The 285,847-nt window shown below is 47.9% G+C and overlaps 4 protein-coding genes and 1 long non-coding RNA gene across 7 annotated transcripts; 2 read left to right on the forward strand and 3 right to left on the reverse strand.

Moving 5' to 3' along the window:
• Positions 1-5,233: 5,233 nt before the first annotated feature.
• Positions 5,234-111,964, reverse strand: EVA1C (eva-1 homolog C). Of its 2 annotated transcripts, XM_069549341.1 has the most exons (8): positions 111,058-111,964; positions 59,593-59,789; positions 56,342-56,465; positions 46,605-46,757; positions 30,814-30,957; positions 18,796-18,876; positions 17,056-17,145; positions 5,234-5,805 (listed from the first exon to the last, which is right to left on the reverse strand). In XM_069549341.1, the coding sequence occupies exons 1-8, from the start codon at positions 111,215-111,217 to the stop codon at positions 5,429-5,431; spliced, it is 1,326 nt and encodes a 441-aa protein (XP_069405442.1). In that variant the 5' UTR covers positions 111,218-111,964; the 3' UTR covers positions 5,234-5,428. The 2 variants fall into 2 exon arrangements, with proteins under 2 accessions (XP_069405442.1, XP_069405452.1); XM_069549351.1 differs by lacking the exons at positions 56,342-56,465; positions 59,593-59,789 and having other exon boundaries at positions 111,058-111,708.
• Positions 111,965-122,078: 10,114 nt separating this feature from the next.
• LOC138418256 (uncharacterized) lies at positions 122,079-130,327 on the reverse strand. Its single transcript, XR_011248470.1, has 3 exons — positions 130,114-130,327; positions 123,837-123,930; positions 122,079-123,173 (listed from the first exon to the last, which is right to left on the reverse strand). It is a non-coding gene; the product is annotated as an uncharacterized lncRNA (long non-coding RNA).
• A 2,960-nt stretch (positions 130,328-133,287) lies between these two features.
• On the forward strand, positions 133,288-208,742 carry URB1 (URB1 ribosome biogenesis homolog). Of its 2 annotated transcripts, XM_069549385.1 has the most exons (40): positions 133,288-133,530; positions 135,887-136,026; positions 136,942-137,093; positions 138,003-138,135; positions 145,604-145,700; positions 147,689-147,774; positions 149,332-149,457; positions 152,190-152,314; positions 156,523-156,718; positions 158,488-158,625; positions 161,363-161,536; positions 162,235-162,364; positions 163,061-163,177; positions 164,541-164,653; positions 166,392-166,511; positions 167,988-168,104; positions 168,791-168,929; positions 169,723-169,893; positions 171,091-171,284; positions 173,399-173,641; positions 174,528-174,707; positions 176,124-176,982; positions 177,832-178,033; positions 178,697-178,880; positions 182,141-182,199; positions 183,705-183,898; positions 185,207-185,317; positions 185,695-185,758; positions 187,542-187,713; positions 188,093-188,195; positions 196,888-197,048; positions 197,485-197,596; positions 199,396-199,502; positions 200,402-200,545; positions 201,684-201,793; positions 203,951-204,148; positions 205,606-205,847; positions 206,249-206,815; positions 207,979-208,202; positions 208,293-208,742. In XM_069549385.1, exons 1-39 carry the CDS (start codon positions 133,389-133,391, stop codon positions 208,158-208,160), a joined length of 6,804 nt encoding a protein of 2,267 aa, XP_069405486.1. In that variant the 5' UTR covers positions 133,288-133,388; the 3' UTR covers positions 208,161-208,202; positions 208,293-208,742. The 2 variants fall into 2 exon arrangements, with proteins under 2 accessions (XP_069405486.1, XP_069405474.1); XM_069549373.1 differs by having other exon boundaries at positions 207,979-208,742.
• A 2,871-nt stretch (positions 208,743-211,613) lies between these two features.
• Positions 211,614-228,995, reverse strand: MRAP (melanocortin 2 receptor accessory protein). Its single transcript, XM_069549400.1, has 3 exons — positions 228,447-228,995; positions 214,967-215,066; positions 211,614-212,161 (listed from the first exon to the last, which is right to left on the reverse strand). The coding sequence occupies exons 1-3, from the start codon at positions 228,550-228,552 to the stop codon at positions 211,864-211,866; spliced, it is 504 nt and encodes a 167-aa protein (XP_069405501.1). The 5' UTR covers positions 228,553-228,995; the 3' UTR covers positions 211,614-211,863.
• Positions 228,996-244,053: 15,058 nt separating this feature from the next.
• On the forward strand, positions 244,054-254,929 carry MIS18A (MIS18 kinetochore protein A). Its single transcript, XM_069577945.1, has 5 exons — positions 244,054-244,455; positions 247,789-247,855; positions 250,965-251,087; positions 253,722-253,818; positions 254,382-254,929. Exons 1-5 carry the CDS (start codon positions 244,125-244,127, stop codon positions 254,460-254,462), a joined length of 699 nt encoding a protein of 232 aa, XP_069434046.1. The 5' UTR covers positions 244,054-244,124; the 3' UTR covers positions 254,463-254,929.
• The last annotated feature ends 30,918 nt before the right edge of the window (positions 254,930-285,847 follow it).

A 285,847-nucleotide genomic window follows, 5' to 3' on the forward strand; every position in this document is an offset into this window, starting at 1 on the left:
TACAGTCCCTGGGATCGCAAAGAGTTACACACGACTGAGCAACTTCACTTCTTCTGGCTGTGCACTCCTCTGTGAAGCAGCAAGTGCCCCAACATCGACAGAGCAAGAGGGGCCCAGCTAACAAGCTCTGTGAACCCAGAAGGACTGAATTTTACAGCAAGAGGCTCACATTTTCAAAGTCAGTGTTTTGCAGCAAGTAACTGAGGCAGTGATATGGGCAAACTTCCTACCGAGCTGGCCTCTTTTCACAGAACTTCTGGGACCCCACTGCCTGGAGACTGTGGGGTGGCTGTGGCCTGGACTTGCACAACGTTCAGAAGCAGTAGTCTATGTGTGCCCTGCACTCTCTGGGCGGAATTCCACCTGGGAGCTTCCACCAGCCACCATGCTCCATCGCAACCCCTGATTCAAAGCTGCGTTGGTCCTTTCCTTCCTGGGCTTGGTGCCCATCCAAACATTCTCAGCAGGACTGCTCAGCCTCCTTCCTTGAGAAGACCGTGGCATTCTTCTGTTGGGCTCGGAAAACGCAAACAAACAACTTATTGCATTTGTGCAAGCCAAAGACTGCCCTTCGCCTTGCCTGGCCTGTTTCCCAGCTGCCTCTTTGGGGGTCCTGGGAGGATGTGCATGGGTGTGGAGGTTAGGGGGAGACACAGATAAGAGAAGACCCATCATGGCATTCAACAAGAGCTTTGAGACTGAGGTCAGTGTGGGCGCAGCTCTTTCTCTGGCTGGAAAAGTGAAAACCTTCAGCTGCCATGTTCTGTTTAGGCTCACAGAGCCATCAGATGAAGGTAGTTATGTTCACGGAGCCAGAGAAGATGCTGCTTGGGAATTAGGACTAGAGACCGTGGCGGGAGGCTGTTCTGGGAGCCGAGACAGCACTGAAGTGCCTCTTGCTGAGCTCAGGAAATAAAAGGACAAGGGTTCTCTTTGATTAGAACAAAATTCTCATGAAGAATTTAAACAATGGAGCCATATGTTCACTCTCTGCTATGACCTGGAAGAGATTTATCTCTAATGACAGATTGAAAGCGAGTCATCCCGCCCTGTCAACTTCTCCCAATCCCCTATGTTATAGATGGGCGACTCGGGTCCCTGGAGGTGCTGAGGGGTTTCAGCCTCTGCCTACACCACCCCAGCCTGTGCATATGACACCTTTATGGACCGAGCCCTACCCTCCCACCTTCTTGGATAAGTGTAAGAAACGCACATTCTGAAATAGACAGAAGGGAGAGTGCCACTCTGCCTCACCTTCAGTCCCCGCTCCTTCAGTTTAATGGAACCCACCTGATGCCTAGTCAGCTGGATCCGCACTTGTCTTTTAACATGTAGTCCCCTTTCTTTCTCTGGCTGCACTGTGAGCAGTATATGAACTCTTGGTTCCTTTTCTTTCTCTGGCTGCACTGTGAGCAGTATATGAACTCTTGGTTCCCGATTAGGGATCACACCTGCCCCCCTTGCATTGGAAGGCACTGGGGTTTTAATCACTGGACTGCTGAGGAAGTCCCTTTGTAGTTTCACTGCTATTAAAATGCTACACACGAATGTTTACAGCAGCACTACTCACAGTAGACCAAAGCGGAAGCAACCTGGATGTCTACAAATGGATGAATTCATGAACTTAGCGTGGTCTATCCATATACGAAAGTATTAGTTGCTCAGTTGTGTCTTACTCTTTGCAACCCCATGGAATGTAGCCTGCCAGGCTCCTCTGTCCATGGAATTCTCCAGGAAAGAATACTGGAGTGGGTAGCCATTCCCTTCTCCAGGGGATCTTCCAGACTCAGGGACTGAACCAGGTCTCCTGCATTGCAGATTCCTCGACTGAGGCACGAGGAGAGCCTGGTTTAAACATGTAGTGGAATATTATTCAGCCGTAAAAGGAAGAAAGTACTGATTCATGCCACAGCACGAATGAACTTGAGGACATTATGCTAAATGAAGGAAGCCAGTGAAAGAAGATCCCATTTACATGTGTGACTCCCTTTATATGAACTACCCAGAATAACTAAATGCACAGACACAGACTGGTAGTTGCCAGGGGCTGGAGGAAGGAGGGAATCGGGAGTGGCTGCTTAATGGGGTGGGGGTTTTATTTTCTGGTATTGAAAGTGTTTTGGAATTAGGTAGAAGGGCCTTCCCTGGTGGCTCAGATGGTAAAGAGTCTGCCTGCAATGTGGGCAATTTGGTTTCGATCCCTGGGTCAGGAAGATCCTCTGGAGAAGGAAGTGGCAATCCACTCCAGAATTCTTGCCTGGAAAATCCCATGGGAGGAGCCTGGCAGGCTACAGTCCATGGGGTGGCAAAGAGTTGTACACGACTGAGCGACTTCACTTCAGACTTAGGTAGAAGTGGTGGTCCTACCACATAGTGAATATATTAAAAGCCACTGAACTGCATGCCTTAAAGTGGTTAATTTTACTTCATGTGAATTTCAACTTTGGTGTAGACTAAAAGTTTGTATACCTTAAAACTCATGTTAGAACCTAACACCTAATGTGACGGTATTTGGAGGTGGGAAGTGAGAAGTGATTAGGTCATGATGGCAGAGCCCTCATGGATAAAACCAGCACCCTTATAAAGGAGACCTCCAGCTTCCTGGAGGTAAAGAATCTGCCTGCCAATGCAGGAGATGCAGGATCAATCCGTGGGACAGGAAGATTGCCTGAAGAAGGAAATGGCAACTCACTCTAGTATTTCTGCCTGGAAAAGTCCCATGGACAGGAGCCTGCTGGCTATAGCCCATGGGGTCATGAAGAGGAAGACACGACTAAGCAACTGAGCAGGCACCAAAGGAGACCTCAGAGAATTCCCAGCCACCTCTGCCATGTGGGCACCCAGCAAGAAGACGGCCAGCTATGAGCCAGGAAGCCAGGCTCTCACCAGACACTGAATTTGCTGGCCCCCTGATCTTGGACTTTCAGCTTCCAAAACAGAAATAAATTTCTGTTGTTTATAAGCCATTCCATCTACGGTATTTTTGTAATAGCAGCTAGAATGAACTACGGCAAACTGAATTACAGAAAACAAAGCAAAGCAAAATGCAGCCGCTCCCCCATACGGGCAGCTAGGCTGGTTGATGAGAGACAGGCCCTTTCCCCCACACACACCTCATCTGTGTGACTTAGATGGGCCTTCCACCTTCAGGATCTGGGGACTGAGGGAAATGCCTTCCATTTTTATCTGTTGATACCTGGGATACTGAGGAACAGCTAGAATTTCCTCCCCACCTTACCACTGAGTCAGCTCCAGCACTTTGTACCATGTGTCTTGGCCCCAATACTTAACCTGTCAACCTTCAGCCTCTTCAACGATTTATACCTGCTTGCAGGGTTGATGTGATGATGAAGCAAGATAAGGAGGGAGACCTCGTTGGTAGTCAGCATATGAGAAGATTCGACACCATCATTTTTATGCTCTAAGTACCTCTGGGACAAGAAAGAAAAAAAAATTCTTTTCTTGTTCTTAGTTCAGTTCAGTTCACTTCAGTCGCTCAGTCGTGTCCTACTCTGCAACCCCATGAACTGCAGCAAGCCAGGCCTCCCTGTCCATCACCAACTCCTGGAATTTACTCAAACGCATGTCCACTGAGTCGGGGATACCATCCAAGCATCTCATCCTCTGTCGTCCCTTTCTCCTCCTGCCTTCAATCTTTCCCAGCATCAGGGTCTTTTCAAATGAGTCAGTTCTTTACATCAGATGGGCAAAGTATTGGAGTTTCAGCTTCAGCATCAGTCCTTCCAATGAATATTCAGGACTGACTGTTTTGACATTCAGGATGGACCAGTTGGATCTCCTTGCAGTCCAAGGGACTTTCAAGAGTCTTCTCCAACACCACAGTTCAAAAGCATCAATTCTTCGGTGCTCAGCTTTCTTTATGGTCCAACTCTCACATCCATACATGACTATTGGAAAAACCATAGCTTTGACTAAATGGGCCTTTGTTGGCAAAGTAATGTCTCTGCTTTTTAATATGCTGTCTAGGTTGGTCATAGCTTTTCTTCCAAGGAGTAAGCGTCTTTTAATTTCATGGCTGTAATCACCATCTGCAGTGATTTTGGAGCCCCCCAAAATAAAGTCTGACACTGTTTCCACTGTTTCCCCATTGGTTTCCCATGAAGTGATGGGACCAGATGCCATGATCTTAGTTTTCTGAATGTTGAGTTTTAAGCCAGCTTTTTCACTCTCCTCTTTCACTTTCATCAAGAGGCTCTTTTGTTTTTCTTTGCTTTCTGCCGTAAGGGTGGTGTCATCTGCATATCTGAGGTTATTGATATTTCTCCCAGCAATCTTGATTCCAGCCTGTGCTTCATTCATTAGTTATTCAGTCGTGTCTGACTTTTTGTGACTTGATGGACTGTAGTCCGCCAGGCTCCTCTGTCCATGGAATTCTCCAGGCCAGAATACTGGAGTGGGTAGCCTTTCTCTTCTTCAGCGGATCTTCCCAACCCAGGGATCGAACCTGGGTCTCCTGCATTGCAGGCAGATTCTTTACCATTTGAGCCACGAATGAAGCCCCATTGTAAACCATTGTTGTTTTAGTCACTAAACTGTGCCCAACTCTTTTGTGACCCCCCCCCTCCATGGATTATCTCCTGCATTGGCAGACAGATTCTTTACCACTGAGCCACGTAAACCATAATTTATTTATAAAATCAAGACCAAATCCAGTCTACCGCCTGTTTTGTACAGTCCATGAGCTAAGAATGGCTTTTACATTTTAAAATAATTGATTAAGAATATATGACATGCGAAACTTCATTCATTTCAAATGTCAGTTTCCACAAATAAAGTTTTATTGAAACACAGCTGTGTTCATCCATTATGTATTAGCTGTGGTTGCTTTTGAGCTCCAGTGGCAGAGGTGAGTCGTGGTTGTAGACACTATCTGGCCAGAAATGCCTAAAATATTTATTATCTTCACCTTAAAAATTTTTTTGCCAACCCTTTCTCTAAACATAATACCACCAGTGAGCCTGAGGTCACTCAACTCATGCTTGCCATCTTGAATAGTAGCATAATTTCTTGATGGATAGACAGAGATCTTCTGAATATCCATCTGTAAAATGAAAATGACAGCAGCATCGCATGAAGTTGTCATGAGTATTAAATAACTTAATGCACGAAAAGCAGCTAGAACAGCGCTGGGCATTATAAGTGCTCGATGAATGTGAACTCTAGCTCTGTTAGCGTATACACATGACTTTAAATAAATAACAGAAAACAAAGATTTCTTCCCTCCACATTTATTTTGGGATGTGCTGTAAACAGTTTGAAATGTCCCTTTAAGAACTTTCTGGCTTCCCCAGTATTGGATGGCATGACAAATTCTCCTTCACAGAAGGTACAAGTGGAACAGAGCTGGAGGGGCTTTTGGAACCTTCCCTCTTCAGAAAGTGTGCTCACATCAGGATGGATCTGGCTCTCAGTAGAACTGGCCCATGTTTCTTGGGAGTGAAGTGTCCAAGCCACTGTTCATCCATATTTCCTGGATGATCTGCTCTCTGCGTTCAATCCTCTCTGCCAGCTCTGCAGCCTCTATGGAACTGTAGACAGGATATGTAGTCCTACCAAACCCTGACAGATCCCCTGGCAAGTCGGAGTCAGAGGAGTCCTCCTCCCCCTCCTCATCCTGGCTGTCCTCCTCAGCCTTGTCGCTTCCTGGCACGAGGTGCTCCCTTGCCAGCTGCAGCTCCTGGAAGTCCTTGGTGCAGGACACTCTGGTGACCAAAGCGCACAACGTGAGTGCCAGACCGATGCAGACGCTGGACACAAACAGCAGGGCGGCTCTCTCCGGATGGGCTGTAAAGGCAAGAGAGCACGTCAGGGCCCGGGGGAGCTCAGCCCTCAGCAGGCCTAAGGCCCGCAGGAACAGTTACGCGGCCAGGCAGGAGGGCAATCAGAATCCCAGTCCTGGACAGAATCCCCGAGACCAGCCACACCTAAGAGCATATGCCCCTACTGAGTAAAACAAACAAAAAGAGGCTTGGAGCATGTGTAGTCAATACATGTGTGTTTATGAGAGGACACATAGCAAAGGACCCGAGAAGCTGAACCTTCCTGAGTTCAAATGCAGACCTGCCACTCACTAGTTGTGTGACTTTTGGCAAATTACATCACCTCTCTCTGCCTCAGTTTTTTTCACCTGTAAAATGGAGCCCAAAGCCCCTTTCTATCATAAAGTTGAGTTACTTTCTATGATCCTCTCAGAACACTCAATGACACATAACAGATATTTAAGAAGCTGTTAGCTATTATTAATTGTAGTAAACTTTGAAAAATGAATTACATATAAAGTATGAGTGTAAGCCCTAAGATATTAAATGCTACACAGCTTAACTTCTTTCAGATTAAAAAATAAATATAAATAAAGGTTCTGGTAATGAAAGTTCCACATCCAAATGATTGTACAATAGGAATAGAAGCAATGCTAATTTGTATTATGTACCCTAGTCTATCTAAATCCTAACATATGCTTAATCCTTACATTACATGTGGAAAGGACTGTTCTTCTTCAGCTCTGTATCCCCTGAGGTGCTAGCATTCCCATTTGGGGAAGTAACAATCCAGTTAACTTTCCTATAATACAGATCAGGAGTTGACATTTTTTTTTTTTTTTCTGTAAAGGGTCAGATAGGACCTATTTTAGGATTCGTGGGCCACGGGACCTGGGCGGCAACTTCTCAGCTGTGCTGTTGTAACGTGAAAGGTGATGCAGATATGGCTGTGTTCTAATAAAACCCTATTTACAAAACCAGCCTGTGGGCTGTACTTTGTGAATCCCCAACAATAGAGACTCAGACTGAGGTCAGGGGGTGGCATGGGGAGCCACCGTCTGAGCATAGTTGGCTTCCTTAGGTGGAGCCAGGACGGGAGCCCAGCTCCTGAGCTGCGGGCAGCTTGTGAGATGAACCACCGGCACGTGCCCCTACGTCTCCACAGAACCATCCTCCTCCAGGCACATGGCCCCCTGTTCACTACACTCGAATAACGAGTTGTCTCTGCCGCCTCGATCCTTCCCAGAGATGCAGACTGGAGGCTCAGATCTCAGCGGCTGCTACGTTTCATGTCCAGTCAAGAAATCCAGCCCCTGTGATCTGACGGGAGAGCTCTAAGTGGGACACGTTATCTTCTTGAAACGTGAAACTTCCCCGGTCGGCTTCCTTCACTCACAGTTCAAGTCACTGGTGAAGTCACTGGCCTCAAATGTTCTTTGTTGCCATCAGCCCTCTGAGCACAGTCTCATCACTCTCCCTAAGTCACAGAAGTCTGAACGCAAAGCTGATTTTGGTAGGGAGAGGGGCAGTGAGCTGTGTCTGCAATGCAGACAATATATTATAACATTAAAACTAGTAAATTTTAAATTAAGATATTAAAACATTATAAAAATAACAACAACATATTTTTCCCAAGAGTTAAGGTTACTTTGATCCTGGAAGTGTTGTTAGTCACTCAGTCCTGACTCTTTGCAACCCCATGGACTGCAGCCCACCAGGCTCCTCTGTCCATGGAATTCTCCAGGCCAGGATACTGGAGTGGGATGCCATTCCCTTCTCTGGGGTATCTTCTCAACCCAGGGATGGAACTCACATCTACTGCACTGTAGGCAGGTTCTTCACTGTCTGAGCCACTAGGGAAGCCCCAAGGTAGTTTGAAGATTTGGTCAACTGGAGGCACATCTTTTGTGTTCTATTTCTGCGAGTGGTGGTAGAACGGGGATTGGGAGATGCTGGCATTTGGGACACAGTCGAGAAGCCATTAAGCCAGAATATTACACAAAATGATGCTGAGAACCAAGGCCCTGATCTGAGGGGCAAATCCTTTCTCCTTCTCCCCTTGCATATCAAAGCCTCTGCTGGGGGTGGACTCATTGCTCCTGACTTCACTGTCACCTTTCTTTCCTTCAAATCCTCCTCCTTTCTTGTCCCTGCTGCCTCCTGTCCCCCGCCTCCCCGCCACTGCCCCACCAAGCCTCTGGCTCATTGTCTTCTCCAATCCTTCCTGTCCTCATGGTTCTAGTATGGGCTTTTGGTGCAGCCATAATTCAGCTTCCCCTTCTCCTGCAAAAGCATCAACCTTGAGCCCACCAAAGCCAGGCCTACAACATCACCTCCTGCCATGCCTGCAAGAGCTGCTGCCGATGGCGAAACGGACTCCCACCCATTTGTGACCTTTTCCAGCCAGCCCCATTCAGGACAGGCCAGTTCCAGGCAGAAATACCCCGTGCTGGTCAAGCTTCTGGGAAACAATGATCACTCACAGCCCCCTTCTCTCCTTGCTCACAAGACCATCATTCCCAGCAATGGTCTCATAGGCGCAAAAGGGGCTCAGGCCAGGACAAAGGCCTGCCTCTGCTCCAGACAGGTGGGCTAGTTACAGTTCCCCCTTCCTTCCTTTCTCTCTCTCTCCTTCCCCAACCCTATTTCTTTTTTAAAGAATTAAACTAACCGTGTTGTTGTTTAGTAGCTAAGTTGTGTCTGACTAGTCGCGATCCCATGAACCGCAGCCTGCCAGGCTCCAGGGGATTCTCCAGGCAAGAATACTTGTGGGTTGCCAGTTCTTCCTCCAGGGGATCTTCCTGACCCAGGGATCAAACCCACATCTCCTGCTTGGCAGGCAGGTTCTTTACCACAGAGCCAGCAGGGAACCCTTAGGATATGACACAGTCTTTATGGGTCAATACATGGCCTTCCTTTGTATTTATTCATTTAATTAAGCAATTTAAATTCTGTCCCCAGCACCTGTGCTGTGAATAAGCCCCCTGAGTGGGAGCTGGACCTCAACAACACCTGTGTCTAACCTGTGGGTTCCCCTCCCGCCAGCCTCCCCCCATATCAAGGTAACTACACCTGCATTCCATGGCCACTCCTCCCCTGCTTGCCTTTTGAGTATAGCTTTCTGCATCTCCACGTATTCCTAACAGCTTTAGGAAAAGGGTGTAACATTACAGCTTAGTGTCTGGGCTTTGGCGTTTGCTCTGAACCCAACAGTATATGGCTGCATGCTACTCCGCTCTCTTGAAGGCACTGTGGTTCGTTCACACAGTCGCCAGGTGGTGGGCATCCGGGGGCTGCCAGGTTCCTTCTGTGGGCCTTGTAGCCGTGACCACTCCTGCAAATGTCCCTGGGTCAACGCGTGCAAGTGTTTCTCTCTGGTGCTGACCTAGGACGGCAACTGAATGAGTCGTAAGATGCGTGACTTTGGGGAAATGTGGGCAGGGTAGCTTCTGGAGTGGCTGCAGTGCCTGGGAAACCGCGTGACTCCTCGTCTTCTCCAGCACTAGGTATGGTCAGGATTCTAGCTTTTTCCCATTTATGGGTACAAAACTGTATCTCACTGTGGCTTGACTTGTATTTATTTCCCTGATCCCCAATTATGTATCCATCTCTTCAGATGCTTACCTAGTCTCGCTTGTCAAAATGCTGGCTCATGTCACATGTCCACTTTTAAAACTGGATCTGCGCTGAACGTGAACGTGAAGTCATTCAGTCATGTCCAACTCTTTGCGACCCCATGGACTGTAGCCTACCAGGCTCCTCCCTCCATGGGATTTTCTAGGCAATAGTACTGGAGTGGATTGCCATTTCCTTCTTCAAGGGATCTTCCCGAACCAGGGATCGAACCCGGGTCTCCCACATCATAGACAGACACTTTACCGTCTAAGCCACCAGGGAAGTCTATACATACAGGCTCCATATATTGTTGGTATTAGGCATTAGACAGCATATACATGGTGAATGACCTGTATTTTCCTATCATTAAGGTGCCTTTGGATCTAGTGAATTTATCTGAAAAACAGGAAGGATAACACTTCTCCACCTTTCCCGCCCCTAGCTGGTCTCCTCTCTCCTTTCCTGCCGTCCTCATCCATTTTCCCCACTGGAATTGTAATCTTTTTAAAAATGCACATCAGATCGCATCCTTGTCCTACTTAAAACCTATATAACCTTCTCTCTCTGCCTAACAGATAAAAAGCAAACCCTGACCATCACCTATGAAGCTTGCTAGAACCTGGCTGGTGCAACCAACCTCAAGTTCAACTCCAAAGACTCGAGCCCCTGCTTTCTGCTTTCCGGCCACTGGCCTCTCTCCAGCCCTCACAGGGGCCAGATGACTTGGCACCTTGGTGCTTTTGCGCACGCCGTTCCTTCTGCCTGCGATGTTCTCTCTCCCCCTCCTCATCCAGGCCTCTGTGCCCCATGCCCAGCCTGGACTCAGTCCCCCTGTCATTAGGTCTCATAGCCTCTCGAATGTTGTTAAGTCTCTGAGTGTATTTTATCCTTTCTCACCCCAAAGAATGCAAGCTCCCTGAGCACTGGGGCTGAACGGCCTTGTTCTTCGCCCAGTCCCAACTGAGGGTGACACAGCTCTCTGCTGAGTGCTGGAAGGGAGGCGCCGCGTATCTACAGCACTAGGCTTGGTGGCCTGGGGTCGATGTTAGCTGCCTTTCTCCCTCTCTCCCTCTGCTCTGGAAGTGGCGGTGGGTGGGGCTGGGGATCTGGATTCTGGTGCCACTGGAGCTTCTCACTCATCAGACCCTAGGCACCTCTGGCTCCCATGAACCTCTTGCCAAGTGATCACTCTTCAGGCCATTAAACTGAGTCTGCTGAGATCCAATGATCAAAGATGCAAAACGTGGCAACTCTTGGGCCAGCCAGTTGGAATCGAGGTTTCCTAGTCAACTCAGCCAACTGGTCTGCAGTCACAGAATCACAGATGTTAGCTGATGGAGCCGTGGCTGGGAACTGGCCCAGTTCCTCCTGTCCTCACTTGCCCAAAGCCACCACCCAGCTGGGACCCAACCTGGGGTCAGAGCTCTGTCCAGAGCCCCAGGCTTTACACTAAGAGGACACCATCTGTTTTCTAAAATCAACTGGACCACTGTAGGCTTTTGTGACCCCTTTGCCTATCATGCGTGTGCATGCTAAGTTGCTTCAGTCGTGTCTGACTCTTTGTGACCCAACGGGCCGTAGGCTCCTCTGTCCATGGGATGCTCTAGGCGAGAACACCCATGGGGTGGGTTGTCATGCCCTCCTCCAGGGGACCTTCCCGACCCAGGCTCCTGGGAGATCTAAGAACCCACATCTCTTAAATCTCCTGCATTGACAGCTGGGTTCTTTACCACTAGCACTACCAGGGAAGCCCTTTGGGAGGGTAACAGGCAGGAAGGCCAGGTGTCTCCAAATGGAGGAAATAGGCTGCAAGTGTCAGACATTTTTATCTCTCTTAAGTGGCAGGAGGAAACAAACTAGTGATGTATATATATTTTCCCCCTTCTCTATACAAATTTAAAAAGGAGGTTTCTCTTAAAATACTGTGCTGCCATAATGACACCTGGTTCCACCTGAAGTTAACTATTCTCAAACCTTGAGTTAACCAGTGCATTTTTCTTGTGGAAATGTTTGTCTTGAGCTATGTTAATGTACGATGCATTTACCCCAGACTCTGTCTTCAAGTCAGTTCCACCTAATGGCTGAGAACCTACTTGACAAACCATTATGTTATACTCAGACACTGTTCTCCTAGTCTATGTAAACGAAACTATGTGTATGGTAATCTCCCTTCTACAAGATTCAAGTCAATCATTTTATGGCCTGGGATGAATTGTCTGGTGCCAAGATTATCCCAAAATATATCTAATGGATGAGGGGCCTCGTGCCATTCTGAGTTTTAAGACATTCCTTTCTTTCATTAACAGACTGATAGTGACTATATATGGAGAAGGAAATGGCAACCCACTCCAGTGTTCTTGCCTGGACAATCCCAGGGATGGTGGAGCCTGGTGGGCTGCCATCTCTGGGGTTGCACAGGCTCGGACACGACTGAAGCGACTTAGCAATAGCAGTAGCAGCAGTGACTATATAACATCCAGCTAAAAACTAGCAGGGGGGTACTCTTTTTGCCCCCTTCTGATGCCTACGTCAGAAGCTTTCTCTATCTCCTTTATACTTTAATAAAACTTTATCATACAAAAGCTCTGAGTGATCAAGCCTCGCCTCTGGCCCCGGACTGAATTCTTCTCCTCCGGAGGCCAAGAATCCTGGCGTCTTTTCGTGGGTCAGCAACAACCTTTCACCTTTCCTATTATGTATTCTGTTAAAATAAAGGCATTAGACTGCTTGTTAAACAGAATCTTCACACTGTGCTATTGTCAGCCTTACGCTCATTTGGCCTTAGTTCCTCACAGGTCCAGTGAAGGACTTGAATTTCATCAGTGGTGACAAGCCCTGGGGAGTCTCACCAAGGTGGCCTTTAAGGTCCCCTGCCTCTTAGAACTCTGGTCTGCAGCCAACACAGCTCCAGCTCAAACTTACTGTGTCTAAAAAAGACACCAAGAGACTGAGCAAGAGCTCCATCCTGGGGGGCCCTGCTACCGTCAGGTGAAAAAGCAAGGCGTGCTGGGCCTGGATTGACAGCACTTAGGGATGTGATAGTAACTTTCTGTCATGGAAGCAAAGACTAGAGGCCGTGGGAACACTTCAGAACCCACACCTCCGTGACAAGGCGGTGCTGATTTCCCATCCTTCTCCCTGACAGGGGATCATGTAACTCCAACTTCGGAATGTGTTATGATACTTCTGTTTCATTGTGGGTCTGTCTGATATCCTAGAGCTCCCTTCACATGAAACAATGACACCCTTCCAATGCAGGAGAAATGCTGCATTCCCGTCCATGGCCCCACTTACCCCCATGCACCCCAAAAGTCCACAGCGAGCTCTGCCAGAGGCCGAGGACACACAAAGGCCCAGGTCCAAGACAGGGTCAGAAACACTAGGCCGCAAAGGGCAGGAAATATTAATAAAATGCTCACTAGATGGAACGGAAGACATCAAGTTCTGAGCAAGACTAAATAAATGTCCTGTGACACAATCTTCAGCTGAGCCAGCTAACAAAGTCACCTCCCCAAATCTCCAACACACACACACACACATACACATTCATACACACACACACTCACACACGCAGAGACACACACACATACACTCACACAGAGGGAGACACACACACATCCATCCCTTTCCATTTCCCTAACTTCGAAAATTTTCTCAGAGCTTCTTCAGACCCATGATCTAAATTCTAGAATTAGAATTCAATAAATATGTCTATATTATTGAGAAGAGGGTAAATTCAAACGTGGCTTCTTCAGACCCATGATCTAAATTCTAGAATGAATTCAATAAATATGTCTATATTATTGAGAAGAGGGTAAATTCAAACATGGCTTCCCCAGGGGCACTGTGGTAAAGAATTTTCCTGCCAATGCAGGAGACACAGGAGATGTGGGTTTGATCCTTGGGTCAGGAAGAGCTCCCAGAGAAGGGAACGGCAACCCACTCCAGCATTCTTGCCTGGAAAATTCCACAGAGGAACCTAGTGTAGTCCATGGGGTCACAAAGAGTCAGACATGACTGAGCGATTGAGCACACACAAATTCAAACACTCCTATGAAGATGCCTCACAGACCGTTTAAATGGCTCAAAGAGAAATCGTTCATCGGGAACCCTTGGATATTTCTGTGTCCGTTCCATCAGTCTGTGTGTCTCCACATCCCGGGATAAGCCCCTTGACTCTGGGTTCTAGTCTGTCAGTTCCCCATGTGCACTTGGCGGCACTAATGTGACCAAGCTATTTGTAGCCTGACCTGAGGACATGTCCTTCTGATTTGCTCAGTCCGTTGTCTATTTGCTGATTTTGCCAGAATCTTCCCAGCTTACTCTTGGTTGCTTCTGTTGGGACTTCTCCAGTAGGAGGGCCTCCTCCTCTCAGTGGGTGTCCAGGGAGCCTAGTCCAGCCTTCTGATCACGTCCCTACATTGAGGATGAAGATGCCACTGAGAGCTGGCTGGGGCACCACTTTCTAGTGATGATAATGGTGATACTCTCATTGTGCGATGCTCGTGTTGAAACGGCTCAGCCTAAGGTCCTGCCCTTCACTGCAATGTGCTGGCCTAACCAGTGAGGAGGATGCTGTGAGCTGGGGACCATTCAGAAGAACCACCCAGAGAGTAACATGCCCAGGAAATTCACAGGCAGGGTCAGAGGCCCCGTCCCCCTAAGACTTTGTGAGCCTCTGTGATTTGATGAACGAACTTCTAGTGGCAGCTCCGTTTCATTAACACCTGACACAGCGCATTCAGAGTCTTTTTCTCTTTGACATGAAATCTTGGCTTGGCCTCAGAACGTGCCTAAACATCCCTCGATAAAACCTGATAACCCACCGAGTCTGTACGTTCCTTAAAAATTGGATACTTAGAAACAGCAAATACAGGGTGATGATAAGGTACAAGACAGCTCATGAGACCAGAGGAGGACTCATCATCTGGTCACTAATTAACTGTTAACTGTGCATCTTCTCGGTGCCAGCTCTGTCTCAGTCACTAGGATATGGCAATGACTAGGATGACAAACATCTGCATCTCCAATGACTTCTGATGCTGATGCTGAAGTTCCGATACTCTGGCCACCTGATGCAAAGAGCTGACTCACTGGAAAAGACCCTGATACTTTGAAAGATCGAGGGCAGAAGGAGAAGAGGGCAGCAGAGGATGAGATGGTTAGATAACATCACTGACTCAATGAACATGAGTTTGAGCAAACTCTGGGAGATAGCGAAGGACAGGGAACCTGGTGTGCTGCAGTCCATGGGGTTGGAAAGAGTTGGACGCGACTGAGCGGCTGAACAACAACAGCAAAAATAACTTCTTGGAGTAATAAGTGTGCAAGAGGATAGATAGGGATGGAGAGAAGCTAATTCAGATCTCTCGAGGATATTAGATTTCCATCCTTCGAAATTCTGAAGGGCACACGTCTCTGCTGGAGAAGCTGGAGGGCAGGTTTTGTATCTGTTGAGTCAGATCCTGCCCTGCTGCTGGCCACTCAGTGTCCTCAGGCACATGGCTCAAGTCCTCTGAGTCTCAGCTTCCTTGTGTGCAGAAGAGGGCATGAGTCCCTGTCTCAGGGTCACTACTATGTATTGTAACCTCTGAAATTCATGCACTGAAGCCCTCACCCCCAATGTGACTATATTTGGAGACAGAACCTATAAGGAGGTAATTAAGTTTCAATGGGGTCACACGGGTGAGGCCCTGATCCAACAGGATTAGTGTCCTTGTAAGAGGAGACACCAAATGAAATCTAAACTATGACCCAAATGAACTTATCTACAGAGCAGACTCACAGACATAGAGAATGGGCCTGTGGTTGCCGAGGGGGTGGGGAAGGATGCAGGAGGGTTGGACTGGGAGTTTGGGATTAGCAAATGCAAACTATCATATATAGGATGGATAAAGAAGATCCTAGTGTATAGTACAGGGAACTACATTAATTACACTACTATAGCTTGTGATAAACCATAATGGAAATGAACATGAAAAATAATGAGTATGTATATTAATGTGAAAGTGAAAGTGAAGTCGTGCCTGACTCTTTGCGATCCCATGGATAGTAGCCTGCACCAAGCTCCTCCGTCCATGGGATTTTCAACGCAAGGGTACTGGAGTGGGTTGCCATTTCCTTCTCCAGTATATTAATATATGTATAACTAAATCACTTTGATTACAGCAGAAATTAACACAATGCATTAAATCAACTACAGTTCAGTTAAAAAGAAAAAAGAATAGACACCTAGTGTTTTCTTTCTCTCTTTCCCTCCCTGCTGTGTGAGGATACGGGGAAGGTTGTCTACAAGCCAAGAAGACAGCCGTCACTAGGCACCAAGCCTGCTGGAACCTTAATCATGGCCTTCAAGCCAGGAAGAAAATACATTTCTGTTGTTTAAGTCACCCAGTGCACGGTCTCTTGTTAAGGCCGCCGGAGCTGAACAAGACAGTTATTGAGGAGAACGGCACAGCCAGAGTGGCCGCAGCATATAAGCCTTGTCACCACTCCTCTGTGTGAAGGATTTTCACGTTGCCTTTCCACCAAGGGGCTCTCTAAGGACTCTGAAAATATGGGATATTTCCAACAATAAAATCTCTTACATCTCTTAAGTTTGACAATTATCCGGAACAGAAATGGGATGGTGGTTAGAAAGGAGAGGATTCTCAACAACCACACAACCACCACACAGAGAAAATATTGGTAAGAAGGTCCCACGCTGGAATACCAGCTCTTGGATTGAGGTGTTTCCTCAAGCCTTCATTATTCTCTATGGAAGGCTTACTCCAAATAGCCCCAGCTCTGGCAAGGGCTCGAATAAGTCATGCCATAATGCATTCTGTTACCATGTATTTTACAAAAGTCTTCAGAAGTTTTGGCTCCCTGAACAGAGTCAGGCAGGCATTGCTGAAACTTGCAGAGTCAACATTCCAAAATAGGGTCCATCCGGAGGTAAGCAGAGAGGCTGATGAGGAAAGACGGCACGCACCACGCCCTTGCAGACCAGCCATTCGGGCTCCGCTAATTAAGGAGGATGGAGTCTGATTGATCCTTGAGGGGAAGATTATCCAGGGAAACCTTGGCAACCACAAGCAGTAACACTGGTGACTCAGAAAGGGTCTCTGCCTCCGCAGACCACGACCTGTTTTGTTCAGTAAGTCATCTTTCGGCTCAATGTTCTTCCAACCAAGGGTGGAATTCAATAATCCTGTGCCCTTCACAAGTTTTCAAGCCGGAAAATGCATTCCTCAGCTTCCTACTTTGCAAAGCGGAAAATCCCCCTGGAGACCAGCTGCTGGAGAGTGGGACTTCAGCATTTGTGGTTCTCTTGTTGGTCGCCAGTGGGACCAGTATCTAAATTCAGATCTCTGTGCTTCTGGACTGTAGAAGACTGCAGTTGCTGTGTCAGATTTAAAGTCTGTTTTCTTTAATATTTTATTTGGCTGTGCTGGGTCTTAGTTGAGGCACGTGGGACCTTTTTTGTTATTGCAGCATATGGGATCTAGTTCCCTGACCAGGGATCCAACAGACCCCCTGAACTGGGAGTGCAGAGTCTTAGCCACTGGACCAGCAGAGAAGTTCCCTGCTTTCTTTAGCTATCCAAGTGTTACAATTAAACAGAGCATTTGTGAACAAGAATTCAGTAAATCCATCTAGGAAGTTTGCAATTACCTACCTCTAATGTAAGCAAATGCTGCCAACGAGTGGCTGACAATCACACCATCTTTCCTCAGAACCCTCGGTTCCCTTGGGTCAAGGTCTACACCTGTTTCATTAAAAAAAAAAAAATGCAAGGCTGATTAATCACAACTGTTCCCAGTTTGCATTTTGTTCCTAAACCAGGATTGCCATCATAAATAAAAAGTCACAGAAATCCAATAAGTGGGCCTTTAACAAAATTAGGGATGACTAAGCCAGAAAGTGGAGAAGGCAATGGCAACCCACTCTAGAACTCTTGCCTGGAAAATCCCATGGATGGAGGAGCCTGGTAGGCTGCAGTCCATGGGGTTGCTAAGAGTCAGACATGACTGAGCGACTTCACTTTCACTTTTGACTTTCATGCGTTGGAGAAGGAAATGGCAACCCACTCCAGTGTTCCTGCCTGAAGAATCCCAGGGACAGGGGAGCCTGGTGCGCTGCTGCCTATGGGGTCGCAGAGTCAGATATGACTGAAGCGACTTAGCAACAGCAGCAGCAGCAAGCCAGAAAGAGCATTTTAGCAGACAGTCTCTGAAAATATTAAGTCATGAAAGGGATTTAGAAATTCTAAAATGTGTTGGTTCCAGCTTCATTCATCCACTGTACTGCAGAAGGGAAGACATTTCTTTTTCCATTCTAAAGGCAATGGCACTCATCATGCCTCTGGGAGATTTAATAATGTCCCACTTAACTATAGAACTGCTGTCTGCTCTGTTGACCACGGATAAGAAGGCCTTGAATTATGGAGGGAGGTTGTGCTGGAAACGTCTTTGGAAATGATAGCAAAATGCAGAGCAGATCTGGTTTCAGACGCCTGGTTAGGCTACTGTGATGGAGCTTAGGGGGCCCCTAATGGGGCAGCTTATGGGCTCTCGGGACCCCTGGGAATGTTAGACAGGGCTTTCAGGCCTCCACTGCAGGGGGGCCAGGATATTCATGGGAACCTGCTAGGAGCCCTGTGAGAAAGAGAAGAAAGGATGAGAGAGGCAGAACCTGGTGGAGAGTTGGAGGGACAGAACTAGAATATTAACAACAGTCATCCTGGGCTTTGAGACTAGAGAGGAGTTCTATTTTCTTGATATTTTCCTGTGTGTTCCATATCAAGCATACTTTACTTTTATACTTAGAGGGAAAAGACTTCAGAAATGGAATTCAAGTAACACAAGACCAACTCTCAACCCACAAAGTACAACATCTTACACAGACTCTCTTGGGGGCCTCTGTAGTTTCTATTAGGAGCCCCAAGGGTCTAAATTCCATTCTAGATTTGATTTTAAAGACAAACCCCAAATGTTCATTCCCTTATTTACCAAAGCCCAGGGAAAGCCTCAGGCAGAAGGGCATGTATGGATGGAGGTCTGCAGGCCAAGCCTGGGTCTAACCCTTCAGGTTCCCAAATGGGATCATCTTTCCAACAAGCCCATCAGATAATCCAGGAACCCCAGATTTACTTCTGAGCAGATCCCCTTTCTCAAGGTGATTTTTTCCTTTAGGAAATAAAGGGGAATGGAAGGAGGCTTTACCCTACTTATAATTCAAAACACCACAGGTTGGCCACCATGAGTAACCATCTGCCACAGCTCTGCCATCCTCAGAGCTGGCAGCTCACACACCTGAGGTCCCTTTGTATCCTAACCAGTGGGCATCCACCTGTGGTCACGTGGGGCTGTTCACCTTTACTTAACGAGAAATCTTGATAGTAAGCCATAAACATTACCATAGTCTCCATCTTTCTGCTTCACAGAAGGTTTTAGATTAGCAACTGATGGATCAATTGCCGTGAGTATATTCTTGGGAACTGAAAACCAAAAAGAGATATTTTAGATACTTTGGACACTTAACAGATCTTTAAAATGTCCTGTAGATAAGATTTTAAAAGATCGATTTTCAAATCAGCACATATATCATTCACTCTGCTTGTCCAACACACTCACACAGATACACCAATGGTACCCACGTGATCATCAAATGTCCCAAAAAGGTCTATCTTGCAGTATTAAAAAAAAAAAAAACACCATGGAGAACAAATAAAGAAGATATGGTATATCTATCCCATAGAATAATATTTAGTTGGCTTCCCTGGTGGCTCAGTGGTAAAGAATGCAGCGTAAGAGCTGCAGGTTCGATCCCTGCCTTCGGGAGGATCTCTTGGAGAAGGAAATGGCAACCCACTCCAGTATTCTTGCCTGGGAAATCCCATGGACAGAGGAACCTGGTGGGCTAGAGTCCAAGGGGTTGCAAATGAGCCAAACAAGACTTAGTGATATGGTATATCTATCCAATAGAATATATTCAGCAACAGCAAGGAGTGGCGTCCAACCACTGGGGCCCTCTTGGTTTGCTTCCAGGACCCACCTTGGATACCAGAACACACAGGCGCTCAATTCCTTCATATAAAATGGCATCTGATTTGCATGTAACCCACCCAATATCCTATTGTACACTTTAAACCATCTCTAGGTTACTGACAATACTTAATACAATGTAAATAGTCATAAGTGAAAGTGAAGTTGCTCAGTCGTGTCCGACTCTTTGCGACCCCATGAACCCGCAGCACTCCAGGCCTCCCTGTCCATCACCAACTCCCGGAGTCCACCCAAACTCATGTCCATTGAGTAGGTGATGCCATCCAGCCATCTCATCCTCTGTTGTCCCCTTCTCCTCTTGCCTCCAATCCCTCCAAGCCTCAGGGTCTTTTCCAATGAGTCAACTCTTCGCATGAGGTGGCCAAAGTATTGGAGTTTCAGCTTCAGTATCAGTCCTTCCAATAAACACCCAGGACTGATATCCTTTAGGATGGACTGGTTGGATCTCCTTGCAGTCCAAGGGACTCTCAAGAGTCTTCTCCAACACCACAGTTCAAAAGCATCAATTCTTCGGTGCTCAGCTTTCTTCATAGTCCAACTTTCACATCCATACATGACCACTGGAAAAACCATAGCCTTGACTAAATGGACATTTGTTGGCAAAGTAATGTCTCTGCTTTTTAATATGCTGTCTAGGTTGGTCATAACTTTCCTTCCAAGGAGTAAGCATCTTTTAATTTCATGGCTTCAATCACCATCTGCAGTGATTTTGGAGCCCCCCAAAATAAAGTCTGACACTGTTTCCACTGTTTCTCCACTGATTTCCCATGAAGTGATGGGACCAGATGCCATGATCTTAGTTTTCTGAATGTTGATAATACTTAATACAATGTAAATAGTCACAAATACAACGTAAATGTATTATTGTAAATAGTTGTCAATGTGGAGTAAATTCAAGTTTTGCTTTTTGGAACTTTCAGGAATTTTTTTTCAAATATGCTCAGTTCTGTGGTGGGTTGAATCCACGGGTGTGGAACCCACAGATACAGAAGGCCGACTGCTACAACATGGATAAACCTCAAAAGCATTACGCTCAGTGAAAGAAGCCAGACATAGGACCACATACGGTATGATTCCATTCATATGAAATCTCCAGATAAAGTCAAGTTTATAGACACAGAAAGTAAACTAATGGTTCCCGTTGACTCAGTGGTAAGAATCTGCCTGTACTGCAGGAGACAAGGAAGACACGGGCTCCATCCCTGGGTCGGGAAGATCCCCTGGAGGAGGAAATGGCAACCCACTCCGGTATTCTTGCCTGGAGAATCTCATGGACAAAAGAGACTGGCGAGCTCCAGGCCAGGGAGCTGCAAAAGAGTAGGACAGGACTGAGCGACCGAGCATACACAAGACCGAGGTGGGGATGGGGACGGACCACATGTGCCCACGAGGGAACTTTGGGGGATCACGGAGATGCTTTAAAATTGGAGGGTGGCGAAAGCTGCACTGCAGCCGTGAAATTAAAAGACGCTTACTCCTTGGAAGAAAAGTTATGACCAACCTAGATAGCATATTGAAAAGCAGAGACATTACTTTGCCGACTAAGATCCGTCTAGTCAAGGCTATGGTTTTTCCAGTCGTCATGTATGGATGTGAGAGTTGGACTGTGAAGAAGGATGAGCGGCTGAGTGCCGAAGAACTGATGCTTTTGAACTGTGGTGTGGAGAAGACTCTTGAGAGTCCCTTGGACTGCAAGAAGATCCAACCAGTCCATTCTGAAGGAGATCAATCCTGGGTGTTCTTTGGAAGGAATGATGCTAAAGCTGAAACTCCAGTACTTTGGCCACCTTATGCGAAGAGTTGACTCATTGGAAAATACTCTGATGCTGGGAGGGATTGAGGGCAGGAGGAGAAGGGGACGACAGAGGATGAGATGGCTGGATGGCATCACTGACTCAATGGACGTGAGTCTGAGTGAACTCTGGGAGCTGGTGATGGACAGGGAGGCCTGGCGTGCTGCAATTCATGGGGTCGCAAAGAGTCAGACATGACTGAGTGACTGAACTGAACTGAACTGAAAGCTACACTTGTGCAAATGCTCAGTCGTGCCTGACTCTTCGCGACCCCAGGCCCCTCCGTCCATGGGATTTCCTAGGTAAGAACGCTGCAGTGGGTTGTCATTTCCTTCTTCATGGGATCTTTCTGACTCAGGGATCGAACCCACGTCTCCTACCTCGGCAGGCGAATTCTTTACCACTGAGCCACCTGGGAAGCCTGGTGAAGGCTGAACAGCTCTGAATGTTTACCAGAAATCACTGGATTGTTTCTAAGTGAACTGGGTGAATTTTAAGGTATGTAAATCACACCTCAAGAACATTAATGCTGAACATCAACTTCCCTGAGATACAGTGAAACAAAATGAATGGAACCAACTCAAAACCCACTACTGACCTCTCCCAGCTGCAATTCTGCTTTCTGCCCACAGCTCTTAACTCATCGCTTTGTTAATAAGCCTACAGAGAATTTGAAGGCTCCGTGCTAGAATGGCAGCTCTCTGTATTATAAGAAAGGATGACAGAAAGATAAAGACAGGGGGCAGTGTAATAGACTCCTATTGAAGATGGTTCAAGAGTCCGCCAAATTGACCCTAAGAATAAACTACCCAGATCTCACGACCCTCCAGGCAAGGCAGATGTGATGGTGGCAGGAGTCAAAACTGGAGGGCAAAGCACGAGCTCTGAAGACCCCCACACTGCAGCCCAGCTGGGAGAAGGGAGAGGAAGCCAAGTGTTTTCGCTGCAGAAAACTGTTTATTTTTATTTGCTCTTCGGCCCAGCTGGGATCTGAGAGAAGTGGCAACCGGAAATAGAAGTGACGCCAATACAAACTGGGCAAGTTCAACGGTGCTGCCTTTTTTTTTTTTTTTTTTTTTGCAAAAGCACTGGTAAGACATTTCTAGCAGCAAGAAAACCTTATTTCCTTTCTCAAAGTGCTTAACAGACGTCTTCTGGGGGAGGTCCCAGGACGTTCCTACATTGTGAATATTCCACGAGCAGGAGGCCCTGGTGCCTTTGTGAGCATCAGCGGCGGGCGTCACTTTTCAGGGCAGCACGGTGACATTGCTGGAGGTGGTGGGCACTGTCCAACCCTTCCCCAGGAATGCCCCTTGGCCAACAAGCCCACTGCTGATCCCGGGACCCCTGGTGGTGCCCCGGAGAGCTGAGTTGTGCTGCCCCAGGTGCTTTCTGATGGAACAGGCTCTCCATCACTTCTGCACCCTGATCCCTCGGCAGCAGCGAGCTTTCTCTGCAGGAGTGGTGCTTCTTTCCCATGTCTCATCTCTTGGTTTGTTCTCAAGATACAGTGGGAGGAGAGCTGGGATCCCTGAAAATGCAAGAGGTTTTTCAATGCAGGAAAGACGGACTGCTTGGAAATGAAGGGGATGTGGGATGAGTTTTGCCGAATAAAACGTGAATCGCCTGTGTATGCTATAGGTTGGGCTTCCCTTGTGGCTCAGCTGGTAAAGAATCTGCTTGCAGTGTGGGACCTGGGTTTGATCCCTGGGTTGGGAAGATCCCCTGGAGAAGGGAAAGGCTACCCACTCCAGTATTCTGGCCTGGAGAATTCCATGGACTGTATAGTCTTTGGGGTCACAAAGAGTCGGACATGACTGAGCGATTTTCACTTTTTCCACATGCTATAGTTACAGGGAACTTGCCCATATACTGCTGGAAAATGGCTCTCACATTGGGAGAATCTTTTCAGACCTTTAAAGTGACAACAGCTATGAACACACCTGTCAGATTCTCATATCTCCTGTTTCAAACTGATTCAGAATAAGGACAGACACTGGGTGTGAATTACTACCACCCCACAAACCCAGCCCTCTCCATTTGAGGTGAAAAGTGTTAGCTGCTCAGTCCTGTCTGACTCTTTGTGGCCCCATGGACTGCAGCCCATCAGGCTCGTCTGCCCATGGAATTCTCCAGGCCAGAATACTGGAGGGGGTTGCCATGCCCTCCTCCAGAGGATCTTCCAGACCCAGGGATCAAACCTGGATTTCCCATATTGCAGGTGAATTCTTTACTGTCTGAACCACCGGGGGAGCTAGAAAACCACTTTTCATGGAGCTCCCACGAAGTGTGCTCAGCATGCAGTCCTCTCAGTGAAGACGTGTAACATCCCCATTCCTGCAGATGGGAAGACTGAGGCTCAGCATGCAGTCCTCTTAGGGATTGAGTCCTCTCAGTGAAGATGTATAACATCCCCATTCCTGCAGATGGGAAGACTGAGGCTCAGCATGCAGTCCTCTTAGGGACTGAGTCCTCTTAGTGAAGACGTGTAACATCCCCATTCCTGCAGATGGGAAGACTGAGGCTCAGCATGCAGTCCTCTTAGGGACTGAGTCCTCTTAGTGAAGACATGTAACATCCCCATTCCTGCAGATGGGAAGACTGAGGCTCAGCATGCAGTCCTCTTAGGGACTAAGTCCTCTTAGTGAAGATGTGTAACATCCCCATTCCTGCAGATGGGAAGACTGAGGCTCAGCATTCAGTCCTCTTAGGGACTGAGTCCTCTTAGTGAAGACGTGTAACATCCCCATTTCTGCACATGGGAAGACTGAGGGTCAGAGACCCATCATCACCTAGTAAAGAGTGAAGCTTCAATTCCTAGTCTCACTCATACATGCCCTTGCTCTTTTCTGTGACACTGGGATATTCAGCCTCTGGCAGCTGGATAAAGGAGAGGATGAGATGGCTGGATGAGTGTGAGCAAGCTCTGGGAGATGGTGAAGGACAGGGAAGCCTGGCGCGCTGCAGTCCGTGGGGTCCCAAAGAGTCGTGGAAAAGTACAATACAATAAGGCAGGCAGATTCTTATTTGGGGGGCACATGCTCAGGAAATACCAGGGGGAAACCCTGAGGTCTGATTCGCCCTGCCCATCAGGCCTCTGCCGCATGACCTTGTCACGGGTGGGATTCCTCACGCTGGCTCCCGGCAGGACACGACTGAGGGACTGAACAACAACAACAACGAAGACACGAAGCTATTCCCACTCAGATCGTCCCTCTCCAGTCTGTTACATAAAACCAGAGATGACGATCCTAATGGGCTCTGACGATTCGCTAAATTTAGGCAGGCCCCCTTCCTTAATTTATTTTCTCCCTGAATAAGTCTGTCAAGCTGGACCAGAGCAGCTTTAATAAAGAAGCCTCCACGGGTTGAAATTAGAGCCCCAAGTAATCTCTCCCATCAGAGACAAAAGAGCTCTGCTTCACTGTTGCTGTTTTCCACTAGGCACCCACGCTGCACGAGCATCCCCGGATCCTGGCATCCCCGGATCCTGGCATCCCCTCATCCTGCCTATCCCAAACCTGCACCACCCATGCCTCCCGTCTGCAGTCCCGGCACTTTCTATCCCTCCTGAGCCCCAAGGCCAGCACCACTGAAGGAGGTACCCCGCATTCTGGCACCACCATCCCTTTTGTCCCCACATCCTCTCGGTGCCCATCTCCTGGGAGGAGCCGCAGACTCCTCACGAGGTCCGCGTGTTTCCTGTCCCTCTCAGGAACTGTCAGGGCAGGGATGCGGGATGTCCCTCTGTCCCGGTGACCCTCAGGATCACTCGCTTTGGGCCCAGGGAGAAGCCCTCTCCGAGAAGGAGAGGGGAAAAGCTGATCGAGTTCTCTGGGTCTGCCTCCTCCTATTAGGAAGAAAGCCTAAAACCTAATCTCACCCAAGAAGTATGGCTAATAACAAAATATGGATAAAAATTGAGAGCCAGGACCTCATCTAGCCATGCATTAAAGAAGAGTGCTCAAGCAAAACATCTCCGAGCACAATCAATGACCAAGGGTCTGACATCAGCCAGACCCGCTGCCTACAGTTCAAAGAGCAAAAGGCCCCTGCAGCCTGGATCATCCCCCTGAGGGTACACGGAGAGGCTGAAACTCTAGTCCAGCCAAAGAGCAGTGAGGGAGGGAGAGGAAGGGTTAACTGAAGCCAAAAAATAGGAGGCGTGTTATTAAAATGCAAATTACGTTCCCAGAGAAAACCCTCCAAAGGCTCCCCTCTGCCCTTAGTGTTAAGTTGCTAAGTCTCATCCAGCTCTCCGTAACCCCTGGACTGTAGCCCAGCAGGCTCCTCTGTCTGTGGGATTTCCCAGGCAAGAATGCTGGAGAGGGTTATCACTGCCTTCTCCAGGGGATCTTCCCAACCCAGGGATTGAACCCAGGTCTCCTGCACTGCAGGCAGATTCTTTTACCATCTGAGCCACCAGGTGCCCTCAGCTACAAGCCAATCCTCAGTCTCCCATCTCTGAGGCCCCTCAGCCCTGTGCTCACCTCCCGGTATTTGCCTGCCCTTCACCTTGCTGACTCTTACCCACCTGGTCTCACTTGACCCACTCCCCTGGGAAGCCCTCCTGGTCTGCTACATCACCGGGGTCTGGAATCACCACATTCCATCCCATGAGGGCAGGGACCACAGTGCTCACTCCCCCCAACCCAAGGGGTGGGGTAACCTCCTGGGTGGGCACCTCAAGATTGCTGGGCAGAACAGCAAAGGCCGAGTGGAGACCGCAGTTAGAAGCCAGGTATTGGAACAGACATCAGTGGGGTGGACCTTCCCTGAGTCTTGGGCTCCCTTGATAGCTCAGTCAGTAAAGAATCTGCCTGCAATGCAGGAGACCCTGGTTCAATTCCTGGGTCGGGAAGATCTGCTGGAGAAGGGATAGCTACCCACTCCAGTATTCTTGGGCTTCCCTGGTGGCTCAGCTGGTAAAGGATTCGCCTGCCATGTGGGAGACCTGGGTTCGATCCCTGGGTTGGGAAGATCCCCTGGAGAAGGGAAAGACTACCCACTTCAGGATTCTGGCCTGGAGAATTCCATGGACTGCATAGTCCTTGGGGTTGCAAAGAGTCAGACGTGACTGAGCGACTTTCCTTCACTTCCCTGAGCCTCTTATGTAAGAGCATCTTGATTAGGGTGGGAGGTTGGCTGAGCCGCTCTCTGGCAGCCAAATTTGTAATCATATCATGTCACATGGCCACTCCGGCCAAGGCAGATCACAGGAGGGTGCTACCTGACGCCAGCCCAGCCAAAGAAACAGCTCTCTGGTAGGAATCTGAAAGGAAGTTGCCATATTGGCAGTCTGCATATTGTTAGGACATAAAAGCGTAACGTAAGAATCACTTGGGTTGTGGGGATGACTGTGTGTCATCTAGCCCACACTCAGAGAAAAGCCGTAGAGGGGAGAGAGAGGAGGAGAGAGACAGACAGACAGAGAGACTCCATGCTCGTGAAGTTTCTGGTTTAGTCCCACCCTGAGGCTTTCTTTCCGGGTCTGGCTTCTGAAGATGGCTTTCTACCCATAAGCTACCTCCCCAACCCAACTCACTTCTGGCTTAAACAGGCTCCAATTGGTTTCTTCGCTCATATCCAAAGGAGTAAGACAGATCTGCTTAGAAATTAATTCCTGACATCCTTCATTTCTGTATGAACTTCCACATCAGTGGGAATATTTTTTTTAATATAAAATGTGCCCATTCCACGCCCCATTCGGTGATCTAACAAAAATACACAGACATTGCAAATCACTTTCTACTGATTCAAGTTTCACAGTGATGACCCATCTGTCAGGGGGAGAAATGATTTTAAAATGTCAACCACTTAGAAGGTGATTAGAAGTGATGAGAAGTTGCCTGAGAAGGCATCTGTTTGGATGGGGAGGTGGGGAGGAGAGGTGGGGGACCCTGAGTTGCTCAGAGAGTGAGAGTCACCCCCTCCCCTTTAGAATAACTCCTGGAACCACAGGGAAGACAAGGGGGGAACTGTCCATGGTCCCACGTGGGAAACCAAGACGCAGAGCCCCCTCTTTGACCTCGGCCTCCTATCCTCCAATGAACTCACTCAGATGCCTCCCCTGCCATCCTCTGACCTCATCCGAGGAGCCCTTGTCCCCCTGCCAGCCCTCATGCATCCAGCTGGACATACCCACCAACCTGGCAGACCAGCATCCCTGAGAACTTCGACCACTAACCCTGCAGGCCCCTGGCATACCTAGCTTGCATCACCACCGTCCTTTCTGAAGTCAGCCTGTCCTCTGGCCCCCAAGGCCCTCACTTACACCTCCTCTATCCCATCTCCCCTCCCCACCATGCCCCATCCTGGCAGCCGACCACCTCAGCTCACACTTCTTTTGAGAAGATGAGAGCCACGGGGTTAGAACTCCAGACCGTCCCTCCATCCACTCCCAGAGCATTTGCTCCCACCCCCATGGTGAGAAAGGACACATCCGCTGGCCCTCACCACCTTCACTGGACCCCAGTCTTTCCAAATAGGCCAGGTGCCTCCAGCATCTCAAATTATCTTCCTACTTTCCCAAACCTCTCCAACCCACCCAATTTTTACCTTGTCTTCTAGCCTGCTACTAGTCTAACTGGTCTCTGCGTCCGTCCCACTCCAGCCCACCCTCCACCTTTTAGCAGGAGGGGTCCTTTAAGAGTCTAAACATCATCACTGAATGAGTTTCCCACTGGCACCTCCTCCCAGGCCGCACAGGACCTGATCCTGGGCCCCTCATGTACCGTCTCACCCACCTCCGTCCTCACCCACTCACCCCTCCTCTCTCACTCAGCACCTGCCAGCTCATGCCTTCCCACCCCTCAGAGCACAGGGGCAAATTCACCCCCAAGGAAGGTTCTCTGTGGAAGATTGCTCAACCTTCCCCCCAAGCTAAAAGGGCCCCTCTACCATTATCCTTCTACACAGCATCCTGGCCTTTTGTCTTATTTGTCTTATTTGGCTGCACTGGGTCTTACTTGTGGCATGTGGATTCTCCCTGACCAGGGATCTAATCTCGGGCCCCCGCACTGGGAGCTGAGTTCTAGCCCCTGGACCAGCAGGGAAGCCCCATCCTGCCTTTTGCTGAAGCATCATTCATCGCAGTGGGTAATGACAGGTTTCTTTCTTTGGTGATTTGTTTAATGCTCATCTCTCTTCCCCAGGGCTTCCCTCATAGCTCAGACGGTAAAGGATCTGCCTGCTATGCGGGAGACCTGGGTTCGATCCTTTCCCCTGGAGGAGGGCACGGCAACCCACTTCTTTCCTGGAGAATCCACAGACAGAGAAGCCTAGCGGGCTACAGTCCATGGGGTCGCAAAGAGTCCGACACAACTGAGCCGTTAAGCACATCTCTCTTCCTCCACTGATAATTCATAATGGCGTCTTTTCTTTTTTTAACTAAAACACACCCACAACACGCTGAATGAGTGAATGAAGGAGAGGGAGCTTGGGCTGGGATGTGTGATTCCTCAGGTCCTGAAAGCCCATCCTGTCTTAGCTAAAAGGAGCCTCAGCCTGGGCACAGCCCTCGCCTCACCCGCGAAGGCACACCAGGAAATCGACCTTATTTGCAGGTTACCGTCCTGCCCTTCCTTCCATGCTCAGCTAGAGAGACCTGCAGTTACTGGAACTTCAGACTGATCTGTGCAGCTTCTTGGGGTTCCCCAGGTGGTGCTAGTGGTAAAGAACCCGCCTGCGAACGCAGGAGACATAAGAGACGCAGGCTCCATCCCTGAGTGCAGAAGATCCCCTGGAGGAGGGCATGGCAACCACTCCAACATTCTTGCCTTGGAGAATCCCATGGACAGAGGAGCCTGGCAAGGCTGCAGTCCATGGGGTCACACAGTCGGACACAACTGAAGCCATTTAGAACACACATGTGACTTCTTGGGTTTCTTGAGGAAACTTAGCCAGAATAGGTTCCAGGTTACCCAGAGCTGCTTCACACGGGAACCAGTAAAGACTGGAAGGCAAATAAAACCGTGCCTCCTGGAACATGAATGTGGGTGCTATTATTTTGGGAATATATTTCTGTAGTTACTTCACGGTACCTATTCCAGCTCTGATATTGCAGAGGACATACTTAGCTCAGGATATAAAAGGCTGGGGTTGCAACAAAATATTATGGAGCTGTAAAAAGGACTGATGTACTGGCATGTACTCCAACATAGATGCACCTTGAAAACACACTAGGCAAAGAAGCCAGTCACAGAGAATCACACATTGTCCAATTCCATTCATACGAAATGTCCCCAAGAGGTAAATCCATAAGATGGAAAGTGGTGGTTGCTTGAGGTGGGACTGGGGGGCGAGGGGTGGATTGGGGGTGACTGCTAAAGGGTCCGGGGTTTCTTTGGGAGGTGATGAGACTGTTCTTAAATTTTTAGAAAAACTTCATTTATTTTACTGACTGTGCACATGTGATCTTAGTTCCCTGACCAGGGATCGAACTTCTACCCCTTCAGTAGAAGCTTGGAATCTTAACCACTGGGCCGCTGAGGAATTCCCAAGAATGTTCCTAAGTTAATTTCAAGGGGAGTTGCACAAATCTGTGACTCTATTGAGACCTCTGATTTGTATAATTAAAGGGTGAACTGTATAGTTTGTGATTTATAGCTCAATAAAGCTGTTAAAAAAAAAAGAAGAAGAAAAGGCTAGGGGTATCTGGCAGGGAGAAAGAGGTTTCCATGAGCACAAGTATTGGGTTCTTCAGTTATGACGTTCTTTGCTTTTCCTTTGCTTCTATACTTATTTGAAAAAAGAAAAAAAAAAAACCCCAACCCTCAGCAGTCCATGTGTCAGAATTACAAACCAGAAACCCATGGTCCCCTCAGAGGGTAATTAACACTTGATTTTTAAATGTAGCTTTATAAAATTGGAATCAATTGAACCCAGAATTTCATTTTATGATTGGAAGACACTAGGAAAACAAAGTAAGGCTGTCATGTAACATATTTAAAGGCTGTAGGTAAGCCTTTGATCTGTTGGCTTAACCCCAGGAATGCATCGATAAAATGCCTACTGGCAGTCCAGAGAATTAGTCATTTTAGGGCCCAAACACAAGACTGGAAGATTAACTAGGAGTCAGGCAATACTCCGTGAACTTACATGACATATCCATAAATTCTAGAGCCTCCTGAGAACTCAGATTAAAATTGTTCTTCTCAGTGACATCTACTTTATCCCATTTCCTTATTCTTCTCCTTCCGTCCCCTCTTGCTGCCAATCTGATTACTAAAAGTACTTTTTTGGGGGGGGAGGCCACATGGCATGCAGGATCTTAGTTTCCCTACTAGGATCGAACCTATGTCCCCTGCAGTGGAAGGGCAGAGTCCTAATCACTGCACCACAGGGAAGTGGTTCAAAAGTGGGTCAAATTTTGACCCAAGAAAATTCTGTCGCTCATGACATGGACATTATAAACAAGGATAAAGGACAGGAGGAAGGCTCATGAGTATGAGAGAAGACAACATAGTGTCCGGGTGTGTTGGGCAGATGACATGGCTTGTTGCTCCAAACCTCCCAGGAGACAGGGCCTCCCAGGAGACAGGGTCTCCAAACGGCTGGTGGAGGGTGTATCCTTACCACACGCGTAGAAGACCGAGAGGTATTTTTTCACTCCTGGCAGACAGGGGCTTCCGAAGTGGCGGTTGTTGACGAGGACTTTGCACCTCTGCTTCCCGTAACATCTCCTGGATAACACGTGCAGAGCCGAGTAAGACAGACAATCTGAGAGGCAGGAGACATCAAACACTTTTAGGTTAGAATCCATGTATGGCTTCGGTTATTTTCTGAGCCGGACTTCACAGTTCATGGAGATCAGCTGTGATTATTCGATTATTTTCCGTGTCATTAAAGCACCCCACAGTAGGCTGAATACCATACAGGCAGTGCTGGAAGGGCTTACTTTAATCAGCTTACTCTAATACTCTGCCGTCACGGTCTGAAAACCTATCTATATATTATATTCTGTTATATATCATAATATTAGCTATTTACTAAAATTTCGTTTTCTCTCTTTGGTTTTGATTGGAATAGAATTGCTTTATATAATGCTGTGTTAGTTTCTGCTGTACAACATGAATCAGCTATAGGTATACATCCGTGCCCTCCCTCTTGAGCTTCCCTCTCAGCCACACCCCCACCCCAACCTTCTAGGCCGTCACCAAGCACCAGACTGAGTTCCCTGTGCTGAGAGCAGCTTCCACTGACGATTCTACACGTAGCAGCGCACATCCGTCAGCGCTCCTCTCTCAGTTCATCGCCCTTCTCGTTCCCCCCGCTGTGTCCACACTTCAGTTCTCTGCATCCATGTCTCTATTTCCGCCCTGCAAACAGGTTCATCTGTGCCCTTTCCCTAGATTCTGTATACACGCATTGACATGCAATATCTGGTTTTCTCTTTTTGACTTCACTCTACGACAGACTCTAGGTGCACCCGTGTCTCCACAAATGAGCCGATCAGAAATCCTTACATATTTTTGAACAACGGGGCCTACATTTGCGTTTTACACTGCCTCTGCCCAGTCACGTAACTGGTCTTGCACACACAACAGGCAAAACTGAATAAAGATTCTTTCTTTTACTCCTTTAGTTTAGCTATTGGTTACAGCTCTTTGAAACAGTTTAGTTATTGGTTGATTTTGAGAACCCTTCTCTCCTGTGTGAACATAAGCACTATGAGGACAGGGGCTATTTCTGTGTTGGTCATCATCTAATTTTTCCAGCCTGACCAGCTGTGGAGAGCCAATAGCTGATGAATGAATGAATGAATGAGCAATGGGCGGATGGATTAATAAACATTTGGACAGCTTTTTCAGCACCCTGGCACAAGGTCTTCACAGTTACTAAATATTAACTAAACACGTACGGAGAATGAAGCACTCCGCCATGTGCAGCCAGAAAAAGACAGCCGAGAGAAGCCCGCCTTGCCTCCACAGGCTGTGCGATGCGGCTGGAAGACAGAGCCCACACAGATGACCTGCTGTCTAACAACATGAAGCCCAGGGTGAGGACCAGCAGTGACTGGTTTAGACAGCACGTGACGGGGTTGGAGGAGGCAGAGATTGCTGGGCACCAGAGTGGCCAAGACAGGCTTTACGGAGGAGGGGGCTTGGTCCTTGGAGAAGGATGAACTGGGTACCGGCAGACCAAGAGAGAAAGGTATGAACACCAAAGTCAGCGAGCCGGAAGCACTTAGCAGGCGTCAAGGGGCTGAGCCTGAGCTGGAATAGCAGGTGTGGGCAGGGAAGCTGCGGTACTCGATGAGGAAAAGTGAAAGTCAGCAAGGTCCAACTTCTTCTGAACACTGAGCTAGAGACTTGGAGCTCTATTCTGCAAGTGCCAAGAAACGCCCTGATGCTTGCGTCCTTTGGGGACATCGCTGTTGGGTGTCCTGGGAGAGACAAGGAACCAAAAGGAGGGAGACTGGTTTGGAAGCAATTTTAATCATACACATTGGGAGGAGTTAAGGGCTTGAACAGCAGGGAACAGAGAGGGAGAGAATTCTAGAGACTTTGCAAAGTTCAGCTGACTTACGGTAAAAGCAAACATTCTGCCTAGGCTGCGTTCTCAGCACTCATGTGTCTTATGAGATAGGTTGTCTATTATACATCTTATATTACATAGAAAATATACAGAGAATATGATATTAGTATCATAAGTTGTTTATATAACAGTATGCAGCTAGATAAAGGTGGGGAAGCTCACATCTCAGAGAAGTTCCATCTCTCTCTCATATTAATATTTTAGAGATCTGTTAACAGTCCGGTTGTAAGCAAGAATATGTGGTAAACACCAAAAAGGTGGGAAGACAACGATCTTAAGGAAATGACAAATAAATCAACTCAGTTCAGTCACTCAGTTGTGTCTGACTCTCTGCGACCCCATGAATCGCAGCACGCCAGGCCTCCCTGTCCATCACCATCTCCCGCAGTTCACTCAGACTAATGTCCATCGAGTCAGTGATGCCATCCAGCCATCTCATCCTCGGTCGTCCCCTTCTCCTCCTGCCCCCAATCCCTCCCAGCATCAGAGTCTTTTCCAATGAGTCAACTCTTCGCAAGTACTGGAGTTTCGGCTTTAGCATCATTCCTTCCAAAGAAATCCCAGGGCTGATCTCCTTCAGAATGGACTGGTTGGATCTCCTTGCAGTCCAAGGGACTCTCAAGAGTCTTCTCCAACACCACAGTTCAAAAGCATCAATTCTTTGGCGCTCAGCCTTCTTCACAGTCCAACTCTCACATTCATACATGACCACAGGAAAAACCATAGCCTTGACTAGATGGACCTGAGTTGGCAAAGTTATCTCTCTGCTTTTGAATATACTAGCTAGGTTGGTCATAACTTTTCTCCCAAGGAGTAAGCGTCTTTTAATTTCATGGCTGCAATCACCATCTGCAGTGATTTTGGAGCCCAAACAAATAAAGTCTGACACTGTTTCCACTGTTTTCCCATCTATTTCCCATGAAGTGATGGGACCGGATGCCATGATCTTCGTTTTCTGAATGTTGAGCTTTAAGCCAACTTTTTCACTCTCCTCTTTCACTTTCATCAAGAGGCTTTTTAGCTCCTCTTCACTTTCTGCCATAAGGGTGGTGTCATCTGCATATGTGAGGTTATTGATATTTCTCCCAGCAGTCTTGATTCCAGCTTGTGTTTCATCCAGTCCAGCGTTTCTCATGATGTACTCTGCATAGAAGTTAAATAAGCAGGGTGACAATATACAGCCTTGACATACTCCTTTTCCTATTTGGAACCAGTCTGGTGTTCCATGTCCAGTTCTAACTGTTGCTTCCTGACCTGCATACAGATTTCTCAAGAGACAGGTCAGGTGGTCTGGTATTCCCATCTCTTTCAGAATTTTCCACAGTTTATTGTGATCCACACAGTCAAAGGCTTTGGCATAGTCAACAAAGCAGAAATAGATGTTTTTCTGGAACTCTCTTGCTTTTTCCATGATCCAGTGGATGTTGGCAATTTGATCTCTGGTTCCTCTGCCTTTTCTAAAACCAGCTTGCACATCAGGAAGTTCACGGTTCACGTATTGCTGAAGCCTGGCTTGGAGAATTTTGAGCATTACTTTACTAGCATGTGAGATGAGTTCAATTGTGTAGTAGCTTGAGCATTCTTTGGCATTGCCTTTCTTTGGAACGGGAATGAAAACTGACCTTTTCCAGTCCTGTGGCCACTGCTGAGTTTTCCAAACTTGCTGGCATATTGAGTGCAGCACTTTCACAGCATCATCTTTCAGGATTTGAAACAGCTCAATTGGAATGCCATCATCTCCACTAGCTTTGTTTGTAGTGATGCTTTCTAAGGCCCACTTGACTTCACATTCCAAGATGTCTGGCTCTAGATTAGTGATCACATCATCATGATTATCTGGGTCGTGAAGATCTATTTTGTACAGTTCTTCTGTGTATTCTTGCCACCTCTTCTTAATATCTTCTGCTTCTGTTAGGTACAGACCATTTCTGTCCTTTATCGAGCCCATCTTTACATGAAATGGTAAAGATGGTATCTTGGTATCTCCAATCTCCTTGGTATCTCCAATTTTCTTGAAGAGATCTCTAGTCTTTCCCATTCTGTTGTTTTCCTCTGTTTGTTTGCATTGATCACTGAGGAAGGCTTTCTTATCTCTTCTTGCTATTCTTTGGAACTCTGCATCTAGATGCCTATATCTTTCCTTTTCTCCTTTGCTTTTCGCCTCTCTTCTTTTCACAGCTATTTGTAAGGCCTCCCCAGACAGCCATTTTGCTTTTTTGCATTTCTTTTCCATGGGGATGGTCTTGATCCCTGTCTCCTGTACAATGTCACGAACCTCATTCCATAGTTCATCAGGCACTCTATCTATCAGATCTAGGCCCTTAAATCTATTTCTCACTTCCACTGTATAATCATAAGGGATTTGATTTAGGTCATACCTGAATGGTCTAGTGGTTTTCCCTACTTTCTTCAATTTAAGTCTGAATTTGGTAATAGGGAGTTCACGATCTGAGCCACAGTCATCTCCCGGTCTTGTTTTTGTTGACTGTATAGAGCTTCTCCATCTTTGGCTGCATAGAATATAATCAATGTGATTTTGGTGTTGACCATCTGGTGATGTCCATATGTAGAGTCTTCTCCTGTGTTGTTGGAAGAGGGTGTTTGCTATGACCAGTGCACTTTCTTGGCAAAACTCTATTAGTCTTTGCCCTGCTTCATTCTGCATTCCAAGGCCAAATTTGCCTGTTACTCCAGGTGTTTCTTGACTTCCTACTTTTGCATTCCAGTCCCCTATAATGAAAAGGACATCTTTTTGGGGTATTAGTTCTAAAAGGTCTTGTAGGTCTTCATAGAACCGTTCAAATTCAGCTTCTTCATATATGAAACATATAGATATATTTATTTATATGTATATATTTTGTATTCTCACATATAATAATATATGGAGCATGCTTATATGGACCATATAAACATGGTTTTCCAAGTGGTCATGTATGGATGTGAGAGTTGGACTATGAAGAAGGCTGAGCACTGAAGAATTGATGCTTTTGAACTGTGGTGTTGGAGAAGACTCTTGAGAGTCCCTTGGACTGCAAGGAGAGCCAACCAGTCCATTTGAAGGAGATCAGCCCTGGCATTTCTTTGGAAGGAATGATGCTAAAGCTGAAACTCCAGTACTTTGGCCACCTCATGTGAAGGGTTGACTCATTGGAAAAGACTCTGATGCTGGGAGGGATCGGGGGCAGGAGGAGAAGGGGATGACCAAGGATGAGATGGCTGGATGGCATCACTGACTCGATGGATGTGAGTCTGAGTGAACTCCAGGAGTTGGTGATGGACAGGGAGGCCTGGCGTGCTGCGATTCATGGGGTCGCAAAGAGTCGGACACGACTGAGCAACTGAACTGAACTGGTAAATGTGTGTGTATATATATGTGCATATGTATGAATATGTATGTACATATTTTGTGATATATCATGTTTGATTTAGTTGCTAAGTCATGTCCAACTCTTTTGTTACCCCATGGACTGTAGCCCACCAGGTTCCTCTGTCTGTTGGATTTTCCAGGCAAGAACACTGGAGTGGGTTGCCATTTCTTTCTCCATGTTATATACCTAAAAGTATGTAATATGTATATCTCAACAAATGGTGAGGAACATTATGAGGAAGGCACTTGATCTGAATATCTTCATGAAGGTTCTGGTTTATTTGTCAAGTCCAGTCCCACGATGCCTGGTCACTGGAGTGCAGGGCACACAGTAGCCACCCAACAATGATGTATTCAATGAATGGACTGGTGGACCGGCCTGGACACCAGGAAATGCAAACGCCCCATACACCTGGCTTTGGAATGTGTTCTGGGAGGGTGACCCATGAGTTCGAATCTACGCTGAGAAAAGCCACCTGGAGGGGCCACCAGAAGCTGTCATTCTCTTGTCGGCCCCTGGGTCAGTTCTACCTGGCAACTTGCATCTGTTTTCTGGCAGCTTCTGAATATTTTGGTCTACAGGATGCATCTTGCTGGACTGAATTTGGTGGGGTTCTCATGAATGACAGAGAAGTGAAGGAAGCAAGTCAGGCAGCCATTGAGGATGGAATGAAATGTTTTGAAGTGCCAGAGCATCAAGCATGTCTCTGTGAAGAGTAATGACTAACGGCCTGAACAGTGTTCTGGCAGCCCACCTACGGCTCACATCGGACCACGTAAAGTGGGCTTGATAAAGAGACTTTACAAAGGCGGGAATGGGATATGAACACCTCAAAGGATGGTGCAGGGCCCCGAGGAGGAACAGCAGAGACAGGCTACCAGTCCCAAGCCTGAGGGGCGAGGGTAGGGGTTTCCAGGACGCGGGCTGCCCCACCGAGCGGGCTGCTGCATGGAGCTGGGTCTGCAGTGGGCGCTTGTGACGCTCCCGGTGAGTCATGTTGTGTTCCCTTAGCCGCTTTTGTGCCTGGATCTCTCATTGGATGGGGAGCTCCTGGAGGGCACTGGGGTTTCTCTGCTGTTTGCCCAGCACCTACTATCTGTTCAGCTCACTGAGACTCTGTGTTCCTCCCCCATAGCTCAAGGAACAACATTTTTACCGTCTTTCTGTGAGACTTGTGCAAAGCAACTGCAGGAGTCAAAGCCCGCGTCAATGTGAGCTGTTCTCACCAGCTGTCGCTGAGGTTGAATGAGCTCCCTCGCGGAGCCTGTTTCCTCAGCGGGACAGTGACGATGCGGAGAGCAGTGCTGGTTTACTGGTTGGCATGACTACTGCACGAAGGTTACATTTAGGGGGCCCAATGGCAGCATCCAGTGTTCGTCAGTTACATCCGGCCACTTCCTTAGATAGGAAAGCGGCGCTTCTACAAAAGGCCTTTGGGACTTAGATAATTTATAGTCTAAACTAAATGCCTTCTTTGGTTCTTTCAAGTGAAAACAGGCATCTGGAATGATGAGGCCTATATACTACAGCTTAATCTGCAAATAAAGACACACACACACAAATACTGGAAGGAGAATCACTAAGATTCTCAGGGCGCTATTTTTGGCTGATGATTTTTCCCCCCTATTGATTTTAAGATACTTTCCAAGTTTTTGCGAGTTTACATTGGTTTGAAATGAAAGCGTACAAAGTGAACTTTCTTAAAAAGAAAAACAAAATTCATATCTGGATAGAAGACAGCTTTCATATATGAGTGTCTCTGGGGTAACTTTCTTCAGAAATGTAAATTTTTCTGCAAATGTAATGATAAATGATCCGTTTGTATACCTCAACTTGCCCCAGGAGCTATGGGAAGTTTATCTAGGAGGAAAGATATATCCTTTGAATTTTCTTCCAGTTTACTTAAAATTTTTTATTGAAGTAGGATTAATTTACAATGTTGTGTTAGTTTCAAGTGTAAAACTGATTCAGTTATACGTATATATTCTTTTTCAGATTCTTTGCCATTACAGGTTATTACAAGACATTGAATGTAGTTTCCTGTGCTATACAGTAGGTCCTTGTTGTTTACCTGCTTTATGTATAGTAGTGTGTATCTGTTAATCCCTAACTCCTAATTTATCTCTCCTACTCTTGCCTGGAAAGTCCCATGGACGGAGGAGCCTCATAGGCTGCAGTCCATGGGGTCGCTAAGAGTCAGACAAGACTGAGCGACTTCACTTTCACTTTTCACTTTCCTGCATTGGAGAAGGAAATGGCAACCCACTACAGTGTTCTTGCCTGGAGAATCCAGGGGATGGAGGAGCCTGGTGGGCTGCTGTCTATGGGGTCGCACAGAGTTGGACACGACTGAAGCGACTCAACAGCAGCAGCAGTCCCCTTTTTATTACTATTTTTCAATGCTTTGTGGGTGCACAGGGTTGATTGTGAATATTTTTGCTGTCTTTAGGAGCCTTATTGTTTTTGGATATTTATCAATTAGAAATTTATCTATTATTAACACATTTATCAATTGGAAAAAACCCTTACATCTCAAGATTGAAAATGAGCTGTATGATTTCTGTATAAGCCACCTATATTGAAAAGAAGTAACAAAAGAATTATGAAGTTATTCTTGGAAGTCCAACAACTATTATTGTTTTTTCTGTAAGCTACTATTTTTTTTTTCTGTTTCAAACACATGTTTATAGCTGAAAACTTGAAAACCTCAAATACTGCTAAACCAGGAAAATAAAAATCCTCAGTAAATGCCACTAATCAAGAAAAACAATGGCTAACCTTTAAAGAGCATCCTTCTAGTCACTTTTCTATATTTAAATGCCTGTCCCCCTCAATGGATCATATACATATGACTTTATGCTACTTTTCCTCATTTATTAGCATATTTATGAAAAATTTTTAACAGAAGCATCATTTTAAAGAGTTGTATAGTTTCTCACTTAATAAATGAACCAGCTCTGTTTAAAATACCCTATTGGTAGACGTTCCAATGGTTTCCATCGTTTAATGCCATAAAAAATTCTGCGTGAAACATCCTTAGAGCTAAATACTTGCACACAAGCATGACGGTTTATAACTCTTGGAAGTAGATTGCTTTGTCAAAGGGTATTCAAAATATTAAAGCTTTTGATACACACTGCCAAACTGTTCAGAAGGGTTGTATCAGTTCACACCCTTGCCAGAACTGTAGGAGAGCCCCAGAAACTTTATATTTTCTTAGGATGTGTGCCTGATCATATTTCTTAAGGCTAACAGACGAAGAGGGTGGGGAAGACTCTATTTGTAAGACCACAATCCTTTTGGACCCAGGAGGTCCTGTGACCAGCGTGATTTACAGACAGGCTTCAGCACTCATAGTTACCCTGGGAGCAAAAGAATTTATCTTGATGAGAGTGAAAGAACCCATGGTGTATTTTTAGGAAGAGGCCCAAGGTAATTCAGGTCCTATGTAGCTCTGACCATTTCCTTGTTGACACTGAGCTCTGAACCATTGGCAGGATTCTCTCTCTTTTTTTTTTTTTAAGTGGTTATTTCCCTCCCAGCCTGATTTTGTTTGCACCTCTCTGCCTGGCAGACTACCCTCCACCCCAGTACATGTGATAACAAGATACTCAACTATTTAATTTTTATATTTTTGGCTACTGTTTCACACTGAAACTGCAGTTAATCGCTCTTTACAACCTGTGTTTATTTAGATAATTAGGCTGGTTGCTCTTATGAGACTGTCTTGGCAGTGGGAGCCCCTGGCACCTTGATCTTTGGCTGAGAAGTCCAGGCCTGCCCACACTTGGCCTTGGGGTGGCCTTAGTCCAGCCTTTGAGGCCCACTGTGTGGTTTTTCTCACTCTCTTATTAAGGAAATAGCACCCCTGGAGCCCACCCAGAAAGTGTAACTGCTGCAGGAAATGATGTGCTGTGGTGGACACCCAGGGAGCCTTCTGGAAGCCTGCTTTCCAGAGTCCATGCCCCGGTCTGTGGGAAGGTGTATCCTTTCTTGTGTCAGATGCTGCTCCACTGGGGTTTCTCTGGGACCAGCGCTAATCAGTCACTTTTCTATTTTCTTTCAGTTTCTTTTCCAATAGAGGAGCCATAACTTCTTTCTTTCTTAAAAAAACATTTTGGCTGCTCCATGTGACACGTGGGATCTTAGTTCCCTGACTAGGAAATCAAACCCGCGCCCCCTGCATTGGAAGCTCAGAGTCTTAGCCACTGACCCTCCAGGGCGGTCCGAGAAGGAGCTGTACGTTCTGAAGGATCTGACTTGCCTGAAGATCTTTCGGAAATGTCTTTGGGTCATCACCTTCAGTAGAGACACCAGATCTGTGTTTAAACCTGTATGACAGTTCAGTTCAGTCGCTCCGTCATGTCTGACTCTCTGAGACCCCGTGTACTGCAGTGCACCAGGCCTCCCTGTCCATCACCAACTCCTGGAGCTTACTCAAACTCATGTCCATCGTGTCGGTGATGACATCCAACCATCTCATCCCCTGAGGTCCCCTTCTCCTCCTGCCCTCAATGCTTCCCAGCATCAAGGTCTTTTCAAATGAGTCAGCTCTTCCCATCAGGTGGCCAAAGTACTGGAGTTTCAGCTTGAGCATCAGTCCTTCCGATGAACACCCAGGACTGATCTCCTTCAGAATGGACTGGTTGGATCTCCTTGCAGTCCAAGGGACTCTCAGGAGTCTTCTCCAACACCACAGTTCAAAAGCATCACTTTTTTGACAGCTGGCATGGTCATCAGCCTTGCTGCTCTTTCTAATTTTTTTTGCTTGACAGCTGTGATGATCAGCCATTGTGTTAGTTCCTAGGGCTGCGGTAACAGAGCCCACACACTGGGAGCCTTAAACAATAGAATTTTGTGTCCTCTCAGTTCTGAGGCGGGAAGTTGGAGATGTTCGGCGGGTTGGTCCCTTCCGAGGATCCCTTTCTTGCAAGTGGCCGACCTCTTCCTGCACCCTCACGGTGTCTTCCCTGTGTGCGTCCATGTCCTGAGCTCCCCTTACTGCGAGGACAGCGGTCACACTGGATGAGGATCCTCCTATATTACCTCAAATTAGTCACCACTTTAAAAGCACATCTCCTCAAACAGTCACATTCTGAGGTACTGGGGGTTAGGACATCAACAAGGGGATTTTAGGGGGACACAATTCAGCCCATAACAGCCTTCCGGATGGCCCTCCAAGGAACTCACATCCACGTGTAGCCTCCTCCCTCGAGGAATCAGTTGGTCTCTGTGACGGTAGACTCTGGAGAGGTGACAGGGTGTGGCTTCCATTTGCTCCTCTGCCTCTCGGGCTCTGGAAGAAGCCGGCGGCCATGTTGCAAGGACGCTCAAGACACCCAAGTGGGGAGAACCAAGGCCACCCATGAACAACCAGCACCAACCTGTCCATCATGTCAGGGAGCCTCCTTGGATGCTCAGCCCTCAGATGACCACACCCTAAGCCGATAGCCTGGCTGCAACTCCGCAAGGCCTCACGAGACCCTAAGTAAGAACTTCCCAACCAGGCTACCCTGGAACCCCTGCCCCCCAGAAACTGTGAGGCACTAACTGTTCATTTTTGTTTTGAGCCATTCAACTTGGGAGTATTTCATCACACTGCAGTAGCCTCTGGAGTGCACACCAGGCCTCCCTGTCCTTCACTATCTCCCAGAGTTTGCTCAAGTTCACGTCCACACGTAACCACCTCATCGTCGTGCCGAGTAACTGGGAGCTAAAGCCTCACTCCGCTCTGCTTCCTGACCGTGTGTGATGAGCTGCACTGGGTACCCAGACTCTGAGCCTGCGGGACTGCCCCAGACTTTAGCTTATATCACAAGAGGAAAAGCACACACGTCCCCTTGCAGAGGCCCGCGGTGAGCTCTGACCACTTGGCCTTCAGGCAGCTATCCTTCCAAGTTCATGCCAGGTTCCAGGGCCAAAAATAAACAGCCCTTTCTCCTTCTTCAAAGCGCTAAGGCTGAGCCGCAGTAATAACTGGGAACCGAGAGCAGAGCTCTCACGCCGGCGGCCCGTGGACCGGATGGGGCCTGCAGGCATGTTTTGTTTGGCTCTCACAGTGTTTTAAAAGTTGGAAAACTTTACATTAAAAAAAAAATCATATTTTCAGCATCTCCCGAGAGGTTGGAAGCTATTGCAAGGCCCACATACCAAGCCGGCAACCATCCACTTGCTGAGCCCAGTGTGGGCACCTCACTTAGGAACAGGGTGGGGGTGGTTCTGATTCATTCATGGGACTCAGGATTCACTAGGGCACCTACTCTGTGCCAGGCCCTGCTCTGCTGGCTGGGAATCCTCATGGCAGAGACACACAGCACCTCTGCAGTGCTGGCCAGCTCCTGGGCAGAGAGACCACAAGCACCTAAGTGACTCCAGACTGTGAAGACCATCAGACAAGGACAGCTTGAGGTGGAGACCAGGATGAGGTGGCATGCTGGTGGGGTGCCTCGGAAGATCTCTGAGATGACGTCTGAGTGGACTCCTGAATGATGAAACGAAGCTGGCCATGCAGAAAAGTGGGGTAAGAACATCCCAGCCCAAAGGCAGAGCTTGTGCAAAGACACTGCGGTGTGAATGAGTGTAGAGGCTCCAGAGGCGGGACCACAATTGGGGACTGGATTTATTCTAATTACGGAAGACACAGTGGGATGGGGGCTGTGATCTGAGTTGCCTTAGATAAGCTCTCTCCAACTGCTAAGCAAAGAAGGGGCTAAGGGAGGGAACGGAATCAAGGAGAAGGGAGGAGGCCCAGATGGTCTGGATGAGAGAAATCTAGAGTGGGCTGGGAGCAAAAGGGCTGGATTTGGGATCCTGAGAGCAGGGAGTGCCCACAAGACTTGCAGGCGCAGCGGAAGGGGCATGGGGTCAAAAGAGGGAGTCCAGTTTTCTAAAGTGGGGGATATTAAAGTGTGCTTATACCAGATGGGAAACTGACGATTCTGTGGGACAAACATGCCAAGTGTGGTTTAAAGCCTTCATGGACAGTTTACCTTGCACCGAGGAGTAGAGAATTTCTTAGTGTTCAGTAAGATTAAGAAAGTTCATTGGCCCAGGCAGCCAAGGTTTCCTGGCTCCGCACACACACACAGTCCCGCCCGTCAGTGCTAACCCGAAAGGCGAGTACCGAGTCAAGGCCTCCACAGGGAGCTGGGGGACAAGAAGAACGGGCACTTCCAGCCTGGGTGGGAGAAGGTTTGGGGGAGAATGGATCCATGTACATGTATGGCTGAGCCCCTCTGCTGTTTCCCTGAAAACTACCACAACACTGTTGATTGGCTATACCCCAATACAAAATGCTTTTGCTGCTTAAAAAAAAAAAAAAAAAAAATCAATGGGCATTTGAGATGGTGAGTGGATGGGGACCCAAGATGGTGAGATGAATGGGCACTTTCAAGGACACTTTCATTTTCCCCTGGACCCGTTCACACCGCAGAGCTCAGGGCCTGTGGGTCTCTGACACTGGGTGCTGGGTCATGAATGCAGCTGTGGGGGTGGTCGGGGGAGAGGGCAGGGGTTTTGCCATGTGACTTAGCCAGGACTTCAAGCTTTTAAAACTGACCAGCCAAGCAAAGGGCTCAGTGTCTCATTCACAGACTTTTCCTGAGTCAACAAGGCTTACTCACGACTGACCCGAGGATTCCTTGAACTCTCCATGGGAACCTGTCTTTTAGCCACAGTGTCTGTTAATGTTTTCTTTGGCTGATGCCTTTTCGCTTTTAACCTAACTCCTGAATCCAACTTCCCAGGAACGTAAGGCAGCAACTTCCAGAACATCAGTCATTCAGCCTGCATGTGGATCTACCAACTTCTGCTCAGAAGAACCCCTGATTAATATTAAGTGACCCCACACTGAGGTTAAGAAGTGTAATTCCTTTCTGTAGAGAGAGGTCAGGTCATCCGGGTACCTTGTTCAGCTAAGCAAACTAGAGGACATAGGGAGCCCTGAAGGACGTGCAAGGGTCAGTGATCAGACTGGCCCTTTAGAAGGCTGCCTCCGGCCACCCTGGGGGGAAAGCCCTGTCTAGGGACACGGGGCCTCCTGAGATGACCAGGCAATGGTCCCTTGATCTAATGCAGCAGCAGGAACAAGGGAGGATGGGGTAGAGACATGAACGCTTGTATGAGAGGGAAATTGGAGTATCCAAACTCACAGGTCACTCGCTGGGGCCCCGGGCACAGACAGACAGGGGGAGCCACCCTCATGAGTGTCTCTCTACCCATGTGGCAGCCAAGCCTGTTAAAATGGGGGCCAATTAAGAGAGGCCGGATGCCCACTTCAGGCTGCTTCTGCTGTCTGCTGGGCTGCCCTTCAGACACCCTCCACCCTCCTGACCAAGGGCCTTCCTTCCCTGAATGCTGGGCGAGGGGCCTCAGAGACACGGGACACATGTTCCTTGTGAACTGGTGTTTGGTTCTCTTTCTATTCTTGCCTGAGAGTCTGCCTGTGTGGCCAGGTCACCTTCTTTCCTTCCCCCACCCACCCAGATCCAAGATATCACTTACACATGAACTTCTTTTTAAAATTAATGTTTCATTTCACATGTGCTCCAGTGATCCACTGTAGCAATTTAACACATCAAGGAGCTCACTTCAGATTTGATGAGTGAGTGCACCTTTTTTGCTGTTTCACAATCGAGTCTGTTCTCCCTGGTAGCACGGCGGGTCTAGGCGAGGCTGTTTCATCACCGCAGATTGGGGCCTGGGATCGCTCATTTCATGTGTCATTTCAGCCAGGTGCCCAGGGGTTTGGTCAGACACCAGTCTAGATGTTGTCCCGAAGGCATTTTTAAGATACGACTAACATTAGTCATAGAAAATAAACTTATGATTATCACAGAAGTAAAGAGATGGGATAGATTAGGGATTTGGAGTTAACAGACACATTACATTTAAAATAGATACACAACAAGGACCTACTGTATAGCACAGGGAATTATATTCAATATCTTGTAATAACCTACAATGGAAAAGAATCTGTAAAAGGTGGCAAAAGGTAAAGAATCCACCTGCCAATTCAGGAGACACAAGAGACTCAGATTTGATCCTTGGGTGGGGAGATCCCCTGGAGGAGGAAATGGCAACCCACTCCAGTGTTCTTGCCTAGAGAATCCCATGGATGGAGGAGCCTGGTGGGCTACAGCCTATGAGGTCACAAAGAGTCAGACACAACTGAGTGACTGAGCATGCATGTATATAAAACTGAGTCACTTTGCTGTCCACCTGAAGCACTGTAAGTCAACTGCATTTAAATTTTAAAAAGATATGACTAACATTAAATCCGCCGACTTTGAGTAAAGCAGGTCACCCTCCATAACTTGAGTGGACCTCAACCGACCCATGGAAGGCTTTAAGAGCAAAGACAGGTCATCTGAAAAAGCTTTTGTCCAGGCTGAAATCCAAAACTCTACCAATATTTCCGGTCTGCTGTCCTGTGGAATTCAGACTCAAGACTGAACATCAACTCTTACCTGCATTTTCAGACTGCCAACCTGCCCTGCAGATTCAAACTTGCCAGGCCCCACAACTGCGTGAGTCAATTCTTTAAAAGCAGTCTATGTATCTAACTATCTATCACCTACTGGTTCTGTTTCTCTGGAGAACTCTAATGATAACAGAAGGTGACTTTGAAGGGTGGAATGTTTCCCTGGTGGCTCAGATGGTCAAGAATCTTCCTGCAATGCAGGAGACCTGGGTTCAATCCCTGGAGGGGAGATCCCCTGGAGGAGGGCATGGCAACCCACTCTAGTATTCTTGCCTGAAGAATCCCATGGACAGAGGAGCCTGGTGGGTTACAGTCCATGGGATTGCAAAGAGTCGGACACAACTGAGCAACTAACCCCTTCACTTTCACTTGAAGGATGGCCTTTCAGACGTTGTCTTAGCTCCACACTGCAGATTCCTCAGAATGACTCATTGAGCTCTTCTTCAGCCTACAGGCTCAGAGCCTTGCACAGGCTCTTCTCTCCACCAGGACACCTTCCCCAGGGTCTGCAAGCTCTCCTCCTCGCATCTCTGCTCAGCATGCCCATCACCCCTTTACCCTGTGCCTCCCTGCAGCAGCCCCCACCTGCCGGCCGGCCCTCTCTCCTTTCCTCATGTGCTTGTACCCTTGATGCTTATCAGCACCTGAAATGTGATGCATTCGCTCCTGTGTTATCTGCTTTTGTATCGCATCCTCGTCCACTGCAGGAAGGTCAGCTCCAGGTAGACTGTCGGTCACTAATGACTTTCCCAAGCCTGGAATGGGCCTTGCATACAGCAGGCACTCAATAATGACAAGGTGCAGACGAACTCAAAGACAGACGGATTATGCAATGAGGGGGGAGGGGGCAGAAGGAGGCAGACCCTGGTGAGTGGTTCCCCTCGCCCTTGACTTTCCCTCTAGCCAGGGTACCAGCCAATGGGGGCTGGAGCCCCGGTCTCCCCAACAGCACCCTGATAGCACCCACATAAGACACCTACCAAAGGGGGGGAGCCACTCAGCTTCCGAGGAGCAGACATCCCTCTCCTGGGTCCTCCTGCCGTAGGTCGCAGAGTAGATGTTGAGAAACTTGGACTCGTGGCAGTGCAGTTTCAGCTCGTGGTCTTCACACACGGTTTTGTTTTTTAACTCATCTGAAGCAGAAACCAAAATCAGCGGCACCATCAGCTTCCCCAGAAGGACTCCGTGAGCATCGCCCGCATCCCAGGCAGCTCCCATCCCCCGCGGGGCTGCATCCCCGGAAGGGGACAGACGGCATGGCCCTGCCTGCCAGGGGCTCTCTGACCCTGTGAGGCTTCTGTGGGCAGGGAGCAATGAGCGGACCAGGACAGAGACCCAGGGACCACGCTGAGGACCAAACGGAGGAGGAGAGACGTCAGGGTGGAGAGGGCAGGGCGCGCTGGGCCAGTCCTAGGACGAGCCTGGCCATAAAGGGAGTTCTTCTCCCTCCCCACCTGAAGACACAGATTTCTTGATTCAAGGGAGCCTTTTCTCAAATGGGACCCACACAGCTGCATGCTCAGTCCCTCAGTCGTGTCCAATTCTTCCCAACCCCATGGACTGTAGCCTGCCAGGCTCCTCTGTCCATGGAATTTCCCAGGCAAGAATCTTGGAGGGGGTTGCCATTTCCTCCTCCAGGGATCTTCCTGGCCCAGGAATTGAACCCGCGTCTCTTGAGTCTCTTGTATTGGCCAGAGGGTTCTTTATATTAGTGTCACCTGGAAAGCCCCCACACAGGTAAAGACCAAGAATAATCTCAGGAGTGCAGCTAAACCTCACCATCCAACTTCACAACATTCTCACATCCCATTTGTGTATCTACCAAGAGACGGAGAAACTATGGACAAGCAAATTATTTCCTTTTCTAGGAAAGGAGCGAAAAACAAGGCACCGTGTCTGAACAATCCCTCCTTGAAACACAAGGTCCTGTCACAGGGAACTACAGCCAACAGCATGTGAGAGACCCTAATGGAAAAGAATATGAAAAAAAAGAATCCCTCTTTGGAGGTGTGAGGAGCTGGTTCCAAGTCTGGCAGTTCAGGAACAATGGGCTCTCAGGCTGGTGGGGGTCCCAGGAGAGGAAGATCCAGCTCATGGTTAGTCCCCAAAGAAAGAATTTACTAAAAGTTTATTTGTTTAATCTGAGTACCACAGTGAAATTCTCTTTGCAACATTATACAGAGGTGACATTATAAATTAAATACATCTTGAAGAAAATAGAGTTTATGGGTTTTTTTTTATGGAGTGTACCAAAAATAAAATTCAATTAATTTAAATGTTTACTAATGAATGGATTTTTTAAAGTAGTAGTATTTTTAAAGTAACAATAGTACTTAAAATAATATTAAATAATAATACTATTATTATAATACTAGTACTAAAAATAATAACACCACAGACAGAGAAGACTACCTAATATGTGATTCCATTTCTGTGAGATATCCAGAAAAGGCAAATGTCTAGAGAAAAAGTGAAGGTTCGTGGTTTTTTGAGGCTGCGGGTTGGGGACATGAAGTGACAATGACTAATGGACACGGGGAAGTGTTTTGAGATGATGGAAATGTTCTGTAGCTGGACTGACGTGCTAGTTGCACGGCTCAGTACAGTTACTAAGAATAGTTGAGCTGGACGCTCGAAACAAGCGGACGCTATGCTGTGTGAATTATACCTCAGCAAAGACATTTCTGTTTTACTTTTATTTATCTGGCTGTGCTGGGGCCTTTGTTGCGGGATCTCTGTCTTCGCTGGCATGTGGGATTTTAGTTGCAACATGCAAACTCTTAGCTGTGGCATGTGGGATCTAGTTCCCTGACCAGGAATCGAACCCCAGGCCGCCTGCATTGGGAGTGTGGAGTCTTAGCCACTGGACCACTAGGGAAGTCCCAACAAAGATATTTTAAAAATAACAACAGCTAATATTTACTGAGCCCTTTCTCTGAACTTGGGCCTTGTTCTAGGATCTCGGTGTGTCTCAGTGAATTTAATAATCAAAACAGCCCTTCTGTGAACCACCTCTTCTTATCCTTTGCATGTTATGCTTTGGATTTTTAGAAAATCGTTTGTAGGAAGGATTCATAGATGCTGGATGCTAACTTTTGAACTTTTGTCTCTTACATGTGATAAATATCTTTTCCTAGCCTCCCACTTCTTTTGGACTTTGCAAAATAAGAGCAAAGAAAAACCTGAAGAGGACCATGGTTATTTCTTTGCATGTGTGGTTCTCTCCTGCCCCCATCCAAATGTTTTTATAAGAAAAATCATGAAAAAATGCTAGCCCCACTCTATCACCCCAATCCTAGTTTTTTTCTATTTTGAAATGGCAACCAGGGGTACACCTTACAACCAGACCAGCACTGGCGTCACTAGCAAACAAGAGCTGAACTCCAGGATGGGGAGGAAGAACAAGGAAAACTAGTCCCACACCTCCCACCACCCCCACACCCACCCTTTTATTTCTCTCTCCCACTCTTGTTTTTATTCCACTTTTCTTTCCTGGGTTGGAGGTGCAGGCTGATCCCTCAAATCAAAGTTTTCCAGTTGTCATCTGAGGCCCATCATGAAATCAGTTTTGTGAGTCATGATTAGAAATTTAAAAAAATAGAATAGTTCGGAAAACATCAAAGTGCATCATACAAAATAAAGATAAACACTATTTAATAACGGATTCCTTTTAGTTGTGTGTGGTTACGTTGGGCCAAAAGGCAAAATGTTTTTCTTACTCTGGGTTGCGATCAAACCGTTCTGAAATTCCCTGAAGGAGAAGGCGAGAGCGGTAAACACCAGGGCAAAGGCGGCCAGTGGGACCCTCATATCCTGGAATTACCAATGCTTAAGCCCCAATCTTAAAACATGAAGGAAAATAATTTCCTAATAGAAATTCCTCCTTTCAGTAACTTGTAAATCCCCATGCCTATAAACACAGAAGGAGCAGTGAGGCCAAGCTTTTGAAGTGCTTGAAGGAAAAATTTTAGTATCTCAAGATTACCATCAGCTCCAGTGCTGGAAAACTTGGGCAATGGTTCCTTAGAACATGTTGATGGGAAGATTCATGAATGAGAGATGTAGAGCAGAAAGCAAGTTACAGATGTTCCCAGAATCCCCATCCTGTCTAGGATTTGCACATACCTGTGAAGACCCATCAGAGGAGGAAAAAGTCAAGTGATGACTAAGCAAATGTTTCGGAAGCCCTTTACCCAACACTGAAATCTTAATAAAGCAGTTTAAACTTAGAGCCAAGAAAAGTTTTGTTTTCTTTTTCTTAATAAAAAGAACATGGAGTCTGACCTTGACATTGGAAGGTTTCATTTCGGTGAGTCATATCCGCACTGCTATGAGTTCTTCAGAGTTTTGATGAGCAAACACTAAATCCCACCAACACCGAAATATTGCCTGACTTCAAAGGTCCAGTGTGAGAGACGACCTTTGATGCAGAACAGAGGGCCCGCATAGACACACCAAATGAGCCCAAGCACCCTTCTAACTAGAAGAATACCAAAAATGCTAAGAATGCCCTGCATTGGCAGAGCTCACCAAAAAAGGAGGAGGGAGAAAGCAGGACGAAAACCAAGTCTTATCTCAGTATTCCGGAAACTTTTGAACAGGAATAGTTTCTTTCTTTTTCATCAGAACTTTTTAAAATTAGAAGAGCTTTTTTAAGGCATGTCATGAAATGCATTTGGTGGTGGTGGTGGTTTAGTTGCTAAGTCATGTCCGACTCCTGCGATCGCATGGAGTGTAGTATTTAGTAGTCCCAATCTGTCTGGTTTTTAAGGTCTATTGATTAAAAGTACCAGCCTCGGTATAAGCCAAAAACTCACCCAGAGTAACACAACACCCCCATGTAAGCCTCCAGTGGTCTCTGTCCCCAGATTACGGGCAAATCGACTCCTGGATTGGAGGGACCTGTGAGTGCCACGTTACATGCTTGGGGTTACCACTGTATGCTGCTGAGTCTCTGGGTTCCTTGGGAATGTACTAATTCACTGTCACCAAAGAGTGACATTTCTGGGTTCTAAAAACAATGATACTAGTAACATAATTGCTGCTTTTCTTGGAGAACTAGAACTTGTGTCAGAGCTGAGTCAGAGTGCTCGATGGTATCCGAAAACAAAAGGTGTGGGCAGCCTTTGCAGAAATGTGTTGCCAACATCCCTGTGGGTTTGGATGCTTTACCCAGGAGCCTGGGTAGAGGTACAACCACCCAGGTTTAAAGGCGGCAAATTCTCCCTCCTAACTAGAGGTCGACGTGCGCGATCCACTCCTCTTTAACGATACACGGACACATCTGCACATCAGCAGCGGCCTTTCAGAGATGGGTAGGGGAGCGATGAAACTGAGCAGGGCCCTGTGGGACTCCTGGGCATGGAAGGCTTTCTGGCCCCTGTTTCTTGTTTGCAGGGAATAGACTCAAGCCTCCATGATATTCCCTGAACTGCAAAGGGCAGATCAGAACAGTTGCTAATCAGAGAAGAGAGGAAATGCAGAAACTAGAGAGGAGCAGCCAAGAAACAATAGTGCAGCCTTGGGATAGGGTCCTGGCTCCTTCTCAGGGGATACACAGAGCAATATCTTTGAGCTCTTTACAGAACTAAAACCCCCAATGAATGGAAGGTGTTCAGCTCAGTTCAGTTACTCAGTCGTGTCCAACTCTTTGCGACCCCATGGACTGCAGCACACCAGGCCTCCCTGTTCATCACCAACTCCCATAGTTTACTCAAACTCATGTCCATGGAGTTGGTGATGCCATCCAACCCTCTCATTCTCTGTCGTCCCCTTCTCTTCCCACCTTCAATCTTTCCCAGCATCAGGGTCTTTTCCAGTAAGTCAGTTCTTCGCATCAGTCCTTCCAGTGAATATTCAGGGTTGATGTCCTTTAGGATTGACTGGTTGGATCTCCTTGCAGTTCAGGGACTCTCAAGAGTCTTCTCCAATCCTCTGGAACTTTTGGAAGGTGTTAGCATTCTTCATTCCAGAGAACACCACCTGAGGCCTGATGAAAGGAGTACAGGTCCTGCACACACCCTAATCCTATTAGCAAGCCCACCCTTGAACTACTACTATAAAACTCCTCACCAAATCCCCATGGGTTGGGACATGCAGTTTTTCGAGGCAGCAGCCTGCTGTGTCCCCCTTTCCCTGGCAAAGCGATAGAGCTGTCCTTTTCCTACTTCACCCAAAACTCTGCCTCTGAGATTTGATTCAGCACTGGTGCACAGAAACCAAGCTTTCAGCACCAGCGCTTTGCCCTGATAGGAGTATGTTATTACTGACATTCACAGCTGCCAGTGCATGACAATGTTAACGTGAAGACAGCTATTTAGCCTCTTTTATTGTGTTTTTAGGGGCTTCTCCAGTGGTACAGAATCCGCCTGCAATGCAGGAGACTCAGGAGATGCAGGTTTGATCCCTGGGTTGGGAAGATTCCCTGGAGAAGGGCATGGCAACCCACTCCAGTATTCTTGCCTAGAGAATCCTATGGGCAAAGGAGCCTGGCAGGCTACAGTCTATAGTGTCACAGAGTCAGACAGAACTGAAGCAACCAAGCACACACACGCGCATTGTGTTTTTACGTCCTCAACAGACAATGCACCCTGCTACTACCTGGGGCAGAGCACACTCCCCCCACCCCTTCATGGGTATGTCATTGCCTTGCAGTCATTCATATCTTTAGCAAGAATTCCTTAAGGACTTCCCTGGTGGTCCAGTGGTTAAGAATCTGCCTGCCAGTGCAGGAGACATGAGTTTGATCCCTGGTCCAGGAAGATTCCACGCCATGGGGCAACTAAATCCGAGCACCAAAACTACGGTGCCCATGCTTTACAGCCTGAGGGCTGCAACCACTGAAGCCTGGATGCTCTAGATCCCATGCTCCGCCACAAGAGAAGTCACCACAGTGCGAAGCCCACTCACCTAGAGAGTGGTCCCTCTCACTGCAACTAGAGAAAACCCCCACACAGCAATGAAGACCCCATGCAGTCAAAAATAAAATGAACAAATAACTTAAAAAATTTTTAAAGACTTACTTTAATCTGTCCCTTGGGATAACAGCTGTCAGTCCCTGAACTCAACTCCCTGACAGGTCCTGTGCTAAGCATTTTACACACAGCACTATATTTTTATTCTTCACAGCACCCATGCATAGAAAGTGTATTGTGTATCATCTTTATTTTACCATTGAGTTATGGAGGCTCAGAACACTTCCTTCCGCTGCCCAAGATCACAGATAGCCCCAAAGCAGAGAAGAACATGAGCCCTAAATTCAAAGACCTGCTGCAACCGAAAATTCTCCAAAGGGATGAGATTTAAGGACGAGGTGAAGCATGGCACACAATCAAGGAAAGAAGATTCCAGTGAGGACTGCTGATAAAATACTCTCCAAACAACAAACACACAAATGTGCTCTGCTGTGTAGCCTCAGCCGATTTCCCTGGTATAAACACTTCCGTCAAGGTGGCTGTCACTGCACACAGGTAAGGACGGGCCGAGAGGGGTAAACTGGCTCCCATGGTAAGGCTGGCTCTATGCGCCCTGGGTCCAGCAGTGGGGCCTTCGGACACTCAGAGTGTTATGCAGGGACTGGAACTGGGGCCATGGAGAAGAGCCTCCGGAGGTGAGTGCTGCAGAAAAAGAGGGAGGAGGGTGTGGGGACAACCTCACTTCCACCACTATTTCATAACAGCCCATAGGAACTCCAGTAAACTTCAGTGCCCCAGGTCACCAATGTCCATCCAGGTCACACAAGATGCTCTGGTCTGAACCCTTGTGTCCCCCTAAAATTCACTTGCTGAAATCCTAATGCCCATGTGATTAGGAAGTGGGATTAGGCATCAGGAGGTGGGGCCTTTGGAAGGTGCTTAGGTCATGGGGGTGCACCCTCATGAATGGGGTTAGTGCCCTTACATACGGGACCCCAGAGAGATTCCTTGCCCTTCTGCCAAGTGTGGTTAGAGTAAAAAGGACAGCTGTCTATGAGAAGCAAGTCGTCAGAAGATATCAAGTCTGCATCTTGATCCTGGCCTTTCCAGCACCCAGAATTGAGAGGAAGAAATTTCTGTTGATTGTAAGCCACCTCATTGATGGCATTTTGTGATAGCAACTCAGATGGACCGGGACACAGGGCTTGCCCCTCTAGTCTGTTACACATGAGGCAGCCAGAGGGGGCTTTACATCCATCCGAGGACCCTGCCTGTTTAATGCTGCCCTACAGGAAGACTCCGCCTCCTCCCTGGCCATCAGGGCCCTGAATCCTGCCCCACTCTCTGCCTGGTGCTTCTTTCTGCTCCCTCCAGGCCCCTGCACCTCCGGCAGCAGGCTCCTCTAAGGAGTGAGCTTCCTGTGCCCTGACCTGACCCCAGGAGTTCCTCATCACTTGCTGGGAAAGTCTTCCCTGAACTGAGGTCAATCAGTTCCTCCTTTGAGCTTCTTGCACAGTATCAAGTGCACAGGGGTCTTCTGTAGGTATTTTTTGAAGAGAGAGGGTCTTTCTGAGGAAAGGAGATGTTTGGCGTAGAAACTAAGATGCGATCAAGTATGTAAAGATCTGAATAAATGTTTTCTGGATGAAGGGACAACGGAAATCACTCAAGATAGAGCAACCATTCGTGAACCCTCTGCCAGACGTGAGTTCTCTTCATAAGCAGGACCTGGCCACACCTGTGCACAGCAGTGCTTAGTGAGGGTCTGATGAAGTGAAGCGGGCAGACAGGCCTCACTGCCTGCTGTAGACACAAGGCTGTGACCTGCACCAGCTTTCCCGGGGCCTGCTGATTTCATAGGGCCTTTACACTTCTTTCAGACGCTGGTCCTGCCCAGCCTCTTATCATGAGCAGTTTTCCAACAGAAAATGAGAGACACTATTGCAACAAATTGGCAGAAGTGGAAAAGAAGGCGAAGCTTAGGCAGACAAGGGTGTGGCCAAGTGTGTTATCTTTTTGGGGGGTGAGGGGGCTCTTTTTTTGGTTTTTTTGGCTGCGCTGGGACTTTGTTAGAGCACAAGGGATCTTTAGTTGCTGCATATGGGATCTAGTTCCCGGATCAGGGATTGATCCCCCTGCACTGGGAATGTGGAGTCTTAACCACTGGACCACAAGGGAAGTCCCTGGTGCGGTCACTTCTGAGATCAGGTGCCTCTAAGAGTGTGGGCATCTAGAAGTGAATTTCCTGAGTCTACTGAGTGGGGGAGGAGTTGGTGAGAATTCCTGGGGGCGGGGCAGACTGTTCTGCAAAGTTTGGGCCTACTTGTGGGAGTTCGTGATTCTGTGTACTTGCGAGTGAGTGTGTGGCTACATGAGTGACAATGCGTATGTGTACAATATGGGTGTGATAGTATGCATGTGTGAGAGTCCAGGTGTGTGCATTGTGAGCGTGTGACAGTGGGTGGGGGCACATGTGAGTATGAGTCTGGGTGTGTGTTTGAATGAATTGCTGCATTGTGGTGGCAGTGCAAAATTTTCCAAAATTTCATCCCTGACCGTTGGCTAAATGTTGTTGCTAGCACACTGCTGTCTTTCCAACAAGTTTTTCAAGTATTACCAGGAACCTGTAATTACCTACGCTTCTCTCAGGCCCTCCATGCCTAGAGGTGTGACCTCCTCACGGAACAGCAATTATTTTGGGACTGCAACGGGTTAACCACAAAAGTGGTGTGCGTTAGAAAGGGGGGAGGTCAGTGGAGAAAGGTGCAAGAATCAGCATGGAAGAGGCTGGAGACGTCCCTGGAGGTCCTGTGGTTAACACTCCAAGTTCCCCTTGCAGGGGGTGCAGGTTCGATCCCTGGTTGGGGAACTGAGATCTCACATGCTGCATACAATGGCCAGAAAATAAAAAAGGATAGAAAGGTCGCTCCCACCCAGCCCTCTTGTTTCTCTCAGGAAAGATGCTGCTTCAGGATGGCCCACTGAGGACGAGAGTGGGAGGAAGCCAGCTCGTATAGACCTGTTGCTGTGGGCTCAGGTGGTAGTTGTGCCATCAGCCACCCCAGAAGGGCAAGCCACCCCGCAGCTGAGGGGGTGGGGGAGCCTCATAACACGCCCTCCCCTAAAAAGGAGAACCAGCTCCCCATTTTTGGGGAAAAGCAACTGCAGTCTCTTGACGCCCAGTACCTTTAGCATCAGTACCACCGAGTTTTACATACTAGGAAGGATTTTTTTAAAAACTCAGGGGTGGGCTTCCCTGGGGGTCCAGTGGCTAAGAATCTGGCTGCCAATGCAGGGGACACGGGTTTGATCCCTGGTCTGGTAGGATCCCACATGTCGCACAGTAACTGAGCCCAGGTGCCATGACTACCGAGCCTGTGCTCTGAAGCCTACAAGCTGTAATTGCTGAGCCCACGTGCCACAGCCACCAAAGCCCGAGTGCCCTGGAGCCCGTGCTCTGCAACAAGGAAGCCACTGCAGTGAGAAGCCGGCGCCCTGTTCGCCTCAACCAGAGAAAGCCTGCATGCAGCAAGAAAAAGCCCGCGTGCAGTAACGAGGACCCCAGCACAGCCAAATAACTAAATAAACAAGAGAATTAAAAAGAAGAAAACTCAGGGGCTTGCAAGAACGCACACAGGTAAGTGTGCACGCACACGAGGCTGGGACCCCGGCATGCCTATTAATAAGCGTTTCAAAGCTGGACGAATGCCAACTGGTCCACTGGCGGAGCACTGTCATCAGGCTCTGAATGAAACCGAAAGCCCACACCCCCACACGCTCTGTCCCCCTCGGCAGTTACTTACTAGGTTGGCATTTAAAGGAGACCAGGAGGTATTTACTGCTTCCTGGACAAAGGTCAGGTCCAAAAACACGGCTATTGACCAGGAGGTGGCAGGCCCGCTGGTTCTGACACTCGTCCAGCACCTTCTAAAAGGAGAGGGTAGAAAAGGGACAGGCTTGAGAACCACACGCAGCGTCTGCGGGACCCCACACCTGGGCTGCTCTGGAAGGACGGGCACCTGCCTGCCTGGCCTGGGGCTCCCATTTAGAGCCTTCACACTGGTATCAGCTGAGTTTAAGACAGAAGCCCCCACACGGGGCTGGTCAGATCGGCTCCCAGTCTCCCCATCGCTCCTCACAAAAGAATATCTGCTTCAACAGTGCCAGGCCCCCCACAGAAAACCAGTCTCCAATTAGCCTTGCCTGGCACCACTACTGAAGTCCTGGCAAACAAGTGACATCGTGGAGGCTCCTGGGGACATAAGCCATATCAAGGTAGAGGGTGGACTGAAGAAACGCAGATGTCCACCCCTACCCACCACTGCTGTGTGAAACAACCACAGCTATGCATCCTTAGAAGCACCTAACACGGGTCACAGGACCCGTCAGCATTTGGAAGACTCCTGGGCTTCCCCGGCTTCTACCCTGGCTCAGGTGGTAAACGAATCCACCTGCAAGGCAGGAGACCCGGGTTCGATCCCTGGGTTGGGAAGATCCCCTGGGGAAGGGAATGGCTACTCACTCCAGTATTCTTGCCTGGAGAATCCCATGGACAGAGGAATCCGGAGGGCCACAGTCCATTGAATCACAAAGAGACAGGCACGACTGAGCGACTAACTCTTTCCCTTTCAGTTTTTGGAAACCCCAACCCAAATGCAGGTCAACACATGAAAATTAAAAAGTTGATCCTTACCCTCACCAACCTCAAGGACACAGGACCCACCCACTCTGGGCGGTATCCCACCCAGCGGAACACTCAGGCTTTCTGTTGAGCCTCTGGCTCTAAACGCTTTCCGTCAAGCCTCTCCTGACCTTCCCCAGGCTGATCACACCTTTGTGAGTGAGTCTGCTCTGGGCAAGCTCGGGGACCACCCACCACTGGGTCTCAGGTAGGCCCCCGTCCCACTGCTGCCCTCTCAGTTCCCACATGGATCAGGACTCCCTCATCATGAACACAGAGGTCCTCTACGCCAAGAACAGGAAAAACGCTCCCAAGAATCTACTTATTCCTGTTCGACTGACTTTAGTGCCAATTCATAAGCCTGTCTGGAGTCACTGTGTTCTCACAGTCGCCCATGGAGTATCTCCGTGAAGGATGCTGGCCCTACCGAGTATTCTCTGTCACCTTAGGGCCCTCACAGTTGTGCATAAAATCAGGAAAAATGCTCAGGGAAACCCCCCAAGGACCCCCAAAGGATGGTGCATGTTCCTTGGCTGAGGGAATCATCAGCCCTTGCAAGGCTCCTCGTGTTACAACCACGGGACCCAAGGCACCGCTCTTTCCAAAGTGTGTCAGAGCTGAGAGGTGCAGGGAGGGGACTTCCTGTAGCCATTTAGTCTCGGGATGAGGTGGGATGGGCAGGTGTCACCCTCCCTCCTAAGCTGGGCAACCGCCCTCCAAGGAAGCCCCTTGCGTCAGCTCTCAAACACAGGTTAAAAGAGGAAAGAATCTCTTAACCTCTGGAGGAAAAAGAGCAGCGCGCAGGGATGCTTCTGGCAAACGAGCCCTCCGAACAACATCCGGACTGTGTTTACAAATGATGAGTCGTCCGCCTGGTTACGGGAACATCCTCTTCCCTCAGGGTTGCCTGGCAGAGGCAGGCGCCCAGATCGGAGGATGAGGCTGGTGCCCGCGTGTGCCAGGAGTTCATACCTCCCCGAAGTAGGCACTTCCGCCCTGGTGGCACTGGTCACCGTTCTGTGAAAGCCCAAGGGAAAGCCTGGCACCAGCCAGGTGGGCATGGGCTGCTGGACTGAGGAATGGGGACGTTCCTAGGGTGCAGGGAAGGCTGGAGGGAAGGTGGGGCATGCAAGGAAAGGAACTGCTCGTCTCCAGAAGAAACACGTTGTCTCTCCTCAGGGCATGGAAACCAGGGATTCATTCAAACACATTTATGTGGTTTCCCGGTGGGTGTCTTCACCAGTCACGTGACCACCCGGATAGGCAGTGCTTGGCATGAAGCAGTAAGTAGTCCAGGCAACAGAAAAACCCTTCCGTTATCACATTCGGTTTGCTTCTCCTCTTCCAGCCTTAGGGAGAGCTGCGCCGTGTAGAAGCTGATCCCATTTCTCCTCAGTCCTCTTCAGAAATTTATGGTTACTCTCATTTCTCACAACGGACAAAAATCAAGCGGACATCTAATTCACCAGCTACTCTAACCGCCTTAACGTCAACGGATTCATAGGGAACTTCAGAGGCATTAAAAAAAAAAAATCCAAACCCAAGTGACTCCATAACGTTGGCCAGCTAGTTATAGATGTTGAGGGGGCCAGGAAAGCAGGATGGAGGTTGTTTGGGTAACTGAAAGCAAGAATAGTTGAAAGTGATCATGGATACTGGGGTTGGCCAAAAGAGTTCTTCTGGGTTTTCTGTACGCTGTTACAGAATACCTTAGTTTTGACCTGCTCGTAGACCAAGTATTTCCCCAATGCCAATCGAAAAAAGAATTGGCACCACAACTCCACCCCCAATTCCTGGTATTATCAAGAGTAAACCAGCAGAGACTGCTCAACATAGATCCAAACCAGAATAACATGATTATCTACAACTGGAGAAGCAAACCATAAAAAATAACAAAGATGATTATTGATATTCCTCTTCCTTGAGTGCATGCTCTAAGAATCTGACCATGACCTCTGATGTCTGCCTTGCAGTTTCTACTAAAGCAGGCATTGCCTTTCCTTGTCTCCTGGGGGTGGGGTGGGGGGTGGAGGGGCTGATGAGAGGTGTTAAGCCTCAAGGTTGAAACCCAGCATAATGGTAGCTTTATTGCATTTAGCGTTATTGCAGGGAGCAGCGTGCCTTTGAATAAATTCATTCTGCAAGTGTTTGATGGGAGGGCTCCAGTAAGCAGGCATTCTGTATAGACTCAGAAGTAAAGACTAGCTCACTTGCCAAATTTGTGATCTGTCTACACGGAGATTTTCAGGGATCAGGTTTGCTTGGAGTGAACTGGGAAATCACAAGTATATACACAGAGAGAGGGACAGAAAGGCAGAGGCAGAGAAAGAGAAAACCATTTGTCATCTTAGAACATCTTAGGAAAGGCAATACCTGCAGTGTGGTGGGCACCACACAGGTTAGGCTGTCTTCCCTCTGGGAGGCAGGCTGCTGCGGACTACACTTTTGGTAATCTTGCCCATAAAATGCCGACTGGACACTTATCGTGGAATGCCGAGGACACTGCAGATTCAAATGGTCCCCGTCACAGGCATAGGCGGTGTGGTTTTGCAGGAGTTTGGTTAGGTAACCTGGAAAATATTCAGCTGGGTTACAAGGGATATAGGAGTTCACCACTCCTTCATGGATTTCGGAGCGGGAGGACCTCGGTTCCCCTGGCGCAGGGGCTGGGCAGTGCCGAAGGTGTGGGCAGGGCTTCCTCCCCTGATCCCCAGGACAGGACGTCAGACAGAGCTGGGGGCCGAAAGGGAGCAGATGCCGGCTTTTCTGTCTGGGCTGGAGCCCTTGGTCTGGGCTGGCCCGTGGCAAGGCTCCGAGAGCGTGTTCCCTCCAGGAAGCACTGAAGGGCTGGCCAGGAGGCAAGAAGTCCTGAAGCATCTCTATAACGTAGGAAGAAATGGCGAGTGGGTGTCCCTGGGGCATGTAAATGCCTGTCCTGAGGGAGACTTGGCTTTTCTGATCTCCCACTAGCTGGGCCAGGCCTTCCTGGAGCAAGGGGATGCCCGTTTTATTTTAGGAAACCAGTCCTGGGCCTGCCTCCGTCCTGGAGAAGAGAGCAAGGCAGGCATCCTGCCTAGGGTAAAGGACTTCTCTGAAGGGAGGGGGAGAGGGGATGCTAGGGCTTGGTTATGGGTCCAGCAGTGTCTCCCCCCAAATTGACCTTCACCAGGAACCTCAGCATGTGACCTTATTTGGACACAGGGTCATGGCAGATGTAATTAGTGAAGCTGAGATCCGGAGTGAGAAGGTCTCTGAATCCTATGTGACTGGTGTCCTGACGAGAAGAGAGGAAACACAGGGCAGCAGTCATGTAAAGACTACAGTGATGTCTCTGCAAGCCAAGAACCTCCAGGGTGGTCAGGAGCCAATGGGAACTGGAAGACAGTAGGAAAGATTGTTTTTTTTTTTTAGTTAAAAAAAAAAGTGTGTGTGTGTGTGTGTGTGTGTGTGTCTGGCTGTGCTGCAGTCTGTGGGATCTTAGTTCCCTGACCAGGGATGGAACCTGTGTCACCCGCAATGGAAGCTCAGAGTTTTAACCCCCGGACCACCAGGGAAGTCCCAGAAAAGATTCTTCCAGAGAAACTCTGAAGACAGCACGACCCTGCTGACACCTATCTAGACTTCTGGCTTCCAGAACTGTGAGAGAATGTATTTCTGCTGTTTTCAGTCATCCAAGTTCACAGTCATTTGTCACAGCAGCCCCAGGAGACTTATACTGGCTCCCTGTCACCGCACCTCCAGCGAGGCTGGCTGAGTCGAAAAGGCCTTGGGCTCGGAGGAGCTGTGGATGGCCTGGCAGGCACCAGCGGCCTGGATGTTTTCTCAGAAAGGAGGAAGGAAGGTTCATCGGAGATGCAGATTCCTTTCCTCCTTCTCACACCTCATGAGGTCAATCGCGAGGCGGCTGGGAGGGAAGCCAGGGACTTTCTGGGGAGGTGTGTGGGAGACGGTTTGGCAGCGTCAGCCTTCGAGGGGAGGAGGGGGTGTGGAGGAAGGCAGCCTCCAAGTGCCCTAGTCCCCACAGGGACGGGCCGTGCTCAAGCTATTCCTGCTTGGGTTTCAAAATCCTCTCTGAACCGTAATTCTTGACAAAAGGCACCTAGTCCAGCTCCCTGGGCTCCCCTGACGGTCACCGAGAAGGGACTCAGATGCTCGGCCCTAGATGGGGCTCACCTGCCAAAGCACACCTGCCCAGTGTGAAAGCAAAGACTGGGCACCCTCACAAGTACTCTGCATTCAGACCTTAGGCGTCCGGCTGTAATTCCTTTTTTCCTTCCCACCCACAACCACCATTGTAAGATCGGCCAAGGAATCAGCCACCCCGAATTAACTTCGCCCTGGAGAATCCCAGGGACGGGGGAGGCTGGTGGGCTGCCATCTATGGGGTCGCACAGAATCAGACATGACTGAAGTGACTTAGCAGCAGTAGAGAAGTAAAGTCTAGCTTTGAGCAGCAAAACTGCCATTAAGCAGCAGGCCTGCGAATCAGGTGATGTTAGCGGTAAAGAACCCGCTTGCCAATGCAGCAGATGTAAGAGACGCGGCTTTGACCCCTGGGTCCAGAAGATCCCCTGGAGGAGGGCACGGCAACCCACTCCAGTATCCTTGTCTGGAGAATCCCATGGACAGAGGAGCCTAGTGGGCTGCGGTCCATGGGATCACAAAGAGTTGGCCACGACTGAAGTGACTTAGCATGCACTCATGCATTGTGAGTCAGGACCCTGCTTGTTGGAATGTTGTTGCTTATAAGGTGAGCCCCTCGGGGCACTGAGAGGGACCAGGCAGAGATCCCTTGGTGGTCCTGGGGCTCCAGGTCAGTGTCATCCTGTAGGGTGCACAGGTGGGCCCTGATGAAGCCATGATTTATGCAAGATTCTCTATGGGGTCTTAGGATCCGGGGAACTCAGGGTGGCTCTGAGGCTGCCCGCAGGCTGGTACCCACCCTGAAGCTTTCCAGGCTGGTACTCTCATCCTTGGGTCCCCTCAGCTTTGTTAATAAAATGTTCTTGTCCATCATACCCCATCCTTCATGGGGATGCTCAGCTGGCTGAAATCTTAAATCAGTTCTGGGAGCATGACCTCAGCTTAGTGTTTATGGTCTGTTCGAAAGGCCATGTGTTACTCTGGCTAAATGATGTTAAGGCCCTGGGACAGATGGAGCCACAAGACCAAAGGGGCCTGACTCCCAGATTGATGAAGTGAATTGCTGCCTGCTGCACAGACTATCATGTGAGTGAGAAAGAAACTTCTGCTGTGTTCGGACTATCACCTTTCATCACCCAATTTGTCATGTGTTAATAGGTTGTCTTCAGGAAACAAACTTGATCTCCGTGGGACTGTTTGCATCAAAATACAACCAGACACACAGCAATGGCCAGAGCCTCCCTGCTACGATCTTCATATCCTGAGAGTCATGTTCTGGAGACAGAAGCTCGATGCACAGAATTGATTAACTGGAGGTCTTTCCGGCCCTTTCGCACTTCGAGGAGAGAGGGGAGCCTCCTTCCTGATACATCAGTTCTGACTGACACTCTACAAGTTCGGCAGGAAAACTTGCTCTAGACTCGGTCTAATTCCTTCTTCGGAAACCTAGGCCTAAGTCCAGCAATGGAATATTATTCATTCCTTGGACTGCAAGGAGATCAAACCAGTCAACCCTAAAGGAAAGCATCCCTGAATATTCATTGGAAAGACTGACACTGAAGCTGAAGCTCCAATACTTTGGTCACCTGATGTGAAGACTGACTCACTGGAAAAGACCCTGATGCTGGAAAAGATTGAGGGCAGGAGGAGAAGAGGGCGGCAGACGATGAGATGGTTGGATGGCATCACTGATTCAATGCACATAAGCTTGAGCAAACTCTGGGAGATAGTGGAGGATGGAGGAGTTTGTGTGCTGCAGTCTATGGGGTCACAAAGAATCAGACATGACTTAGTGACTGCACAACAACAGAAAATGAAATGAGCTATGAAGCCACAAAAGACATGGAGGAAATAAGACGTATATGATTAGGTGGAAGAAGCCAATTTGAAAAGGTTCCATACTGCATGATTCCAACTATATGTCATTCAGGAAAAGGTGAAACTATGGACACAGTGAAGATATAAGTGGTTGCCAGAGGTTCGCAGACAGGGATGAATAGGTGGAGCACAGAGGAACTGTAGGGCGATGAAACCATCAAAGCCGGCCCAGCATCAAGAGAGAAACTCAGTATGAACCACGGACTCTGGGTGGCAATCTGGTGTCACAGCAGGTTCCCTGGTTGCGACAGTGCACCGCTGGTGCGGGGTGTGTGGGATAGTGGGGGAAGCCGTGGGTGAAATCCCTGAACTTTCTGCTCAGTTTCGCTGTGAACCTAAGCCTTCTCAGAAAGAAAGTCTATTTAAAAAGCAAAAATAATCTGGACTTCCCTGGTGGTCTACTGGTTAAGAGGCTGCCCTTCCAATGCAGGGGGAACAGGTTTGAGCCCTGGTCAGGGAAGCGAGATCCCACATGCCGTTCGGTGTGGTCAAAAGAATTTTTAAAACTTTAAAATAAGATAATATAAAACATTTGTATGCAGTTAAAAAAAAAAGGGAAAAACTTTAAAAACCACCCATGCATTCCCAGGCTAGTATGACTTTAGGGAAAAGAGGGTTAGGTGACAGGGAGGGGACATGAGGGGGAGTGTACGTGAGCTGGCAGTTTCTTTCCTTGAAGGGCGGCTGCACATTTCACTGTGTCCAAGATCACGGGCCCCCAGAGGTACTTTCTATGCCCCATTCTGATTGGCTGTGTCAGAAGCTGCTAAGAGATCAAAAGAAGGACAGTTAGAACTACCGCTGCTTTCAGCAACATGCGGGTCATCAAGGACCACTTTGAGGAGCATTTGGGCTGGTGAGTGGGTAATGGGAGCCTATTTAGAAAAGGCTGAACGTGAGCAGAAGTTAAGAAAATGGGGACTTCCCTGGTGGTCCAGTGGTTAAGAATCTGCCCTGCAATGCAGAGGACGTGGGTTCAATCCCTGGTTGGAGAACTAAGATCCTACATGCCACAATGCAACTAAGTCCAGGCACCACAGCTGGTGAGCCCATGAGCCACAACTAGAGAATCTGTAGGCCACAACAAAAGATCCTGCATGCTACAACTAAGACCCCACACAGCCAAATGAATAAATAAAAAATAAGCAAATGGCTCACCTGGTAGACAGAAGAATCCCCCACAAATGTCCACAGGGACCAGTCCCCAGAATCTATAAATATGTTACTTTACATCACAAAAGGGCTTTTGCAGTTATGATTAATTTAAAGATCTTGAGATGGCAAGACACCTTGGATGATCTGGGAGACACCAGTATGATTCCAAGATCCTTATAAGACGGAGGCAAGAAGACCAGAGTCAGAGGAAGGAGGTGTAGCCACTGAACTAGAGGTTCTGCTAGGAGCCAAAAATGCAGGCGGTATTTAGAAACCGGAAAAGACAAGGAAACAGATGGTACCCTGAATTCCCCCAAAAGAACACAGCTTTGCCAACACCTTGATTTTAGACTTCTGACCTCCAGAACTGTAAGAGAATCAGTTTATGCTGGGTGAAAATGAGAGCAGCCACAGGAAACTACGAGTTTGTACAGATGACCCTTATGATGACTTGGTGAAGATGAGGAGAGGAATAAGGCTTAGTCATAAGGACTGATGACCAGGGAGAGATGTTTCAATAATTACGACTGGGTTGAGGTTGGGAGAGAACCTATGTATGTCCATGTGTGTCTGTATAAATACAAAGGCACAGGAGTCCGAGGTCATATTTAAGCTACATTTCTCACTGTGGGTTAGGATCAGACGAATTTGAAAGGGGGTGTTGGCAAGAGAGAGCTGGAAATGATGAACTGTGGGCTCCAAGCTAAATATAGGTAAGGTGGGACTTCCCTGGAGGTCCAGTGGTTAAGCATCTGTCTGCCAATGCAGGGGACGTGGGTTCGATCCCTGGTCCGGGAAGATCACACATGCTGCGGGTTTACTAAGCCCATGTGTTGGAACTACTGAAATCCGAGCACCTGGAGCCTATGTTCTACAAGAGAGGTCACCACAGTAGGGAGCTGAGAGCAGCCCCCACTCACCACAACTCGAGAAAAGCCCGCTTGGAACAGTGAAGATCCAGTGCAGCCAGAAATAAATCAATAAGTACATTTTAAAGAAATAAACAAATAAATACGGGGAAAGAGGCAGTCACAGGAGAGGACCAGGGTCACAGAGGTCTGCTGAGATCCACAGGGTCAGTGGGGGCAGTCATACCATCAAGCTGGAGAGGGAGGACCCCACGGCCCAAAGTTGCTTGATCAGATTTCAAGGTGGAGCAGTTACGAGTGATGGAAATGGACATACATGGCGGAGGGTGTAAGAAGTCAGTGTAGGAAGAGGTTCTTGGGAAAGAGGACCCCAGGAGCTGGGGAGATGCCCTCTGGATCACCCATCTCACAGGATAAAGGTGGGAACTGTGGGGGAGCTGAGTCCACTGCCAAGGCTGACCTTGAACGAAGTGCAGAGAGCGGACGACTTGCTCCCAAACTAAAGCCCCTTCCAGCATGCAATCACCCTCCCCACTGAGCATGCCCACCCTTTCCAGTGTGTTGGGCTGAGTCAGCACATCACTGAGCACCTTCATTCAGGATGGGCCTCCAAGGTGGCCCTAGGGATATAAAGGACCCACCTACCAATGGAGGAGATGCAAGAGACGCAGGTTCAATCCCTGGGTTGGGAAGATCCTGTAGAGGAAGAAATGGCAACCCACTCCAGCATTCTAGCCTGGAGAATCCCCATGGACAGAGGAGACTGGCGGGGCCCATAGGGTCACAAAGAGTCAGACAGTACTGAAGTGACTCAGCACGCATGGCATTCAGGATGCACTAATGAAACCCACAGGCAGGGTGGCTTAGGAACGATGGAATTCATTTCTCACAGTACTGGGGGCTGGAAGTCCAAGATCAAGGGACCAACACACATTGGTCCATCACGTTCTGGTGAGAGCCCTCTTTCTGGTTCACAGATGGCTTCTTCTCACTGTGGAAGAGCCAGGGGAACTCTATGGGTCTCTTCCTTAATAGAGGCATGGGATTAGTGAATCCCATTCACAAAGGCTGGAAAGATTGAAGGCAAAGGAAGAAAGGCATAGCAGAGGATGAGATGGTTGGATAGCGTCACCGCCTCAATGCACATAAACTTTGGCAAACTCTGGGAGATAGTGAGGGCTGCAGTCCATGTGCTCCTAAAGACCGGAAGACAGTGAGGGCTGCAGTCCATGTGCTCCTAAAGAGTGGGACACAACTTAGCAACTAAACGACCCTTCATGAAGGCTCCGCCCTCAGGACTTAAGCTCCACCCTTGGCCCCACCTCTTAATACCCTCCCTTTGGGAGTTAGGATCTCAATATGTTGGAGTGGGGGTGGGGCAGGGGGCTGGGGAATACACACACATTCAGACAATAGCACTTAGCTTTCCCCATGCCTCGGTTTCTTGGTTGCGATCCTTTTTTAAAAATTAATATAACAACCTAATTTTATTTAATTTGTTTTCTCTTTTTTTTGTTCCTCCACATGGCATGTGGGATATTAGCTTTCTGACCAGGGATCAAATCCGTGCCCCCTGAATTAGAAGCACAGAGTTTTAACTACTGCACTGCCAGGGAAGTCCCCAGATGGGATCCTTTTTAAAGATGCAGCTTTTGTTAAGAGTTCTCTCTGGATCAAATGCCCCATCACGTTGGGTCAGTCAAAAATGCTTTATGTGATAATACTCAGTCAGTGTTTTCACTGTCTGATTGCCTATTTGTGGGTAAATATTTACTACTCTGAAATAAGGCAAAAGTGCACACTCTGTTAAGAAATCGCTCCTCGGAATCTGGAATGGCCTGGAAATGCTCCATTGACCCTTGTTTAAACTGGGGGAGAGGGAGCACTGGGAAGGTGTCGGCTCTCTTCCCTGGTGAACCCTCCACTGTCTATCAGCAGAAATTCCTACAGCCCCAGCCACAGCTCACACCTTCCACAAAGGCACAACCAGAGAGGCTTCAGCTGGGCAAATCTTAGAGGAGTTTAGATAAAGGCTTTGATGTTTTCCTGTTTCTAAAGGTGGGTGAGAGGTTCATGGGAAAGAACCCCTAAGAGGAACAGAAGCTCTTCTCCATCTTCAGAAAGACCCAGGGAAGACAGTCTTGGAATCATCATGCCCAATGCATTTCCAAGGAAAAAACCATTTATACACAAATAATCCAGGGAGCCCTGAAGGATCAAAGAATCAGGGAGCCAGGGTGGGTGGGGCGGTGGGGAGAGCGGGGAGACAATGTGTTCTATGGAAGGAGCAGGTGCTATGCTGGGGGGAAAGAAGGGTCTATCCAAATTAAGGCTTCCCAGGTGGTGCAGTGTAAAGAACCCATCTACCAATGCAGGAGATGCACGTTCGATCTTTGGGTCAGGAAGATCCCCTGGAGAAGGAAATGGCAACCCACTCCAGTATTCCTGCCTGGGAAATCACATGGACAGAGGAGCCTGGTGGGCTGCATTCCATGGGATTGCAAGAGTCAGACACAACTGAGCGAGCACGCACCCAAAATTAATCCTGGAACATACCCGTTAAACCAAGGCAAACTGTTCTTGCCCTTCAGGACTTCTCTGAATCAGACACCCCTCTGTGCACTGGGATGTGAGGACGGACATACAGGTGGAATCTCACCCACATATTTGATCAGTTCCCCCCTGGCCCCCGTTAGCATCTGAGGGTTACTGTTAAGCGCATCATTCTGAAGGGAATATACACTGCGTCTGTAGCGGTCAGAGTTACATGGTCAGAGCTAAGGGGTGCATCTAACTTGGATGGTTTCAGAAGGCATTTCAGAATCCCATACAGCTGGAACATCCTCATCCTGAAGCAGGGGGATGGGCAGGGAGGAAGTGGGAGGAGCGCAGAGGATGAAAAGCCCCGAGGCCAGGGTTCAACCTGGGATTATGGTGTGTGACTGTGACCATCACCTCTCAGAATTGGTGGGGACAGTATCTTCCATCACCCATAAACCACTGCCTGACACTAAGGTATTGCTATCATAAAGTAAATCTTTTTAAGATTCTTTTTCTGTGTGTGTATGGACCATTTTTTAAATTCTTTATTGAATCTGTTACAATATTGTCTCTGTTTTATATTTTGGCTCTTTGGCCACAAGACATATGGGTTCTCAGGAATCCAACCAGGGGTTGAAACCACACCCCCTGCAGCAGAAGGCAAAGTCCTAACCACTGGACCACCAGGGGAGTGAGCCCCTCCCACACGGTCAATCTTGAAGAACATGGATTTACTCAGCGCTCTCATTGATTCGATGCAAATCACAAGCCTAGCCAGCCCTCGCTGCTCTGAGCCCCAGTGGTTGGATGGTCAACTCAAAAACAAGCACAAAGCCCCAGTAGCAGCCATCACGCAATGTCCAGAAATGTCAGCAATGTCACTTGCTGAGCTTGGAAGGAAAAGAAAAATTTCCTCACTTCTTTGCTTCTCCTCTTTCCTTCTTGTTCTTTCTCTTTTTACTTCTTTTAAATAAATAAGGTTTCAGTTCAGTTCAGTTCAGTTCAGTCGCTCAGTCGTGTCTGACTCTTTGCGACCCCATGAATCGCAGCACGCCAGGCCTCCCTGTCCATCACCAACTCCTGGAGTTCACTCAGACTCACGTTCATTGAGTCAGTGATGCCATCCAGCCATCTCATCCTCTGTCATCCCCTTCTCCTCCTGCCCCCAATCCCTCCCAGCATCAGAGTCTTTTCCAATGAATCAACTCTTTGCATGAGGTGGCCAAAGTATTGGAGTTTCAGCTTTAGCATCATTCCTTCCAAAGAAAAGCCAGGGCTGATCTCCTTCAGAATGGACTAGTTCGATCTCCTTGCAGTCCAAGGGACTCTCAAGAGACTTCTCCAACACCACAGTTCAAAAGCATCAATTCTTTGACGCTCAGCTTTCTTCACAGTCCAACTCTCACATCCATACATGACCACAGGAAAAATCATAGCCTTGACTAGAGGGACCTTTGTTGGCAAAGTAATGTCTCTGCTTTTCAATATGCTATCTATGTTGGTCATAACTTTTCTTCCAAGGAGTAAGCATCTTTTAATTTCATGGCTGCAGTCACCATCTGCAGTGATTTTGGAGCCCAAAAAAATAAAGTCTGACACTGTTTCCACTGTTTCCCCATCGATTTCTCATGAAGTCATGGGACCAGATGCCATGATCTTCGTTTTCTGAATGTTGAGCTTTAAGCCAACTTTTTCACTCTCCACTTTCACTTTCATCAAGAGGCTTTTTAGTCCCTCTTCACTTTCTGCTATAAGGGTGGTGTCATCTGCAGATTTGAGGTTATTGATATTTCTCCCGGCAATCTTGATTCCAGCTTGTGCTTCTTCCAGCCCAGCGTTTCTCATGATGTACTCTGCATAGAAGTTAAATAAGCAGGGTGACAATATGCAGCCTTGACATACTCCTTTTCCTATTTGGAACCAGTCTGTTGTTCCATGTCCAGTTGTAACTGTTGCTTCCTGACTTGCATATAGATTTCTCAAGAGGCAGGTCAGGTGGTCTGGTATTCCCATCTCTCTCAGAATTTTCCACAGTTTATTGTGATCCACACAGTCAAAGGCTTTGGCATAGTCAATAAAGCAGAAATAGATGTTTTTCTGGAACTCTCTTGCTTTTTCCATGATCCAGCGGATGCTTAAGAAGCCACTAATATTTAGTGGCTCAATGATAAAGAATCCTTCTGCCAATGCAGGAGACTCAGGCCCAACCCTGGGTTGGGAAAATCTCCTGGAGGAGAAAATGACAACCCACTCCAGGATTCTTGCCTGGGAAATCCCATGGACAGAGGAGCCTGGCGGGCTACAGTCCATGGGGTCGCAAAGATTCAGACACGACTTAGTGACTGAGAACACACACAGTATTTAGAAGAGAGCAAACATGCTCCAGATTCTTCCTCTATTTTTCCCCCTGCAGCCAGAAGCCCTCCACTAAAGTCCAAGTTTCCCAAGGACTGAGGTTGCCTGAGTCAGTCCAAGCTCAGGATGTAAATACATCCCTCCCTGGCTGCACATCTGCATGCTCAAGTCCTCTAATCACCAGGGGCCAATTGCACAACCTTACTTCTGGGAAGAGAATGGAATTCAATTGTATTGTCCTTGTTCTTCCCACCCCTGATTTTCTTACAATAAAGGAGCACCCTTCAGTCCCTTAATGCTTTAGATAAGAGACTACACCCTTTTATTCACAAATATTCAAAGGTGTTTCTACATGTTTGAAGTTCTTTTCCAGAAAAGGGTATTTTTTTTTTTTCTTTTCTGTAGGCGAGGGTGTTTAGAGAATTGGCTGGAGCAGGAGAAGGGGGCGGCCTACGCAGCTTTAGAGCAATGAGTCAGTGAGTCTGAGGATGCAGCAAAGGCCCCCGGTGGATAAAGGGCTCAGGGCTGGGCACCGCACCCCCAAGAGCATTAAGATCAAAAAGTGAGTTTAGCCTTTAAGTCTCTTCTTCAGTGCCAGGTTTGGCTCAAAAAAGTTGACTCCAGAGTTTAATTAGGAGAACTAGAGATTGGACGTCTCCTAGATGTCTGACAGGGAATCACAAAGACAGGGACGACCGAGGTAGCTACACTGCTCTTAAGTGAGGCACTCAGATCCTGGGCCCAAGTGAGAGTCTAGGCAGGGCAGAGACAATACAGTTCTTCCCAAGCACCAGGGAGAAGCAGGTTTTCCAGGTCTCTGACAGTGGAAAGTCCTGGCTAATAGCAAGAGGGCAGAAATGATGCTGGTGACTTGACAGTGGGGTGCTGGAGACTCCTCATGTGACTCTCTACTCCCTCTGTCTCATCTGCCGTCACACATGGAAGACAAAGCAGGCAAGGACAGGGGCCTCCCTGGTGGTCCAGTGCTTAAGAATCCACTTTTCAATGCAGGAGACACGAGTTCGATTCTTGGTTAAGGAATTAAGATCCCACCTGCTGCGGAGCAACTAAGCCTGTGTGCCACAACCACTGAGGCTTCCAGATGCAGCGAGTGAGCCCACATGATGCAAGGAAGATCCTGAGTGCCACGACTTAGGGCCAGCACAAATAAAGAAACAAGTGCTTTTTAAAAACAAGTTTATTAGCCACCTGTATGTCTTCTTTGGAGAAATGTCTATTTACCCATTTTTTGATTGGGTCGTTTATTTTTCTGGAATTGAGCTGCATGAGTTGCTTGTATATTTTTGAGATTAGTTGTTTGTCAGTTGCTTCATTGCTATTATCTTCTCCCATTCAGAAGGCTGTCTTTTCACCTTGCTTATAGTTTCCTTTGTTGTGCAGAAGCTTTTAAGTTTAATTAGGTCCCATTTGTTTATTTTTGCTTTTATTTCCAATATTCTGGGAGGTGGGTCATAGAGGATCCTGCTGTGATTTATGTCGGAGAGTGTTTTGCCTATGTTCTCCTCTAGGAGTTTTATAGTTTCTGGTCTTACATTTAGATCTTTAATCCATTTTGAGTTTATTTTTGTGTATGGTGTTAAAAAGTGTTCTAGTTTCATTCTTTTACAAGTGGTTGACCAGTTTTCCCAGCGCCACTTGTTAAAGAGACTGTCTTTAATCCATTGTATATTCTTGCCTCCTTTGTGAAAGATAAGGTGTCCATAGGTGTGTGGATTTATCTCTGGGCTTTCTATTTTGTTCCATTGATCTATATTTTTGTCTTTGTGCCAGTACCATGACTGTGGCTTTGTAGTAGAGCCTGAAGTCAAGCAGGTTGATTCCTCCAGTTCCATTCTTCCCTCTCAAGATTGCTTTGGCTATTCAAGGTTTTTTGTATTTCCATACAAATTGTGAAATTATTTGTTCTAGCTCTGTGAAAAATATCGCTGGTAGCTTGATAAGGATTGCATTGAATCTGTAGATTGCTTTGGGTAGTATACTCATTTTCACTATATTGATTCTTTCAATCCATGAACATGGTATATTTCTCCATCTATTAGTGTCCTCTTTGATTTCTACATCACTCATTATCAGAGAAATGCAAATCAAGACCACAATGAGGTACCATTTCACACCAGTCAGAATGACTGCGATCCAAAAGTCTACAAGCAATAAATGCTGGAGAGGGTGTGGAGAAGAGGGAACCCTCTTACACTGTTGGTGGGAATGAAAACTAGTGCAGCCACTATGGAGAACAGTGTGGAGAGTCCTTAAAAAACTGGAAATAAAACTGCCTTATGACCCAGCAATTCCACTGCTGGGCATACACACCAAGGAAGCTAGAATTGAAAGAGACACGTGTACCCCAATGTTCATCGCAGCACTGTTTATAATAGCCAGGACATGCAAACAACCTAGATGTCCATCAGCAGATGAATGGATAAGAAAGCTGTGGTACATATACACAATGGAGTATTACTCAGCCATCAAAAAGAATACATTTGAATCAGTTCTAATGAGGTGGATGAAACTGGAGCTGATTATACAGAGTGAAGTAAGCCAGAAAGAAAAACACCAATACAGTATACTAACACATATATATGGAATTTAGAAAGATGGTAATGATAACCCTGTATGCGAGACAGCAAGAGAGATGCAGATGTACAGAACAGACTTTTTGACTCTGTGGGGGAGGGAGAGGGTGGGATGATTTGGGAGGATGGCATTAAAGCATGTACAATGTCATATGGGAAGCGAATCGCCAGTCTAGGTTCGACGCGGGATGCAGGATGCTTGGGGCTGGTACACTGGGATGGCCCAGGGGGATGGTTTGGGGGGTGGGGGTGGGAAGGGGGTTCAGGAGTGGGAACTTATGTACACCCGTGGCGGATTCATGTTGATGTATGGCAGAGCCAATACAGTATTGTAAAGTAAAATTAATAATAATAAACAAATTTAAAATTATTAATTAAAAATAGATTTAAAAGAAATAAAATTTAAACATAAAAAAGTTTAAAAAAAAATAAAATGAAAACAAGTTTAAAAAGAGAGAGACAAGGACAAACTCTGAAGACCCAGAAGATGGGGAAAGCCCAAGACAGAAGGAACCGGGTGCCTGAATGACCACATGGAGCATAGCCTTCCCACTTGTCCAATCCCACTAGACCACGGCATGAGCAGGAAAGAGGGCTTTATCCTCATTATCCCAGCAAGATTTGGCAGTTGTGTTGTGGGTTTCAGCAGCTAACCTACCCTGACTAATGGTCTGGCATTCTGTCACCTGGGACTTGTGTTAAGTAGGAATCTACTAAGTCTTTGAGGAGTATACAAAAACTTTCAGCGTTTTAGTGTTTATCTCATTGATTTGTGATGGTGCTGTTGACAACATTCCACATGACTTTCAATCCTCATTTGGGGGAATCATTGAGCTAAAGGCTTCCCTGGTTGCTCAGAAAGGAAAGAATCTGCCTGCAGTGCAGGAGACCTGGGTTCAATCTGTGGGTCAGGAAGATCCCCCAGAGAAGGGAATGGCTACCCACTCCAGTATTCTTGCCTGGAGAATTCTATGGACGGAGAAGACTTCAGGCTACAGTCCATGAGGTTGCAAAGAGTCAGACACAACTGAGCGGAAACACTTCCTTTGAGCTAAGACCCTGCTATCACCTAAGTGACTTAAAGGATAAAATGCACTGTGTGCTGTGCTTAGTTGCTCAGTCTGTCTGACTCTTTGCAGCCCCAGGCACAGCAGCCCACCAGGCTCCTCTGTCCAAGGGATTCTCCAGGCAAGAATACTGCAGTGGGTTGCCATTTCCTCCTCCAGGGGATCTTCCCAACCTAGGAATCAAACCTGCATCTCTTGCATTGGCAGGCAGATTCTTTACCGTTGTGCCACCTGGGAAGCCCCAGAATTAAATTACTAAGGAGATAAAAAGGATTAGAGGCCTCATTGATTAGCCAACTAATCACCACTCTTCACAATGCCACTGACTTTTTGAAACTTTAAAAAAAAACTTTCAGCGAAAGTGTGAAGCAGAGACTAAGCGGGCTTTTACGGAATGCTCATTAAGCAGGCAAGTTTCCCGGTGCTGGTGAGTGTGGGAAGCGGATGGGACAGTGGGCAGAGTGCTGCGGTGCCCCAGAGAATGCTGGCCCCGGATAAAAGTGCCAAAGCACAGATGTGGAGGCCACAGGCTGGGAGGTAGGGAATTGGGGCTTTGAGACCCCTCAGGCCCGGAGCTTTTCAGGGATGTTAAACCTAACTCCTTTACATCTCAGTGTCTCATCTGTAATACAGTGATAGACAGACAAGTCTGGCGTGCAGTCCATGGGGTCACAAAGGGTTGGACATGACTAAAGGGCTGAACTGAATTGATACCTACTTTAGGGGCTTCCCAGGTGGCGCTATGGGTAAAGAATCTGCCTGCCAGTGCAGGCTAGATATAAAAGAGTTTGATCCCTGGGTCGGGAAGATCCCCTGGAGGAGGGCATGGCAACCCGCTCCAGTATTCTTGCCTGGAGAATCCCATGGACAGAGGAGCCTCTTGGGCTATAATTCATAGGGTTGCACAGAGTCAGACACGACTGAAGCGACTTAGCACGGCAAGAGCAGCTTGCACAGTGACTGGGCATGCCAGTTTCATTCCCTGAGGGACAGCATGAGTGTACAAGGAAGAAAAGACTGGAAGTCCAATCTCTATGGAAAAGGGAGCCCCAAAACAGGCAAAGACAAGCAGTGCAAAATCTGCTGCTTCCAAGCTTAGCCTGGGTTTGGATTTAAGATAAGACATCTGGTAGCAGAGTAGATGATGCCTGTTTTCACATTTTATAAAACTGCCCAAGAACAGGCTCATATTCATGATGAGGGTTATACCATTATTCATTTGTCCCCAGGTTTGAAGGTGCCATGGAAGCTTTTTTTATACACATGAGCACACTTCCAAAAAGAACTGGCTGAGTGCTAATTTGGAAACGTTTGCTGGCTTCTGATACATTCCTTTGAACCTACAAATTTAGAAAATCCAGTCTTCTATCACTTTTTTCAGCAAACTCAAGCCATTATGTTCTCTTTGACAATAAAGCTGCTTGATTTTCTTCAGTTCAGTTCAGTTCAGTGGCTCAGTCGTGTCTGACTCTTTGTGACCCCGTGGAGTGCAGCACGCCAGGCTTCCCTGTCCATCACCAACTCCCAGAGCTTGCTCAAACTCATTGAGTCAGTGATGCCATCCAATCATCTCATCCTCTGTTGTCCCCTTCTCCTCCCGCCTTCAATCTTCAATGCTTGAGTTTCTTAAAACCAGATAAAAATACAAATTTTTTTAAAGTTTTATTTATTTATGTCTGTGCTGGGTCTTCACTGCTGTACGTGAGCTTTTTTATACTTGTGGGGAGCATGGGCTGCTCTCTAGTCGTGGCGCATGGCTTCTCACCGCAGTAGCTTCTCCTGTTGCAGAGGACAGACTCTGGAGCACAGGCTCAGTGGTTGTGACACAGGGGCTTAGCTGCTCTGAGGCATGTGAGATCTTACCAGAGCAGGGATCGAACCCACATCTCCTGCAGTGGTAGGCGGATTCTTTACCACTGAGCCACCAGGAAAGACAAAGAAAAAAACACCCACCTATTTCTAAAGGCACATAACCTACAAAATTTTCCATGCTTGCCATCGTTTCAAGAGCATATAAAGAAACCCCAAAGTTTATGTGGTTAAAAACATTCTCAAATTTTGATCAATAATAATGGAGAAAATGGAAATTAGTTGCTAACGTTTGACAAGAAAGGTGACAGCCCCCAGCTCTCTGTGACTTTTCCGCCCTGAGAAATGAACACTTTTTCATTTTCCATGAGTGCCACATGGCACCCCGGTTCCATTTACCCACTTCCCCTGGGATTTGAATTCTCGTATTTAATTCTGGTTTCCAGCAATCACTCATTCAATGATCTCTTATTTTGTTAGTTTTTCTCTCTACATCTCCTTTTTTCTCTGCTCACTGGCCCTCTGATTCACCAAATCGCATACTATGCCCATGTATATTCATACATGTGAAGTGGGTTTGTCTGTGTGAAGCCCAGCTGTGTATTTATACATATGGATCAGGTCCTTATGCCTAAGCATTTGTCTACATACGTCAATCCATTATACGGCGTTCAACTCCACTCAAACAAAAAAATCTAAAGTCCTTGTGAGATTGAGGCCTTCCTCCACTACCTATCTGACTTCATCCTTATTTATTTGGCTGTGCCGGGCCTTAGTTGTGGCACATGGGATCTTTAGCTGTGACATGTAAACTCTTAGCTGTGGCATGTGGAATCCAGTTCCATGACCAGGGATGGAACCCTGGCATCCTGCATTGGTAGCATGGAGTCTTAGCCGTTGAACCACCAGGAATGTCCCTGGCCTCATCCTCATAACTCTCCCCTTCAGCTCTGGCCACTGTGGTCTTGTTTCTCAACACTGCCATGTACACTCCCACCTCAGGACCTTTGCTTTGGCTGTTCTGTTCACCAGAAAGCTTCTTCCTTCTAATATCTACTTTCCCCCTCCCTCCCTTCACCCTGCCCTTTGTGCAAAGGTGACCTCAGACAGGCTTCCCTGGCTGCTCTGAGAGGCAGGCACTACCTGCCCCACCCCCCCAGGCTTGATTCTGCTGCCTTCCACTCCATGCCCCTTATGCATGGAAGTGGGAACATTGTTTTATTAACTGCTGTATCCCCAGAACCTAGAAAGAGTCTGACACAGAGTTGGAAGGCAATGGATAGTTTTTCAATGAGTGAGTGAGTAAGCCCAGCAGAGCAAGACCAGAGGAGAATGCCTGAGTAGTAAGTAGATTCTGATTAATCCTCAAAGCGCTGACATCACCCAGTCCTCATAGATCTTGCTAGGTGATTGTGCTGGCAATTTTGAAGATCTGTATTCCTAATGGAATGGGCCTCAACACGCCCACAAACAGGCTATGAGAATCCCACCCAGGCAACCAGGTGCACTGGTGTGATAAGACTAGTCCCCACCACATGCTCTCCTGAGTTTGACCTCAGTTCAGTTCAGTTTAATCACCCAGTCATGTCTGACTCTTTGTCACCTCATGGACTGCAGCACTCCAGGCCCCCCTGTCCATCACCAACTCCCAGAGTTTACTCAAACTCATGTCCATCATGTTGGTGATGCCATCCAACCATCTCATCATCTGTCATCCACTTCTCCTCCCACCTTCAATCTTTCCTAACATCAGGGTCTTTTCAAATGAGTCAGCTCTTCGCATCAGGTGGCCAAAGTATTGGAGTTTTGGCTTCAGCATCAGTCCTTCCAATGAATATTCAGGACTGGTTTCCTTGATGATGGACTAGTTGGATCTCCTTGTGGTCCAAGGGACTCTCAAGAGTCTTCTCCAACATTACAGTTCAAAAGCATCAATTCTTCGGTGCTCACCTTTCTTTATAGTCCAGCTCTCACATCCATACATGACGACTGGAAAAACCATAGCTTTGAAGACAGACCTTTGTTGGTAAAGTAATGTCCCTGATTTTTAATATGCTGTCTAGGTTGGTCATAGTTTTTCTTCCAAGGAGCAAACGTCTTTTAATTCCATGGCTGCAGTCATCATCTGCAGTGATTTTGGACCCCAAAAAGATAAAGTCTGTCACTGTTTCCATTGTTTCCCCACCTATTTGCCATGAAGTGTTGACCTAGTGTCATTCAAACACACCAACAAAACCCCTTGTGACTTTTGTTATGGACTCCACCTTGACCTCCAATGAAGACACTTGCCCACAGGTCCTCTCTCTCTGTTGACTCCTCACCTGCCTGGCTGAGCTGTTCCCTGGATGCCCTCCCGCATGGCCCCCTGCATGGTGTACCACGTGTGTGTGCATGTGCTCACTTGTGTCTAACTCTTTCACAACCCCGTGGACTGTAGCCCACCAGGCTCCTCTGTCCATGGGATTTTTCATGCAAGAATCCTGGGATGGGTTGCAATTTTCTACTTCAGGGGATCTTCCCAACCCAGGGATTGAACCCAAGCCTCCTGCAAATCCTGCACTGGCAGGCAGATTCTTTACCACTAAGCCACCTGGGAAGCCCGTGGTGTACTATGCCTCCCTCCTATAGGACCCATACATGTAACCAATCCTTTAGCTTCAAGTAATTTCCATGGCTACGTTGGTGTGATCCTTATACAGCCCAGAAGGAGGACTTTCTCCACCGTTTATGTCACAATAAAAATTTATATATATATATACATATATGCTTATACTGGGCTTCCCTGATAGCCCAGCTGGTAAAGAATCCACCTGCAATGCAGGAGACCCCAGTTCAATTCCTGGGTCAGGAAGCTCCCCTGGAGAAGGAATAGGCTACCCATTCCAGTATGCTTGGGCTTCCCTTGTGGCTCAGACAGTACAGAATCCACCTGCAATGCTGGAAACCTGGGTTTGATCACTGGGTTGGAAGATCCACTGGAGGAGGGCATGGCAAGCCACTCCAGTATTCTTGCTTAGAGAATTCTCATGGACAGAGGAGCCTGGCTGGCTCCAGTCCATGGGATCGCAAAGAGTCGGACATGACTGAGCGACTAAGCACAGCACAGCACATGCATATATTATGGGTTTCACAGATGGCTCACTGGTAAAGAAGCCGACTGCCAAGCAGGAGAAACAGGGTCAATCCCTGGGTCGGGAAGATCCCCTGGAGAAGGAAATGGCAACCCACTCCAGTATTCTTGCTTGGGAAGTCCCATGGGCAGAGGAGCCCAGCAGGCTACAGTCCATGTGGTCACAGAAGAGTTGGACACAACTGAGAGATTAAACCATAACACTATCCATATGTTATACGTCTGTGCCTATGGATGTACACAAATACAGACAGAGAAAGATAGGAAATGATTACAAATTGCTCTGGATGGGCTGTGTCACACTTGAATTACAGTTGTATGACAACACTCACTATTTTGCTTTTGAACAATCTGCAGGAGCCTCGCTGTGCCTTTCTAACCAAAGATTTCACCTCCTACAAAAATGAACACTTTATTCAGTAACCAGGTACCCAGCCCAGAAAGTATGGTATGGTATTCAGCCAATACCATCTGGATTCAAGTTCTTTAAAAGTAACTGGATCAATCCCCATTTGCCCAAAGCATTTACACGGAAAGCCTTTTCTTTTCTTTGGGATGCAGAGTAACTCCCAAACTACAGAGCCACTTGGCGATTAAGGCAGGATGGAGGTGCATTTGATAACTTAATGCAACTTTTTACCAGCACTTAAAACTCAGATATGAAATCTACACTTGATCTTTCCTGCTTGGAACTGGCCAAATTAGTGGCTGTATCCCCATGGACAACAAAAGACTCTCAGAAACACTCAGGGAAGCCGACCAACCAAAGGGCCCAACACAGTCCAACGCGAGCATGTAGGGGCGGGCCGGTGCCGCCTCCCCCTCGAGCCCCTCAGACAGCCCTTCAGCTCCAGACGGTTATGTGTAGGATGATCAAGGTAGGTGTGATACGCTCAAGGTAGAAATGAGGACTTCAGGGCATGCCTTGCAAGCTTTCTCCAGTTAATTGGAAAATTATATAGTGATTTCACTGCTCATAATAATAAAACTTTTTCTTTTAACTTTAAAGATGATGATGACTGGTGAGCAGCACTAGAAACCTCAGAAAGTTGTCTAGAAGGTTAAAATGACTGGACCGGATTTAGGGGCAGGGCAGATTTGCTGCACTTTTTAAAGAAATCTTTTTATTGTGGGAGAAGTCAAGTATTATAAGACATACTATTCTCACCATATTTAATTGCACAGTTCAGTGGCAATGAGGGTGCAACCAGCACCATCATCCAGCTCCTGAATCTTTCACCTTCTTCAACTGAAACTCTGTCCCCATTAAACACTTAACTACGCATGCCCCCTCCCCACCTCCCTCCATCCCACCTCCCCACTCACCAGTCCCTGGCATCTACGAATGTACTTTCTGACTACCAATTTGACTATTCTAATGAAACTGTCAGTCATTCAGTCGTGCCCGACTCTGCAAGCCCATGGACTGCAGCCCGCCAGGCTCCTCTGTCCATGGGATTCTCCAGGCAAGAATACAGGAGTGGGTTGCCATGCCCTCCTCCAGGGGATCTTCCCAACTCAGGGATTGAACCCAGGTGTCACGCATTGCAGGTAGAGTCTTTACTGTCTGAGCCACCAAGGAAGTAACTGTATAAGTGGACTGAAGCAGTATTTGTCTGCACCTACTGTATAATGGAATGCATATTTAAGGTTAACGATATATGTTCTACAAACAGAAAATCAAAGTGTTACTTGCTCAGTGGTGTCCGACCCTTTGTGACCCCATGGACTGTAGCCTTCCAGGCTCCTCTATCCATAGGATTCTCCAGACAAGTGGGTAGCCAGTCCCTTCTCCATGGAATCTTCGTGACCCAAGGATTGAACCCAGGTCTCCTGCACTGTGGGCAGATTCTTTACCATCTGAGCCACCAGACTACACCTTTTCTCCCCCCTGTACTATAGAGTAGGCCTCACCAGCCATGACTGAATATGTTTTGCTCCCTCGACAGTTAACAAAACAAGAGCAGAGAAGTTTCTAAAATTTGTGACAGATGTCTCCAACAGTCTGTCCTTAGGGAGTGGCAGGCTGATGGACTGTATCTATTACAGCCTCCTGGTGGGTTTAACAGAGGATTTGGAGGTAGGTCATTTCGTTTCCCCCTTCTTTGGTTTCACCGCAGTATTAGGGGAAGTAGCAGCATTTCCTCCTTTGTATTTTGCAGAAATGGGTGAGGCTGGCAAATGTAAAGAAATACGGGCGCCCGCATCATAATCAGGCTGATCAGGCCTTAACCATGACATTCATCCTTAATTGAGTCCCTGGCACACTCTCCCCTGGTGTAAACCCCCAATGGGCTCAGCTTCACTCAGCGGCCCCAGTTCAGTTCAGTTCAGTCGCTCAGTTGTGTCTGACTCTTTGCTACCCCATCAACCACAGCACGCCAGACCTCCCTGTCCATCACCAACTCCCGGAGTCCACCCAAACCCATGTCCATCGAATCGGTGATGCCATCCAACCATCTCATTCTCTGTCATCCCCTTCACCTCCAGCCCTCAATCTTTCCCAGCATCAGGGTCTGTTCCAATGAGTCAGCTCTCCGCTGATGGTGGCCAAAGTATTGGAGTTTCAGCTTCAACATCAGTCCCTCTAACAAACACCCAGGGCTGATCTCCTTTAGGATGGACTAGTTGGATCTCCTTGCAGTCCAAAGGACTCTCAAGAGTCTTCTCCAACACCACAGTTCAAAAGCATAAATTCTTCTGCACTCAGCTTTCTTTATAGTCCAAATCTCACGTCCATATACAACTACTGGAAAAACCATAGCCTTGACTAGACAGACCTCGTTGGCAAAGTAATGTCCCTGCTTTTAATATGCTGTCTAGGTCGGTCATAACTTTCTTTCCAAGGAGCAAGCAACTTTTAATTTCATGGCTGCAATCACCATCTGCAGTGATTTTGGAGCCCAGAAAAATAAAGCCAGCCACTATTTCCCCATCTATTTGCCATGAAGTGATGGGACTGGATGCCATGATCTTAGTTTTCTGAATGTTGAGCTTTAAGCCAACTTTTTCACTCTCCTCTTTCACTTTCATCAAGAGGCTCTTCATGCCATCACATTTGGAAAACTTAGCAGTGGCCATAGGACTGGAAAAAGTCAGTTTCCATTCCAATCCAAAAGAAAGGTAATGCCAAAGAATGCTCAAACTACTGCACAATTGCACTCATCTCACATGCTAGTAAAGTAATGCTCAAAATTCTCCAAGCCAGGCTTTAGCAATTATGTGAACCGCGAACTTCCAGATGTTCAAGCTGGTTTTAGAAAAGGCAGAGGAACCAGAGATCAAATTGCCAACATCCGCTGGATTATTGAAAAAGCAAGAGAGTTCCAGAAAAACACCTATTTCTGCTTTATTGACTATGCCAAAGCCTTTGACGGTGTGGATCACAATAAACTGTGGAAAATTCTGAAAGAGATGGGAACACCAGCAGCCCCAAGGACTCACACTTTTCTTCATTCTCCTACGAGCTCCTTATTTACTCTTCCATACCTTTCTCATACAGTAGTCATGTATGGATGTGAGAGTTGGGCTCTAAAGAAAGCTGAGCACCAAAGAATTGAGACTTTTGAACTGTGGTGTTGGAGAAGACTCTTGAGAGTCCTCTGGATTGCAAAGAGATCCAACCTAAAGGAAATCAGCCCTGAAAATTCATTGGAATTTGGCCATTTGATGTGAAGAACTGACTCATTGGAAAAGACCCTGATGCTGGGAATGATTGAAGGTGGAAGGAGAAGGGAATGACAGAGAATGAGATGGTTGGATGGCATCACCGACACAATGGACATGAGTTTGAGAAGGCTCTGGGAGTTGGTGATGGACAGGGAGGTCTGGTGTGCTGCAGTCCATGGGGTCGCAAAGAGTCGGATATGACTGAGTGACTGAACTGAACCCTTCTCCAGCTGACACCTGCTAATTCTGACGGCCCTCAGCTGACACTTGCTATTCTGAGTCTTGTCTTCTTTTATACATAACCGTCTGGGTGACAGTTGAGTGCTTACATCGCACCATGTCTACTTGATTCACCACAACACTGGAGTCTTTTTTCTACTGGTTGGCTCCTGGCCACCTTCTGGATGGTTAAGTGGAGGGAAATCTGACCCTGATTCATTGGTATATGAAGCCAACCCTCAGGTTTCCCAACCATGTTTCTGCAAACTCAGAGATTCACTAACATGTTATTTGTAAACATCCAAGTCAGTTCTCCTGGGGCTGTCCCACCATTCTTGGGTAAGATTTGAGTCACCCAATGTGCATGCTCCCAGCCAAAGCAGAACCAGGGGGATACTCTACCTGCTAGTGTCAGCTCACATACCACAAACACATACCAAAATACATGGCCTATCTTGTTGAGGTTCAGTCACTAAGTCATGCCCAGCTCCTTGCAACCCCATGAACTGCAGCATGTCAGTCTTCCCTGTCCTTCACTATCTCCCAGAGTTTGCTCAAGCTTCTGTCCCTTGAGTCACAGATGCCATCCAACCATCTCATTCCCTGTTGCCCCCCTCTCCTCTCGCCTTCAATCTTTCCCACCATCAGGGTCTTTTCCAATGAGTCAGCTCTTTGCATCAGGTGGCCAAAGTATTGGAGCTTCAGCTTCAGCATCAGTCCTTCCAATGAATATTCAGGGTTGATTTTCTTTAGGATGGACTGGTTTGATCTCCTTGGAGTCTAAGGGACTCACAGGAGTCTTCTCCAGCACGACAGTTTGAAAGCATTTAACACCATGTTTTTCACATTTTTGTGCTTTGTGACGGTGATTTTGCTGTGTCAAATAGACCCAAGCATGGTACAGTGCTGTATTGTGTTATTAGGTACAACAAGCTGACATGGGTTTCACAAAGAAAATATTTGGGCTTTTCTGTAACATCTTACAGAAATGAACTTTTCAGCCAACCCAATACATCAGTTAGAGAGGCTTCATCCAAGCACGAAGCATAGTGCTGCTGGGCGAGTTCAATAACGAAACAACAATATATTTTAAATAAGGTGTCTTTAAGCAGAAACATGCATAAAACCCCCTACAAACAATGTCTTAGTATTTGCTAATTTAGTGCTGTAAAACAGGTCTTAATAGACTATACCACCCTGAGAAAAGGGAACCCTCATACTGTAGGGGGGATTCTTACCTAGTAGCTGAAACGGTAAAGAATCCGCCTGCAGTGTAGGAGACCCAGGTTTGATCCCTAGGTCTAGAAGGAGGCAGATCAGGTGGAGGAGGAAATGGCAACCCACTCCAGTACTCTTGCTTGAAGAATCCCATAGACAGAGGAGTCTGGTGGGCTACAGTCCATGGGTCGCAAAGAGTCCGACACAATTACAGTTCAAAAAAGACATGCACCACTATGTCTATAGCAGCACTATTCACAATAGCCAAGATACTGGACTCCAATATCCGCTGGATCACTGAAAAAGCGAGAGAGTTCCAAAAAACATCTGCTTCTGCTTTACTGACTACGCCAAAGCCTTTGATTGTGGATCACAACAAACTGGAAAATTCTTAGAGATGGGAATACCAGACCACCTGATCTGCCTCATGAGAAATCTGTATGTAGGTCAAGAAGCAACAGTTAGAACTGGACATGGAACAACAGACTGGCTCCAAATTGGGAAAGGAGTACATCAAGGCTGTATATTGTCACCCTGCTTATTTAACTTATATGCAGAGTACATCATGCGAAATGCCAGACTGGATGAAGCACAAGCTGGAATCAAGACTGCCAGGAGAATTACCAATGACCCCAGATATACAGATGACACCACCCTTATGGTAGAAAGTGAAGAAGAACTAAAGAGCCTCTTGATGAAAGTGAAAGAGGAGAGTGAAAAAGTTGGCTTAAAACTCAGCATTCAAAAAATTAAGATGGCATCTGGTCCCATCACTTCATGGCAAATAGATGGGGAAACAACAGAAGCAGTGAGCGACATTATCTTTTGGGGCTCCAAAATCACTGCAGATGGTGACTGCAGCCATGAAATTAAAAGATGCTTGCTCCCTGGAAGAAAAACTATGACCAACCTAGACAGCATAATTAAAAAGCAGAGACATTACTTTGCCGACAATGGTCCATCTAGTCAAAGCTATGGTTTTTCCAGTAGTCATGTATGGGAGAGTTGGACTATAAAGAAAGCTGACCACTGAAGAAATGATGCTTTTGAACTGTGGTGTTAGAGAAGACTCTTGAGAGTCCCCTAGACTGCAAGGAGATCCAACAAGTCAATCCTAAAGGAAATCAGTCCTGAATATACATTGGAAGGACTGATGCTGAAGCTGAAACTCCAATACTTTGGCTAGCTGCTGTGAAGAACAGGCTCATTTGAAAAGACCCTGATGCTGGGAAAGGTTGAAGGTGGAAGGAGATGAGGATGACAGAGGATGAGAGGGTTGGATGGCATCACCAACTCAGTGGACATGAGTCTGAGTAGGCTCCGGGAGTTGGTGATGGACTGGTGTGCTACAGTCCATGGGGTCGCAAAGAGTCAGACACAACTGAACGACTGAACTGAACTGAACTGAAGATATGGAAAGAACGGATGAATGGATAAAGAAGATGTGATATAACGTATATATGTATATACACACACTCAATGAAATATTACTCAATCATTAATAAGAATGAAATATTTGCAGGAACATGGATGGACCTAGAGACAGTCATACTGAGTGAAATAAGTCAGAAAGAGACAGATAGACACCAGATGATATCACTTATATGTGGAATCTAAAATATGACACAAAAGAATCTATCCGTGAAACAGGAAGAGGATCAGAGACATAGAGAAGGGACTGGTCATCACCAAGGGGAAGGAGAGTGGGAGAGAGATGGGTTGGTTGTTTGAGATTAGCAGATGGAAACCAGTATATTCAGAACGGGTAAACAACAAGGTCCTATAGCACAGCACATGGAACTGTATTCAGTGTTCTGTGATAAACCATAATGGAAAAGTATATGACAAATATACCGATATACATGTATAACTGAATCACTTTGCTGTACAGCAGAAATTAACACAATATTGTAAATCAACCATACGTCAATAAAAAATTTAAAAACTAAAATAGAACATATCACTTCAAATAACGAGAACCAGTGTATTTCTATATTAGGGACAGAGTGCTAGCCTTTACATATAATTCAAACAGGCAGAACTACTTTCAGGGATTGCCTTCAGAGCAAGAGCTGTGTCTTTGCTGAACACCCAGGAGGTTCAGTGGTAAAGAATCCACCTGCCAATGCAGGAAACCCAGGAGACTCAGGGTGGATCCCTTGGTTGGAAAGACCCCCTGGAGGAGGAAATGGCAACCCAGTCCAGTATTCTTGCCTGAGAAATTCCAGGGACAGAGGAGCTTGGAGAATTACAGTCCATGGGGTCACAAAGAGTCGGACACCATGGAGTGACTAAGCACACACACACGCATATACATAGGGACCTCCCTGGTCATCCAGTGGCTGGGAGTCTGCCTTCCGGTGTGGAGGATATGGGTTCAATCACTGCTCAGGGAACTAAGATCTTACATGCCTCAGAGCTGTTAAGCCCATGTGCCACAATGGAAAATCCACTGCACAGCAACCAGGACCCAACGCAGCCAAAAATTAATTAATTAATTAAAAAAATAAAATTAGTCATTCCTCCTTTTTAAAATGAAATGTTCAACCTTTAACGAAAGCCTTGCCATGAAGAAGGGAAAGGCTACCCACTCCAGCGTTCTGGCCTGGAGAAGTCCATGGACTGTATATATAGTCCATGGGGTCACAAAGAGCTGCACACGACTGAGCGACTTTCACTCCACTTGCCACGATTATCCTCATGACAGCTCTCCAATGTTTCAGGGGAGCTGTCCGCTTTCACTGACACAGCAGATCTGCTGGCCCACTGGCGGTGAGACGGAGGTGAGTTCCCGCTCCGACTCTCGACTGAGTCTCTACTCCAGGTTCAAGGGCACTTCACGAAGCCTGCCAGAATCCAAGACATTGAATAAAGGAGGAGTCGCTCACTTCTTTATATCTGGTGGTGGTGATGGTGGTTTAGCCGCTAAGTCGGGTCTGTCTCTTGCGTGTCCAACTCTGTCCCTGGGATTCTCCAGGCAAGAATACTGGAGTGGGTTGCCATTTCCTTCTCTATCTCTATATATACTTGGTTATAATATTATGTTCAGAGTGATTTTTTTTAATTTAAATTTTTTTGGCCTTACCACACAGCATGTGGGATCTTAGTTCCCAGGCCAGGGTTCGAACCCATACCCCTTGTAGTGGAAGCATGGAGTCTTAACCACTGGACCAGGGAAACCGCCCAGAGTGATTTTAACTGCTGTGGTAGAGGAGCACACAGGGTGTCGGGTGGGAGGGGGGCAGTAACAAGGAAGATGTGACTTACCCAAGAAGGAAGCAGGAAGGCTTCCAGATGGGAGGTGGTGCCTGAAGAAAGTGCAGGGGGTAACCAGGTGAAAATCAGCCTCAGGCAGCAGGGGCCACATGTGCAGGGGCTCAAAGGAAACTTCTAGACCTTTGGCATGGTAGGTGGACAGGGCATGAGGTCAGGAGCAAAGGCTGGAGAAGTTAGCAGGGCTTCCCTAACGAGTTTGAAGTTAATCTGAAGTCAGATGGGAGCCACTGAAGGTTGAAGGTAGGCAAGTGATGCTGGTCAGATTTGCAATTCCGAGAAATCTTGAATCCAGCAGTCCGTGTTGGAGGAACTGGAGAGACCCAGGAAGAAATTCGAGTGACCGCCATCCTATGGGGGGCCAGGATGAAGGCCTGAGCTAAGACAGTGCCCGGGGGACAGAGTCGGAGGGATGGAGATCAGCGTCTACAGCACCAGTGTGCGAACCGAGCTGGTGCACAGAGCTAGCTCCACAAGCAGAAGGGCCAGGCTCTTGGTTTAATGCTCTGCTGTGACCACCTAGACAGTCTTAATAATTTAATCCTTGAACATGTGTTTTGTAAATGAAGCCCAATGGGACAAGAGGCCATGAGCATGGGCAGAGGAGACGCCCACAGTCCCTTGCCATCACAATGTCATAAAGTATTTGAGATGTCCTGAGCAGAGAATTCCACCGAAGTGAAATTCCACCAGCAAAACTCAAAGTGAGCACCAGGAAAGCAAGTTGCGTCTCCAGCTGGGTAAGCAGACACGCTGGCAGCACCACACTCGCCCTTAGAACAGGAATGTGCTTTGGATGAGGGAAGCTGGCTGGGACATTGTAGGGAAGCTGGACAACCCAGAAACCCAGCATATCTTCTTATTCCTGTCAGTGCCACGCATTAGCCAGATACTCATGCTGCAAATGATGGCACAGAAGGAAAGGGAAAGACAGAGATTCCCACAGCTTCTTTTCCTTTCAACCAGTGCTTACAAACCAGTAAGACAAAGTAGAGAGTGGTATACACAGAAATGGCAGTATATACACAAAACAAGAAGGCATCATTTCTGTAATTCCATACACCTATTTGATGTTCTTATATTTGTATTTAAAACTAGCATCACCTAGTATGAAGATGATGATAAAATCCATGCTGCTAATCTAAAGGGTCCACTTTTTTCACTTCGAACAACATTGAAGAGCAAATAAACACAGTGTTAAGAAAGCTCTGAATATTAGTAACTTTAACAGCTCTTCCTCCTTGATTTCTAGACAAGGAGCTCCCATTTTCACTTTGCACTGGGGCCTGCTGATTATGTAGCTGGTGGAGACTGAAATGACAGTGATTTAGCCCTAGAATTGGATGGGGACAAGGTATATAGAAACAGGAGAGACGAAGGGATCCCTCCCAGGTTCTGAACCGGTGGAGCCATCCTCCTGGGAAATTCATCATTGAAAATAGGGTCTGTGGTTCCGCTCTGAGTGCCTGTGGAGTGTCCCAGCAGAATGTCCGGAGTCAGAAGCTCCGGAGAGGGACCTGGGAGGAGGGAAACCAGGAGGCAATCTGCAAACAAGTAGTGGCTGAAACCCGAGGGGACGGCTAGTGTGAGAAGAACTGCGGGCAGGGGCACCGGGGGTACAGACTTCGAGGAGATGGGAGGACAGAGAAGACCCTTTAGGGGAGATGGAGAGGGAGGGAAGACAGATGGGAAGGAGGAAGAGGCCCAGTGTGGCTGCCAAGGAGATGCGAGAAGTAACACAACAGCCAGAGGCGGGTATCACGGAGGAAAGCGGGTGACCTTGAGGAAACGGTCTGACCTCTCTGAGCCTCAGATGGGTGCCTATAAAATGAAGGTAACAGTAAGGACACATCTCAGGGAACCGGTGTCAAGATTAACTGAGCTGTGTAGGGCTCAGAACTCTCCTGCATTCATTTCCCACGGTTTCTGTAACAAGGTACCACAGACTGGCGGCTGAGGAGAACAGAAACGTATTGCCTCACAGTTCTGGAGGCCGGAAGTCCAAAATCAAGGGGTGGATAGGGCCACACTCCCTCTGAGAGCGGCAGGGAAGGCTGTGTTCCAGGCCTCTCCCCCAGCTCTGGTTGTTTCCTGGCTTGTGGCAGCGAAACTCTGATCCTCATGTGGCCTTCTCGCCCTGTGTCTCTGCGTCCAAACCTCCCCTGTTTATAAGAACACTTATCAAATATTGGCTCTTCACATCAGGTGGCCAAAGTATTGGAACTTCAGCTTCAGCAACAGTCCTTCCAATGAATATTCAGGGTTGATTTCCTTTAGGATTGACTGGTTTGATCTCCTTGCAGTCCACTGGACTCTCAAGAGTCTTCTCCAGCACCACAGTTCAAAAGCAACAATTCTTTGGTGCTCAGAGGGGAAAGAAAACTTACAATCCTAACTGTCAGATTAGGCATCATTGTATAACAACCTCATTACTTCTGTAAAGATTTCGGTAAAGATTACTTCCGTAAAGACTCTGTCTCCAAATAAGGGCACAGGTACCATGTAAAGACTCTAGTATCTTTCCAGGGGGAACATCCAGAGTCAGCTGAGGATAAACATTTATCTTTATTATCATTACCTTCATTAGTTGCTGTTTGGTTCAAAGGTATGAGGAAGTGACCCAGGGACAACGTGAGTTTGGGGAACTCAAATTTGTTGTGGCCACCATCTCCATGAAAACATGACGTTTCCCCAACAGCCCAGGTGAAGGCAAACATATGAAGTAAGGAGAGAGAACAAAGAAAAGGGAATGACGCATTCTGATAATGAGCCAAAGACAAGCATGAGCAGAAATCGCGACAGCAGCTCGAGGGAAGCTGCGTGCTGCCCAGCGAGGCTTGGTATACCAGATGGCCAGAAATAAATACCATCCCATCCCTAACTCAGTCAATAATCCACAGTTCCCTACATGCACACAGAAGGAAAACCGAGTTTTGATCATTTATTAAATAACAGTCTTCGTCTGTAGAGTCACAAGGTCTTCTGAGCCAGAAGCAAAATGGATGCCTTCCACCAACTGAAGTTCTAGCGTTCTTTGAAGTGGTAAGAACCACAACTGATCTGGAGATAAGCAGTCAATAATAAAAAGGTTGAGTTGCCAGAAGTGTCAAACTGGTCAACATCTTAACAGGAATTATGTCTGGGGCTAAACTGGAAGCCATCAATCTCAAAGGAAAAGACAGATGGATCTGTGAGGTGCATCAAAGCCTAGAAACAGACAGTTGCTCTGCTTTAGATGGAGGATTGAAAAGGAACATTTTAGTCCTCACCAAAGGCACAGGTAAGCAGAGGCTCTCTTCCTTGCCTCCCTCCCTAATCTGAAGTTCCTTCCAGAACAAATGCTCTCCTGTCACTTCATCCCAACACCAGGAGCAATACTGGCAGTGCCTTTCCTGGACTAGTTCCCTTTGCCAAAGCTCCAGGTTCTGGAACCTTTTTCCTTTCCCCTCTGTACAGATGTGAGAGTTCGATCATAAAGAAGGTTGAGCACCGAGGAATTGATGCTTTTGAACTGTGACACTAGAGAAGACCCTCCAGAGTCCCTCAGACTGCAAGGAGATCAAACCAGTCACTCCTAAGGAAATCAACCCCAAATATTCATTAGAAGGACTGTGGCTGAAGCTGAAGTTCTAATACTTTGGCCACCTGATGCTCAGAGCCCATTTATTCAAAAAGACCTTGAGGGTGGGAAAGACTGAAGGCAGGAGGAGAAGGGGACGACAGAAGATGAGACGGTTAGATGGCATCACCGACTCAATGGCCGTGAGTTTGAGCAAACTCCGGGAGAGAGCGTAGGACAGAGGAACCTGGCGTGTTACAAAGAGTTGGGCATGACTGAGTAATGGCACAACAACTTCTGCTTTAAGACTTGCTTCTCCTGAGTTCAAGGCCCAAAGAACTTTGCTAGACATATTGCTACCTACAGTGACTCAGTCTGTGTGAGGATGGCTGATGATGGCACCTTTCATCTAAAAGTCATCTTCACCAAACATCAAAGTCACTTCAGAGTAACAGGGTTACCAATATCCTATTCCTCACCATGCAATGCACTGAAAAAAAAAAAACAAAAACAAAAAAAAAACACAGCTTCATTGCTGGGACATTCTGCACAAATACATAAGAAAACAAAAAATCAGACAAATCCAGTCTAAGGGATGCTCTATAAAATGAGCATCTCATAATCTTCAAGAATGCCAGTGTCATGAAGGATACAGACTGGAGAGCAGTTCTGGGTTGCAAGGAGACTAAAGGGACATGATAACTGAGAATAACACACGGCCTGGGATCTTCTTGTGCTCCCAAGCACATTTTTGGAATAAACGGTGAAATCTGAATGAGGTCTGTAGATCAGAAAGGAATAGGGTAGCAAGTTCCTATTTTGATCCTGATTTTGATGATTGTTCTTGATTATGTAAGACAGTGTCCTTGTTCTTAAGAAACACAGGGGAGTCCATGGGAGGAAAGGACATCTTATCTGCAACTTAGAAAAGAATAAGGGGAAATCTGACAAAATGGAAACATTCAGGGAATCTGGATGAAGGCTATAAAGGAAGTCTTTGTACTAATATTACAGATTTTCTGTGTCTGGAAAAATAATAAATACTGAATTAATATATGGGTAGATTTAAGAGTGTGCAATGCTTTCCAGCAAGTCTCAACCGTGACTGAAGGGCAGAACCACCTCAGGAGATTTAAAAATATCCATGCTTAGGTCCCAGCCCAGAAATTCCAATTCAATTAGCCTGGGAAGGAGCTCCAGACATCAGTATATTTGAAAGAACCCCCAAGGTGATTCTAGCAGGAGGCCCAGGGGAGTAATAAGGAGCCAGTTCATCCCGTGGTATTGTCAGATGAGGGGAGAGCTCTGAGCTGGGGTCTTTCTGCACCCTTCATGTCTGTTCCTTTTGAGGGCTGATCCTGAGATCCAGCACAGTGACCCCAAACAGGAGCAGAATCCTCCTGGGTTCAGTCTTGGTCCTGTATCTAATAAGTTGAGAGACCTCGTGGCAAACTCCAGCCTGCGGGTGTGCAGAGGACAGCCTGATATCCTCATGGCAGAAAGAGATGAAGGCGATTAGGGCTGATCAACTTCTGGTACTGCTGGGAGGTTCTGCCACAGTTGGGTGACTCCCGGCTGCCCTCTCTCCCTTTCCAAGGACCGAAGTCTAGGATGGTTCTCTGGGAAAGGGGTTGGAGGAAGCAGGAGGACACCCATTATCCCCCACATGGAAAGCAGGCGAGCTGGGGAGGCCAAGTTCCCAGGGGGGACTAGGGTGGCTCCCTCTGGCCCCTCATGACACAGCCTGATGGTGCTCTGTAAAAGGAAGGTGTCCTCACTGAGAACTAAGGCGGCGTGCTGATCCCAGACCTCAAAGCTGCCCTGCTGTGGACTTCTAAAACTTCCATGCCCAGCTCAACCTTCTAACACTGCGCCGCTTGGAATGGTGGCCCCACGTCACACGTGGCTACTGAGCCCTTGAGATGAAGCCAGGCTGAGTTGAGACGAGCTGTAAGTGTAAAACACACCCCAGGTTGTCAAGTCCTCATAAGCAAAAGAGAACAAACTATCTCATTAATAATTAATTTTTAAAAGCTTGAAATAAAAATGTTAGCTTTGAAGTCTCATAAAAATATTTTTTAATTAAAAATCAATAAAGACTACTGATTAAGGTGGAAAGAATCATACTTTGGGAACACTGGGTTAAATAAAATTTCCTATGAAGATTCATTTCACCTCTTTTACTTTTTCTAGTGTGGCTACCTGAATACTCACTGAAAGGACTGATGCTGAAGCTGAAACTCCAAAACTTAGCCCACCTGATATGAGGAGTCAGCTCAATGGAAAAGATTCTCATGCTGGGGAAAGATTGAAGGGCAGGAAGAGAAGGGGAAGACAGAGGATGAGATGGTTGGATGGCATCACCGACTCGATGGACATGAGTTTGAGTGAACTCCGGGAGATTGTAAAGGACAGGGAAGCCTGGCATGCCGCAGGCCAAGGGGTTGCAAAGAGTCAGACATGACTTACCAACTGAACAATAATGAAAGGATATTTAATATTACCTCCATGGATTACATCATATTTCTATTGGATAGCTCGGTTTCTAAGGTCTGCCTATCGTCCTTTCAAAATTTTAATTCCATGGTGATAATTAAATTAAAATCCAATTGAGGAAGGATTTAGTATGCAGTGGAGTCGGCCCTGGGCCCCGAATGCCCTGCAGTGAGAAATGCTTAGCTGTTTCCCCTGGTTCTCAGGCTTCGGTGATTCCAGCAAATTCACTCTTCCCCACAACCTGAGAAAATGCAGATATGGACAGGTAATGTCCATACCTCACAGTTTGCTGGAGTAATTATGATAAAGATGTAAATTTACAGCCAGGCACTTAGGCCTGCAATTTTAACCTCATTTGTGAGGCTGAATCACAAACATTTGATCTTCTTAAGACTCTCAGTATATCAGACTGCTTATATGCTGCCTAATAATTTACCTTTGCCACAGAAAGAAAATACATAAGTTGGTAATGAAGATGAATGGTGAATACTCTCAAGAAAGACACTAAGGCTGTAGCAAGTCATAGTCCAGAGAAGACTTCCACAGAAGACTGTAGTTTGAGCTTAGGTCACATGTCACTGTCTGACTACATTCTGAGGATGAAAGGCCCCTCACTTGTGTAAGTGTGTGTTTGTAAGTGTGTGTGCATGTGCATTCAGTTACACACGCAGGAGCAAAAAACTAAGACACTCCCTTTGGCCAGATTTCCTTGCAGTAACAACCTGGGGCCATGGACAGTGATGGTAGATTTATCTTCGTTTGGTTTCCAAAGCTCTTCCAGGGACCAATCTTCTCATCCGTGGTCTGACTCTATCTTGGACCACATGTGCAACATGGATAGTACAATCTGTCTTGTGTGTGAGGTCCACATGTTAAATTTCCCATTATAGAAAAAATACAAACTTTGAATTCAGTGACTGTCCAGGTGTTTAAGGGAGCTTTCCAGAAACCAGGAAGAAGGAAATAGAGGCTGTTTTGCCGAGGACCGGTGGTGCTGTGTGCAGAGCCCAAAAGACTGGTTTGGGTGAAAAGTCACTCCCATAAGGTAGACTGGTGTTTGCAATATCGTAAAAAATTTTCCCGGCCCAGAAGCTTGCAACATACTCAGTATTCATGGTTCAGCTGAATCCAAGGATTGAATACCATGCTTTGGTTCTTTTTTTTAAAAGCACAGTATATAATGTTTATCATACCTCCCCTGGTAGCTCAGACGGTAAAGCATCTGCCTACAATGTGGGAGACCTGGGTTCAATCCCTGGGTCAGGAAGGTCTCCTGGAGAAGGAAACAGCAACCCACTCCAGTATTCTTGCCTGGAAAATCCCATGGACGGAGGAGCCTGGTGGGCTACATACTCACTGTATTCACGGTTCAGCTGAATCCAAGGGTTGAATACCGTGCTTTGGTTCTTTTTTTAAAAAGCACAGTATATAATGTTTATTAATATTAACACAGAGACATAGATGATAAATGTGTACTCTATATTAAAATGTCAATAGGGTGAGAAAAAAATCACTGTCCAGTGTTTAATATCTGGGGAAAGAAACAACTAGGAAAGCACAACCTTGCAAAAAAGCTTTTTTCTGCTTATTTTAAAATAATGTTAGTTATTTATTTATCCTTGGCTGTGCTGGGTCTTCACTGCTGTTGCAGGGTGTTTGCTTCTTATTTTGGCGGCTTCTCCGGTTGCAGAACACAGGCTGCAGGGCACTCAGGCTTTGGTGGTTGTGGCGCATAGGTTCAGTAGTTGCGGCTCCCAGGCACTAGAGCACAGGCTCGGCAGCTGTGGCACACAGGCCCAGTTGTTCTGCAGCACGTGGGGTCTCCCAAGACCAGGGGTTGAAACCCTGTCACCTGCATTGGCAGGCAGATTCTCCACCACTAGCTCACTACAGAAGCCCCTTTTCTGCTTATCTTTACATTTGTACCCACGACTGATGATGAGCTCGGTACCCAGAAGCACATACCAAGTGCAAGGAGCATTTGGGAAAATGAATAATGTCTCTATGTCTACATTTTCAAATGTGTACTGATAAAAAAGAGACTCACAGACATACAGAACAAACCTATGGTTACCAAAGGGGGAAAGAGGAAGAGAAGGATAAATTGGGAGTTTGAGATTAACAGATACACACTACTATATATAAAAGAGATAAACAGCAAGGGCTTACTACAGGGAACTATACTCAGTATCTTGTAATAACCTATAATGGAAAAGATCTGAAAAAGAATATATACATACATATATATGAATCATTTTGCTGTATACCTGAAATGTTGTAAATCAACTATATTTCAATTAAAAATGAAAAAAAATTAAGTGTATTAAAAAAAGAGAGAAGATAATGTAAGAAGACGCTCTGTATATGTGTCTATATATACACACATAAAGCTTCCCCAGTGGCTCAGTGGTAAAGAATCTAGCTGTCAAAGCGGGAGACGCAGAAGACTCAGGTTCAGTCCCTGAGTCAAGAAGATCCCCTGGAGGAGGGTGTGGCAACCCACTCCATTATTCTTGCCTGGAGAATCCCGTGGTCAGAGGAGCCTGGTGGGCTACAGTCCATGGGGTTACAAAGAGTTGGGCATGACTGAAGTGTGCCATAGAGAGAGGAAAATAACAAATATAGTCAAATATATTTTTACTTTTATTCTAAGAGGTCATATACATTTTAGAGACATACTGTACTTTGCTTTGGAACATGATGCCTTTTCATTAAAACGATGTCAAGGGAAGAGGCTTTGATTTCTTAATATGAATGGATTCAGAGAACTCAAGTTCTCTCACACCAAAATGGGCAGAAATGAGAAAAAGAAGCGAAGCCCTCCTGTTGGACAACATTCTTACATCACCCACTTTAAAATTAAATCTGAAACAGAGTTCTGACAGGCCTGCTATTTTCTTCAGTGCCAAGAGGCACACAATAGACCTCTTTTTTTGGACAAAGCTCTTAAAATGCTTGGAGATTCAGATGTACTGAGTCACGGAACTGTACAAATACTGCACACCCATTCCCGCCGGTGCCCCTGCCCGCTCTTTTGGAAACAATACTATATTTTCTCTGTGTTTGGCAGAAGGAAAGAAATATTTTAATTAGAGCTGCAACCTGTTTGAAAGAAGGGTGACAGGAACGCAAACTCTGACATGGGTAGCTGTCCTCTGGGCTGGTGGCCCCTGGGCAGAGGTGGGTAGTTATCATTTCAGAGGAATCCGCTTGATTCTCCTATTCAGTGTGGGCTCGGTAAGTCCCACGACCACTGAAACTGCAAATGTGGCCTGATAAGGTGCTGCCATTCAGCACAGAAGAGTGGACAGGATCGCCCTGAAGCAGCGCTAAATGATTCACCCATGCAATCAACATTCTCAGATCCATCTTTGAACGAAAGTCTTTATATAACATGCAGTACAGAGAAGGCGTTCTCACGGCAAGAACACTGGAGTGGCTTCCCATTCCCTCCTCCACCGATTCAATGGATGTGAACTTGGACAAACTCCAAGAGATGGTGAAGGACAGATAGGCCTGGCGTGCTGCAGTCCATGGGGCACGAAGAGTTGGACACAACTTGGTGACTGAACAACAACAATGCACAGAAGAGGACTTGACCTTGCATAGAAGTATCAGCGGATCTATGTGCTTTCTGTCTGTGGGTGCAAAGGTGGGGGCAGGGGTCTGAGAAGGTGCAAGAGGAACAGAAACAGGAACAGAGAAGGAGGCAAGTAGGGGAAGGCAGTGGGAGGAACCAAATCTGCACGTGGTTTTCAAGACTTGCTGTCTTCCTTTTAAAAATTCAAGTCAAACTGTTCCCCCTCCTACCCCATGCCCACAACTGCCTTGCTGATGTTGTGAAATAATTGAGAAGTGTTGCAAAGACATCCTTGCACTGTGAGCGAGCAACTGACTTCAAGTCTCAACAACTCTCCATCTAGAGGGATATTTTAGACTGACGTTGATGATGGTGAGTATTTGAGCTTGAAATAAGGAGGACAAAAGGGCCAGTTGTTGTTCAGTCACTAAGTCATGTTCAGCTTTTTGAGATCCCATGGACTGTAATACGCCAGGCTTCCCTGTCCTCCACTATCTCCCTGTTTGCTCAAACTCATTTCCACTGAGTTGATGATGCCACCCAACCATCTCATCCTCTGATGCCCCCTTCTCTTCCCGCCCTCAATCTTTCCCACCATCAGCGTGTTTTCCAATGAGCTGACTGTTCCTATCAAGTGGCCAAAGTACTACAGCTTCAGCGTCCGTTCTTCCAGTGCACATTCAGGACTGATTTCCTTTAGGATTGACTGGTTTGATCTCCTTGCTCTCCGAAGGACTCTCAGGACTCTCTTCTCCAGCACCACAATTTGAAAGTGAAAGGTCAGGGCGAGGTCAGGATGAAGGGTCAGGGCGAGGTCAGGAAGAAAGGTCAGGGCGAGGTCAGGCACGCCTGGGCATGTCCAGACATGCCCTAGCAGAGGGCGCTGCAGACACACCCCAGAGACGGCCCAGCAACCAAGCCGACCAATCAGGAGCCGACACGGAGCCCTTGGACATCAATCACCGTTGAGCCCGCGTTTTCTTCCTTATATGGGAGGCCCGGCCCAGGCTATAAAACCCTTCCCGGCCCTCACAGACTCCGCAGACTCCTTTCCCCCCGCAGACTTCCCTGCAGACTCCCTTTGCTTCGCAGACACCCCTCGCTCCCTTGCTTACCCGCCCCGGGAGTTCTGCCCAAGAGCGACCACCCAATAAAAGGCCCTGATCAACGGTCCACAGGGGTGGCTCCTTCTTCCCGCGGCGTTTCTTACAGAAAGCATCAAGTTTTCAGCACAGGCAAGTTCTGTAAGGAAGGTGAGGGTGGAAGGAACATGAATATAAGTCCCCTAGGGGAGAGTGTGAGGACACACAGCTGTGCCTGGATCGCCATGCCCTTGGCTTCGAGGAACTGAGAGTTTTGGGTGGTTGTGTGAGGCAAGCTGGCCATGAGAAGCGCATCGTGGAGCTGTCTCTAGGTTTTCCACACTCAATTTCAGTGTTTAAAAATATGTCACACCTTCTTGAGATTCCAAATATGTAGAAAATAAAACCATGGAATGTCGGCTGGTCGGGCCCAGTATTCCTCAGCCTCAGCGTGAGGACCGAGGACCAGGTCATTCCCTGCTGTGGGGGCCGCCCCGTGCACTGTAGGAGGTTTAGCAGCATCCCTGGCTTCTGCTCACTAGGTGCCAATAGCACCCTAGTTGTAACAAATCCAATTGCCTCCAGACATTGTCAAATATTCCTCGGGGAACAAATGTTTTCTGGGTTGAGAATCATTGGTTTATCTATTACTTTATTGCTTACTGAAACATAATTGATGTACAAGGTTGTGTTAGTTTCAGATGTGCAGCACAGTGATTCAGTGTTTTTGCAGAAATAATCCATTACAGGTTATTACAAGATAATGGGTATATTTCCCAGTGAGTGCATGCATGCGTGCACCTGTGATGTTCAGTCGTGTCTGACTCTTGGTGGCCCCATGGACTGCAGCCTGCCAGGCTCCTCTCTCCATAGGATTTTCCAGGCAAGAATACTGGAGTGGGTTGCCATTTCCTCCTCTAGGGATCTTCCCAACCCAGGGTCTCCTGCATTGGCAGGTGGATTCTTTACCACTGAGTCACCTGGGGGGCCCATAATTCCCACTATTACAGAGTAAATGCTTGCTGCTTATCTATTTTATATATATAGTAGTTTGAATCTGTTAATCCATGTCCCTAGTCTATCCCTCCCACCTCCCCTCTGAACTCTGGTAACCACTAGCTTATATGTCTATGAGTCTGTTTCCGTGCTGTATATTTATTCAGTTGTATTATTTTTTCAATTCCACACTTAAGTAATACATAGCATTTGTCTTTGTCTTCTTTTGTTAAGCATAATATTGAGAATCACTGGTTTAGACTCAACGTTATAACAAGCAAAATTTGCATTGGGTGAAGATAGTTATCTACTCTAAGGACCACGTGGAATCTTTGGTGAAGACTGACAAGCCCTAACAACCCGCCTTGATCATCCAGAGAGAAACACAGAAGTCTGAGAGAAAAGCAGGACTTTTTCCTCAAAGTGCTAGTTTATGGCTTAGGGACCCATAACACTATTTACACATAACCCTGGGGGAAAAAAATCCTGGGGCCCATTGCTTTAAAAAAGAAAGAGTCCTTCACACTTAAAGTGAGCTTTAAAGAAGTGAAAACACAAGACCACAGGCTCTGGTCTGTAGAATTCACAGCCTGCAGGACTGACTCCACACAGCAGGTCCTGCAGAATCGGGGCCTCAGAGACCCCTTTCCATCCTGAGGCTGTGGAATGGACAGCCTCAGGATGTCTTTACATACAGTCTGACTTATTCACAAAGCATTTGGTATGGTTAACCTTGGGAGGTGTGTTTAGCCTTACAAAACAGAGGAATGTGTTTAAAAACAACTGTCCCTTAATTTCACCATCACATGAACAAAAAAGGCATGTCAGCCTGAACTTGGGTCAGTGTACATTTTTTTTTTTAATAGAAAGGAGACTCTAATCTTACACACTCCCTTAAGCATATCCCTCAAAAGCTGTACAAATTAGCCTTCTAGATAAGATCATGCGTTCTCATCCCCACCTGTCTCCCGGTGAACAAACAGAGAACAAAAAGGGCTCCCTGACCCATGTCTCTCTCTCGTTCCAGAGTACAGTACTATGATTGATTTATGATTTCTAAGCCTGAGAACTTTGGAAGCCGCCAAACATGAAAAGAGTGAAAACTCTTCTAAGTCAAGAGAAAAAAGGGAAGGTCTTGGTAGCAGAGCGCCCTTCTCAGGCTCTGAAACACTACTCTGAAAGCTGTCACGAGTATGCATCACTTGGGCCTTCGCAGACAAAAAGGGTTATTTTATCCAGATTATTCCCCCACATTGCAGGGGAAAAGGGACTCATTTGTAATCATCAAAGGAATGCTGACAGGCTTGAAACGGGATTACATTCTATTATCCTCATCCGAATTAAAGATTTGTTTTGGAGATCTTTCTTAGGTTTCTTCCTCCCTGCTCCTCCAACTCCAAATGAGGTGATTTGTATTCGTGGGACATCTGAGGCAGACATGAAATCAGACGGTTTGCAAACATACACTTCAGATTCAGTGGCCTGAGTTTTGAATTTTAATGTTGCCTGGTTCTGTGTGTGTGTGGAAAACTAGGCTCTCAGGTTGAGAGTAACCCCAATCATCACTTCACTTCATTCCCTAACTAGTTAATGCAGGAGACATCCAACATCAGGAGCCTGAGTGAACAAGGGATACAGATGTCCAGAAATCCAAGTGTGGAAGTGGAAAATCAACCCATGGGCAGCGTTGTCTGGTAGGTCTATGGATACGCTTGTTATTGGTGTTATTCAGTTGCTAAGTCATGTCCAACTCTTTGTGGCCCCATAGGATGGATCTGCTACTAATCCCTCAATTCCAAGCTCTGTGGCTTGGGTACCATTTGAAGAACGTGACTGGCCAAATCTATTCTTCATCCCTCAAATTGCTTTGTGATGAGTGCCCATGAAACCACTGAGAAGGGAGCCTCCCTGGGACAGACTGACTCTTTAGAGCAGGACTATATGATACTTAGCATAGCATCTGAGACCCAAAAGACTTGAGAACATTTCCTGTTCTTTCAGACAGACCTTCCACTATATAATCACAATGGAACTGACGCCTACCATGAAGAAGTCCTGGGTAACTCAGGTTGAAAGCTGTAAGTCAGTGGAAGAGTTCAACTGGGTCGAAAACTTCAACAAGACAAAAAGCTATGTCTTGATCTTAGCTGATGAAAGAGCAAGACATCTTAGAGAAAATCTCAAGGCAAGGAGATAACACTCTCTAAGCAGGAAAGAGCAAAGAATATAGGTAAAGTGCATTAGAAGCTGTACCATTTCTTTGCTTGTCATGTCTTTATACCACAAGCCTTCTTTCTAGACTTACTGTTCTTCAGGATGTATGTTCTCTAGTAGTTCTTTCAGGGAGGATTTATTAGTGGTAAACACGTCCTTATTTCATACTCACTCTTGCAGATAGTTTAGCTGGTTATATAGTTCTGCACTGACATTTTTTTCCCCCAGAACCTGGAAAATATTTCACTGGTTTCTGACTCTCATTGACATGGCAAAGCCCTTCCAAATGAAAAACTTTCTGCCTGATTGTTTTAAGACCATCACTTTGTTTTAGTATTTTGTAGTTTTAGTATGATAGAAATAAATTTATTTTGCTTGGGATGCTTGACTCTGAATCATTCATCAACTCTTCAAAATTGGCTCTATGATATTATCACTTTGAGTGTTGTCTCTCCCCCATTTTTCCTATTCTCTTTTTCTAGAATACTGATCACCCGTGTGTTGAATCTTCATTCCATTTTCCATGTCTTATAAGGTTTTTTTTTTTTTTCATGTCTTTATCTCTTTTACTGCATTCTGGATAATTTTCCTAGCTTTATTTTCCAGTTCACTATTTCTCTCTTCAACTACATTTAATCTATCCATCAAGCCTTGAACCTTGGCGAATATATTTTTTCATGTTAGTTGATATATTTGAATCTATAAAAAAAAAAATAGGCCTGCTCTTTCTTGATAGCATTTCTTCTTCTTCTGGACTCTTTCCCTTATTTCTTTTTATGTTTTATATCCCCTCTTATTTATTAAACACTCTGTGGTTTTGCTGCTGACTGTTATTCATACAGTGCATTTTGGATTGTGTGTTCACAATCAGCAGAATTTAATCTACCAGAATCTTGTGGGGCCTGCATTGATGTTGCTATACAGGGAGTATTTGTGGGTTTTTTCCAGGTACCTTGGGGCAACTTTTTTAGTTTCTTAGCTTAGGGTTTCCTGGTAAAGGCAATGTGAATTCAAACCCCAGATTCTTGCAAAGGTAAGTGTGTGGTTACATAGTTTCAACAAAGATTATTTTTTCCTCTAATCCTAAGCCTCCTGAGAAACCTATATGCAGGTCAGGAAGCAACAGTTAGAACTGGACATGAAACAACAGACTGGTTCCAAATAGGAAAAGGAGTACATCAAGGCTGTATATTGTCACCCTGCTTATTTAACTTCCATGCAGAGTACATCATGAGAAATGCTGGGCTGGAAGAAGCACCAGCTGGAATCAAGATTGCCGGGAAAAATATCAATAACCTCAGATATGCAGATGACACCACCCTTATGGCAGAAAGTGAAGAGGAACTAAAAAGCCTCTTAATGAAGAGTGAAAAAGTTGGCTTAAAGCTTAACATTCAGAAAACTAAGATCATGGCATCCAGTCCCATCACTTCATGGGAAATTGATGGGGAAACAGTGGAAACAGTGTCAGACTTTATTTTGGGGGGCTCCAAAATCACTGCAGATGGTGATTGCAGCCATGAAATTAAAAGACGCTTACTCCTTGGAAGGAAAGTTATGACCAACCTAGATAGCATATTGAAAAGCAGAGACATTACTTTGCCAACAAAGGTCCATCTAGTCAAGGCTGTGGTTTTTCCAGTGGTCATGTATGGATGTGAGAGTCGGACTGTGAAGAAAGCTGAGTGCCGAAGAATTGATGCTTTTGAACTGTGATGTTGGAGAAGACTCTTGAGAGTCCCTTGGACTGCAAGGAGATCCAACCAGTTCATCCTAAAGGAGATTAGTCCTGGATGTTCATTGGAAGGACTGATGCTAAAGCTGAAACTCCAATACTTTGGCCACCTCATTCGAAGAGTTGACTCATTGGAAAAAACCCTGATGCTGGGAAGGATTGGGGGCAGGAGGAGAAGGGGACGACAGAGGATGAGATGGCTGGGTGGCATCACCAACTCAATGGACATGAGTTTGGGTAAACTCTGGGAGTTGGTGATGGACGTGCTGTGATTCATGGGGTCGCAAAGAGCTGGACACGACTGAGTGACTGAACTGAACTGAGTCCTGAGCCCAAGCTGAGATGTTCCCTTGTCATCTTTCTTTGCAAGAATGCTCATTTGTTTCTCATGCACCTTTTTATGAGTGTTTAGCCCTTCCAGGCCCTGGTCTTATAAGGAGATCTTTATTCCAATTCCTCACTTGACATTGGTCTAATGCCTTCTCTCTTGCCCTCACGTACCCAGTAAATTCTGGCTATAAAATGCATCAAAGGCCCTGGTGTAGCCACAGGTTCAGAGCCAGCTACTTCTTCAGTTCTCTGGTCTCTCTTCATTTTGTTCCCTGGCTACTCCTTGTGTTTATTCACTCACCCAAGCATTTAAAGGATGTTTGCTATATTTTATTCAGCAACTTTAAATATTTTGTTGGGCAAATAGTTCAGTCCAGTTCAGTCGCTCAGTCGTGTCTGACTCTTTGCGACCCCGTGAATCACAGCACGCCAGGCCTCCCTATCCATCACCAACTCCTGGAGTTTACCCAAACTCATGTCCATCGAGTCAGTGATGTCATCCAGCCATTTCATCCTCTGTCGTCCCCTTCTCCTCCTGCCCTCAATCCTTCCCAGCATCAGGGTTTTTTCCAAGGTGTCAACTCTTCGAATGAGGTGGCCAAAGTATTGGAGTTTCAGCTTAAGCATCAGTCCTTCCAATGAACATCCAGGACTAATCTCCTTTAGGATGAACACCTCCAGAACACCAGTTCCACCATATTTCCAAGAAATGAATTATAGACCCTATTTTGTAATCAGTTATTTGGGGCTAGATGGTGCTATCTCTTGGTGCCACGTGGAATGGACAATACCTGCAAGTCCTGAGAAAGATTTGGATTTGACATATAAACATTAAGACGTGACATTGTTTTAAACAACTTATAATTGATTTGCTTTAGTATTAGAAAGCTGCCTGCATTCAAATCTCCAAAAATTACTTAAGCTCTCTGGCTACTATTTCTTCAACTTATAGAGAAATTTCCTTCATAGGGTTGTGAGGATTAAACCGAGTTAATAAACATGAAGTCTTTAAAACATTCTGTGGCATAAAGTGCTTTATGTATTTGATATACTATAGTATTTTTAGCTAACTTCTCTTACTTGTGCTAAGAAAGCCAAGTAAAGAATTTACCCCTTATGTTGGGTCAGAGTTTAACCTGAGGTGGCGCACACATAGGGGCCAGTGAAGGAGCAGCAGAATTAGAGGCTTCAAAGGGAAAGAGGGGCTTCCCAGATGGCTCAGTGATAAAGAATCCGGCTGCCAATGCAGGAGACACAGGTTCAATCCCTGGGTCAGGAAAATCCCCTGGAAGAGGAAATGGCAACCCACTCCAGTATTCTTGCCTGGAAAATGCCATGGACAGAGGAGCCCGGCAGGCTATAGTCCATGGGGTCACAAAGAGTCAAACACAACTGAGCATGCACCCAAGGAGAAAGAAAGAAGCTCAAAGAAAACCCTTTAGAATCACCTGGTCAGCCACCCTCCCATCTGAGAGACTCCTTCCAGTGCTGAAACCTAGGTGACGCTAGGACGGATGTTATTCAGGGAAGCTAGTGCATTCTAGAAATATACAAACACACCAGCCTCATTAAAGTATCATAAAAGTTCAGAATGCCTCACCGTATGCATCCACATTCATTACTCAGCTTGAATGACAAGAGTATGGATTTTTGAAGTGAGATAATTACTGGATTCACATTCTTCCTCTAAATTTTACTGGCAGTTGTGGGAACTGGTGTGGTGGGCAAGGAGGCAATAGGGCTGGGCCACAGGGAAGCAGGTGCTGTTTCAGTGTATATTACCCCCAAAGTGGTGCCTTTTCAAGAATTTTGCAAGTGCTGTCAGGATGGCTGAAAATACTAGTGGTCTCAAATAATTTTTAAATCATGAACCCCAATAGCAAAAACATTTTGAGATATTGCATTTAGAAATTGTGTAATGAATCAACTATATTTCAATAAAATAACATTTTAAAAAGAAATGATGAACTGTTGTACTGTCAAGTTGTATGCTTTCTGTTTGTTTGGTTAGCCATGCTGCATAGCTTACAGGATCTTATTTCCCTGACCAGGAAGAGAATCCAGGCCGTGGCAGCGAAAGTGCCAAATCCTAGCCACTGGACTGCCAGGGAACTCCCTCAATCTGTATGTTAATTAGAAGCAAGAAATAGCTTCTTTTTTCAAGATAGAAATGTATTCATTCAAAAGAAGTTCTAACATCTTTCTACTATACCCACTGATTGCCTTGTGCCCACACCTACTGTGGATCAACAGTGTTAAGATGTTGAAGGGAGAAATGGGAAAAAGGTCAGTCTACTCAGTGGACAATTGAAATCTCTATGAGGAGTCCAGCTCAGCTCAGTTCAGTCGCTCAGTTGTGTCCGACTCTCTGTGACCCCATGGGCCGTAGCACGCCAGGCCTCCCTGTCCATCACCAGCTCCCGGAGTCCACCCAAACAGAGAACTATCTAAAAATGTCAGGCAAATTGAGGCATTTTTTCCTGGCTTTGCCCCCGACTCAGCGCCCACACGGGCCAAGTCCTCCAGCCTGGTCCCACCCCTGGGCCCATGTTAGGGTCTGCCTCTGCTTCCGAGCTGGGGGTCTCCGTCAAGTTAACTAAGCCCTCTGAGGCTGGGTAAAGTGAGATTTCTACTTAACTCACAAGGCTGCTTATGAGGATGAAGTCAGATAACACTATGCTCAACTAATTTTCACTCCCTTCTTTTCTCTTCCTCCCTCGAAACTACTGCTAGGCTGCCTTTTCCAATAAAGCGCCTGGGAGACCAAAGCCATCAATTATGGGACCACTAGCCTGCCCAGACTCCCCTTCTCAGCTACAGAAAGAGCCGTCAGAACACCTCTTGAATGTAGTTATTTTCTATGGAAACAGGCTAGAGCTCTGAAATGCTTACTTTTCATCCCTCTTCTTCTATGAAAGCTGGACAACTCGTTTAGACATCCACTTTATTTTTCTTTGGTGACGAGTTGCCTTTTGGCTCCATCAAAGTCTTGAAAGTGAAGACAATCCCAAATTAAAGTATGATATGACCAAGGGATGATAAAAGGCAGACCTGTGTGACGTGCATGTCTGTGTAAGTTTGTGCATACCTGTGTGCTGGGACACAGCAGCAGACTGAGAGCAGGGAACATACATCCCGGCCTCCCTGGCAGTGAGCCCTGGGGAGGGGGGTGGGGGAAGTGAGACCCAGTCACACCCGTGTACCCCTGGATGAACTGCGCATGGTTCATCCCTGCCCTCTGACATGGGCAGCAGCGGTCCTCCACTCTGGCTGTACTCTAGAATTGCCTGGGGGCTTTGGCAAAGAGATCCGTGCCTGGATCTCCCAGGTGAATTTCATCAGAAGCCCTGGGTTGCTGCTAGAGCATCCTTATATTTGTTTAGACTCGAGCGATGTTAGTGTGTCAGCCAGGGTTGAGACCCACTGTTTCTCTAAGCAGGAAAGGAAGGTTCAACCTCTTCTAAACGGACCATTCCATCAGGACAGAGTTCCCACTCCAGGGATCCCAACCAATGGAACAACCATTTTTCTATTTTCTGAAATTCTTTTTTTTTTAGTGTGTGTGTGTGTTTTTTTTTTAAATTTGGCTGCACTGGGTCTTCACTGTTGCTCGTGGGCTTTCTCTAGTTGCAGGGGTTACCCTCTATTTGCGGAACTTGGACTTCTCATTGCAATGGCTTCTCTTGTTGCATAGCACAGGCTCTAAGGGAAGCAGGTTTCAGTACTTGCAGCTGGAGGGTTCTAGAGCACAGGCTGAGTAGTTGCTGGTGCAGGAGCTTTGTTACCCCGAAGCATGTGGAATCTTCCCAGATCAGGGATCAAACCCGCATCCCCTGCATTGGCAGGTGGACTCCTAACCACTGGACCACAGGGGAGTCCTACATTCTGAAATTCTTGACCAATGAAATAAGGAGTTAGGGTCAGGCTTATTTGCTAGGCTGCAAATGATCTGATAACAAGCCCCACATCTTGTCTTGGCCCCTTGGGCTACTGATGGAGGCAGGCAGGGTAGGACACCAGCCCGGAGACCCCCTTTGATCATGCAGTGCCCTTTCTTTGAGGTCTGGGGACGTCTGGGAACAAGCAAGGCCTTAAAAGCTGCCCCACTCCCCTTGTTTCTCACTTTCTTTCTGTTTCCCACATTTACCATTCCGTGCCCAAGGGTAAAACCAAACGTGTCAACACATGATCATGACTCTTTTTGTCAAAAGTCAGGAGTTTCCTAGGAATCCAAGTGAGAACGTGATTAATTTTCCATCCGTTCCTTCCCTCCCTCATCAGTCCATCAATCACTTTGAACATCTTTGAGAAGAAAGAAAAGAAAAAAAAAAAAAGCAAAACAGAAGAGGGAGAAAAGGAAAGAGCAGAGAGAGAAGACCGTGCCTGCTCTCTGCAGAGAATAAAGCCATCAAAAATATATAGATAAGTAAACAAGATGGGACGTCCCTGGTGGTCCAGTGGTTAAGAATCTGCCTTGCAATGCAGGGTTCAATCCCTAGCCAGGGAACTACTAATAGGATCCCACATGTCTCAGAGCAATGAAGCCTAAATGCCACAACTCGAGAGTCCAAAACTAAGATCTGACGCAGCCAAATAAGGAAATATTATTTTTTTAAAAAACAAATGAGACCTGAGGGACATGGCAAACTAAGTTCAGAGACACGCTGAAACATCACTCTTGAAAGCCAGACCACATGTAGAAAGGATCTTTAGGATCTTTTTAATCGTTGGAACCAAAATGGCACCCCTCCCTCCCCTCTGCCCTCATCCTGCCTTGTTCTTTGAACAAAGATGCTGCTGACATCATATTTCTATATATGAAAAAAACATATATATCAGTGATCAGTTTGGACCTCTCCGGCTAAATCCTCAAGTTGGGAATGCAGTCAAAAGAACAGAACGCTACCCCAAAGAGGAAAATGGACGAACGCCAAGCCCATTTGAGTTTGGGATTAAGGATCAGAAGCACTAATTTTGCATGAACTGTTCTTGCCTTCCTGGGATGTGTTTTTAATGCAGTGATGATAGCCTTCCAGTGGCCGCTGGCAGCATCTCAATGTCTTCAGGGAGGAGAGGGAAGGGGGTGTTTAGGGAGCCTGTTTCCTAGCAGGCTTGGAGGTGATTAGCACAAGTCACGAGCATGAAGGGGGAGGAGAGGAGGCCCTGATGTAGCCTCTGGCTTATTAAGAGTGAGATGTGATGCTGGAATCCCCGGGGCAAAAAAATCAATGACCCAGGAAAACTACACCAGCTGACAGCCTCAGGGGGAAAAAAAAAAAAAAGCTCAAGGAAGAGTTGCAAAGAAGAGAAAGGCTTAAGTAACTTTCCAAAATTCTGTGCTGCTAATCTCCCAGGAGGCCCAATACTGTACAGACAAAGGCTAGGACCCCTTTCATTTCAGCACTTTCTTTCACCTGGATTCACCATCCTGCTTCCATCCCCTCTTCACAAAGGCTGAAAGGATCCCAAGTTCCCTCCGCCCTCCCTCTGTCTGGATTTTTTATGTTTCCTTGTTTAGAAAAACAAGCAAGCAAAGACATTGTCAAATGCTGCTCTCCAGGGCTCAGCTATCGCTGCAGGCTCCGAAGGGGAGGGTCCACCGTCTCTTTTCAGGCACTGGTTTCTACACACCCCTCTAAGTTCAGGAACAGGACCTCTTGTTCCCAGGAAAGCAAGAATCAGGCTTTGAGGCCACAGAGGTGGGAGTTGGGGAGGGGTGTGTGTGTCTCTCTGTGTCTGTGCTGGTTTCACATGACCAGGATCCACTGTGTCAACTAAAGCTTTCAACTCAACCCTCAGACTGTCATCTTTGGAGCTTAGGAATTTTCTTGGATGCTGTATGTCACGTGGCTAAGGGGGTCCCTAAAGGTTCATTAAGTTTCAAGTCAAATGAATCAATTTTGGAAGACATTATCTTTCTCCCTGAGCCTTTTCTAATATTTCCCTAAAGCCATACAAGCTAGAATTTAGATCTAAACATGAGTGTGTCTGTGGTTTCAGGCAAGGTTATTTTTCTTTTCTTCTCCCCAAAAGGCTCCCAGACACTTTCTCCCTGGTCTTCAGATCTCTAAAGAGCAAGGCTGACAAGAGAAAACATGGGGGTTGCCTGGCAATGTTCCCATCGACCGAATATTGGCTCAGGGAGTCTCAAACCCTGGAATCTAGGTTCCCACTAAAAGCACAAGAAAATTTCTTTTATCGTTTAATCATTTAGAGAACTATGTATGAAAACACCCACTTCCAAGTTTAGAGCACCCTGTTTGACAGTTCAAGTTCACCCTCCAAAACAGTTGCTACCTTTAGACAGTTCCAAACTTGGGTGGTAACCTATAGACTGCTTCAGGGATTGCAACCGCTTCACTAAAGAAACAAGCTCTAAGTGCCTGTAATCTGTGAGAACAATCTAATGGTTACACCGCACCGGTACCTAAAGCAATATTTGTTCAGTTACAGTGATGTCACAAAAGAAAGGCTTGTTGGCTTTCTTCTGTTCTTTGCTCAACAATATTCGCAGCCTGCCGGTGGCTGAATTCAGACTGCTTTCCATAGCTTAAATCAGCAAAGACAGAACTTTCCCAGCAGCCAAGAAAGTTCTATTACCAAAAAGAAAAAGTCAGCAGCACTTGAAATTCAGCATTTTCCCAGCACATTTACCACAGCGCTCTGACCCTCGGTCGTAAGGACCTCAGTTTCCTTGCCAAATAGGCATGTCTTGGCTTCCTTTGCGAGGTAGAAACACTGCCTTGATATTAAATATTCAACGCAAAGAACCTCTGACCCAAGGGCTCTCAGCTAACAATGACATTCTCTGTAAGTAAACTAGAAACCCAACTCAGCTTCTGGTTTGCCAGTGTCCCTTGCCATGTACTAGCGTATTGCACAAACAGGGTCTGAGGAAGGAGCCTTGTTGACTGTGATTACACCGCAAAAGACCTTCAAAGCAGAGATGCGGGAAGCCTGGCCTTGACAGGAGATGCTGGAGAAGGCAAAGAATGGGACCCAGAGCTGCTTCCGGGGCTGGGCAGGGGCGAGGAAAGGGTGAAGGGCCACCAGCCTCGCCAGACGGAGACCCAGGTCTGATTCACCTTTGCAGGGATGTCTGGTTACTCTCAGCAAGCGCAAAGGTAATTTAAGAATGCTGTCCCTCTAGCCCGCATCAATTCAGAAACCTCTCTGCCTTTGTGGCGCCCCACCTACAACCCCAGAACTATTTGAGATCGGTTCAGTCTCCCCCCAAAGAAAAGCCTCATCGGTTACAGGGAGGGGAAGTCGTTGTTCTTTTCTTTTTTTAAGGCGATGGGGGCTGGAAGGGACCAACTCTGGTGCCTTTTGGCGGTAAAGTCTTACCCCTGACTCTCCTCTCTCGGTACTGCAAGCTTCTACTCGTCTCTCATGGCATCTCCACCGGACCTTCCACCACCCCACCCCCGGGTTTCCCTCAGGTCTGTTGGCAAAGACTTAAGGTCAAATGTCTCCTGGACTTGTCTCCTTACGTGGGCACCCGCGAGGTCGGCTGGGGCACACCCAAACTGCGCGTAAAGCAAAGAGGTACAACGTAGACCGCAACACGTGTACCAACAGCGCTGAGCTCGGTGCACAGGACTCAGCCTAAGGTGCTTTAAACCGATACGCATCCTTCGGAGTCTGGCCCCTGACCCTGGGATACTGACGAGGTCAACTCATCGGGAGACAAACTCCAAACACTCTACCCACCCTTCTTTCTTGGGGGACCCCCTCTGCCGGCATCTCACATGTTGTTACTTATATGCGAAGAGTTCGCATCCGGCAAGAAAAAGTTAGGGCTCCTAGCTCGCCCTAACTTTCAAGCAACCCGGCCTTGCCCCTCGGGCGCCGGCCCCCAACCGAGGGCTCACCTTAGCGCCCCGCGGCGCCGGGGGCCGCTCAGCGAGGGAGGTCGCTTCTTACCGGAGAAGTCGGTGAGCGCCGCTATCTCTTTGGAGCAAACCAGGACGGTGCAGTAGAAGAGACGCAGGAGCTGCCCCGGAGGCTCTACCTGCCTGCGGAGGCCGGGATGCTGCGCGGGTTGCGGGGCGGACGGTGGGCGCGCGTGGCCGGGCAGCAGCATGATGTGCCGCGCGACGGAGCGCGGGCGCGGGCCCGGGGCGCACGGGGGATCGCGGGGCGGAGGGCGGCGTCACATGGCAGGACGAGTCGGTAGCCGACGTCTCCGCGGCCCCCTGCCACCTCCTGGCCCAGGCTGCCAGCGCCTCCTCCTTGCCGCGGGCGAGCACCGGCTCCGGAGCGAAGAGGAGGGGGCGGAGACCTGGGGCGGGGCGAGGAGCCCCGGGAAGGATCCGCGTAGCTTCCCCGAGAGGAAATCTCTGCTGCGGGCCGCGCAGGAGGAAACGAGGGCGGGGGGCGAAGGGAAAGTGTAGCCCCTCCGCGCCCCCGAGGCTGCCAGAGGCCGGGGCCTTGGCGCGCCGCGCGCCGCGCGCCGCGGAGGGCGCCCCCAACAGCACGCGACTGGAGCGCCTTGCACACCCCGGGTCCCCTCCCCTCTGAGACCGCCCGGCACCCCCGGCCAGGCCCGCGCTGGCCCCGTGCCAGCTTCGCCCTGGCCGCCGGGGGAGCGCCCGTGACGCACTTTGGAGCCAGCGCCGCGCGCTGAGCCCGGGAGCCCGGGGCGGGGCTGAGGCTGGGGTGGGGGCCTCGGGAAGGTGGGGTCCGGGAGGTGTGGGACCGCAGCACTGACGTCTTTGGCGACCGGCTGCGCACCACGTGCAGAATCACCAAGCACGCACTGTTATCCCCATTTCACAGGAGAGGAGACTGAGACCCCGGAGCCTTGGCGATCGCCAAAGCTGACGCAGCCCTGACGGGAACCGCCGCGGGGCGGAGGGGGGAGCGGAAAGGGGAGGCATTGTGCTCCAAACGGATCACATGGTCTAGAACAGGTTTCTTTTAGCTGCCTACTTTTCCTGTGGGTACTGGGAGTCAGCCGCGCTCAGGATCTGACGCTGGGCCTGCCCAGACCCTGGCCGAACGCTAATAAACGGGCTTTGTTTTAAAATGGGGCCACAGCATCTTTCTGAACCTCTCGATGACGCGCGGGGTAACCTACGTTTGGACTCCCAGCCAGTGGGCGAGGAGCGGATTTTCGCACCACCCGGGCTCGGGGGACACCGAGGGCACGGGGGCTCCGTGGATGCGCTCCGGGTGCCGAACCTGGGGGTCCACCGACCCAAACCTGCGCGGGGCATCCGGGCCGGGGGGGAGGGAGGCAGGTCGGGCGGGAGCGCGCTCGGCACAGAGTGTTCCCGAACACCGCTGGAGCGCCTGCCAAGTTCGCCGCGGGCCTGACGCGGAAACGTAGATAATGAGGCCCAAGGGCGGGCCCAGGCGCCCTGCGGGCCCCCTGGGTCTGAACTGCCCGGGGAGGGGAGACGCGCCGCACCGCGTGCCGGGAAGGCCTGGAGAGGGAATCCGAAGCGACTCGCTGGCCTACCTGCGGGAACTTCTTAGAGGTGGGCCGCAAGGACCCCGGGGCTGGATGTCATCGCGTCCCACTCTGTGCTCGGGAAGGGAAGATTCCGGCCATTTCCTCATCTGTCTGGGGTGGGGTGGGGCAGGGAGCGCGGCAGATGTAACCACCAACATGTGTTGGTGGGACCCAGTCAGCCAGGCACCAGGATTTTTAAAACCTACATGAAAACGTTCAGCCTTCTCAGTAACCCTTGAACCTCAGTATTCTTGTGCACTTTCAAGGTTGAGGAAATTGAGGCGGGGGCTGGGAGGTGAGGTGGGTAAGGATGCTTAGCACCTAGCAGCCATTCAGTAAGTGACGTTTGCTCAAAACTGTTTCCTCCCTGTACCTTGTATTCCATTGATCCATCTGGTTTGGATAGGAGTTAGGTACCTCTGTGGGCTAGGTCCTCTGCTAGGAGCTGAATATGCAGGCCCAGGAAGGGAACTGTGCTCCCCCAGGGCTGGGGGCTCCCACCATGGTCTTGCAAGCATGCCCGTGTGGGCACTGCTCCTAATGGGGACAGCATCCCCAGGCTTCCTTATCTGTAAAGGCGGCAGGCTTACTGTGAAGATTTAAGGAGTTGATACAGGTTGGGGGTAGGAACTGGGCCTGGAAGGAGGAAGTGCTCAGTCAACATTAGTCGTTGGCACAGTGAGGAAGAGGCTTCCCTGGGGGCTCGGTGATAAAGAACCCACCTGTGAGTGCAGGAGGCTCGGGTTGGATCCCTGGGTTGGGAAGATCCCCTGGAGTAAGAAATGGCAACCCACTCCGGTATTCTTGCCTGGAGAATCCCATGGACAGAGGAGCCTGGCAGGCAACAGTCCATGCGGTCGCACATGATTTAGCAGGTAAACAACAACACGGGTGAGGAAGACAGACATTGAACTGGTAACACCAAGTGAACAGCAAGGGACTACAGGGGCAAGACAGAGGGAGGGTGGGAGGAGGAGAGGGCGTGAGGAAGGCAGGTGTTGGCAACCTTTTTAAGACAGGCACCAGGGAAGCCCTTTTTAAGATTACATGGGTGAGAAAGATGGGAAGAGTTGGTCAAGCAAAAGCTAGGTATTTGGGGAGGATGAACATCTTAAGAGTGTTCTTAGGAGAACACCAAGTCTCAGGTGGCGCAGTGGTAAAGAATCCACCTTTTAATGCAGGCGATGCAAGAGATGCAGGTTCAATTCCTGAGTCGGGAAGATTCTCCGGAATAGGAAATGGCAACCCGCTCCACTATTCTTGCCTGGGAAATTCCATGGACAGAGGAGCCTGGCGGGCTACAGTCCATGGGGTCACAAAGAGTCAGACTCGACTGAGCGCACACACACGCAACATCGTAAGAAAATGAATAAGCACATGTGAAATCCAAATGGAACACAGCTCCACTGAGAAGCACGGAGGGGATGAAACAGAGAGAAAAGGGTAGGGCAAGGTGATGTGGCGAGCTCAGGGACCAGAGACCTTGGTGAGCGTTGCCATCTTTGTCCTCAGCTTTGTGAGCATTTCCATCGGAAGCTAGCAAACTGTTGTAAGCAGATGAGTGATACAACCAAGTATGTGTTGGTCATAGATGACTCTGCTGAGTGCAGCTGGACTGGAGTGGTCAACAGTGGGTCCAGGGGTGATAATACACCCAAAAGAATCAAATCCAAGAGATATTTGCGCATCTGTGTTCATAGCAGCTTTATTCACAGAAGCCAAATGGAGAGCAATCTAAGCGTCCTTGGATGGATGAATGGATGAACAAAGTGTGGAATATTACCCAGTCATAAAAAGGAATGAACTTCTGATACATGCTACAGCATGGAAACAGCTTAAAAACATGCTAGGTGAAATTAAAAAATGATAAGCATTGCATATATACCACTTACATGAAATATCCATAGCAGACCAATTCATAGAGACAGAGAAGAAATTAGAGGTTACTGAGAGGTGGGATAAAGGAGAAAAGAGAATTATTTCTTAATGGATATGTGGCTTCTGTTTGGGGCAATGAAAAAGTTCTGGAAATAGATGGTGATGATGGGTATGTAACCCTCTGGATGTAATTAATGCCACTGAACGATACACTTAAAGTGGCAGATTTTATGCTGTGTAGTTACCATAACTTCAAAAAAAAATAATATGCCAAAGCTCCCTGCACTGTAAAAGGGTAAGTTTTGTGGTCTGTGCGTTATATCTCCATAAAGCTTTCTTCTTTTTTCGGCCATGCTACACGGCGTGCGGGATCTCAATCCACAGGGATGAACACAAGCCCCCTGCAGCGAAGGCAAAGAGACTTAAGTGCCGCGCTGCCAAGGAATTCCCCAGGAAGCTGCCTGTTCATTCAAAACCTTTTTATTTAGATTCTTTATTGAAGTACAGTTGATTTACAATGTTGTGTTAATTACTGCTATACAGCAAAGTGACTCGTGCATGCTAGATCGCTTCAGTCATGTCTGACTGTTTGCAACCCCATGGACTGTAGCCCAACAGTCTCCTCTGTCCACAGAATTCTCCAACATAATGGAGTGGGTGCCATGCCCTCCTCCAGGGGATCTTCCCAACCCAGGGATCGAATCCAAGTCTCGTAGGTCTCCTGCTTGGCATATCGGCTTCCCTGGTGGCTCAGTGGTAAAGAACCCACCTGTCACTGCACGAGGCTCGGGTTGGATCCCTGGATTGGGAAGATCCCCTGGAGAAGAAAATGGCAACCCACTCCGGGATTCTTTCCTGGAAAATCCTATGGACAGAGGACCCTGGTAGGTTACAGTCCATGGGGTTGCAAAGAGTAGGACATGACTGAGCGACTTCACTTTTTTTTTTTTTTTTTTAAGTGCAAAGACCACTGGAGAGTCCAGGGAGATGGTCAGGAAGGGAGAGTAACAAGGAGGCTGTGACACACACTGGCCTGGGGCTTTGCAGGCCCAGAGAGAAGGCGGAAGTGGCCAGATTGGAAAGGTGTTCAGGAAGGGTGGAGCAATTCGGCTGCCGGATGTGAGTGATGACGCTGGAGGACAAGACCCTGCCTGCTCGCTGCTGTGCCCCTCACTTGCTCCCTGTTAAATTACATCTTAGTCCTAATCTGATCTCTTTAAGAATTCTGACATCTTGTGAGAAAATTAAAGAATTCTCTTTACTTTTTTCTCCTTTCCCTCATACTTTGTGTGCTCCCAGCAAAATGGAAGCCAGTTACCCCCTGCTCCCATTTCCCCCTCTGAAAATAAACCATCAGATACCTAAGCTCTGGGGTACTGACTGGGACCAGCTGCAGAATTCACTGCTCTCATTCAGTCGCTCAGTCGTATCTGACTCTTTGCGACCCCATGGACCACAGCACACCAGGCTTCCCTGTCCTTCATCATCTCCTGGAGCTTACTCAAACTCATGTCCATTGAGTCGGTGATGCCATCCAACCATCTCGTCCTCTGTCATCCCCTTCTCCTCCTGCCTTCAATCTTTCCCAGCATCAGGGTCCTTTCCATAAAGTCAGCTCTTCACACCAGGTGGCCAAAGTATTAGAGCTTCGGCTTCAGTGCAAAATGAAAACGCATGGCTCCTTGCTCAAAAATTATTACGAATTTCAAGGTAGTGATGGCAGGGCAGTAAACCCAGCATGATCTCTTCAAACACAGGGCCCTGAGCGACTGCACAGGCCACGTGCCCATGAAGCTGGCCCAGGCACTACCAGCACGTCCTTGTCTCAGATACAGAAACCGACAGAAACCTCCAACTCATGCAGATCAACTGCGGCAGAATCTGAAGTCCTCTTAAACTGCAAAGGCACAGGAATTAGGGGACAGATGCTAAGACGGAGTAAAATAAAAGTGTCGCTTTCTATGGAATGGACCACTGGCCATCTAGGCCCTTCTTGCATAAGAGCTTGAGAAGTGCCTCCGTACCCAGAATAATTGTTCTGTGTCTAAGATGCATCTTTGCTGGACATTGTAAATTATGTACCTTAATTCCTGCCTTTTAAATTTTTTCCTTTTGAAGCCACCCTGTTCCTTCTTCCCGGCTCTAAACTTCCTCCTTATTTTCCTCCTTCCTTGAGATCCTGGCTACCTCCCTCCCCATGTAGCCAAATCTATTTTGGAGGATGTTTGTGTGCTAGGCACTTCAACTCCCAGCCCCGAGCTGGTCCTTTCCCTAAGCCATCAAGGTAAGGCTTTGGGGCTCTCAACAAAGATGGGCTGCAGCTGCTCTGAGAAGACATAAGCCACCATTTGTCAGCTGCAAAGAAACCAACCTTTCAGCTCAGGATACTAAGGCTGAATGTCATCCAGAGCTAAAAAGGCTTATTTTTAGAAAGCAACAAACGGTGGTTTGTTTATAGAGCTGGCACCAAAGAGCCACATCAATAGCAAACAGCATGCTCGCTGAGGACTGTGAAAGCTGGGGATGTAGCGGAGAGAGGCTGCAAGGGGAATGTTTGACCCAAAAGTCCTTGGAAGGAGGCCTTGAAGGATATGGGCTCAACACTGGGGTTGGTCCAAGGTCAAAGGTGTCAAGTGCAGTAGTCTGTACCTGGCCCTTGCCAACCACAGACAGCCACCCACAGAGGCAATGGACCTCCCTGTCTCATTTTTCAAGTTTTGCAAAAGGAAAATGCTGGACTCAAAATTCCACTTTGGCTCTAAAAGCCCACACTCTAAATTAGATGTAGGATTTCAGGAAACTGGGCTAAATCTCTACTGGTTCCTTGACATTCCTTAATGCTGTTGCGTGTGTGTGTGTGTGTGTGTGAGCTTAGTTGCTCAGTCCTGTCTGACACTTTGTGACCCCATGGACTGTAGTCTGCCAGGCTCCTCTGTTCATGGAATGTCTCCAGGCAAGAATGCTGGAGTGGGTAGCCCTTCCCTTTTGCAGGGGATCTTCCTGATCCAGGGATTGAACCTGAGTCTCCTGTACCACAGGCAGATTCTATACCATTTGAGCCACCAGGGAAGCCCAGTGTTTTCTTTTTTTTTTTAGTGTTTTCTTACATACATATTTTCTTTTTTTTTTTTGCATGCTGTTTCTATATTGTTCATATTTTTCTCTTTGTAGACGAAGAATATAGTATGAGCAAATTTTTTTCTGGGGGGCTGTTTGGTTCTTGGAGCATTGTGAATGATTCAGTTCACTTCATTTCAGTAGCTCAGTCGTGTCGGACTCTTTGTGACCCCATGAATTGCAGCAAGCCAAGCCTCCCTGTCCATCACCAACTCCCGGAGTTCACTCAAATTCATGTCCATCAAGTCGGTGATGCCATCCAGCCATCTCATCCTCCATCGTCCCCTTCTCCTCCTGCCCCCAATCCCTCCCAGCATCAGAGTCTTTTCCAATGAGTCAGCTCTTTGCATGAGGTGGCCAAAGTACTGGAGTTTCAGCTTTAGCATCATTCCTTCCAAAGAACACCCAGGGCTGATCTCCTTTAGAATGCACTGGTTGGATCTCCTTGCAGTCCAAGGGACTCTCAAGAGACTTCTCCAACACCACAGTTCAAAAGCATCAATTCTTCAGCACTCAGCTTTCTTCACAGTCCAACTCTTACATCCATACATGACCACTGGAAAAACCATAGCCTTGACTAGACGGACCTTTGTTGACAAAGTAATGTCTCTGCTTTTTAATATGCTATCTAGGTTGGTCATAACTTTCCTTCCAAGGAGTAGGTGCCTTTTAATTTCATGGCTGCAATCACCATCTGCAGTGATTTTGGAGCCCCAAAAATAAAGTCTGCCACTGTTTCCACTGTTTCCCCATCTATTTCCCATGAAGTGATGGGACCAGATGCCATGATCTTAGTTTTCTGAATGTTGAGCTTTAAGCCAACTTTTTCACTCTCCTCTTTCACTTTCATCAAAAGGCTTTTTAATTCCTCTTCACTTTCTGCCATAAGGGTGGTGTCATCTGCATATCTGAGGTTATTGATATTTTTCCTGGCAATCTTGATTCCAGCTGGTGCTTCTTCCAGCCCAGCATTTCTCATGATATACTCTGCGTAGAAGTTAAATAAGCAGGGTGACAATATACAGCCTTGATGTACTCCTTTTCCTATTTGGAACCAGTCTGTTGTTCCATGTCCAGTTCTAACTGTTGCTTCCTGACCTGCATATAGGTTTCTCAAGAGGCAGGTCAGGTGGTCTGGTATTCCCACCTCTTTCAGAATTTTCCACGGTTTATTATGATCCACACAGTCAAAAGCTTTGGCATAGTCAATAAAGCAGAAATAGATGTTTTTCTGGAACTCTCTTGCTTTTTCGATGATCCAGCAGATGTTGGCAATTTGATCTTTGGGTCCTCTGCCTTTTCTAAAACCAGCTTGAACATCTGAAAGTTCAAAGTTCACATATTGCTGAAACCTGGCTTGGAGAATTTTGAACATTACTTTACTAGAGTGTGTGAATGATTAAGTTATGCCAAATCTGACATCAGCTCTTCCAATCCTAAAAGGCCTCACACTGTGTAATCTTGCTTTTTTAAAATTAGTTTTTACTGTGATAAAAATACATATAAAATGTAGCATCTTCACCATTTTTAAAACTTCATTTATTTCTAATTGAAGGATAATTGGTTTACAGTATTGTGTTGGTTTCTACCAAACATCTTCACCATTTTCAAATGAAGGTACAGTTCCTGCAACCCCACAAGGGAAAGTACTAGGAACTGACAAGGGTGCCCTCTGTAGGTGAGAATCTTAATTTATGTCTTAGGAATGATCCAAAATCACTGCAGATGGTGATTGCAGCCATGGAATTAAAAGACGCTTACTCCTTGGAAGAAAAGTGATGACCAACCTAGATAGCATATTCAAAAGCAGAGACATTACTTTGCCAACAAAGGTCCATGTAGTCAAGGCTATGGTTTTTCCTGTGGTCATGTATGGATGTGAGAGTTGGACATGAAGAAAGCTGAGTGCTGAAGAATTGATGCTTTTGAACTGTGGTGTTGGAGAAGACTCTTGAGAGTCCCTTGGACTGCAAGGAGATCCAACCAGTCCATTCTGAAGGAGATCAGCCCTGGGATTTCTTTGGAAGGACTGATGCTAAAGCTGAAACTCCAGTACTTTGGCCACTTCATGGGACGAGTTGACTCATTGGAAAAGACTCTGATGCTGGGAGGGATTGGGGGCAGGAGGAGAAGGGGACGACCGAGGATGAGATGGCTGGATGGCGTCACTGACTCGATGGACGTGAGTCTGAGTGAATTGCGGGAGTTGGTGATGGACAGGGAGGCCTGGCGTGCTGCGATTCATGGGGTCGCAAAGAGTTGGACACGACTGAGTGACTGAACTGACTGAGGAACGATAACCCTGGCCTGTGAAATTCATTTTTTTTTAAATTGTGGTAAAACACACCTAACCTAACATTCACGATTTTAAACATTTTTAAGTGTACAGTTTAGTGGCATTTGGTACATTCACACTGTTGAGCAACTATTACTTCCATCTGTCTCCCTAACATTCTTCATCTTCAAATGCTAGAGCTCTTTCTCCATTACACAAGACCTCTGCTTTCTCCGCTCTCCCCAGGCCCTGACAGTCAACATTCTACCTTCTGTCTATGGATCTAACTACTCTAGGTCCCCCATATAATTGTGATCATACCGCATTTGTCCTTTGTGTCCGAATTCTTTCACTTAGCATGATGTCTTCAAGGTTCATCCATGTTGTAGTATGTATAGAATTCCCTTCCTTTTTAAGGCTGGATAGGATTCCAGTGTAGGCATACAGCACACTTTATTTGTCTTTTTATCTTTTGATGGACACTTGGGTTGTATCTGCCTCTTGATATTGTGAACAATATGGCTTTGGACATGAGTATACAAAAAGCAAGGAAGAAATAAAAATTGAATTTAAATGATCATTCCCCCAAAAGTAAAGTAGTACTAATCGCTCAGTTGTGTTGACTGGGGAAATTTAAAGCTACCAAAAAGAAAAAAATCTGAAGTCCATTGATGGGAATTCTGAATCCACAATAAGTGAGTACCAATTAAGGGTATAGAGCAGAGAGTCCTAAACTTTCTCAACTCATGGTGCCCTTAGGGTCTCAGGGCCCTAGGTAAAAAAAAAAAAAAAAAATCAAATTACCAAATTGTTACAAATTTATGAAATAGTTAGACCCAAACAACTTAGTAAGTATTTATGTTCTAACAATTAAGTAGCTATGTGGGGGGAAATGCATAGCACTTAAAAGAAAAATATATTTCTTAAATAACCTCAGTTATTTACCAAGGAGATGTGTGCACCTATTAGGCATACTGCTATCTTTCTAACCTTGAAATCAGATTAGACACTTCTACCCTTATTTTCTGTTTCATGTCGATTTTTCTTGGCTCTTACTTCTTATTACAATAACCACTGATATCCCAGCTTTGCGAAACTCTTGATATCTTTGACAGAAAAGTAACACACAGAAAGAAAAAGAAAAAAGAAACGGAGCACAATCGAATGTTCAAACTATGAAATATCTTGAGTTCATACTTTGCAACAGGTGTCAGGAATTGATGCATTTCCCTCCACTTATAAAACTTGTCCTTGGAGAAGGAAATGGCAACCCACTCCAGTATTCTTGCCTGGAAAATCCCATGGACAGAGGAGCCTGGTAGGCTACAGTCCATGGGGTTGCAAGGGAAAAAAAAATTAAAAAATAAAAAAAATAAAACTTGTCCAGTCTGTGAGTTTTGGGGGGCGCTCTGGGCAGCTGGGTTCCCAGTTTAAGAGCTGCAAATCTAGACACTTTGAATACTCCAGAGACCTTATTTTGCCAACAAGAACTGCATAAACTGTGTCTGGATGACTCTTCAACAACCTCGCTTATACGACTCTGGCCCTGCCTCCCTTGCAGACACACTGGCCCCTTTGCTGCTTCCTGACCCCTCTTATTACGATGCTGTCTTTGCATTTGCCTTTGCGTTTGCCGTGGCTTCTACCTGGAATGGTCCCACCGCCTCCCTGAACTGCCACAGCGCTCCTCTCCAACTCGTTCAGAACTGGCCACTGCTCCCAGTGTACACCATTCAACTTGACCTGCCTGGCATTCCATTGGCCTTCCTGCACTTTCAAGCCATCTATGGGGTCGCACAGAGTCGGACACGACTGAAACGACTTAGCAGCAGCACCACCACCACTTTCAAGGCTGATCTGCCCCACACACACCTCTTTGGAAATATGACTACATGTGAAATTAGTGATCCAGGACTACTTCAATAGCAACAAAGTAAAATAGCAGTGTTAACATAGTTAAAATGTTACGGAGCATAGCAACAAAGTAAAATTGCAGTGTTGACTGTTAAAATGTTACGGAGCATCAGTGCTCAGAGAGGAGACCTAAAAGAGGAGAAGACAACAGTGCCACTCAGCTGCTGAGACCTCTGATTCCAGATTGTTCCTGGATGGGTGAAGAAACCCTTCCCCGACTGGAGGAAGGGACTGCAATCTTACTGCCCAGGCTGGGAGGGATTTGTGTGCGTGCTTTGCAATGTACCACACCATCATTTTCCCTTTTTTTTTTTTTCTTTTTGCTCATTAAACTTTGTTTTCAAGGGTCTCAAAATTCTGTGCCTAAGTTTTGGTTGAGCTGTTTCCATTAAAAAGTGTTTATTTTAAAAGGTAATAATTTAAAATTGCCCCCCTCCCTGGCTCAGTGGTGAAGAATCTGCCTGCCAATGCAGGAGACATGAGTTCAATCCCGGGATTGGGAAGATCCCCTGGAGGAGGGCATGACATCTCACTCCAGTATTCTTGCCTGGAAAATTCCATGGACAGAGGAGACTGCAGGCTACAGTCCAAGGGATGGCAAAAAGAGTCCGATACAACTTAGCGACTAAACAATAGTAATAACCTCCAGCACCGCCTCCCCACCAGCTCAGCAAACATTCTCTTTCCCTTCTGAAGGTTTTTAATGAAACATTGTTATCATTAACCAGTCTTTTACTATTACACTTATATGGCCAATTGAGGCAAACAGTTCCGAGATCATTCTTTTACCATCTATTAAAATGGGGGTTCAGGCATTGGGGATGATATTACTTTAGCCTCCTGAACTTTCTAGGCAACTCGGTGACCTTGCCAACTCCAGCAGCTTGCTGCTTTGATGACACCCACAGCAACGGGCTGGCCCATGTCATGAACAGTAAAATGACCCTAAAGAGGATCAGAGAAGCTCTCAACACACAGCCTCGCAAGATTTCCAGAATATGGACCCACCTTCTAGCTTCTTCTCAGAACGGCAGTCAAAACTCCTCTGTTCAACAAATCTGCAAGCCACGTGAGCTGTGACAACTGCACACAGATGCGTGGCATCACTGGCTTGTCCTGAACGGTTCAGGATGGTCAGGAAGTCAGCTGCTTCCACCGGTAGGTCATAGTTACTGTCGCCATAAGAATGGTGCCATGGCAAACATCTTTGATAGACACCTTCTCGACACTGAAGCCCACAGAATCCCCAGGAAGAGCTTCCCTCAAAGCTTCATGGTGCATTCCAAGAGACTGGACTTCATTTGTATCACTGGCTGGAGCCAAGTGACCACCGTGCTGGGGGTTGAGAACAGCAGTCTCCACGGGGACAGTACCAGTTCCATCAATTTTATAGGCATCCTGGAAGGGCAGACAGAAGGGCTCATCAGTTGGATAAGTTGGTGGCTGGATGCAATCCAGAGCTTCAGGTGGTATGGTTCTGCTGGCACGGCCATCTTTATAGATGACTTTCCATGGCTCCAGAATGTCACCATGCCGACCAGAGCTGGCACAAATGCTACTGTGTCAGGCTTATAGCCAGTTTTCCTAATGTAGGTGCTGACTTCCTTAACAAGTGTCTTCATATCTCTTTCTGGCTGTAGGAACCCTTTTGTTAACACCAACAGTTACTTGTTTCACACCCAGTGTATAAGCCAGAAGGACATGTTCATAGGTCTGGAGACACTAGCTTCAAATTTACCAACGCCGTCAGCAACAATCGTGACAGCATGCATGGTCTGGCTGAGATGTGCCTGTAGCCATCTTTCTGATAGAGTCTCTGTGTCCTGGGATATCAATGATAGTCACGTCATACTTGCTGACCTTGCATTGCCCCCGGGAGATGTTGACGGTGGTACTACCTATCATTGGGGATACCACGCTCACATTCATCTTTCACTTTATCCAAGACACAGGCATCCTTGAAGGAGCCCTTTTCCATCTCCGCAGACTCTTTCTCAATGTTTATGGTCAGCCTCCCCCACCAACATTTGTAGATCAGATGGGCATGAATGTCAGACTTACCTGAACTACATGTCCAATGATGACAGAGTTAATATGAGTCTTTTCCTTTGCCTCGTGGCTTAGATTCAGTGGTGGGTTTCACGACACCTGCATTCTGCTGGAAAACCTATTGTTAGTGAGGAGTGCCATCTTTGCCATTTATCAAGTTCTTATATATGCATAGGTCTTGGTTTTCTTTTGAATACATGTTAAATCTTGGAATAATTCTAGATTTGCAGAAAACCTGAAGAGAGGAATTTGGTACAGCCTCACCCAGTTTCATCTAATGGCCACAGATTTCATGCATATTTTGGTACTCTTGTTCAAACTAAGAGACCAACTTTGGTACATGGCTATTAACTCTAGACTTTATTCGTTATTTCACTAACTTTTCCATTAGTGTCCCCTTTTCTGTCCCAGAATCCAGTCCAGGGCATCAAAGTGTGTTTAGTTGTCATGTCTCTGCAACCACATCTGATCTTTGACAGTTTCCTGGTTTTTCCTTGTTTTTCATGATCTTGACAGTTTTAAAGAGTACGGGTGATGTATCTTTTTAGACTGGCCCTCCACTTAGATTTGTCTGATGTCTTTAATATGATTGGGGTCATGGATTTGGGGAAGGATCCTCTAAATGTGAAATACCCTTCTCATCACATCAGGGTGCACGGTAGCAACATCACTTACTACTAGTGATGTTAACCTCGATCACTTAATTAAGGTAGTGGTTGTCATGTTTCTCCACTATAAAGCAACCATTTTTCCTTTGCCATACTCTAATCTTTGGAAGTTGGTCACCAAGCCTACACTGGAGGATGGGGGAGGGAGTGTGTGAACATCAAGGAATATCTATATATATTATTTGGATTACTTTTGTAGGAAGTATTTGTACAGAAGCTTACCTTGTAAGGAAGATCTTCTCTCCCATTTATTTATTTTTCAATAATCTTTTATCAATATAGACATTAATTTATACCTGAGATTATAATCCAATTGTTTGGATTATTTTTCATTCAAATTGTTAATTATTTTGTCACAAATTGTTCCAGTGGGAACTATCTCAGGTTGGTTCCTAGGTCCCTTTGACATATAGTTGCCCCCCACTCCCCCACCCACCACTTACAGCATTTCTTACTTTATGGTGCTACAAGATGCTCTGGGCTCATTTTATATGTGCCCTGTCACAGCCATTTCTCCAAGGAGTCCTGGTTCCTTTTATTTGATAATGGTATTAGAAATCAAGATGTGGGTGTTGGGTATGCTCAGTGCTATTGGGGTATCATTGCTTATAAGTTCTGTCAGTGAAAAGAGCTAAAAAATATGCATGTGTACAAATCCAGGTACAACAACTATCTATACTTATTTCTGTATCAATTTGTCTCTTTATATTAGATTAAATATGAGGCCACCAATGTCTCCAGGCTTTATCCAGTCCCACAGGTTCATTCTAGCCTTGCTGTGCTGTGTTTAGTCATTCAGTCGTGTAGAACTCTTTGTGAGCCCATCAGCTGTAGCCCACCAGGCTCCTCTGTCCATAGGATTCTCCAGGCAAGAAGACTGGAGTGGGTTGCCAAGCCCTCCTCCAGTCTTCCCAACCCCAGGGGTCAAACTCAGGTCCCCTGCATTGCAGGTGGATTCTTTACCATCTGATCCACCAGAGAAGACCATGAATACTAGAGCAGGTAGCCTATCCCTTCTCCAGGGGATCTTCCCAACCCAGGAACTGAATCTGGGTCTCCTGCACTGCAGGAAGATTCTTTACCAGGTGGGCTACCAGGGAAGCCCTAATTTTAGCCTTACCTTTTTGCTTATAAGTATCTACCCTCTTTAGCAGTGAGAAACCTGACCCTCATTATCATCCATCCATTTGCTTATCAGTTCAACTCCAGTATACATGAAAAATAGTTTCAGAGTTGTTAACCTATACTTCCATGATACAGGTTTTTCTGAGTCTGTATTCTGTTCCCTAAGGTTATGATTCCAGCTTGTGCTTCTTCCAGCCCAGCATTTCTCATAATGTACTCTGCATACAAGTTAAATAAGCAGGGTGACAATATACAGCCTTGACATACTCCTTTTCCTAGTTGGAACAAGTCTGTTGTTCCATGTCCAGTTCTAACTGTTGCTTCCTGACCTGCATACAGGTTTCTCAAGAGGCAGGTCAGGTGGTCTGGTATTCCCACCTCTTTCAGAATTTTCCACAGTTTCTTGTGATCCACACAGTCAAAGGCTTTGGCATAGCCAATAAAGCAGAAATAGATGTTTTTCTGGAACTCTCTTGCTTTTTCCATGATCCAGCGGATGTTGGCAATTTGATCTCTGGTTCCTCTGCCTTTTCTAAAACCAGCTTGAACATCTGCAAGATTGCCAGGAGAAGTATCAATAACCTCAGATATGCAGATGACACCACCCTTATGGCAGAAGGTGAAGAGGAACTAAAAAGCCTCTTGATGAAAGTGAAAGAGGAGAGTGAAAAAGTTGGCTTAAAGCTCAACATTCAGAAAACGAAGATCATGGCATCTGGTCCCATCACTTCATGGGAAATAGATGGGGAAACAGTGGAAACAATGTCAGACTTCATTTTGGGGGGCTCTAAAATCACTGCAGATGGTGATTGCAGCCATGAAATTAAAAGACACTTACTCCTTGGAAGGAAAGTTATGACCAACCTAGATAGCATATTAAAAAGCAGAGACATTACTTCGCCAACAAAGGTCTATCTAGTCAAGGCTATGGTTTTTCCATTGGTCATGTATGGATGTAAGAGTTGGACTGTGAAGAAAGCTGAGTGCTGAAGAATTGATGCTTTTGAACTGTGGTGTTGGAGAAGACTCTTGAGAGTCCCTTGGACTGCAAGGAGATCCAAGCAGTCCATCCTAAAGGTGATCAATCCTGGGTGTTCATTGGAAGGACTGATGCTGAAGCTGAAACTCCAATACTTTGGCCACCTCATGTGAAGAGTTGATTCATTGGAAAAGACTCTGATGCTGGGAGGGATTGGGGGCAGGAAGAGAAAGGGATGACAGAGGATGAGATGGCTGGGTGGCATCACCAACTCAATGGACATGAGTTTGGGTAAACTCTGGGAGTTGGTGATGGACAGGAAGGCCTGACGTGCTGCGATTCATGGGGTCACAAAGAATCCAACATGACTAAGAGACTGAACTGAACTGAAGGTTATTTGACTTCTTTTTTTTTCACCATTACCATTCTAATTTGATTATTATAACTTTAAGATATGTCTTTATCCAAAAAAAAAAAGAAGTCTTTTTGAGTTAGCAATTCACAGACATTTATTTTTCTATACAAATTTATTGTGGATTTTTTTAGTTTCTTGATTTTGACTGGAATGGCAATACTTTCTTTAATAGCTTCACTTAGAAAGGCTGAACAAATATGCACCATGAAGACATTCTTCCATGAATATTTTACTGCCTAGTTAGTAAGGTCTTCTTTTACCATGTTCTCCTTAAAGATGTTGTACAGTCATTTTGAAAGGTTTTTGAATAGTTGTTTCTAAATATGTTTGTAATTATATTTAAATATTTGCTATTTAAAATTTATGTTTATATAATGTTTTACTCCTGTGTTTTGTTGTTTTGCATCCTTCATTTTTCCGTCCTCACGGATCTTGCCACAGGTATGTTTACTTAATCTAAAAACCAAAGCAGTCAGCTGTTTGTTTGTGAATATTCTCTATTGTTTTTCTCATTCTATTTGTAATTGACTTGGCTCCTTATCTTTGCTTCCTTTTTCTTCTTTTGGTCATTCTATTGCACTTTCCCCAATTTCTTGATTTGAATACGTATTATCAGTTCATTTGTTTTCAGTCTTTCTTGCTTTAAGATAAATGTGCTTCAAGCCATAAATTTTCCTCTAAGACTTGTGTCCCACAGATTAAGCAATGTGACGTGCCCATTTTATTGCATTCCAAGTCCTTCATAAATTCCCTAGTGCTTCCCAAGGATTATTTGGAATTCTTTTTTCTCTCTCATAGGCTTATGAGATTTAAAAAAGCCTATCTTTTTATTATCAAGGTCAAATTTTACTGCCTGATGGTCAGAGAACATGGTCTGTATGATATTAATTTGCGGGGAATGAATTTGGGCCTTCTTTGTGGCCTAGGAGATTGTCCATTTTTATGACAATTCCATTATATTTAAGAATAAAATGTATTCTGTTTATGCGTATAAAGTTCTCATACCATCAATTAGTTTGAATACATTGACATTCAGATTGTATTTTTTCATATTTCTATTCAGTGACTAAGAAGTTAAACTAGTTTTCACAATAGCTTTGAAATTTATCATTAACATTTTAATCTCTAAACTGGGTATGGATTTTGCTCCATTTTGCTGCTGAAAGAATAGGGCCATCAACTCAATAAACCTAGTATTTTTGAAGAGTCTGGTCTGAGATCTGGTCACCAATACAATATATATTTATTGAGGATATGACTCCTGTGGGACTTGTCCTAGCAAAATCAGTGCAGGGGGTTCCCTGGTGGCTCAGAGGGTAAAGCGCCTGCCTACAATGTGGGAGACCCGGCTTTGATCCCTGGGTCAGGAAGATCCCCTGGAGAAGGAAATCCCACTCCAGTACTTAGGCTACAGTCAGTGGGGTTGCAGAGAATCGGATAAGACTCAGCGACTTCACTTTTTTTCACTCTCAAATGGATTTGGAAGTATATTTTTAAACACGAGGGCATCCCCCCGCCCCCCCTCCTTCCCGCCCCGCACAAGTATAAAATGCAGTATATGGCATAATGGCTGGAATTCACAAGCAGATTCACGCAGAATCTTCAGAATACCCCCACCCCAGCCCCCATTCATTGCCACAGTGACTAAAACACACCTACAAGAAATTCTTCTGGGGAGTTGTGATCTCCAAATGTCCTCTTTTAATGTATAGACCATTTGTGGATTGGCTGCAAGTTGATATTATTCTCTAACACCTTGTGGTTGTTGTTATTGTTTGGTCTATCATCTGTGTCCGACTCTTTGCAACCCCGTGGGCTGTAGCCTGCCAGGGTCCTCTGTCCCTGGGATTCTCCAGGCAGGAATATTGGAGTGGGTGCCATTTCCTTCTCTCGGGTCTCTTCCCGACCCAGGGATGAAAGTCACATCTCCTGCACTGGCAGGTGGATTCTTTACCACTGAGCTAGCCACCTGGAAGCCCTTCTTATGGTGAATTTACCAAATTTCTCTCTTTTCTGATGACCAGCTAGAAACAGCTTTTGTAAGGAAACAGGTTAAGGAGAAAGGGTAGAGAAGGGGGACTTAGCATAGGGAGTGAGGCAGAAAAATAAGTGCTTCCAGGGATAGAAATTTTGGAAAGTTGTAGCTGTTGGGGCTTTGGGAAGATGGGAGCAGCAAGAAGCTGCCGTGTGCATGTGTGGGGAGGTGGGTGAGCAGAGAGTGGACCTGGGGAAATTTAAGAAGACAAATGTCATCTGTCATGATTTTTATCACCTGGCCTTGCACTTATGGCTAGTTTATTCCATACTGGACAAGAAGGGAACATTTTCTGCTCTTTTTCAATTTAGTCTCAGAGAAGAAAAAAGGACAAATTTGATGCTTATGTTTTCTTATCTTTCTTCAGTAAGAAATTCACAATGACTTAACCTGGATCATACTAGTGTGATGTATCTACTGCTCAAATATTAATAATTTCTTTAATAATTATTATATGGTCTTGCAACATCTAATAACATCTTCGGTTCTTCGTTAAATTCTGTTGTGATTGAACTTATCAGATGAGTCATGTTCTCAGTGACACTGTAAATCTCTTAAGGGTAAGGCTGCTGTATAACACTTCTGAATCTATTATGGCTGGCTGTCTAGTGCAATGCACACAGCAAATATGATGTAGGTTTACTTGTCTCTTCTAGCCTATGCACACTGCGTCTTTCACTGGAGTTCAAGTAACTGTCTTTGAAAGAATGCTTCATTATTCTCACTGAAAAACAGACAGTGGAATAGTCTTGATCGCAGGCAAATGCCATAGTAAAGAGACTAAAATTTGTATCAGGAGAGAAAGGAATTCCATACCTCTCCTCTGTGTAATGTGATTGCATTCACAAGCTGTTAACCGATGAAATGAGGCAGGGTAAATTAAATTGTCAAGACAACTTCATCTTGTGAATACAAGGTATCCTTCTGACATCCTGAGAGTTTGTGATAAACGTGCTTTCACACGAACTTGACAGGGTCTTTAATAGAGCATCCCCTTTTACCCCTTTCTAGAACTTGAGTTTAACTCTGTAATATTGAAATAGGAGTAAATAGGCACACTCACTTACCAGATGTGAATGAGAAGTATGGCCAGAGGAGATGAACTGGTGGGCGATTAGAGGCTGGACTCTTCCTTTGGCTAATTCAGCACAGTCCAGGTGCCAGCTCGTAGACTGGAAAAGTCTTTATAAGCTTGTGGACTGGAAAACCTGCATTCTGAGGCTTTTTGACAGCATACCTAGTCAACCTATCTTTTCAAATAGACTGACATCAAGACCCAGGTCTCTATTCATTTATACAGACATTTATCTAATTTACAAATATTTATTGAGCCCTATGAGCTGCCAAGCCCTGTTCTTGGCAGTGAAAACAAAGCACTGAATTTTCTTTTGTGTCATTATAGAATGCACATTTTAGTAAACAAGTCTGACAAATAATTATCTGATGTTACTAGTAGGTGAGGAGAAGGGGGTGACAGAGGCTGAGATGGTTGGATGGCATCATTGACTCAATGGATATGAGCTTGAGTAAACTCCAGGAGATAGTGAAGGACAGGGAAGCCTGGTGTGCTGCAGTCCATGGGGTCGCCAAGAGTTGGACATGCCTGAGCGACTGAACAACAGCAGGTGATAAAGGCGACAAAGGAAAACAGACGAGGGTACGAAGCTAGGGAGTGAGAGGTGGAGAGCAAGAGGCCACATGCAGTCAGAAGATGAGCCACGTGAGGCCCGGGCAGAGTTTCAGAGGTGGGAACAGCAAGCACAAGGACCCTGAAGTGGGTGCCCGCTGAGAATGTCCTAGGAATAGTGGTGCTTATTTTCAGTAGACTGGAGTGTTCTTGGGGCAAATAAAGTCCTTTCTCTCCATGCAGGCTTGTTACATAGAAAGGATGTCACCATCCAGAGGCTGACTGGTGAGCCTCATATCTGAACAAGTTGGGTTAGCGACCAATGATTCACTGCACCAAGTTGACTTAGTCTGAAGCACCCACCTGGTCTTTCGAGCCATACTCCATCTGGTATGTCTCTGGCTAAGGTTGGGATGGGCAACAACTTCTCTTTCTTTGTGTTTAAACTGAGGTTAGGAAACACTGGAGAAGGCAATGGCACCCCACTCCAGTACTCTTGCCTAGAGAATCCCATGGATGGAGTAGCCTGGAAGGCTGCCGTCTACGGGGTCGCACAGAGTTGGACACGACTGAAGTGACTTAGCAGTAGCAGTAGGAAACACTGGGTGAATGGTCCAGCACCCATCAGCTGGGTAGTACTGGCAAGTTCTCCCACTCACTCCCTTTTTGTAGAGAGCTGATAACATGCCCAAGGCCACACAGGCAGAAACTGAATAGTTTTTGACTGTTTCCTACATCTCTCTCCTGCTCCCTCCTGTCTCTTCAGTCAGGTCCACTCTGGTTGAAAACAAACTTGATGGTTGGCAATAAACCACAGAAAAGAACACGTATTGACAATTAGTCAAAATTAAGTCTGTCTTAAAGAAAAAACTCATGGTTGGGAGGGGCGGGGGGGGGCCGGGGAACGTTGGGGGAAAGGGATAGTTACGGAGCTTGGGATGGACATCTACACACTGGTATATTTAAAATGGATACAAGGACCCACTGTATAGCACAGAGAACTCTGCTCAGCATTATGTGGCAGCCTGGATGGGAGCGGAATTTGGGGAAAATGGATACATGTATATGTATGGCTGAATCCCTTTGCTGTCCACCTGAAACTATCGCAATATTCTTATCTGTTATACTCCAATATTAAATAAAGTTTTTTAAAAAAGAATTAAGTCTGTTTTTACTAACAAAGAGTATTACCCTTTACAGCCTGAATTTTGGGTATATCCGTCTCTTAATATTGCTGCAAGAACTCGTATCTGGTCAGGCCACTTGCTCTGACCTGCCTACAAGGTAAGCATTTCCACAAGCACAATAGTCTTGCCAGGTCAGGGGCTCAGGGTCAATCCCATAGACGTTTCCTATTAGAGACTCTGGAACTTCAACAGTCACAAAAAAACACCCACGTCCTTAGACGTTCAATACAGACCTGCTTACAGAGCACAGGAAAGTATTTCCTCAAAGCAGAGGGCAAGCTAATGGATGATTCCAGGAATCACCAAATCACTCATCTCATGACCTGGTTCATGATTTATTTCAACACACAACCAAGTATTGATGAAGGTGTATTAAGGGATGCACCAGCCTGCTTTTACTTATTTATTGATGCCTCCATTTCAGAGTATTTCATGCGGCTCTCAAGTCAACGAGTAACATCTTACAAAGACACACAGTCCTTTTGCCCCCCGTCAAAGGAGTTTTGCACGCATGGCATAATATTCTCCGCTTGGCAACAGCTGGCTTCGCTGTCGCGCTGTCCACGAGGGGTTTTGACAGACGTGACTTCATTTGATCCTCTCCTCCCACCTGCAGGGCCGAAAGGGTGCCCGTCCTCCCATTAGTTTGTCAGTCTGCGATGACATCCCACCAGACAAGCTTGTCTTTGTCCGAGAGATGAGATAAGGTAAGAGTCGGGGTTAGGGACATCCGCACGACTTCGGACCGGTTGCCTGACCAAGGACCTCCCTGCAACAAGCCCGCCCGCAATTAAGTTCAGTCGCTCAGTCTTGTCCGACTCCTTTGGACCCCATGGACTGCAGCACATCAGGCTTCCCTGTCTTTCACCATCTCCTGGAGCTTGCTTAAACCCATGTCCATTGAGTCGGTGATGCCATCCAACCATCTCTTCCTCTGTCGTCCCCTTCTCCTCCCACCTTCAATCTATTAGCCAGGGGCATCCACCCTCCCGACCCACCAACAGGACTTCGACTCTAAACAAAGCATCGAATCCCGCCGCGTGTTAATCACGTTCCAGAGGCCACAGCAGAGCACCCTCAGGGCAAGAACGATCTGACTGTGCTGCGACCACGGGTCTGGGCTCGCGCCCTTTGGGAGCGGAGGATTTGGGGGTTCTTCTTGCTAAGAACCTTCGAGAAGGGCCGCCGAAGGCCCTCTCCTCGCCGCGGCCAAGCGGGGGAAGGGGAGTGTGTTGCGGAGAGTGTCGCCTCGCTCCCGAGCAACCAGCGCCCCTGCTGCGACCGTAGCACCACACGGGAAACCCGGACTCAAATACCCTTTACCTCCACTACCGGATTTCCGCCGGCCCCCGCTGCTCACAGGCCCCGCCTCTTCCGCCGACTTTTCCCTCAATGCCCCGCCCCTTCCGCCGGCCCCGCCCCCGTTCAGCCCACGTGTGATCCCTGAGACACTGGCTGGGTCACCGCGCGTTTGCTTCCGCCAGGTCTCCGGCCGCGTGGATCCCGGCGCGCCCCCGCCTTCTTGGCCATGGGGGTCCCCAAGAGGAAGGTCTCGGGCGGCCGGGACGGCGCGGCTGCCCCGGCCGGCGCAGCCAAGCGGGCCCGCACCGAAGAGCTCACGGGCGTGAGCTTCAAGGCTCAGCTGAGGGAGCCGCAGGGCGCGGGGCCGGGTGAGTGCAGGGAGGGAAAGAGCGCGAGCTTCTGTCTGCGTGGGGCCTCCGTGTGCAGACGCAGCAGCTCCTTTCTGCAGCGAGGGTCAAAGCCCAGCCTCCCGATTTGCAGTCGGGAAACCGAGACCTGGGTGCCGGGGATTCCAGGGCCACGATTTGCTTGATGGTGACAGTTTCCTGCGAGTACGTGCTTCCCCTGCCCGGGCAGCATCTGTCGGCAAGCTTTAAAATTCTTCTTATTGCAATTGTTAGGAAAGTGGATAAATGTACTCCTCATTCATCACAGCAGATATTTATGGAGTCCTGACTGTGAGTCGGGGGCTTCCCTCATAGCTCAGTCGGTAAAGAATCTGCCTGCAATGAAGGAGACCCAGGTTCGATTTCTGGGTCGGGAAGATCCCCTGGAGAAGGGCATGGCAACCAACTCCAGTATTCTCCATGTAGAATATCGTGGACAGAGAGCTATAGTCCATGGGATTGCTCAAGAGTCAGTTCGGGGCTGTTCCGTGAGTCGGTTTGCAGTTACTGCCGTGGCTCTCAGCTCTGTTTTGCCTAGCTTTGATTCTCCACCACTCACACTGACCCGAGAACATGTAATAAGCTATCACGTGAAGCCACCGCAGGGCCTTTCAGTTGACCAAGATTAGTGACTGATACGAAGTAGATTCTATAATTTCACTTTTTGAAAAATGTGATCACCCTGCACAGCTTCTTGTAATCCATTAGAAAGTATTTAAATTATGAGGGCAAAACACAATCGAATTAGGCTAATATGTGGAAACAGTAGCATTGTGTCAAAATGAAACCGTGACAGTGTTTCTCTCAAGTGAAAAATTATTAAGTTCATGGCCAGAATATCCTCAGTTTCTAGTTTGTCTTCCACAGATTTTTTTTTTTTTTTAAGGATTGATATCTGCAACTGCTAGCTAGTGCTAGGAAGATGATACCTGCTTTAGCACAGAATTATGCATTTCATTCATTCATTTGTTCATTAGTTTTTGGGGAAGAAAATGGCAACCCACTCTAGTATTCTTGCCTGAAAAATCCCATGGACAGAGGAGCCTGGTGGGCTACAGTCCAAAGGGTTTCAGAGTTGAACATGACTGAGTGACTAAGCACATCCATTTCATTCATTCATTTGTTCATTATTTAGAAGGGGCTGTTATTTGCTGGGGTAGAGATCAAATGGTAAGAATCAGATGGGCCCTGCCATTTTTATAAGGCATGTGTAAGCGAGAACATACAGTATTTGTCTTTCCCTAACTTGCTTCATTTACTACCTTCAGGGTTCATATAGAATGTCGCAAAAGGTAAAGTTTCCTACTTTCTTTTTTATATTTTTTTAATTTTGGCTGCACTGAGAGGCATGTGGGATCTTAGGATTGAACGTGCACCTCTTGCGGTGGAAGCTTGGAGTCTTAACCACTGGCCCACCAGAAAAGTCCCCAGTGTCCTTTTTTAAAGGCTGAATAATATTCCATTGTGTGTATTTCTTTCCTTTGTTTTTTTTGATGTGGACCAGTTTAAAAACATTTTATTTTGCTGTAGTTATCTATTTGTTCACTCATTTATTTATGTATGGCTGCACTGTACAGCATGTGCCAGCTGAGTTCCCCAACCAAGGATCGAACCCATGCCCCCTGCAGTGGAAGCACAGAGTCTTAACCAGTAGACCACCAGGGTAGTCTGATGTGGACCCTTCCCTGATGTGGTCTTAACCAGTAGACCACCAGGGTAGTCTGATGTGGACCCTTCCCTGATGTGGTCTTAACCAGTAGACCACCAGGGCAGTCCCTGATGTGGACCCTTTTTTAAAGTCTTTATTGAATTTGTTACAATATTGTTTCTGTTTTATGTTTTGTGTTTTTTTGGCCAGGAGGCCTCTGGGATCTTGCCTCCTTGACCAGGGGTTGAGACCTGCCCCCCTGCATTGAAAGGCAAAGTTTTAACCACCGGAAGTCCCTTTTATGTGTATTTCTGTGTATAGATATACCATATTTTCTTTATCCATTATGCCCCCATCAGTTGATGAGGGGTGGGGATGGAGAGCAGGATTACATTGATAAAGACCCAGAGGATGCTCAGGGGCATCGGATAGTAACCCATCAGGAGGTTTCCTGCATCAGGAAGGGTTCTGCTCTCAACCAGTGCCTTTGAAAGATGCTCCCCATGACTTAAGGACATGTCCTCTCTCTTGATCTCCATCTCCACCCTGCTTCTCTGTTCCATCTTGTCATGGGCCGCTTCCGGTCACCTGGCTGTTTCCTGCCAGCCATCTCCCTCTGTCACCATAGCACCTGGGATTGTTTCTAAAGAGACTGTCCTTATTAACATCTGATCATGACTCTCATTTCAGCCCTGGAGGCATTTGTTACCGCTGCTAAGAAGCTCCCCCGAGAAGACGTGTATGATGTTGTGGAGGGGTACATCAAGATTTCTGTGGAGTGTGCCGAGATTTTCCAGCTCCTGAGTGGGGAGAAGCGCCCTGAAAGTGAAGTATGCTGTTTCTTACCTGGCCTGATGGGGAGAAGCAAAAGTTTGTGCTACTGTTGTGTTAGGGCTTCCTGGTGGCTCAGTGGTAAAGAGTCACCTACCAAGCAGGAGACCCAAGTTCAATCCCTGGGTCGGAAAGATCCCCTGGAGAAAGAAACGGCAACCCACTCCAGTATTCTAGCCTGGAAAATCCCATGGACGGAAGAGCCTGGTGGGCTGCAGTCCACGGGGTTGCAAAAGAGTTGGACACAACTGAGTGACTAAATAACAACTATTACGTTAAGCTTGATGAAGAAAAATGTGATATAAATCTCCAAAATATTACCAGCTTTCTACTGAAAATGATGCTTTGTGCCTGGCTGTAGAGATACATTCATTTTTGCATTGTAACCTTTGAAAGCCTTTGGAGGAAAGTGCTAACTTGTTACTGGTGAATAATAGCAGAAGGAAGGATCATAGATTCTTGTCTAAACACACTTGGTTTCTGCATGGTTTGCTTCGGAAGGGAAATAGGTAAAGATTGTGTGTCCCAGGTACAGATGTATATTGAGTTGTCTGTTGTTTTCTGCTTCCAAAAGGGTTCAGAATTTGAGGTGTTTATGAACCTGTTGAAGTCTCAGGATTATTGCTGTAAGGCTGTAGACCTGAATATCCCCAAAGCAGTGAGGCGGAATCATTACTAGAAATTTCTCTTTTAATTTCATTTGGTTTAATTGTAAGCAGGCTGTTCTCTATTTAGCTAGACTCTTGGAGCAAGGCTAATTCCAGAGCTCAGGGCCTGGCAAATCTCTGTGTTTGATTCAGGATCTGGCAGGTTGAAAGATTTAAACCTGCAGGTAACTGTGGCTAAGACAAGTGTCTGTAGAGGCAGAAAAGAAAAGGAGATGATTTGTAAGCACCTCGATTCTGTCTTTGCAGATGCTTTTAATATTTCAAGTTTTTGAGGCCATATTATTGCGGACAGCCAGTGACCTTTCCCATTTTCACGTGGTGGGGACCAACATTGTGAAGAAGCTGATGAATAACCACATGAAGCTCATCTGTGAGTCCCTGTATGCCTCGGGTTACAGGTAAGTTGGCCGCCTGTACGTGGCCAGGACTAGCCTTGGACTTGGTCAGCGTTCAGCTCTCCACGAGGGCGCCTGACCTTCCCTCCACCCTCCCGCAGAGCTGAGCTGTTTCCGAGGCTATGGCGGTGCCCTCCTCCTGTTGTTGGCTGTCCCCTCGCTGTCACCGACTCCTCCGCTGCTATGTGTCCCTCTGCTCCCGCCTTGCCACTCCCCCTGCGGTCTGGGGAGCACCCCAGACCTCCTTAACGCTACCTGTCCTTTTAACCCCCAACGGCTTGTCTCCTAGGTCCTTGCAAACCTCCTCTCTCTCCACCTTCACAGCCTTGCGGAGGTGTCATCTCAGGGAGGCCCTCTCTGACCGTCCCATCCACAGCTGAAAGTGTGCCATAATATCCATAGCCATCTCCTGACCCACTGTCTGCCTCCACTGGGATGCAGGGTGCATGAAGGTGGGGCCTTGACTGTCTCGTCGTAAATTGCCGTTTTCCCAGCACTTAAATAGAATGTAGGTGCTCTGTCGGTGCGGATTCTGAGTAACCTACCGCAGGGTGGAAAGGCAGCCAGGCTCTTGCATCTAGAGATGTCCCCTGTGCAGAAGTCTTCTCCTGGCCTGCACTGGGTGCAGGTGGGGTCCAGCTCCATGGTGATTTACTGGAGAGAGACATTTCCATTTTCTCTCTGCCTTCATCTTATGTTCTAGGATTGTCCTCAGACTCAGTTTTTTAGCTTTCTTTGAAGATTTTGTTAGGGTATTTTTTTTCTTAAAGAAAGGGCATGTCTCCGTGTTTCCTTTCTCCTGGTTTCTGGTGTGGGGCCAGCAGACCGGACAGACAGGTTGCAGCTGGCTCGAGGTGAGGGGGCCTTTGTGGTCCTGCCGTCACGACACCAGGTCCCACTTGTCCTGAACAGGATGGCTCGAGCCTGCCTGAACCTGATGGCCGCCATGGTGACCCAGGGTTCCGAGGCCGCCAGAGACGTCTGCAGCCATTTCGATTTGAATAAGAAGACCTTGTACACCCTGGTGACCAAGAGGGATCCAAAGGTGAGGAGTGTCTCATGAGTTTCCCCCTGCACCGAGTGTTTCCTTTCCTTCCAGGGGGCTGCGGTGGTTCCTGGGTCCTCCTCTCTCTGGCCCCAGTCCTCACGTAGATGGAGCGGGAGGCCTCCGTGTGAAAGGTGTGCCTCAGCAGCCACTTTGAGCCTGTGAGGAAGGGTGGCCTCACCCCGGCTGGTGGTGGGGGCTTGGTCGCCTGGTGGGGCCTGAGTGACAGGGACGTCTGAGGCCAGCTCAGCTGGCAGGGCCTCTCTGGCCCGTGAGGATGGTGCAGCTGGTGGGAGTCTTCCCAGAGCGGTGGCGGTAGTCTCTGTGGGCCTCGCGGGGTGGTGCTCATGGTGGTCCTCCTATGCTTGTTCCGTCCACTCTGTGGAAAAGCCCTTAAGAGGCCACGCCAGTGAGGTCATCAGAAATGACATTTATGGCTTTTTAAGAAAATAATTATTATGTATTCTTTGCTTTATTTTGTGGCTGTGCTGGGTCTTCATTGCCCTGCTTGCTTTTCTCTAGTTGTGGCCCGCAGGGGCTGCTCTCCAGCTGCGGTGTGCGGGCTTCCCCCCGCCGCGGCCTCTCCTCGTGGAGCGCGGGCTTCCCCCCGCTGCGGCCTCTCCTGCTGTGGAGTGCGGGCTTCCCCCCGCTGCGGCCTCTCCCCCTGTGGAGCACAGGCCCTGGGCACACGGATTTCAGTAGCTGTGGCGCTCTGGTTGCAGCTCCTGGGCTCTAGAGCACAGGTTCAGTAGTTTGTGGCACAGGCTCGGTTGCTCTGTGACGTGTGGGAATCTTCCTGGATCGAGGCTTGAACCCATGTCTCCTGCATTTGGCAGGCAGGTTCTTTACCACGGAGCCCCCAGGGAAGCCTGACGATTGTGGCTTTTTAATATGTTCCTGTGCCTCCCAGTTAGAAGTCTTAAGAATGAGTAGGGGCTGGATAGTGCCAAAGAGAATCGAAGTGTGAACAGTTGGTGGTGAGAGTTGTCTAAAGAAGAAAGGTTTTCTAGGAGCTCCAGAAGTTTCCCTTGGATTTGAAAGGATCTTGAGGGAAAAGCATAAGTTTCAGAACATGTGAGCTGGAGCACGGGCACCCTTCCAACCCCTGTGCCAGCTGTGGGTGGTCGAGGTGCCCCTTCCCCTTTGCAGGGTCTGCCCTCCCCACTGAGCTTCCCATGTGGTGCTCGTGGTAAAGGATCCGCCTGCCAGGGCAGGAGATGTAGGTTCAATCCGTGGGTCGGGAAGATCCCCTGGAGAAGGGCGTGATAGCCCACTCCAGTGTTCTTGCCTGGAGAATCCCCATGGACAGAGGAGCCTGGCGCGTTACAGTCCATGGAGTCTCAAAGAGTTGGACACGACTGAAGCGACTTACACACACACACACCCCCTCACTGCTGGCTCCGTCCCCCACGCCCCCTTCCTTGGCACTGGCATCAGGTGACAGAGGCCAACCTTTGTCTGCCCGGGTGGAGGAGCCACGTTAGAATAAGTGACTTCTGCAGCCAGGTGTGACCTTCTTCGCCGGCTCTTCCTAGGAAATAAAGAGTTTCTATTGCCAGGTGATAACTAGACTGAAGGTGAATCACAGTAACAACAGCGTTGAAGGTTTTTCTGGAATAACGAATAAGGTTTTCTCTGAGGAAAAGCTTCCAGGTCTTCGTGATTCCTGGATATACTATAATCGGTGTGTCCGAAGTTCCACTTAATGAGTGACAGCTCCTGGCATCTGAATGGTGTGTCTGACGAAAAGAAGGTGTGTGCTATCTGCCCCCGAGGGCAGACCTGGCTCTCTGGTCTTCCCTGGCCGTCAGCCTGGCAGTAATTACCTGTCAGAATCCCTTCCCTTTCCCTCCCTCAGTCTTGGCCCAACCCTCCCTTCCATCTTAAGTAAAGCGCACGCCAGCGGACAGGCCACCCGCCACTGCACAGCTTGGGAAAGCCCAGTCCTTGTCCGGATCCGGCTGCTTCAGCTTGGGGCCTCCACAAGTCATTGTACCTCTTGATCTGGAAAATGAGAGTTACTGTAGAAATGAAAGCATTTTTGCTTTGCTTAATCATCTGTATCAAGTATCTTACATACTTTGTGCGTGCTGTGCTAAGTCACTTCCGTCCTGTCCAACTCTCTGCGACCCCGTGGACTGTAGCCCTCCAGGCTCCTCTGTCCATGAGATTCTCCGGGAAGAATACTGGAGTGGGCTGCCATGCCCGCCTGCAGGGGATCTTCCCAACCCAGGGATCGAACACGCATCTCTCACGTCTCCCAGATGGGGTTCTTTACCACTAGCGCCACCTGGGAAGCCTGGACCCTCTGCATTGGAAGTGTCGAGTCTTAGCCACTGGACTACTAGGGAAGTCCGAAACTTTGTATATTGTAGGAAATCATTTCTAGACAGTAAAAAAAAAATTTTCATATGGGAAATGTCAGAAACATTCAAAAATAGTCATCAGCACAGTGACTTCCTATGTCCCTGTCATCCAGCTTCAGGTGCTGCCATCCTTCCCTGCCTTTGGGTTTTGGGCCAGACAGTCAATTACACAATCAGAAAGAGTCATGTCCGACTCTTTGCAGCCCTGTTGACTATAACCCGCCAGGTTCCACTGTCCTTGAGATTCAGTTGCCATGTCCTCCAGGGAGTCTTCCCGACCCAGGGATTGAACCAACTCTCTTGCTTCTCCTGCATTGGCAGGCGGGTTCTTAACCACTAGCGCCACCTGAAGTGCCCCTGTTACAGCTTATCGCACATATATTTCGACTATAAATATTTAGTATCTTAAACAGAAAGCAACATTTTAGAAAACAAAGGCATGGTGCCATCATCATACTTTACACTGTTAATAATTTCTCACCATCATCTAATGCCCAGTTCAGTCTCAGCTTTTCCCCTACTGTCTCAGAAACATCTGTACCCTCTGTGGTTCAAATCAGGATCCACACAGGGGCTACATGGGGTGTTCTGCTGGTGCTTCTCTTAAATCTCTCCAGATCTTTGGATTTTCTGCTTTTCTCCCACTTTTTTTTTTTTTAAGCCATTTAGTTATTGAAGAAGCTAAGGGAGATATTTCTTTTCAGTGTTTTTAGCATTTTGGAAGGAGTTATTCAAGCCTCGTGAAGAAAGAGGATTATGAATATTTTTTCTCATCCAAAGAAAGCATTGTTAAAAGTCCTGTGCCAAAGAGCAGTTTTACCAAATATGTTTTGGTCTATTTCAGACAGTGTTTTGCAGAACATGCCGTCGAGTTCAGGATGTTTTCTCCCTGGGATAACAGCCCCGTGAAGTCAGAGTGTAGGAATGAGGGGCAGGCGTGTGTGGCCTTCTTGCCTTTGATGGAGTTTGCTGGAGACGCAGGGTGGCGGCTGGGGGCAGCGAGGGGCTGTGGTCAGGGGGACAAGGCCTGGCAGCGGCTGCTGGAAAACAAAGAGCCAAAGCTGTGTCTTGGGGGTCTTGTTTTCCACCGTGTCAGGAATCTGAACTTTAGGGTTCTCTGGGACATAAAAGATGGATGCCAGCGGGTAAGAAGTAACTTCTATTTCAGTTCAAAATCCATGGCTGGCAGCACCCGTGAGAGGGTCTCTGCTGTGTTCACATGGGATAGAAAGACCTAGAAAGGCAGGTCGGAACCAGCACTCCAGAGCCCTGATTCCCAGGACTTCAGTGGACAGAGAACCCCAAACATCGGGAGCCTTTCCAACTCATGAGGGAAGGATGAAACCTAATTTCAGTTTACCAAGCAAGTTTTCGCATTTTGCCAGGATTCTTTTGAAGTTTAAGGTGTGTGTAGACCAGGATAAGAGAACTGTGCTTGAATCAGGTGGCACATTGGTTTGAACGGTGAGGCTCCAGATGGCTTAGAAGCAGCGGTCGCTTGAAGCAGTTACTGAGGACAGGGACAGTGTCCGAGTCACCTCTGCGTCCCTCCAGCCTGAGGTTATGACTCCTTGAGTGTCACTGGCGTCGTGTTAATGTAGAGTTGGTGAATGAAGGCCCCAGAGCATTGCTGACACTGACGGAGTCAGAGTGTAGCTTATTTTCAGGACTTGAAGGGATCATTGTACCCAAACTGCATACTGTGAAGAGGCCCACAGGTTGGTCCCCAGAACCAGAGGGTAGTTTGGGGCTCTCAGTGTATTTGGAATAAAGCAGCCCAGGTCTTGCTGAAGTGGGTGCTGTGCTGTGGACGGAGAAAAGCTCAGTAAATGCGAGGACCTTGCAAAGCCTCCACTCGGATGTTACAGAGCGGGGTTGAATGCACATTCTTTTCTCCAGAAGAAACAGCCAATAAAACAAGACAGTTAATTTCATACTCACAGAGGCCTCAATGGTGCCACATATGGTCCTTGAACCTTGAGAAAAAGTGGCATGGAGCTGCCAGGGGAGCGCTGCGAAGGAGGCGCCTCTCTAGGCAGACGTGAGGTAGAGCAGGAAGCGGTGTGTGTGTGCAGGTATTTCTTACCATCCCAGGCCCAGAACTTTCTCACTTAGTAGTGGTGTAACCTCAAGAGAGGGGCTCCCCTGGTGGCTCAGCTGCTGAAGGGTCTGCCTGCAGTGCGGGAGACCTGGGTGTCATCCCTGGGTCGGGAAGATCCCTGGAGAGGGGAAGGGCAACCTGCTCCAGTGTTCTTCCTGGAGAGTCCCAGGGGCAGAGGAGCCTAGTGGGCCACAGTCCATGGGGTCACAGAGAGTCAGACGCGACTAAGCGACACACACATAAGCTTAAGTGAGGTTTTTAAAACCCCAGTTTCCCCATCTATAAGATAGGTGTGCTGGTGTCTCTCTCTACCTCAGATTCTTATTGTAAATGAGAAAACTGATATGCACTTGGCAGGGAGCCTGGCAGTCACGAGTGCTCAGGAAACGTTACTGATACGATGCTCCTCACCGCCATCATCGCCACAGCCTCTTCCACATCCTCATCTGGGCCGTCACCACCCACACGCTCCTCACCTTCCTCACCCCCCTCACCCCCCTCACCATCCTCTCCCCCCTCACCCCCCACCCCCCTGACCCTCCTCACCCCCCTCACTCCCCCACCCTCCTCACCCCCTCACCCCCCTCACCCTCCTCACCCTCCTCACCCCCCTCACCCCCCTCACCCTCCTCACCCTTCTCACGCTCCTCACCCCCCTCACCCTCCTCACCCTCCTCACCCCCCTCACCCCCCCTTACCCTCCTCACCCTCCTCACCCCCTCACCCCCCTCACCTCCCTCACCCTCCTCACGCTCCTCACCCCCCTCACTCCTCACCCCTCTCACCCTCCTCACCCCCCTCACTCCTCACCCCCTCACCCTCCTCACCCCCTCACCCCCCTCAACCCCCTCACCCCACTCACCCCCCTCACCCCCCTCACCCCCCTCACCCTCCTCACCCCCCTCACCCTCCTCACCCCCCTCACGCTCCTCACCCCCCTCACCCTCCTCACCCTCCTCACCCCCCTCACCCTCCTCACCCCCCTCACCCTCCTCACCCCCCTCACCCCCCCTTACCCTCCTCACCCCCTCACCTCCCTCACCTCCCTTACCCTCCTCAGCCCCCCTCATGCTCCTCACCCTCCTCACCTTCCTCTCCCCCCTCACTCCCCCACCCTCCTCACCCTCCTCACCTCCCTCACTCCCCCACCCTCCTCACCCCCCTCACCCCTTCACCCCCCTCACCACCCTCACCGTCCTCACCCTTCTCACCCTCCTCACCCCCCCTCACACTCCTCACCCTCCTCACCCTCCTCACCCTCCTCACCCCCCTCACCCCACTCACCCTCCTCACCCCCCCTCATGCTCCTCACCCCCTCACCCTCCTCACCCCCCTTACTCCCCCACCCTCCTCACCCTCCTCACCTCCCTCACTCCCCCACCCTCCTCACCCCCCTCACCCCCCTCACCCTCCTCATCCCCCTCATCCTCCTCACCCCCCTCACCCTCCTCACCATCCTCTCCCCCCTCACTCCCCCACCCCCTCACCCTCCTCACCTCCCTCACCCCTCTCACTCCCCCACCCTCCTCACTCCCCTCACCCTCCTCACCATCCTCTCCCCCCTCACTCCCCCACCCTCCTCACCCTCCTCACCCCCTCACCCTCCTCATCCCCTTCATCCTCCTCACCCCTCTCACCCTCCTCACCATCCTCTCCCCCCTCACTCCCCCACCCTCCTCACCCTCCTCACCTCTCTCACCCCCCTCACTCCCCCACCCTCCTCACCCCCTCACCCCCCTCACCCTCCTCACCATCCTCTCCCCCCTCACTCCCCCACCCTCCTCACCCTCCTCACCCCCTCACCCTCCTCATCCCCTTCATCCTCCTCACCCCTCTCACCCTCCTCACCATCCTCTCCCCCCTCACTCCCCCACCCTCCTCACCCTCCTCACCTCTCTCACCCCCCTCACTCCCCCACCCTCCTCACCCCCTCACCCCCCTCACCATCCTCTCCCCCCTCACGCTCCGCACCCCCCTCACCTCCTGACCCTCCTCACCACCCTCACCCTCCTCTCCCTCCTCACCCCCTTCACTATCACTACTGCCACCACTAAGTGAATGGGACTCGCTGGAAGGTGAAGACTCCTCGGTCTCTTCAGGCATTGAAGGCAGTGGTTCTCCATCATGTTAACTTACCTCTTGTCTTTAAAGTTAGTTTGTAATAATTGAACTCGGCAAATGCTGTCGGGTTGAGCAGTGGAGGCTCTGAGCCCATGTGCTCATGCAGGGCCAGCTGACACGTGCCCTGTGTGACCGTATGCCCTGGATTCTTTGGGTGTAAAACAGGTATGTGAGACACAAGTTTGCCTTAAAGCTACTGAGAGGAGAGACTGGTGAAGTGGCCCTCGTAGCCGCTCCTGAGGGGCTGGCCATCGGTCATGGCCTTTGGGCCCTCGCTGAGGATGCTGCCCTGGGTCCAGCTAGCACCCCCGCGGGACAGTGCGGATTACAGCCCTGGGAAGGCCATGCTGCATGTGTGATGTGGCTGCATCTGTGTGTCTGCTGTGAATGTCTAATATATGATAAAAACCAGACATCACCTCATGGTTGTCTCATCAAAAGCAGCACCAGCCTTTCCATCATCTCTGGATTTTCGAAAACAGAGACCTATTATCTCATGATGTGAGAGTGGATGGTGTGTAGACAGGCCGAGCATCTTCTGCTGTATACCAGAGCGGTCCCTGAACTAAAAATGTGTGTGTCCTACAGGCGGGGAAGGGGAGACCTATGCTTTGGTATTTAGAGAGGGCTTGAAAGAAGAGGAGCAGCTTGAGAGGGAAAGAGCAAAAGAAAAACCCTTGGTTTCCATAAAGAGATGATCAGTGGTTCTAGACGTCGACCCTCTGACAGTACCAGCCTGGAGAACCCTGTGATATGGGGTTGACCAGGACATTGAGGGGGCAGCCTCGTGTTCCTGCTTCCTCGGGGGTGTGTGTCTCTGTGTGTGTGTGTGGCCGCATGCATATGAACACCTGTGTGACACGATCTCCTTCGCCCCCAGGGAGTACATGACGTCCGGCTGGCCTACATTCAGTTTGCCCTTTCCTTTCTGATTGCCGGTGATGACAGCACCATCACACAAGTGCTGGAGTTGAAAGGTAGGAGGGCCTTGTTGTCTTGGGGCCCAGCCTCCCTGTGATTGTTCTGAGCGTTTAGCGGGTTAACAAAGGTCAGCTGCCACTGTGGCTGCCTTGCACGTGGGAGTGAAGGGTGTGTGCAGAGAGACTTTGGTCACCGTGGCTTGAAAGCCGCTGGTCAGTGCAGAGAGAGCGGTCCCTGTTGCACTAGCTGGGTGCCGAGTGAGCCTAACGGAGGAGAAATGCAAACTTCAGTTCAGTTCAGTCTCTCAGTTGTGTCCGACTGATGCAACCCCATGGACTGCAGCACGCGAACAAGGGAGGCTTTATAGCTCCAGAAAGGATGCAGATTCATAGCCCTGGCTACTGAGCTTCTCATAGTAGTTGTGGTTTTTTTAATGCCTAGTGTGAGCAGGATATCAGAAATTGAGCTTCAGAGAATTCTGGCTGGTGCCAGTCTCCCTAGAGTGAGGCTTGGCATGGTTTCATCCATTAGGGCCACCAGCTTTTTTCTCAAGACCATGGATGGCAGCGCAGAGAGGGTCATCATCCAGTGAGACCCCCGGGGTCAAGCCCTGTCTGTGGGTTAGGAGTGGCTGCCATCTCAGCTGGGGCCCTGAGACTCGTGGGAGGAGAAGAGCATGGGGGCCTGCAACCGTTTCCCTCTGTCCCCCAGCACGGGAGACCTGAGTCCCCTCCAGGGTAGGCTGCTGAGACCACTCACGAGCAGATGCGGGTGTGGGTCCCTGGAGATGGGCAGCCCAGGGCCAGGTGGCCACCCAGACCGCAGCCCCGTGGAGGACACACCTCCTTCCCGTAGTGTCGTGCCCTGGTCCTGCTTGTTGCCCGCCTGCGTGGGATGCCCTCTGCCTCCAGGGCCGGGCATTTCTTCAGAATCTTGCCCCGCGTCTTCTCAGTGTCTGGCTTTTATTAAGCGGAGGATACTGGTTTTGGTGTCATCCATCTACACTGCTAAAGGGGCAAGGATGCACTTCTGTTAAAGTTTCAGCAGGGCAGCTGGGCTGGGCCAGCCATTCCACATCTAGCCGTTTATCCTAAAGGAATAATTAAGGAGTTGAGTAGAGGTTTTGTTAGGGGACATCTTTGTCTGTTAGCTGAAAATCGGACTCCTTACTACCCACCAGCGAGGGACTGAGCAAATTGAGCACTGATCATGAGGAATGCAGCTATCAAAAGGGATATAGAAATATACTTACTGATCCCAGATCTTTTAAGGGTATGGGATTGGGTGTAACTCCGTTATAAAACTAGTAAAACATGATCCCATTTTACTAAAAGTTTAACAGAATATGGACATACCAGAAGGTTAGCAGTCAACTGGGAACCCAGACATTACTCAGTATGAACTCTTGGGTAGTGGTGTGATGGTTGATTTATCTGGTATTTTCTGACTTTTTTTTTTTTTTTTTTAAGAATAATGAATTTGCCTTTGAAGAAATTATATGTGCTCATGAAGAATGTATAGAGCAAGAGAAATTGTAATGGGTTTGTTGCATTTTACCAGTGTCGCCAGTATGTCAGTAATGATAGAGCATCAAGCTGTGGAAGGCTGAGTCCTCAGGGAAAGAAAGCAAATAAATCAGTCCAATTCTACGGCCAGTCAATAAATGACAGCTGTCATTTAAAATACATCTCCGAACTGGTCTAAGCGAAGAGTGGAACTTTGGAAAACTAATCATACCATACATGCTCTTTCAAACCGTTAGTATTAACTTTACTGGAGGCAATGTGAAAAAAGAAAGGGAAGATAGAACCAAAGAACTGTTGACCTTTAATGGTTCACTCATTGTATTGCTTTTAGATATTTATTTCCTGTGTCACAAAAATAGTTTTTCCTGCTGTGACAAAACCTGAAAAAAAAGGGGGGAGCAAGTCAATGGCTTTATTTGCCGTACCATTTTAAGAACAATTTTAAGAAGTAATGCTCTCTCGTCTGTTCCCATTCAAAGTATTTTTGAATCTAACGCCTTGAAACTTTTTACTTTCAGAATTTATTCCTTGCATTTTTAGCTCAGGCATCAAGGAAGATAGGATCTCCACCATCAATATTTTGTTGTCCACACTGAAAACAAAGGTACGTGTTTGGTGATCAGTATTCCTGTCACGTGTTTGTTCCAGTGTTTTTGACAGGACTTCAGAGCTGTGACCTCATAGGTGATGCAGGTTGTTGTGTGGGTTGGATGGGAAACTGTTTCTTAAGCAAGAACTTGGTGGTGGTGAGCGATTCTGAAGGAGACAGCTGCCATTTCTTAGAAGAGGAGAAAAACTGCTACCCGCTTCCCCCACCCCCTACCCCATTCCACAGGAAGCCACTGGGGTAACTTGCAAGCTGTAAACAACAGCCCTTCTTCATGTACACACCTGGCATGCTGTGTTGTGTTATATAATAACACAAAATGTTATTTTGTGTCATCTTCCATATTCTGCCTTATATAAGCATCTTGCAGAAATCTGAAAACTTGCTGAAAGGATCGCTGTCTTTGACACAGAAGCCCCTTCCATGATCCATGAGAAAAACTCTGTGACCCTCCCCAAATAAAAAAAAGTTGTCCAAAGGCTGTGAGCTGGCAATCCATATGAAAAGGGCTTGTGAGCACATAGCATTTAGTGCTTCTCAACTTGGGCACAGTTCTGTCCCCCACGGGCCATCTGGCAAGTTTTGGTTGTCATAACCGGAGAAATGTGACTGGCATCTGGTGAGCAGAGACCAAGGTCGAGCGACCACTATAGGCTGCTCAGCCTGTAGTGCAGAAGGCAGCCTCTCACAACAGTTACTTGTCCCCACATGTCAGTAGTACTGAGGTTGAAAAATTTCCTGGATTCAAAGCAGAGCAAGTCATGAGATTACAGCTTTTTTCACCTACCAAGTTGGCCTTGACTTTTCAGACCTGATACTCAGTGCCAGCAAAGAATCAGGTGCTTCCCTAGAGGAAGTGTTATGGCCCCTCTGGAAGACAGCAGGTCTGGCAATGTGTGTCAGAGGTCTTGAAAATGTGTATCAACCTGGAGGCGGGGGTTTGGGAGTCGCCTCGGGATCACCCAGGGAATGGATTTGAAATAACTCATAAGCCCTCAGAGATCTGGGCTGGGGGCTAGGTTGGGAGGAGCTGAGAACTTGTGCACCATTCCAAGTGCATAGGCAGGGACGCAGTGCAGGCTGCTGCTCATGGAAGCAGCCTGATTGTACCCACCTGGGGAATGGGTACATGAGTTACCGTCACTCCTGGGATAGAATGATGATCAGTCCTCCAAAACAGTGTTCTAAAGGAATTTTTAATGATGTGGAGACAGTTCATGCTACATAAATAAAGCAGGTACAAAGCTATATATAATTTCAAAGAAGTTAAAAAAACCCAAACCCCAATAAAAACCCAATACACTTAACATATACACATGTATATATTTTGCGTGTGTTGTGGGGAGGGGCAGAGGCTGGAAGGAAATATACCAAAATGTAAACTGTTGGTGTCCTAGGAAGGTGACAATATTGATGAATTTTATTTTCCTCTTTACATTTTTTCTTTTTCTGGCTAAGTGTTCTGCCACAAGTCTGTATTATTTTCATAATGACGAAATCCAACATGTTTTAAAAATCAGCTTCCTTGAAAGCCATTTGTTCTGTTGTTTTCAGGTAGTTCACAATAAAAATATCACAAAAACCCAGAAGGTGCGTTTCTTCACTGGACAAGTGCTGAACCACATAGCATCTCTCTACAGCTGGAAGGGGATTGTTGATGTGAGCCTGGACAGCGTCGAGGTACAGTCTCTGGGGTTCGCTTGGCATCACTGTTAGCATGAGATGCCCAGAGCTGGAATACTGAAGCATCTATACATATTATCTTGGTGGCTCAAGTGGTGTAGAATCTGCCTGCAATCCAGGAGACTCGGGAGACGTGGGTTTGATCCCTGGGTTGGGAAGATCTAGAGGAGGAAATGGCCGTCCACTCCAGTATACTTGCCTGGGAAATCCCATGGAAAGAGGAGCCTGACAGGCTACAGTCCCTGGGATCACAAAGAATCTGACACGACTAAGCATGCATGCACACACAAAAACATGATCTATGCGTACACCTGCCTTAAAAAATAAATCCCCCCGTTTGATCTGCTTCTTTTGGCCTGTGGTTATATTAATTATCTACCTAGATACAACATGACTCTTTTAATTAGAGTAAAATGTTTTCTAATCTCCGAGGTATCATATTAAACTTTTTTTGTCTTTTTCTTTAATGAGCTGCAGGGCATCTCCATTTTCCCTGCAGTGTTTGCGTGGTAGACTTAGAGGGTAGATTCCCGCTCTCTCCCCCCTTGCTTACCTCTCCTCTCCCATCTGTTCTTCTCACATCTTTCCAGTCATCAGAGTTTCAGGGCCTGTTGTCTCTGCTTTAGGATCCTGGAATCTAGGGAGCATCAACTTCCTCGCCTGCTGACGGGAATAGTTTGCTCTGTGCGTGTGCTCACTTGCTCACTCATGTCCGCCTCTTCGTGGCCCCATGGACTGCAGCCCGTCAGGCTCCTCTCCCCACTGGATTTCCCAGACAAGAATACTGGAGTCGGTTGCTATTGCCTACTCCAGGGGGTCTTCCTGACCGAGGAATCGAACCCCCATCTCTTGCCTCTCCTGCGTTGGCAGGTGGGTTCCTTACCACTAGTGCCACCTGGGAAGCAACAAGTACTAGATAAGAAGAGTCACTCTCTTGAGGACCTAAGGCCTCCGTACCTTTGAATTTTCCTTGTTTTGATTTTTCTTAGGGCATTTCTGAACATGGACTTGGCCAGAGTAGTGAAGGCTCAGACTTCCTGTTAACTCTATGATAGTTAACCTCTCAAGAGCCCACTGTTGTACCCCTTTTTATCTCACGACCTGCCTGTGTCCTTATTCGGCACATATTTTGTACGTTCCATAACCAGGAAGCCCGGGGGGCTTCATAAGAACACTCCCAATTGTGGAATTTTATTCAAAAGAGCAAGAGGAACTAAGTCATTCATAAGCTTGTTTGAAAATACAGGTTTAAACTTGCCCCTCTCAAGAGTTTTTTTTTGCTTTCTGGCTGCACTGTGTGGCTTATGGGGTCTTAATTCCCTGACCAGGGATTGAACCTGCAACCTGGCAGCGAAAGCACAGAGTCCTGACCACAGGACCACCAGGGCAGTCCCTAACGGTTCTATTGCATAGGTGAGGACACGGAGAATCGGGGCGTTAAGCGATGCTCTCATTACTGGTAGTCTGGTGTCCAGACCCCATCCTGAACCTCTCCTGGGGCCTGTTAAGATTTGCCTTTTTAGAATGAAAGATGTTCCTGTCACCTAGGAGATTCTAAGGGATTCAGGATCTCCATGTGAGACGTTCCACTTGCCCCCATCACTCAGAAAACTGCAAGGGTTTTAGGAGCTCTCTGCGAGGAACGGGGCAACAACCAAACACTTCCATCTTCTGCCACAGTATCACAATGCAAAAGCAAGAACAAGCTTAGAAAAAATAAAGCATGTGCTGTAAACAGAGAATCTTTGCTACTGGGGGTCCCAAGACTGACCTGCTCTGTACTTCCTGTCTCGGTGCAGACCTCAGCGTCTCATCCACAGTTTGCTCCTTCATCGAAAGGATGTGATCCTGTCTGCCCAGCCAGGCTCACGGGGCTGCACTAACAACTACTGTAAAGTGCTCGGAGACAATCAGTGATGACAGAAAATCTCGAAAGTTATCTGTAGTTTCTTATGGTCCCAGCAGCCCCCTGTTTGTTCAACTTTAAAAAGGAAAATTTTAATTCAGTTTATTTAAACTGAAAAATAAACTAACAAACAGAAAAACCCACAGTTGACCTATTCTCCCCAGTCCCTTGACCCCCGTATCTGACAGCTACCAATCTGCTCTCTGTGAGGTTTTTTAAAAAAATTACTATTGTTTTATTTGTTTATCTTGTTCAGATTCCACATATCAGAGCACTTTTAGGTTTTAATTGGTATTTCTCTTTTTTGTGCAGTTTTGTTTTTGAATTATTGCTGTTGTTCAGTCGCTAACTCATGTCCGACTCTTTGTAACCTCATGGACCACAGCACGCCAGGTTCCTCTGTCCTCCACTATCTCCCGGAGTTTGCTCAGATTCATGTCCATTGAGTCTGTGATGCCATCCAACCAAATCTCATCCTCTGTCGTCCCCTTCTTTTGCCTTCAGTCTTTCCCAGTATCAGGGTCTTTTCCAGTTAGTCAGTTCTTCGCATCAGGTGGCTAAAGTATTGGAGCTTGAACATCAGTCCTTCCAGTGAATATTCAGGGTTGATTTCCTTTAGGATTGACTGGCTTGATCTCCTTGCTGTACAAGGGACTCTCAAGAGTCTTCTCTAGCACCACAGCTCGACCAGGTGTTTAATTTAAAGTGTTTTCTGATTTGCTTTTAATATGAGGCATGTGCTGTTGTCCAGTTTTTACCCTGTAGTTGTTAGTAAGGCTTATGAAGCTTGGATGGTCATTGAGTGTCTTTGAAACTCTCATAGACTTCTGCTGAAGATGCAGGGAAGACCATGGTGCGGGAGCTTGTTCATAACTTCCTGATGGATCTGTGCTGTTCGCTCAAGCATGGGATCAATTTTTACGATGCATCTCTCGGTACCTTCGGCAGGTAAGGCTGGAGCCTGTGTGCACCCTGAGTGTGAGTTCTCAGAGGCCGTCACATTCGTGACTTCCCATGGGGATCTGTCAAGTGATAGAAATGTAAGGGGTTAGAACTAGCGTTTCAGATGATGCCTGACTCATTTTGGGGATGAACTTGGAATAGGACTCAGATGGTTCCTGTTCGTTGTGGGCACTCAGGGCAGAGTCTCAGGGGAGTTGATTCAGACACACGGTGTGAGGTGTCTCACCCAGGAGGGTGCTGTGTCCACTTGGGGACAGTGCATCAGATGAATCTGAGAATAAATCCAGAGACTAGGGGGCCTCCCCACAGTGCTTGGTGGCTGCCGTTGCTACCCCAGTTTTGCAGATGAGGGAAAGGGGCCCACAGAGGTCAGGTCACTCACCCTGTAAGTGGCGGAGCTCAGGTTGGAACCTGGGAGGTCTTGGTTCCCAGCCCACACTCTTGACGGCCACACAACCCCCCTCTCCCCAGAGCCGGCTGCTAGTGAGTCAGGCTTTCAGAGTTTTCTTCTTGCCTTTTATTTCATATTGCACCATCACGATAGCATTTCATTGGTAAGGAAGCATGAAGTCCACAGCTAATGGTTTCTATTATGTTCTTTTGGACATTCTCTTTAAACCTATAATACGTATCTGTGTTAATTTTTAAACCAAAATACCCTACTGTTAGATATAGCGTTCATCAATCTGCTTTTTTCCCATTTGACAGTAAAAATATTGGACAGATTTTCTGGTCATCATGAGTGACCCTTAGTTTTATCTCCTTGACATTTTATCATAAGAATAGAGTTGGTTTGCTTTGGTTTCCACCAGTCAGGCAATGACTGATTCCCTCAAAATGGGATTAACCTAGGGAGAATTTTTCTCCCTGTTTGTGCCTTTGAACTTGGTTAGATTCTGTAGTTATTGTGCATTAACTCGCCATGTCATTTCTAAATCTTTCAACTTTGTTTTGGTGATATTGTAGCTTTTCTGTCATCAGTGAGAGAAAACTTGTTTTCTTGCTGAAATGTAAGAGCAGACTTTTATAGTCTAGTATAAACATGTTGAAAAATGCCTTTTTCCTGTGAAGGAGACCCATAAGGTAGATGAACGTCATGAACATATTGAATCAACTTGCGGTCGTGGGTCTGTTTAAATAAGCAGTGGTTTATGTAAAATTTTTCAGCCATGGACCAAAGGCAAATTTTGTGCTTAGAGAGAGGAAGCGGTTTTGTTTGTGGGGTGTTAATGGAAAGCTCTGAGAAAATTGAAATGCCTGGCTTCCCAGTGGTCGTCAAGCTCCCTTGTGTCCTGCTGGCCTCTGTGCAGATGTCACCATGTCAGAGAGGCCTTCCCTGGCAACTCTTCACAAAGACAGACCTTACACTCTCACTGTCCTTTTGCCTGGCTCTTGCTTCTGATGGCGACTTACCACCACTTTGCATATTTATTTGCTTGCTCATTATCCGATGGGCAAGAATCGGTGAAAACAGAGGCTAGTCTGTTTTTGTTTCCATTTCTCTCATTTCTGGCGGTGCTGGGCCTTCGTTGCTGCGTGGCAGCTTCCTCTAGCTGTGGGGTGAGAACAGAGGCTAGCCTGTTTTGTGTCCGTTTTTCTCTCGTTTCTGGCGGTGCCGGGCCTTCGCTGCTGCGTGGCAGCTTCCTCTAGCTGTGGGGTGAGAACAGAGGCTAGCCTGTTTTGTGTCCGTTTTTCTCTCATTTCTGGCGGTGCTGGGCCTTCGCTGCTGCGTGGCAGCTTCCTCTAGCTGTGGGGTGTGGGCCTCTCGTTGCGGGGTCTTGTTGTGGAGCTTGGGCTCCTAAGCACGAGAGCTTCAGTAGTCGTGGTGCATGGGCTCAGTCGCCCCGCGGCCTGTGGGACCTTCCCGGACCAGGGATCAAACCCACGTCCCCGGCGTTGACAGGTCGATTCTTAACCACTGGACCAAAGAGGTCCTGGCTAGTCTGTTTTGAATCCCCAGAGTCTAGGACAGTGCACATAGGGAGGCATTTTAGCATAGGCCAGGGTTGGCCAACTTTTTCTCTTAAGGTCCAGGCAGTTAAGTATGTCAGGCTCAGTGTATTACGCTGTCACTACTGTGGCCACTCAGTAGGCCACTGTGGTACCCAAGCAGCCACAACATGAATAAACAAGTGGGTATAACCATGTTCCAATAAAGCTTTATTGGCAAAGGCAGGTGGCAGGCCAGAGCTTGCTGAGCCCTGTTGTGGAGGTTCAGAGAACAGTTTCTGGAGTGCCTCAGAGACCTCAGCAGGTTATTGCTCTTTGCCAGTATTGCCTCATCTGTTTAAAAAATAAAAAAGAGAGAGATACGATTAGCACTTACCTCAGAGAGTGTGTGGTAACTGCTTAGAGCAGTATCTGGCACCCACTGCAAATTCTGTAAATGTTGTTCATTTTATTACATCGTGGATTAAAATGGTGTGTGTGTGTGTGTGCCATATTTTTGGCATGCTTTGCAGATTTAACATTCTGTGCATTTGAAAGCACAAAGTGTGTTTTGCTCATGAAATTTTCCTATTAAGAATGTTAAGCTTTTTAAAAGATAGCTCTCTGATCAAAAGTACTCTCTAATTCAGATTTTGAAAATTCTTTATTATCTGTAAAGTATCATATTGCATCTTAGTTTTGGTGAGTTTTTAAGGGGCTCCAAAACCAGTGGTCCCACAGGCCATCAACATGACACGCCAGTGAGGCTGATTTTGAGTGTTTTCCTGGATATTATGACTTCCAGGGACAAGCTTGATCCAAAAATGTTTCTGGGGATTAAAACCCACTTAACTGCCTAGATCCTGGGCTAGGTGTCCAGGTTTGTGTAGGTTTTAAGTCTGTAAGTTTTCCTGTTTTTATCATCTTATATCTTTGAAAACTGCCCACTTTGAGACAAGTTTCAGCTGTTTTCATACAGTAGATTGCCACCGCCCCACACTAGCTTCTTTTGCCTGCTAAGTGAAGGTGTAGGAATTTGAACTAAGCTAGAAACAGGGAAACAGAAGACCTGTAGAAGGACTCTGTGGGACGTGGCTAAGTTCTAGAATAATTCTGTGGCACTCTGGACTGTGGCGTTTCATGAGCACTTCATGGGGGAAGTGTCATCTTTGCGTTTTTGTGTATAGTTTTCCTTATGTGTGCATTATATGTTTGGCTGTGCCGGGTCTTGTTGCTGCACACAGGCTTTCTCTAGTTGCGGAGCGAGGGTTTGGCATCCCAGTGGCCTCTCCTCTGCGGAGTACGGGCGCCAGGGCGCGCAGGCTCAGCAGTTTTGGTACACAGGCTGAGTTGCACCATTGGCATGTGGGGACTTCCCAGACCAGGGATCGAACCCATGTCCCCTGCTTTGGCAGACGGACTCTTTGCCACTGAACCACCAGGGAGACCCAATATAATCTTTTTAAAGGAAAATGCATGCCTCTGTGATTTTTACTTAATGTGCACATACGTCTTCATATATGTGCTTTTTCATGTGTAGTTGGAGGAAGTGAAAGAGAAAGTCACTCAGTGGTGGCCCACTCTTTGTGACCCCATGGACTCTCCAGTCCATGGAATTCTCCAGGTCAGAATCCTGGAGTGGGTAGACTTTCCCTTCTCCAGGGGATCTTCCCGACCCAGGAATTGAACTGAGGTCTCCTGCATTGCAGGTGGATTCTTTACCATCTGAGCTATTAGGAAAGCCTGTAGTTGGAGGAAAGAGGTCAGTAAAATCTCAAAAAGAAATTTTAAAATTGCTTTTATGCTGTGGGTTTAGAGAGAAAGGATTTCTTCCTTTTCTCTGAAAGTCAGCTGAACTTGAGGGAGGGAAGGAGAGGTGGGAAACAAGACAAAGGGGAGACTTTTTTTAGCTGTTCAAAAGTAGGGGAGTGAGACGTCCCTGGTGGTCCAGTGGTTAAGACTCTGTGCTTCCAACACAGGGGGCATGGATTTGATCCCTGGTGGGGGAAGTCCCGCAGGCTGAAGAAGTAGAGGAGTGAAGTTCAGGCCCTTTGGTGGAGAGCAGGAATCCCACAGACCGTGAGAACATCTCACTCTGTGCTCTGAGGGAAACTGACCAGAAGGGAAATTTGCCCATCGTTGCATCACAACATAAAACTCTGTGTTTACTCGCGGGTTCCGAGGACCTGTCCCGTCATGCTGAGAGTTCGGTGTGTTGTGAAAACCCCCCGCTCACCCCTCTCTCTTCTGTCTTTCTGTGACAGAGGAGGAAACCTGACTCTCCTGCACTTCCTGCTGGGTTTGAAAACTGCAGCAGACGATGAGCTGGTCGCTGAACTGGTGGTGAACATTCTGAAAGTGTGCCCGGACCTACTGAACAAATACTTCAAGGAAGTGACGTTTTCCTTTCTCCCGAGGCTGAAGTCCACTTGGTCAAATAACATCAGACTGCTAAACAAGGTGACGACCACTGCATTTTGAAGTCTGCCTCGTGGGGTCATGGGTGAAGTGTGAGAAGTTGGGGTGGCAAGGATGGGAGGTGGGGTGACATCCTGATAAACTGCAGGATGAGGAACTTCTTTCAGCTGTTCTCCCGGTATATTTTTGTTGTTTTTCAGTCGCTCAGTTGTGTCTGACTCTGCGACCCCATGGACTGCAGCCTGCCTGGCTTCCCTGTCCTTCACTATCTCCCCGAGTTTGCTCAAGCTCATGTCTGTTGAGTCCGTGATGCCATGCAGCCATCTCATCCTCTGTCGCCCCCTTCTCCTCTTGCCCTGAGTCTTTCCCAGCGTCAGGGTCTTTTCCAGTGAGTTGGCTCTTCGCATCAGGTGGCCAAAGTATTGGAGCTTTAAGCTTCAGCATCAGTCCTAGATGATGTTAATTCAGTGTCTTTTTCTACTAAGGACATTTTACTTTTCACTGAGCTGCATTTTGAGGTTTATGCTGCTAAATCTGTTAAGCCAATTTTATTTTCTTCATCCAGATTTCACTTCGAATGTGATCTTGATGAGTTTAGCCACAGCTGGGCTAGAATTAGCAAAATGCCTGACCGTGAAATGCAAGCCAGGGAGCAAGGCTATTTAAAGATTGCCATTTCAAGTTCTTAGAACAACTTGAAATAAGCTGTGTCTTGGTGGTCTGTCTTGTGGATATGAATGAATTTCCATCTGATCATGGGTGTCAGCCGCCCCTCGTTTACCAGTGGAAGTACCTGCTACAAGTCCTTCCATTCACCATCGCCCCTCCTCTCAGCCTTATGATCTGCATGGTAACAGGGGGCCTCCCAGGTAGCTCAGTGGGTAGAGAACCCACCTGCCAATGCAGGAGACCCAGGAAACTCAGGTTTGATCCCCGGGTTGGGAAGATCTCCTGGAGAAAGAAATGGCAACCCACTCCAGTATTCTTGCCTGGAGAATCCCATGGACAGAGGAGCCTGGCGGGCTGTAGTTTATGGGGTTGCAGAGTTGGACACGACTGAGTGACTGGGCACGCAGGGATAACACACCTGGAATTATTGTTTTGTGCCTTGACTTGGGCAACGGGTTATCTGCAAAACAAACTTAGTCCGTCATTTTCCTTGAGCACCTGTGTGTGCGGTCCGCCTGTGTATTGGGGGCAAGAAGGAGGTACTCTGCCCTCCACTTGGTGATGGTATCACCGTGGCCACCACCCCTGTTGGGAGCTGCCCTGGTCGCACTCTGGAGTGGGATGGGGAGGGGCAGGTGCATGGCCGCTGCAGATTGGATGGTAGTCTTGCCGTCTCTAGGACTCCCTAGTCTCAAGGCTAGAGTCTGCCTTCTAGCCTTGCAGTCCAAGGGAAGCTCCCCTCATTGAGGTCCAGTGTTGTCATCTGTAAATGTGTTTTATCTTGGTATAAAATAACCCTACCGCGAAGGGTTGTCATGAAGTGCTAAAAAGCCGACATAATTTGCCAGGTGCCGTAACTGGGGAGTAAGTCATCCCGTTGTGACTTGTTTGCCATCAGAGGTTTTAACAGGCTCCCCAGACCACCAGTCAGTCTCTGCTTTGATGGTCATTGCCCCAGCAGTAGTCTTACCACCTGCCTGGTCTCCAACCAGTGGAACTGGGGGTCGACATTCCAGACCCTGTGCCTTGTGGCGAGCCTTGGGCCTCTGTTACTCTCATTGTTTCCCCGGAGCGGCTTCACTCTTGGGCGCCTCCCATTAGACTCAGGTTTGGAAGTTAACTTCTCTGTGTCCCTTTCTCAGATCTACGCTGCCCAGCCGGACATCTCCCGGGCGTTTCAGACCCGAGAATTCATTCCGCTGCCTCGGCTCCTGGCCATGGTGATGGTGACCACCGCACCTCTGGTGTGCAACAAGATCATGTTCACGCAGGCGCTGAACGTGAGTGGGGACCCTGCCTCCAGACCCTCCTGCTCACCCCCCTGGCCATGCCGGCCACTCCGCTGAGAATACTGGCCTATGTGTACTGGGTCTTCTTTTGTCAGCGCTTCCGAGGTTTTCCATGTGTCACCTCGCCTGGGGACAGGGCCCTGGGGCCCAAGGCACATACCTGCCTTTCTCCAGCACTGAGCAGGCTGCAGGATCCTGTGTGGCTCTGGGCCTTTGTCAATAGGGGGCGGGGGGAGCAGGGGCTGGAATCATAGGAGGGTACGTGTGCTCAGCTGCAGCCCAGTGTCACGCATTGAAGTCTCATTACTTGAGGATCTTTGGACAGAGTGGGCCTGACATTTGCCTGGCAAATCCTTTCTCCTGAGCTCTAAACGAATAGTGCTAACTTTCCTGGGGAACACTGACTTTGAGGCCCAGCTGTTTCAGGAGTTTGGGGAGGACGTGTTCATGGAGAAACTTGATCCTCAGATTCTGTGTCATCGTCTATCATAAAGATCCAAGGCTCAGCAGAAGCCACATTGTGAGGGGCCCATGCCTTGTTCACTGTAGCATCATGGCCTGAGCCAAACCTGCCGTGAGTTGTTAGCACATGGATCATGGGCTTCCCAGGTAGTGCTGGTGGTAAAGAGCCTGCCTGCTAATGCAGGAGACCATGAGTAGATGCGGGTTCAATCCCTGGGTCGAGAAGATCCTCTGGAGGAGGGCGTGGCAACCCACTCCAGTATTGTGCCTGAAGAATCCCCAAGGACAGAGGAGCCTGGCTGGGTATGGTCCATAGGGTCGCACAGAGTCATACATGACTGAAGCAAATTAGCACGCACACATGGGTTCTGGGTCCTGCCAGTTGCCTGCTTGTTACCTCAAGACCCACCTGGCAGAGGCCAGGTGTTCAGAGCGGTGCAGGGCTTGGGGCTTCCTCAGGGCAGGTGGAGTCCCTGTGTTTCAGGCAGGCTGGTTGGGGTGTGAGCACAGAAGACCAGGATCTGCCACGGTGGGTCACAGAGCATGGTTTGGACCCAGTGTCCACGGGGCATTTGCCGTAAAGTGGCCCCAACTCCTCGGATTGTACTGTGGGATGAGAGTTTTTCTTGCTCCCATCCAGGGATGGTGCTGAGAGAGAGCGGTGGGGTGTGTGGAGTAGACAGAAGAGGCCTGGGTGGGACCTGGCAGGATGGCTTGTTTGCTCTGGTGGCCAAATCCCAGAACCAGAGTTAGGACCCAGCTAGTTTGCCCATCTGTTTTGTGAGACACAAAACAGTTTATCCCAAGAGACTTGCAAGAAAGTCGAGTTGAGAGGGGGATGTCTGACGCTGCCTCTTGTGGGTGGGAGGTGATGGCTGGCTGCATTTCCTCTCCGCTTTGAGCCAACCTCGGTCTTTCCCCAGCGGCCTGGGATGTCAAAGGCTGTCTCACTCCCAGGACAGAGGAGTTGTGCCCCAGGGGTGTTTATGCCCTGCATGGGGTGGCCTCGGGCTGGGGTGGAGGACACATCCTCCTCTCTTTCCGAGGCCACCGTCCTCCTGTGCAGGCCCAGGGCCAGCTAAGGGAAAGCTGAGGCTCTGTCTTCCCGTCCGTGTCCCTTTCCCAGCTGTACCTGTGTTCACGTGAGTGACACCAGTGACAGGTGTGTTTCAGGGGTGGAGTTAAGAGTGTGTGTATGTGGGGGTTGTCGAATGACATTTTCCTTCTATTCATTACAGTTTTATCTATAAAATTTTAATAGTGTAGATTTTAGAACCAGAAAGAAAAGAAGGAGCTTGTTTTACAAACGGGAAATGAGAAGGCTGTTCGGAGATAAGGCCTCAGGCTGTTGGCCAAGCTTCATGTTCCAAGCCGGCGGATACACACGTTAAGCACTCATTTCGGTCCTGCCTTTGAAATGATGACGGGGTGGAAGTGTTGATTGGTTCAGGGCATTTAACGTAGCCCTTCTTGAGAGTACAACGTCCATATGAAATGAGACACCAGCTGATTGGAATGCTGGGGGCCTGGGGTGTTATTAGACTGCAGGTCCATCAGAAAACCTTGTTAATTCTACTTGACTCTTAAGCTACAGTATCCTACCCACTGTTCCCTGGGCTTCTCTGTCCTTAGGAGTCCCCTGGGGCTGATGGCAGTGGGCTGGTCTGGGCCTGTGATGAAACATGTCTCCCCGGTGCCCAGGAGATGTCCTCGCTCCTGCTGGCCTGGGGCACACCGCCGTCACCAGGGGCCTCACTTCCCCCTTGGTGCTGATAGCACAGGCTCTTGAACCTTACTCAGTCTCCGCGGCGAGTGAGAGTGTTGAAGGTCTCCTGGCTGGCATCCGGATCCAAGTAGAGAGTCCGGGTGTGGGAGGCCTGCGGTGGGGGCTGCGGTGAGCGTAGAGGTGGCTCTTCAGACCCAAGTGCCCGGTACCTTTGCTTATCACCTCTGCAGCTGACGAGAAGTGCTCCTTCAGGGGCTGGTCAGGTCCTGGTGGGGCCTCGGCTGCACTGACGCGGATTATCCTTGTGAGCCTGGCAGTTGTCAGAGAAGACTTGTCAAAAACAGACAGTGGACTAAAAATCAGGAATAACCATCAGACTCCTCCCCTTTAGTAACCAGCCTCCCAGCGTCAGCTGAGGTCAGGTCTGCAGGAGTGCAAGCGGGCGGAGGCCATCAGGCCCCCAGGAAAGGCCAGCATGCCCTGGGTCCACCAGGGCCATCCGAAGACGTTTGTGGACTCAACTCTTTGTTTTCTTCCCAGTTGGACAGCATATCCGTGAAACACACAGCTTTATCCCTTGTCGCCATCATTTTGAAGAGAGCCTTGAAGACCATCGAGCACTGCCTGAGTAAAGAGGCCTGGCAGGAGTCGGGCGTCTACACGGCCGCCATGATGGAAGACTTTGTGCGGCTCTTCAGAGAAGCTCTGAGCAAGGTAGGCCCGGAGCCAGGTGTGGCCTCTCCTTACAGGTCGCACAGCAGCTGGGAGAGACGAGCTTGGGGGTGCAGAGGGTGGGGGTGAAGTGAAGGGAAGTGGTGAGGGGGCGCTCTTGGGACCTCTGGTCTCCTTAGGAACCGTTGCACCGCTTCGCTCCCCTCCCTGCTGCTGCACACTGGCCGGGCTGGGGCCGCAGCGGGAGGCAGCCTGCTCCCTCCTCCCCAGGCTTGGTCTGACGAGCAGGGAGGCTGGGCATCCGTGGCCTGGCTGGCCGCCCAGAAGAGCCATCCACGGGCTTGCTGGGCAGGGTGCCCCAGCTGGTTCTCAGGGCGGATCGCTTCATCCCGAACGTCTGGCTCTGGTGAGCGAGTCTTCAGGGGTGTCTTTTCATGATCAGTGCTTGTGTCTTCATCTGACGGATGGAGGAGCCTGGCGGGCGACAGTCCATGGGGTCGCAAAGAGTCAGCGACAAAGTGAGCGACTGAGCATGCACTTGTGTGTTCACCAGCTCCTTACCGGGCTCGGTTCAGGGACTTATACCCCAAAACAGAGCTCCCAGAGGCCAGGGTCTCTCCCTTGCACACTCACACTTGCTGGCCCCTCTCCTCTGTTCTTTGCGTCTCATCATCAGTGGGATCAGTTCGTTTCTCTTCCTCCCAATGTGACTGGTTTTTTGTTTGTTTGTTTCCTTTCAGATTTTACCAGACCTGAATGCCATCATCTGGGTCTGGCAGTCTCTTAGAAAGCAGGATGCAGAACAGGAGGACGAGAAAGGAAAGAAAAAGGCCAGCAGGGCTGCTGCTCCCTGCGTGGCTCCCGAGAGCGGTGAGGGCTGTTTGCAGACACCGCTGGCCCAAGCAGCCCAGGAGCCTCCTCTCTCGGGGAGCTTGTGAAGCCCTCTCTGACTCTGAAAGGAGCCTGTGTCCTTTTTGGCTTAGTGAGGAGGAGGAGGAGGAGCCTGGCATCGTACTTTGAGTTTTAACATCTGCTAGAAATGTGCCAAAGCCTTATGCAAGCACCACGCACATCTCTCTCAACCCTTGCGTGATGGATGCTGTGTGCTCTGGCCTTTGGTGGGTGGAGGGTGGCGGCAGGCGCAGGACACTCTTGTTCTGCAGGTAGAACATTACCCCCGGGTAGTAAAACGCGTTGCCTCAGACCTTGGCATTGGCGAGGCATGGTGCTTTGTGTCTTGTATCTCTGTCCTGTTTAATCCTTCTCTCGGCTCTGTGGGGGTTAGGCCCTGCTGTGTGTCCCCCTTGTTCAGACGAGGCCCCTGAAGCACAAAGAGCCCAAGTAGCTTTACCCTGCCCAGGGTCACAGCAGTGAAGTGGGGGTTTAGAGCCAGCCTGTTTGAGCAGTCTTGACTTCTTTACCACGTTGACTCCCTAAATCTCGCTCCGCGGGCATCTGTCTGCAGCCTCGGTGTTCCGCGTGCAGTTGACCGTGATAGGATTGCTTACTGATTGAGGACGGAGAACCAGGGTGTTTCCTGATTCACACTGTTCAATTCTGATTCAGATGATGCAGAAACCATTCTTCTGAAAGCCGTGCTGCTCCAGGTCATCTGCCTCTACCAGAAGGTGGTCCCACACGTGGTCATGCAGTACAACTTTGACTTCAGCAAGCTCCTAAAAGGTGCGTCCTGAGTGATGGCAGGTGCCCCTCCGCCGGGCCTGCCCGTGGGGCTGAAGGGGCCGCAGATAAACTGGGTCCCTAGGGCACAGGACCGGGAAGGCTGGTGGGCGGTTTGGCCAGCTTGTGTGATCCACTGGCTTGGTTGTTTTCTTCTGGATCAGCGCCGGTCTTCTTTACAGAAATATCAGACAAACACTTAACAGCACCAGGAGAGAGAAGGGAGAAGCCAGCTAGGCTGAGTTGTCTGCCAGGGGTGATCTGCAGATGAGATTGCGTGCTAAGTCACATCAGTTGTGTCCGACTCTTTGCAACCCCATGAGTTGTAGCCTGCCAGGCTCCTCAATCCATAGGATTCTCCAGGCGGGAACACTGGAGTGGGTTACCATGGCCTCCTCCAGAGGATCTTCCCCACCCAGGGGCTGAACCTATGTCTCTTATGTCTCCTGTATTGGCAAGTGGGTTCTTTACCACTAGTGCCAAATAGATGAGATTCTTCTTTACCACTGGGAAGCCACATAGATGAGATTATGTGGCGTTGATTCTAAATCTTCTTTTCAAAGGAAAAGGGGTGCAGAAATGAGAGCCCCTGAGGAGGTCCCGTTCATACACACACACTTTTAACATAGTTACTCAGATTTGACTCAGGTTCCAACCACATCTTATAGAAGCAACATCATGCTTGTCCGGCCATGTTTCCTTGATGGAAAAATTTGTCTACTAAAATTGACTTCATAACTGGGCCGACAGAGGAAGACTTGCAGAAATAATCAGTCTTGGAATTTATCTAAGCTGTTGAGATAGTCCTGTTCGAAAAGCTACAGTTAAGTTTTTGATGGTTCAAAGGCAGAAAGTTCTCTTGCCGTGAGCAGACGAGATTTGCTGGAATGTGGCCACTGAATGTTTACTCACCGCATCCTTCCCAAGTAAATGGTTAACCCAGAAATAAGGCCAGGGGCTGAGGACCCTGCCTCGGGTACTGGTGGCCACAGGCTGTGCATAAGACTCTGGCCGTCCTGGGAGCAAGCCCTGTGTCCCCCACCAGGGGTCGCACCGACAGGAGACTGTATGGAGGACCATGTGCTGAGGGCTTCCGGTTATCGGGTGGTCAGTGTAGCTGAGCGCAGGGAAGGGCTTCCTGGGCCCAGCAGCATCCCAGCTCTTGAGTGAAAGGTTTGGGGTGACCGCAGGTCAGGGGGATCTGAGGCGTGTGGACAGGAGAGTGGGCGCAGGGTGGGCTGAGCCGCACGGCCTTCCGCCTGTTTCCACCGACAGTTCCTCGTCGGATCCTCGTGGCTGGGGCATCAGCAGCGAGGCGTCCCCCTCCTCCTGACTTCTCGTCTGTTTTCCTCTTGTCTGCCCGCAGGGGTCATCTCAGAGGAGGGCCTGCGGGAGGAGGTGCCCCCGCTTCTGCAGCACCACATTCTCAAGGTAGCCCTGGAGCTGCCTGCCAGCAAGTTTCTATGGTTAAAGGCCCAGGTAAGAGGCCGAGAGCCCGCCCTGCAGCCTTAGTTCCCCTGCAGGCTGGGCAGCCGTCTGGGAATTTCCAGCTCCAGAGGAGGACATCTGCGGTTCTCCTCTGAGAGTGAAACCTTGGTGCAGAGGCCAGGTCTGGATTTGTGAGCCAGGAATCTCTTTACTCTGCAAACAAACGTGCTTAGCCGTCCTTACTGGAAAGGCATCGTTGCCGCATACTGTGAGTTTTTGTGTTTTTCTAACAGGGCTTTTACATTTTTCTGGTCCTTCTAAAACCTTTTTGGAAAGAAACAAAATACATTTCTTCTCTTTTATCCTCATCCTGGAACGACTCAAGACGGAGCTGGAGATAGACACCAAGGCAGGAGAGCTGGTGGAGAAAAGGCTGTTCTCTGTGTCTGTGATAGTGCCTCGTAGCCCTTTCTGGAGAACATAATGTTGACCGATAAAGGGGACTCAGGATGCAAGAGATGTTCATCCGTGTGCTTAAATATAGGACGCTATGTCGCCCTGTCCAGGGAGGGAAAATGACCAGGTCAAATTAAGCACTGTCGATAAGGGTGTATCTCAGTAGCTCAGATGACTTGTTTTAATGACTCAGGTCTCCCATGAGCTCTTGTAAGGAACCATTAGTGTGGAAATGTATGTTGGCACTATGAGAGGTGAAACTCCCAGAGAGGTGCAAGAACACCGTGGCACTAGGAGCTCTGTGTCTCCCCTGAGTCCTCTCTCTGCAGCTTACCTGTGTCACAGCTGAGAATAGTTCTTATCCAGGACTCAGCCACCAGGCTTGGCATGAGTATTCTACGTATCGTCTCGCTTACCGTCACTCCCAGACAAAGGCAGCTGGAGCTCAGAGTGGTTAGGAGACTTCTGGGGTCTTGGGTGGTCCTGGACCTGCTTTCAACCCGGTGAAGTCACTGCCAGGACTGCAGAGAGATGACGCGTCTGGGCTGTTTGGTTTATCATCCCAGATGACCTGAACCATTGAGATCTCACTGATTTAGTGGGAAAGTGAGCAGAGAGGCCTCTTATCTTGAAAGAGCTGGTATTAACATAGTAGTTTGTAGCCTGTGCTTCGGTTTTTGCTTTTAATAAGGGTCTGCTGGGCTTTGTAAGTGCCAGTTCCTCAGGGGCTCAGAATGGGGCTGCAGGGACTCCCCGGGAAGACACAGAGTCTGGGCAGGGTCTGGAGCTCCATGTGCTCAAAGCCCAGAAGCCTCTGAGAGTCTGAATCTTGTATAAAGGGACCAGTTACATCGCACCGGCGTCTTGCTGAAATGCAGCGCTTACGGCATTAGGTGGAGTCAGGGAGCCCCGGGTGGTATGGTTCCCCACCAGCCTCTGGCCGGAGCTGCATCTGCGCCAGGGCTCCTGGGCTTGCGTCCCACCTCAGTCATTAAAACAGCCTGTTAACCTCCTTGTGTCTCAGTGTCCGCACGTGTGAAAAGGGGGTGACAGTCATCCCCAGCTCAGACTTGTCGGAAGGATTAAGCGAGTTAGCGTCTGTGAAGCACCCGAAGGTCCCCCTGCTTCCTGCTGTGACTCTATTGCTGCCACTGCTGCTGGGGGCTGGGGGGCTGAGCCTGCTGACTCCGGAGGGTCCTCATGTCTGACGTCCCAGCAGGCTTGCCAAGGGGTGGTTGAGATGAGGTGAGAGGCTGGAAAGAAGCCTGGGCATGTAGTATCTGTTCACTCAGCAGCAGTGACCTCTGTTATAACTTTGTCATTCAAACTCCAGGAAGGCCCAGATGCAGAAATCATTGGAGGCAAGCGATCGGTGTTTTACTTACTGATGAAAATGTTTGTGACCAGTGGCCATTCACAGCTCAAGTCATCAACAAAACTTCTGATCGTGAAGGTGAGCCTTTTCTATACCAGTTCCTGGTTCTGGAAGCATTTCGCATAGTCTTTCTTTGCTGAATTAAGAGTGTATTAGGACCAGCATAATTTAAGGAGAGAGGGTTTTATGGCAGCTGTAATTTATTCTGTCTTCACCTGGTTGTGTTCCTGAGAGGCGGCCTGGTGAAGTGGGGAAAGTCAGCACTTTGATCCCTGGTTCCGCCCCTTCAGGGGGGGTCGGACTTCCCTGCTTAACCTCTCTGAACTTAGTTTTCTCGCGGCAAATGGGGATAACAAAGCTAGAACTGCAGAAGAAATGACATGTGATCCGGGCTCAGTAAACATTGGATTGCCCGCCCGCTGGGGACCAGTTTAGTAGGCAATGCCTCGACGTTCATCTCCGGACTCAGCCCTCTCCAGGGCTTCAGCCTTTTGACCTAGGCCGTCACCACAGCCCAGGTGTCACCAAAGTTAGAGGAAGGAGATGAGCTTGTTGGTGTCTCTTCTTTCTTACACTTGACCTAATTTTCCAGAGCTACTTTAGGTCTTAACTGCAGTGCTAGAAAATCCAGTTCTCTGGTTCTACTTTGTCACGGGGTTGGGTGGCAGCGGGGAGTCACTACAAAAATCACATTCGTTGCGTCTGGGAGTTGAGTCGCTCAGTCGTGTCTGAGTCTCTGCGACCCCATGGACTTGGGCCCACCAGGCTCCTCTGTCCAGGGGATTCTCCAGGCAGGAATACTGGAGTGGGCAGCCAGTCGCAGCCCAGGGCTGGAGTCCGGGTCTCCCGCGTTGCAGGCAGGCTCACTAACCACCGGAAGCACTAGAGAAGGGTTCAGGGCCCCAAGACTTCACCTCTCCTAGATGTGCCGGTTGTCCCGCTGGCACTTGAACCTCACGTGAGCTGCCCGGAGGGCGTGAGCGTCTGGGCCTGGGCCTCTGGCCTCCGCACGCCTGTGCGAGTGTGTGATCTCATGACCGCCCCCTGCACGTGGGTGGAGGGGTCTACCAGGCTCTCCCTCAGTGCCAAGACCCCGAGTCCTGTCATCCAACCACGTGGGGCTGTCACTTCACCAAGTCCTGCCTCGAAACACATTCTCCCCTCGGAGACGGCGGTGCTTCCGGCGCAGGCCTGGCCCTTGAGGGGCCACGCTGAGATGGCGCAGCCGGCTGGCTCCTCGTCTCGAGGAGTCTCACAATGGCTGAGGATCGAAGCCTTTCCAGGTTGAAAGTCAGACTTGCCGATGGCAGTTGGGTGTTGTAGGAGTCGAAGGGAAGGAATAAGCAGCAAGACGCGGGGCTGCGTTCCCCTTGATGGAGCCCGGAGCCACCTCTCGTTGCTGGCAGAGGGGAGTGTGGTTCCGAGCTGGAGCTTACAGAGGAGAGCTGGATGGAACTTCGGCCGCGTGTGAGCTCCTCCGGGGTCAAAAGGAGGCCGAGACCTCAGAAAGCAGGGTTCCGCCCTGGCTTAATCCCACGGTCTGCCTCCCAACAGATCCTGCGGGACACGGGCGTGTTTGAGCATACCTGGCCAGAGCTGGAGCTGTGGCTGGAGCACTTGGATGGCACAGCGGAGGAGAACAAGGAGGCCGTGATTCAGTTTCTGGAACGTGTGAGCACCTATTTCCCGTGTAGAGGAGTGTTCAGGACGATGTACTCAGTGGTCCTTAGTGTATTTAAGGCGTTTCTTAGGCAGTTAGGAGGCTTTTCTTCCTGGCTCACTTCCTAATTTTTGCTGAGACATGAGAAACTACCTAGTTTTAGCATCTGTAAAATGGGAATGTATCATCGAGTGCTGTTTAACTTCCCTGGGGGCATTCGTTTTCACAGGAGGGATTAGTGGTACACTAAAGTGAAGGTGAAGTCACTCAGTCATGTCCGACTATTTGTGACCCCATGAACTGTAGCCTGCCAGGCTCCTCCATCCATGGGATTTTCTAGGGAAGGATATTGCAGTCGGTTGCCATTTCCTTCTCCAGGGTATCTTCCCAACCCAGGGCTTGAACCCGGGTCTCCTGCACTGCAGGCAGACTCTTTACCATCTGAGCCACCAAGGAAGCCCACAGTGGTATACCAAAATTAGTATTAAAGGCAATAGTCTAGTGTGAAAAGGAGATAATTTTTTAAAGTTCTACAACAGGAACTGTTTTTTAAAAAACTTGGCAGCAAAAGTATTGCTCTTACTAAGGCCTGTTAAGATTCTTGCTCTTCCCTTTATTTCACCTGTGACTTCTAGGCGCACTTTTCATCCCACCTGTGACTGTCTAAACACTTCCCACTTGACTCTTCAATGCTCAGGTCCTCCTGACGTTGGTGGCGAATCCGTATTCGTACACAGACAAGGCATCTGACTTCGTCCAGGAAGCCAGCGCCCTGCAGGCTCCCGGGACGCGGCAGGACGCCGATGACTCCAGCATCCCCATCTCCCACATCGACGGTAGGTGCCATTCCCCAGCGCTCCTTGGCTTCTGAAGAGCCAGCCAGCATGGCATGTTAGAGACAGGCAGCAGAATGGCTCTCTGAAGCCTCGTGCAGAGGCCAGATGTCCCCCCACTTTTTTTGCGTCAGAGATTGGCCCCCTCTGGAATTGGGAATCCCCTTGTTTGTTTCTGTAGCAGGAAATGCGTTCAGGGGCTTTCTCGCTGCGTTATTTTCATCTGCACAGTGTTTACACTGTGCCAGGTGCTGCTCTGAGCTCCTCACAGACCCTGCCTTGTATAACCTCACAAACAACCTCAGAGCGGGCAGGCTGTCCTCACTGCAGGTCTGGGTGAGGCAGTTCAGGCACAGAGAGGCTAAGCGGTCTGCTCGGCGTCACCCAGCGAGCACGCAGCAAGGTCAGGGTTCAACTCCAGACCCTGCGGCCCTAGTCTATGCGTTAACCTCTGTACACTCATGTCGCTTCTCAGATGTTGGCTTGTTTCCCTGACTATCCGGGTCGAAGTTTGTGGGCTTTTCTCAGTGTCACCTGAGGAAACATCAACCCATTATTACCTGAGCGGATAATCCTACATTTTGTCCGGCAGAGATAATGAAGATTTTTACAGATAATACCGTATCTGTTTAGAATGAAACATTACATTAAGCATTTTCCCCAAGAGAAGTTCAGCTTTCTTTGTTCCCCTCTGTGCAAGTGTTCTCTTTCGTGCCCTCCCTGGGGGCTTCCTGCCGCAGAAACCGTCAGTGCCTCTTTACCTGGGCCTGACTCCCCGCCGCTGTTCCATCTCCAGATGTCCTCGACATGGTGGATGTGCTGGTGGAGGGCAGCGAAGGCTTGGATGAGGAGGTTGGCTTCGTCCTGAATGAAGACATGATCCTCCTCACGTTCCCGTTCAGCGCCGTGGTCCCCGCCGCCCTGGAGGCCAGGAATAAGTTGCTCCTTGGAACAGAAAGCAAAGCAGGTACCCATGCGTGGTCAGGGTGTTCTGGGTGCCTCAGGCCAGCTGGGTCTCTGGAGGGTGGGAGGTGGGCTTCCAGGGGCTCTGGAAATAATTGCTGCAAAGCCAAGGCAGCAAGGGTTGAGACCCACCTAAGTGACAGCTGCACAGCTGGCAGGGCCCAGTGTGCAGGAGTAGGTGTCTGGAGGCTGACTCGGCTGTCGGGAGAACGGGCCATCTGACAGAGGAGCCTGAAATTGTGTGTTTGCGTGGCCACAGACACCTGTGGTCACACCAGTGTTTCCTCTTTGGTCTTTACTCATGATTATCTTGATGCTGAGCGCTTCCCTTATGGCCCAGATGGTAAAGAACCCGCCTGCCAGAGCTGGAGACCTGGGTTCGATCCCTTAGTTGGGAAAATCCCCTGGAGAAGGGTATGGAAACCCACTCCAGTATTCTTGCCTGGAGAATCCCATGGACAGAGGATCCTAGAGGGCCACAGTCCACGGGATCCCAAAGAGTCGGACACGACTGATCAGCTAACAGACATCTTGATGCTAAGGGACAAATCCTTCATCTCTCCTGGGTATCCAGGAAACATAGACCAAAGGAAGCACTCACTGAGCACAGTGGTGTCATTTAGTCAGGATCGTTCGGGATTTGCTGCAGTAACAGCTACGTCCCAATGCATCAGTGGTTTAGGGACTAAGGGTCTCTTGCTTGACATTGTCCAGGACAGGTCAGGTGCTCTCCTGGGTGGTTGTCATGCAGGAGATCATGGCTGCTCCCATCTTATTATCTGTGTTGTCTCAACATACAGCACCCAGAGTGCCTGTGGAGGGGAAGAGAGAGTGGACAGTCCTGCAGGGTGCTCTGGCCAGGCCCGGAAGTGGCTAACCCAGTTGTGGGGTCCCCGCCTGACTGCAGGGAGGCTGTGTGCTGAGGAAAAGAGGAAGTGGCTTGGTTTGCATCAAGCAGATCCCGAAGGCCTTGGCCTTGCCTCTTCCGGGCCTGGGTCTCCCACTTCTGGGCCTCCACACCTGCAGTCTGACTGTGTGCTGTATGTTTAAGTAAAAGTCTGGTGTGGTCTGCAGTGGTAGCCTCTGCCTTCCATTGCGGTCGTGTGATCCCTTCGAGTCATGATGAATCTTTCCCGGGTCTCGAATTCATGTGGGAGTTGGGGTGACTGATGGTCCCAGCAAGCTCCTTCCTCCCATGCAGGAGAGAGCATCGTGGCGTATCTGACTGGGGTTCTCACGGACCTGCTCCACACCCAGAGAGACCCGCTGGCCCTGTGTCTTCTGCTTCAGTCTTATGACCAGTTGGAGCCTCCAAGCCTGCCTTGCCGCTGCCTGCTGTCCTGGTTCAACAAATACTACAGCCTCTGGATCCCGGAGCCAGCCTGCGAGGCCCTGGTGAGCCATGGCAACCCTGCGGAAACCAGGCCTTCCTTTCCCTGGGAAGCCCTGGAGGCCCCTGCCCGTGAGCCGCGGCTTGTAGCCCAGATGTGTAGCTTTTCTCAGCTCATGGGGTGAGCTTTCTTCACTTTCTCGTTTTCCTTGGTTAGAAGAGGATGCGCAGTGGGGGTCAGCTGACGTGTCGAGATTCAAAGCGGCTCAGTCATGGGGCAGAATTGAAATCCCCGCTGGCTGTGTGACTGGAGGGAAGAGGTCCCATCTTCTCCCTTTCTGCACGGTCTGTACACGCTGGCCTTGTGGCCCTCGTCCAGGCACCCTAGCACCCCCTAGAACAGGCGTGCCCAGCAGTCAGACCTGGCCCCTGAAGGCCGCCAGCTAGCTGCATTCTGCTAAAACTGGAAAAGCAAAAAAGGAAAGAAGGAAACCCATTTTCTCTTGGTGAGGACTGCATTCTTAGCACATTATTGACCAGGAGCTTTTTGCAGAAATTAACAGGGGTGGCTGGCTGTTTGTTATGTTAAGTGAATATTGAAATAACTCCACTCAATAACATTCGGGCAGTGAAAGGAGAATTAATATGTTGGTGGTAAATAAGTTGTTAAAAGGGGTGCTGCAGGTCTGGCTCTAACACAGAGGACTGAGGATTGCTGAGTGGGGCAGGAAGGTCACTTGGCGTGTGCATTTTTGTGTTTTCATTCAGTTGTGGCTGTTCTTAAAAAAGCAGGCAGCCCAGGACTCCTTGCCTCGTGGACTTGGTAGCGATAGCTAAGGTTGATTGCATGTTTGCTGTTTGTCAGGACCTCCCCCTAAGGGCTGCCAAGTCACTTCAGTCATGTCCAACTCTGTGCGACCCCATAGATGGCAGCCCACCAGGCTCCCCCGTCACTGGGATTCTCCAGGCAAGAACACTGGAGTGGGTTGCCATTGCCTTCTCCAATGCATGAAAGTGAAAAGTGAAAGTGAAGTCGCTCAGTCGTGTCCGACCCTCAGTGACCCCATGGACTGCAGCCTGCCAGGCTCCTCTGTCCATGGGATTTTCCAGGCAAGAGTGCTGGAGTGGGGTGCCATTGCCTTCTCTGCCCTCTAAGGGCAGTATGTATCTTTTCCACCACGTAACCCTCCCAACTCAGAGAAGGTCAGGACTTCCTGTCCTCATCATACACATGGGGAAACGGAGGTGCAGAGCAACTCCACCACCAGTCAGTGGTGGACTCAGGGTTTTGCCAGGCAGCCGGGCGCCAGAGCCCAGGCCCGTCACGGCTATCACCGCCTTCCCGCCTGCCAGACTGTGGTCAAGAGCTGGTCAGAGCCATACAGCAGCTCCCATGGGTCAGCAGTCAGGCAGTGCCACGGTGCTCCCAGGGTCAGCGTCCACCCTGTGGAGCTGGGCACAGGCCATTCCCACCCACAGTGGCGCATCTGGATCCCCAGATGCTCAGTCCCCGGGCAAGTCTGTTCAGCAGGTCTGTGCGGGCCCAGGAGTCTGCATCTCTAGCAGGTTCCTGGTTGATGCTACTGCTGGCCCAGGGACCCCACCTCCAGCCCCGCTGAGTTTCAGGGCTCACGTAGCCTAGTTGTGTTGGCCTTAGGAAGCGGAGTGTTTGGAGGTATAACAGTACAGGTCACGTGGGGTGAATAAAGATGGCAGTTGGGAATGAAGTTAGAAGAAGTGAACCCCTTTGAGACAGGCTGGTTGCAGGAATCTGTCTTCCATGCAGCCCCTGTCATCCCATCCTTCCCGGGGAGGCCTTCGAAAGGTCTGCAGCTCACTGAGCTGGCCCCTTCCCGGGGCAGGACTTCCCAGTCTGCAGGGATCGATCACAGTGATTCCCATTTGAGTGAAGTCCTGTCTTTGCCCCGGGCAGCTCTGGTTCTCCAGGGCATGTAAATAACCTCCCTGACCCAGCGCCCTCACGTGAACACACACTAGGATAAAACACGTGTGACCGAGCGCGTTGGACTTGATGGGGTCCCGTGGTTTTCAGCATCAGTGGGTGACTTTCTGTGAAGCGCCCCACTGTCGTGCGTGTCGCCCGTCCCTGTTGCCACACTCCGTGCCTTTGGCCCCCTGGGCTGATCCGTCTGCCCTTCTCACCTCTGCTGTCCCCCAGCCGCTGCAGACTTCAGGCAGCCCTGCCCCGCCAGGCCCCGCGGCCCCGTCTTTCTCCTCCTTGCTGCAGACTGCCTACGCCAGTCAGGACCAAGGCCAGGGCCCAGGTGGGCTCCCGCTCCTGGATGAGGGGGTTCAGGCGCAGCTGCGGGCCGCCCTCCTGCGCCTCCCGATGCACCAGGCTCTGCGCGCCGCCAAACACCTGCTGCTGTACATCAGGAGCGCTGTGGAGAACTTCGCCCAGGTGAGTGCTGCCCCTGGTCCCCTGCATCACCGCCCACAGCTAGTGTGGCTTCTGCCAGTCGGGTCTGAACTGAGTGGTAGTGTGGATTGGAGCATCTCGGGGCCCTGCTGTCGCCCTGCTTGTTCTGCACGTGGGGAGGGTGGTGGCCAGTGCACAGGGCCCTGGGCAGGCCTATAGTCCGGGCGCCCGGGTGGCTGGTCTGGCTCCCTTCTCCCTGGAGTAGAGGTCTAGATCCCAGATAGGGAGCCCAACGTGGCTGAACTTGGTCATCCAGGCAACGATCGGTCAGGACAGGGCCCTGCCAATGGCTGACCAGGTCAGCGTCACAGCCAGGCCTTCCATCTTCCTTCATGAGTCTAAATTTGATGGCTCATTGTTGAGCGTTCTGTCCCTGAGGTGCTTTACCAGAGTTTTAGCTTAGATTTTGCGGGGGTGGGGGGGCCTTTCCTCTTCATCTTGGTCAAAACAAACCTCAGTGTTCCATGAAGATTTAGGAGAACATGTCTTAATTAAGACGGCTTCTCAGGTGGTGCTAATGGTCAAGAACCACCTGCCAATGCAGGAGACACAGGTTTGATCCCTGGGTGGGGAAGATGCCCTGGAGGAGAAAATGGCAACCCACTCCGGTATTCCTGCCTGGAGAATCCCATGGACAGAGGAGCCTGGCAGGCCACAGTCCATAGGGTCACAGAAAGTCGGGCACAACTGAAGCGACTTAGCACGCACGTCTTACTGAGACATGACTTCGATGTTGTTGGTGTTGCCGTTTGAGGCCCGTCTCCCTCTTTGATCCTGGTTTCTGGCAGCGTCACCCGATCTGTCCCGGGGGACCTGGCGGTGAGTGTCGGCCCTTCCAGGCCTGAGGGTCGTGTGTCTTGCCTCACAGCTGGGCCGGAGTGCCGGGCCGCCCCTGCTGCGGTTCCTCCTGGATCTCCTCCGGCGCCTGGTCATCCACTGCAAGCAGCTGGACGCCCAGAACCAGCAGAAGTGCCAGGCCGCCCAGGCGGAGTCCGACCTCTTTGTGGACATGGAGTCCGTGGCCTCACTGGAGCTGGCCAGCGACAAGGTACGGGCACCCTTCTTCCCCCTTCCTATTGGCCTTTCTCCTGGGAGGTTATAGACGCTGGTTTTCCCTACATTCTGGTTGGAAGCTAGCACCTGTTCACTGCAGGGAAGCAGGGAAAAGCGGAGGCCACTAGAGGAGATACTGAACACCACCCGCACCCCCACCCCCATCCCGAGGGAGGCACGTTCACTTTGGGTGCTCACATTCCCCTTCTGTGAACACTTTTCCCTCCCACTGTGTGCCCCGAGCATCCTGAGAACCCAGCCTGCATCTTTTCCTCGTAAAGGGTTGTGGCCTGTATGGAGTAAAGGTTGGGTAGGGGTGCAGCCCTCCATTGTGAATACTTCCAGCGACCACTCTGCCCGACAAAAGTGAGCCTCCTTCTCTTGTTGGTGGCTTGGCAATCAGCTGCTTACCTAAGGCCCAACCAAGTCTTTCTCACCCTTTGCCATTTGAGATGTTATATGGGGTTCAGGAAGCAGGCATGTTCCTCATTTCATAATCAAATGCAGGGCTCCCTTGCTTTGGTCTCCAAGGGGCTTTTGGGGCGGGGGCGGGGTTGGTGCACAGCCATCTGTTAGCCAGTCGTCAGGCACAGCACTCCTAATCTGTGCTTTGCTGTTTTCACTTGGGAAAGCTCAGTTGGCAAATTCGTAGGCTCCTCTTCCCTTCCCTGAAGAGTAAATAAGGAGAAAAATAGATTTCTGTCCCCAGGAGCTGGGTGGCCTCCTTGGCTAGGAACCGTGTGCAGCACAGCTGAATCAGATCCCTCTCTGATGCAGCAAAGTGTGCTCGGCTGCTTTCTGCTCAGTGGTTTAAACTAGTCTCGGGGTCAGAGTTTGTTCCCTGAGGGCCTAGTCTCCTTCTGAGAGTGGACGCAGGCTCTCCTTCAGTTCTGGCTTGTGTAAGCCCTGCTCACCTCCCTCAACCACAGAATCTCTTCTCAGTGGAGGCCACCCTGTCCCTGTGGTCAGGTGGTACTCGTGTCCCTCGCCCAGATTTACTTAGGAGGGCAGGGTTGCTAGGGAGAGACCAGAAGACGATGGATCATAATTGCATGTCAGCATCTCTGCGTAGCCCCGGCCTGCTTAAATGACCGTGGAGAGCAGTTTCTCTGCACAGTTAGTTCATTCAGCCTCCTTTCATCAGATTCCTGCTGGTCTCGGGGCAGAGGGGCTCCAACTGAGTTACAATCCAGGCCCGTTGGTCTCATCCTGGAGGAGGTGCATTCCAGTGGGGTCACAGCTCTGAGTGGGTCTGGGTTGGGGTGCTGTGGGCACCCCCCAAGAAGGGCAGGGAAGCATGAGCTTGAGGCCGAGGGTGGCTAAGGAAAGCTGCCCTCTGCTGTCTGTCCAGCTCGAGGGCAGCCGCTGGCGGGGCGGCAGCTGAGGCCTCTGCCCTGTGGCTCTGTTCCAGACGCTGGAGGAGGTGCTGGTGGCTGTTCTCAGACACCCCACGTTGGAGGGCTGGTTCCTGGCCCTGGAGCGGCAGGCCCTCCCGCCGCATGCCCTCAGCCCGGTCCTCGTGAAGCTCCTGGCGGCTAGCCTCAGCTCAGGGATCCTTCCACTGCTGGTGGCCAGTGCCCCGGCCCTGCGGAGCCTCGGTCAGCTGGGCCTGCTGGCCAGGTACTCGGAGGCCGTCACCCAGAGTGTCCTTTGTGAGCTGCGCAGCCCAAGGGCCGGCTCGGCCACATCGACGCCGAAGACCCTCCTCCCTCCGCTCGAGGCCCTGCAGGAGCTGCACCCCTACATGGAGGACGCCCCGCTCCGGGAGGTCACCCTGGCCCTGCTGAGCCTGCCCGAGGCCCGCCTGGCCACCCAGCGACCCACCCAGCCCCCCCGGAAGGAGAAACCGCTGACCGCCCTCGGGAGGACCTTGGTCCAGCTGCTGAGCAGCCACGCCCAGGAGAAGCCGCAGAGTGGGGAGCTCCTCTGGGCCTCCGAGTACGTGCGGGGCCTGGCGGCTCTGCTGCCCACGCTGGCCGTGGCTGAGCTGGACGCCGTGCTGCTTGGGGCTCTGCAAAGGGAGCCGGCGCTGGTCCCCGCGGTCGGGCTAACCCTGCTCGACGACTGCCTGACACGGCGGACGCCAGCAGCCCTGGCCACGGCGGCCCTGCTCCTGCGGCACAGCTGGCCGCACCGGCTGCGCTTCGAGTGCTGGTGCCAGCGGGCTGGCTCCACACTCCGCCTGCGGGAGGCCCCAGACGACTTCCTCCCCGTCGTCCACGTGTACCTGCAGGGCAGGACGCAGGGGCGCTTCACACGCCCCACAGGAGGTAAAGGGGTGGCTGGGGGCAGCCGGTAGGACCCCGTCCCTTCCTCTACGTGTGTCCACGCTTAAGCCCTGGAGCCTCATGTTCCAGGGTTCCATTTAGCTCTGTTTCCCCGCTGGTGTCTGCCCCAGCTCCCGAGTCGACTCCGAGTTACCCAGAGGAAGCTGGGGCAGCAGCTGTGGCCACTGGGGGCCAAGGATGGCGCAGCTCCATCTGGGTCTCGCTAGGGGGAGAGGGCCGCGCCTGGGTGAGGGTCCTTTGCCCCTTTCCCCACTGTCCAGCACATTGGTTGAGCTTGCTGAGTGGAGCCATTCAGCCGCACCCAGCTCTCTCTCTTCCCCCACTGGGTCTCAGATTTGAGGCACTTTCTGATCACCCCAGTTTAATTCCTTTTTACCAGTATGTATGAATGGCATTTTGCTCACTGCTCTGCCTCTGTGCCGCACGGCTTGATACCATCAATGACAAAAAAAGGTTCTTACAAAGTAAGAGGCCCTCCACTCGTACAGCCCATGGCTCTCCCTGCCCCTCTCCTATTCCCGAGTGAGTTCAGGACTTGAGTGCTCACCATCTCATCATGACCTTTGAGCTGGGGCCCATGGGGCTGAACGGTCCCTGTGAGGGTTGAGTGTTGACAGGTGGCCAGTGGCGTGCTGCTGAATGTTTCAATATCCGGCTCTCAGGGGAGACTAATGTGTAGCATTTGTCAATTTCCACGGCATCAAAATTCGCTGGGGCCCCACCTCGAGCCACTAGTGTGACCTCACCCAGGTCACAAGGTTCCTAAAGCACTGAGCTGGCTCTGGTGCTCCATGGCGTCCAACCCTCCTCTCCTGTTGGTCTCTGCCCCAGCTTCCTCCGCTGTCATTCCTGTCTTGAGGAAGGCTCTGTGGACGCCACTGCAGACCAGGCTTCTCAGTGCTGACGGGCCCCCAGAGTCTGGGCTGCCACAGCAGATCCTGGCCCAGCTGGTCCCGTTTGCCAGAGCCAAGGACCTGCGTGCCCTCATGGACCGCTTGCCCAGCTTGCTGCAGACTCCAGCCAGTCACACGAGGTATGAAAGCTCAGCCCTGTCTGATGGTCCTTCCTGTCCCAGCTTCCCCTTCCCTGTAGTGCTTAAGAAACCGTGAAAGTTGCTGCCCTGTGGTTGTGTCTGCCAGTGAGGAGGCAGTTCCTTTGAGAACCCATCTTAACAGCATCCTGGCTGGAGTGAGACCATGTCCATAAGTGGATGGTTCTGAGTCCCTTAGAGTCATGGTCCTCAATCAGGAGATTTTGCCCACTCCAGGGGACAGTTGGCATTGTCTCACATTTTTTTTATTGTCACGATATGGGACTGGAGAGTCTAGCTTCTGGCTTCCAGAGGATAAAGGCCAAGAGTACAGCTAAATATCCTGTAATACATAGGAAAGGCCCTTCCCCCCCAAAGAAAGAATTATCTGGCCCCGAATGTCAATAGTGCTGAGGCTGAGATAGCTTGATTAGACAGGAGTCTGGACAATATATTCTTTTTCTGGTGTGTTAATAGTGTTTCTCCTCGTCATAAAGTTCTGGTGCATCTTTGAAATTTGAGTAAGGGGCAGGTGAAGCCTCTGATTTCTGAACTTGGGGAGTTAGTTGTAGGGACCGGGACTCAGGGCGTTTGTCTTCTGTGGCCTGTTGTGATGTTGGATTATACCAAAAGCCTCGAACCCTGGACTTTTGTCTCCTGCTGCAGCTGGGTTGTGGCTGACGCCGTCTCAGCCATCCTGGAAGGGTCGGCAGAAGAGCTGCAAGCCTGGAAGAAGACTCTACTGAAGGCCTGTGTGCAGTGGCTAATTGCATCCTTCAGTGATGGCCAGCAGGAGGATGGTATCCAGGATCAGGAAAAGCAAATGCTGCTGAGGTTAAATGAACTGTTGGTAGGTGTTTCTTATTAGGGACCCTGGTTAGATGCATAAGGAAAGGAGGGAGATAGATAGACCGAGGTTTACAGATACATTTAAGCTGGGGGCATGAGTTCAACCTAGCAGGGAATAAGAGGGGCCATGTCTTAGAGGCGAAAGGCAGGTGGAGGGCAAGCTCTGAAATGATGAGCCATCTTGTGTCAGAAATGGATGTAGAGATTTGTCAAAATGCTTTTTTGTTTCACCTCCTGAGATAGTTATCTGGTTTTGTGTTAGACTGTTAATAAGCTGAATTATATTAATTGATTTTTGAACATTAAACCAACCTTGCATTCCTAGGTTAAACCTGCTCAGTCATGACATATTACTATTTTTATGTACTCTTGGATTTGATTTGCTGATATTTTACTAAGAATTTTGGTATATCTGTCCATGAAGGGTATAAGCTTAAAATTTTATTTTCTTGTAATATCCTTGTCTGGCTTTGAGATCAGGTAATAGCGGCTTGCAATGTGGGAGACCTGGGTTCAGTCCCTGGGTTGGGAAGAGCCCCTGGAGGAGGGCATGGCACCCCACCCCAGTACCCTTGCCTGGAGAATCCCATGGACAGAGGAGCCTGGCAGGCTACAGTCCATGGGATTGCAAAGAGTTGGACACGACTGAGCGACCCAGCACAATCGTGGCCTCAGAATGAGTTAGGCAGTTTTAAATTTTCTTCAGGTATTTTAAAGGTGCTGCTTTACTGTTTTCTGGTGTGCTTTATTTCTGACAGCAAGCCTCTCATTTTAGAAAGTTAATGATTTCTTGGCTGCACTGGATCTTGGTTGCTGCACACGGGTTTTTTCTGTAGTGGCAGGGAGTGGGAGCTGCCCTCTACTCACCAGTCACAGGCTTCTCGCTGCAGGGGTTTCTCTTGTTGCAGAGCGTGGGCTCGAGGGCACGAGGGCTCAGAAGTCTCGACTTGCACGCTCAGTTGCTGCGGTGCACAGGCCTGGCAGCACATGTGTCTCCCCAGACCAGGGCTCGAACCCGTGATCCCTGCAGTGGCAGGCGGATTCTTATCCACTGGACTATCAGGGACGTCCAGAGATCTCTCCTTATCTCTATTTCACTGTACATGACAATGTTTCCCCGCAGCTTCTTCGAGGATTGTTTTTCTCTTACATGTCTTAAACAATGTGATGACGACGTGCCTTAGTGTCATTTTCTTCAGGTTTTCAGTGCTTTGGGTTCAGTAAGCTTCCTGGTTTTGTGAGTTTAGAGTTTTCATAAAATTTGGAACTATTTAGCTGTTTCAGGCCTTCACTCTCTGTTATTTTTAGTGTTACATTTTTGCACAGAAATAATTAACATCCCCAAGGCTAGCATGTGAGGTTTTCCTCAACCCATGGTGTAAACAAAGGTCCATCTAGTCAAAGCTATGGTTTTCCCAGTAGTCATGCATGGATGTGAGAGTTGGACTATAAAGAAAGCTGAGCACCGAAGAATTGATGCTTTTGAACTGTAGTGTTGGATAAGATTCTTGAGAGTCCCTTGGACTGCAAGGAAATCCAACCAGTCCATCCTAAGGGAAATCAGTCCTGAATATTCATTGGAAGGACTGAGGCTGAAGTGAAACTTCAATACTTCGGCCACCTGATGTGAAGAACTGGCTCATTGGAAAAGACCCTGATGCTGGGAAAGATTGAAGGCAGGAGGAGAAGGGGATGACAAAGGATGAGCTGGTTGGATGGCATCATCAATGCAATGGACATGAGTTTGAGCAAGCTCCGGGAGTTGGTGATGGACAGGGAGGCCTGGCATGCTGCAGTCCATGGGGTCACAGAGAATCGGGCATGACTGAGCAACTGAACTGAATGGTGTAAAGTTGTGTTAAAAGTAGAGCCTTTGACTGGTGTGTCACCGCTGCCAAGACTTAAAAGGGAATCCTCAGGAGAAGAGCCCCAGCTGGAAGGTTTTAAGTGTGATAAATATGTTCATAGGTTATAGATCAAGCTGTAGTGCCTGAGCACTTCTGTTAAAAGACTTTCAGTTCAATTCAGTTCAGTTGTGTCTGACTCTTTGCCACCCCATGGACTGCAGCACGCCAGGCCTCCTTGTCCATCACCAGCTCCCGGAGTTCACCCAAACCCATGTCCATTGAGTTAGTGATGCCATTCAACCATCTCATCCTCTGTCGTCCCCTTCTTCTCCCGCCTTCAATCTTTCCCAGCATCAGGGTCTTTTCCAATGAGTTAGCTCTTCACATCAGGTGGCCAGAGTGTTGGAGTTTATAACCTGAATTTCAGACTTACTGCGTTGTGTTACAGGACTGTGAACCTGCGACACACAGGAACCCCACATAGCAGAGCTAGGGGAGAGGAGGAGCACCCCCGAAACCTGGGAGGAGCCGAGCTGGGGAGGTGAGGGTGTGGGGCTGTGCCTCTGTAGAGATTTGTGTTCTTGGGGCATGCCTCCCTCCTTCCCCGACTTTGCTGTCCCCCCTCCCTCCTTTTTTTTTTTTTTCCTCCTTTTTAACAGACTAAAATTTTTAGAGCAGATTTAGGTTCACAGCACCATTGAGCAGGAAGTAGAGTTCCTGGGTGCCCCCACCCCAACACATGCACAGCCACCCCACTATCAATAGCATCCCCATTGACCTTTGCTTGTAATCGAAGTGTGACTTCCATATTGTGCAATATAGGATCATAAGTGTGTAGTATATCGTTGGCAAGTACACACCCCTATGCCCCAGAGTCCTCCCCAAGGTTTTCATCATTCCAGAAAGCTCTCTCATGCTTTTCCTGGTCTGTCCCCTCCCCACCAGAGCAGCCACTCTTGTGATGTGATGTAACGGAGCGTGTTTGGAGACTGTCTCCACGGCGGGGGCTGTGGGCCTCTGACGGGCCTGTTAGGGCTCAGTGGTCTTGCCCTGGGTGGATGTTCACTATTGTGTTTAAGCAGCCACATGTGGCTACACCTGTGTGTGTGTGTGTGTGTGTGTGTGTTGCGAATCAGTCAGTTCTGTTCGGAGTGGTGGACAAAGGGGAAGTTACAGGACTGTTCGAGAATTTCCTTTCGGTCACTGGTGACCATAGGTATCTAATAAAATGACAGAAGTGCTAGTGGAAATAAGAATTTTTAAAAATCAAAGGAAGAAAGAACTGCTTGCTTTTGTGAATTGCTTCGCTAACTGTATTCTATACCTACTGAAGGGCTGTAGTTTAAATCCCATGTCCTCTATTTTAAGTTAATTCAGATATTCTACACATATCTCTCACTTACTTTATTCCTAGAATTCACTTAAGGAAGTTGACCCTGGTGATTGGCAGAAATTTGTGAAGACCGGACTCAAGTAAGTCGAATTTGTTTTCTTGGTGCGGCTGAGTAAGGCAGTGAGCATCTTTGCTGGGGGTGGGCTCGGAGCTGTTTTTGCATGAAGGAGGTGGTGGAGCTGGTGCTGCTCCCCTTTGGGGCGGAGGAGACAGCAGTGCTGGGGAGGGAAGCTCCCTGCCCCATGTTACGCACGTGCTTCTAACGAGGGTGAGAGAAGCAGCCTTTGAACAACCAAGTATTTGTTTAAAAGCCAGAGGTGTGCAGAGAGTAATATAGTGGCACCCAGATCTAATAAAGACTGACAGCTTTCTCTGTCCTCATGGACTCTCTTCCCTCCCTCGTCCAAGTGTCGTCCTTCTGAGGTTGACTCTGCCATGGACCAGTGTTTTTTGTGTTTGACATTGTACACAGATGTATCAATTTACCATCCCTTTGGTACACTCAGTTTTCGGGTGACTGTTATTGAGACCCTCGTTGGTACATGGAGATGATCCCGGTCGTTCCTTCCTGCTGTGCTGGGGCATTCTGTCTTCTGACTGTGCCCCATTCATTCAGCTGGTCCCCTGCTGAGGGACGGAGCCTCCCCTCTCTCCTTCCCGCCTCCCTCCCATCCTGACAGTGAATGTCTCATGGCTCCTTGTGCCTGCGTGCTGGATTTTTCTGGGCAAGGGGGCACTCACTGGCTCTTACTGTGGGCACAGCTTCAGTTTTACTAGATTTTTCTGTTTGTTCCCCAAGGTTTTCTTGTAACACAGAGTGGAAGCTCATTTTGTCCTCACATCCTCACCAGCAGTTCATGCGGTCAGATTTTCTTTTTGGCACTCAGGTAGTCATGAAACAGTGTCTCGTTGTGGCTCTAATTTTCATTTCCCTAATTATATCCGTCGATCTGAAACGGAGAAACACTAAGAAGAAAATAAGGGAAGGCAGGTCAGAGGGTAATGGTAACCGAGGCTTGCCTTCGTGACCTGGCGACATTTCTTTGAGTCTTTGGTTACTTTGTGTTTCTAGAATGCTCACGGAGTACCCAGTGCTTCTTAACAATATTCACATATGACCGAAACCTTCTTTCCCAGAGCGTGATGCTATCATTTCCTTCATTGGCTCTGAAGGGATTTAAGATGAGAACTTCTGAGCCGTTAGAGGGGCATTCTGAGGAGCTGAAAGGAAGGAAGGAGGCTGCCCTGATAGGTGGGCTGAGGGTCGTCTTTATGCAGGCTGCCTCCTGGCATTTCAGCTAAGCAGGAAGTCCACTGGGTGTGTGCACTGTCAACAAGGGGAGCAAGGTCTGTCCTGCCCTTGCTTTCAGAAGCGCTCCCTGTGACACGTGCCGGCTCGGTGTGCGTGTGCGAAGGGTAGTCGGGGTGATGGTGAATGACTGTGTGCTCTAGAATTCTCACCTTTGACCTCAAAGGTGATCTCCTTTGAGATCATCGCAGGATGATCTCCTTAATATAATGCTGAGAAAAAAAAGGTTTTCTTATTGTTTGTGACGCCGTTTCCCCTTTGGTTGTTGCCTCCTAGGTTTCGGTATCAGGACCGCGCGTTTTTGGAAGCCCTCCGTGCCGCCATGCAGCTGTTGTATCTCTCAGAAAGCCCCGCATGCTCGCAGCTCATCCAGCTCCCGGTGGTCCACATGATGCTCACCCAGCACTCCCTGTTCCTGCCCACCCTGCTGAGGGCCGCAGAGGAGGAGCCCTCAGACAGCCCCGTGAGAGGTGCCTCCTCACCCCACGCCCCACTCCAGACACACAGTTTCTTACCAATTCCATCAAACTGACTGTGCACGGGAGCTTAGCACCCACGTGTTCCCAGAGCTGAGGAAGCATTACCCAAGCAGTATCCGAACATCTCACGTGGGCTTCCGGGGTGGCTCAGTGATGAAAGACCCACCTGCCGATGCAGGAGACGCAGGTTTGATCCCTGGACTGGGAAGATCCCATGGAAGGCTTCCCCGGGTGGTCAGTGGTGACGAATCCGCCTGCCAATGCGGGAGGAAGATGCCCTGGAGAAGGGACTGGCAGCCCACTCCAGTGTTCTTGCCTGGAAAATCGCATGGACAGAGGAGCCTGGCAGGCTACAGGCCACAAGGTCGCACAGAGAGTTGGACACGACTGAGCAGCTAAACGACAGCAATAATCTGAACATTTCTTTTCTGTCAGATTCAAGCTCTAGACTTGTTTCCTCTGACTTCAGGTCACATAGCAAATGACACCTCTTCTTAGAGCCTATTCTGGCTTACAGGAGTCAGGTTTAAGCTGTTCTCCCATATCATGAGTGAGTGTTACAACCTGGGAGTTACAGAAAGTTGGGAGGGGGTGTCTGACCTGGGAGAAATTGTTCAGCTGTGTGAGATGTCTTAATGTGGTGACTGAAACGTTGATCAAGGGCGAAGGGTTCAAAAGTCCCCGTTGCTGGGTCCCCGCCAGGGCCTCCTACAGCCCCGGCTTCGGCTCCTTCCTCTCTAGTTCACTGAGTACCTACTTTGCATGGTGAAGGCTATGGGAGACAGCAGAGGTCTGACGGGTCCTGCCCTCCAGAAGTCACACCCTGTTGTTTAGAGACAAGTTGACATGTCCTAAGTGTGAGAGATCGCTGCAGAGCCAACTGTCATAAACTGCTGAATTGGAGAGAACCATTACCAAGTTCCTAGTGTAGTCAGTAGACAAATGTCAAAAGGCGCTCCCCCTTTTCCAGCAAGAGTAGAAATACTAGAGATTTCGGTAACATAATCATGAAGAACAAAGTTTGGGTTTTTAAATCTGTTGGCTGAAAGCTTGGGAGGAGACTGAAGAGAGGCTGGTACCAAAGACCCAGGGAGGGAGATGGTTGTCAAGACGCTTTTATTTAAAAACAAAAAAAAAAGACGAAAACGTGGGGCAGGACGAGGTGCGGTTCTCAGCCCAGTGTTGTCCAGAGAAGGGTATCTCAAGCATTTCTGTTCCCAGAAGCACTTCCTCCTCGGCTGGGAGTCTGCGCCTGTGCAGCCCTGCACTGCTGGGCAGCACCGTGGGGTTTTCTTCCAGAAGCGCTGGTGGAACTGATGGCGGTGGTGGTGCAGCTGTGCCCCTCTGTCTGTGCTAGCAGCCACTTCGCGGTGCTCCTTGGGGCCTACGGTGCCTCACTCAGTATCCTGGGTGAGTGTGGGAATTGGGGGGTGGGGCCTGGGGGTGTGGGACAGGGCGCTGTGACTCAGGAGAGAGTGGGGACCAGGGGTGGGACCTGGGGGTGTGGGACAGGGCGCTGTGACTCAGGAGAGAGTGGGGACCAGGAGAGAGTGGGGACCAGGGGGTAGGGACTGGGGGTGTGGGACAGGGCGCTGTGACTCAGGAGAGTGTCGGGATCGAGCGGTGGGACCCAGGAGTGTGGGGACCGAATGCTATGACCTGGGGCCGCAGGGACCAGGGGGTGTGGCTTCGGGGTATGGGCACTGGCCGCTGTTGCCAGAAGTATATGGGAGGCCTCGAGGGGAGCCATCAGGAGGCTTTCTAAACTAACCCTCAACTGACTTCAGACCAGAAGATCTTACTTCTCCTCCGGGCCTACGAACAGAACAACCACAGCCTCGTCAACTTCAGGTGGGTGCCAGGCTGGCGATTTCAAGCAGCAGACCCTGAAGGCCCTGCACAGGGCGCTACACAACCGGGCCAGCCTCGGGTGGTAAACGCGTGCAGGGGGGCTCCTCCACTCGCTTTGCAGCGCCAGCGGGCCTGCTCTGCCCTCTGCCCATGAGGACGGCCCCTGATGGACGGGCCTGTGTGTGCTGGGCGCCCCGCTGGCCGATCGATCGTGTGTGTGTGTGTGTGTGTCTGTTTATTCCACTCTCCTCCCCGTCTGTGTGTGCGCATGTGTGCAGTATCTGTCTCTTTTCTGTCAGTCTTTCTCTCTGTGTCTGTCTGTCTCTCCCAGGTTCCCAGGGGCTGCTTGCTCCTTGGCCAGCACAGCTTTGAGTCCAGCTCCCCAGGCCCCGGGGCTGTTTGCAGGCAGCATCTGAGGTCCTCTTTCGCTGCCCTGGTCTCTTGTCTCCTTAGTTTGAGACCAGCACCCCGGCCTCTGCTCAGTACAAAGGAAGAGCTCTGTGTACTGATACAGGAAGTTAGCTGACTGGGCCAAGAAAAATAGTTCAGGAGAACTCTTCAGGGAAGGGGGAAAATATTTCCCTTCTAGAATACTTTTTTTTTTTGAAGATTAAAGATGTATTAACCACCTCCACTGCCCATCCCCCCCAAAAAAAAGACAACAAACAGTTTAAAAAACAAACAACAACAACAAAAAAACCCTTTTCTGCATCTTCAGAGCACCCAGGTCGTGAATAAAACATTCTCTCTCCTCCCCCCACCCTGCAGCCTCACCCTCTTGTTAGCCTTGCAGTTGGTGCTCTATCAGTTGTATTCTTTCTGGAATAAACAGCCCCTGGGTAGGTGAGGGAAAGGAGAGAAAACAGGAGCAGTTTCACTCATGGTGACGAGCAAGCCGTCTACCCAGCCACCCCTCGGCATCAGAAAACTCCTCTCAGGTCACAAAGTCCACAAGGGTGCCCCCGGCTGCAAATGGGTTCGGTCACTTTCCAGGAGGAAGGGAAGGTGACCTCACTGGGCAGTTTCCATCGCAACCGGTGGTGTGAAAAGTGGAGATAGGGGACCCTAGAGGTGGGGATGGGCCCACAGGCTATGTGAGCACACCTGGTCTGCTCACGGCTGTGTGGGAACGGGGAAGGGTTTATATAAATAGAGCATCATCGAACTGCCAGGATTCTGCCGCTATGTCCAACCCGGACTCTCCAGATTTGAATTCGTGCTCTGCCACTTACCAGCTGGGCAGGGGACCAGCTGACCAACTTCCCAGATCTTCTGTGTCTCTTTTCCCCCAATACAGATAATAGTACCAACCTCATGGGATTCTTGGGCCCCCCTCATAGCTCAGTTGGTAAAGAATCCACCTGCAAGGCAGGAGACCTGGTTCGATCCCTGGGTTGGGAAGATCCCCTGGAGAAGGGATATGGCTACCCACTCCAGTATTCTGGCCTAGAGAATTCCATGGAAGGTATAGTCCATGGGGTTGCACAGAGTTGAACATGACTGAGCGAGTTTCACTTACGGGATTCTTGTGCAGATTAAGTGGATTAATACACAGACTTAGACGAGGGCCTGGCGCATCGTAGCCCCTCCACAAGGTTGGCCTCCGTCATCCCCAACAGCGTCATCCCCACCCTTATCGTCGTCAACCTCTCTATCACCCCCACCTCCCCGCATGTTATGATGGGGATAGAACATCTTACACCTGGCATGTCAGCTGCCCAACAAAGCTGCCTACAGTGGTCTCCACCATCACCATCATCACCTCTGTGACTGCCGGCTCTAGGGTACTGCTGTGGGGCCCAGCGGCTGTGGAGCATCAGAAGACGTGCCGGAGCCTGGGCAAGTCGCTATGGCAGCAGCCGAGCGTCGGGGACATCCTCCGCCTGCTGGATCGTGACCGCATGATGAGGACCATCCTCCACTTCCCCCAGAACCGGAGGCTGCTGCCCCCCGAGGTGCGGGGGCCCCTGGGGCGGAGCCATCCGGCTTTAGCTGCTGTAAAATATGAGTGCTGTTTTGCTTGTGATTTGTTCACGTTTTATAAGTAAAACTGGAATCATTTGCAAAGGTATAGAGACAGAACCCATACCCATCAGCCATCTTCATCAGTTGTCAGCACTGGCCACCCTTAACTTCATTTATAACTTCTTTCCACAAAGCAGATATCAAAGGTATTTCATGTGTAAGCCCTGTTTGTTTTCTATATAAGAAACATTTTTTTTAGTGCACTTGAATATTCAAAATAATTTGGACTCTAAGTGATAGTGGGCAAACATCCGCATGCTCTCACGTTTACGAGGCTGAGCTGCATGTCTCTGTCTCGGGCTGTTTCAGGACGCACAGGAGCCGATATTTAGAGACCAGAGCGCGGTGGATCTCGGGGACCTTTATGACCCCTGTTTCCTTCTTCATCTCTTCAGTGAACTGACCCGGCCAGGTAACTGCAGTCTTCCAGAGTGGGTGGAGGGATCATAATTTTTACCGTAATTACCAGTGCGTGAGTGCTTAGTCGCCCAGTCATGTCTGATTCTTTGCAACCCAGTCAGCTCTAACCCGCCAGGCTCCTCTGTCCGTGGGATTCCCCAGGCAAGAAGACGAGTGGGTTGCCATTTCCTCCTCCAGGGGATCTTCCTGATCCAGGGATGGAACCTGTGTCTCCACTGGCCGGCAAATTCTTTACTGTTGTGCCACCTGGGAATCCCGCATAATTACCAGATTAGGACCTTAATCTTGAAAATAATTCTTGAAGGATCTTCAACTGCCCTCTCACCTTTTCTTTCCAGTGATTTTCAACAAAGTAACAAAGTAATTTAATGTTTTGAATACACAGTTGTTGTTTTTCTTTTAATTTAAAAATCTGGGTGTGCCTTTGATGTTTTTCTAATTGTAATGGCAAGAGCCTTTTCTGAGTTCTCACTGAAATGAGAGATTTTGTCTTTGACGATGAGTGAGAGCCTGCTAAGGTTGGCTTTCTCTTGGTTTAAGTATATTTTTGAAACGGCCTTTTGTGTCTGCTACCCTGAGGGTGGGAATCTTCACGGGTGAATGGGTCAGGGAGAGAGAAAGAACAGAAACCTGTCCAGGTGCACACTGGTGAAGACTGAGGTCTGATTCCCAGGTTGGCCGGGTCTGTTGGTGTGGGCCATTTGTCCACAGTTGGTGTGGAATGCTGCCTCAGGATGGTGTGTATTGCATTTTCCTAATAGCTAATAATGTTGAACATCTTGTGACTTACTTGCCATCTGTAATCTTTTTTGGCGAAATGTCAATTCATGTCTTTTGCCCATTTATTCTGATGGGTTTTATTTGTTTTTACTGTTGGGTTTTGAGGGTTCTTTATATATTGTAGGTGTGAGTCCTTTGTTTGATATGTGGTTTGCAAATATTTTCTCCCAGTGTGTAAGCTTATCTTTTCACCTTCTTAACACCCTTCTTCAAAGAGCAGAAGTCTTCAGTTTTGATGAAGTCCGGTTTATCAGTTTTCCCTTTTATGGGTCAAGCTTTTGGTGTCAATTCTTAAGAACTCTTTTCCCATCCCTCCGTCCCAAAGAATTCCTCCCATGTTTATTTCTGAAAGTTTCATCATTGTAGCCTTTACATTTAAGTCTGTGGCCTCTTTTGAGTTAATTTCTGTGTAAGGTGTGGAGTGTAGGTCCAGCCACAGATGTTTGCGGTTTGCCTGCGGATGTTCTGATCCAGCCCCCCCTTTGTCAGTCCATCTCTCCTCCTCATCCCTTCTCCCACTGACCACCAGCCAGGGGAGCCCCGGGTCCCCTGCACTGACACTTCCTGGCTGGGAGGGCAGGAGTGGTCGTTACCACTCGTCACGTGGCCCAAGCGGAGCCCCAGCCACCTGCTGTGTTAGGCTCCCTCGGATGCATCGTGGGGACCAGTCAGTGTGCTGCCTGAGAGGGTCCCTGATATCTGCCTCCTGGTTGCCATGGCCGCGTAGATGAGGTGCCCTGGGAGACCATGCCTCGCTGATCACTCTTGTGTTCTCCTTTTTTAAATTTGATACCCTTTTTTCCCCCCTGCCATGCAGCTTGTGGGATCTTAGTTCCCCGCCTAGGGTTTGAACCCTGGGCCCACGCAGTGAAAGCTCTGAGTCTGTAACCACTGGACCACTGGGGATTTCTCTAAACCTGACATCTTTCTATACTCAAATGTTGCTCTTTGTGACCAGATTTGCTGATTCTCCACCGCTACCCCTCAGTTCCTCTCCGAAGAATCAGAGGGCTGTGCTCTTAGAGCAGACCCTTGCCTTGGACACCAGGTTCTGTGGCTGAGCTGAGTCTTTTGCGAGAGAGCAAGAGCGAGTGTCAAGTGGTGATGATGGCCAGCGGTGGATTACCAGCGACTGGGGGAGCCGTGTCTCCTGCACTCTTCGATTCCCCCATGCCTTGGGTGTGCTGGCTAAGTCTGTTTCTCATCAAATATGAAAATAGATTGTCCACAGTCTAAAAATGTGATGCAACTCCAGTGAATTACTGCAAGTCATTTAGTCTGTTGCCCTGCCTTTCAATAGAGCGTTTAGGAGGCAGAAGGCAGAGGCTTGGAAAACACTTTAATAGAGAAATAGTAAAATCAGGACTGTTGTTCTCAGGATCTTGAATATTGCCCTTTTGGGGCAAAGGAGGGTAGGGGAAGGACAGGATCTGAAAGGCCTTTTGTGGAGAGAGGCAACTAGTAAATGGCTCTTTCAAGTTAGGGAAATACAGCCCATTTTACATTTTATTGTTATAACATTTGCAGAGCATGTCTACCAGAAAGGATTTGCGCTAGCTTAAAATACTGGTTACACTACGATCATTCACATTAAAGTAGAATATTTTAAAAACTGTAGAAATAGGCGAATAGAAATGCAAAACCAGCACACCAAGAAAAACTAGGTCATTAAATTTTGCTTTGGGCTACTTGCTTATAATCCAGAACAACCACAACAGAAAAATGGAAGCAGAATATTTTAAACAAATTTTTATCATCTGCTAAAGGGAAGCATACGAATTCATCAGGAGGGGAAAACTAGCCGTAAAGGGACACGTTGAATAAAACAGAAGTCTGTGAACAGCATTTATAATGGCCAAAGGCTTATTGTGGTTGCATTAAGCCATCAATCTTTTTTTCATATTGTTATTTTTTTAAAGTTATTATTGCATTAACTTTTGCCCTGGTGGATAAGTGACCATGAACAATGTTTTAAATAAACTTTTATTGAAGTGTGACGTATAGAAACCCATACAGGTCATATTATGTATCTGTGAGTTAGGTGAAACCCCCAGTCAGATCAAGGAACATAGTCCGCAGCCCCCCAGGCCCCTTGCTGGCCAGTACCCCTTCCCCCTCAGTAGGGGCCAGTATCCTATGCTTGAAGTTTATTCAAATGACATTAAACACTCTCTTTTCTTCTGTAGAAGCCCCATTTACCCACATTGTATTTGTGAGGCTCATCCATGCCGTGTGTGGCAGAAGTTTTTCACGCATGTTTTTGTTTCCCGAGGTGGCACCAGGGTCCTTGTAATCCCAAATCGGGCGTGTGATTGGTTTTTGGTGTGGTGGCCAGGCTTGAGAGAACCGGTCTCAGCGCTGTATGTCAACCCTTTGCTGAAAGTGGGAACCTGTTTCCGTAACCTTGCTTCTCTCCTTTGAGTCCTTGGCTGAGAAGCAGGGCCAGCCTTTTGCAATGGCAGTGACAAACGCTCGCACAGCAAATGCTTGTCCTCGGGAGAACCAGGCCGAGCCCTTCAGTCGCTGTTTCACAGAACAGAGAGGCGCCTGTGCGGTTCTCTCTAGGGCCCTGGACGGGGCCTCAGTGAGCGCCTTCCTGGCCAGGCTGCCTCTAGGAAAGGGTGTGAGAGGAGGTGTGAGGAAAGCTCCTGAGGCTCTGACAGCACCTCTGTGCTGCCACTGAACCCCTTAAAACATGAACTGCTTTGCATTTTAATCCTTGATAATTGTCCTGGTTAAGCCAGGACAAATTTGTTGTCACCAGGGGAAATTGCTATTTTTGAGGTTCTTAAACAAAATGACTGGTATTTCTGTTTTTTGATCACCTTTTATGTTTTCAACTCTCAAGGGACAGCTCTTTTCCATACGTTTTACAAAGCCAAGACTTCCAGAGAATAGCAGATCCCACAGAACATGAAATTGACTTTTTCTCATGGACGTATGAAAAATCCTTTTGTCTTTAAAGTGTCCGTGATTACTGCTAAATACTCACTATTTTTAGTGAGTAATATTAAATGTTTAGAATGTTCTCTCCCAAACTTATTCTATTTATGTGTTTATATTATGTATCAGTAGGTATGTAGGTGTATCTTAAATATATCTCATCTTCCCCAAAATAGTATAATTTTATCCCTCAGTTTGATGCTTTGTAAAGCTTTTGAAAATCCCCCCCCCACATCAGAAGTAGTCGCTTATTAGAAATGAGAAAAGTTAGTGTGTAAGCTGTTAAAGCAGAAGAGTCTTCTAATTATTCTTTTTCCTTTTACTTTGTTTTCCTTCCAGTTTTACTGAGATATAATTGACATCAGCACTGTATAAATTTAAGATATTCAACATAGTGATTTGGCTTAACACACAGGATGAAATGATGACGGCAGTCAGCTGAGTGAGCATCCAACACCTCATATACAATAAAATTAAAGAAATATTAAAAATGTTTTCGTTGTGCTGAGAACTCAGCATTTACTCTCACCAACTTTCATATATAGCATACAGTAGTGTTAATTAAATTTATTGTGTTGTGCATTATATCCCTAGTACTTATTTATTTTATAATTGGGAGTTTGTATGTTTTGACTCCCTTCATCACTTTTCCCTCCTATCCCTTGCGTCTGGTAGCCACAAATCTGATCTCTTTTCCTCTGGGTTTGTTTGTTTGTTGTTTTTCTTTCTTTTCTTTTTTTTTAAATTTATTTTACTTTACAGTACTGTATTGGTTTTGCCATACATCAACATGAATCCGCCACGGGTGTACATGTGTTCAACTATAGTTAATCTACAGCATTATTAGTTCCTGGTGCATAACAGAATGATTTGATGTTTCTATACATTTCAAAATGATCGCCGCTCCCACCTTTTACTTAAAATCTGCATCTTGAGATTAAAAGTGGTTTCTTGTAGATAGCAGACACTGGGTTTTGTGTTTTCATCTAGTCTGACCATGTTACTGTTATTCCGTCTCAGTCATGTCTTTTAATTTCAAGGCTGCAGTCACCATCCACAGTGATTTGGGGGCCCAAAAGAATAAAGTCAGTCACTGTTTCCATTTTTTCCCCCATCTATTTGCCATGAAGTGATGCTTTTTAATTGGAATGTATATACCATTTAATGTTGATTATTGATCTGATTCCAGTTTATTTATTGACTTTTAGCAGTAATTAGTTTGTGTGCTTGTGAGTGTATGTACGTGTGTGTGTGTGTGTGTGTGTTGCTTTAGGGTTTATTAAATATATATTCAATGTATTGTGGTTTACCTGCAAGTGACATTATACCACTTCATCGATAGTAGAAGCACCTTAGACTAGTATCTCTCTCTCCCCTCCTAGCTTTCATGCTATAAGTATCATAAATTTTCCATCCATAAGTTAAAGATTTCACAATATGTGGTTATTTTTGCTTCAAGCTATCAATTACCTTTTAAAGGGATTTAAATATTTTATGTTTATCCCATAGTAATCATTTCGTGTTCCCTTCATTCTTTAATTTCCATCTTCTATCATTTTCCTTCTTCCCAAAACACTTCTTTTAAGAATTCTTAAAGTTCATGGCTGTTGGTGATCCATTCTTTCAGCTTTTAAAATGTCTTAACTTCTGAAAGACTTTCATGGCGTGTAAAGTTCTAGGTTGACAGGTTTTTTTCTTATTGTATATTAAAGATGTTGGCGCCTTGATTCTAGATTGCACTATTTCTATCATGGGGTGTAAAGTTCTAGGTTGACAGGGTTTTTTCTTATCGTATGTTGAAGATGTTGGCGCCTTGATTCTAGATTGCATCGTTTCTAACAGGAAATCTGCTGCCGTTCTTATCTTTGCTCCTCTCTATGTTTTGAGACCACTTTTAAGATTTTTTTTAACCATTGGTTTCAAGCAATTTGATTATGATAAACTTGAGTATAATTTTATTTATTTAGTTTTTACTGTCTTGGCCCTATAGGTTTGTAGTTTTTCTAATTTGGAAGAGTTTTGGCCATTATTTCTTCATTTTCAGGGACTCCACTTCCACGTGTATTAGCCTGCTTGAAATTGTCCCACAAATGCTCATGTTTTTAGAATTCTTTTTTCTCTCTGTGTTTCTCTGTGGTTCAGTTTGGTTAAATTCTGTTGTGTCTTCAAGTTCACAGATCTTTTTTTCTGCAGTGTCTAATCTTCTGATCAGCTTATCTAGTACATTTTTCTTTTTTGTTTGTTTTGTTGAAGTATAGTTAATTTACAGTGTGGTGTTAGCCTCAGGTATACAGCAAAATGATTCAGTTATACAAAAATACATCTATTCTTTTCCCTTATAGGTTATTATAAAATATTGAGTATAGTTCTTTGGGCTATAAGATAGGCCTTTTTTCCCTCTTATATAGTAGTGCATGTATGTAAATTCGATACTTCTAATTTATTTCTCCTCCCTGGTCGTTTGGTAACCATAAAGAAGGTCATTTTCTTTTTTTAAAGATTCCACATATAGGCAATACCATATGTTATTTCTCTCTCAGGCTTACTTCAGTTAGTATGATAATCTCTAAATTCATCTCCTTGTTGCTGCAAGTGGCATTTTGTGCTTTTTTATGGCTGAGTAATATTCCATTGTGTAAATGTACCCCATCTTCTGTATGCATTCTGCTGTTGGGGGGCATTTAGGTCGCTTCCATGTCTTAGTTACTGTGAGTAGTGCTGCAGTGAACATTAGGGTGCATGTATCTTTTCCAGTTATGGTTGTCTGCAGGTATATGCCCAGGAGTGGGATTACTGAATCATATGTTAGCTCTGTTTTTAATTTTTTAAAGAAATCTCCATTCTGTTCTTCTTAGTGACTGCACCAGTTTACACTGTCAACAATTCATCCAGTGCATTTTTCATTTCAGAAATTTAAAATTTTTATCTCGAGAAGCTTGGCTAGGATTTTCGTATCTTCCATGTCTCTACTTAACACACCCTGTCTTTCCTGTAGCTTCTTTTTATTTATTCGTATATTTTTAGCTGTTCTGGGTCTTCATGGCTACGCGGCCTTTTCTCTAGTTGTGGCATGCAGGCTCAGTAGATGTAGTTCCCGGGCTCTAGAGCACAGGCTCAGTGGTTGTGGCCCACAGACTTAGCTGCTCCAAGGCAAGTGGGATTTTCCCAGGCCAGGGATTGAACCCATGTCTCCTGCATCAACAGGCAGATTCTTTACCACTGAACCACCAGGGAAGTCCATCCTTTAGTTTCCTGAGCATGAAGAATTCAGTGCTGCTAACTTTATAAATGTCTTTGTCTACTAATTCTGTTATCTGTGTCATTTAGAAGCCATTTCCAAATAGTTTTTCTCTTCACAATGGGCCATGTTCCTGCTTGTTTGACTGTCTGGCAGTTTTTATTGGAAGCCAGAAATTGTGAGTTTTACCTTCTTTGGGGCTGGGTATTTTTGGTATTCTTGTGAAATGTTGTTCGGCTTTGTTCTAGTACACATTCAAGTTTCTTAGAAATGGTTCGATCCTTTCCAGTGTTGCTCATAAGCTCTGTTAGGTGGGACCAGAGCAACATTTAGTCTGGAAGGACCTTTGCCGCACAAGTGAGGTGACATGCCCTGAACCTGCTGCTTTGTCCCTGGGTGCTGTGGGGACTTGGCCCTGGCTGGTGGGAGCCTGGGGTTGTCGCTGCTCAGCCCTCTGGGTGGTTCTTTCCCAGCCTGGGGTGGCTTGCTCATGTGCTCTTGCCGATGGGCATCCTCTCAGTGGGGCACTCCTCTCGGGCTCGGCCTCGGCCTCATGAACTCTGGCGACTTGGCCTCCCAGGCCCCTTCAACTCAGAGCTGCCCGGGTGCTGCCTCGGCTTGCCCTGCTGTGCACGGCCTGGGAACTCTCCGGGTGTGAGCTGGAACAATCGGAGGGTCACCTGGTTTCCCATCTTCAGGGATCACCATCCTCTGTTGCTCCATGTCCAATGTCTTGAAAATCCTTAGTTCATGCCTTCAGTTGTTTTTTCAGTTGGACAGATGAGTCTCTTTCCAGTCTCTCTCCCGGCTGGAAGTGCAAATGCTGGTCCTTCTGCGATACAGTGTGAGAGCTGAGAAAGGGGAGGGGACCCGCGCCTAAGCGGCTTCCAGGAGCTCTTGCTGCTTCTGAGGAGGAAGAGAGCTCGCATGATGCGCGGGTCCCCGTCCCTGGTGTGACTCAGCCCCTCTCAGCCCTGTCACCCCAAGGCAGGGCCTGCAGGGACACCCACAGGTCCTCCACCTTGTGGTTCCTACACTTTTGGACAGCCACCCGTTTGAGGACCGTTATGTGTCTATATAGCTGTTTGGACTAAGAAGTAACTATTATCATTCTTCTTCTTGGTTTATTTTTAGCTTTTTATTTTTTTTTGTTTAAACTGTGGACATTATCTTTTTAAGTCTTAAACTTTGGGGAGAGAAGAAAAAAGAAAAAAGAGTTTGACTTGTAGAAAATATTATCAGTGGTGTGTATATATATATATATATATAGGTTTATCTTTTATTGATAGTACATTCCAAGATCACTCATCTGACTACGCTGGCTTTTCCTGCTGAGTCCCTTCCCCCTAACCTCAGGCTTCTTCATGCTGGGACCTCAGTGGTGGGTCCTGATGTCACCTCTGACACCTCTGAACCTCTCTGATGTTCTCCGACTCCTCGGGTATTTGTCAGAAGTGATGAAGGAGACCTCATTGGGATTTACAAGTGTCTCAGAGACTGAAGGCGTATGATTGTTGCTGTGGGAGGGGACAGTCTTTTAGAGAGCCGCAGCAGAACCTAAGGGAGCAGGAGGGGGGCTTGCATGTCTGTGTCTGGCATGCACACACGTGGCTGATGATGGTCAACTGCAAAAGGAAATGGAACTCCGTGTTGCACGCGTGTCATGGAATCGTGTGTGTGTGTGTGTGTGTGTGTAGTCAACGCTGTGTTTTTTCTCCCTCAGAATTTGTGGTGGATTGTAGAAAATTCTTGGATTCAAATGCTCTGGGCCTGACTGTCGCGGCCCTCAGCAGCTACGACCCACACATGCGCGCCGCAGCCTACGCGGTGCTGGCGGCCTACTACTCGCAGCTGGAGGGGGCGCGCTTCCGGGAGCAGCCCCAGGTGAGCGGGGCTGAGAGGGCCTGGCGGGAAGATTTCCTGAAGAACTCAGAGGCGTTGCCCAGAGACTCTGATACAGAACCAAAGTCTTGCCTCCTCCTGGCGGGGCGGGGGGAGATGCCACAGGTCATCTTGGGTCCTCAGCCCTGGGTGGTAGACAGAGGTCTCCCCTTACAAGAACTCTTCCTATGTCATGGAGGGCAGAGCAGTGCTCATTTCTGTCGACTGGTTCCTTGATCTGAACTCAGGTTACAGCAGCTGTCACCCACGACACACAGAGCCTCAGAAGCTGTGCTCTGAGGTGGTGGGGGGGGTGGTGGTTGTGAGCCCCTGGATGTGAGGAGCAGGCCACCCTGTAAAGCCATGGATTAGGAGACAAGGCTGGTCACAGCTGTTCTGCAAATTTTCCCCCAACCCTGCCCTTTTTCCTGCTTTTAAGGTACTGTACCTGTTGGACGTGGTCCGGAACGGGATCAGAACCAAGAACATGAGACTCACCTTCACCCTGGCTCTCTTCATTGCCAAGGCAGCCTTGCAGATTTTGAAACCAGGTACCACTGCTAGAATCGGGTCGGGGCAAGGTGGAAATTCTGAGGCTGAGCGAGCCCATTTGGTGGCGTTAATCCCACTGGCAAAACCTGTCCACAGCACGTGTGTGAGGGTCACAAGTGCAAGGTGCAGGAGAGTGTGTGTGAGTATGATGCGGGACAAGTGTGTGTTCCTATCTGCCTGCAGGCGTGTAAAGCTGCAGGAAAGGCAGATCACAGCTCCACCAGAGGGCCTGTTGAGGGAGTCACTGATGTGCTTGGAGGGGGCCTGACGCAGAGGCCCCGTCAGTGCTGGCAGCCGCACTCCAAGCTCGGGGGTCAGCGTCAGCACAGCGCACCAGCGGGACGACAGGCGGCCTGTGGGTCCCTGTGCCCGCGTCACCAGGGCGCAGAACATGGCTCTGCTTGGTCCTCACAGCCGCCCACTGTTGGGGTGGTCTGAGCACAAGTCAGTCTATCATGGGACCTTTTCTTTTTGTCACTAGTGAAAAGTTACAGAATGCTGATGTCGTTAGGGACCACAGAGCTCTGCAGGTAACCTGGTTGTTTTCAGACAAGGAGACAGCCTTCCAGGCGAAGGTTAACCGCAAGGTTAAGTTGCTTCAGTCATGTCTGTCCCTTTGTGACCCTATGGACTGTAGCCCGCCAGGCTCCTCTGTCCATGGGATTCTCTAGGCAAGAATACTGGAGTGGGTTGCCATTTCCTCCTCCAGGACATCTTCCTGACCCAGGGATTGAACCCGCATCTCTTAGGTCTCCTGCGTTGGCAGGTGGATTCTTTACCACTAGCGCCACCTGGGATCCCAAATAGTTTGTCCAAAGCCTGGCAATTAGTCTGCAGTCAAGTTGCTGTTGGAATTCAGATCTGATTTTCATCTGCTCCTGTATCATTTTTATTACTTTTTTTTTTTAACCTTAGAAATTATGGGAGGGAAGAAGGTAATTAGCCATTTGACTCTAAAGAAACAGGCTCTTCAGAGAAAATATCCTAGCCGAGGTCACGAGCGATAGTCTTGGCCTCCCGTCCAGTCTGTGCCCCTCTGGTGAGCTGTCCCACATCAGACCTCATGTCAGTGCGGGGGCTCAGGACAGCGGTCTTGGATGGGCTGTGAGGCTGCAGGTGCTTTGGATAAATGTGAGATGACAGTCCAAGGGTGAGACCAGGGGAGGAGGTGTCGGCCCTGTCTCATCCCAGAGCCAAGTGACCCAGGGCAGGTCTGAGCCCCCTTTGCTGTGGAAGCTCCCTCAGTGGGAGGCCAGTGTGCTGGTATTCGGTGTGGCAGCCCACACTCTGCTCACCAGCTGATTGGAGCTGAGGCTGATGCCTCGGAGGGAGTGGTACCAGCAAAGGACTGGACATCCCCAAGCAGTTCCTGAGCCGTGAGAGAAGCCCTTATGCCTAAGGTGTCTTACTGTATTTTAATTCTTGAGAACTGATCACCTGGATGAGAATTAGAAAGCCCCATGGGGGCAGGGATTTCTGTCTGATTCCCCCCCCCCCCCACAAGGACCCCACTCCCCGACTCCACCTGGTCATGGGGTGTCCTTTTGGCACCATCCTGAGTGACAGTCAGGCTTCCCTAGTGGCTTAGACGGTGAAGCATCTGTCTGCAATGTAGGAGACCTTGGTTTGATCCCTGGGTTGGAAAGATCCCCTGGAGAAGGAAATGGCAACGCACTCCAGAACTCTTGCCTGGAAAATCCCATGGATGGAGGAGCTACAGTCCATGGGGTCGCAAAGAGTCGGACACGACCGAGCGACTTCACTTTCCCTTTGAGTGACAGCCTGCTTGTGTTCACAGAGGAGCGTATGTACATGAAGATCAACAGGTTCCTGCTGTCCCACGAGTACCTGAACATGAGCAAAGTTCCAGGCTTCTACCAGTTCTTCTACAGCTCGGACTTCGAGGTAGCACCCTGCCCTGAGGTCCGCGGGGCTCCCAGTCTCCTGAGTGGGATGCTCAGCCACTGCGCCAACTCATCCCTGCGGAGACATGTCGGCTGCAGAGCGCAGGCTGGGGTGGAGTGTGGGGGTCGGGTTGGGGGCAGGCGGGCCACCCTGCCCTGAGATCCACAGGGCTCCCAGTCTCCTGAGTGGGATGCTTAGCCACTGCGCCAACTCATCCCTGCGGAGACTTGTCAGCTGCAGAGCGCAGGCTGGGGTGGAGTGTGGGGGTCGGGTGGGGGGCAGGCGGGCCTGCCTGTGAAGATGCTTCCCAGTCCACACCGTGATTCTGGGGTGACGACTCAGACCTCACAGACTCCAGAGGCCTCGAGTCACAGCCTCCTCACAGTTATTTTCTGGGCGAATCACAGGGTTGACTACTGATGTGCTTTTACTGAACATATGATCACAGCTGAGGTCTTCCCTGTAGCTCAAATGGTAAAGAGTTCTCCTGCAATGCAGGAGACCAGGGTTCAATCCCTGGGCGAGGAAGATCCCCTGGAGAAGGGAATGGCAATCCACTCCAGTATTCTTGCCTGGAAAATCCCATGGACAGAGGAGACTGGTGGGCTACAGTCCACGGGGTCACAAAGAGTCGGACACGACCGAGCAACTAACACTACACTGAGCACAGCTGAGCGTGTAAACATGACCTGGTCCTTTATTCCTGACCCAGAGAAATGGAAGCAGAGAGGAGAGAGGGAGGGTTTTTAATAACAGACCCAGAAACGGAAGGTCGGGGGCTGCCATGCTGCAGTCTTCACCACCCCTTGAAAATAGTGGTGGTGGAAGAGTTTTCCGGGGGAAAAAAAAAAAAGCCTTCACATGTTTAATGACGGTCTCTTGTTTGCGGGGCTTTACAGCAGAAGACGGAGCGGGAGTGGGTGTTGGGGCTCCTCCGCCAGGGAATGCGGGACACGCACTGCTTCAAGCTGTGCGCCAGGCGGGGCGTCCTCCACATCGTCCTGTCCTTCTTCAGCAGCCCACTGTGCGACGAGGTGGCCCAGGTAGGCGCCCCCAGGGGCTGAGGGCTGGGGGGGCCTTGCCTCGGGGTTCCACCACCTGCAAGTCCCGCCCCGTGGACCCTCACCTGACCGCCTGCTTCAACATTAGCTTCCCTGCCGTCACCTGGGCCCAGGGCCAGCAGGGGGCCGGCGGGGGGCCAGCGGGGAGGGAGGTGGATCGTGAGGAACCAGGAGGCTCTGGGCGGCCGAGAGCTCTGGAAACACAACTGAGGCGCTTCCAACCCACACAAGCCACCAGCGTGTCACGTAACACAGAAACTGCAGGTCATCGGACCTTGGCTGGGAAAGGAGTCGGGCTTTGAAACTGCCTGCCTCACAGCTGACAGGGAGTCTGCACCTGAGTTCTGTCCCTGGAGCAAGAAATCGTGTGGAGTGAGACGTTCACTAGGAAAGGCCTGTGGGGTTTTGATGAGTTTGTAGCCTGATCAGTGTCTCTGGCATCACCTAAAATATGGGTAAAGAGGAGTGAGTCTGCATAAGGGAATTTGAGTACCGTAGATTTCTACTTTTTATGGTAGGTGAGAACTCTAATGCACCCACCCAATTAGGGACTTCCATGGTGCTCCAGTGGTTAGGACCCTGTGCCTCCACTGCAGAGGGTATGGGTTCAATCCCTGGTGGAGGAACTAAGATTCCCATATGCCATGTGGTTTGCCAAAAAAAAAGTATGTGCGGGGGTGGGGGCGGGGGTGGGTGGGGAAGCACCCCGTTAACAGTTCCAGTGAGAGTCCCATCTCTCTGTCCTCTCCACGTGGTAAAATAGAGGCAATGAAATGAGCCACCAGCAGTTCATGGGTGGACTAGCAATGTTTCTTCACTGTCCCACTCAGGGTGCCGGGATGTGGGGCCGTGCAGTTTACGTGCCACGTCTCCCCTTGTGATGGATTAGCGGGTGGGTGTCCCTGGGCTGGCGCTCTCCCTGCGGCCGTCTGTGTCCTCTGGCTGTTACGGCGGGGCAGGTGGTCCCCACGGCCACCATTCTCGCAGACCTGGCAGATGTCACGTGCAGCGACCGCCTGGGTAGTGGGGACACACTTCTGTTTTTTTAAGGCCTTCCCGGGCTCAGGTAAGTCAGGTTATTCCCACGGAAGACCAATGACTTTCTGCTTGGGTTTGACAGAACTGGATTCTGGAGATTCTGCAGAATGCCGCCCGGGATGCCAGGTCTGCCTATGAGATGCTGCGGGACTACAGCCTCCTGACGTGGGTCCTAAACGTCCTGGAAAGCAAGTAAGCACCTTATGTCCTGGAAAGAGGAGTTGGGGGGGGGGGGGGGTAGGGTGGAGGGGCGCATGCGCACTGGGCATGGTTGGGGGAGCGCACATGCGTGCTGGGCGTGGGGGTGGGGAAGCGCATGCACACTGGGCATCGGGGCGAAGGGGCGAATGCGCATGCGTGCTGGGCATGGAGTGGGGCGGGGCGGGGGACGCATGCCCCTGGGGCGGATACGCAGAACGTGTGCGTGCATGCTGGGCATCAGGCAGAGGGGAGTGGGGGGAGACCGTGAGATCATGGGAGCTCCTGCAGCTCCGGTGTCCGCTAGGAGAGTCCAGGAGAATCCACACTCTCCAAAACAGCGACCTCTACACCACCTTTCCGTCTCTCCTGCGTGGCCCAGGCTGCTCTCCGGGAGTGGGTTCTCTCCGTTTCGAGACCGCTGCCCTCCCTGAGGCGGAAACGGGGAGCCTAGGGTTTCGGGAGCGCTCGCTCATGCAGTGATGTGGGTCGGCACTCCACTCCCGCCCAGGGTCGAGGTGCCCTGCTAAGGGCCCGTACCGGAGCCGCATAAAGGGCTGGCGTGGGTATCTTGTCTTGTGACCGGGGCTGCTGTCACTGGGTAGCTCAAACGACATGGATTTGTTTTCTCACCTCCCGTGGGCCGGCGTGGTCGGCCTTGGTGAGAGCCCTCTTCCCAGTGTCCTCACTGCCAACCGTGTCCCGGCAGGGACGGAGAAGGAGAGCGTTGTGGTCTCTTCCGCTTCTTGACAGTGGCAGTGAGAGCCGCTCAGTCCTGTCCGACTCTGTGGCCCCATGGACTAGACAGTGTTAGGTGAGAGGCCAAGACGCCAGAGAGAGTGTCCAACAGGCTTTAATGGGGAAGCGCTCCGGGCAGGGTTCCTGGCCCCGAACGAGGCAGGTCGAGGCAGTCCGCGCTGGACTGTGCTGGGGAGTGGTTTATATGCGTTTGTTGCGGGGGATGGTCAGGCTGGATCGCCCAAAAAGGTACGGGTTAGTGAACGGGGTTCGGATAGGTTGCCAGGCCGAGGCGTCACGGGCTGACAGGTCCTTCTCCGTGGCTGGGGCGGGGCGGCTTTAGCTGGCGGAGTGTGCTGTCATTGGTCCCCGGGATCTGGGAGGCTCCTTCCCCCGCCTGCGGGAGAGAGGAGGGGCGGCCCATCATGGCCCCCGGGTCCGGCCTTACATACAGTCCATGAATTCTCCAGGCCAGAATACTGGAGTGGGTAGCCTTTCCCTTTTCCAGAGGATCTTCCCAACCCAGGGATTGAACCCAGGCCTCCTGCATCGCAGGCGAATTCTTTACCAGCTGAGCCACAAGCTTCTTACAGGGTGCTAATCTGGTCATGGGGCTCCATCCTCACGGCCTCATCTAATGACCTCTCAAAGGCCCCACCTCCAAATACAGTCACAGCGGAGGTTGGGGCTTCAACCTGTGAATGATGGGGCGGGGAGGAAGGGCACACAGTTCAGTCCATAACGTGATCCGTTTAGATTCTCCTACCTCTGAGGCTGTGTGAAAAGATGAAGACTCTTGGCTCCGCAGACAGCCCCTCAGTGGCAGGAATCTTTCCTTCAGACAGCTGTCTGTGACGATAATTCTGGGAATATCCAGACTCTTTGCCCCCCCGCCTCTTTTTTTCTTTCTTTCTTCTTTTGTGCATTTTTTAAAAGAATTTAAAATTTTTTCTCCTAAAGAAAGTAGTATCTTCTCTCCGAAGGCCGCGCTGGCTGATTATCTGCTCCTGGCTGTTACCTCTTTGCTTTAGAGTGGGTTGTTCTCATGGGCAGGGAGGCTATCCCTTCCGAGCCGCAGAGGCTCCAGAGTATCTCTTAGATGGGACTGAGGGGAGAAAGGAGGGTTGATCAGAAAGTTTTTCACTAGAAAGTTTTTGGTAAGAAAGGAGGGTTGCAGCCTCGTCCTGGGATGGAACTGTGTTTTGTAGCACCCTGTCTTGCCTTAGGTGCTATGCCTGTCGGGGGCTGCAGTGGCTGAGTGAGCGCATAAAAGGGTTGGGGGCTGGGGGAGAAGCCGGCACCTTGGGGTGGCCATCGCCATCACCGTCTCCTCCCTGGTTCCTGCCCACCCCTCCAGGAGATGGGAGGAGAAGGTGTGACAGAGGGTGGGACTCTCCCCATGTTTGGCTTCAGGTTTCTGGAGACTGAGCTGCTTTCCAACCTCATCTCCCTGCTGCACACACTGTGGGTGACCACGCTGGGCAACAGAGAAGTGGAGCCCGGGGCGCAGCCTCCCTGCAAGCCTGGGTCTCAGAAGCCCCCGAAGCTGCTGGCGCTGCACCTGGTGGACGAGTTCCTCTATGTTCTCCTTGTGCTCACGAAACACCTGAGGTGAGCCCCTCCCCTTGGTCCTGGCTCCACAGGTGGACTCTGGGCCGGGGCTGTGGTCCTTGTGGTGACCTCAGGACACCCATTTCTGCTGCTCCTCTTTAACAGTTAGACTTTTGAGGTTCCTTTCCAGACCAGGAGAACTTAACACGCTCAGAAAACCTGCAGCCTGTCGCACCAGATCATTTTTAGCAGAAAAACCATCTACCCGGATATTTGGATTCAAGCACTCAAAATGATGTTTTGTAGAAAGAACATGTTTTCCGTGACTTTAAACCTAAGAAAGTTAAGCTGTCCCCAAACTCACCTCCACCTGTATTAGCCTGCACAGGCTCCCTTTCAGCCATGAATTTCCTGGAAAATTTCAGTATTTTCCCCTTGGAATTTCTCGCTTGGTTTCCTCAGGAAAACTCAGTGCTTGTCAGATTCTACTGTGTTAGAGAAAATACACCATGTCCTCAGTACTTCTGATGTGGGAACAGAGGTGTGCTGATTGGAACTAGACGATAGATAGCGAATGTATTGTCATCTCAGAGTGAAAACCTTGATAAAGAATACAGCATTTCGTTTTCTGTTGTTCTGAAATCAGCTGTTGAATCCATGCTGGGTAGCCATGTTTCTTATTTTAAGTTCAGTTCAGTCCCTCAGTCGTATCCGACTCTTTGCGACCCCATGGACTGCAGCACGCCAGGCTTCCCTGTCCATCACCAACTCCCATAGTTTACTCAAACTCATGGCTGTTGAGTCAGTGATGCCATCCAACCATCTCATCCTCTGTCATCCCCTTCTTCTGCCTTCAGTCTTTCACAGCATCAGGGTCTTTATTTTGGAGTTGTCCAAAGACGCATGGCAGCCCAATCCAGCATTCTTGCCTGGGAAATTCCATGGACACAGGAGCCTGGCAGGCTACAGTCCGTGGGGGTCACAAAGAATAGGACTCGACCTTGCGACCAGACCACCACCAAAGACACACTGGTCTCTGAGAACTGGTTGTAATTCAGAATAACAACCATATCAATAAATGTGAAAACGGTTAGAGCAGACAGTTTCGAATTTATATTCCTTAGAACTTGGAGGGAAAAAAAAAAAGAACTTGGAGGAATATATGTCCTTCCAGTGCCCTCTGTCAGGCTTGGCCATGGGTGGTGCTATCCCAGGGCTTTTCCTGGCCTTTAGTTCCTGAGTTGGAGAGGATCCAGTGGTCCTGGAGTTGTTAGTGGGGCAGCTGGCACCCTTTTCCAGAGAGCTTTCTGTGCCTCCAGCGTGGAGGTCAGACCCTGGTCCCCTGTCCGCCTGCCCTGGAGAGGTGCTGGGCTCCGTGCCCTGGTCTGTTGGAAAGGGCTGCCCGGCACCTCGAGTCTGTGGCCTGTCTGCTGCCTGGCTGCCTGGCTGCCTGGGTCCTGGGTTGCAGGCGACGAGGCGGCTCTCACCCAGCCTGGGATCGTGGGCTCCCCCCACAGGCCCACCTTGGCCTCCGCCCAGCTGACCGGCTTCTTCGGGGCGCTTAACTCGGTCTTGAGGTACCGGGCCACCGTGCTGCAGGCCTTCAAGGACATGAACCGTCTGACCGTGAACGCCACGGTGCTGTCCACCCGGGACGTCCTTGTGCTCCTGCACAAGTGGAGCCTCCTCGAGAGAGACGTGCGGCTCCAGGAAGACCTGAGGGCTGCCGCGGAGAAGTGCCAAGTCCGGGAGCTGCTGAGTGAGTGTCCGCTGCATGGTTCTGTCTCATCTCCCACTCTCCAGATGTGCTTACTGCCCTCCCCACCCCCCAGAGCAGCCGCGTCTCCCCCCGACCTCTGAGCAGCATGTCCACAGCTGCCGAGGCTTAGAGACGGCCTGTGTGTCTTCATAGCGCTAGAGGGAGATGGGGCCTCAGCTCCCGCTCCCCTGTGCTCAGCTGTTATAATAGCGGTGATGACAGTCACAGGGAAAAACTGAGCCCTGCCCGAGCTCCAGGCCGGGTGCATCCTGTGGGAACCCAGCTCTGAGCTGTGCCCTCCCCTGCGTGGATGCCCCACCCTCTGCATCTCTGTGGGTTGGAGAAGGGGGGAACAACAGTCTCATGCCTTTTCTCTTTTTACCTGTGTGTGCGAATAACAGAGATGCTCAAGGAGAAAAACAAGCCCGACTCCCAAGCCAAAGGCCTGCGGGCCCGGAAGCGGAGACACGGCGAGGTGGAGGAGGCCGCCGACCCCAAACTGCTGGCATCCACCCTGGAGGCGTGCAGGGGCCTCCTGAGGTCCATCCTGGCCCACTGGGGGCCCGAGTTCCCCGGCGCTGACCCAGAGTGTGAAGACCCTGGCCCCATGGGTGTTGTTACCTCCCTGGTGGCCGGCTGGGTGCTGCGCTCCGCAGCCAGGAGCACGCTTGGCCGGGCAGACATGGCGGGCCTCCTGGGCTGGCTCGAGAGCCACGTCCTGCCGCGGCCGGCAGTGGTGGCTGAGCTTCTCCACGACAGCACTGTGACGAGCGGCCTGTTCCGCCTGTACAGCCGGTTCTGTGGCGCCGCAGAGCCGGCGGAGCCGGAGGACCGCTTGCTCGGCCTCTTCAACGCTGTCCTGCTGCGGCTGGTGGCAGCCCGGGGCGCTGCGGGGAGCCCCCTCCAGCCGGTGCTCGAGGCCGTCCACCTCTCCTCCCTGGACACCGAGGAGGATGCAGACACACAAGGTAACGCGGGGGGCTGGGCTCGGAGGCTGCAGACCTCGCGAGGTTGGCCTGGGGCCGAGAGCACTTCCTGTTCTCACAGCCTGCGGGCGCTGTCAGTGAAGCCTTGTGGGGAGGACGGCCCTCAGCACGGGTGTGCGGAGCACAGAGAGTCAGCCCCTGGGTTCTGAGTGTGGGGGGAGAGGAAGGCCCCGCCTCTGCCTTCAGGTGAGACCTTGATTGCCGGGGAAGCAGTGGAGAGGAACGCCCTCCAGCCAGCCTTGTGTACCCCTGGGGACGCTGCGTGGCTTTCTAACTTCCTACTGTTAGCATTCACGCAAAGAATTAGATTGCACCTCATGGTCACAAGCACACACACTTGCGTATACAGGCACTCAAGTCATGGTTCATATGCGTGGCGTTTAGTGGGTGCTTGATGAAGGTGTGGGGGCTTCCCCAGTGGTGTTAGCGGGGAAGAACCTGCCTGCCAGTGCAGGAGACATGAAACTCGCAGGTTTGATCCCTGAGTGGGGAACATCCCCCGGAGGTGGGCAGGGCAACCAGCCCCAGCATTCTCGCCTAGGGAATCCCCACCGACAGAGGAGCCCAGGGGGTGACAGTCCATGGGGTTGCAAAGAGTCGGACACGACTGAGCGACCTAGCACACGATACAGGTGTGCCTGCATGGATGAGGCACCGGCAAAGGCGATAGGAGGACAGCAGGGAGGCTGTGGGCATGCACAGGGGGCTCCTCCACTGTGGGGAGGGTTGGCCCTTCAGGGAGGGCTGGAGGGGGCAGAGACTGGGCGGGGCCACAGCCGGGCAGTGAGCTCACCTGGTCGCAGGGGGCCTTGCTGTCTCCCCTGGCCTGCAAACCTTCTTGCCTGTGCCCGTGGCTCAAGGGCAACCCTCCGAAACTTTAGTTGCGGTTCTTGGCCTGGGTGGGTCAGCACCAAGGAAGAGGTTTACATTCAACACACAGTCATCACGTGAGAAAAGAGAGAAGTTTTAAAACGAACAGGAAAGATGAACCCAGCAGTTAAGTACAGGCAGGACTAACATATCCGCACACTCACCGCAGGTTGCCACCTGGGGCCGAGCGAGCCCCAGGTCACCGTGCGTGGGGTGGGCAGCTCATTCCCAGCTGACCGGCTTGCGTCCTAATGGCCTCCTTGTCCCTTCCTTAGCCGCTGCCGCATTCCTGGTGTCTTTGTACATTAAGGACATCTGGCTGGGGGCCCAGCGGCCAGACACCCTCCTGAGCCATGTCCAGATGGTCCTCGACGCCGTGGAGAACTCAGGAGGGGGCGATGAGGAGGCCATCATCCGGCTCTGCAGGGACATCGCGGCCACTGTCCCCGACACCTGACCCTTGCGGCTGGCACCTCCGGCTCCAGGTTCCAGGAGTCAAGTTGAGTTGGGGATTTCCATGGAGGGCCTGTGAGACGCAGGCTGTGCGTGTCGACCTGCTGTTCTGACGGGAAGCCTTGGTTTCCTTTAGGTGACTGATACAGAAGAAGCTCCAAGGACCGTGTATGCAGAGAGGTCAGGGTTACAGGTGGCCTGGGTGGCCCTAGGCCCACGAGCCCCGGTCAGGGAGACCCTTCCTCTACGGCGCTTGCTGTTCCTCAGAGAAACACCTCAAACTGAGGTAACCCTGAAGTTGAAATGTCTAAAAGTATATGAGACACAGGAGCCTGAAGATAGATGGGTCACGTTTCCTTTTCATAAGAAGTCGCAGCAAAGTTCTATGTAATTTTTTGAATAAACAAGCCTTTCCGGGATTGTGTTAAAGTTATTTTACTAAATAAAAGGATGCTGTACTAAATTCTTAAAGCATAAAACTATTTTGTCTTCTGCTTGGAAAAGACAGCTTTATATTTTTAAAAATTCCTTTTGAAAGCAAGGATTTTGAATTTTATAACTTATTAATAAATGTCTATTTTTGTTAGGTTTGGTGTTTCATTTTTCTTGACTGAATCACAGACTATTTTTATTCTACAGAAACCTGCATCTTAGAGGTCAGGATTTTACTTTTAAGACTCCTAGATAAATTGATATTGTAGCTGACACAAATTGAATATGAAATTCACGAATTTCATGCCAGGTAGAATTCAGTCCTGTTCATTTGAAGCTCTGCACGTACCCTCGTGCCACGTCGGCACACAGCATTCCTGGTCTGTCACCAGGGAGGTGGCTGTTTATTTACCCTTACGGCATTTATCCCCTAGAGGAAGTCATGGCAACCCACTCCGGTATTCTTGCCTGGAGAATCGCCACGGACAGAGGAGCCCGGTGGGCTACAATCTATGGGGTTGCAGAGTCGGACACAACTGAGCAGCTAACCATGTGAGGTTTATAGCCCTGGGAATGGCTTGGCTCCAGTTTAAGCGTTTATACCTGTTTCTCTCCAGTGTCCTTTAGACTCTTTGCTGTTGTTTTTTTTATATATATAATGACTTAAGGTTCTTACAGAAGCAGAAGATATTAAGAAGAGGTGGCAAGAATACACAGAAGAACTGTACCAAAAAGATCTTCATGACCCAGATAATCATGATGGTGTGATCACTCACCTAGAGCCAGACATCCTGGAATGCGAAGTCAAGTGGGTCTTGGGAAACATCACTATGAACAAAGCTAGTGGAGGTGATGGAATTCCAGTTGAGCTGTTTCAAATCCTGAAAGATGATGCTGTGAAAGTGCTGCACTCAATATGCCAGCAAATTTGGAAAACTTAGCAGTGGACACAGGACTGGAAGAGGTCAGTTTTCATTCCAATCCCAAAGAAAGGCAATGCCAAAGAATGCTCAAACTACCGCACAATTGCGCTCATCTCACACACTAGTAAAGTAATGCTCAAAAGTCTCCAAGCCAGGCTTCAGCAATACGTGAACTGTGAACTTCCTGATGTTCAAGCTGGTTTTAGAAAAGGCAGAGGAACCAGAGATCAAATTGTCAACATCCGCTGGATCATGGAAAAAGCAAGAGAGTTCCAGAAAAACATCTATTTCTGCTTTATTGACTATGCCAAAGCCTTTGACTGTGTGGATCACAATAAACTGTGGAAAATTCTGAGAGAGATGGGAATACCAGACCACCTGACCTGCCTCTTGAGAAACTTGTATGCAGGTCAGGAAGCAACAGTTAGAACTGGACATGGAACAACAGACTGGTTCCACCTAGGAAAAGGAGTACGTCAAGGCTGTATATTATCACCCTGCTTATTTAACTTCTATGCAGAGTACATCATGAGAAATGCTGGGCTGGAAGAAACACAAGCTGGAATCCAGATTGCCAGGAGAAATATCAATAACCTCAGATATGCAGATGACAGCACCCTTATGGCAGAAAGTGAAGAAGAACTAAAAAGCCTCTTGATGAAAGTGAAAGAGGAGAGTGAAAAAGTTGGCTTAAAGCTCAACATTCAGAAAACTAAGATCATGGCATCTGGTCCCATCACTTCATGGGAAATAGATGGGGAAACAGTGGAAACAGTGTCAGACTTTATTTTGGGGGGCTCCAAAATCACTGCAGATGGTGACTGCAGCCATGAAATTAAAAGCTGCTTCCTTCTTGGAAGGAAAGTTATGATCAACCTAGATAGCATATTCCAAAGCAGAGACATTACTTTGCCAACTAAGGTCCGTCTAGTTAAGGCTATGGATTTTCCAGTGGTCATGTATCGATGTGAGGGTTGGACTATAAAGAAAGCTGAGTGCAGAAGAATTGATGCTTTTGAACTGTGATATTGGAGAAGACTCTTGCGAGTCCCTTGGACTGCAAAGAGATCCAACCAGTCCATTCTGAAGGAGATCAGACCTGGGTGTTCATTGGAAGGAATGATGTTGAAGCTGAAACTCCAGTACTTTGGCCACCTGATGCAAACAGCTGACTCATTGGAAAAGACCCTGATCCTAAGGGATTGGGGGCAGGAGGAGAAGGGGACGACCAAGGATGAGACGGCTGGATGGCATCCCGGACTCAATGGACATGGGTTTGGGTGAACTCCAGGAGTTGGTGATGGACAGGGAGGCCTGGCGTGCTGCGATTCATGGGGTCGCAAAGAGTCGGACACGACTGAGAAACTGAACTGACTGACTGACTGAAAGTTCTTAACAAGACAGGAGTAATGCTCTGTGCATTTATCCCCTTCCTACAAGTCAGGCTGATCACCTAGAAGGCAAGGAGTGTTCACTTCTCCTATTCCTTCCCCTGCAAAATACCCACGGTGGTGTTCTTAGAATATTCTGAAGCCAGAATGCTATGTTTAGATTCAAGTTGGAAAGGCCATGTGGTCCTTTCTCCCTTTGTGCATCTCTGGAGCCCATCAGTGTCCCTTTCCCCATCTTCCCTTCTAACCCACTGCCCCTGGGTCTGGCCGGCCGAGCCTGGCCCTTACCTGGCAGAATTATTTTTCAGTCACGTGGGATGGGGTGGGGTGGGGTTTGTGGGCTTCATGGTGTGATGCTGGCTCCGGACAATTTGCCTGGAGGAAACTCAGGCCCTAGAGAACTAGGTCCTTCGGGGGTCTCAGGTCACATGAAGTCACACCCAGCACGGGACCCTCCTGCCACCTGGGCTCAGGCCCTGCCGGCTGGACCCGGCTGCATGGAAGGTGTGGCTTGGGTCCCTTGACCACAGTCAGCAAGCCTGGCCGGCTGGGTGCTGCGGGGGCGTGGAGGGGAACCTGGCAGGCCCTTCCCAGGTGCCCTAAAAGAGGCACAGATCAGCCAGGTGAATGAGTCAGTTATAAAAAGAATCTTGCAGAAGTAGTAGCTGAAACTAAAAGGTGACATAGTAAAGATTAGTGAATACATTTTCATTTTCATTCATATGTATTTTATTTTTCTGTCCTCAACGCAAACGTAAGTGGTGAGTGCACTAAATAAAAAGGAGCAGTATTTGTGCCTATTTCCCTCGGTTGGCTGGGTCTGGCTGTCAGCCCAGGATAAATGCTTACACGTGCCCCCTGGTGGAGTCATTCTTGACCCACTTGCCTGTCCTGCTACATAAACAGGCTTTCAGAGGGCACGTAGGTATGGGGTGTTGGTTCTCCCATCGAGAGGTTCTGTCTACAGGGGAGGCTCACTGGGCGTGTTGCTGACGTCAGCTGGTGCCCTGTAGGTCCCCACCGAGGGCCAGTTCCCAGAGGAGAGCAGGGTAGTCCTGGGGGCGCCGAGGTGGAGGGTCTCTCTCGTTGCAGCTGCTGGACAGGCCGGGATGCTCCGGCGTCTGGTTCCTCGACCGAGCTCGGTGGAGGCTGCAGGGTCCCCTGGGGGGGGCCTGGGGTGCTGGGGTTGCCTCCAGACGTAGAGCGGGAGGTTGAGGCCAAGACTCCAGGGACATGTTGGGGGATCCTGGGTGGCGTTCCTGTGGACAGAGCAGATGGGAGAAGACATCCAAGCCTCCAAGGGAAGAGTCCTTCCTGGGGACCTCCTGCCTGGCCAAAGCCTAAGGAGGAAGTTCTCCCCAGGCCAGAGCCCCTCTGCCGGGGGAGCAGGCCCGGGGGTGGGGTGGGGGTCAGCTTGGCTCACCGAGGTTACCTCGGTCGAGAAATAGAAGAGACGAGGAAGTGCTCCATGGTGACCTTGACGTCGGGGCCCTTCCGCTGACCCGGTGTGTCCATTCACAGCTGGGGGGGCAGGGGGACGGAGGGGTATCTGGTCAACCTTCCATCCACCCACATGGTTGAGTGCAGCTCATCTTGTCTGTGCCTCAAGCCAACTCGTGTCCCAGCCAGAGACACGTTCTCCCTGGATGGACCCTCCTGCCCTTGAGGTGCCGGGGCGGTGGGCAGGCCACCTGCCTTCGGTTCCATCAGTGAAACGGGATGACAGTAACAACTGCCTCGTGGCGTCAGCGTGAGAGGAGACCATGAATTGATGGGTGTCTGAGCTAGAGAGCTAGGCCACATGTGGTTACAACTATAACGTGAATGAAGAGGGTCAGGAAGGGGAGCGCAGGGAAGCAGGGCCTCCTTCCAGAGGGACTCAGACGACGCTAGCACGATCTTTTTTGTTAAATAGTTTTTGTTTGGTTTCAGCATGGGAAGAATGCCTCTTTGGGAAGCAACTCAGTATTCTCTTTCTGAAATCTGACTTAGGACCCATTGGCCCTCCCTGAGTGAAGGAGGAAGCAGACAGAACAGGCTTTATCTTGAAAGCAGGACTCCCATCTTAGGCCTGACTGGACTTTGAGCTATATGCCCAGTATCTCTGGAAAAGACATGCCAACTGGGAAACCAGGCCTCCGGAAGGAAGAGCCCCAGGGCTCTCCATCGCCTGAAAGAGTACCCTAAGTATCTGTGTAACTGAGTAGAATCATACATTTTATTATGCTTATTGGGGTATGACCACAGGCCTATTGATAATTGTCCACTGTTAACTACCTAGGCTTAAGGCATATGAATCACGGGTTAACTTTGATTGTATCTTTCTTTTCCTTTGTTCAGACTAGTTTCAGGGAATTTGGGGAGGTGGGTTTGGGCACATACACTTAGGGTATATAAGGTTTTCACAAAAACTGGTCGGGGTCCTTGGCTAAGAGGAGACTCTGCCTTGGGCCCGCGGGTGTAATAAACTGCACTCCACTATCTGCATTGTCCTTCTGAGTGAGTTTTTTTCCGGGAACACGTGTCTACAACAGGGAGCATTCCTTGTCTGTCATGAAGTCCCTGGAGAGTGTTTTGTTTAGCAAGCCACGTGGCCGGTCAGGGGTGGGGGGCGGGGAACAGCATCCTCGTTTTGTCCTGTTGTCAAATCGTAGCTCAGGAGATGGGAGAGACCCCCATGTGCCCACTGGACCTTGGAACCCTCCGCTGGGACAGGAGCTGGTGGTCCTTAGCACAGGGCTGGCTCCAGGTCACCTCAGAAGAGTAAGAAGACAGAGGCGATTTCTTGGGCTGGTCCATCAGGATGTCTCTTGAGGGTGAGAACCTGCTTAGCTTCAGTGTGAGCTCTGAAAGCTAAAGGACTAGGTCTCCTCTCTGCTCCAAAACTGGTCCCTGCCTCCCACGCCTCCCACATGTGACCGAGGGGCCCTGAACGACCTGGTGGGTGAGACACTCTGGACGGGCAGGTGGGGGAGGGGCTAGAAGAAATAGAGCACCCCCTCAACCCCCGAGGCAAGCCTATCCATCTTCAGATCCTCAGGGGCCCGGCTGTGAGCCCCTACCCCCACCCCCAGGCACAGGGGCTGCCCTCTGGTTCCCTCAAAGGCTTGGAGACTACTCTTCCCTTCCTCTCAGAACAGCTCTGCTCACCTCTCCCTGCCCCCAGCTTCCTGTGCCGACTCCTGGTTCCCAGTCCCCACGACTTGGTCCAGAATAGGGGCTCAGCCCGCCACCCCAACCCCCACCCCCACCCCCCAGGTCTTCCTCTGGACACATCAGTGCCTCCTGAGCCCAGCTATTATCCTGCCAGGCCGCACATTTCCAAGGGCGATGGCTAGCCCTCAGTCACCCTCTCTGGGTTAGTTGCCCATCCCTGGTCCCATCAGCTATGGCAGGGAGACCGGTGGTATAGAGCCCCTTGGAAGCGTCGTTCTTGGGACGGTGGTGGCTGTCTTGGGTGGATTAAGCCGAGGGAAATTGAGTGTGGGAGGCCAACTGCATGAACACAGGAGTGAACGTCTAGTGAGCTCAGCTCTAATTACTGCTTGGAACGTGTGGATTGCCTCCAACTGAAGCACAGAGGTACACAGTAGGCATCTGACAACAGGTGGCCGTAGATGAGGGTCTTCGCTTTCCTGGTGAACTGGTGACCTGACTGGCACAGGATCGCCTTGGCTTCATTATATGCAGCAGCTTAACGGAGGTATGTTCTATACATACCAGAGCTAAAATGCAAAATCCAGCCATCTTTAGTCTGTTCCCTGTAGTGAGACCATTACCACGACCGTTGAAAGAAACCCCCTGCCCCTGAGCAGTCGCCTTCCTTTGCTCCTCCCCAGCCCTGGGCAACCACTAAATCTTCTGTCTCTGAGTTTGTCTCTTCTGCCACACTTCACATCCGCAGAGTCACACAGTGACTCGTGTCTGCCTTCCTTCACTAGCACAGTGTTTCTGAGGGTCATCCAGGTAGCATGAATCAAAAGGCTTTATTCCTTTTCATGGCCAAAGAGTATTCTGCCTCGGACACAGTGGCCCCCTGTTTAGCCACACACCCCCGTCCTTACCTCGTCTGTGGAGAGCCTGACCAGGACATGTAGAGAAGGATGAGGAAGAGAAAAACCACGAAAGCTGCCAGGCTCACCCAGAAGGCGATGGCGATCGAGTCTGCGGGTGGGGACATACATGTCGATGTCAGTGTGATCTCCCGTGCCCCACGGTCCCCATGTGCTGCGGAACTGGGACTCCAGGAGAGAGCCTTCTCAGTAAGTGACCCGTGAGATTTTCCCATCAATAATCACCCTGAGGGGCTCCCCTGGTGGTCTAGTGGTTAAGAATCTGCCTTCCAGTGCACTGTATGCATGCCTGTGTGCTGAGTCACTTCAGTCGTGTCCGACTCTGTGGCCCCATGGACTGTGGTCCTTCTGGCTCCTCTGTCCGTGGGGATTCTCCAGGCAAGGATGCTGGAGTGGGGTGCCATGCCCTCCTCCAGGGGATCTTTCCAACCCAGGGATCGAACCCGCGTTTCATACGTCTCCTGCCTTGGCGGGCAGTTCTTTACCACTAGCAACACTCAATGCAGGGTACATGGGTACAATCCCTGGTCAGGGAACTAAGATTTCACATGCCACAGGGCAACCGAGCCTGCTCCAGAAGTAGAGAGCACTGTGCCACAACGAAGACCCAGCACAGCCAAAATAATAATAACAATGAAATAATGATGATAACCTTGGGAAGGAAAGAGGCAGCAGGGACCTGGCTTTTTCCCAGAGCAACTAGTCACTGGGTCAGTTTAGGGTGATGACTGAGGGAAAAACCAGTAAATGAAACTGTTCCCACGCCACCCCTACCCCCCACCCCGGACTTGATTTTTTGGCTGCTTCTGTTGCTCAGAGAGTGGGTTTTCCCTTCTTCCTTCCTCCCAGGAAGAAGAAAGTGCTGTGAGCAATTTTATGTGGCAGGACAGCCTCCCCTCTCCTGTGAGGACTGCAGCCCCTACCAGGAGCCTTCTGCGATCAGCCCAGTTGGGGACCGCTTCAAAGACCCCAAGATCAGAGACTTAGAAAAATGATATGCACCAAACAATGCTGCTAACCTCCTCCGGAGAGGGCCAGGCTATGGAGATGTTACCCAAGGTGCCCCAGCCAGGCTGCTGGAGGTGAAAAGAGATGGTCCCTCTCTTTTCGGGGCACAGGGCCAGCTGGGGAGCTGTGGCAGGAGGAAAAAGCACCATTGCAGCCACCACTGTGGCTGCATCAGTGGCTGGAGGTGAAAACACACAGGAAAATCAAGAAGGATGCTCAGCCTCTTCTGGGCCCTGGTAGAACCTGGTGGAACCTGGCGGTTTGGGAAGTACCTTTATCCAGGGCTCCAGGTCAAAACATTCAGCAAGTTGCTAGGGAACTGTAGGAGTGTGTTTGTTTCTCTTGTTTGTTTCTATGGCTCTGGGCACAGAATTATTATTGTTTTAGTAGCTAAGTCGCGTCCAACTCTGTGTGACCCCATGGACTGTGACCCACCAGGCTCCTCAGTCCATGGGATTCTTCAGGCAAGAATACTGGAGTGGGTTGCCGTTTCCTTCTCCGGGGGATCTTCCTGACCCGGGGATCAAGCCCATGTCTCCTGCATTGTGGGCAGATTCTTTACCACTGAGCCACGAGGAAAGCATACTGGGTTCATAATTAGTCTCTGCAACTATCTTATCCCAGACACACTCTCGCCCCAGGACAAGATGCCCCAGACTGGGATATGCTAGGCACCCACGTGCACGACCCAAGGAAACCACTGAAGGATGGCAATCAACAGGCATGTGGTAAGCGCCTATGCAAGTCAGGCTTTGCTGGGAGCTGCTAAGGACCCCGAGGAGGCCAACCTCGCCCACCAGAAATCGCTGGCCCCCTTTAGGATTCTGCATCTGTCCACCAGCATCCTCCTCGACACTCTTGCTACATCACCAGCACTAGTCCTGCCCTGCCTTCTGTTGGGTTCTGTTCAAACAAAAGAGATTTCTGTGATGTATTCAAGTTAAAAAGTGCTAATAAATGGGTAAATAAATGAACAAATAACTGAATGGGTGAATGATTAGAGATGTGTGGGGTAAATGGTAATTATTGAGTAAAATTGTTACCTCTGCCCTCTACGACCCAAGACAGCTAGAGGGAGAAACCAAAACCTTATAAGAGTTGATTTTAAATCCTAAAAGTGTCAAAAACAGGTAATAAGGAAAAGATGCAGTATTGGCAAAAGGCCTCATGGACTCCACCACCTTGAAATGTATCAGCAAGTTGGCACTCACACTGCAGAGAGGCAAGGACTGCAGAGCCCCCCAGGCTGACTCACACCCTCTCTGCTTTCTGTCCCTGATCTGAGAAATGGCTGGCCTGCCCTGCAGCATCACACTGTTAAAGGGGATGCACGGGCTCCTGGAAAACAGGAAATGAGTTTGCTGCTGTCTGTACTAAGCTTCTTTTTTAAAAAATTTTTAAAAATCCACAATCTGGGATAAGTCTACAAAATGAGCCTGGAACATCTTGTCTTCCAGAAAGCAAAAAAAGCTATAAAAACCCAAACAAAGCAAGCTCCTAACATAGCCAAATATTGTGTTAGTTTCAGGTGTACAGCAAAGTGAGTCATCTCTCTCTCTCTCTCTCTCTCTATATATATATATATATGTATATATACTTATATACATACATACATATACACATGGCTTCCCTGGTGGCTCGGCTGGTAAAGAATCTGCCTGCAATGCAGGAAACCTGGGTTCAATCCCTGGGTTGGGAAGATCCCCTGGAGAAGGGAACGGCTACACACTCCAGTATTCTTGCCTGGAGAATTCCAAGGACAGAGGAGCCTGGCAGGCTACAGTCCATGGGGTCGCAAAGAATCAGACACAATATACACTCTTTCTCAAGTTCTCTTCCTGTATAGGCCGTTACAGAATATTGGATAGATTTCCCTGTGCTAGACAGTAGGTTCTTATTAGTTTTCTATTTTATATATAGTAGTGTGCATATGTCAATCAAAAGAAGCCCCTGACTTTCGAAGTGTTCCTTGTCTGCTCACTGTGTATTATTCCCCAGAACCTGCTTTAATTCAACTCTGTCCTAAAGAGTCACAATTTATTGTCTAACCCTCAAAGTGTAAGAGTATATATGTTCTCAGAAAATATGGTTTGGGAGTTCTAATGTTTAAGGAAGTTTCAGATTTCTGCAGACACTAACACTCTTTTTCTTTCATTTTAAAAAAAATGCAGGACTTGAGGTCTTTGGTACCTAGATAAGTTCCATCAGAGCGTCGAAGAAAACAGCATCAGAAATTGAGCAGTTCAGACGCCCTTTCCCGTCTCCCAGGCTCACTCTGTCTGTCCTAGCCCTTGGTCATTATCTCCAGATGCTGAGCAGGAAATGAGATGACACCTCTTCCAGAACACAGAGTCTTCTGAGAAGTGAAATTTTAATTTTGTCAGACCAAAAGAGCGAGCAGCAGACACCAGCCGTTTCCTGCACGGCGTTCTCTTTCATCATGTGCTTTTGAAAAAGCAGCCAAGAAAATAGGGTTTTTTCCTCTTCCTCCTAAAGGGTCAGCCTAAGTGCTTGGAAAGAACATTTTGTTACAAGGGCAAGAGCTGTCATTCTCCAGGGTGGGAAATGTTTAAACAACCCAGAGCTTGTCTTTACAACAAGAAGCGCCAGACTGGCTTGACAATAAAACTGGTTCAGTCATGGAAAACTCCCCTTCCCTTCCCTCTTCTCCAGAGTCCCAGGAGAAAGTTAACAGCAAGATTTTTCCCTTCCTGGGCGATAATAATGGGGTTGAGAGCCTAGACTCTGGAGGAGGTCGATTTTGAGTTCAAATTCTGACGACTATTTCCTAGCTTTTTGATCCCAAGCCATCTGAGATTTTTGCATCTCTAAATCTGTTTCCTCATCAGTTAAATGGGGATGATAGTGTGTGTTATATAGGCTGTTATGCAAATTAAATAAAATAATATGCGTAAACAATGCCCATGGCAGGATTTCCTCATGTGATGGTTGTGAAATGATCTGTACATAGAATTAAAATCATTATTTCTGTTAAGAGGGTTTTGTGGCACGTGATGTCGCTGCTTCCTTCAAGCGCCCTAAAACGTAAGCTACGTAAACGTAAAGGTAATTGTTCTTGTCAATCCTTCACCTGCTTCCATAGTAATAGAACCCCTCCTGTAGCTAGGCACATGGCTGCCTGAGATAAAGACTGTATTTCCCAGCCTCCCTTTCAGTTAGTATGGTCATGTGACAAGGTTCTGGCCAATGAGATGTGAATGGAGCATTTGCAGGCCGGCTTCTAGGAGTCCTGCGGAGATGGCTGGATTTCTAACACATGCATTCCTTCATATTCCCTTACTCCATTTTGCTGCCCAGAACACGGATGTGATGGCTATAGCCAGGATTGGAACGTGATGGTGAGGACACATCCCAGGGATGACAGAGGTGTGAGCTGAAACAAAGCCAGTCCTTGAAGACTTCATAGAGCTGACCTACCACTCTGCCCTGCAAACTTTTACATGAGAGAGAAATCAAAGTCTGTTTTATCTGGTACTCCATTAAAGTAACCAATTTTCTGCATTGAATCTGGACAAAAATCAATAAATGACTTCTTAAATGAACATACCAAAACTGACAATTCCAAATAAATGCTGACCTTCAAAATAGTCATCCCCTCTCTACTGTGGTGGTGGTGGTGGTTTGGTTGCTAAGTCGTGTCCGCCTCTTTCGACACCATGGACTAGAGCCTGCTGGGCTCCTCTGTCCGTGGACTTCTCCAGGCAAGAATCCTGGAGTGGGCTGCCATTTCCTTCTCCAGGGGGTCTTCTTGACCCGGGAACTGAACTCAGGTCTCCTGCATGGCAGGCAGATTCTTTACCGACTGAGCTACGAGGGAAGCCCTCTCTACTGTAGAGCCTTGTAAATTTCCTAAAATACCTGTGTTGATCAAACATTTATAAATTCTTCTTTTGGAATTACCTTCAAGGATACACACACACACACACACACACACACACACACCAATCTTGCCACTTTATGAGAGCATCTTTTTTTTTTTTTTGAGATCATATCTTATTTTCAATACCCAAATGGTACCAATCACTTAATTTCATTCACCTGATTGGTTTATGGGTGATTTAAACTGTTTACTGGAAGCAAATCCACCTTCCAAAGAAATACATAATGTATCACTGTGGATATTTCATAGAATGTGTCAGGGCCACCAAAGTCAGTTCCAATGGACGAGTACCAAGCAGGTTTTGAGGAATCATGGACTCACTCAAGTACGACAGCTCCACATGAGGCTAGCTTGATGGGAAATTTGCTCCAAGATTACATTCTCAATCTTTGTTTAAAAATCCCTTTCAGTGCTTACATCGTACCCATGGAACTGACCGTCTGCAGAAGGCTTAGACATCATAATAAAAGTTCTGGGACTTCCCCGGTGGTCCAGTGGTTAAGAATCCACCTTTCAAGGGATGTGCATTGGATCCCTGATTGGGGAACTAAGATCCCACATACTTGCAGGGCTACTAAGCCCACTGAAACTAGAGAGCCTGGGTGCTCTAGAGCCCCTGATCCTCAACAAGAGAAGCCCAGCTGCATGCTGCAACTAAGTGCCACCATGAAGACCCAGCACAACCCAAAAAAGGAAAAGTTGCAACCTGAACTTGTTTGCTGCGACTGAAAGAGATGAATAGCATCATCGACTCGACGGACGTGAGTTTGCGCAAACTCTGGGAAATAGTGAAGGACAGGGAAACCTGGCATGCTGAAGTCCATGGGGTCGCAAAGAGTTGGACATGACTGAGTGACTGAACAGCCACAACAACCCACACTTGATCGCTCTGGCCAGAAGAGAAGATTTATAGAAATCAGTCTTTACCCCAAAGTCTATTCATTGTGTTCAGAAGAAATTGGTTAGTGATTGTTCAGAAGAGATTGGTTAGTGATGTGTTTTTGTTCTTCTTCTCCCAGCTGTTGGAGAAGCAGATGAACAGACTGCCTTATTATTGAAGCTGCCAGAGGCAGTGCCTCAGCAGAAGTCGGTGTGGGCTATGACAAATTCTTTCTAACTGGTAATTAAAGGAAGGAGGCATACTGACCTAAGAGGTAAATAATACAGCAGTAAGGCCAGGCACTACCCAAGGGAAATCAATCCGCCTCGATACTCCCTGCAAGGGAGCATTCAACCAGTATTTGGAGACTCATCGTATTAACATTATCTGTATTGTCACTGTAAGATGGGAATATGAGATTGTCTCTTTTCTCTCCAGAGCCTAGCCTCTGAAAAGGGAACAGAATCAAGTGTGGAATCAGTTTGTTCAGGCAGGGTCTCAGGAGACGGATTTCTGTTTTCCACCTTTTTGACAGTGTTGGGGAGATTCTTAACATTTCCATGAAACAGAAGCCATGTCTAAAAATCACAGGGGTGACAATCTTTGTGAAGTCCCTGTAACAGAATCACACACCAGATTTCAAGCCTTCCCTGAGGAAGGGCAACCCACAGCCTTCAACTCGGCGTTGAAGGCTCATAAAAATGTGTCTGCATCCCGAGATCTTTCCAATTATCCATCCAACCATGATGGAATAAATTGCACCATCTGGGTATGAACACAAAAATCTTAAAATCCTTCCTGCTTGTTAGGTTAACACATGAACTCGGGTATTTTTTCCTTCTATTTTGTGTTTTTCTCAATTTGACATAAGTCGAACCCCATCTGGCCTTCGCCATGTCAACCTGCTGCCCCAGGTGACCTTCTGGTGAGGTGGTCTGAGGGAGAGCTTTGCCTCTCTGTTTCCCTCTAAAGCATCTTTCTGTCATTCATGTGCACAGACCTGGGGCGTGATGGTTTGTGATTTGTTTGACTGGGATGGAAATCCAACCCAGAGAAACTGGCAAGGAGAGAAAGTCGCATCTGTCAGCAATGGAGGTCACCTGCTTTCTGTGGCTGACCTCTCTCCAAGCTCACCTGGACTCGCACCTACCTTCCTCTGCCTTCAAAGCCAAGTAACAGAGCATCCCTGAGACAGCCTGATGTTGCTTCTGCCGATCATTATAAGAAACAAAAGTGATACAGTGATATGGGAGCACAGACTTTGGATGAGGGAGAGTTCTGGTTTTGCATTTTTAGGCTCTTTTAAATTTATTTATTTGTGTCTGTGCTGGGTCTTTGCTGCTGGGTGTGGGATTTCTCTAGTCGCACCAAGCAAGGGGCTACTCTAGTTGGGATGCTCAGGCCTCTCACTGCGGTGGCTGCTCTTGTTGCAAAGCACAGGCTCAGTAGTTGTGGCACACGGGCTTAGTTGCCCCAGGGCATGTGGGATCTTCCTGGACCAGGGATCAAACCTGTGTCCTCTGCATTGCCAGGAAGAGCCTCAACCCCCGGACCACAAGGGAAGTTCCTGGCTTTTTCTTTTTTCCTTTTTTCAAACTAACTTATTTGAATTCAAGTACTGAGGACAAAAGTAGGCAAGACTTCTTCGCTTAACACACAGCAGTGGAAGAAGTCCTCTCCCTGGGGCCATTGCTTATAAGACCAAAATCCTGGAAGCGTTCTATAAGTTCAAAGACACCAGTTTCTAGAACAATAGGCAGCTACTTACAAGGTTCATGTGAAAGAATATTTCACAACATGGGGAAACAAAAGATAGTGAGGTCAGTAAGAGCAAGGTACAAAATAGCATATACAGCCAGCTCTTATTTGAAATATATCTAGGAAACAGAATGTGTATGGTGAATTGTCTCTATCTGCTTCAGCTGATGGCTAAGACAAAGGTACCACTATAGACTGAATGGTCGTGTCCCTACCACCCCAACATGTGGAAGCCCTAATCTCCAGGGTGATAGTACTTGCAGGTGTGGCCTTGAGAGCTAATTAGGTTTAGAAGAGGTCATGAGGGTGGGGCCCTCATGATGGGATTAGTGCCTTTATAAGAAGAGAAAGAGACCTCTTTCTCCATTTACACCAGGGAAGAGCCCTTTGAGCTCATGACAAGAAGGTGGCCATGTACAAGCCAAGAAGAAATCCTCACCAGGTGTGTGTGCCTGCTGGGTTCTCGGCACTGTTCTGAACTGTGGGGAGACAGACAGACAGACAGGTGGACAAAGCTTTCTGCTCTGCTGGATCCCACATCCTGGTGAGAACCTGCCCCCTAATCATGACAAGTGTCCTGGGAAGAGTCCTGAGGCGTGGCAGCCGGAATTGAGGTCTGGGATCTGTGACTATCCAGCTGGGTGACATTAAGTTATCAGCTTCCATGAGTCCCACATACGTCTATTTCCATACGGTATTCTATAATACCAGGGCACTCTTATTCATGTATGCAACTGTTCCTGCCTAGGCTGTCAACACCTAAGGGTAGATATCTTAAAAATATATATCTATTTATTTTTAAATATATATGTATTTATTTGGATGCACCAGGTCTTAATTGTGGCATATGGGGCCTAGTTCCCTGACCAGGAATCAAACTCAGAGCATGGAGTCTTAGTCACTGGACGGCCAGGGAAGTCCCAAGGACCTTTTCAACTTTATGCCTCCAGCCTCAGCGCATGGCCGTTTCCTGCCCGCATGTGACCACTACCCTACCGACCCTCACATGTATATATCCACCAAAGCCATATTTTTAGCAAGCAAAGTGCGCTTTGTCTCTTCCCTGCTTACTGTTTTACATGATTTCCCACAGCTTATGGGGATCCTCCGAGGCTGGCCTGCAAGAACTTGTCCCCTGGAGGATCTATTCTTCTTCCCAAAACACCTCTGGGAAGCCCCTCTTTTATATACAGGAATGTAACTGTTCTCTATCCTGCGCCAGTTCTGTTTCCCCTCAGCAGCTCCAGGCAGGAGTTGTTACAAACAGCACGCAGAATAGGAGTCCAGTTGCGTGTGGCTGGATAGGCACGCTTGTGCATGTGCTTCAGCGCATGTGTGTGCACGCCTGTGTGCATATGAGGACACAGACGCAGAACCACCCTGGTTGGCTAGGCACTGATATTCTTCTGAGTAGTTGCTGTTGTTCAGTTGATCAGTCGCGTCTGACTCTGCGACCCCATGGACTGCAGCCTGCCAGCCTCCTCTGTCCTCCACTGAGAGGTAGCGTGAAGTCATCTACTGAGGGGCATATCCAACTTTAGAAAAGGCATTTGAACATCTTGCAAGGTTGTCCGGTGGTTGGGACTCCAATCCTCCACTGCAGGGGGCCCAGGTTCAATCCCTACTTGGGGAACTAAGATCCCACATGTTGCGTGATGAGGCCAAAAAAAAAAAAAAAAAAGAAAGTAAAAGAAATAAGATGAATAAAAAGCTGGAAACAAATAAAAATATATTTTATATATATCTTTAAATGTGGTTGTAATAACACATTCAATAGCACATTCACAATGCCTGCGAATTGACCTTGCTGATTGAAATATTGGGATGAATGAATCATATGTGTAAACATTCATTACATTTTCTTTCTTGTGTAATAAAATGTCCCCATAAAGTGACTCTCTAAGCTACTAAGTATAAAATAAATTATTCATAAGATTAAATAGAGAACAATGAAAAGAAGAACGTCTCCTGCAGGAGACACAGGAGACTCAGGTTCGATCCCTTGGTTGGGAAGATCCCCTGGAGGAGGAAATGGTAACCCACTCCAGTATTCTCGCCTGAAAAATCCTGTGGACAGAGGAACCTGGCGGGCTATAGTACATGGGGTCACAAGAGTCAGACATGACTGACTAAGCATGCCTGTAGTAACATAACCATCATTCATTTATCCCGTCTCCTGTTGATGGATATTAGGCCATTTCCACTTTCTGACTGTCAGACAGTGCTGCAGTGAACACTGAGATACCTGCATCCTGGTAGACACATGTACCCACTTCCCTAGGCGGACACCGGGAAGGGGACTCTGCCTTGTGAACGTCTGTAACTTATTTTGGTTCTTGCCAAGCTGCTCTCCCAAATGGTGAACTCAAGTTTCATCCTATCAACTGCATTTAACGGTACTGATTTCTGTCCTTCCTACCCCAACACTTCAAATATCAGCCTTTTAACTCTCACTGATTGAGTGGTTGTGAAATGGTACCTACTTGTTCTTTCCCAGTGCATTTCCCTGATGACACTGAGCATTTTCTCCTGTTCCTTGGCCCTTTGAGCTTCTTCTGTTACTGTCTTTTCATATCAATTGCTTGTATTTCTTGGAGAAGGCAATGGCAACACACTGTAGTACTCTTGCCTGGAAAATCCCATGGACAGAGGAGCCTGGTAGGCTGCAGTCAGTGGGGTCGCTAGGAGTTGGACACGACTGAGCGAACTCACTTTCACTTTTCACTTTCATGCTTTGGAGAAGGAAATGGCAACCCACTCCAGTGTTCTTGCGTGGAGAATCCCAGGGACTGGGCAGGGGTGGGTGGCAGGGTGCTGGTGGGCTGCTGTCTATGGGGTTGCACAGAGTCGGGCTCGACTGAAGTGACTTAGCAGCAGCAGCAGCTCGTATTTCTTTTTTTTTTTTTTTTCCTGTTGATGGATGGGTTGTGTTGACTTAGGAAATAATAAAGTGGTTTCCATTTTAAGAGAAAAAGATAGTTTTCAAAAGTAGCTCCCCCAAATATAAGGAATAGCCACTGCGGTCTCTTTGTCATTCCTGGAATATACCAGGCACTCCTCTGCTTCAGAGCCTTGGCCCTTGGTGTTCCTAATAGGTTCCTTCCCAAGACATCGTCAAGACTTAATTTCTCACCTCTTCACAGGCCACAGGTGAGGCCTTCACCAGCCGTCTTCCACCCTTCGGTCCCTGCTCTCCTAGCCACGTTTCCCATTTGACTTTTTGGAGCACATCTTGCCATCTGCCATATTTTTCTTGTTTACGGTGAACTAAAAAGACTGCCTCCAATTTTTTGTTTTGCTTATTTTTGGCTGTGCCACACGGCATGCAGGATCTGAGTTTCCCAGGGAGTGAACCCCTGCCCCCTGCCCCGGAAGCACAAGGTCAGAACCACTGGGCCTCCAGGGAGGTCCTCTGCCTCCAATTTTTAACCCTTCTTGCACTAGAACCCATCTAATTCCCTCCTCCTGAATCTGGCCTGGCCTCGCTAACTTACTTACCCAAGACACAGAGCTAGTAAGCGGCACAGTTCAGATGAGAATTACAGCCAACAGGCTTAGAGTCCATGTACCTAGACTCGACAGAGTCACTGGCCCATGACTGGTCACCCAGAAAACAACAACAAAAACAAGACAATTAACCTATTTAAGGTGCAAACACCCCAGCAGGGGAGGAATTTTGCCTAGCCCCAAATTTCTTTCCCAGAGACAATAGAAATTAAAATCAGGGCATGAAGCCTGGGATATGTGAGACACAAACAGGAATAAGGGAGCCCAGAAAAAGCACCTCTCTCTGTGGATATTAAAGATTCCTGATATCTAGGACTTGGGTATAAAATGGTATTTGGCAGCCTTTGTGATAAATTTAGAATTAACTTTCTAAGACACTTTTGTGATACACTGTATCTTTCTAAGATACTTTTGAGACAGAATATTCTTTTAAGATGGATTCCCTGTTTTCTTAATAAATGAGACTTAAAACTTTATTTATTTGTTTGTTTGTTTATTTTTGGCCATACCACATGGCCTGTGGGATCATATATCTCTGACTAGGAATTGAACCCTGGACCCTGGGCAGTGAAAGCATCCAGTTCCAACCACTAGACCACCAGGGAATTCCCTTAAAATGTATTTCTTAATAGAGTTTAATGTATTTGTTTGGAGTTCCAGTAAGCTGGGTGGGTTTCTTCAAATTGTAGATATCACGTTTTCTATAGTCTGTATGCAGATATGGGAGAGTTATTTAGCCAGTCCCCTAAGGTGTATAACTTGAATACTTTCTGTAAAAATACCAGTGGATACTTACTTTTCATAGGAGGGACACAGAGCCTGGCTTCTCCCTGTGAGTGTCAAAAGTCCTCAACATCTAGGTTGTCCAGGGTGGGGACAGTGACTGGTCTCTCTGGCAAGATTCCTTACTGAAATAATTGTTATTGGGTTTGGGAATTTGAGGAAGAACTTATTTGACCTCATATCTAGCTCCCCAGGTTGTAAATGTCTGACTCTAGTTCAAAGTGCCAAAAAAAAAAAAAAAGAACATCTCAAACCTCACACACAATTTAGAGAAAACCAGCCTTCTCCCCAAGAAATGTAAGTTACCTGTGGGTAACAGGTGAGGGCAGAAATTGAGATCATGTGTTCTAAGCTCCTAAAGTTGCTAACAGTTGCCAACACAAAGTAGCGAGGATCAACTTCAGAGCCCAGGTGATAAGTGAGACGTCAGAAGCTGAGCTAGAATTTTATTTAATTTGTGTTCATTTTAAAAAGTCCTTCCTAAATGCACATCTATATGTTGTCCAGGTCAGCATGGATCTTGAAGTTCTGAACTTTTGATAATATCTGTGAGTGGGCTTTTATTTCAGATCTGCCACTTTCTCCCTATTACTCTATGTCTTCCATATTGTGAGTTGCATGTGAAAAAACTCTGCATTTTCATTTCATGGGTTTTTAGCTTGTATCAGAAAACACACCAAATCTATTGTCCCCCCCAAAAGTTTTGCTACAGTGTCAGGAATACAGGAAGTCCTCAGCAAACGTGAAACAGAAGTCCTTCACTTCTGGAAGGTGGATATGACATAGAAAAGGGAACACTTCCCAACCAGACATTCTATAGGACTTTCCCCAAGGACCCTGCCAGGGCTCTGCCTCCTTTTATTAAATAACACCAGTGAAGTGAATTTCAGTTTTGAGCTGGTTTGTAACAGACTATTTTTTTTCATATGGGAAGCATTGTGTTCTTTCTAAGGACACATTAATTTTTGACAGACATACTGTGTGATTGTAGTGAAGTCCCTGAAACCTGGGGGACTTCAGGATAGGCAGAAAGGATGGGTTCCTGGAACTTTGTTTTTGTTTTGTTTTTTTTTATGCTCATTTCCTCATCTGACTTGTTATCTGGTCGGAGTAACTAGAATAATCAGAGAAGATTATTGAGAAGCTACCGAGTTACTTCAAGATAAAGACTGGGCAGGTTAAGATGAAGAAAAGGCTGTTAACTTGTCTGGTGGTCCTTCATGAGACCATGAAGATGAAGCGTCGCTCGGTATTTTTAATAAGAATTAGTCGCACATCTTAGAAGTGAACACCATAGCTCTCTCCCACATCTACATGGAGACAATGGGAAAACTCGAAATCTATACAGTTTGGAGAAACTCATCTAGTTATTGGACCCCTAGACAAATATAACTCTATTGAGAAATCTGTCTTACCAGTGTAGCCTGCTCCCAAAGTGTCTTAGTTTCTCAAGAGGCTAGTTTCCAACTTAGTACAGAAGATAATAGATACACCCTCCATTCCCTTCTATCTACGAGTTCAGAGTCCCATTCTGGCTTTCCCGTGATATCCTGGGATTCATAAGTGAATGGAGAAAAGCCATCTGTGCCAACCCCCAGCCTCCAATCGGCCAGCTTCCCCAGTTCAGGACTCACGTTTGTTGGCGCTTAGCTTCTTCTCATCCACGGGCATGAGGTCCAAGTAGTCCAGGTAGTATTCGTAGCTGTAGTATGGGGCAGAGGTGTTGGTTCTGTTGGCCATGCCTGCGTCGCTGGCCGGTGGCCCTTCCGGAGCTGCTCTGAGCTCGCCCAGGAGATGGCCCTGCTGATTTGTGTAAAATCATTCAAGTATGTCTGTGGGTCTCCGGACTCAAGGCCTACTCACTTATCAGAGCTGTGGGGCTGGGAGGAAGGTCAGGACATCTTTAGAGTTCAAGTAGAGCGATCCATCCTGCTGGCTTGATGCAGCTCCAAAACAAACAGAGTACGAGGCGGGAGCCTCAGGTCCCTGCGCAAGTGCTGGTTGGCCCTCAGCATCCGGACAAGAAAACGGATTCCCCCCAGGACCCTCGAAAGATAAGATGTGGACTAGGACTAGAAAGGACAACCACTTTGGGCCCTAAATAATTAATTGAACCAAATCAAAAGTCTGGCACTGCCAGGCTTGACTTGCATTAAGGCAGCTCTTGGTGCTGTTAAGCAACCAGCAAATCACTGGCCTAGATTCCTTATCTGAGGGTGGAACCTGAGTGATGTCAGCCTTGAACTTGCAACCTCTCTCATGAACACATCACCACTTCATTAAACCCAAAGAACACGCTGCTCCAACAGAATGCACGTCCCAGCTTTCATGTGCGCTCCCAAGAACCAAGCAGTCAGCTGCCTCTGTTCAGACTGGGGAGGCTGTTTTCCAGGTCAAGAACCCGCACAAATTGTGTTCCTGGGAAACAGGGCCCCAGGGTTCACCAGTCCTTGGCTGATGATAGACGTGACAAGGATTCATCTGGTCAGGGCCCGACTCCAAGTTGTACACTCACTTTTCTAAGAGCAGAGATACAAGCAAGAGGAGCATTCCAAGTGCTGGAAATGAGCAGGACTAAATGTGAAGAGCTCCCTAAAATTTAGCTTTTGAGAATTAGTGATGAAGTCAAAACACACACTGTCAGGGGACTTTCCCTCCAAGATCCCGACTTTCTAGTCTTCTCGACTCAGGTCTACACTGCCAGAGGAAAGGGGGGCATTGATAGTGTAGGCAGCAAACCCAGATAAATTCAGGCCGCCTACAAAGGTCCATCTAGTCAAAGCTATGGTTTTTCCAGGTAGTCATTTATGGATGTGAAAGTTGGACTAAAGAAAGCTGAGCACCAAAGAATTGATGCTTTTGAACTGTGGTGTTGGAGAGGACTCTTGAGAGTCTCTTGGACTGCAAGGAGATCAAGCCAGTCCATCCTAAGGAAATCAGTCCTGAATATTCATTGGAAGGACTGATGCTGAAGCTGAAAACTCCAATACTTTGGCCACCTGATGGGAAGAACTGGCTCATTTGAAAAGACCCTGATGCTGGGAAAGACTGAGAACAGGAGGAGAAGGGGATGACAGAGGATGAAATGGTTGGATGGCATCACCAACTCAATGGACATGAGTTTGAGTAAGCTCCAGGAGTTGGTGATGGGCAGGGAAGCCTGGTGTGCAACAGTCCATGGGGTCTCAGAGTTGGACACGACTGAGTGGCTGAACTGAACTGAATTAAAGGATAATTGCTTTACAGTATTTTGATGGTTTTTGCCATACATCAACGTGGAAAACTCTCACAGACAAACCCAGAGACACTGTTTAATGAGATATCTGGGCTTCTGGTGATGCAGTCACATTGACGCATAGCAGCATCAGCCCTCCCTCCTTCCCTGCCCTCTCCCCCTCCCCCTTCCCCCTCTTTCTCCTTCCTCCTTCCCTCCCTCCCTCCCTCCCTTGATACATTTTCCAATTGAACACACTTTAATTTCATCAGCTTGAAATTTTCACTTCAGACAAAACACCGATTGTTCAAATGAATTCATTGATTGCTCTGGTAATAATCTTGACTTTTTAAAACCCCATGGAATTTCCCTGCTAGGAAAACAGATTAAAAACGTGTTTTCCCCCTTGACATAAGTAAGAACTAATACTCCCATCAAGGTCAGCTCTCTGAGATAACCATGACATGTTCATATTAACAAAGACCTCCAAGACCTTGACAGTTGGCCTTGCTTTTCCTCTCACTTTAATTTATAAACCTGAACTCAAAGGTGAAGTTGTCTTTCCTTCCGTGTTTTCTTTTACAGGAGATGCACACACTTGTTAGCTAGCCTTGTGGCCATCCACCGCGTACAGGAGAGAAGGTGAAGAGAAGAAAGGGGAGAGCAGACACTGGCTGAGCAGTGCCTGAGCTGGCTACTCTGCTCTGTGTTTCCTGTGATTCTCACAATACTCTGCTCGGGGGTCGGAAGCCTCTTTTAGGGGGATAACAGCCAGGTAGGACAGCCTCCATGCTCTGCCCAGGACACCTTGAACTTGCAGACTGGTATGCAGTCATGTTATGTGGTTGCCATGACAAATTACCACAGACTTAGTGGCTTAAAATAACATAGATTTACTATCTTACAGTCCTGGAAGTCAGAAATTCAAAGTGAGTTCTGGGGCTGAATTGTGGGGTTGGAGAAGACTCTTGAGAGTCCCTTGGACTGCAAGGAGATCCAGCCAGTCCATCCTAAAGGAAATCAGTCCTGGGTGTTCTTTGGAAGGACTGATGCTGAAGCTGAAACTCCAATACTTTGGCCACCTCATGGGAAGAGTTGACTCATTGGAAAAGACTGTGATGCTGGGAGAGACTGAAGGCGGGAGGAGAAGAGGACGACAGAGGATGAGATGGTTGGATGGCATCACTGACTCGATGGACATGAGTTTGAGCAAACTTGGCGAGATAGTGAAGGACAGGGGAGCCTGGCATGCTGCAGTCCATGGGGTCCCAGAGTCAGGCATTGCCGCGGCCAGCACAAACAAGAGTCGCACCTGCACAGGGAGAGAACGGAGCGTCCCAGCTAAGAAAATAAGAGAGAGACAAAAGATGGGGTTGAGAGGATCAGATTAAAATGGCTGATACCTTGCTTTATTGTGCTGCGGTATATATAGGGTAAAGTACGTGACTTAAGGCACTCACAAGGTTGTTTTTTAATCTCAGGATACAATCACCAGACCCTTACCATTGTATACAGAACACAATCAGAATATCTATCTTCTATGAAGTATACACAATAAGATAATCTATCTTCTATGAAATGTTGCCGAAACCAAACATCTTGGAGCCTTAAGGGTTATAAAAATTCTTGAGGGTGGCGGGACAGGGAGCTTAGGCACATGTCCTAGGGCCCGGCATACCTGCCAGGGAGCTCCCAAGACTTAACCCTTCACGGGTCGTCCCCCGCAAGGCATGACTTAGCGATTGAACAATAATAGCAATTATCTTACACTCCTGGAAGTCAGAAATTCAAAATGAGTTCTGGGGCTAAAATCAAGATGCACCCAGGACTGTTTCCTTCTGGTAACCCTGTGGAGAAATCTGTGTCCTTGCCTTTTCCAGCTTCTGGAGGCTGTCCTCTTTCCTTTTTTAACAATTATATATATATATATTTAATATCTATTTATTTGGCTGCAACAGGTCTTAGCCACAGCACCCCGTGGAGTGCATGTTAGGTGCGGCGTGTGGGGTCAGACCTGGCCCTCTGCATTGGGAGTGTGGAAACTTAGCTTCTGGACCACCTGAGAAGTCCCTGTCCTCATTCCTTGACATGTGTCTTCGTTAGACCTTTCTCCTCTTGATTCCGTTGTCACTTCACCTTCTTTCTCTGCATCAACTCTCTCTCTTCCTACCTATGAAGGTACCCACACCATTTTGACCATCCAGACCATCCAGGAAATCTCTCCATCCAGAATCCGTAGTTCAGTTATATCTGCAAAGTCTCTTTTTGCCATATGAAGTCATATTCACCGGTTCCAGGGATTAGATGTAGATATTTGGAGGCGGGGGACTATTATTCAGCCTGCCACATGGGTCAAACAGTGTTGTGGGTATACAAATCCTTAAAAATAGAGCCTCTCTCTGAGGTATCTGTTGTTGTCAAAGATTTTTGGTAAAAAGTCACTTTTTAATATTGAACAAGCATGGGTATATAATAGAGAAAATTCAAAATTTTCATGACTTAAAATTTTTTTTATCATAGGCAATTTCAAACTTTTGCAAAAGCAGCAAGAATAGTATTTTAAAACTCCACGGAATCATCACAACTTCAACAACCATCAAGTCCTAGGTAACTTAGCATCTGTAGCTCCATTCACTTCCCTCATTCTGGACTATTGTGTAGCAAATTCTAATACATCATTTCATCTGTAAATATTTCATATTTCATACTTATCTCTAAAGGAATTTTTTAAAAAGTAAAACCGTGGTACTGTTATCCCACCTAAAAATAGTTAATTGCATCAAACATCCAGTCAATACTATAATTTTTCCAGTTTGCCTCATAATTTCTTTTACAGTTGATTTGTTCAAATCAGGAGGAAATGAGTTGCATATGTTGCAGCTGGTTGAAACGACTCTCAAGTCTCATTAAATTTGTAGGCTCTGTCTTCCTCCTACTTTTTTTAAAATTTGGAATTTCTTTGTTGGGGAAAAGAGTTATCGACTCTGAAGAGTCTGCCAGTTAGATCCCACATTGTGTTAGTCATGTTCCCCATTCCCTGTATTTCCTGGAAAGTGAAGTTAGACCTAGAGGCTGGATCAGATTTAGGTTCAATTTTTTATTGACAAGAATACATCATCGGTGTTGTGCTGTCTTACCCTCAGGAGACACATAATGTCTGGTTGTGTCTTTTCTGTGCAATATTATCAACCAGCAATATTCATTGTTGAGATCCATTGAAAAGTGAAAGTAAAGTTGCTCAGTCGCATCCGACTCTTTGCGACCCCATGGACTGTAGCCTACCAGGTTCCTCAGTCCATGGGATTTTCCAGGCAAGAATACTAGAGTGGGTTGCATTTCCTTCTCCAGGAGATCTTCCCGACCCAGCGATTGAACCCAGGTCTTGTACATTGTAGGCAGATGCTTTGCCATCTAAGCCACCAGGGAAGAGCCATTAAATATGGTGAAAATGATTATTTCTTTTCTTTTCTTTTCTTTTTTTTTGCCCACAAGGCTTACAAGATTTTAGTTCCCCAACCAGGGATCGAACCTATGTCCTCTGAAAAATAAAAATTGTAATTTCCTTATTCCATCATTTCTTTTTCACTTATTAGCTACCATCCTTCTAAATAAACAAACCAAAAAAGGAAAAATATCTTTGTTTATGAACTATCTGGTTACCTCAGATACAGTTCATATCAAGATGGGATAAATGTTTGATTTACTTCTTTTTGCCAGTTTTCAAAATAATAGTTGGATTTTCTAGCATCTTTCAGCAGTGAACAGTGAGAGGTTTTTGTTTGTTTGTTTGTTTTGAGCTTGTGCAATGAAACCTTCTTATGTGTCCCATCCATTACAGCTACTGTCTTTACCAATGTACAGTTTACCTCATATTTGGAGAGTGAGAGCCTCCTCATGTTGGTTATATTGGAAGTTTGCTTTATTTGGTTTTTATAGCTTTTTTGCTTTCTGGAAGACAAGATGTTCCAGGCTCATTTTGTAGATTTCTTATCCCAGATCGAGGATTCAGCCTTTTCTCCAAGGAATACTGGTATTTTAGTGGGAAATATTCAGCTATCATAATCTGAATGTTACAGGTGCTAATTGCTACTGAGTTGGTTACAGTGTTCAGGCCTATTCAACCTAGAGAGTTAGGAAATGTTTATTCTTTAAAGCAAAAAAAAAAAAAAATCATGAGTTCATACTGATACATTTTTTTTTTCCTATTTTAAATTTTTTCCCCTTTTTCTCATATGTGCGAAGTCACTTTAGTTGTGTCAGACTCTTTGTGACCGTATGGACCATAGCCTGCCAGGTTCCTCTGTCCCTGGGCTTCTCCAGGAAAGAATACTGAAGTGAGGTGCCATTCCCTCTTCCAGGGGATCTTCCCAGCCCAGGGATCAAACCTGCATTTCTTGTGGCTCCTGCGTTGACAGGTGGGTTCTTTATCCCAGGACCACCTGGGAAGCCCTTTGCTCGCACTGATACTGTTAAATTAAAAATCATCACCACAGAGGCTTTCCTTAAGCTTAACTTCCACGGCTGCATCTCTTTTTCCCAAAACTTCAAATCCTATTCTCCCCAAGTAATACTTACTCAGTGTAAGCATTGGACACAATGCATGCACAGTCTCAGAATAATGTGTGCTTAGTGGCTCAGGCATGTCTGACTCCCGCGACCCCGTGGACTGCAGCCCGCCAGGCTCCTCTGTCCATGGGGTTCTCCAGGCAAGAATACTGGAGTGAGGGGCCACTTCCTTCTCCAGGGAATCTTCTGGATCCAGGAATCCAACCGGGGTCTCCTGCATTGCAGGCAGACTCTTTACCAACTGAACTATGAGGGAAGCCCTCAGAATAATAATATCAATATCAATAAGAACATGATTACTGAAAACAATTTAAGATCTTTTGTGAGGAGGCAGGGAATTTTTTGTTTATTTGTTTTTGCTCCTTGTTTTTTTTTTTTTTTGTCCTTAGAGTATCTCCAACAAAGTATATATAGTCAAATTTATTTATTTATTTATTTATTTATTTATTTAGGTCATACAGAGTGGCTTTTGGGATTTCAATTCCCCAAACAAAGATCAAGCCAGGGGCCCCAGCATGAAAGTGCCAAGTCCTGACCACCAGGTCATCAGGGAATTCCCTCAACTTCATGTTTTAAAGTCACTTAAAATAGTTCTATCTATGAAGTTATGCCACCATTAAATATATTAGATATTTCAATATGTAGAGATCACTTTTTAAATATTTATTTTGTTTTATGGTTATGTAATATTTATGCCTTCTCCCATTATTATTATATTTACATGATTCAAAAATAAAATATTACAAACTAAGGTATATTTGTAGATAAATTCCTTTCTACAGAGCTTGTAAAGTCTGTATTCTTACTGGGCAGGAAACTGCCTGCTTTCCTGCACGATAGTCTGGGCTACAGATTATGGTGTCGAAACTTTTGAATTTTATCAATCTGATAGCTGAGCTATTTGTTTTCAGTGCAGTCAAAAAATGAGTGTGGTAGAGAATCTATTAAAAATATGCAATATTTACCTTTCTTTAACTGTGACTATGCATGCCACATTTCTTGTTGCAGCACATATTTGAATAAGAAAGGAAATGTTCAAGACACATTGTAAAAGTTCAGTTGGACTTCCTTGGTGGCGCAGTGGGTAAGAATCCACCTGGCAGTGCAGGGTTCCATCCCTGGTCCAGGAAGATCCCACATGCCATGGCGCAACTAAACCCCTGTGCCGCTACTCCTGAGTCCGCGCTCTAGAGCCTGCGAGCAGCCACTTCTGAAGCCCGCTCACTGGAGAGCTTCTGCTCCGCAGTAAGAGAACCCATTGCAGTGAGATGACCACGCATTGCGAGGAAGAGTAGTTCACACAGAAACTGGAGAAAGCCCATGCAAAGTAGCAAAGACCCAGTGCAGCCAAAAATAGAAAATAAGTAAAGAGAAATTATTAAAAGATAAAAAAGTGCAGTTATGTCTAAAAATGTCCACTATACATGGATCAAGATTAGAGTGGATAATCTAATTCCAACCTGAAATTACTTGCCCTCTAAATTTTGAAATTTTCTAGCTTCTGAAATTGAGCTGTTGATGAGGAGTCTAAAGCCACTCTGATTCTTGCACCTTTTTCTTTTCTTTGAAACTTTGGCATCTTTTCTGAAGGTTGAAGTTCAGATATTTTACAATGCTAAGTCATAGTGTGAGGTTATTTTATTTTTTGGCTGGGCAGATGGTATATCCTTTCCATCTAAAGAGTCATATGTTTAGCTGAGAAATTGTATTATTATGTATGAGTGTGTGTTAAGTCTTGTCCAACTGTGACCCTATGAACTGTAGCCCACAGGCTCCTCTGTCAGTGGGATTCTCCTGGCAAGAATACTGGAGTGGGTTGCCATGTCCTTTATTCCTTTGATCATTTGTTCTCCATCATTTGGTCTCTCCTGTCTGTTTAGTCAGATATTGGGTCTCTTGCACTGATTGCTTATGCCTCTTATTTTTTCCTCACCTTTTATATTTCTTAGTTATTTTACTGTATTTTCTTCAATGTGAATTTTCTTTAATGTTCCCTTCCAGTCCTTCTACCGTCGATGCAGCATTGCCTCAAATCTCTTGAAAGATACATAAGCCATGCTGTGATACTGGGTAACAGGCAGGAAGGCCAGGGGTCTCCAAACGGAGGAAATAGCCTGCAAGTGTCAGACATTTTTATCTCTCTTAAGCGGCAGGAGGAAACCAACTAGCAATATTTTTTCCTTCCCTATACAAATTTAAAAGGAGGTTTCTCTTAAAATTCTGTGTTGCCAAAATGACACCTGGTTTCACCTGAAGTTAACTATTCTCAAACCTAGAGATAACCAATGCCTTTTCTTATGGAAATGTTTATCTTAAGCTATGCTAATATACTATGTATTTACCTCAAACTCTGTCTTCAAGCTTTTGGCTCAGAACCTACTTGACAAACCAGTGTGTTATACTCGATATTGTTCCTCTAATCTATGTAAATGAGACTATTTGTATGGTGATCTGCCCTTCTTCAAGATTCGAGTTTATCATTTTATGGCTCAGGATGAGCCATTTAGTGCCAAGATTATCCCAAAATGCATCTTATGGGTGAGGGGCCTGGTGCCATTCTGAGTTTTAAGACATTCTTTTCTTTCATTAACAGACTGCTAGTGACTATATAACATCCAGCTGAAGACTAGCAGGGGGGTACTCTTTCTGCCCCCTTCTGATGCCTATGTCAGAAGCTTTCTCTATCTCCTTTATACTTTAATAAAACTTTATTACACAAAATCTCTGAGCGATCAAGCCTCGTCTCTGGCCCCGGATTGAATTCTTCTCCCTTCGGGGCCAAGAATCCCGGCGTCGTGATTCAACAACAACCTTTCAATACTTTAGGTCTCTGCCGTATTATTCCAGATCCAGGAGTCACAATCTTCACTTTTGGATCAATCTGTGTTGCGTTTAGAGGTTTGGTATGTTTGATGCAGTTTATAATAAAAACTATTCCCCAAGACCTTCCTCTGGTTATATACACACACAAAACAAATAATGAAAAGAACTGGGGGAAACACAGGAGTGCTCGGAAAGAAAGCAAGAGATTGGCTTTAGAATTGCAAACTGGAGATATATTCTCCCTAATACTGCCATTCTTCAGAGTTAGCTCCCTCGAGAGATTATAGTTGGAATGCCTCAAGGCATTGTCAAATGTGAAAAGTGAAAAGAAGGTGAGAGTCACTCAGTCATGTCCGACTCTTTGCGACCCCAGGGACTGTACAGTCCATGGAATTCTCCAGGCCAGAATACTGGAGTGGGGAGACTGTATCAAATGTATGGCGTTATATTTCAACAATTTGGTACAGTGGTATGACCACTGTTTTTAGGAGCAAGAAACTGAGGTTTTAGATTAGAATCTGTGTTTTAGGACCCTTGGGAGTTAGTGACAGACACCTGATCCTAACTAGCGTAAACACCAGCAGGGTTTACTGGGAGCACGTTGAGAGGGGTGCCCACAGGACTGGGAACAGGGGTAACTGAGGTCCCACTGTTACTCTCGATCTCTGCCTCACATCTTGCTTCTCCCTGAGGATTAGAGTCATGCAGACTATTCCACAGAGCTGGATACCCGACTGATGACAGTTCTGGGCTCATGATTCAAGAGGAAGGGGTGAGCAGATTCTCTCCCAAGCTTTGACCTGAAACATTCCAGGCATGGACTTGGACAGGCTCTCCTTCAGACACCAGGCTCACCTTGAACCAGTCTGTGGCCAGGAAGGTGGTGGCTAAGACTGATGTGAGGCCACCTCTGGGATAGGTCAGGAGTGGGGTGGGACCTTCAAGATGAGGAGCCCCACTGCAGCCACACTGTTGGAGTTGGGGAGGGGAAACAGCTTTCTCAAGAAAAGGGGAACAACGCTGGACCTGTCATAGCCCGGATGTCCACCAATCTCTTCCACTAACCTGAGCCGTGACTTCTGATCCAAACTGAATCTCAGCTCATCTATTTGAAGAGTAAGACGTGCGGATGAAGCATCTCTGTGGTTCTTTTCCAGCTCAAACACATGCTTTTGCTGAAAAATCACATGTCCGTCTCCTTATTCTTTTTTAACTTGCATGAGAATTAAACATCTCTGTTAAAGACCGGGAAATCGTGATTCCACACATTAACTAGGAGAGGGAAACAGAACTATTTAAAGAATGTCTTTCCTCTGAGGGCTTTTTAGAAGGTGCAGCATATCCCTGCAGTTACTGTTTCACCCCCAGAACACAGATATAAATATCTACCTACCCTTTTCCCACAGCGTATTTTATCTCCCTAAGGAGGCTCTGATTGTGGCAAAAGGTCCCTGGGGGCTGAGTGGGGAGCATGGCTTTCTCTCAGTGACAGCTGGTCGGGGAGGGCAATGCAACTGACATTTGGTCCCAGACATCTCTCTACTGGTAGCAGTTGGACCAAACACCCTTGAAATGCAGCTGCAACCAGCTCTCTATATACTAAAGGGGCCAGCTGGCTGACTCCAACGACCTGTAATCACTCCTTATTGTCACTCTATGTGTAAGGAAGTGCATGCAATTAACATCTAGTCCCTGATTGTAAGTGGACGCCATTAATTTCTGATTTTCCCAATCGCTAGAGTCATAAATTTTTTCCATCAAAACTATCAGGGTCTAGGTAGGCGGAAGAGGAGGAAAAAAAAAATAAACTATCAAGATTTCATGCATTTCTTCTCCCATTTCCCCTGGCCCTTCTTTCCCTGAGTTATGCTTTGTCTCTCTTTCCCTAGTGTGAGCCATAGACATTCAATTAGACTAGTATTTTTTCTGTTAATGACACCAAGACTTTTGAACTCAGCCAGAAATGAGGGTTGAATCAGATAGTCCCAATTAACCGGTATGTGGAGAAAGGTGGATTTAAGGATAGAATCAAGAGGAAACTTTATTGGAATTTCCCTAATGGTCCAATGGTTAAGACTCCGTGCTCCCAATAAGGGGGGCATAGGTTTGATCCCTGGCCAGGGAACTGGGAAACTAAGCTGCCCTCCCCCTCACCACACACACACAAGAATAGAACCTTATTTTGAATTTTGCTTCCTACTTTGCCCTTAGAACCTCTTTGGTGAGGATGGCCCTCCCAAGACCCTAGGTAGGGACAAAGGTGGTCTGTGGGTGAGCTTCTTTCCCTTTGTCCATCCTTATGTGGATGGATCACCTCAATATGCTTTGCACTCTCTCTATTCCAGTTGGACCTGGGCAATGGGGAGCTCCAGCAGGGGACTGGAGGGAAGGATGAGAACACGGTCAAGGAGTTTAAATTGCAGTCTCCCTTTGTGGGAGGTCAGCTCCCCTGGCTGCCTCCCTTGATGGGTGGGTGACCCTCTCAAGGTGGCCTGTTCTTCCCACCTCTGCTTTCTCTCCTGCATCCTTGTGGGCTGAGGGAGAGGTGGTGTCAGTTCCGAGGCTATTAACCTGGGTTCTGTCTACCTCTTGAGGTTTTCTCCTGTGTGCACTCTCCATCTTTGTTATCTGTCCCTTTATAAAGAAACTCTCCCCATATTTTTGGAATTTGACTGCTGCACCCTTAGGGAGTAGACAATTTTGCAGCCATCTTTAGCTGAAAACAGAATCTCAATGCTGAACCGACAGTATTCAGTCCAATATCTTAACCCGCACTGCAATCTTCACTCCAGGATGAGAGTCACCCTCCTCCCCCAAAGGGGAATGTGCAGGGGGTCCTGCCTCTAGTGGGGAAAGGGCATGGGACCAACTCCTCTCTCTTACCCCTCGTCCACAGTCTGTTGACTCCATTCCTAGACTGAAATGGGGGACAGAGAGGACAGACCAGTCTCACCTGAGCTGATTCTGTCATAACTGGGTTCTGCACCCTCTGGCCCGGCATGGTTAGAACCCATTCTCTCTCCTGGCCCCTCAAGACTGCCAGCACTCCAGTCCCCAGCTGTACAATGCCTGATTGGGACGGTCTCCCCTCTGGCTGGTGCTCCCCTCAGTCCTGGTTCTCCAGGGGGCCTTTCACACGTGGCTGCCCCCTCCTCTCATCCTTTCAGGTTATCTTCCTGGGCAGCACTGAAATTCTGGGCGACCCTCCCATCGGTAAATTTCGTGTCTAGTTGGCAGTCTGGTCTGGCTCACTTTGTTGTGCTCCTTCAAACAGCTCAATGGCTGGATCGTCCCGCCAGCCACTGTGTCTGCAAACCAACAGGGGACCCACAGGCTCTGGGAATGGTTTCCTGAAGTCTCCTCTCAACAAACTGAAACAAGTGGAGAGATACCCTCCACCTCCTCTGTTGGGGGAGAGGACTGGAACTCACAACCCAGCCAGTCTCCAAAGAAACGACTGTGGAGTCATGTCTGTTGCCACTTCCTCCAGCCTCTGATATTCCCTGATGCGGGAGGAGGTTTAAAGGAGGGAGTTAGTTCTCCAATAGCCTCTCTGCAGATGCCTCTGGAGTGAGGGGTGGCAGTGGGGTGTGGGGGTGAGAGAAGCAATTGGTCTCATACACCGGGCAGGTCATCTTTACCTCATCTCGGAGGCTCAGTTTTAACAGACTGTAATGGACTGTTACACATGCTCTTGCTGTTTAGTTGCTAAGTTGTATCCAACTCTTTTGCAATCCCATTGGCTGTAGCCCCAGGCTCCTCTGTCCATGGGGACTCTCCAGGCAAGAAGACTGGAGGGGGTTGCCATTCCCCTCTCTAGGGGAGCTTCCAGACCCAGGGATCGAACCCGGGTTTCCTGCATTGCAGGCAGATTCTTTAGCACTGAGCCACCTGGGAATGTAAGTTTTGAACTGCTAATAAAAAGAATCAAAACAAAACAGTTCAAATTGGCTTCCATAATAATTTATTGGTTTGCATAACTGAAAAAATCCAGAAATCAAGTGCTCTGTTTCTCTGTAATTCTCTCAGCTCTGTCCATCTCAGTATTTCTAAGGTGGCTGCCCTACAGCCCCGGTGTGTGCTTCCTTGTTCATATCCAGGGAACAAAGAGGATCTCTCTTCCCTCAACCGCTGAACAAGTCTTGAGATTCACTCTGATTTGACGAAATTTGACTACATAGGCTAAGTTCTTATCCCAAGTCAATCCTACCACTGGGTGAGTACGACGCGCTGATTGTCTTAAGTCTGGGGTAGAAGCCATCCCAGCTCAATCTCTATGGGAGAGAGATGGGTCATCCTGGTTGGGTTAAACCTCTGGGGACCCATTCCTGGAGTTGGTGATGAAGGTAGTGGAGGTGATGACTCTTAGACTCAGCCTTACCCACATGTCCTAGTTGTGTAACTAAGAGAAGGGTGGGAAGGGTTATTCAGGAAGCAACTACACCCACCCAGTCCAAGGTCAGTTTACTTAAGGAACTCTTTTGTCCCAAGGTCATCCTACTCAAGTATCTCTTTGGTCCCTGCATAAAATATGATTTTGTGGGTATCTAAATATTTTGTATTCATAATACAAACATACTCATGACTTTAAAAGGCATTCGTTCTGCTTTTCCCTGGAGAAGGGATGGCTACCCACTCCGGTGTTTTTGCTGGCGAATCCCATGGACAGAGGAGCCTAGAGTGGGCTATAGTCAATGGGGTTGCAAAGAGTCGGACAAGACTGAGCGACTAACACTTTTGCTTTGGGATGACTTTGCCACTAGACATAGTCCATTATATTTTTAATGCCCTACAAAAATGTTTTAAACTTTTAAGTCAAAGAAAATACTTTTAATATATTTCTATGTGTATTTTTATAGCAATACAGTTGTAAAGTATTATTATTGTTATTTACTTTTAAAAAGTTTTGGAAAATTTAAATGGAGGCATGGGCCCAGCAAGGCACATGGACTGGTGTCCCTAGGATGAGGAACAAGGTAGACAAGTTCCTAGGACCCGTCAAAGTCATTAGGCAGCCCTGCTCGGCATTCCTTCTTTACTGTGCTATCCCACCTCAGTATTTAGTGTTGCTAATAGGAATTGCAGGCATGAAATTAAAAGACGCGTGCCCCTTGGAAGAAAAGCTATGACAAACCTAGACAGCACATTAAAAAGCAGAGGTAATACTTTGCCGATAAAGGTCCGTCTAGTCAAAGCTATGGTTTTTCCAGTAGTCATGTATGGATGTGAGAGTTGGACTATAAAGAAAGCTGACCACTGAAGAATTGATGCTTTTGAACTGCAGTGTTGGAGAAGACTCTTGAGAATCCCTTGGACTGCAAGGAGGTCAAACCAGTCCATCCTAAAGGAAATCAGTTCTGAATATTCAGTGGAAGGACTGATACTGAAGCTGAAACTCTAATACTTTGGCCACCTGATGGGAAGAACTGATTCACTGGAAAAAGACCCTGATGCTGGGAAAGATTGCAGGCAGGAGGAGAAGGTGACAACAGAGGATGAGATGGTTGGATGGCATCATCAACTCAATGGACATGAGTCTGAGTAAACTCTGGGAGTTCATGATGGACATGGAAGCCTGGCATGCTGCAGTCCATGGGGTCTCAAAGAGTCGGACACGACTGAGTGATTGAACTGAACTGAACAGGAACTTAAAGTCTGAATCAAAGAGATTATCCTTTGAACTCCAAGGTTAGTACCCACTTACTTGTACCAGAGATACTGAGCTTGAAAATAGTAGTCCTGGGAAGTCAAGCCTGCCTCCACAAAAGAAGCAGCGGAGGGAAGGCAATTCATTCTATGGGTGAAATAAAAACCTAAAATATTCAAAGCATTTTCTTCTACTTGGAGGCTAATGAACATGGGCACAGTCTGCTAACATATTTTCATGCATATTATATCATGATTCCCATAACAACCCAACTCACTTAATCCACAAAGAATTCGATTCAGGGAAGGCAAGTATAACCTTCAAGTTTCCTACGCAATTATACCTCCAGGAAGGGTAGGTCAGTTCAAGGCTTTTGACTCCAAAGCTTTTGCCTTACTGCTAGTGCCCAGAGGCAATAAAATTGGAAGTCATTTTTTTTTGAAAAATAGTTTATCTGACCATGCAAAGTGGGCAGTGACTTAGGGCACACCCAAAGAGTTCTAAGAGCAGACCAGGGCCTTGGGGGTAACTTTCTTCCCAGACATGCTGCAAGGTTGTCCATAATGTAGGTCCATTCCCCACCAGGCTTTCCCGCCCTAATCTGTGGTGCTTTAAGGTCAGAGGCCGGCTTCGGGGCAGCTGAGGAAGGCTAACCACCCACAAGGGAGGTTTGCTTGATGCATGGGGCCACTGGCTCCCAGATCCAGACAGCAGAGGCACTTCCATGCTTTTTAGCATCACCGCTGCTGCCCACACCGCCTCTCCAGCCTGTCCTTGCAGTGCTAGTCTGAGTGATCTGGGGTCCTCTCCACGGTATTACTAGAGCAATAGCAATCCACAAACGAAACACGCACTGGGGTGCTTCCCCGACCCAGGTGCCTGGACACCGCAGCTAGTCCCTGCCTCCACTTCGAGCATGCGCGCTATCAGGCTGCCCTCCGACCCCGCCTCCCTCAGGCCCCGCCCTTTTGGTCCTCCACCGCCTCGCCCCGCCCCGCGCACGCCCAGGGGCGGTTTTTTTTCCGTCCCGTGATGCTCCGCGGCGCGGGCGATTTGTAGCAAATGGAGGGCTCTTGGTCCCCGGAAGGATGTTCCTCTACAAGCTGTACGTTTGGCCACAGGGGCGAGAGGGAAGACTCCTCTCTGTTAGGCAGGCGGCTCTCGGAAGACTCGAGCCGCCACCAGCTGCTGCAGGAGTGGGCGAACATGTGGAGCTCCGTGAGCGGAGACGCCTCGGTGGCCTGCTCTGAAAGGACGCGGCGCGAGGAGGCTGCGGAGCCTGCGGAGGGGCACAGGCCGCTGGTGTTTCTGTGCTCGCGCTGCCGGCGACCGCTGGGAGACTCGCTGAGCTGGGTGGCGAACCAGGAAGACACCAACTGCATCTTGCTGCGCTGTCAGTTCGGGCTGGGTCGGGTGGTGGGACTTAGGACTAAGGGTTGCCTTCTTCCTGGTGTGCGGCACCTGGGCGGCCCCGGAAGAGGCGGGGGTGTTTTGGAGCAACTCAGGATCTTTAAAAGCAGAAAAATCTTGAGAGGCTGAGCTGTTCCAGAAAACGGGCAGGAGGAGAGTCATCCCTGCATCTTGGGCTTACTCGTGGAAGTCCTTTTCTGGGGTCCCCCATCCCAGAAGAGCAATGGATGAATCAACAACGTCGTGGGCATGACTTAGGGGGAAAAAAAAGTCAACCAACCAGGTTGTAAGCATTTAAGGTGTAGCTACTCTGTGTTATTCCTCATAGAAATTAGTGGGCTCTGTTAATCGGTAATATTGTTAATTGTTTATTTAGGAAATTAAGCTTTTCAGCGGCCTGCTTCCTGCAGGGGACGTCAGGATTGATTTTTCAGATCCTAATAGTTGTATCAGCGGACGCCTTTAGTCTGAAATGTTAACAACTTCAGAGTTGACGAATCATAATGCTGTTATAAAAATTGAAGGAGGCTTGCAATAAAAGCACTAACAACCCTCACAAAATTGGAGAGGAAGGAGGATGTGGTAAAAGGGTGAAGGTCAGAGTTGTAGCTTTTAATACTGATTCTACCAGTTACCTGTATGTTTCCCCAGTTTCTTTGTTTTGCTCTTTTCATAGCACTTATTTAGGGAAGTGGTTCACTGAGTTATCACTAAGTTTTCCGAGTTACCACTGATTGGTTTTCTGAGTTAATGTAAAAATGACTGTTCTTTTTGAACTTGTGGTTTTCAAGATTAAATTTCTGCTATATTTGAATTCTGTAAATATTTTTAATGGCAGAAATTCACCACCAATTTATTGACATTTGTGGAAAGTTTTCCTTCCTGGGATGTATTAGGAAGAAAGAAGGAGAGCAGTGTCCACCTGTTACCTGAAACTTTTTGAAGTCTGTTTTCCTTAAGGATGCACTTAACAATAATTGCTGAATCCTTTTCAGTTGTTAAACATAAGCCTAAGAACATACATTTCCCATAGTAATTCAATGAGATTAATCTTTCACATCTATTAAAATCAAACAATGCAGAAGGGTGTAAAAGTAAAAAGGACTTGTCCCCAAATCTTATCCCCGATCCTGACACACTCAAGGCCCCAGAGTTCAACATGCTTTATTCTCATTCATACATCCAGTTACTCTCCATGCATATATGAGCATGTTTAAACATACATTTTTTTGGAATTCCCTAAACATATAAATTTTCAAAAACACCCTTGGGATAATGTTTATACTGTTAAGCATCCTTACCTTTTTATTCTACATCTATATTCTGAGTATTTTTCCATGTTGGTGCATATAGGCATGATGCTGCTGCTAAGTCACTTCAGTCGTGTCCAACTCTGTGCGACCCCATAGACGGCAGGCCACCAGGCTCCGCCATCCCTGGGATTCTCCAGGCAGGAACACTGGAGTGGGTTGCCATTTCCTTCTCCATGCATGAAAGTGAAGTCACTGAGTTGGGCATAATTCACAGTTTTGGCAGCTGCCTCTTGTACCCCTGCCTCTCGTACCTCACCTGTGTAGGTGATGGCCCTCAACTGCGTGGGTTTGAATCCTGGTCTTCCACTTACTAGCTGTGTCCTGGGGCAAGCTACATAGCCTCTCTCTGCTTCAGTTTTCTCTGTAGACTTGAGGATAATACTTACATGCGGTAATTAGGAGGACTAAGCGAGTTAGTGTGTGTCCTGTGCTAAGAAGAAATAGGAAGTGCCACTTAAGTGACATCCTTAATGGAGATGCTGTTCATCCTCCCAGTCTGCCCCTGTTGATAGAGGTCTAGGTTTTTTCCCAGGGTCGCTGCTTTAGAACCACATGTATATATCTGGGTTGAGATTTTGCCACAGTCCGAGGGCCTTTGTAGGCTGTTATAATTGAGAATCTTAATCTTCATTCTAAAAATGAAAACGAGAGTCTATTTTAGTGAATGCGGCATTTAAGCTGGAGAGTGATAGGACTTAGGTTTTTCTTTGGAGGATGCACTGAAGAGAAGAATAAGCATGGGAGTGGGGAGGTCAGTCCGGGGCCAGCACAGCTGCTCAGGGAGGGGAGGTGGTGGTGGTGTGGGGCTGGACTGAGGGTCATGAGGTAGAACGGACAGGACTTCTCAGAGGAGTGTCTGAAGGGGAGCAGGGTAAGGAGATGATGAGTGTAGGGTGACACTGATTTCTGATCTGAGCGGTGGGCGGGTGGCAGTGGGGTTTACTGAGTTAAGGTAGACTGTAGAGGAGGTGAACTCAAGAGTCTGTTCTGATGTCCTTTCTTCATGTCCCTCCACCTTTGGTATGTCCTGAATTTGGATGCTCTGGGAATGTTTCCTGTTGCTTCTAGGGTTCAGCTGTGACCCCTGTTCAAGTTGTGGTCTAAAAGATTTGGGGCTGGGTTCCTGTGGACCCTCTCTGCTGCTGCTGCTGCTAAGTCGCTTCAGTCATGTCTGACTCTGTGAGACCCCATAGACGGCAGCCCACCAGCCTCCGCCGTCCCTGGGATTCTCCAGGCAAGAACACTGGAGTGGGTTGCCATTTCCTTTTCCAATGTATGAAAGTGAAAAGGGAAAGTGAAGTCACTCAGTCGGTGTCTGACTCTTCGCTGCCCCATGGACTGCAGCCTCCCAGGCTCTTCCGCCCTTGGGATTTTCCAGGCAAGAGTACTGAGTAGGTTGCCATTGCCTTCTCTCTGCTGCTTATAGGGAAATGAGCTCTGTATTTGAGACTTGGAAATGTATGCCCAGACTTGTGGCCTGCTGGAGAAGGAAATGGCAGCCCACTCCAGTACTCTTGCCTGGAACATCCCATGGATGGCGGAGCCTGGTAGGCTGCCATCCATGGGGTCGGAAAGAGTCGGACACGACTGAGCAACCTCACTCACTCACTCTGCGGTAATCCCTGTTTCACTGTGTTTGGCGGGTATACTTAATAGTCTGTGATGTGAGGTTCTGATTGTTCCAAGTTTCATCGTCAGTTGAATTTTTTCTTCCCTGATTGTTCTAAATTTTACCATCAATTGAATTTTTTCTTCCTAATTTTATTCATTTTGTTAATTTCAGTGTTTTCTGGGAAGGGAAGGAAATAACTCTTATTCTGCTATGTTTTTCCAGGAGACCCTGTACCCTTAGTTTTAAACCACTGTGTGTGTGTGACTTTTGGGCCTTTGTTTTTTTTCTGGCTTTCTGAGTTCTAAAATTAAAGTTGAATTAGAAGTTCTCTAAATACCTGCATGTGTCTTATATCAAACCACATTAATACTTTGTTGTTACGTCTTTCCAGGTGTTACCTGTAATGTTTCTGTGAATGAGGAACAGATGCTATCCAAACGTAAACATGATAATTGTTGGTGAGTAAAGCTATATCTATATGAGTATGTATGTTTTCATTTTTTTTAATAAAAATATTTGAAAAGATCATCAGCAGTAAAATTTGGGATAAAACTTTTTTCATGGTGTGTGTGTGTGCTTAGTTGCTCAGTTGTGTCTGGCTCTTTGCAACCCCAAGGACTGTAGCCCTCCAGGCTCCTCTGGAGGAGGATTCCGTGGGGGTTCTCCAGGCAACAGGACTGGAGTGGGTTGCCATGCCCTCCTCCAGAGGAGCTTCCCAAGCCAGGAATCAAACCCAGGTCTCCTGCATTTCAGGTGGATTCTTCACAGTCTGAGCCACTAGGGAAGCCCTTTTTCATGGTGATATCAAATCAGTCATTGTGCATACTTAGTTACTTCACTCGTGTCTGACTCTTTGCAAGCCTGTGGGCTGTAGCCCGCCAGGCTCCTCTGTCCATGGGATCCTCCAGGCAAGGATACTGCTGTGGGTTACTGTGTTCTCCTCCAGGGGATCTTGCTGACCCAGGGATCGAGCCCACGTCTCTTACATCTGCTGCATTGGCAGGTGGTTTCCTGAGTGACAGTGGGCGCCTGTAGATTTAAGATGGAAGAGTTTCTAAACTTCTCAAGGCCTGTTCCAACACTTCCATTTTGGGTGTTTGGCTTGGACCAAAATTGAAAATTGAAAATAAAAACAGGAAAAGAAAGTATCTTTATCGTGGAATCTCTGAGCCAAAGAATGCTTTAGATAAATGCTCCCGACTTTTCATGCCGTAGCTCCCATAGATAATGCTGATGCGGCACATACAGACATGTGGCCCACTGCGGTAAAGACAAGGCTGCACGCCCGGTGGCACAGGGGCTCCAGCTGTCCCAGGCCCTGTTTTATCTCTCCAGGTGTTGAAGGGATCACTGTCCTGCTCTACCTGCCACCGTCTACTGCAAGCAGCATCCTCAGCACACTAAATGGGAAGCTCTGCTTTGAAGAATTGTTGCCCAAAAGTTGTCTTACTGATGCATGTGAATAAGTGGTACACAAGCAATTCAACAGAAATGAATAATCATATTAAAATTTTATTATTTTTTATTTATTTTAATATTTATCTATTTGGCCCCACAGGGTCTTCTTGGTGGCTCTTGGGATCTTTGCTCTTTGGTTGTGGACTCTTTAGTGTGCAAACTCTTAGTTGTGGCACGTGGGATCTAGTTCCCTCATCCCCAAGGGTCAAACCTGGGCCCCCTGCACTGGGGAGCCCAGAGTCTCAGCCGCTATTTTTTTTTTTTTTTTCAATTTTAAAACATTGGTTTTTCATTTCTAGTAATGTTAGAGTGTCCTACTCAAATAAAGTATAGTTTCATTTAAAAAATTACTCTCTTTAAGGAGAATTTAAAGTCATAATAGGACAGGTGGCGTGCGAATGTAGCAGAAATTGTACTGCTGGCACGCTGGTAGTAGCAATTTGGAAAACCCAGCCTTGGATCATTTCTCCCTTTATTGATGAAGAAAATGAGGCCTGGGGAGGTTTACAGCCTCACCAAGGACATAGGCCGTTAGCAGGAGCTAATGATGGTGCTTTGCTGTCCCTTTGCTTCCTGCAGAGTGTCCTCTACTTCCCAGTTCCAGTCATTCTGATGTCAGCTTACAGCTTTGCTGTCGCGCACTTGATATTTTTCATTACATTGACCCTGAGTTTTTATTTGTTTATTTTAAAAGGAATCTGTATGACTGCCGTGAAAGTATCAATTGCTGTTGAGTGAGTGAGTGAGTGAAGTCGCTCAGTTGTGTCTGACTCTTTGCAACCCCATGGACGGTAGCCTACCAGGCTCCACCATCCGTGGGATTTTCCAGGCAAGAATACTGGAGTGGGCTGCCATTTCCTTCTCCAGCTGATCTTCCCAAACCAGAGATTGAACCCGGGTCTCTGGCATTGCAGACAGATGCTTTACCGTCTGAGCCACAAGTCTGCGCATGTCGAAAGTAACTGTGACAATAATTACGGTGGAAACAAATGTTATTAAATTCTAGCTGAGATACCCCCGGCTGGCTGGTTCTGAGCCCGAGGTCTGTCCTCTTACAGTTAAAAGATTTGCAGCTGTGACATACACATTAAAGACCTCTAGCACCAGGCTGAGACTCTTCTGTTCTTCATAATCAAGATTTCTAGAGAACTGAAAAGGGAATTGACTCTTGCTCTGAGTCAGTGTTGTGAGTTCTGCTCGCTTGTATCACCTGAACCCCATCCTTTATGCCAAACTATAGCTCATGGGCCAAGCGCCTGTTTTTATAAACATGTTTTTATTGGAGCGCAGGTCATTCAGTCATGTGTTATCTGTGGTGGCTACCGTGCCACAGTGGTAGAGACAAGTAGTTGCAGTAGACGCCACGTAGCCTGCAAGCCTGAAATACTTGTTCTCTGACTCATCACAGAAAAAAATCTGCCTATCCCTGCCCCAGGGCATTAATGATCCTCGGTGGACAATGTGACATTTAAAGAACATGTACGATCTTTTTGCCTTATTTCAGAATTTTAGTTAATTTTTAATACCAGATTGAGGCGTTTACATTCTAGAAAAGCAGCATCTTCTTAGTATATTCTCATCTTCTTTTTTGTTTTTCTGAATTTTTATTTATTTTTGTCTGTGCTCCGTCTTCATTGCTGTGCATGGGCTTTCTCTAGTTCTGGCGAGCTGGGACTGCTCTCTAGCTGGCGGTGTTCGAGCTTCTCATTGCGGTGGCTTGTTGTGGAGCATGGGCCCTAGGAGCTCGGGCTTTAGCACAGGCTTAGTTGCTCCACGGCATGTGGAATCTTCCTGGGCTAGGGATCGAACCCTTGTCCCCTGCATTGGCAGGTGGATTCTTATCCATTGTACCACCAAGGAAATCCAGCATACTCTCTGCTTTGTCACTTGTGTGCATGCTGTCTGTCACTGGATACTGAAGGCAGTGTGACCTGGAGGTGCTTTCAAATGTAAGCATCTTACTATCTTTTTTTTTTTCCTTTTTATACATAGGACCTAGTAGGGTCAGGGTAACATACTTCAGCAACTTAAACGTTTAGGTGTTTACAGATCTCAACAATGGGGTGTTTGTGGTAACCAGTCACTAAAGGGCGACGTTTCTTGTTGCAGCATCCTGCAGACTTTGTACTGCACAGGTTGTTCGCTCAGCCTCGGCTACCTGTACAGGTGCACACCCAAGGATCTAGACTACAAGAGGGACATGTTCTGCCTTAGTGTTGAAGCCATTGAAAGGTATGTTTGAGGCATACATGAATAGCTCATCGCTGAATTCTCAGAAAGTTGTTTGCAGACAAATTGGTATGAAAATTTGGAGACTAAACATTGTTTGGTTAAAATATGTTTTTAAATAATAATTTCTGACCCTAAAGCAAGTGATTTTTGTTGTTGTTTGGACCTGATTTATTTGCTATTGGAAAAGTCTGTTATGCTAAATTGTAAAAGAAAGCCCTGTGAGAACATTTTGTAGAGTAAAAATTTGCTGTTTTTCTTAATTAAATTTAGTTTAGTAGGATTTTTTTAAAGCAATTATGTGTATCAATATATTTTGTCCATTTTATTTTTTCCTCTAGTTTTTAGTCTAGTATAATAACTTGAAAAAATAGGAATTTCAGAAATGGTTGGGAAAGAAGTCCCTTTGTTCTGGAAAAGTAGAAATGCAAAGTCCAGCTATTTCCTAGAGGACTGTAAATAACTGCCTGCTGTTTTGAGAGATGCAAGGAAGTACCTTCATTTTTCAAGACTTCTAAAAGGTGTTTGGAGAGAACGTGAATTAGGGTCTGATGACATATATCTTACTGACCCTTTAGTTCATTAACCTTTTAAAATTGGAAACAAAATTAATTGACCCCAATGTCTTTTCACTTATCCTGGAAATGATGTAACTCTCAAGACTTTAGAGATTGTTGTTTAGTAGCTCAGTCGTGTCCAACTCTTTATTACCTCATAAACTGTAGCCTTCCAGGCTCTTTTGTCCATGAGATTCTCCAAGCAAGAATACTGGAGTGGGTTGCCATTTCCTTCTCCAGGGGATCTTCCTGACCCAGGGATCGAACCCGTATCTCCTGCATTGGTGGGTGGGTTCTTACCGCTGAGCCACCAGTTAGGTTTTCTTAGAGATGCCTAGGAAACCTTAAATATCAAGAAAGAAGGACAAAAGTGCCTACACTTTCATTACTTGAAGTATGTTGTCACTTTGTTGAATTTCTTAGATTTTCTCTTTAAAAAAATTTAGAATAGTGTTCTTTTTATTATAATTTTTCATTTAATTATTTTTTGATTACTACAGTTTTACCACCATCTTTGAAACTAGACAAGTTTGGATCAAAATTGTGAAATCTGCAAACTTTTTACAGCCTTTAACACAAGAGAATAATGTAGCAAGTACTGCTCATTGATGTAAAGCATGCAGGCCCACCTGGGGAGAGATCAGATCTGATTTGGTTTTAATATGTAAATAGAAGACTCATGCCCAAACAACTGCTCCCTTAATCTCCATGGGAATTTTACCAAGACTTGTGGAAATTATGTGGGGGAGAGGACAAGTATGAACGACATAAAATCTTAAACAAGTATGGTTGGCACAGAACTTTAAAAACGATCCATGTCTGTATTTCTGCACAGAGGATCCTAGTATCGAAGCTGTTCTTTCCCCAATAGTTGAATTTAAGGAAAAGTTACCTCATAGGGCAGAATTTAAATGACAGGGAACCAGGTGTGTTTTAGAAATGGATGCTGTCCGTAATGTTTATTTACAGCATTATAAATTAATCAGTGCCATTTAATTTTCCCCATCTCATTTTTCTTTTCTAAATAAGATATTAACTGCCTTCTGTAATTTTTCCTTTGATGACATTTTTTAGAAATTTAATCAATTAATCTTGGGTTTCCAACAGAAGACTGTTTATATTTAACAGAAGTGACGTACTGAAGTTGTTACACGTGGTGAAAGACTTCTAAAGAAATACAAACGAATGAAGGTTTTTATGTTTTGTTTTTTTCTTGAGAAATAACAGCACCTTCTCCACTGTTGAGATTTATTTGGTTGCCAGAGCTGGGCTTGTTTTCTTCCATTGCTAGGCCAGTTATATTTTCAAATTGTAGCATGTCATCTGGAGAAGGTGATGGCACCCCACTCCAGGACTCTTGCCTGGAAAATCCCATGGATGGAGGAGCCTGGTGGGCTGCAGTCCATGGGGTCGCTAAGAGTCGGACACGACTTCACTTTCATTTTCAGTTTCATGCATTGGAGAAGGAAATGGCAACCCACTCCAGTGTTCTTGCCTGGAGAATCCCAGGGACGGGGGAGCGTGGTGGGCTGCCGTCTATGGGGTCTCACAGAGTCAGACATGACTGAAGCGACTTTGCAGCAGCAGCAGCATGTCATCACCTCAGAGAGCAGAGCAAAACATGAGTTATAAAATAACTGTTGAAGTTGCCGAAATCTAGGTAATCAACAATTGATGCTACAGATTACATACTAAAAGTCAAAACTTGAAAATACACAAAAACTTGAAAATGCACATGTTCTTGAAAAGTTACATAAAACAGTGGCTTCTTCAGGATCTTTTAAAACTTCAAAATGTTACTGTTGTACCACCCCGCTTACTAAAGAGCCAGTTTTATTCCCAATAATGAAATATAGCATTGAGAAATATGTAGAGCTCTTGGACAAAGCTGTTATGGAGAATAACATGATTTCATGTAGTTCAGCTTCCTATGTAGGTTTCTATTAACAAAAGTAATTGTTTTATGTGTTTACTCGGTACTAATATATACTTCAATATACTTTGAGTTTTAATGTTATCAATATAAACTTTATATTTACTCCCGTCTCATATTTTAACTTTGTATTGTACTGTACTTCAGTTATGTTTTAGGGTCATCTGAAAAGCAAATTGTGTCAGAAGACAAAGAGCTTTTTAATCTTGAAAGTAGAGTTGAAATAGAAAAATCTCTAAAGGAGGTAATTTTGTTCTGCACTTTTTGTATCTTTGTATAAACAACTTCCAGTCAATGACCAAGTGCTGCTCCATGAATAATTCTTAATTGTGTCTTCTCTTTTGATCTTAGCATTCATGGTGAGAGAGTGCTTATTTTATTTCAGTTGTTAGTAAAGTTGATTTACTGGGAACCAAACTACAAATTAAGCCAAAACTTTATGGAAAAAATTATAAAGACGTTCCATGCTAAATCAAAGCAGTATGTATTCTAAAACTATTAAAATAGAAATATATCTTTAAATCAGTATTTGATTTAATTTTCATGGTGAAAACAGCCTTGTTTTTGAATGTTAACATCCTGTCACAGGCAAGATAGTGGTGAATAAATGTAAAAGCTATGGATCAGAGGTTGAGAGCTACTATTAATAGGCTTATGTCTTATTTAAATAGAATTCCATTAAATAAACACAGATATATATAATGTATAACATAGCAGCAATTATATTAATGACCAACATTTAAATCATATTTAACCATGTATGATTTTAATCATATGTATTTTTTTCTATTTTTTTCCATTTGATAGATGGAAGATGTTTTGAAAGCCTTGCAAACAAAGCTTTGGGAAGTCGAATCAAAACTGTCCTTTACCAGTTGTAAAAGCTGAATTGGTTCCAAGGCCCACATTCTGCAGGCCTCTGCTGATGGAGAGTTCTTTCATATGTAGCAATTCTTGTTATAATATACTTCACTTAGAACTGAAAGAGTTGGAAACAGTCATGTACATTGTATCCTCTTGTACTGACCGGCTGGTCACGTGAGAAGAACTGGAGAACTTTTCTGGCTGTGTTTGATGGTAAAGAGGTGATTGTTTCCTAAACTCCAGTTTTAAAGTCATGATAATTGCTGGAATTTAAGAGTTGTTGTTTTGATAACAAACTGCTATAATTTTTTGAATGGTTTTCTCCTCTGTATCGATTCGTTATTTTTTATTTCCTATTTTTTAACTATTTTTCACTTTTAATAGTTTGGGCATTGTTTAATATTGAGTGCTTGGAAAATCTTAGAGGTGTTTCCATCTACTGTGTGGTTGAATCTTCTTTGAAAACTAATGAATACAGCTTTCTGGAGAAACTGGTCAGTTGAATTATTTGTCAATACTCTGAAACCTTGCACAAGAGTAGATTAGCTTGTATTCTGTTGGTGGTTGGATTCCGTCTGGTCCTGTTTATTTACTCCTGTGTGCTTGCTTAGCCGCTCAGTCGTGTCGGACTTTGCAGCCCTGTGGACGGTAGCCCTCCAGGCTGCTCTGTCCATGGGGTTTTACAGGCAAGATTGCTGGAGCAGGGTGCCGTTTCCTTCTCCAGGAATCAAACCTGTCTGCTGCATTGCAGGGGGATGCTTTACCTGCTGAGCCGTCAGGGAAGCCCTTGTTAACTACCGTATGCCCCGTAATCTGGCAGCATAGTCACCAAGGAGAGCAGTAATCATTCCCAAGGGTGGGATTCTGGGAGAACTTTCAGTTTTCATAATGTAAGACTTCTAGTAAGCGCTTATTATTTTTATAATGAGGGGGAAAATAAAGATGAAAGCAAAGTGCTTTACAATTGATTTTTATGAAACAGTTGTTTAAATGAGCTCAGAAATCCTGCTGTCATTAAATACCACACATTTACTGGGCATGGCAGGGTAAGGGGTCCTGGTCAGGACTCTAAAGGTAACCCCAAATTCCCCCAGCTCCTACTCTGTTTTTGAGTATAAATGAGGCCACCTAACATTAGTATTCAGCGTGTTTGAGTAACTTAACTCAATTTCTGCTCAGAACCTCCCCAGTTGTTTCTGAGAATACCTCAAGTTGTCATGGCAAAAGGTCCTAAGTCAGATTGACTTGATCGTTGATCATTCACAATTGCTAAGTTCTTTTTGAGAGATTGTCCGCAGTCTCTAATCGTCTGAAGTTAGTGAGCTGTCCAGGTCTCTTCTCAACACCTGCTGGCAATAGTCATCCTGCCTCAGTAAGCTTGATGCGGTCCCCAGGGTCTGTCATTGTAGGTGTTTCGGTGGCGCTTGTGTGAAAGTTCATTTAGAACAGATAGAAGAGTTATTTTAACCGAGAGATTCAGCTGACTTTCTAGTCGGCACGGGTGACTGTTCTCCACTCACTTTCAGGGCCATTCCAGTTTGGCTCCTTAATTCCTTTTACCCTGTTCATCCTGGGCTACAATTTCTAGCCAATCCATACACCTTGAAAACGACTCATTTCTCCAATGCAAAGTGATTTCTAATATCCAGCAGTGCTAACCAAGCCTCTCTTGTGGTTCAGGAAATAAACAGCCCAAGTGCCTTTGTGGCAGTTTGGGCCTTTGGTTAGCATTTCCCTGTACACTCTGTGTGTTTGGAGTTTTATTTCCAGTGAGGGTCCTTCAGACGAAGTTAGCTTAAACCATGTGGGTGGAGAGCTCACACACAGTTATCACACAGTCTTTGTTGAAGCATCTGAAAGCAAATCCCAGGAAACAGCCGTGTCTCCGTGTAAGGCACAGTCTGTGTCTCTGGCCTCTGTGATGTTGCTGAAAGAGTGGGCTTACTATCACCGTGGGGAAGAGAGCTCTGAGGCTCCCACACTGCCTACTCGACGGGTCCATGTGGGACAGCCTCGTCCTCTGCAGGCTGCCCTGTGGCGCTTTGGAGGAGGGCCCGTCCTCACACTCTGGGTCAGCCTCTGCTGAAACCAACCACCCATTTCCCTGAAGCCTAGTGACTTCAGATTAGAGACTTTTTAGGCTCTGCCTGAGGGCTCATTGGTGTGCTGTTTGTTTGACTTGCCCTATGTAGCCACATACTAAAATTGACAATCAGGCCTGGTTCCTACTCCTTGTGACTGTGTGCTATTGTTTCTGGTTACCATTGCCCATGAGCAGGAGTGAGGATCCTGGAGCAAGAAGCATTCCAGCCTGAACTGTACAGGACCCCATCAAAGAGACTTCAGATAGGATCTAACCAGAATTTGTTTCTTCAGCCAATCCTCGTGAAAGGGTGCTCCCCAGTTCTTTAGGGAGAACCTCTGGAAACTAGTATAGAGCCTATTTATAGACTGTTGTGAATGCATGTGTATAGAACATGGTCTTCATCCCAGAGTGTGGGTTCTGCTCTTCTCAGCAAGCTCTCCTGTTATGTTCACAAGTTTCCAATCTTACGAGGCTGCGATGGCTATTGCTTGTGTAGGATCGATGTCTAGACGGAGTATGTCCTACCTGGGTGATTCTAGTCAGGCTTGGGGCATTAAAAATGGGCAAAATGAGAGTGCCTTCTTGCAGAGTTGGGTCTAGGTGTTCAGTAGGAACTACTTGAGAGGAGCCATGATGAGCAACGTGATGAGCTTTTGAGGGAATCTTGGGGGTGGTCAACCCCTGGCCAGAGTCCCCCGCTTCAACTGCTCTATTAGCCTTGTGACCTGGGGCAAGTCTTTTATCCATTTTGAGCCTCTGTTTTCTTATCTGTAGAATGAGCTATGATAACCTGCTTTTCTTGCGTCACAGATAAAGTAATGCTTATGATGGTACTTTGAAAGCAGTAAAGCATCACAAAAATAAATGACAAAGGTGTAGCCTTGTTTAATTTGATCTGATTCAGTGTTCTCCTCAGTCTTACTTCTAGTCTGATTGTTTGGATGTCCTGGTGCCTCAGAGGCAAAGAATCTGCCTGCAATGCAGGAGATCCGCGTTTGACCCCTGGGTTGGGAAGATCCCCTGGAGAAGGGAATGTCCACCCACTCCAGTGTTCATGCCTGGAGAATTCCACAGACAGAGGAGCCTGGTGGGCTGCAGCCCATGGGGATCGGAAAGAGTCAGACGCAACTGAGCAACTAATTCAAAAGAAAAAAAAATCTGAACCACCATATTTAAAATAAATACAGTGACACTGGATTAAGTTCATCCTCTAATTACAAACACACGAACACTGTAGAAAGTCTGAAAAGTGAACGAAGCACAAAGAGCAAAATAAAACCCACACGCAATTTCACCACTGCTTTGTGGAGCTACATTCCTGTTGTCATTTTATGTACAAATTTAGAATTGTTCAGGACATACTGTTTTTACTAAAAATATTTCATAAACATTTCTGCATCATTAAACGTTCTTTTGTAACCCGATTTTTAATGACTACCTAGGATGAAGCATCTATTTTCAAACTTGTTTAAATGTGATCCTTTGGTGTGAAATTCGTACTTTGAACTCTGGGAGATGGTGATGAACAGGGAGGCCTGGCATGCTGCGATTCATGGGGTCGCAAAGAGTCGGACACGACTGAGCGACTGAACTGAACTGAACACCTTAGTTTACTTGTCAAATAGGAGAGAGGCATGAAAGAAGTCTTCATCCAGCCGTCTCTTTGTCTAACTGCAGGGTGCACAGGAGCAGCCAGCCAATGGTTAAAATTTCAGGAATTTGTGAACTGGCTGTTCAATCCTTGGCAATTTCAAACTGGCCAGGATTAGGAGCACAGATGCAAGCAAGAGGAACACTCCAAGTATTGGGAATGAGCAGGACCAAAGGTGACAAGATCCCTAAAATTTAGTCTTTTGAGAATTAGCAATGAAATCAAAACACACACCGTCGTGGGGACTATCCCTCCAAGATCCTGACTTCCTAGTCTTCTTGACTCAGGTCTACACTGCCAGAGGAAAGCAGGGTGTGGACAGTGAGCCCAGATAAATTCTGGCCCCTGGCAGGTTCTGATTCCATGCACCCAGGTGGCACTAGTTGTAAAGAGCCCTCCTGCCAGTGGAAGAGATGTTGGAGAGGTGGGTTCAGCCCCTGGGTGGGGAAGATCCCCTGGAGAAGGAAATGGCCACCCACTCCAGTATTCTTTCCTGGAGAAGCCACGGAGAGAGGAGCTTGGCAGGCCACAGTCCGTGGGGTCACAAAGACTCAGATAATATTGCATGTAGGAGTATTTATACCAGAGAAATCTGCAATTGCTAAAAGGCAGGATTATTTCCAGAGAGCTGCTTTCCCGAAATATTACTGTATATTTTGAACCTCCCTCTCTACTGTTTGACTTGAAGTTTGAGAAGAGAATTGACTTCTGTATTCAGCACTTGGAAGACCAAGTCCTGAGAGTTCTTCATCTAATAAATATTAAATGAAACACTATCTTCTGGACGTTAGTGATTGGACTGTCAAGGTCTTCGCCTCTTCCGAGGAAAAAAGCAAAATACCTTAAGTGACTTAAGATGACATATAAATGGTGACTGTTACACACATCTGTTTTTGTTCTTCCTGAGTTTAGATAAATAACTGGACAGTTGCTTGCCTGTGAACAAGCAGAGGTAGTTCATCTGCAATCACTTTTGAACTGAGGGACAACATTTACTGTTTAGCCCAGACATGTTCTGGATACCGATGGTTAATTTTGTTTTTTTTTTTTTTTTCGATGGTTAATTTTGTTTAGTGAGAACTAAGTTCCGTCTGGAGGATGTTTTATTATCCAGGCCTCTGTTCACGATTGTCCAAGTGCAGTCAAGGCCAATCTGCATAACTGTAGTCTCTTTGGAGTGTTTACACTTGTCTAAAATCTTGTTCTACTAATCTGGGAGGCAGTGTGAAGTGAGGGGATCTGAGGAAGTGATGTACTGGAGTCTGGAGTTTTATTGGCCCAAATGTGATTTCAAAGAGAACTGGCCTCATTTCATTCAGAATTAGCTCCTACTGACCTCTGCGAGCTTGACAGAATTAAATTAACTCTGTAACTTTTTCCCCCTAAACAATTACTACCATGGTTTCTAGATCCTCTATTTAATTTTATGGCAGAGAGATGGACAAAGGAATCTCTCAAGGGTCCTTTCAACCTTATAACTCATGTAAGCTGAAAGGAAATCAGAAATAAACGAGAGAAATGAGAATCCAGGAGCTGACTTGGAAGACTTGAGGGTAATTTTGTTCTTTTTAACACTTTCACCTTCCTGTCTCGGGAGCTGCAAGCTTCTAATTTTGAAGACTTGAGAATCAGAAATTGCGGAAAAGTAAATGGGGTTCCCTGGTGGCTCAGCAGTAAAGAACCCACCTGCCAATGCAGGAGATGAGGGTTTGATCCCTGGGTCAGAAAGATCCCCTGGAGAAGGGCATGGCAACCCACTCCAGTCTTCTTGCCTGGAGAATCCCATGGACAGAGGAGTCTGGTGGGCTACGGTTCATGGGGTTGCAAAGAGTCAGACACGACTGAGCGACTGAACAACCACAAGATGTGTGTTTGATTGAATAACATTTTCCAAAGCAAATGCAAGAGTGTTGTGATTTTGAAGAGAAAACTTATGAAGCCATCAAGCACATTGGTCTCGCAGGGGCTGGGTAACCTTTTTGTTCTTAGCATTAAGTAATCATTTACTGTGTAATGATTTGCCGTGCTTGAAGCTCCACCTAGCTTGTCTCGCTCCATCCTCAGAAAACCATCTCTCATGGAAAGCCTTCTTCCCCTTTTACAGATGCAGAAGCTGAGACTCACGGAAGTTAAATGGATTCACCTGCTCAGCTGGTGAACTGAGCCAAGGGTTTTCCTTCTGTGCACTGCTGTCTCCTTTCTACACTGAGTGCATTTGGCGGGGTGGGGGTGGGGGGTGGGGTGGGGGTGCTTCCTTGCTTCTTAGCAGAAAACCACGTGAAAGGAAGCTGTGAAGTCCGAGTGTCCAGAGATGTTGAGGAGTCATGAGCTTCTCCGGACTTGCCTGGTGGTCCAGTGATTAGGACTCCGCCCTTCAATGCAGGAGACACAGGTTTGATCCCTGGCCGCGGGACTAGATCCTACATGCTGCTCAGTGCAGCCAAATAAATAAGTTTTTAAAAAGTCATGAGCTCCCCACCCCCAATTTTTTTTTTCTATAATTAAAGCGGATTGAGCCCCCTTGACATGAGTTCCCTTCCCTTTCTTCATCCCTGTTTTGAGATGCTCTGGCTGCCGTATCTCCCGGCCTCTTCCCTCCTCAGCCCAGAGCTGCCGGCTGGCCTGTTTCAAGCTCTCAGCTCTCCAGGTAATTCTGAGTCTCCCTTGCAACCACCTCCCGTGTGCTGTTGATTCTACTTTACTGCACTTAGCACCATGAGCATACTTTACCCTTGTGTGTTTAATGGCTGCCTCTCCATGGGAGAGGGCACGAGGGCAGCAGTTTTATCCATCTTTCCCCTTGTGCTGCAGAAATGCAGACTCATGGAAAATGCTCATTCGACAGGTCAGTGGAGTGAGTGAATGCCGCGGCATCACATGGCTATTTCCCCACATCTTCAGCCTTGGCTCACCCTCTCGAGCGTGCTTAGGTCTCTTCTTGGTGACAGTCGTCCCTGGGCCTGACCTACCTGGAACTGTATCCACTCCGCCTGCTGTGCTCTTCCACTCTGGGCATTACTGAATCCGCTCTCTTGAAGGCCACCGAGGAGTTGCAATGAAGTGGCACTGTCTGAAACCCCTAAGGCTTCCAATAATTTAAAACTGTCCTCCCCTTTAAAGTTCTCTTTCCAACTGATGAAAGAGGCAGGGGTGCGATGCCATGAGGGATTTGCTGTAAAATATTTCAGTAAGGTAACTATACAGCAAGAGGGCACGTGGGCATAGCTTGGTCACTGATCACCTTTAAATGGTGATTAGTGTGTGATTAGTCGCTCAGTCGCAACCAATACTTTGCGACACTATGGGCCGTAGCCCACCAGGCTTCTCTGTCCATGGGATTCTCCAGGCAAGAAGACTGGAGTGGGTTGCCATGCCCTCCTCCAGGGGATCTTCCCAACCTGGGTCTCCCGCATTGCAGGCAGATTCTTTACCAGCTGAGCCACCAGGAAATATGTGCATTGAGTGGGTATTGGGCTTCATTATGTCTTTATTTGGGGGGGTGTGTGTGTGGATGTTTTTGTCAGACCAAAAGCCAAACCCACATCCTTAATGGCATCTGACCCTCCTCCCTGCTACCCTTCCTGGTGGCTCTCCTTCCTCCCGCCTCCCCTCCTTCTGCCCGTGACCTTGTTTCTCTCTCCCGCCTTTCTCAGATGCTTCCTGGCCTGCCATGACTTCAGTGACTGGCGCTGGGTCTCTGACTCACTCTTACAGTCCTAAGCCGTCTCCCCAGATGCACCCAGTTCTGAATTCCCGAGCACCTGCAGCCCTATGGCCCCCGCTTATGTCCTCTAGGCGCATGCCGAGTGTCTCCTCTGATGGATGCAGATGGTTTCCTCTCAAAGCCCCCCTGCACACCTCTGTTCCCTGTCTCTGCCTCCTGAGTTCTCAGTGACATTGTCCTTCTTGTGTCTTGGCCGCAAAACGCCAGAGGCCCGTGACCTCTTCCCCATTTTTTGCCTCGCCTCCAATCATCAGGTCCCCTGTCTTCCTTCCCAAAGCCTCTTCTTTCCTTTCCCTGCCCATTTCTTCCTTGCCATTTATCCTTGTTCAGGCTTGTTTCTTGCCTGAGTTATTGCTTAGTTGGGCTTCCTACTTTAATTTTCACCCCTCGATCCAGTGAACGCAACATTGTCAAATGAATCTTCTCCTGTTTTGCATTTCCCCAAAGCACAAGCGGAACACAGCTCTCTCTCTTCTTTTTTTGGTTCTTTTTATTTTTTATTTCAGTTCAGTTCAGTTCAGTCGCTCAGTCGTGTCCGACTCTTTGCGACCCCATGAATCGCAGCATGCCAGGCCTCCCTGTCCATCACCAAATCCCGGAGTTCACTCAGACTCACGTCCATCGAGTCCGTGATGCCATCCAGCCATCTCATCCTCTGTCGTCCCCTTCTCCTGCCCCCAATCCCTTCCAGCATCAGAGTCTTTTCCGATGAGTCAGCTCTTCGCATGAGGTGGCCAAAGTACTGGAGCTTCAGCTTTAGCATCATTCCTTCCAAAGAAATCCTAGGGCTGATCTCTTTCAGAATGGACTGGTTGGATCTCTGCAGTCCAAGGGACCCTCAAGAGTCTTCTCCAACACCACAGTTCAAACGCATTAATTCTTCGGTGCTCAGCCTTCTTCACAGTCCAACTCTCACATCCACACATGACCACAGGAAAAACCATAGCCTTGACTAGATGGACCTGAGTTGGCAAAGTTATCTCTCTGCTTTTGAATATACTATCTAGATTGGTTGTAACTTTTCTTCCAAGGAGTAAGCGTCTTTTAATTTCATGGCTGCAGTCACCATCTGCAGTGATTTTGGAGCCCAAAAAGATAAAGTCTGACACTGTTTCCACTGTTTCCCCATCTATTTCCCATGAAGTAATGGGACCAGATGCCATGATCTTCGTTTTCTGAATGTTGAACTTTAGGCCAACTTTTTCACTCTCCTCTTTCACTTTCATCAAGAGGCTTTTTAGCTCCTCTTCACTTTCTGCCATAAGGGTGGTGTCATCTGCATATCTGAGGTTATTGATAGTTCTTCCGGCAATCTTGATTCCAGCTTGTGTTTCTTCCAGTCCAGCGTTTCTCATGATGTACTCTGCATAGAAGTTAAATAAGCAGGGTGACAATATGCAGCCTTGATGTACTCCTTTTTCTAGTTGGAACCAGCCTGTTGTTCCATGTCCAGTTCTAACTGTTGCTTCCTGACCTGCATACAGATTTCTCAAGAGGCAGGTAAGGTGGACCTGACATTCCAGGTTCCTATGCAATATTGCTCTTTACAGCATCAGACCTTGCTTCTATCACCAGGCACATCCACAACTGGGTATTGTTTTTGCTTTGGCTACATCCCTTCATTCTTTCTGGAGTTATTTCTCCACTGATCTCCAGTAGCCTATTGGGCACCTACTGTCCTGGGGAGTTCCTCTTTTGGTATCCTATCATTTTGGCTGTTCATACTGTTCATGGGGTTCTCAAGGCAAGAATACTGAAGTGGCTTGCCATTCCCTTCTCCAGTGGACCACATTCTGTCAGACCTCTCCACCATGACCCACCCGTCTTGGGTTGCCACGTGGACATGGCTTGGTTTCGTTGAGTTAGACAAGGCTGTGGTCCTAGTGTGATTAGATTGACTATTTTTATTATTTTATTATTATTATTTTTTTTTTTTACTTTACAATATTGTATTGGTTTTGCCATACATCAACATGAATCCGCCACGGGTGTACACGGAAACACAGCTCTCTTAATCTGAGACTCCACGTCCCCTGATCTGGCCCCAGATGACTTCCCAGCTCTAGTTCCCACGTCTCCTACCCAAGACTCTGAGCTTTTGTGAATACTCTGTGTCTCACCCCAGGCCTTTTCTATATATACAGTTCTCACTGTCTTTCAAGGTCCTGCTCAATTGCCACTTCTTCCAGGAAGACATTGCTGATTTCTCAGCCAGAGGTAACTGCTTCCAGTTCATCATTCCCAAATTACTTCAGGATGTTCTTGCCTCATTTCATGTAATTTTGTAGGAACCTTTCCTGCAAAACTAGAGTTCCCCCCATCCGCTGCCAAAGACTCAACGTGTTGTGAGACCTTATATGCTGGAGGTAATTAATATTTGTCAAATAAGGTCAGAATTTTAATCTGTCATTTTAATCTCCTCTACTTCGTATAATTACGATGATAAATGGAAAAGCGTGAAAAACGTCTAAGCTAGAGAAAAGTTTATACCCAAGCACTCTAAACTGCTTTTAATATTTCGGAATTGACATATAAGACTAAAAAGAAACTATCCCAAAATGCAGTGGTGGGGTAGGGTTAGAATTCAATGTTAACCAATGTAAATAGGAATTCAAGGGAGAATTACCAAACCGGACTCATTTACATGTGTAATTACCCACCTGTGATCATTCTATTGTCTTATCTATTCCATTTTCCCCCTCCTACCTCAAGTTAAAAATACTCACATCTTTTTTTCTTTCTAACCAAATACAATAAATTCTTGGAATTGGGTGTGGGATGTGGATGCAACTCTACCACCTGAAGCAAGATGAAAATGGGCCACACGTGTGCAGTCGGTGTGTGGGGGGAGCCGAGCAGATAAACTTCTAAGCCATGCTCAAATATGCAAGAGGATGTGTGGAAATAAACAGCATTGGAAACATCTTGCTGCTTCCAGCCATCGGGAAAGCCGTGAAAGAAAACCACAACTCTTATTATAATGTGGAAATCCACAAAGCACAGGCCTATGGCAACCTGAGATTGCTGCTTCCTTTGACAAGAAGGTATTTGATAGTAGGAAGGTGTCAGTGGCTTTGCCTTCTTAAGAAACTCTTTTTTGGGGGGAGGAAAGGATCTCTCAGAGCTTGAGGAGAGAGGCTCTTGAGCTTGAAGAAGCAAAAGGAAAGTGGTTGTTCCTTAGTGTTTGGAGGGGGAAGGCCCCAGGGTGCCTGTGGGCCCTGCAGTGCAGGGCTCTGATGGAACCTCCCTGGCTTACCCAGAGGGCAGGGGCCTTCCCACGAGACACTGGCACTCACAGCGTGGGCGTTACCTCCTAGATCCTGCCAGGTCTGCTCTGAATTTAACAAGGCCCGGGTGATCTGCTGGCATGTTCACATTGGAGCTGTGCTGCTTAGAGGGCGGGGTTAGTGAACACCCCTTTCATGCGCTCCTCTGTTTGATCACGATCAGGGTCATCATTAATGACCCTGAGCACCACCGTCGTGTTCTCAGCATCTCCTTTAACACTTGTAAAGTGGGCAGGTTAGTAGTACTCCTCTCCTGCCTTTGAGTTGGATTTTTCTTAATCAGACCACAAGGGGACGCATTTCACCGTGTAAATACTCCCCACATCCAGCCTGGTCACAACCAGAGTCAAGAGCTGCGGCAGAAGCCCCCTCCCAGACATAGGCTGCTCCATCTCAACTTGGAGTCTCCCCTCTCCGTGCTTGTAACCAAGCTCTTTAATTAAAATAAGATCAAAGTCTCTCCCCACCAGCCCCCGCCCCGGACCAGTGCCAAGGGCTTGGGTTACTCAGCATTCATTCTGAAACCGTCTACACCTACATGCCCACAAGCCTTCCCCAAGAGATTTACATTTTCACACAGGAAAGTTAATTATGTTTTCTCTTGCAGTCATTTCTGATGTTTCCATGACTCAGGTTCATTACTAAGTCCCCTCCCCCAGTCCTTAAGGCAGTGCTTGCCAGCTCCCTTTAAACTTGCCAAGAGGGGCATCAGCCTCCCCCGAGGAAGCACGTTTCCCATCACCTGGCTCGAGTGTCTGACTCACAGGGCTTCCCCGGAATCCTTGCCTGGATCACTGCCGTTTATTCCTTGGGAAATTCTAAGGAACACTGTTATACTCCCTGGTGGCTCAGACGGCAAAACTTCCCCCTGGCAGTGCAGGAAATGCGATTTGATCCCCGGGTCGGGAAGATCCTCCGGAGGAGGATATGGAGACCACTCTAGTATTCTTGCCTGGGGAAATCCCATGGACAGAGGAGCCTGGTGGGCCACAGTCCACTGGGTGGAAAAGAGTCAGACTTGACTTAAAGACCTGGCATCACCAGCTCAATGGACATGAGTTTGAGTAAACTGTGAGAGTTGGTAATGGACAGGGAGGCCTGGTGTGCTGCAGTCCATGGGGTCACAAAGAGTCAGACACGACTGAGCAACTGAACTGGAATGACTTGGTGACTAAACAAGAAGTTATTTCTTTATAGAAGGAGGCATCAAAAGCATTTTATTCAGGTTAAAACATTTTCCAGAGTCTTAAATTTAGATAATCCCATTTTATGTCAGAATTTCATTTGTTGAAGCAGAATTTTTTTTTTTAAATACTCGCGCATTATTTTGTTCAGTGGAAAGTAACTGAGGCCAAGAAATAGTGCTGTGGGGTTGGGCCAGTCTGGGAAGCCTGGAGCCTTGGAGTCTGGGTCCTGCTGTGCCTCTATCTAACAGCAGTCTGCATCTTCGGCTTCCTAGCTCTCAGCTTTGTTTTCCTCATCTATATAATGAGGAGGCTGTACTAGAATGATCTATAGTGAAAGTTTTGGTTGCTCAGTCGTGCCTGACTCTTTGTGACCCCGTGGACTATAGCCCACCAGGCTCCTCTGTCCATGGAATTCTGCAGGCAAGAATACTGGAGTGGGTTGCCATTTTCTCCTCCAGAGGAATCTTCCCAACCCAGGGATTTATCCTGGGTCTCCCACATTGCAGGCAGATTCTCTACCAACTGAGCTACCAGGGAAGCCTGATCTACACTGCAGAAGAACGATCTATAAGTTTCTTCCTTTAATGAATCTAGTAAAAGCAATCAGGAGTCGTGTTGTTTTAATTAAGCATTGACTCGAAATGGAAAGTTGGATCAATAGCTGATATAGGATTGTACAAATCATCTATGATCTGATGGACACTGACGACATCCTGCCGTTTAGAGATCCAGGACCACAAAAGAGACTAAAGGAAAGTGCAGCCCGCATTGGCTGCTGCCGCCGAACAGTCGTCGGTGGCTGGCAGGTGGCACGTCTTGAAGATATTCTTGAATCGGCTCTCGGAATCCTGAATAGAATTAACACGTGGGGATGTGAACACGTAACCGCATCTCTGGTCACTAACATTTGATCGAGAATCTCAGTTATTAAAACATATCACTGATTTTTTTGTCACTACTTCAGTTGCATTCAATGAAAAAAAAGATATATGTCCTGCTATCATCATTTCACTTTGGCTTGTCCTGTTCACTTTCCCCTATCACTGTGTTCCCTTGGCAAAGCCTTTAGCCAGCCAGAACTTAAATTAACCAGGGTTGCATGTCAGACGCAGAGGAAGGCGAACGAAATCCCGTGATGCCAGCTCACCGGGCAGAGTTTCCAAGGCAACCACTGTTGTCTGTGTCTTCACTCTGAAGGGAAACCTGGGAGAATCTGGTCCTGACGTCGCTCTGAAAAGAACCAGCATGGGGTGAAACGATCTGTGAATGAGGGACTTTCGTTCCGGCCTGGTGTTTGTTTTATTGCTGTAAGGAAAGGTTGTATTCACATTTATTTTCTCTAGCTCTGAAATGAGGGTTTGAATTGAACTACTGGTGGATGGGCAATTAAAAGCATATTTGAAATATACACAGACTACAGTTCTGAGAATCACTGATCTTCCAATGATAAAGAAGGGACAGAGCCAGAATTCTCACAGGAAAAAGAAATTTTACCCTTAAATGAGAGTAGGATTAGCATGGGCCAAGATGCAGAAAAGAAAAGGGCAGGGAACAGTCCCCAACCAGAACCCCTTTAAGCTCCCACCTTCAAGTTTTCCTCCTTGTTAATGAGACTATAACATTTATTTTCCAAACCAAGGCACATGAGAGGGTGAAAGGGGGAGATTCAATAATTAAAGCTTGGGTCAGGATAACAGACATAATAAACCTTCCCAGGCAAGCCCGTGTGTATATCACCTGCCTTTTGTGCTGTATGGTAAGAAGGCTTTGGAACAAAGATCCCCTCAGTTAATGCAGTTTGAAAACTGCTAGGCTCAAGTGGTGAAGATTCTGGTTCATCTGATGAGATCTGTTCGAGTGGGAGTGGAAGAGAAAGATGGAGAAGCATGGGAGGGTTTGAAGAGCCACTCAGGGAGACGTGACAGGGAATCAAACAGAAACGAACAGAAAAGGCCTGGAAGTCTTGGTTGTTGCTAAGGGAGCACCACTTTGGGTGACCGCGGTCAGCAGATTTGTGACGTAATCCAGTAAAGACTATAGTAATTATGATTTACCTTTGAGAGGGTTTCTGGGGGAGAAAATCCCAACACAATAAGCATGAAAACAGTTTGTGGTTATGATTAATCCTATTTTCCGTAAAGAAATTCACTCAAAATGGACATCGGTAAGCTTATGGAAAATGGTTATTGCTATTCTCAGAGAAATAAACTGTTTGCCATATATCGTGAGCTAATGATAAGATAAACTGAAAAGGCTGCAGTCCTTTTATAGTGTTAAATATATTTAGCTCAGGTGTAAACATATGTTTGTTCTTTATTCAGATGAGGTTTCCTGATGAAGTAATTTTTTTTTAATGGTTATTTATTTTATTTTTTTGGCTACACTGGGTCTTTGTTGCTGCACGGCCTTTTCCCTGGTTGTGATGAGCGGCTGGAGCTATTCTCTAACTGTGGTGGGCAGGCTTCCCATTGAGGGGGCTACTCTTGTCGCCAGGGGCGTCTACTCTTGTAGCCAGGGGTCTAGGGTATGCAGGCCTCAGTGCTTGTGGCTCCCAGGCTCTGGAGCACAGGCTCAGTAGTTGTGGTGAATGGGCTTAGTTGCTCTGAGACATGTGGAATCTTCCCAGATCAGGGGTTGAATCCAAGTCCCCTACATTGGCAGGCATATTCTTTACCACTGAGCTACCAGGAAAGTCCTGGATGAACTAATCTTAAAAGTTTAAAAAAGTATGTCTTACTTTGAGCTGCTATAACAAAATACCACAAACTGCGTGGCTTATAAACAACAGAAATCTATTTCTCACAGTTCTGGAGGCTGGAAGTCTAAGATCAGAGGGGCAGCCCTCTGGGTTCTGATGAGAACCCTCTACCAGGTTGCAGACAGCTGTTTTCTTGTTGTTTTCTCACATGGCGGAGAGAGAGTCAGAGAACTCTCCAGGGTCTCTTATAAGGGCACTAATTTCATTTGCTGCACTAATTTTTATTACTCTGGCAGCAAAGGTCCGTATAGCCAAGGCTATGGTCTTCCCAGTGGCCGTGTAGTGTTGTGACAGCTGGATAAAGAAGGCAGAGCTCGGAAGAATTGATGCCTTCTAACTATGGTGCTGGAGAAGATTCCAGAAAGTCCCTTGAATAGCAAAGAGATCAGTCAATATTAAGGGAAATCAACCCTGAATACTTATATTGGAAGACTGATGCTGAAGTTGAAACTCTGGTATTTTGGTCACCTGATGCCAACAACTGACTCATTGCGAAAGTCCCTGATGCTGGGAAAGACTGAGGGCAGAAGGAGAAGAGGGCATCAGAGTATGAGATGGCTGCATATCATCACCGATGCGATGGACATGAACTTGGCAAACTTTGGGAGATGGGGAGAGACCGAGAGCCCTGGAGTGCTGCAGTACATGAGGCTGCAAAGAGTCAACTGGGGGACTGAACAACAATTTCATTTGCATGGGCTCCACCCTCATGATGTAATAGGCCTTGCCTCCTAATACCATCACCCTGGGAGTTAAGATTTCAACATATGAATCTGGGGAAGGGCCGGGGAACAGACATTCAGATCATTGAACAGTAATCAAGAAATGTACTTTAGCTGTAGAAAAATTAGAAAAAACAGGTAACTGAAATGAAGGCAATAAGAGCATCTGTAACTCTAAACACTATCATATGTTAGTGTATATCTTTCCACACTATCTCCTATGCATTTTATTTATACATATAATTAAGAAAGAATGATGTAAAGGATGCTGATGTGAGATCAATGTAATATGGAGCTGAAAAGAGCATTGACTATTTTTTGATCAATTTTGGAGGATCTGAATTGCTTGTGTGTGTTTGCTCAGTTGCATCTGACTCTGTGTCATGCCACGGGCTGCAGCCCGCCAGGCTCCTCTATCCACGGGGCTTCTCCAGGCAAGAACACTGGAGTGGGTTGCCATTTCCTCCTCCAGGGGATCTTCCCAAGTCAGGGACGGAACCCAAGTCTCTTTACTCCCCTGCACTGGCTGCAGACTCTTTACCACTGTGCCACCTCAGAAGCCCAAATAAAATGCACAGGAAATATTATGTTTTCCGTGTTAACACATATATACGTACAGTATTGTTTTAATGACTGTATAATAGTCATGTATTGATTAGTTCATGTAACTGGACTCCTGACATTAGGGCTTCCCTTGTTGCTCAGCTGGTAAAGAATCTGCCTGCAATGCTGGAGGCCTGGGTTCCATCCCTGGATTGAGAATGTCCCCTGGAGAAGGGAGAGGCTACCCACTCCTGTATTCTGGCCTGGAGAATTCCACGGACTGAGTGACTTTCACTTTCTTTCCTGACATCAGATGGGAGGTGGTTTCCAGGCCTTTTGTATTGTAGACAATGTGGTATTGCACACCTTCTAGTGAAATCTTTGTGCACAAAGAGTGAATGGAGCTAGAGTGTGTGACACGTGGTAGGTCTGAGGGCTGAGATCTGCCAGCTGTGGGTTCTGTTCGTGAATCACGTGTGGAATGAACACACGATAAGAATGGAAGAGGGGATGGGGGCTCCGGTTCCCACGCGAGCATATAGTCCTGAGTGTGTCACTCAACCATGCCACAGTTTAGTTTTCTTATTCGTGGCAACATCACAGCAAGTAGAGATAATGGATGGACCTGATCCCTTGAACGGGACAACTGTGAGGATCAGATAGGGTAACACAGTGTGAAAAAACCAAAGTTGTAAAGCAGTGTTCTGTATAGGGATGTATTCTTTTCTTTTAAAAATGCTATTTGGCAATTTTTTTTTCAGTGACATAAACAGCAAACATTTATTTCACATGGTTCTGGAGGGTGGAAAGTCCAAGATCAAGCTGGCAAGAGATTCTGTGTAAGAACCCCTCCTGGTTTGCAGACTACCATCTTGTCCTGTGTCCTTGTGTGGCTTTTCCTTGGTGAGAACACGTGAGGGAAGGGTGAAGAAAGAGAGAGATCTTACATCCTTTCTTCTCTGTATAAGGTATTAATCCCATCTTTTTTTTTTTTTTCTGAGTCACAGGTAGTTTGTTTTATGAAGATTTCATCTTAACCTTCAAGTGGATGAATGCAAAAGTCTTCATGACCTTAATGCCACTGGAGCTGGACAACTGTTAGCCTAAGAAGGAGAAGACTAAAAAGTAAGTTGAAGTTCTGCATGAATTAACTGTAATTGTCAGTGAAGCTGTGCAACATGAAGTCATCTAGAACTGTCTCCAGGTTTTAAGATTATGTATTTGGTTGTGCTGGATGTTGGCTGCTGCACGCAGGCTTTCCCTAGCTGCAGTGAGCAGGGCTTCCTCTCTAGTTGCAGTGCATGGGATTCTCATTGTGGCGGCTTCTATACTGCAGGGCACCGGCTCTGGGCTGTGAGGCTCTTCAGTAGTTTTGGCTCCTGAGCTCGAGAGCACAGGCTCAGTAGTTGTGTCGTATAGGGCTTCGTTGCTCCGTGGTATGTAGGATCTTCTGTTACCAGGGATCGAACCGGTGTCTCCTGCATTGGCTGTTGATTCTTTACCCCTGAGCACCAGGGAAGTCCTCATTTCCTCCAATTTTTGACATTCTTCAGGAAAAATGGATTTTTTATGAGCCATTCCACAGGGTTTGAGTAATGTGGTGCCTGAATGGGCACTTTTGGGCAGAAGCTACTAGAAACTTGCAGGCTGATCAGACAGCCTGGCTGCCTCCCAGATGACTACAAACTGAAGGCAGAGGGAGCTTGCAGCTCACAGAGGCGGGACCCTTGCTGTGTGATCCTGGGGGCGGTGGAGGCGGGGTCATTCCCTCCCTGGCCCCTCACCCACCCTCCTGCCCCCATCAGTCAGGAGGCTGCTCTGAGGCTGGCGAGTGTGATTTGGACCTGATCCTGTCCAGCCCAAGAGAGACAGAGGCCAGCCTGCTGTCAGAGATAACAACGGCTGTTGGAAGGGAAGTCTGGGGGAAATATCTGAAAAAAGAATCCTGGGAATTCCAGCTCCAGTCGGGCAAGGGCCCCAACGAGGGCAAGTCAGGAGCATGAATGGAAATTTGCAGCCTGAATTAACCCCAAAGGGGCAAGCCTACAGCTGGCAACCGCGTGCCTCCCACATAGCCGTCATTCATCCATAGGTGGGAAAGCAGAGTGCAGTTCCGTTCATCAGACACCAAGGGGTGTCTAGCCTCCCTTCTGTCTGACCCTTGTCCACGGGGTGCCCTGCCCTGTGGCGGGGGCACCACTCACATGGTGTTCTCTGAGATACTGTGTCTTGGCCGTTTAGGGTCTGTGTTAGGACACTGCCCCTTGCCGTCTCCCCTGCTCTCGGAGATGGGGCGCACACAGTAGATGCCCTGCGGTTGCCGGAGGACGGCGTCACCAGTGCAGGGCACAGAGAGGAGAGGCTGAGACCTCCCGCCCGCCAGCCTGCCAGCGATGCAGCCTACAGCGCCTGCATGGTGTTCTCAGGCTCCTAAAGAAAACAACTTTCTATTCCCACCCCCACAGGAAGATGTCTTGGGTCAGAAAGAAGGACAAATGCAAAATTATAAAGACAACAATTCTGAGTTCCCTGATAAGTGCGTTACGAAGCTTGCATACTTTCCATCCCTGGAGAGGTCCAGAAACTGGAACTCGGTGTGGCCGGGGGCCGGCTGAGTCAAGGAAGGGAGGGAGCCCAGGCTGTTTCTGGTTACAGGCTGGAACGGGCTGACCAGAGCCCACTCGTTTCACTAGAGCAGGGACAGACAAGTGCTGGGCTTTTAAAAGTCCTTTCTTTGTTGTAGGTCTGTCTGTCACAATTATTTTAAGTTCTCCCAGCTATTTAAGTATGATACATGCGTGCTCAGTTACTCAGTCACGTCCGACTCTTTGCAACTTATGGACTGTAGCCCACCAGGCTCCTCTGCCCGTGGGATTCTCCAGGCAAGAAGACTGGAGGGGGGTGCCATGCCCTCCTCCAGGGAATCTTCCCCACCCAGGGATGGAAGCTGTGTCTCTTACGTCTCTTGCTTGGCAGGCAGGTTCTTTCCCTCTTTACCCGGGAAACCCAAGTATGATATATAGTGCTGACCAATTAAACATCCCAGTACATTTCCCTACTTCTTTTAAACTATTAACATTCGATGATGCTGTGGAAGAAGGGGAGCCCTGTTAGTAAAACTGACCTTTAGTTTATTTGCTATTTGTAAAGAAAGACTTATCGTACCTGATAAATATAAGAAGGAATGTCCTAATATAGGCCATGAACAGTGACAGGAATGCTTCTGAGAGTCCAGGAGTAATTGATCCCTGGTGCACATAGAGACAGTCTCCCGCCTGCAGGAAACAGAGTCTGGAAGAGGGCATTCGTTTGAGGTAGATAGCTAACTTTGGGGACTGCCTTCAAATAGCAAGTTTCTATTTTTGTTTGATGACTGCATTTTTTTTTTTGGTTGCTGATAAATCATAAGCAGAGGGACAGACTGATATGGGTTTATCCTCTTAAACGTTAAGTTCGTGAAGAGATGCACGAAAGCTCCAATTGAGGGCTAAGAGGTTAAAGGTTATGTCTCTGTTTTGAGCTTTCCAGATCCCAGAACAAAGTGCTTAAGGGGAATCATTTTTGTTTTTCTAATTTGAAGCATAGCTAATTTATAATGCTGTCTTAATTTCTAGTGTACAGCAAAGTGATTCAGTTTTTCATACATAAATATGCATTCTTTTTCATATTCTTTTCCATTGTAGTTTATTATCAGATATTGGATAGTTCCCTGTGCTACGCAACAGGACCTTGTTGTTTGTAGATTTTATATATGTTGGTTCCTATCTGCCAGTCCTGAGCTCCTAATTTATGTCTCCCACCTTTTCCCTTTGGTAACCATGAATTTGTTTTCCATGTCTGTGTTTCTCTTTCGTAAATAAGTTCATTTGTATCACTTGTTTAGTTTCCACATTTAAGTGATAGCCTATTATATTGGTCTTTCTGTGTCTGACTGACTTCACCAAGTGTGATCATCTCTAGGTCTGCCCATGTTGCGGCAAAAGGCATTCATTATTCCATTCTTTGTTGTGGCTGAGTAGAATTCCATTGCACACACGTGCCGTGCCTTCTTTATCGGTTCCTCTGTTGGTGGGCATTTAGGGGTTTCTCTGTCCTGGCTGTTGTGAACAGGGCTGCAGTGAACACTGGAGTATATGTACCCATTCCAATTACTGTTCTCCATAGTGGCTGCATCCGTTTTCCTAAGGGGAGTCCTTTCTTAAGGGGAAGTCACGGTTAGTGACCTAAGAATTGGAGGTTAGACAGCTTGAAGAGAGGGAGTGTGGGAGAAGAGGAGAAATAACAAGAAAGACACAGACAGACGTTGTGAGTTGAACTGGTACTTTTAGGAACCGCAGAAATCATCCAGGAACATCCTTTCCTCAAGGCTGTTCACCTCAGTGAGAGAAGGAAGACTCAGGGATACTTCGTAACCTCTTAAGAGGAAATTTCCTTTTGGAGGAAATCCGTTAGAAAGCCTTCCTCCTTCCTTCCTCCCCCCCTTTTTTTTTCTTCAATAGCTGCGGCTCCCAGGCTCTGGAGCTCAGGCACAGCAGGAGCGGTGCACAGGCTTAGTTGCTCTGAGGCGTGTGGGATTTTCACGGACCAGGGATCGAACCCATGTCCCCTGCACTGGCAGGCGGACTCTCACAGCTGGGCCCCCAGGGGAAGTCCCCTTCTTTGCCACTCCAGGGCTCACAATTCTATTGGACTTTCGGGCTGAGAAAGTGGGGAGAGGGGTGAGTAATAGCAGATGATCCTGTCAGGGAGTCCGGATGGTTAAAGAGGAATTAGATTTTAGACCGGTGCAGTCAACCTATGGACAGCAAGGCTCCTTCTGGAAGCCATGAGATCACCTCTGGACCCCAGCCGGGGTTGCCAGCTTTGGAGAGGAAAGACAGGGGACTGCCTGTGAGCCCCCTGGGGGACAGAAGAGGCGACTTGGGGGTCCCGGCAGTCTGGACATCAGAGCAGGGTGGCCTGATCCGGAGCCAGTGGGTCAATATGGGAGATGCTCAGCATGCCGATTACACATACCTGCCTCTCCGAAGGCGCTGGCACCCACTCCAGTATCTTGCCTGGAAAATCCCATGGACGGAGGAGCCTAGTGGGCTGCAGTCCATGGGGTCGTGAAGAGTCGGACACGACTGAGCGACTTCACTTTCACTTTTCACTTTCATGCATTGGAGAAGGAAATGGCAAGCCACTCCAGTGTTCTTGCCTGGAGAATCCCAGGGACGGGGGAGCCTGGTGGGCTGCCGTCTATGGGGTTGCACAGAGTCGGACGTGACTGAAGTGACTTAGCAGCAGCAGCAGCCTCTCTGAAGATAACTGGCTGTCTTTAGGGATTTGTTATGGAAAGAGAGAGAGGCTTGGTTGGTATAGAACATCTGTATTGTTAAAAATTTTTTTTGTTAGTGTGTATTTTAGAAGTAAGGGGTGGGAGGGAACCTAGTATAGACATTTTCATTTTGCGAAAAAAATATTTGGGGTGTGAATCAAGGCTCAGTTAGGTTCAATGTTGGGGGCTGGTGAGCTGTTAGTTGGCTCATGGGCTGGGGCTAACACCAGGGAAAGAGAGTCCAGTCTGAAGTTTCTGCCTTCTTGTCAGGACTCAGCTGTCTTCTGAGCCTCAGTGTTTTCCTCTGTGAAATGGGGTGGTTGAGAGGCTGAGATGAAAACTCCACATAAACATTGTAAGTTCCCACCAACAAGTGGGGTGTTTTTCCCTAGCTGAGGGTGGAAGCTCCTTGGGGTCTCCCCTTCATCTTCGTCTCTAAGATGGAGTCAGTTATGGCTGCTGTATGAGAGAAACACAAACGACGTCAATGAGCGACTGCTCAGGGTTTTTAATCGCCCTTATGCTGAGTTTTTCTTCACCCCTCCAAGCCATTTTTGGCGAGATGAGGAGATACAGCAGATCCACGGGGCTCTGTACGTACAAAGTACTGAATGGAAGTGGAGAAAAAAAGACCCCCGTGCTCAGCCTCCCTCCTCAGGGCTGTAGAATGGCAGAGAAGAACAAGTGGCTCCCGCATTGCTCTGTGAGGCCGTAGTAAGCGGCCAGGGTCCCCACCCAGACTTCAGGCAGCCATGTTGAAATGCAAGATGGCGGGGGCCCTAACAAACGATCCTCCTCTCTGCCAGCAGACTCTGGAGTCTTGCTCAGCCTGGGAAGTTTAATCACAGCTAAGCAAATGATCTTGGATTTATTTTGAGGGCCTTCCAAAGCCAGAGGGGAAAAGTAATTTTATTTTTATAAAGAAGAAGAAGAAAGAAAACAACCCAGAAACCCTTTGCCAGCTGAGATCTTTCTTCATCTTTTTTTTTCTTTTTTTTTTTTAGTTTCTTGACTTCTGTAACTTCCTAAGCCTGGTGGGAGGCGAGTTCACTGTCTTGAACAAAGGGTGGTTTATATCCTTTGCTAGAAGACAAATGAGGGGAGGAGGAGGAGGGAGTGAGAGAGACTCAGAGTTCCGATTTTTATTTCTAGAGAATATGAAATTCTTCTGGTGAAGTAGTTGCCCTGGTCCATAGGTTAAATAAACATCGCACATATGGGAAGCGTTAGAGAGGACTTACAGAGTCGTGGGGCCAAAACTGTGTCTTATTGTTACTGAGGGAACCAGAGAATTCCATTGAGAGCCTAGGTTAAGATGTTTGACCCCATTAGGTCTGAATGAGGAAGAAGGGCAGAAAGATGAATGAATTTCTGATACTAGTTTTATTTCCCTTGGGCTCCAACTGTGTGAACATGCTGTGTATTTGTCTGCGTTCTGGTCTGCAGATGAGACCTAAGTCCATGTGCTCAGTTTAAGGTAACAAGATTTTATTGTGCACCTACGATCTACCATAAAGAAAGCTGAGGCCAAAGAATTGATGCTTTTGAACTGTGGTGTTGGAGAAGACTCTTGAGAGTCTCTTGGACTGCGAGGAGATCCAACCAGTCCTTCCTAAAGGAGATCAGCCCTGAATATTCTTTGGAAGGACTGATGCTGAAGCACCAATACTTTGGCCACCTGATGGGGAGAGCCGTCTCCTGCCTGGAAGGGAAGGGGGTAACAGAGGATGAGAGGGTTGGATGACATCACTGACTCAATGACATGAATTTGAGCAAACTCTGGGAGCTAGTAAAGGACAGGGAAGCCTGGCGTGCTTCAGTCCATGGGGTTGCCAATAGTCGGACGTGACTTAGTGACTAAACAATAACAAAGTGGGCAGGGCCTGGTCTAGAAGCACGGGAGGGATAGGGAATGGCTGCCATAACAAAGCACCACAGACAGGGCCAGGAATGGTGGGTCTTAAACCACAGCGGTGGACTTCCTCACCGTCCTGGAAGCTGGGAGTCTGAAGTCGAGGTGTCTGCAGGTGTGGTTTCTTCTGAGGCCCCCTCCTTGGCCAGCAAAGGTGGGTCTTCTCACCATGGAGGGTCTCGGTCCTCATCGCCTCTGGTTTCCTAGCTGCCCTGGGCCTCTGTCGCTGTGCACAGGCGTTTCCCTAGTTGTGGTGAGCAGGCCCTAGGGCTCGAGGGCTTCCGCAGTTGCAGCATGCAAGCTCAGAAGTTGTGGCACACAGGCTTCGTTGCTCCACGGCCTGTGGGATCTTCCCGGACCAGGGATCGAACCCGTGTCTTCTGCATTGGCAGGCAGATTCTTAAGCACTGGCCCATTAGGAAGCCCTTTATGACCTCTTTAAAGATCCTATATTTAAACACAGTTGCATTCTGAGGTCCTGGGGATTAGAACGTCCAGCATGAACTTTTTGTGATACACAAGTTTAGCCCAGACTACTTAATGACCTCCAGCAAAGAGCCTTGCAGGGGGGCGGGGGGTGGCTGGGAGACGTGCCCACAGCTGTCTGCTCTGGTGGCAGCCTGAGGTCAGGGCTGGGAACAGAGAAGTCTCTTTTCAAATCTGGGTCCTCTCCCCTTGTCCCTGCAAAGCCCTAGGTCTCTGTCATCAAGGAGCTCGGGGTGCGTCCTCCTCCCGGGGAGATGGTGCCTGGAGCCATGAAGCAACCTGGGGAGGGTGCAGGCATGAGACTCAGAAGCTGGGGTCTGGGCGGTGCAGCTGCTCCCCGAGGGGGTAAGAGATGTCACCTTTCGAGTCTGTTTCTCATGCGTGAAGTGGGGCGGGTAGGTGGAGGTGAGTGGGCACAATGACCCGAGGATTCCATGATTCCAAGCCGTGTGTTGTTTAAGGGCAGAGTGCCAAAGCAAGGGGTAAGTAAGCGGTGTTGGCTCCAGTCAGTGGAGAAGGTTGTGTGCTTGCTTAGCGTGGGGTGTTTCCCTTCGTCTTGGCTTGGGCTGGAGCCAGCCACCCTCCTCATGCCTGACTGACTTTTTTTTGTTCAAAAGCAAGCCGTCTCTTTTTCCTTCTGCAAAACAAAGACAAAAGCCCAACACACAAAAATACAAGAAACCCCACAACCCTCCCCAAACAAACACATAAAACCCAAACAAGGAAGCTTCTGCCCTTCAAAGCCGAAGCAGCCCGTGTTTTGGGGGGCAGTCTTAAAGAAAGGCACTGCCTGCTTGTCTCTGTGGGTCATTGCTCCGTCTCCCTGGCTCAGCCCTGGCTGGCTCTGTTGGGGTCCCCCCGCACAGCTCCAGATTCTGCCCTGGAAATCTCAAAGGCTGCCTACTGAGAGAGAAGGCTCTAGAAGGAATTTGCCAGGGACCCTGGTGACAAAGCAAATGACTTAGAATGAGAGTCAGACAATCCAAGAGAAGGAAGTTTTCCTCAGTGAGCCTGCTGTTGGTTGATGGTTCACTTGAATGACAAATGGGGCTTTTACTTTACTCAGAAATTTCTTGTTGGGGTTTGGGGGCTCAATAAGCCACACCCTCTCCTCCTTGCCTGAATCCTGCAGTATCTGATGATCAGAAAAAAAAGAGGAGGGTGAGGCCCTGGGGCAGTCCAGGGGTCACAAAGAGTTGGGCACGGCTGAGCTATTAAGCACTTCTGCTCAGGAAAGGAATGGTATGAACAGGGAAGAAAAGCTTCTCCTCCCCACTCCTATTTCCCCAAGACACTCACCCAAGACATTCAGGTGTGAGAACTTTGACGTGACAGAGGGGGCATTCACACTGCAAGACCCCGGCAGCTTGACACCGAACATCAGCTGAACTTAACAACTGAATGTCAGCAGCTGGTGCTCCTTGCCTTTGGAAGTCCTATGGCGAGACCTCTGACAGGGATCCCTCTCTGGTCTCTTCCTTCCCAAGACACAGCATCCTCTTGTGTTGCAGGATGCTGTGCAACTTGAAGTGTGTGTGTGTGTGTTGAGTTCTTTCCGTCGTGTCTGACTCTTTGCAACCCTGTGGGCTGTAGCCCATCAGGCTCCTCTGTCCATGGAATTCTTCAGGCAAGAACACTGGAGTGGGTTGCCGTGCCCTCCTCCAGGGCATCTTCCTGACCCGGGGATCGAACCCTCATCTTTCACATTTCCTGCATTGGCAGGTAGGTTCTTTACTACTAGCACCACCTGGGAAGCCCTTGAAGGGACTTTTGCAAAATTTTCATTTGTTCATTAAAAAAATTTTTTTTTAAATTTTTTTATTTATGTGTGTGCCGAGTCTTTGTTGCTGCCCAAAGGCTTTCCCTAGCTGCAGTGAGCAGGGGGCTACTCTCTCGTTGTGCAGCATGGGGTTCTCGTTGCAGTAGCTCCTTGTGTTGTGGTATACGGCCTTAGTTGCCCTGTGGCATGTGGGATCTTAGTCCCCCGACCAGGGATCGAACCTGTGTCCTCTGCAGTGGAAGGCAGTGATTCTTAATCACTGGGAAAGTCCTCCCTTTGTTCATTTTAAGTTCACCCCCTTCTCTGTACATCCAAGGAACACAGTGTCTCTGCTAAAATCTACTTTGGCTTTCGCCCATCAGCATCTCAGAAGAGCCAGTAGGCACTTTGCTCTTTCTCTCTCCTTTGTCTGTGTAGGTGGAAGGGAACAATTTACGTATTTCCTTTCCCACTGTGATGAAAGATGCCACCTTCCATTAGAAGGCAGAAGTGACTACAATCAGTCTTTGGGAGAATTCATTTACAGGAAGACCCTGCCATACAGCACTAAGTGATTCCCTAAACATTTAACAGGGTAACGAAGTCACTGATCACTTAACTGATTAAGATTTTACTTTTGAGAATGTCATGAACTATAGAGCTACGGTGATTCTTTTTCCAAATTAAATCCAGATTTCGGCTCCACTCATGCAATAGTCCATTCTTTCCTCACTAATTTAAATTGCTGCCTAAATTATTTACCAAATATGTATGTTGATCTGGTTTGGGACACGTTATGTCAGCTGATCTGTTGTTTATTCCTGTGCCCACGGCACACTTTGAAAGCTGTGATAACCTTATGGTATGGTAGGCTTCCCTGGTGGCTCAGACGGTAAAGCGTCTGCCTACAATGCAGGAGACCTGGGTTCGATCCCTGGGTTGGGAAGATCCTCTGGAGAAGGAAATGGCAACCCACTCCAATAGTCTTGCCTGGAAAATCCCATGGTTGGAGGAGCCTGGTAGGCTACAGACTATGGGGTGGCAAAGAGTTGGTCACAACTGAGCGACCTCACCTTCACTTTCACTTTATGGTATGGTAAGGGGCTTCCCTTGTGGCTCAGCTGGTAAAGAATCTGGCTGCAATGCGGGAGACCTGGGTTTGATCCCTGGGTTGGGAAGATCCTCTGGAGAAGGGAAAGGCTATCAACTCCAGTATTCTGGCCTGGAGAATTCCGTGGACTGTATAGTCCATTGGGTCAGAAAGAGTTGGACACGAATGAGTGACTTTCACTTTCACTGTAGCATATGCTGACATTTCCTAGAGCAAATTCTCCCACTGTTGTGCCTTTTCCAAATTTTCTTGATTTCAAGTAGGGATTTCTACCTCTTGTTGATTTCTTTTTTAAAAATAAGCTTTCAGTTCAGTTCAGTTCAGTCGCTCAGTCGTGTCTGACTCTTTGCGACCCCATGAATCGCAGCACGCCAGGCCTCCCTGTCCATCACCAAATCCCGGAGTTCACTCAGACTCACGTCCATCGAGTCAGTGATGCCATCCAGCCATCTCATCCTCTGTCATCCCCTTCCCCTCCTGCCCCCCATCCCTCCCAGCATCAGAGTCTTTTCCAATGAGTCAACTCTGCGCATGAGGTGGCCAAAGTACTGGAGCTTCAGCTTTAGCATCATTCCTTCCAAAGAAATCCCAGGGCTGATCTCCTTCAAAATGGATTGGTTGGATCTCCTTGCAGTCCAAGGGACTCTCAAGAGTCTTCTCCAACACCACAGTTCAGAAGCATCAATTCTTCGGCTCTCAGCCTTCTTCACAGTCCAACTCTCACATCCATACATGACCACTGGAAAAACCATAGCCTTGACTAGACGGACCTTAGTCGGCAAAGTAATGTCTCTGCTTTTGAATATGCTATCTAGATCGGTCATCACTTTTCTTCCAAGGAGTAAGCGTCTTTTAATTTCATGGCTGCAGTCACCATCTGCAGTGATTTTGGAGCCCCCCAAAAATAAAGTCTGACACTGTTTCCATTGTTTCCCCATCTATTTCCCATGAAGTGATTGAGCTGTAATTTACATACAAAAAAAATCTTCATGACCCAGATAATCACGATGATGTGATCACTCACCTGGAGCCAGACATCCTGGAATGTGAAGTCAAGTGGGCTTTAGGAAGCATCACTACAAACAAAGCGAGGGGAGGTGATGGAATTCCAGTTGAGCTATTTCAAATCCTGAAAGATGATGCTGTGAAAGTGCTGCACTCAATATGCCAGCAAATTTGGAAAACTCAGCAGTGGCTACAGGACTGGAAAAGGTCAGTTTTCATTCCAATCCTAAAGAAAGGCAAGGCCAAAGAATGCTCAAACTACCGCACAATTGCACTCATCTCACATGCTAGTAAAGTGATGCCTAAAATTCTCCAAGCCAGGCTTCAGCAATACGTGAACCATGAACTTCCAGATGTTCAAGCTGGTTTTAGAAAAGGCAGAGGAACCAGAGATCAAATTGCCAACATCCACTGGACCATCAAAAAAGCAAGAGAGTTCCAGAAAAACATTTATTTCTGTTTTATTGACTATACCAAAGCCTTTGTCTGTGTGGATCACAATAAACTGTGGAAAATTCTGAAAGAGATGGTAATACCAGACCACCTGACCTGCCTCTTGAGAAACCTGTATGCAGGTCAGGAAGCAACAGTTAGAACTGGGCATGGAACAACAGACTGGTTCCAACTAGAAAAAGGAGTATGTCAAGGCTGTATATTATCACCCTGCTTATTTAACTTATATGCAGAGTACATCATGAGAAAGAAACGCTGGGCTGGAGGAAGCACAAGCTGGAATCAAGATTGCTGGGAGAAATATCAATAACCTCAGATATGCAGATGATACCACCATTATGGCAGAAAGTGAAGAAGAACTAAAGAGCAAGTGATGAAAGTGAAAAAGGAGAGTGAAAAAGTTGGCTGAAAGCTCAACATTCCGAAAACAAAGATCATGGCATCTGGTCCCATCACTTCATGGCAAATAGATGGGGAAACAGTGGCTGACTTTATTTTTCTGGGCTTCAAAATCACTGCCGATGGTGATTGCAGCCATGAAATTAAAAGATGCTTACTCCTTGGAAGGAAAGTTATGACCAACCTAGATAGCATATTCAAAAGCAGAGACATTACTTTGCCAGCAAAGGTCCATCTAGTCAAGGCTATGGTTTTTCCAGTGGTCATGTATGGATGTGGGAGCTGGACTGTAAAGAAAGCTGAGCGCCAAAGAATCGATGTTTTTGAACTGTGGAGTTGGAGAAGACTCTTGAGAGTCCCTTGGATTGCAAGGAGATCCAACCAGTCCATCCTAAAAGAGATCAGACCTGGGTGTTCATTGGAAGGACTGATGCTGAAGCTGAAACTCCAGTACTCTGGCCACCTCATGCGAAGAGCTGACTCATTGGAAAAGACCGTGATGCTGGGAAAGATTGAGGGCAGGAAGAGAGGGGGATGACAGAGGATGAGATGGTTGGATGGCATCACTGACTCGACGGACATGGGTTTGGGTAAACTCTGGGAGCTGGTGATGGACAGGGAGGCCTGGTGTGCTGTGGTTTGTGGGGTAGCAAAGAGTCGGACACGACTGAGAGACTGAAATGATCTAAACTGAACTTACATATAATAACTTTAGTGGAAAATAAAGTTAGTGGCATGATTTGATGGATTTTGACAAATGGATACGTCATGTGAGCACAATTACAGTGATGGTACAGAACGTCTCTTTCACCTGCCCTTTTGCAGGCAGTCTCCTTTTTACCTCTGGCCCCTGGCAACTGCATTTCATGCCTGTCATTATGACTCCTTGTTGTGGAGTTTTATGCGAAGAAAGTCAGACAGTGAGTAGTCTTCAGTGTCTGACTTAACACTCATCACTTAACATGATGGTTTTGAGATCCTCCATGTTATTGCAGGAAACAGCGGTTTGCTCCTTTTCATTGCTGGTGGTGGTCCATTGTATGGATACACTGCAAATGGTTTACGCAGTCACCTGAGGATAGGCATATGGATTGTTTCCAGTTTTTGAGTGATATTAATAAAACTTGGGATGAACATTTGCATACAGATCTTTGAGTGGACAAATACCAACATTTCTTTTGGGTAACACCTAAGAGTGGGATTGTTGGGTCATGGTCATATGGTAAGTTTATGTTTACCTTTATAAGAAAAAGTGAGGTGTTTTGCTATCTTGGCATCCTCACCAGCACTTGATATTGTCAGATTTTTAATTTTAGCTGTTCTAATAGGTGTGCTTTTGTGAGATGGTTGGATAGCATAACCAACTCAATGGACATGAGTTTGAGCAACCTCCAGGAGATGGTGAAGGACAGGGAAGCCTGGCGTGCTGCACTCCATGGGGTCACAAAGAGTCAGACATGACTGAGCGACTGAACAAAAACAAAGGTGTGCTTCCCAAGTGGCGCTAGTGATAAAGAACCCACCTGCAGGCCAGGAGATGTAAAGAGACATGGGCTCAATTCCTGGGTCTGGAAGATCCTCTGGATAGGAAATGGCAACCCACTCCAGTACTCTTGCCTGGAAAATCTCATGGATGGAGGAGCCTGGCAGGCTACAGTCCATGGGGTCACAAAGAGTTAGACATGACTAAAATGAGTTGGCATGCAACGCTGTGCAGTGGCACCTCATGGGCACTTAGATTAGCGTTTGCATAAGGACGACTGATGAACACCGGCTCATGTGCTTGTCTTTAACCCATATTACTTTTTGGTAAAGTGTTTCTGTTTAAGCTGTTTTACTTTTTTAAAAATTGGGTTTGTTTTCTTCCTGCCAAGTTTTGGGATTTCTTAATATAGTCTAAAGGCAAAGCTAAAGGCAAAGGAGAAAAGGAAAGATATACCCATTTGAATGCAGAGTTCCAAAGAATAGCAAGGAGAGACAAGAAAGCCTTCCTCAGTAATCAATGCAAAAAAATAGAGGAAAATAATAGAATTGGAAAGACTAGAGATCCCTTCAAGAAAATTAGAGATACCAAGGGAATATTTCATGCAAAGATGACCACAATAATGGACAGAAATGGCATTGACCTAACAGAAGCAGAAGATGTTAAGAAGAAGTGGCAAGAATACCCAGAAGAACTATATAAGAAAGATCTTCATGACCCAGATAACCAAGATGGTGTGATCACTCACCTAGAGCCAGACATCCTGGAATGCAGAGTCAAGTGGGCCTTAGAAACCATCACTATGAACAAAGCTAGTGGAGGTGATGGAATTCCAGTTGAGCTATTTCAAATCCTGAAAGATGATGCTGTGAAAGTGCTGCACTCAATATGCCAGCAAATCTGGAAAACTCAGCAGTGGCCACAGGACTGGAAAAGGTCAGTTTTCATTCTAATCCCAAAGAAAGGCAATGACAAAGAATGTTCAAACTACTATTGCACAATTGTATTCATCGCACATGCTAGGAAAGTAATGCTCAAAATTCTCCAAGCCAGGCTACAACAGTATGGGAATCATGAAATCCCAGATGTTCAAGCTGGATTTAGAAAAGGCAGAGGAATCAGAGATCAAATTGTCAACATCTGTTGGATCATGAAAAAAGCAAGAGAATTCCAGAAAAACATCTACTTCTGCTTTATTGGTTATGCCAAAGCTTTTGACTGTGTAGATCAGAGAAAACGGTGGAAAATTCTTCAAGAGATTGGAATACCAGACCACCTTATCTGCCTCCTGAGAAGTCTGTATGCAGGTCAGGAAGCAACAGTTAGAACTCGACATGGAACAACAGACTGGTTCCAAACAGGGAAAGGAGTATGTCAAGGCTGTATGTTGTCACCCTGCTTATTTAACTTATATGCAGAGTACATCATGTGAAATGCTGGGCTGGATGAAGCACAAGCTGGAGTCAAGATTGCCAGGAGAAATATCAATAACCTCAGATATGCAGATGACACCAGCCTTATGG

This window comes from Ovis canadensis, chromosome 1 (genome assembly GCF_042477335.2).
Source record: "Ovis canadensis isolate MfBH-ARS-UI-01 breed Bighorn chromosome 1, ARS-UI_OviCan_v2, whole genome shotgun sequence".
Lineage (NCBI taxonomy): Eukaryota > Metazoa > Chordata > Mammalia > Artiodactyla > Bovidae > Ovis > Ovis canadensis.

Coding starts and splice junctions, on each gene's coding strand:
- EVA1C (XM_069549341.1), bottom strand. CDS start 111,217: ATGCTGCTGCCCGGCCACGCGCGCCCACCGTCCGCCCCGCAACCCGCG. Junction 59,790..111,057: donor GGCGCTCACCGACTTCTCCG/GTAAGAAGCGAC, acceptor AATATTTTCCAG/GTTACCTAACCAAACTCCTG. Junction 56,466..59,592: donor TGGTGCCCACCACACTGCAG/GTATTGCCTTTC, acceptor CTCTCCTTTTAG/AAGGTGCTGGACGAGTGTCA.
- URB1 (XM_069549373.1), top strand. CDS start 133,389: ATGGGGGTCCCCAAGAGGAAGGTCTCGGGCGGCCGGGACGGCGCGGCT. Junction 168,105..168,790: donor TGATTCAGTTTCTGGAACGT/GTGAGCACCTAT, acceptor TTCAATGCTCAG/GTCCTCCTGACGTTGGTGGC. Junction 183,899..185,206: donor CTCAGACAGCCCCGTGAGAG/GTGCCTCCTCAC, acceptor GTTTTCTTCCAG/AAGCGCTGGTGGAACTGATG.
- MRAP (XM_069549400.1), bottom strand. CDS start 228,552: ATGGCCAACAGAACCAACACCTCTGCCCCATACTACAGCTACGAATAC. Junction 215,067..228,446: donor GAAGCTAAGCGCCAACAAAC/GTGAGTCCTGAA, acceptor CCCCACCCGCAG/ACTCGATCGCCATCGCCTTC. Junction 212,162..214,966: donor TCAGGCTCTCCACAGACGAG/GTAAGGACGGGG, acceptor CTCTGTCCACAG/GAACGCCACCCAGGATCCCC.
- MIS18A (XM_069577945.1), top strand. CDS start 244,125: ATGGAGGGCTCTTGGTCCCCGGAAGGATGTTCCTCTACAAGCTGTACG. Junction 251,088..253,721: donor AGTGTTGAAGCCATTGAAAG/GTATGTTTGAGG, acceptor ACTGTACTTCAG/TTATGTTTTAGGGTCATCTG. Junction 253,819..254,381: donor TAGAAAAATCTCTAAAGGAG/GTAATTTTGTTC, acceptor TCCATTTGATAG/ATGGAAGATGTTTTGAAAGC.